Below are 245,000 nucleotides of genomic sequence, written 5' to 3' on the forward strand. Positions count from 1 at the left end.
GATGTCGTGAATGAACTTGCATTACACTTACATTACAAGTAAAACAAAAAAAATTCATTTAGAATTCGTTCACTGCGGAATTGATATTTGACCTAATTCACATTTTACTTAATTCATCACTTTTTTTTTTTTTTCGTTTTTCTTTTTTTTTTTTTTTTTGGGAGGGGGTGTGTGTTTTCGCCTAAATGATTCGAGTTCGAGCCACAGAGCAAAGTTTTTTTGTAACTAGCAATGATACATGAACAGGATAGGATGTTTGGAGATGTGACTATGAAAAATTTTTCCATACTAAGTTCACATACGACCTAGAAAATCTAGAAGTTTCAGTAGGAGTTTCTAATCCAACTATAAGAATTAAGAAATGAATTATACAAGAAGTTATGAATGGGATGAAGAAATGATGAAATCTGCAGATGAAACAGACCTTGGTATGATCACTGACTTGACAAATTAGGTAATAAAAGAGGAGATTATCCCAAAAGACTGGGAACTTAATACAGTTGCGAATCATTACAAGAGTAAAAAAGGGGAGGCACTAAATAGAAGTAATTACAGAGGCTTAAAGTTGATGGACCAGATTTTGAAAATGATTGAGAGAATAATTGTGCAGCAAATAAGAAGTCAGATTAGCATAGATGAAATGTAATTTGGTTTTTATGCCTGAGAAAAGTATGCCTGGTTCTATATTTCTTCCGGGATGAATGTAAGAGAAGTAGCTTTGTAAAAATAATCTATATTTTGCTTTTATGTTTTGTGAATCTAAAGAAAGCATTTTACATTAGGCCAATAGAGGTTGATCTGGTGGGCTTTATATAAATTAGGGATAAACGTTTCCTGAAGGTTATTCAAGCAATGTATGGAAATGGTCAAAGTTATGTTAGAGCAATACATTTAGTGGCAAATTTAATAAGCGTACATCACGGTTCTGTAGTGAGTTTATTGGTTTTCATGTGTGTCTTAGAAGAATTGTCCAAAGAATTTGTGCAAGTTGTCTGACGTAAGGGGATACTATGTAGGACCACCTCGACTAAGACACTATGTAGGGAGTTGAGCAGTGACATGTTTGTTCACATTATATGTAAACTTTTGCAGATGAAAAGTAATTTGTTTTTTATGCATAAGCAAAGTATGCCTGGTTCTATATTTATCCCGAGACAAATGTAAGAGAAGAATCTGTATCTTTTTTTTTTTTTGGTAAATGTGGAGAAAGCTTTTGAATGCCAAGAGAGGCCGTAAAATGGGCTTTGCATAAACTAGGGACGAACAATTGGTTGGTGATGGTTGCCCAAGCAATGTAGAGAAATACTCAAAGTTGCATTAGAATTAACAGCTTTTCATTAGGGTTTTGTAGTGAGTTTGTTGATTTTATTTGTATGTTAGAAACGTTAGAAACGTTGTCTACGGAGTTTGTTTAGATTGTTCAGAAGGGCAATCAGTGATTTCACCACTATCCAACAACCAGAAGGTCGCATGCATGGCAACCAAGAAGGCAGAACTGTTTACTTAGCAATTCGCCTCAAACAACTCCCTCCTAAACTTCCCTCGAACAAATAGACTTTGGAATTCCCTTCCTGCTACCCTGTTCCCTGACTGTACTGATATGCAAAAGTTTAAATGTAATGTAAACCAACATCTTGTTAATCTTTCCTAGGCATGGTTCCAAATAGTAGCCCCTTACGTCCAACTAGTGATATGCCTTGTTAGGGGTGAACGCGAGTAAGAACTAGACAAAAAAAAAAAAAAAAAAAAATCAACGATCCGTCACCTTCTATTTTGAAATGGTGGATTTGTCAAGATTGCAGTTACCTCCCCTGGATTTTGAGAACTCTTCAACATTAACAAATACGATAAAATTTGATAATTTGCAAAAATTTTATTTTTTGCTCAATCATTTTTTGTTACAAAATCCTATTATACTGCAGAAGCGCCACATTTTTTTTTTTTAAATTATTATCACATAAGAAAATCCAAATAGTTTTTAAATAATTAAAAATGTTTCAAAATTTTTTATAACAAATAATCAAATCAAACTGATTTTTTTATAATGAGAATGTTTTTTTTTATGTATTGTTTTTTATTGGTGAGATAACACCAACTAGTTGTTTGAGGGAAGAAACTATTAGAGTAGAAAGCTTTCTGGCATTTAGGGATCTCAACAATGAAGGGGTGGGATTTTGTTGCTAAGCAAGTTTCTTTAGGATATGTACGTCGAGGAGGCACAAGTGCAATGAGTTCATCAGAGCATTAAAAATACTTGTAAAACAGGCACAGGGATGCAACATTCCGGTGATGGGACAGGAGTTGGAGGGGTTGTTAATTTACAATTTTGTGGTTTCAGTTTTCTTGGTTTCTCTTTTTTTTGTTTCACTTTTATTGCAATTTCAATATGGCTAGCTAGTGTTTGTAGCTCAAGGGTTATTATTATTATTATTTACTCACTTGGAGTTTTCAGAAAAGTCATCGACAGGGATCACTCACTGCCAAAACCAGCTGGTGTTCCCTAAAATCTGAGTAACATCAAGTCTCCTCAGATTTGCAGCACTCTATGCTTCTTTCGATCAATGTTGCAAATCACTTTGCATTCTTGCAAGAGCTGTTTACCATTGGGTTCTCAGGCTTTAAAAATTTTTTTCTTCGAATTCAATGACAGTTAATCTCATCAGAATTCCACTACTCTGCATGACTTTTCAGTGAAAGTCTCCATGGTGCTCTCACTTCTGCCTAACTCCAAATCTGAGACTGACTACACTAAAAGATTCACTGTGTTTTATGCCTCCAAGGCCCACACTTATGCAAATGAGTACCGATCTCACTTTCAATCCAGTCACACACACACGCACAATGCCATTTCGGCATCTGCTGCCATAATATTTGTCTCATCATACATTGTCTTCAGTTCAGAATATTCTACTAGAGATTTATTTGTTATATGCTCCTACAACGTACAAGGTGGAATGATAAAATTGTCGCCTTAGAGAAGACGACATGATTCCATTTCCGTTTGATGAAAACCGATTTTCTTTTTTTATTGCAGATCATTTACTAGTTGGCCAGTTGTGTACAAATCTCAAGAGTGATAGGAGCCTTCTATCATGTCTGAAAGTGACACAATGTTCAATAAGTGAGACTGGAGATGCACTGCTGCACAACTCATGCTCTTTACTGATCTAAGTTATGACAACAGGACCATTGCCAGCACCCTCAAAATGCAAATCCGGACAGTTCAATGCTTGAAGGCGCAGCTCATCACATCAGACAACCACGGTTATGGTCTTTGATGTGGTTTCAAGTGAGGGCCACATCATGCAACCTCACATTTCCAAGTAGGCTTGAAAGTCAACACCAAAGTGTATCTGGATGTGCTCCTGGTGCAATCAGGTGGCCGCTGGCAGTAGCACTTGGCACCAGCCCACAAGTCCAAAGAAACCCAGGCTTGACTTCAGAGTGCTGCAACTTTGTACCCTTCTTTCACTGGAGCCCCCCCCCCTCCCCAGACCTGAATCCACTGGACTACTTTGTTTGGTTATACATCAAGAACATCACCAACATAACTTCCCATAACACCAAAGCCAGCATGATCACTGCCATCTGCCGAGTATTCGCTGGGCTCCTGTCGATGCTTGTGCAAAAGGTATGCTCTCAGTTCCAGACACGTATTGAGACAATGATTTAGGCTGAAGGCGGCTACATTGAATAGATGTCAACTCTACTACATAATACAAGTTTCCTGAATTGATTTTTTCAATCAAAGTTTTAAAATAAAGTTGTAGTATTGTTTTCTTTAGGACGACAACTTCATTGTTCCATCCTATAATTTGGTTTCTAAGAGTTTTCTTGTTCTGTTCAGGTATACACGTCTTCTTTTTCTTATACATATTATTTGTATTCAATAAGAGTTCTCACACAGGTCATCAGAAATTATTCACTGATAATGGTGTTCCCTGGTGTTCCCTGGAATGTGGGTGACAATATGTTTCCCAAGATTTCTAATACTCTCCACATTTGCATTATTGGAATAGCCACTCTCTCTGGCAATGACTATTCATCTTCATTAGAATGCAGATAGTAACAAGCCTCTCCAAGATTCCAGTACTCGTTGCACTCGCCGAGTGGAGGTCTGATTAGTATTCTCCTGCTTTGGTCCTTCCATCCTCATTGTCTCTTTAAGAGTATTTTGTGTGAAATCAGAAGAGGCTAATGCCTTTTGGGAGGGAGTGGCGGTACAGGGACATAATTTATAAGGTTTTTTGCAGTTTCAGTTTCCTTGGTTTCATGCCGTGTTTCTCCGACCATTTTTTTTCTTTTATTTCTGTTGCTGTTTCCATGATTTTTTACAACAACAATGATAATAATAATAATAATAATAATAATAATAATAATGATAATAATAATAATTATAATAATAATAATAATAATAATAACAATGATAATAATAATAATTATAATACCTCCTCCTAATCCACTGGTGTAGAGATGACTAGGACCTTGAGGAGACTTACTGTCTCTCAAATCACAGTGAAAACCAATGGTCATTGCCAGTGAGAATTTAATATTAGGCGACTGTTGCGATAATGCAAAGTCATTTGCAAAAGTTATCAAAAGAGGTGGAATACTGGAAATTTGGGGAGACTTGTTGTCATCCAGATTCCAGAAAACACGGTTATTATCACTGATTAATCTCTGGTGACCTGTGTGAGAACTCCTAGTGAATATCAAAATAAGATAAATTAAAAAAAACATGGAAACAGCAGCAGAAATAAAAGAAAAAAAATGGTCGGAGAAACACGGCACGAAACCAAGCAAATCAGTTAAGTTGATGTTGATTGGGCAAACCACATCAATAATTTCGCATTCATTGATCTTTTCGTTGACAACTACAATATCCGGTTTCCTGTGAGTTATCTCTCGATCACACTAGATCATGAAATCTCAGAGAATCTTAATGTCCTCATTTACCACTACCATTTCTGGGTGATGTTGGTACCATTTGTCCGTCACTTGGTTTCAAAACTTTTGGCACAAACTCCAGTGCAAATTTGTACAAACTTTGTCATGGTGACGATGTTCGAAAACGGATTGAGAGAGAGAGAGAGAGAGAGAGAGAGAGAGAGAGAGAGAGAGAGAGAGGGAGGTGAGTAAATTATATTGTAGACACGTTGACCAGAAATGAGGGTCAGCTGATCAGATTGCATATGAGTCATGTGATCAGGTTAGCTGAATCGAGGAGATTGGGTTCTGACATAGGAGATGACGGACGGCTTAACAGTCGTCTCCTCCCCTTCACTGTGGGGGGGGGATGCTAATATGTGTGGAGATGAGACCAAGAAGAAACCACGCAAGCCAGAGATTCACTTCCATCCTTCTGCGATTGACATCTGGGGTGAATAAAACTATAAAACCAATTCATCGTTTTGGAGTGATTGAATCTTTGTCCAAACAGGTTACCGTCTCCCCTTCAAGACATGAGATGAATTCAGGTGGACCAACATCGACGAGCATGAAGGTATGTCTAAAATACATGTACCACACACACACACACACACACACACACACACACACACACACACACACACACACACACACACACACACACACACACACACACACAACGGTATATGAACGAATAGACTGAACAACTAGACGATCACATAACGTTAACCCTTATTAGATAACACAACAAATATAAGGGTGGAAAGAAAAAAATCGAACCTGGAGGTTACTACAGTGAAAAGAATAAAATAGTAAATAAACATAATGAAAAAAAATATTGTAAACTAGACATAAAGATGAAAAGATAAAGAAAATTAAAGAAAAAAAAAATCGAACCTGGAGGTTACCATAGTGAAAAAAATATATAGTCACAACGGAAAAAAAGACGAAAAATAGACACAGTAAAGTTATATATAGATAGATTTATAGGCTAAATTAAAAAAAAAGAAAAGAAAAGAGAAAAAAGAACGTTTCTGTGTAGAAAAAGAATAAACAGCAGAAATAAGAAAAAAACAGATAGCTCGATCCATATACATATAACGAATTGTTGATTTTGAATATGAAAATTGAAAACACAGAAGAAAGAAAAAATATTAATACAGCCAATGTGTAAAACAGAAAGAAAGAAAAAAAAAGAAAAAGAAGAGAATAGAACATATGAACTTTGGTTAGAGTGTGGTTGAGAATAAGCCTGTTACATTAAAAGAGAAACATGTCAATCAAAAATATTTGTTATGAATTAGAATGTTACATAATTACGCACACTTAAAGTGTTGCAATTTGTAAACTGTAAAACTCAGTATACTTTTAGTGAAAAACAATGTGTACTTTTTGTGAAAAACAATGGACAGATTCTGCCAATGTAAATTTTTTTTTCTCTAATTGTACGGTTTTTTCTTAGGAATTTTTTTTTCTTGTGTGGAAAAAACGTTGTCCATTGATGTAAATGCTTGTAATAGGTATAATGTAATTTTAAATGTATGCTTTTTTTTTGATTAAGAAAAAGAACACGAGTATTGCCTAAGAACGGGGGCTGTTTAGGATATGGAAATAAAATAAATGACCCTTTCCTCCGTGTAACAGACGTTGGATGACACTTTGGGAAGATAGTAGCTACTTCTCATTTCAATCAGAGTATGTTGAAATTTTAAAGAAAGTTTAAAGAAAAGAAAAAAAATTAAACTAGAGCAGAAGCATATATGATACTATTGGGTGTCATTTACCGATGTTAATTTTAAATTATGATGCGGTTACCGTCGATGATCAAAGATCATGTATCAGAAAGACAATTAAAATGTGATATTTTTTTTTCTTAAAAAAAAAAAACCAAAGTTGGATGACATGGACAATTTTAGTTCCATCGATCTGTTATTTTGTTGTTGAACTTTTGTTTGATGAAAGATTGTCTGGAAGTATAAGTGAGTCGTTTTATTTTTTGGGGGGAAACAACTATGTATTTTAATTGTAAATGTCTATGTATCTTTTGTAAACGACTGTGATTTTTATTTTATTTTTGATATTCTGTGAAATGGTAAAGGTGATGCAGCCGACCTCAGGATTTGATGACGTGGTCGATTTTTGGTTTCCACGAATCTGTGTTTGGTTATTTGGAATTTTATTATTGGTGAAATGAGACTGTGAATGCTTATAAGAAATTCTTTTTATTTTTATGTAATTGATGTTTTCTCAAATCAGTATTGTGCAGATTTTTCTTGTTCTTTGACATGTATTTTTTTTTTGCAGAATGGAAGAGTGAGTCCTTGCCTTGTGGGGTTTATTTAAATAATGATTAATTTAAAAGTAAGGACATGTTGTTAAATAATTAATAATAATAATAATAATAATAATAATAATAATAATAAAATTGGGGAAAAAGATAAAGAAATAAGATTTAAGCAGTGTAAGAAATAGAAAAAAAAGACACACTACTGGGGTATAATAAGGGGTCTTCTTGGCCTTCAGGTCAAGATCAAAGTGTAGTATCTGTTCTTCAGATGCTGCACTTCAATTTCTTGTTCTCTGTCAGTGGAGGGAAAATCCTTCATGACTGAGACAATTTTTATTTTTGTTCCTTTTCTCCACATTAAAAAACGACCCTGGTGTCTAACTCTGTCCCGTGGGAGACATTGTAAATAGGAACTAGTTCTTATGTTTTGGAAGAGTCAAAGGTTCAGTCGATATTTATTCTAATTTTCAAAATGGTCGTGGAATAGACTGAACAACTAGACGATCACACTACGTTAACCCTTATTAGATAACACAACAACGATTGTATTCTTTTTGAGCAAGTATAAAACACGCACTAACAATGTGTGACACTTTTTCAAGAGATATTCCACACAATCTGCATTTATCAAAACAGTCCTTCTTATAGATGTTTTTATTTATTGCATTTGTATTTAGTGCATGTTCCTGAGCAGCAATAATGTCTTTCCAGATTATTATTATTATTATTATTATTATTATTATTATTATTATTGTTGTTGTTGTTGTTTTTGTTATTATTATTATTATTATTATTATTGTTGTTGTTGTTGTTGTTTTTGTTATTATTATTGTTGTAATTATCATTATTATTATTGTTGTTGTTGTTATTATTATTCATATTATTATTAATATTGTTGTTGTTGTTATCATTATTATTGTTGTTGCTGTTGTTGTTATTATTATCGTTGTTGTTATTATTATTATTGTTGTTATTATTATTGTTGCTGTTGTTGTTGTTTTTGTTATTATTATTATTGTTGTTATTATCATTATTATTATTGTTGTTGTTGTTATTATTATTCATATTATTATTAATATTGTTGTTGTTGTTATCATTATTATTGTTGTTGCTGTTGTTATTATTATCGTTGTTATTATTATTATTATTGTTGTTATTATTATTGTTGTTGTTGTTATTTTTATTATTATTATTAGTAGTAGTAATACTCACTAAGAGTTCTCACAATGATCATCGTTAGAGATTGCTCACTGACAACAACTGTATTATGTGGTTTATTGTTTCGTCTCTTTGTTCACAGACTCTGCATTTGCTGATTTATTATGTCTTGTTGATTTTTCCTTTGATATAATTGGTTCTAATTGCATTATCTTGTATAGCTGTGGTTAGGGAATTCAGTTTCTCCATTTAGGCGACCTTTACACAATCATATCTAGGTGTTTTGTGAGTGTCATCTTTTATCATCCTTATGAATTGTTCATGTAGCTGTTTCTCTTCCTATTTTTCTTTTCTCGTCTTATCCTCTTTGCCTCTCTATTCTTTGTCTTGTTCATTTGTGCAGTGTTTCTGGCTACAACGATTAGCCTTTCTGTGTTCTGCATTTAGTATTTTCCGAATTTTTTTTGTATCATTCTTAATCTTCTATACAAACCAGTCTTCTTCCTCCGTTTTTCTTTTTCATGTAGAGTCAGTCAGTATCATCCTTTAGGTGTAATGCATTGTGCATGGTCATAAGTTTCCTAGTCTTCATGTTGAAATGCCTCATGTCGGTCCAGCCTATTAAATGGTCTAGAGTATTTTACTTATCTGTTTTTTAGATTCTCACTATATCATTATTATTGTTTCTAGGAGTTTTCATGTTCTTTCTAGATGTTAAATTCCAATCTTCTCTTTCATTTCTGCTGTTTTGATGTCTCTTTCCATATTTGTAGGTGTTATGATTGCTTAGTGTCCTCATCTTTGTTCATTTAAATAGTTTGATACCTATCGCTGCTTCCAGTTTGTTGTCGTTGTTGTTGTTGTTGTTGTTGTTGTTGTTGTTGTTCTTCTTCTTCTTCTTCTTCTTCTTCTTCTTCTTCTTCTACTTTAGAAGTCTTCACACAGGTCACAATCCAAGATTTTTCTTTGAGAATAATCTGTGGCATTTCCTGGAGTCTGAGTGACAAGTCTTCTCAGATTTCCAGTACTCTCCACTTCTTTTGTAACTAGGGCTATGACAAGAGAATATTCTTATCATTATTTTGACTCTCGAGTATATATCCGACACAGTAAGACATAGGTAATCAATCGAGAACCACATCACTCTATATAAAAACATATAAGATATTAACTGATATATACCCGAGAGTCAAAATAATGAAAAAAATATTCTCTTGTTATAACCCTGTTGATAAGATTTGAAAATTAATTTGCGTCATCACAGCCCCTTACCATTGATTTCTCGGTGGTAGTGACCGTGAGTCTTCACTGGAATTTAGATGGCAATAAGGTTTATTGCCAATAAGCCTCCCCAAGGTCCCAGTCCTTTTCGCACTTAGTGGAGATTTGGTTAATGTTTTCTATTATTATTATTATTATTATTATTATTATTATTATTATTATTATTATTATTATTATTATTTGTATTTATATGTATTTATTTATTTTATGATAATATGTTTTATATTATTTATTTTTATTATCAATGTATTTATTTGGTGCTTCTTGTTAAGATAGAGTCGACAAAGCAAAAAACAATATTACTTACTTAATTGTCATGCCGAAAATAGTAATATATCTAAAGATTACGAAAAATCAGCGAGTAGAAATTTGTTTATAGTTAAAGGTAAAATTGCATTTTTCTTTGGTGTTATAAAGTAGGCAGTAGGAGGCTGAACATAGGGGACATAACTCATGAAAGAATATTTTAGATTACTTGTGTTATGGCTGCAATATTTGTTGTCTTTAGCGATAGACTTTTTTTTAATTTTATTTTTATTTATTTATTTTTTTTTACTAAAAACAACAGCAGGTGTTCTACACAATGAATTTTCATAATTTTGTAATATATTACTATTTTCTGGCGTGACAATTAAGTACGTAATATTGTTTTTGCTTAAAACGATATATTTAAAAAAAAATCGATTATAACTTAACAAGCACCATTTATTTATTGTCTGACATCGATTCAATAGATGATTGGAAAATCTCCAATGTTAGAAATAATTCGATGTAATGTCGAAAACAAAAAGTTTTTACTAAAAACCTGTAACTATGACGTGTACATTCCGATTGCTATTGAGTTTATTCTTCCCATTTTTTTGTTCTAAAAAACATTAAAAAAAAAAAACGAAAAAACACAAAATAAAACCAATTTTTCTTTCTATAAAATTGCACGCACAATCGAGGAAAGTTCAATTCGCATCTTTTTCCTTCTCATATTTACTCGGTCATTCGGAAAAAGGTTCTGTTTGCTTAATATAGCCTCAAAGCAGGTAAAACAAAACAAATCAAATAGCCGTTAAAATTCCTATTACTTTCTTTTTGAAGTCATAAACATCAAGCGCCATATAAAAATAAAATTATGCAAACTGATATTAATAAAACTCATATATGTTTTATTTTTGTATTTTTTAAGCAAAATATACCAATTTAACATCACGACGATTTACTCTCGAACCAGACATTGGCAATATATATGCAATTACGAACACACGCACACACGCACACACACGCACACACACACACACACACACATGCCTGCATATTTCTTATAATTGGGAATTTTTAGGATTTTTTGAATAACGTTGTCGACAATTCAATGAATTCTTCCTGTATTTCTTCCATTTTCAGAGTTATTGTGTTTTCTTCTCAGCGAATTATCAAACCATTATTCTTTCTTTTTAACATGATTTAAGATTAATTTGCACTTTAATCTTTTATGTTGTTGTCTTCTTGAGTGACTGTCTAATTAATGATTTAATAAAAAAAACCCTCTCTCTCTCTCTCTCTCTCTCTCTCTCTCTGTCTCTCTCTGTCCCCCCCTCTCTCTCTGTCTGTCTGTCTCTCTCTGTCCCCCCCCTCTCTCTCTCTCTCTCTCTCTCTCTCTCTCTCTCTCTCTCTCTCTCTCTCTCTCAAGCGCGTGCGTGTGTGAACGTGTATGCGTGTGATATGTCACGGTCTGTCTGTCAAACAAGGGAGATATTCATGACAAACTAGAGAATCCGTACCGTAAAAAAATGATGAAGAGAAATATTACATTTGTCGGACGACTCAATCAAACATTGATAAATTTGGTATTTTTTTTTTTTTTTTTTTTTTGCAAATGTGCATTATAGTTCCTATTTACTTGCCTCCCCACGAGGGCAGAGTTAGACACCAAGGTCGGTTTTTAATGTGGGGAAGGAACAAAAATAAATATTGTCTCAATCGTGAAGGATTTCTCCTCCACTTACCGAGAACAAAAAATTGAAGTGTAGCATCAAAACAAATACTACACGTTGATCTTGGCATGAATGCCAAGGTGAATTATAGTTAACAACAAAAAAAAAGTGGTAAAAAAGCAAACAATAAATAGACAACAAATAACTCTTACTAAATGAGTTAATCAGAGTACATTCCATTAAAAGTCCTCGCAAAAGAGACACAGAGATACAACATTGCAGTGATGGGACAGGAATTAGAGCTTTGTTAACAGTGTGGCACCTATTAGATTAGAGACTTTTTTGGGGGGTCCTGTCTAAGAGTGAGAGACTAGTGGTAGATGCACCAGCCCAGATGTGGCAACAACACTTCCTGCATGGGCGAATGGTAATTTTGTAGAAGTACAAGGTACTCTCAGGTGTGAGTAGTTTTCTAGCACGGTAGAGGGAACCCACCTTCTTTGCAGCAGCTTTTGCAACGTCCTCAATGTATTTGTTTCAGTTCATATTTCCTGTAAATGTTAAATACAGGAGTTTGAAGGAAGAGCTGTCTTAGGTAGGGTGCTGGTAGTGATGGCTATCGGTGGTTGAGAAGGCTTCTTTTTTTTTTTTTTTTTTACATAGGCATCACCACATTATCAAGGCCAAGAGGCCACTCAAGGATAAGGGTTAAAGAGTGTACAGTAGAAATTGGACATTATAGTAATCATTAGTAATGAAAATTTGGTAAAGTTGATAACTTATATGGAACGGCTCATCAAGAACTTATTTACGTTAGACTTGAAGACAACCATATTGTAGTCAGCCGGAAAGCAGGAAAACGGAAGACAATTCCACAGGCGTGCAGTTCTAAGAAAAAAGCTTTGTTCATGGAATCTACGTTTAGGTTTAGGCACAGATAAAGAGTGGGGGGAATTATTGATAGTGTTTACAGCTAGACGAGTGTTTTTTGTGAAAGTTTGGCGAGGGGGGACCATAGATTGAAGCTCATTCGAACACTTTCCATGAAAATAACGATACATCAGAGACAAACTCGCAACATCTCTTCTGTGAGATAAAGGTTGCAAGGAAGAGAAAAGGACATCTCCTACGAGGCTACGAAGTCTATTTTGAACTCTATCAAGGCAGGCCAAGTCCTTTCTAGCAGCTTCTTGTAATTGTTAAAGGAAAGACGCTTAGTCTTAGCAGCATTGAACATATGACCATAAATTTATTATGTAGAAATTTTTTAAATGTAGTGGTAAAAATAAAGCTTATTTGAACTGCCATAAAAAACAACTCTTAATAGTAAAATCATGCATTTCATCTATTGTATAAAAATTTATCAAGATCGTTCTTCCCTCAAAATATTTTACCACGTGACACTTTCCTTGATTATGGACGATTTAATGTAGTTTGTTTCTGTGAATGGTGAGACAACACCTTGAGGATTAGTAACGATGGCCCAAACTAGCCAAAATCTAATTATTTAAAAGGACGCCGCAATAAGAATTTGTTTACATTTAACTTGAAAACAACCATGTGGTAGTCAGCTGGGAAACAGACCCATGGTACTGAGTTCCACAGGCGGAGAGTTCTTAGATAGAAACTTTGTTTATGGAAGTTATGTTTAATTTTAAGTACACAGAGGAAAAAATGAAATAGTTTACAATGGTTGTAGCTGGACGAGCTGTTGTTATGAGTGTGTTACAGAGAAGAACCAAATATTGCAGCTCAGTTAAGTACTTTTCCAAGACCTGCCCATCTGTGTTATACAATGTAATGGAGTTGCTTCCCAGCTGAGTAAAAATATGCCCCCCCCCCCCACTCGGAGTGGCATTCAACCAAGGTGGGTCGGATCAACTTCTGCTGAATTCATAAGTGGTCTCCAGTCACATGTATATGCATGCCAGGAAAAATGATGACATTTGGTTTTTGCAGTTCTTGCAGAAAGGTATCAGCATCCTTCTGCGTACAGTATCTGAGCATCCTTCTGCGTACAGTATCTGAGCATCCTTCTGCGTACAGTATCTGCACTCCCAAATGGTCACCAATCTGGTACTGACCATGTTGCGTAACTTTGTTGATTTACTGAGGATCAGTGTGCCAATGTGATTATGCCATATATAGAACATACTGATTACAACATGGTCGTCTACAAGGCTAATATAAACAAATTCTCGTCAAATTATCTGCTATGATTATCAATATCTAGCCATTTTACGCTTCGTTTCCAATCCTCTTGTGATGTTGTACTCCGTCAACTGACAATCTCATTAACTGTTATCCTCTAATGGCTTTTCGGCCTTGATAAACGGTAACTCATTAGTGTGTGTGTATATATAAATCTGTCTGTGTGTCTGTCTGCCTCTCTCTCTCTCTCTTTATATATATATATATTTATATATATATATATATATATATATATATATATATATATATATATATATATAAATATATATATATATATATACTTCAGAATAATTAATTTAATAATTGCGATTAGCAATAAACTAACCCCATCTTAAAGAGAGAAAGCTAAGCCTGGGAGACTGGACCTTCTAGAACTGCACAAAACTAAAATCCCACCACAAAATCAACAAGGACTGGATCATTACAGGAATGGTGTAATCTCTGTTGATTTTGGGGGCCCAGGATAAAAATCCACAGCCAAGTTTCAATTTCAAAATTATTAAAACAAACTTTTTAATATACTCAGTCATGGATATGTGAACAACAACATGAAATATCTCAAAAAAAAAAATACGAATAAACCTAGAACCCCATCCTCCAATATAGACCCGTACTACCATGTCTCCTTCTCCAACATCAGGAGTCTACGTTCCAACCTTCCAGAGGTTGAAACACAATTACAGGAGACAAAACTGGACATATTCTTTCTAAGCAAAACTGGAATAAGGCCGACCACTTCCCTAGATGAGTTCATAATTAAAGGATACTCTAACTTAACATCTAAATCTGACCCCCAAGATCGCCATGGGCATGGAATATGTGCCTACATTAAAGATGGCTTCTCGTGTAGCCGGAATATCTCCAGAGAAGACCCTAATTTACCTTATATGTGCTTCCAAGTTGCACTTGCTTACACCACCGCATTTATATTTGCCCTCTATCGCCCCCACAACAGTGGAGTTACTATCTTTAAGAGTATATTGGAGAAAATTGATCACATCCTGTCTGCTCACCCCGCAGCTAACATTCACATTTGCGGTGACTTCAATGTCCATAATGTGAAATGGCTGACCCACTCAAATAAGACTGATGATGAGGGGAGGTTCTGTCATAATTTTGCCATTGCCTATGACCTCACAGAGACTGTTTGCTAGCCCACCCATGTGCCCAATACTACCAATCAGAACGCAAGACCTTTTTCTCTCCACTTCCCCTGATGTGCCGTTCTATCTCCTCTGGGATCCTCCGACCACTCTGTTGTATCAGTTAAGATAAAAATGAAATATAATAAGTCTACAGACGTACCTCTCCACCGTACTGTATACCGATACTCTATGGCTGACTGGGATAGCTTCCGTACATTCATATCTGATCTACCTCTCCATTCCATGTTTAAAAAGGATGTGTCCTCTATAGTATCAGACATGACCGAATGATTAATTGTAGGCATAGACCGATTCATACTATCCAAAAAATTTCAACAAAAACCTAACAGCCAGCCATGGTTCTCCCCAGAATGTGCCGCTGCCATTGCGCACAGAAATCACTTTTTCCATAGCTACCAACGTAATAGATGTACTGAGACTAAAGCTGCTTTCAGGACTGCCAGCAACCACTGTAAAAGAGTAATAAAAAATGCAAGAGAGCTATATGCTCAATCCGTTAAGTCCAAAGTAGCTGAGCAGCGGCTTGGTTCCCACCAGTTTTGGCAAATAGCAAATAGGATCCTGAACAGAAGCGTGCGTTCTATCCCAACCATTTTCAATGGACCTGAGGTCATCTTGTCAGCATCTGACAAGGCCAAACTATTTGCAAAGAACTTTGCAGCTAATTCTACCCTATGCGAATAAGGCCATCAACTCCCCATACTTCCTCCTATAACAGACAACACGCTAGGTAACATACAAATATCTGTGTGTGAGGTTTCCAAGCTAATCAAGAACCTTGATTCCAGTAAAGCAACTGGCCCTGATGGCATTCCAATTATAGTGTTGAAAAAGCTTTGACCAGAACTTCCCCCATACTTACAAAAATGTTTAAGCATTGTCTTAAGGAGAAGTGCTTTCCAACACCCTGGAAAACCTCATCAGTATACCCTGTATTTAAGAATTCAGATTATAAGTCATCTCCCTCTCAATACAGACCAATAAGTCTCCTGTGTGTCATGAGTAAGCTGCTGGAATCCATATTAAATAGAGAAGTAGTCTACCACCTCAGCAGAAATAACCTTCTTAGTGACACGCAATATGGTTTCCGTTCTGCTAGATCTACAGCAAACGCCCTAACGGTTATATCTCATAGGATTAGCGAATCTCTCGACAAAGGCTTCCTTTCATTTCTAGGGCAATTGCTCTTGACATATCAAAGGCCTTCGATAATGTACGGCATAAGGGCCTACTTCACAAGATTTCCAGCTACGGTATAACTGGAAATGTTTTCTCAATTATTAAATCATTTCTCTCTGATAGGCTCATAAGAGTAGTGCTTGATGGGCAGAAATCAGAGGCCCACAGTATTAATGCTGGAGTCACTCAGGAGTCCATCCTGGGCCCAACTCTCTTCTTGATCTACATCAATGATCTCCCAAAACACATACTAAAATCATACTTTGACATCTATGCTGATGACACAACTATCTATGACAACACATCAAAGGCCGTAAATGACAAGGTTCTCTCTGATTATCTTTCCTCACATCTTGAGCGCGTGGTACAGTGGGGGAAGAGGTGGCTGGTTACCTTTAATGCATCTAAGACCAAGCTCCTATCATTACATCATAAATGCTCTGATCCCCATCTGGCATCGATTGAAATGAATGGCTCTTGTCTAGGGGACACATACATCAAGTCTGTGGCCAAGGTCGCTGGGAAAATGGTGGGATCCTTCTACCGCTCCAGAAGATATCTTACTAATGATGCAATTCTCTATCTATATAAAAGCCAAGTACGTCCAAAGATGGAGTACTGCTGCCACACCTGGGCAGGAGCTGCTAAAACCAGCCTATCCTGCCTTGACAGAGTACAAAATAGACTTTGTGACTTAGTGGGGGATGCCATTTTCTCTTCCCTGCAACCTGTCTCCAACAGGAGAGATGTTGCAAGCCTGTCTTTGTTTTATCGTTACTTCCATGACAAGTGCTCATCTGAGCTCCATTCTATGGTCCCCCTTCGCCAATCTTTCACAAAAAACACCCGACTAGCTAAAACCACTGTCAATAATTTTCCCCACTCTTTTCCGTGTCTAAATCAAAACATAGATTCCATGAACAAAGCTTCTTTCTTAGAACTGCATGCCTGTGGAACTCTCTGCCGCTTGCCTGTTTCCCTTCCGACTTCAACTTGAATGTCTTCAAGTCCAACACAAACAAATTCCTGATGAACCGCCCCCTTAAGTAATGACACTTTATCAAATCTCCAATACTAACTATTACTACGATACTATCCCATTGATTATTGTACACACAATAACCCTTATGCCCGAGTGGCTTTTGGGCCTTGATGAGTGGTGACCTCCATGTAAAAAAAAAGAAAAAGAAGGTTAACTAATTTGCATATTCCTTTGAAAAACAAACGTTCATTAATTATTTATTCATGTTTATGGTTTCTTATTGGATAATTGGTTTTATTTCATTTTTATGCTTAAGTCTATTCATGTGCAGTTCCTACATTCTACATAATTATGTAGACTTTAAGATGAAAATATTCTCGCACGTGAAAATTATTAATCAGTCAAGCACTGGTCTACCACCTCATAGATGCCAAAATATTTTTTGACCAGCAGTATGGATTTAAGCAAACTCGTCCTACTGTAGATATCCTAATTGTAATCTCTGAATGTATATGCAACCCATTGGATAAGGCAGGAGAGGCAAGAGTAGCGTCCCTTGATATATCTAATGCTAAGGGTTCGATAAACTTGTCTCTGAGATGGGAATATTTGCTGATGACAGACACAAGGTGAAAATAAATGAACATATATCACAATGGATGAAATCTTTGAGAATGATTTCCGGTCTGTAGTTGAATGGAGATGTAAATGGTAACATTTGATTCTGCCAAGACAAAGCTTTTTCCTTTAATAACTACAAGAAACCTTCTCAGCCACTGATTGCCATGGCTAATGATACACTTCATTCAAACTCCTCGGCTTTTTTTTTTTTTACATAGGCATCACCACTTATCAAGGCCAAGAGGCCACTCGAGGATAAGATATAAAGAGGTTACAGTAGAAATTGGACAATATAGTAACGGTTAGTAATGGGGATTCGGTAGATTTGTTAACTTATATGGAACGGCTCATCAAAAACTTGTTTATGTTAGACTTGAAGACAACCATATTGTAGTCAGCTGGAAAGCAGGAAAACGGAAGACAATTCCACACGCGTGCAGTTCTAAGAAGGAAGCTTTGCTCATGGAATCTTCGTTTTGATTTAGGCACAGATAAAGAATGGGGGAAATTAGTGATAGTGTTTCTGCTAGACGAGTGGTTCTTGTGAAAGTTTGGTGAAGGGGGACCATAGAATGGCGCTCAGCTGGGCACTTGCCATGAAAATAACGATAAAGCAGAGACAAACTCGCAACATCTCCTCTGTGAGAAAGAGGTTGCAGGGAAGAGAAAAGATATCCCCCACAAGGCTACGAAGTCTATTTTTACTCTATCAAGGCAGGATAAGACCTTTCTAGCAGCTCCTGCCCCGATGTGGCAACAGTACTCCATCCTTGGATGTACCTGGCTTTTATATAGATAGAGAATTGCATCACCAGTGAGATATCTACTGAATCGATAGAAAGATCCCACCATTTTTGCAGCAGACTTGGCAACGGATTTAATGTATGTGTTCTATTTAAGATCAGGAGTAAAGGTCAAGCCCAGAAGCTTGTCAAAACATGAGGCCTCCCCAAGACGAGAGCCATTCATTTCAATTGATGCCAGATGGGGATCAGAGCGTTGATGATGTAAAGATAAAAGCTTGGTTTTAGATGCACTAAAAGTAACAAGCCACCTCTTTCCCCACTGTACGACTTATCAGAGGAGAGATAATCAAAGAGAACTTGGTCGTTTACAGTCTTAGATGAGGTCTATAGTATCAGACATGACCGAATGGTTAATTGTAGGCATAGACCGATTCATACCATCCAAAATCACTTTTTCCATAGCTACCAACGTAATAGATGTACTGAGACTAAAGCTCCTTTCTGGAACGCCAGCAACCACTGCAAAAGAGTAATAAAAAATGCAAGAGAGCTATATGCCCAGTCTGTTAAATCCAAGGTAGCTGATCAGCGGCTTGGTTCCCACCAGTTCTGGCAACTAGCAAATAGGATCTTGAGCAGAAGCGTGCGTTCTATCCCAACTATCATCAATTGACCTGAGGTCATCTCGTCAGCATCAAACAAGGCCAGACTATTTGCCAAGAACTTTGCAGCTAATTCTACCCTATGGGACAATGACCATCAACTCCCCGTATTTCCTCCTATAACAGACAACACGCTATGCAACATACAAATATCTGTGCGTGAGGTTTCCAAGCTAATCAAGAACCTTGATTCCAGTAAAGCAACTGGCCCTGATGGTATTCCAGTTACAGTGCTGAAAAAGCTCCAACCAGAACTTGCCCCCATATTTACAAAACTGTTTAAGCGTTGCCTTAAGGAGAAGTGCTTTCCAACACCCTGGAAAACTTCGTCAGTATGCCCTGTATTTAAGAATTCAGGTGAAAAGTCATCTCCCTCTCAGTACAGACCAATAAGTCTCCTATGTGTCATGAGTAAGTCGTTGGAATTCATATTAAATAAAGAAGTAGTCAACCACCTCAACAGAAACGACCTTCTTAGTGACATGCAATATGATTTCTGCTCTGCAAGATCTACAGCAGATGTGCTAACGGTTATATCTCATAGGATTAGTGAATCTCTTGACAAAGGTTTCCTTTCCAGGGCAATTGCTCTTGACATATCAAAGGCCTTCGATAATGTACGGCATAAGGGCCTACTTCACAAGATTTCCAGCTACGGTATAACTGGAAATGTTTTCTCAATCATTAAATCATTTCTCTCTGATAGCCTCATAAGAGTAGTGCTTGATGGGCAGAAATCAGAGGCCTACAGTATTAATGCTGGAGTCCCCCAAGGGTCCATCCTGGGCCCAACTCTCTTCTTGATCTACATCAATGATCTCCCAAAACACATACTTAAATTATTCGTTGATATCTATGCTGATGACACGACCATCTATGGGAACACATCAAAGGCTGTAAATGACAAAGTTCTCTCTAATTCTCTCTCCTCTGATCTTGAGCGCGTGGTATAATGGGGGAAGAGGTAGCTGATCACTTTTAATGCATCCTAAACCAAGCTTCTATCTTTACATCATCAACACTCTGATCCCCATCTGGCATCAATTGAAATGGATAGCTCTCGTCTTGGGGAGGCTCCATGTTTTGACAAGCTTCTGGGATTGACCTCTACTCCTGATCTTAAATGGAACACGTACATCAAATCTATTGCCAGGGACGCTGGAAAATGGTGGGATCCTTCTACCGCTCCAGAAGATATCTCATTACTGATGCAATTCTCTATCTGCATAAAAGCCAAGTACATCCAAGGATGGAGTACTGCTGCCACATTTGGGCAGGAGCTGCTAAAAATCCTGCCTTGACAGAGTACAAAATAGACTTTGTGGTTTAATGGAGGATGCCCTTTTCTCTTCCCTACAACCTCTCTCCCACAGAAGAGATGTTGCGAGCCTGTCTTTGTTTTATCGTTATTTCCATGGCAGGTGCTCGTCTGAGCTCCAATCGCTCGTCCCCCCCTCGCCAATCTTTCACAAGAAACACCCATCTGGCTGAAACAACTGCAATGATTTTTCCCACTCTTTATCTGTGCCTAAATCCAAACGTAGATTCCATGAGCAAAACTTCTTTCTTGGAACTGCACGCCAGTGGAACTCTTTGTTGCCTGCCTGTTTCCCACCTGACTACAACTTGGACGTCTTTAAGTCCAACATAAACAAATTCCTGACAAACCGCCCCTTTAAGTAAGACACTCTATCAAAACTCCCAATACTAATGATTACTACAATACTATCTCATTGATTACTGTACACGCAATAACCCTTATCCCTGAGTGGCCTTCGGGCCTTGATAAGTGGTGACCCCCATGTAAAAAAAAAAAAAAAAAAATGTGTGGAAGCTATAGAGTATCGATATACTGTACAATGAAGAGGTACATCTGGGGACTTATTACATTTCATTTTTATCCTTATTGATACAACTGAGTGGTCGGAAGATCCAAGTGGAGACAGAACAGAAGCTGAACACAGTTCAGGGCAAGTTGTGAAAAAGAGGCCTAGGAGACTTGCATACTGGCCGTCAGTATCGGGAACACAGGTGGATTCGTGAACAATCTGAGTGAGGTTATAAGCAATGGAGAAATCATGACAGAACCTCCCCTCATCATCGGTCTTGTTTGAGTGAGTTAACCATTCCACATTGTGAACATTGAAGTCTCCACAGACATGACTATCAGCTGAAGGATAAGCAGATAGGGTGTGGTCAATTTTCTCAGATATGCTTTTAAACTCCGCTGTTGTGGGGGCGATAGAGAGCAAATATAAATGCAGTAGTTTGAGCAAGTGCAACCCGGAAGCACATATAGTGTAAGTTAGGATCTTTTCTGGAGATGTCCCTACCACATGGAAAGCCATCTTTTATATAGACACATATTCCATGCCCATGGCGATCTTGGGTGTCAGATTTGGAAGTTAAATTAGAGTATCCTTTAATTACGAACTCAGCTAGGGAAATGGTCTGTCCAATGCCAGTTTCACTTAGAAATAATATGTCTGGTTTAGTCTCCTGTAATTGGGTTTCAACCTCTGGAAGGTTAGAACGTAGACCCCTGATGTTAGAGAAGGAGACCTGGTAGTGGGGGTCCGCATTAGAAGTTGAAGATCCGGGTTTAATCGTGTGTTTTTTATTGAGACTTTTCATGATGGTGTTTTGGGATTTGTGGACTAGGTCGACAGACATGCCTGAAGCAGGGTAAAGAGGGACAGTAAGAGAAATAGAAATTAAGAAATTTTTTTTTTTTTGTAGCTCATGAAAAGGTAAACCGTAACAATTACCCACTAATATGGTATCGAGAGGCCCCACCAGAAGCTACTGAATGGTCCAGAGTCCATTCACCAAATGGCAATACAGCAGTATTTTGCACCTGCTGATAGGACAGCCTCCTTAGTGGTTAATCCAAGGTTCGGGTCCCTGACTATCAGGCGGATAATGTCAGCCCAGATAAAACGCTTACCTCCAGCCCCCTTACTAGTGACATGGCTACAAGGATAGACATAGAAACAGAACCTTTCCGACATCCCTGGCGGCTGTTCACACAAAATACTGCCAACCTAGAAAACAGCTTTTTCTTCTCCTTTTGCCAGAAACATCACTCATTAAAAATGAGGACTGAGGAACAAATAAAGAGAAGCAAGAGTAACGGGAGCTCCCGACAACGCATCCACAATGCATTGTCTACTCTCCATTAACATTCACAGGCAACATGAATTGGAACAAATACATTGAAGACATTGCCAAGGCTGCTGCAAAGCAGATGGACTCTCTCTACCGTGCTAAAAAATGACTTTTACCTGAGAGTATCCTATATCTCTACGCAAGCACCATTCGCATATGATGCATGGAGTATTGTTACCACATCTGGGCTGGTGCATCCAGCACTAGTCTCTTATTCTTAGACCAGGGTTCAAAAAGGAGTCGCCAACACTATAGGTTCCGCACTAGGAATCAAACTCCAACCTCCGTCCCATCACCGAAATATGGCATCTCTGTGCCTATTTTACAAGTATTTTGATGGAGTGTGCTCTGATGAACTCAAAACACTTGTATCCCCTGAACATAAATACCCCCAATAAACCAGCAAAATCCCACCCCTTCTTTGTAACGATCTCTAGGTGCTGGAAAGTTTCATCCCTCAAATTGTTAAAATAAAGTCCCCAATCTAATCACACTGTCAAGCAAGCTCCAACGTCTGTCCCATCTCCGCAATGTTGCATCCCTGTGCTTGTTTTATAAGTATTTTAATGGAATGTGCTCTGACGAACTCGTAGTACTTGTGTCCCTCTGTCCGATGTAAATACTCCCAATTAACTTGACAAGCAGCAGAATCCCACTCCTCATTGTAGAGGTCCCCAGATCCCAAAAAGCTTTCTACTCTAATAGTTTCTTATTTTAAACTGCTTGATTTCCCTTCCGACTTCCTGCCTCCTTGACTGTATTAAGTTGCACAAATGTAAATGTAATGCGAACAAACATTTCGCTGCTCAACTCCCGACTTAGAGTGTTCCTATAGGCATGGTTCTTAATAGTAGGCCTTTACATCCCAATAGCCATGTGTTTTGTTTGGGATTCGTGTAACACAAAAATAAAATAAATAAAATAAAATAAAATAAAAATAAGTAAACATTCTCCCTTGTTCATTCTTTTTTGTTTTTTTTTCATTCAATTTTTTATTTTTCATCTTATTTTTCATTCTACGCTTTTCATTGTAAGCTTTTCATTCTTATTCATTTTTTTCATTCTTTTTTATTCTTTTTTCATTATTATTTCTATTTTTCATTCTACACTTTTCATTTCTATTTTTCATTCTACACTTTTCATTCTTAATTTTCAGTCTTAATTTTTATTTTTACTTTTCATTTTTATTTTCATTTTTACTTTTCATTCTTTGTTTTCATTCTTATTTTCATTTTTACCTTTCATTTTTATTTTCATTTTTACTTTTCATTCTTTGTTTTCATTTTTTTTTCATTCTCATTTTTCATTTTTATTTTTAATTTTTATTATTCATTTTAGATTCTTTCACTTTCATTTTTCACTTTTATTTTTCACTTTTATTTTTCACTCTTCAAATGTTTTCTGTTTTCATTCTTTATTTTGTTATTCATCTTCTTAGTTATACATTCGTTATTTTTCATTTTTCTATTTCTTCATTTTTTCATTTTTCTCTATTTTGCATTAATTACTTCTTCTTCCTCTTCAATCTGTATATTTCATTTTTTATTCATGTTATAATCTTCTTCATTTTGTCTAGTCCTCTTCTTCTGATTTTGCTTTGTTATTCTATTCTATTTCTACATTTTTTTATTTCTTTTTTTACACTTTTTCATCTTCTACTTCATTCTCTTAATTTTCTTTTAAATTATATTTCTTTCTATTTTTCTTCTTCTTCAAAATTATATTTCCTTCTCTTTTTCTAAATTCTTCTTCTTCAAAATTATAATTTTTTATTTTCTTCTTCAAAAATATTCTTTCTCTTTTTCTAAATTCTTCTTCTTCAAAATTAAAATTTTTTATTTTCTTTCTTCAAAATTATATTTCCTTCTCTTTTTCTAAATTCTTCTTCTTCAAAATTATAATTCTTTATTTTCTTTCTTCAGAATTATATTTCTTTCTCTTTTTCTAAATTCTTCTTCTTCAAAATTATAATTCTTTATTTTCTTTCTTCAAAATTATATTTCTTTCTCTTTTTCTAAATTCTTCTTCTTCAAAATTATAATTTTTTATTTTCTTCTTCAAAATTATATTTCTTTCTCTTTTTCTAAATTCTTCTTCTTCAAAATTATAATTCTTTATTTTCTTTCTTCAGAATTATATTTCTTTCTCTTTTTCTAAATTCTTCTTCTTCAAAATTATAATTCTTTATTTTCTTTCTTCAAAATTATATTTCTTTCTCTTTTTCTAAATTCTTCTTCTTCAAAATTATATTTCTTTCTCTTTTTCTAAATTCTTCTTCTTCAAAATTATAATTCTTTATTTTCTTTCTTCAGAATTATATTTCTTTCTCTTTTTCTAAATTCTTCTTCTTCAAAATTATAATTCTTTATTTTCTTTCTTCAAAATTATATTTCTTTCTCTTTTTCTAAATTCTTCTTCTTCAAAATTATAATTTTCTATTTTCTTCTTCAAAATTATATTTCTTTCTCTTTTTCTAAATTCTTCTTCTTCAAAATTATAATTCTTTATTTTCTTTCTTCAAAATTATATTTCTTTCTCTTTTTCTAAATTCTTCTTCTTCAAAATTATAATTCTTTATTTTTTTCTTCAAAATTATATTTCTTTCTCTTTTTCTAAATTCTTCTTCTTCAAAATTATAATTTTTTATTTTCTTTCTTCAAAATTATATTTCTTTCTCTTTTTCTAAATTCTTCTTCTTCAAAATTATAATTCTTTATTTTCTTTCTTCAAAATTGTATTTCTTTCTCTTTTTCTAAATTCTTCTCCTTCAAAATTATAATTTTTTATTTTCTTCTTCAAAATTATAATTTTATATTTTCTTCTTCCAAATTATAATTTTATATTTTCTTCCTCAAAATTATAATTTTTTATTTTCTCCTTCCAAATTATAATTTTATATTTTCTTCTTTCAAATTATATTTCTTTTACTTTTCTTCTAAGTTCGTCTTCTTAATATTATTATTCAACTAAACTATATTTCTTTTTCTTCTAAATTAGACTTTTTTTTGTCACACGAATCGACCCTTCTTGCAGTCGACTCATCAGCTGAAGAACCTATGAGGGATATGTACTTATCAGCACACAAATCCCCCTTGAATCATGTTTTCATGCAAATAAATGGGTCCCATTCAAAAACGGTCGACCTCTACCTTTCCTAACCCCCTCCCCTAAACATACACTCCATCAACAAACACACGCACACACAAAAATAGGCCAACTGTATTTTTACCATTTTTTTCCTTAATGGTAAACCCTTCTAGGATCACAACAAGAATATATATATATATATATATATATATATATATATATATATATATATATATATATATATATATATATATATATAGCAAAAATGGTAATTAGTAGAAAAACAGTTAAAAACAGATAAAACGGTAATAAAAAAAATAAAAAGCATATATATATATATATATATATATACATCTGTAGAAATATATTTTCTTATAATATATATCAATCCTTATTTAAGAAGCTCAATGTAATTACAGAGCAATATAGAAAATAAATGACAAAAGTTATATTCCAAAATTCATAATGTTGACCATCTTATAATTTATTCCTTTAATTCAGTTGACTTATACAATTATTGACAGTATCTGTTTCGTAGCGCAAAATCAATCACTTAATTATTATATCAATCAGTGAATATATATATATATATATATATATATTTATATATATATATATGTATGAGAGAGAGAGAGAGAAAGAGAGAGATAGAGATAGATGAAATATATATATGTGTGTGTGTGTGTGTGTGTGTGTGTGTATGTATATATTTTTGGTTTCACTTTACTTCAGTCGAAGTTCTCTAAAATCAAGGGGCCCCTTCCTGGGGCTAACCCTTCCTAGGGCTAACACTTGATCTCTATATGAGATGTATAGATATTCGAAAATTTTTACATCTCAAATGTTGAGTAAAGAAGTTAAGAATATTAATTTTCCTCTCCTCAGTTGATCATTTAAATATGTTATAGTTTTTTTTTGTTTTTCTACATAGGCATAACCATTTATCAAGGCCCAGAGACCACACGATGATAAGGGTTAAGAGTGTACAGTAGTCAGTTGGACAATAAAGTAATCGTTAGTAATGGAAATTCGGTAAATTTGTTAACTTAAGTGGAACGGCTCATCAAGAACTTGTTTACGTTGGACTTGAAGACAACCATATTGTAGTCACCTGGAAAGCAGGTAAACGGAAGACAGTTCCACAGGTATGCAATTCTAAGAAAGAAGCTTTGTTCATGGAATCTACGTTTAGTTTTAGGCACAGATAAAGAATGTGGGGAATTATTGATAGCGTTTTCAGCTAGACGAGTGTTTCTTGTGAAAGTTTGGCGAGGGGGGGGACCATAGATTGGAGCTCAGTCAAACACTTTCCATGAAAATATCGATAAAGCAGAGACAAACTCACAACATCTCTTCTGTCAGATAGAGGTTGCAGCGAAGAGAAAAGGACATCTCCTATGAGGCTACGAAGTCTATTTTGAATTCTATCAAGGCAGGACAAGTCCTTTCTAGCAGCTCCTGCCCAGATGTGGCAATCACTTGGACGTACCTAGTTCTTATATAGATAGAGAATTGCATCAGCAGTGAGATATCTACTGGATCGATAGAAGTATCCTACCATTTTTCCAGCGGCCTTCACAACAGATTTTATGTACGTGTTCCATTTCAGATCAAGAGTAAAGGTGAAGCCCAGAAGCTTGTCAAAACTTGAGGCCTCCTCAAGACGAGAGCCATTCATTTTAATTGATGCTAGATGGGGATCAGAACGTTGATGATGTAAAGATAGAAGCTTGATTTTAGATGCATTAAAAGTAACCAGCCACTCCTTTCCCCATTGTACAACGTGACCAAGATCAGAGAAGAGAGAATCGGAGAGAACTTGGTTGTTTACAATCTTTTTTTTTTTTTTTTACACAGTGATCACCACTTATCAAGGCCCGGAAGCCACTCAGGGATAAGGGTTATTGCAAGTACATTACGTTAGTGTGGAGATTTGATGAAGTGTTTACCTAAGGGGGCGGTTCATTAGGAATTTGTTAACATTGGACTTGAAGACATCCAAATTGTAGTCCGGTGGGAAGCAGGCAGACGGAACAGAGTTCCACAGGCGTGCAGTTCTAAGAAAGAAGCTTTGTTCATGGAATCCGCGTTTTGATTTAGGCACAGATATAGAGTGGGGGAAATTTTTCACAGTGGATTCAGCTAGACGGGTGTTTTTCGTGAAAGATTGGCGAGGGGGGACCAGAGATTGGAATTATGATGAGCACCTGCCATGGAAATAACAATAAAACAAGGATATGCTCGCAATGTCTCTTCTGTGCGAGAGAGGTTGCAGGGTAGAGAAAAGGGCATCCCCCACTAAGCCACGAAGTCTATTTTGTACTCTGTCAAGGCAGGATAGGCTGTTTTTAGCAGCTCCTGACCAGATATGGCAACAGTATTCCATCCTTGGACGTACTTGGCTTTTATATAGATAGAGAATTGCATCAGTAGTGAGATATCTTCTGGAGCGGTAGAAGGATCCCACCATCTTTCCAGCGACCTTGGCAACAGACTTCATGTACGTGTTCCATTTCAGATCAGGAGTAAAGGTCAAACCCAGAAGCTTGTCAAAACACGGGGCTTCACCCAGACGAGAGCCATCTATCACAATTGATGCCGGATGGGTATCAGAGCGTTGATGATGTAAGGATAGGAGTTTGGTTTTGGATGCATTAAAGGTAACCAGCCACATTTTCCCCCACTGAACCACACGCTCGAGATCAGAGGAGAGAGAATCAGAGAGAACTTTGTCATTTACGGCCTTTGATGTGTTGCCGTAGATGGTCGTATCATCAGCATAGATGTCAACGAATGATTTAAGTATGTGTTTAGGGAGGTCATTGATGTAGATCAGGAAGAGAGTTGAGCCCAGGATTGACCCCTGAGGGACTCCAGCATTTATATTGCAGGCCTCCGATTTTTGTCCATCTACCACTACTCTTATGAGGCTATCGGAGAGAAATGATTTAATGATTGAGAAAACATTTCCAGTTATACCGTAGCTGGAAATCTTGTGAAGTAGACCCTTATGCCATACCTTGTCGAAGGCCTTTGATATGTCAAGAGCAATTGCCCTAGAAAGGAAGCCTTTGTCAAGAGATTCACTAATCCTATGTGATATAACCGTCAGCACATCTGCGGTAGATCTTGCAGAGCGGAAACCATATTGTGTGTCACTAAGAAGGTTATTCCTGCTGAGGTGGTTGACTATTTCTCTATTTAATATGGATTCCAGCAACTTACTCATAACACACAGGAGACTTATTGGTCTGTACTGAGAGGGAGATGACATCACCTGAATTCTTAAATACAGGGCAAACTGATGAGGTCTTCCAGGGAGTCGGAAAGCACTTCTCCTTAAGGCAGCGCTTTAATAGTTTCGTAAGTATGGGAGCAAGTTCTGGTTGAAGCTTTTTTAACACTATAATTGGGATGCCATCAGGGCCAGTTGCTTTACTGGAATCTAGGTTGTGCTACCAAAGATGGTAGTGTCATCAGCAAAAATGTCTACGAATGATGTAAGGATGTGATTTAGAAGATCATTAATGTAGATCAGGAAAAGAGTTGGGCCCAGGATGGACCCCTGAGGGACTCTAACATTAATATTGTGAGCTTCTGATTTTTGCCCATCAACTACTACTCTTATAAACCTATCAGAGAGAAATGATTGAAAAGACATTTCCAGCTATACCATAGCTGGAGATCTTGTGAAGTAAACCTTTATGCCATACCCTATCAAAGGCCTTTGATATGTCAAGAGCAATTGCCCTAGAAAGGCTGCCTATGTCTAGAGATTCGCTAATCCTATGAGATATAACTGTAAGCACATCTGCTGTAGACCTAGCAGAGCGGAAACCATATTGTGTGTCACTAAGAAGGTTATTTTTGCTGAGATGGTTGATTACTTTTCTATTTAAGACAGATTCCAGCAACTTACTCATGACGCATAGGAGACTTATTGGCCTGTACTGAGAGGGAGATGAGTGATCACCTGAATTCTTAAATACAGGGCATACTGAAGAGATTTTCCAGGGTGATTGGAAGCAATTCTCCTTAAGACAACGTTTAAACAGTTTTATAAGTATGGGCGCTAGTTCTGGTTGAAGGTTTTGAGTATTATAATTGGAATACCGTCAGGGCCGGTTGCTTTACTGGAATCAAGGTTTTTGATTAGCTTGGCAACATCACGTACAGATATTTGTATATCACAAAGCATGTTTTCTGATACAGGAGGAAACATTGGGGGTTGGTGGCCTTGGTCGCAAAGGGTAGAATTAGCTGCAAAGTTCTTGGCAAAGAGTTTGGCTTTGTCTGATGCTGATGAGATTACCTCAGGTCCATTTATGAGAGGTGCGATGGAGCACATGTTTCTGTTCAGGATTCTGTTTGCTATTTGCCACAGATTTCCTGGCAAAGGGTGCCACAATTACAGGAGCCTATTATGTTTTACTTTTGAGGAAATTAAGGGAAGCTATCAAAATCAATGCTCCGGTCCACAACTCGCATGTCGCCAGACCAGAAGCACAGGCGTGTGGTTATGAAATCCTTCCCCATCCTCCCTATTCTCCTGACCTTGCACCCTCTGACTTTCACCTCTTCCCAGCCATGAAGTTGTTTTTGAAAGGAAAGCGTTTCCTAGATGATGCAGCCTTGATTTCGGAAGTCACTTTGGAGGACCTACCTGGGGTGTCCAGAGCTGCATCAAACGATGGGAGAAATGCATAACTCTGGGTGGTTCCTATGTAGAGAAAGACTGATAACTGTGCCAAGTTTCGTTGCTCTACTGCTATGCGAAGTGGGTCAGGGGCATTACTTATTGCATGGCCCTCATACATCTACTTCTTACTGGAGATCTATATCTCCATGTATATGTATATATGTAGGTGTGTGTGTGTGGGGGGGGGGTGTATATATATATATGTATATATATATATGTATGAGTATGTATATGTGTATAGGAGTTGTGTGTATGTCTGCATATAGATGCATGTATGTCTGCATATACATTGTTTATATATATGTGTATGTATGTATGTATGTGTCTGTATGTGGATGTGTAGCATATGTATGTGTCTGTATGTATGCGTATTTGCGCGTGCGTTGGCATATGTATAACCCTTATTGTAGCTATAAATTGCCAAATAAAAAAAATGAAAAAACTAATTTTTTACATATCCAATATTTTTAACTAGTTTTTTACATATTCAATATTTTTTCATTTTTTTATTTTGCAATTTATAACTACAATAAATTGCCGTTTCACTTAATCTTTAACTAGCAAATTTTAGCATTGCTACAAATATAATTTGCTGATTTCTTTATGTTCTCTGATGAGAAGTATAATAAGAATAGCATTCTTTGAAACTCCACGGAATAAGGACTTTGTAAGTTGCTTTTTGGAGTATTCAGTCAAACAATAAATTTTGATTGTAAATTTCAATTTACAGTTTTAATTTTGTTTCTCTTATAATAAGCTCTACCCTCTATTGCGTATTGAACTTTTTTAATTCGGTTGGGATTACATTTTCTGTATATAAATACTGTTATTTATATTAGTTTGAAGTTTACCATTGTGTATATCAGGTAAACACTACATCCCTTTGTTTTCATTAATATACAGGGTGTCCACAAAGTCTGGCTACATTATGTAGCCAGACTTTGTGGACACCCTGTATATATATATATATATATATATATAGTATTTTTTAACCAACATTTTACTATATTAAAATCATTATCGGAATTTTAATCTAGTAAAATTTTGGTTAAAAAAAATACTAATAAGGTATTCTACTACTCGTTTATATGTATATATATAAATCTCTTCCCTCTTGGCAGTACTTCACAAACGAAGATTCTATGAAGGGGGCTTTCCACGTCGACTGTAGGCACTCTTGAATATATATAGAATATATATATTCTACAACTCGTTTATATGTATATATATAAATATATGTATGTATATATACATACATATATATGTGTGTGTGTGTGTGTGTGTGTGTGTGTGCATATTGTATATATATGTGTGTGTGTGTGTGTGTGTGTGTGTGTGTGTGTGTGTGTGTGTGTGTGTGTGTGTGTGTTATGAATATATGTCCATGTGTCTGTGCGTGTACATATAGTAAGGTTTCTTATACTTTAGGGTCCCAAATATACTAGAGTGTACACACATATGCAAGCACCAAAACATTTTTTGTTGCTCTCAACATCTGTTTCATGTTTTGGCAATTATTAGACTGATTCCATTTCTTAACCTTGAAAATCATTCAACTGAATCAGTCCAAACATGAAACAGCTGTTGTGAGAGTTGTGTATCAGTAAGTAATGGGTTAGAAGATGGAGTACTCAATATTTTTGTCTTTTAATCAGAAGATAACAAATGACAGAAGTATGTCCGTGTCAAAACATTTAACAAACATACATCTGGAGGTAAACATATGACAGATCTTAGAATCGATATATAAAATATAAGATATAAGAACACTTGACAGATAAATCTGGAGGACAACACCTAACAAAGATAAGTGTGGAGGACAACACCTAACAAAGATAAGTGTGGAGGACAACACCTAACAAAGATAAGTGTGGAGGACAACACCTAACAAAGATAAGTGTGGAGGACAACACCTAACAAAGATAAGTGTGGAGGACAACACCTAACAAAGATAAGTGTGGAGGACAACACCTAACAAAGATAAATGTGGAGGACAACACCTAACAAAGATAAGTGTGGAGGACAACACCTAACAAAGATAAGTGTGGAGGACAACACCTAACAAAGATAAGTGTGGAGGACAACACCTAACAAAGATAAGTGTGGAGGACAACACCTAACAAAGATAAGTGTGGAGGACAACACCTAACGAAGATAAATGTGGAGGACAACACCTAACAAAGATAAATGTGGAGGACAACACCTAACAAAGATAAGTGTGGAGGACAACACCTAACAAAGATAAGTGTGGAGGACAACACCTAACAAAGATAAGTGTGGAGGACAACACCTAACAAAGATAAGTGTGGAGGACAACACCTAACAAAGATAAGTGTGGAGGACAACACCTAACAAAGATAAGTGTGGAGGACAACACCTAACAAAGATAAATGTGGAGGACAACACCTAACAAAGATAAGTGTGGAGGACAACACCTAACAAAGATAAGTGTGGAGGACAACACCTAAAAAAGATAAATGTGGAGGACAACACCTAACAAAGATAAGTGTGGAGGACAACACCTAACAAAGATAAGTGTGGAGGACAACACCTAACAAAGATAAGTGTGGAGGAAACACCTAACAAAGATAAGTGTGGAGGACAACACCTAACAAAGATAAGTGTAGAGGACAACACCTAACAAAGATAAATGTGGAGGACAACACCTAACAAAGATAAGTGTGGAGGACAACACCTAACAAAGATAAGTGTGGAGGACAACACCTAACAAAGATAAGTGTGGAGGACAACACCTAACAAAGATAAGTGTGGAGGACAACACCTAACTAACTGTCTGTGGGGACAACACCTAACAGAGATAAGTCTGGAGGACAACATCAAACAGTGATAAGATATGTCTGGAGGAAAACCACTCACAGAGATAAGTCTGGGGGGGGGAGCAATACCTAACAGAGATAAAAATAGATGATAACAACTGACAAATATAAGTCTGGAGGACAACAACAGACAGATATAATCTGGAGGACAACACCTAACAGAGATAAGTCTGGGGGACAACACTTGACAGAGATAAGGATACAGAGAGGCATCTTCTAGACAGTACCTTTTAACATAGCCATGATACACATCAACAACATACTCAGGAAATGTAATGTTGAATACAAATTTACAGACACAGAAGAAATAATAAACTATTTTATGTATCAGCAAAAAACCAAAAATTAATTAGAAAATCTAATAAATATGACTAGGATCTTAAGATATTTAACTAGAATTTGAAATGGAAAAATGTGCACCGCTGGAAATGGAGAAGAGAAAAATAGTAGATTTGAAACTTCCTAACCAAGATACAGCGAGAGTGCTTAGTAGATGTGATACTTACAAACATCTGTGAATTCTAGATGTGGCCGCGATCAAATCAACTGAGATGAAAAAGAGAATTAGAAGAGAATACTTCAGAACAAGAAAACTCTTTGAAACTAAATTATATAATAAAAACTTAATAAAAGTAATAAATACTTGGGTGGTATCCCTAGTAAGATACTCTGAATATTTCATAAGCTGTGCAAAAGAACCAGGCACTTTGACCAAAGAATTAGGAAACTAATGATTATGCACAAAATACTGCAATGAAGAATGATATTGTCCGACTCTATGTAAAAATGAAAGAAGAAGGAAAAGGTTTGGGTCAGTGTAGAAAACTGGATGATGCCATAAAAGAACTAGAAAAAAAAACATAGCCCAAAATTCAAAAAGATTGCTCATGCGAAAATAATAAAAAGACCAGCAAAACTGAAAACAGAAAATCAAGAAAAGTAAAATGCAAAAAAAAAAAACAAAACAAAAACAACTACATGGAAACAAACCACTGGACGTCAGCGGGCACTGGACCAGGATGTTACATTGGAACAGGTCCTTGGATGTAAGCAGACACTGAACAGACCGTTCTACATCAGCAGACACTGAAAGAAGCCATTGTATGTCAGTTGGCACGGAACATGCTGTTAGGTGTCAGCAGACATTGGAACAGGCTGTTGGACGTCAGCGGATGTGGAACAGACTGTTTAATGTCAGCAAGCACTGGAAAAGGCCATTGGACAACAGCAGGTAATGGAACAGGCTGTTTGGACATCAGCTGCTACTGGAACAGAACGTTTGAGGTCAGCAAGCACTGGAATAAGCTGTGGACGCCAATGGGAAATAAAACAGACTGTTAGATGTCAGCAGGCACTGGACCAAGTCGTAGGATATCAGCGAGGAATGAAACAGGCTGTTGGATGCCAGAGGTCACATGAACAAGCGGTTAGACATCAGTGAGCGCTGGAAAAGGCTGTTCAACATCAGCACTGGAAGAGGCTTTTGAACATCAACAGGCACTTGAACATGCCGTTCGACGTTACCAGGCACTGTAACAGACTGTTGGATGTCAGCAGGAATTGAAACAAACTGTTTGATATCAGTAAGCTTTAAAAAAGCTGTTGGACATCAGCGAGCACTGAAATATGGTTGTTGGACTTTAGTGGGCACTGAACAGGCTGTTGGACGTCAGCAGGAATTGGAACAGACTTTTGGACGTCATCAGGCACTGGAAGAGGGCTAAGCCATCCTATAGCCTGTTCTAGTGCCTGGTGACATCTAAAGGCCTATTCCAGTGCTTACTGATGTCCAACATGCTGTCCCTATGCCTGCTGACGTCCAAACGGTTTGTTCCAGCATTGCTGACCTCCAATATCCTTTTCCAGTGCCTGCTCTTGGACGTTAGTGGACACTGGAACAGCAAGCACTAGTACAGGTTGATGGATGTCACCGGATACTGGAACAGACTGTTGGACGTTGGCATTGGAATAGTTTGTTGGACGTCGACACTGGCTGAAATTGGCCCTTGGCTGTCAGCGGACACTGGAACAGGCTGTTCAAAGTCAGCAGGCAATGAAACAGGCTGTTGGACGTCAGCGAGCACTTGGGCAGGCCGTTGGGATGTCAGCAGGCAATAGAACAGGCTGTTGGACATCAGAAGATACTGGAAAAGCTGTTGGGTGTCGGAAGGCACTGGAACAGGCTTTTGGGACATCACCGGGCAATGGAACAGGCCTCTGGATGTCAGTGAGTTCTGAAAATTGGTAGCTGTTTCTTATTCTTTTCATGTTTTTTAATTGTATGGTTTATTTGCACTTTCACCTTTAACCTTTAACCTTTAACCTTCTACACGAAAGCAATTAATTTAGTGTGTGAATTATATAATGGCTTGAAAAACACATAGTTTTATGTAAAGATTTTTGTTCAAAGTTATATCTTGCACATATCACATTTGATTTTACTCGGTTGGAATGTACGACATAGCTTGTAAATGTCTGGCATCCGGTAGAATGTCCCATCCACAGCTTGAACAAAATGGTAAGAAAATTGGTAAAAAAGAGGATATAAACTTATAAGGAAATTTGTAAAAGGGTGCTTAAGCTTGCCTATAGAGGATATGTGTGTGTGTGTGTGTTTGTGTGTGTGTGTGCACACACGTGTGCGTGTATGTGTGTGTGCATATGTGCGTGTGTGCATATGTGTGTGTATGTGTGTGTGCATGTATGTGTGTGTGCATGAGTTTGTGCATGCATGTGTGTGTGCATGAGTTTGTGTGCACGCATGTGCATGCATATGTGTGTGTGTATGTGTGTGTGCATGTGCGCACACAAACTTCTTAATCTACTACTGATTCACCAGCAGCGTATATATCCCCTCTCTCTCTCTCTGTCTGTCGATCTGTCTATTCCAGTCTATCTACACACATACCGACTCGCACACATGATCACATCATAAGCATAAAAACAACAGTTACTACAATATTTTGATTGTCGTTTTGTATTTTTTGCTTTCATTTTAGGAGAGTTCCGTCTGTGGAAAGAGAAAAATTAACAAAAACGTCCCCACACCTACCTAATCCACGTTAAGAATAACTTTCCAAATTTTTACAGGGATGTTAAAATGCTAACATCAGGCACTAGAACAGGCTATAGGATGGCTTAGCCCTCTTCCAGTGCCTGATGATGTTAAGTGCTCAATAATATATTTTTTTTAATTTCTAACCTTAAATTAAAAGATACTACCTGGTAGCCTGACGTTGCCCGGTCGTGCAATATGCTTAAACATATTTTAATTTATCAAGATTACTATGAATTATTATCGAATTAATCCTTGCTTGATTATTATATTCTGTGGACGTTCAGTGTAAATGGAGACTCCGCGATATTATTGTGTCTTTTTTGTCAAAATTGTAAAAGTATTTATCTAAGTAATCTAGTTAATGTAGTGTCAGAATATATTTGGTTAATATGGTTTACCACCAATATCCTTATAGGAGTCTGTGACATATTTCCATTGTATAGACACCTGGTGCGTACAGAAACAACACGATATCATTATACCATCTTTAGACAGAAGCCTTGAATCCTAGTGAGAAAACCAAGAAAGTATATTTTAGTTTCACGTACAGCTCAAAAGTGACATAATTTTTTTTTTACACAGACATCACCACTATCAAGGCCAAGAGGCCACTCGAGGATAAGGGTTAAAGAGTGTACATTAGTCAATTGGACAATATAGTAATCGTTAGTAATGGAAATTCGGTAAATTTGTTAACTTATGCGGAATGGCTCATCAAGAACTTGTTTACATTGGACTTGAAGACAACCATATTGTAGGCAGCTGGAAAGCAGGATAATGGAAGACAATTCCACACGCATGCAGTTCTAAGAAAGAAGCTTTGTTCATGGAATCTACGTTTAGGTTTAGGCACAAAAAAAGAGTGAGGTAAATTATTGATAGTGTTTTCAGCTAGACGAGTGTTTCTTGTGAAAGTTTGGCAAGGGAGACCATAGATTGAAGCTCAGTCGAACACTTTCCATGAAAATAACGATAAAGCAGAGACAAACTCGCAACATTTCTTCTGTGAGAAAGAGGTTGCAGGGAAGAAAAAAGGGCATCCCTACTAGGCTACGAAGTCTATTTTTACTCTATCAAGGCAAGATAAGTCCTTTCTAGCAGCTCCTACCCAGATGTGGCAACAGTACTCCATCCTTGGGCGTATCTGGTTCTTATATAGATAGAGAATTGCATCAGCAGTGAGATATCTACTGGATCGATAGAAAGATCCCACCATTTTTCCAGCAGTCTTAGCAACAGATTTGATGTATGTGTTCCATTTCAGATTAGGAGTAAAGGTCAATCTTATTTATTAAAAAAGAAGATAGAAGGTAATAACATACTACGAACATTAGATTAGAATATCTTTTTACTATTTTAATATTCATAGTATTTTATCACTTTCTATCTTTCTTTTTAATAAATAGGATCTCCCGATTATATAATTTATAATCTGGAAACTGTAACACACATAAGTATGTACACGGAAAGTAGTCAGAGGGTCGTGAAGACCACATACGATAAAAAGGCAGTAGATAGAAAGTTCGAAGAAGGAGAGGAAGTGTTAGTACTCATACCCCTGAATGGTCAACCATTCAAGTCGAAATATCAGGGACCGTACACAATTACTGAAAAGATAAGCCCACTAAAGTATAAGATATCTACCCCCAAGCGTAGAAACAAAACTCAAGTATGTCATGTGAACATGATGAAAAAATATTTCAGGAGGGCGAGAGAAAAATCAATATTGACAGCACAGTGTCACAATGAAGCTGTAAGTGATGAGTACCCCGAAAGAGATCTTCCTGTAGAAAAGGACCCACCCATTAAGTTAAAGAATTCGGAGATAATGAGTAACCTAGGGTGCAAACTTGCACACTTACCGCCGAAAGAAGGGCAAAAGTTACAAGGAATGGTAACAGAATATAACGACCTATTTTCTGACGCACCTACGCGCACAAGAGTAATAGTGCACGACGTTGAGCTAAAGGAGAGCGAACCAATTAAACAACATCCGTATTGCATAAGTCCGAAGAAATTAGAGATAATGAAAACGGAGATAGACTACATGCTCGAACACGAGATAATAGAGCCCAGTCAAAGTGAATGGGCATCACCGTGCGTGCTGGTCGATAAACCGGACGGAACAGTGAGATTCTGTACAGATTATCGCAGAGTGAACGCGATAACCAAGGTAGACGCATATCCTATGCCACGAATAGACGACTGTATAGATAAGATAGGACATGCCAAATACATCACCAAATGCGACCTTCTTAAGGGATACTGGGCAGTGCCTCTAACCGAGAGAGCCAAGCAAATATCGGCGTTTGTAATCCCAGAAGGAGCATACCAATATCGCGTAATGCCATTTGGGATGAAGAATTCCCAAGCAACATTTGTAAGACTGATGAACACATGCCTTGCTGGGATTAAAAACGTAGACACATATGTCGATGACATAGTCATTTACAATGACACATGGGCAGAACATATCGAAACAATTGAAAAAGTATTTGAGAGGTTAAGAACGGCCAAATTAACCATAAACTTAGCTAAAACAGAGTTCTGCCAGGCCGAGGTCAAATATCTAGGGCATGTGGTTGGCCATGGGAAGATCACCCCAGCAAAGGCCAAAGTAGAAGAGATAAAGAATTATCCCATACCAAAAAATGTTAGGAGTTTAAGGAGATTCCTGGGCATGGCAGGGTATTACCGCCGGTTCTGCAGGAATTTTGCATGTCTCACTGCGCCACTGACAGAGCTGTTGAAAAAGCACAAAGCGATTTCAATGGACACCCGAATGTCAAGAAGCAGCTGAGAAGATCAAGCTAATGTTAAGCAGCGAGCCAGTGTTAAAGGCTCCATCGTTTGACAAACCCTTCAGTGTGGCGGTAGATGCCAGCAATAGCGGGATAGGAGCAGTACTGTTACAAATGGGGGAGGATGATCAACTACACCCAGTCAGTTACTACTCAAAGAAACTGAGCAAGTTTCAAAAATCCTACTCCACAATAGAGAAGGAAGCTTTGGCGTTAGTGATGAGTTTATCTCATTTTGAAGTCTATGTATCCTCGGTGCATGGCCCGACTATCCTATACACAGACCACAACCCATTGATATACGTCAATAGAATGAAAAATAAAAACCGGCGAGTACTCTCCTGGAGTCTCATATTGCAGGAATTCGACCTAGACATCAGACACGTAAGGGGTCGGGATAACGTAATAGCGGACGCCTTATCACGTAGATTCGAAACAGAAAGGGAAGAAAAGAGGCGGGGGGAAAATTCATAAAATAGCTGTAGGAAAAAGTGATGGAAACTCCACGAACATCATTTCTTTAGAGTGACACAAGTTGGTGTCCTTAATCTCAAATATTAGTTTCTTGTCTCATACGAGTAATTTTATTTTAAATACATATAAATATAAAAAAAAAAAGAGGAACAATTCTCTTTTTTTTTTCTCTTATGGAGGAAGGTGTTAAGAGAAACATTTTCACACCCTTCATATATATCAATTAAGCAGACACCCCTTCCCACATCCAATCCTTAGCAGACGGAGTCAAAATGAGGCTGGCCGAGCGACCTAGATTTCTACACCCACGCAATGACCTTCAACTGTCGCCAACAAGAAAAACGCGGGAGAATCAAAGGAGTTCGACGAAGGCGGTGGACACGGAAACACGTGTTGGGGCATTCTGCTCGAAAAACGGAAACACCGCGGTTGATTCGCATGGTGAAAAAAAAAAAAAGAAAAACATCTCGTCGACTCATATCGTGCCACAAAGGAACAATATATACCCACCTTGGCACTAATCGATTGGAATTCACGCCGTGCTGATAAGGAATAACATATATCCACCTTAGCATAAATGGATTGGAATTTACGAGAATCGATCCTTCAAACCAGCACCTCATAAAGGGGAAAGAAGCTTCGGGTGAATTGAACGTCGACTCAACAAAAGAAGTTAAGTAACTCTTTCTAAATTGTTTTTGCTCGATCAATTATGTGAACTGTTGAATGCCCCATGAAAAAAAGGAAAAAGAAAAAGAAAAAAAATGGGGAAAAGAAAAGCAACCCTCGAACTAAGGTTTTTTTTTGCCTAAATGCTGAATCCCCCCCCTGTTGATCGGCCCATAAGTAACATATCATTGACTATAAAAAAAAAAGAAAAAAAGGAAGAAAAAAAAGGGGGAAAGAAAAGAAAATTAAAAAAATAGAGGAAAGAGGGAAAAACTATCTCTATATCTTGAGACTTTCAGTGTGACCCCCCCCTCTCTGAGTATCACTCATATCTCGTTGATTCTCATCGAAGAGAACAAAAAGAACCTTCCTAAGACAATCGAAATATCACTCACCCCCCCCCTCTCTCCTTGTCCCAAATCATTGTCTGCATGTATATATTCTTTTATTCTTTTGTTTTTTCATGTTATTTCAGTTATGATTTCAGTTGCATGTTCTGTTTTCGTAGTTACATTTTACCCGGTTCAATTTGTTTAAATAAATTGTTGATTTAATAACTCTCATACCCGTGTCGACTTGTGTCTCTTTTGTTTGCCTTATATTGCCGCCCGTGAATGCCTCGAGTATATTCCACGACGATTCTGGTCTGAACCTGGACACTGTACCATAGAGACCGCATAATTTGCAGTCGGTACCCGTCAAACTTTTCTTTTCTTAAAACGCGTGCCCGGCCTTGGGATTTTCTCTGAGAACTCCAACCTTGGTACCGTACAGGGAGGTTCTCGTCAAGAAACAGGCTCGTGGTACCGTCACAATATCCAATTGTGGGGTTGAATCGGATGATAAATAATGGAAAGCCATCAAAAATATGCCAGATCCAACAAATAAAACAGAACGCCAGCATTTTTTCAGATATGATAAATTACTTAGGAAAAATTCATTCCTAACTCATCAAATGAAACTGCACCTCTTCACCTCTTGTTGGAAAAAGATAACATATGGTCTTTTGATAAACCACAAAATGAAACTGTTCAACAATGAAAAAGTTTAGTTATGTAGAATCCAACATTAAAATTCTTTGACCCAGCACTTCCCATCAGTTTCTTCAGACGCATCAATGTTATGACTTTGGGCTTTGTCGGAACAAAAACACAATAATATTTGGCCTCCAGTAGCATTGGGTAGCCCTCTCTTACATCAGCTGAGAGAAACTATTGCCCCCTTGAATTTGAAATACTGTCCATGGTATTGGCATGTGAACATTTTCATGAATTTCTATATGGCCAACATTTTCTAATAAACCATGATCACAAACCTCTCAAAATGATTGTCACAAAACCATTTGCTAAAATACCACCCAGAGTACAACGCTTCTTATTGCATTTACAGAAATATAACATTGAAATTGAGTACACTCAAGGCAAACTCATGTATATTGCTGACACAGTCGTGCGGCACAGAAATGCAATACTCGAGAAATCTCTGACAAAGAAATGAACATCTTTGTCCACTTCATAATGTCTTTAATACCCTTCAGCGACAAACGTCGAGAACAGCTGACAACTGAGACAGCTAATGATGAACCGCTACAACAACTGCAACAGCAAATTATGATAGGATGGCCAGATCATCGACACAACCTCAGCATTTGTCTCCACTCATATTTTAATTACAGAAATGACCTGGCATACCAGGAAGGACTGCTATTAAAAGACCAACAATTTGTGAATAGAAATGCACAGGATTTTGCATCAGACACACATGGGAATTGAAAGACTAAATCCAATGCCAGGCAGACTCATTTTTTGCCAAACATGAACAAAGTAAGAGAAGACATGATGAAAAACTGCGATTCACATCAACCGTTTAGCAATCGACAAAATTCAGAGCCAGACATGTCGCATGATATACCCAACCAACCATGGCAGAAGATTGGCACAGACCTCTTCAGACTTTCGGGGGAAAGATTATCTCATGATAGTGAATTACTACTCAAAAATTTTTGAATTTCAGTCATCTCACTGATACATCTGCATCAATGGTGACAACTCGTTCAAAACACATATTCTCTAAGCATGGAATACCTAAACTGGTAATCTCCGGAAATGGCCTCCAGTTCAAGTCTCATGAATAAAAGAAATTTGCCACAAAATCGAACTTTTCCAATGTACCTAGCAGCCCATAATACCCACAATCTAATAGTCTAGTGGAGAGAACCATTGAATCGGTGAAGAAAACATTGCTTAAATGTTTCAAGACTGGAGATGACGCATACCTTGCTCTACTAACCTTTAGCACAACACCTGGCAGAAACAACTCTTCTTCACCAGCAGCTAAACCAATGAACCACCAACCAAGAACACTTCTTCCAAGTATGAGAAATTATAGTGATGATCCTTGCAGATCATCCTCCTCTAACAAACAGCACAACACCAATCGGCATAAGCTCGCTCTACCACTACCAATACACATTAGGAAAACTTGGTCCAGGATAGGCAAAGTGATTCAACATTGCTCCCAATCAAGGTCAGACTTGGTACAAATGGATAATGGCAGAAGTATAATCTGAAATTGAAACTGCTGCTGACACCTTGTTCAAAGATACCAGCAGCACAACCTTACCTGCACATAATATTTAGTGTACCCAAGCAGGTTCATCAGCCAAGACCAGGAGCACCAGATCCAGCAACTCCAGAATTAGGAGCTTGATCAAGATCAGGATTACCAATACATCAACCAAGATTGATGCAAGATTATACAAACTAAGAGGACTTGCATTTCAACATCAAAGGACTTGGGAGAGGGATATTATATATGCGAAAGACATTTGTTGCAGCCGGAGCTTGCTACAATCACAGGCAGGAGCTAATTCTCGCGGCTCGAGATTTGAAATCCATTTTCTCCCAGGCTCGTCCAATCACAAGCCAGCTCTCAATCACGTGACTGAGTACATAAAAGGTGAAATCTGAAATTCTTATTCCTCTTACTCACTGGCTCCAGCTGGCAGCAGACTTTGCCTGAGGCTTTGGCCCTAGGCCTAATGTGAGTACAAGCTAGCATGGTGACCCTTCAAACTCACATTTATTTCCACGTGCGGTACCCAAACGAACTTTGTTTATCATACTACCGAACTGCTCTTGTTAATACACCGACACACACACACACACACCTACTTTAATGCACTGAAGACTTTGTTCTTTCTTTCTCCTTTAACTAGCCTTCCTTATCCCAGCGACTACTAGCTATAAACACATGTAAACTGAACTGTTCTCTTTTCAACAAGCCGGCAATATATTAAAGCTATCTTTACACAAGAACATTTCCACCTACTACCTCGTTTCTCTCTTCTACCAAAGCTACTTACAAAAATGACAAATAAAGTTGTTTAATAAATGTTAAAATGAGACTTCCTTTCGTTGTCTTCATTATCAACTAAACATTTTACTGCTAACTTTTGATTTGGGACTTCCGGTATGCTCGATGTCTTCCGGTAAATGGCTTTCCCTTGATAAAATGTATCAATAATCTTACTCTGATGTTTATCTCTTTCTTTATTCCTTTTCTAAAAAAGAAGAAAAAAAATCAGGATCTCTACTCTTTTATATCAACATGGAACACAGGCCTGAACGGCAAGAACAAATTATTTCATCATTATAACACTCCCAAATGCATAAACAAAGTTTATCTCTATAGTTTCCAACTACGTGTGTGAAACAACAATCTTTCACGTGCCTCGCATGCAAGAGATTCAGGTTTCATATCTCGAGTTCGGATGCGTTCAACTAATGAGCCCAAATGAGGGCGAAACTCGAGTCTTGACTTCCGGTTTTTGGCTGTCATGGCTCGTGAGCCGCAACGATCCGTAGAAATAATTATATCATTTATGCACATTCTGAAAATTAGATTTTTTATGTCGATATAATTTCACTTATAAAAGCTCTATATATGCATTGAGCACTTTTGCAAAAAATATTAATTATTTAATTGGTGTGTGTGTGTGTGTGTGTGTGTGTGTGTGTGTGTGTGTGTGTGTGTGTGACTGCATTCCTCGTTAACATATATATATGTTGGAAAAGTTACTGTGCAAACAATTCTGAAAACAGCGTGTTCAATATTCTTCCCTGCATTCTCCGATTAAATGATGGCCTCATCAAAAAAAAATTAGTCATATTTCTTTCTTTTCTTTTCTTCCACGATTTAAAACGTAATTTTCTAAAATAAAAATGAAAGTGCATTTTCACGGTGTAACAATTCAACTAGAATGGAAACAGTAGAGAGAAAGGAGAAATAGAAAGAGAAAACCGATTACCTGCCCCTCCTTCTGTGTTTCGTTGCTTTAATGAAAATAGTAAAGAAATGAAGGAAGGAAAGAAAGAGAAAGAGAGAGAGAGAGAAAGAGGGAGAGAGGAAGAGAGATAAAGAGAGAGGAAAAGGAGAGGGGAAATACAGAGATTGTGGAGGGGGGGGATGTTCCTCTCGTGTGTCACCGTTTTATGGCAATAGAAAGTTAAAAAGAAAAGACAAATGCGCGTAATGGTCTCTTTTCATCGTGTTTTTTTATTAAAACAATTGAACAGAAAAGAAAAAAACTTCTTAGTGCTTTCGTGTGTGTGTGTGTGTGTGTGTGTGTGAGAGAGAGAGAGAGAGAGAGAGAGAAATGAAAGAAATCTAAATAAAGAAAGAAGAGGGAGAGGGAAAGAAAAATAAAGTGCGAGAAAGAGAGAAAATAGACACATATTGAAAAGGAAAAAAGGAAAGGAAAAAGAAAAGAAAAAAGAAAATAACGGAAGAAGAAAGGAAAAAAGAAAGGAAAAAGGTTAAAAAGAAAGTAAAGGAAAGGAAGAAGGGAAGAAAAAGAAAAGAAAGAAAAACGAAAGAAAATAATGGAATAAGAAAGGAAAAATAAAACGAAAGGAAAAAGAAAAGAAAGGAAAATTACGCCTTTCCTCATGAATTTTCTTTTTAGTAAAGAAAGACGGGAAGAAAGGAAAAAGATAAAAAAAATACAAACAAAGAAAGAAAGACAGAAAGAAAAGAAGAAAATCGTTTTGTGTTCTCATTCTTGTTTGTTAGTGAAAAAAAAAACATTAGAAAAACAAAATAAAATCAGCACTCTTCTCGGAAGAAGGACGGAAAGACTGGAGCAGATAGCGAGAGAGGGGGAGAAATAGATGGATAGATAGATAGAGAGAGAGGGTGGAAGAAAAAGAGAGATCGGCCGATGGATAGACAGAGAAAGAGAGAAAAAGAGATAGACAGGTAGATAGGTAGAGAGGAGGAAGGGGAAAAAATAGATAGAGAGAGAAGTGTAAGAAAAAGAGAGATCTATCGATCGATCGATAGATAGAGAGATAGATAGATAGAGAGAGAGAGAGAGAGAGAGAGAGAGAAAGGAAATGATGCGTCATGAATTGGCATGTCGTTCGTTCCTGCCGGTCGTTGGCTTCTCAATTCTTTCTCTCTTCCTTGCAAGAGAAAAAAAGGGCATTTTACACGTTTTTTTCAAACGCGCAAGAATTTCCAATATAAGAAGGACAACATTTTACTCCGAACTGGACACAAATAGTAAGTCTCCATTTTTTTTTCTTTCTCGTTTATGTTGTTGTTCGAAAGTTTGATTTCCTTGCATTCTTCGTTTTGTGTTTGTTTTTTCAGATGTTCATTTTTTTTTTTGTCTATTGTATTTTTTTTACGTTTTGTCTTGCATATTCATTTATTGCATGACCTTGTTGTTGTTGTTGTTTTTGCTGTTTTCTTTTAAAAAATATGTACTTATGGCAAGTAAGCTACAAAAGAGACTTTTGCGTTTCATTCCCGACAGAAATCACCAGGCGCTACCGCTAAGTATATCTGGTGATACTACTTCTGCAGTATATGGACCGTGACAGTTTTTATAGGATTTTTAAGTTAAATTCAAGTTTTACAGGGTTTTTTAAAAATTTTTTTAATTTATTAAATTGTTAGATGAAAGTACAGAATAGTTACAAAACGCCCCCCCCCCCTGGTAATCACGTTATTATTTCGGTACGGTCCGTATTTTGCCTAAGTGCCGTATAGTTTTAAGCTACTACTACTACTCACATATTGAGCAATTGAGCACTGTTGAATTAAATATCAAAACAGACACACAATAATATATATATTATTTTATATATATATTATTTTATAATATAAATTATTACTAATGTGTAATCTTTGATTTTTCAATTATTATCAGTAAAATAAACATAAAATAAATAAAAAAAAAACAAACAACAAAATAATATAAGTAAAGTGAGGAGAACGGGGGGGGGGGGCGGGGGCGCATTTCAGTTTATTAAATATTCAGAGTAAATAGAAGTCCCTCCTTCACCTCGTCTAAAAATTGAACAAATTGATTGAAAAGTGCTTAATCGATACCAATCAAATAAGTTTTAGATATAAAAAAGTTGAACACTTTTTTTTTTTTTTTTACTTCTATTTGTATATTTTGTTTCTGTGTAAAAAAAAAAATCCCCCCCCCCGCTTTTCAAGTCAAGTTTGTAAGCTCCTCCTTCTTGTCTCTTGGTTTATTTATTTATTTATTTTAAAAATTGGTTCTGGTGTTTACGTTATTTTAAGTAAAATCGAAATATTGAATTCCAAGCAAAACCAATGGTATCTATTTCATTATCATGTCGCAGTAATGAATATATTCAAAAATTAAGGAAAACGATAAGGTAGAAAATTATTAATGAAAACAGTTTTTGAAGACAATTAGCGAAAGTCGAATTTTGCAAAAAAAAAAAATAAATAAATAAAACGAGGAGTTCGAATCGTAACAAGGGGGGTAATTATTTCCTAAAAACTTAAAATCTTAGGCCAAATTAGCAAAATTCAATTTTTCGCTAATTGTTTCCGAAAACTGTTTTCATTAATTATTAATTTTCTGCCCTACCGTTTTTCGAAATTTTTGGATACGTTCATTATTACTGCGACACAACAATTTCGATACCCTTGGGTTTCTTTTACTTGAAATTGAATATTTTGACGGAATTTCTCCCTAATAACAAAGTAGCACCACGGGTTTTAACGTGAATAAGATTCAATCTACATTCCCTCACCATAAAAAAGATGCATTTTGAATTTGGAACGAAAAATTAAAATGCTCTCAGTTTAAAAGGATTTCTCCTCCTCTGACTAAGGGCAAAAAAGCTTTTTTTTTTTTAATTCTTTTTTTATTTTTATTTTTTCAACCCCCCCCCCCCAAACAAGGCACAGTACCACTTTGAAGCAGGGGGATACTATCAGGGACTTAATTTGAAGGGGCATTATGAAAGGAGATGAGTAGTAAGATGTTTGTTCACATTACACTTGAACTTCTGCATATCAGTACAGTTGGGAAAGCAGAATCCCGAAAGGGAGTTCCAAAGACCTGCAGTTCTGGGGAAGAAACTATTGGAGTAAAAGGCTTTCTTGCACCTAGGGATCTCTACTGTAAAGGGATGAGACTTAGTTGTTTGTTGGGGGTAGTTACGTCGAGGAGGTACAAGTGTTTGCAGTTCGTCAGCGCATTCACCATTAAAGTATTTGTAGAACAGGCAGAGGGATGCAACATCTCGTCGATGGGACAGAGGCTGAAGCCTAGATGACAGTTCAGGACCTATCAGGTTGGCGACTCTTTTTTGAACCCTGTCCAGGATCGAGAGACAAGCAGCAGATGCACCAGCCCAGACGTGACAACAGTACTCCATACATGGGCGAATGGTTGCCTTATAGAGGTATAGGATATTTTCAGGCGTAAGTAGTTTTCTACCACGGTAGAGGGAGCCAACCTTCCTTGCAGCAGCCTTGGCAATACTCTCAATGTATCTATTCCAGTTCATATTCCCTGTAAACGTTAAGCCGAGGAGTTTAAAAGAAGTACTTTCAGGCAATGTGTTCTTGGCCATTGCTATTGGTGGTAGAGAAGGTTTCTTGTAGTTATTGAAGGAAACAAGCTTAGTCTTAGCAGCATTGAATGTGACCATCCATTGTTGTCCCCCATTCCACTACAGATTGGAGGTCATCCTCTTGTGTTCCTGCCATTTCCTTGGATATGTGTTCATTTGTTTTCCCTTCATATCTGTTATAGAGAGTGGTGTCATCGGCAAATATACCCATCTCCAAAACAATTTTATCAGGGAGTTAATTTATGAATATCAGGAATAATAGAGGTCCAAGTATAGATCCCTGAGGTACTCCCGCATTTGTCATATTGTTTAGATGTACGACCGTCGAGGACAACTTGGATTTTTCTCTTATTTAAGAAGGATTTAATTACATTATGAATTCTTCCAGTGATTCCATATGATCTAATTTTCCTTAGAAGACCATCGTGCCATACCCTGTCAAAAGCCTTAGATATATCAAGGGCTACCGCTCTACCCTCCCCTGTTTTGTCCAATGAATAGTATATACGTTCAGAAACTGCAGTTAAGATATCTGCTGTAGAACGGGCTTGCCTGAATCCATATTGTTTGTCAGTCAGGAGTTTAGCAGCTGTTAGGTGCTGAACTAGGGCTTGATTAACTAAGGACTCAAATATTCTTTCTCAAGATGTGTGTGTGTGTAAAAGAGAGAGAACGAGATAAAGACGTTTGGCTTTTTCTTTTATTTTCTCTTTCTTTTGCAATAATTATCTCTTGTTTCTTTCTTTTTTTAAACCATAGAAAGTAAATTACACGCCCCCCCCTCTCTATATAAGCAGCTGCATGTTTCTTTCTTGGCATTCTTCACTCGCTATGTCTTTGATTTTCCAAACATTGTTTTTCCACTAAATACTAAAGTTTGACGAGTATAGCCATAAATGAGCTAGTGCTTTCAGAAAAAATCCTAATTTGTCACCTAAGGTGTTATAATGATCAAAAATCTATATTCCAAATTTCATGATGTTGACCATCTTATAATTTATTCCTTTAATTCAGTTGACATTTACAATTCTTGACAGTATTTGTTTCGTAGCACAAAATCAATCACTTAATTATTATATCACTCAGTGCAGTGAATTTATTTTGCCCTTAACTCATCAGAAGAAATAGCAACAATCAATACATCAAAAGGAGATAAAGTGCGTTTTGACATGATTAAAAATTTCTAAATTCAAAATGGCATAATGTAAACATATAAGGTATTTACAGCTTCTCTTCCAATTTTCGGATTTTAATCATGTCAAAACGCAATTTATTTATTTATTTTTTTTGATGAATTAATTGTTGCTATTTCTTCTGATGTTAAGAACAAAATAGATTCACTGATTGATATAATAATTAAGTGATTGATTTGTGCTACGAAACAGATACTGTCAACAATTGTAAATGTCAATTAAAGGAATAAATTATAAGATGGTCAATATCATGAACTTTGGAATATAGACGTTTGTCATTCATTCATTATATTGCTCTGTAATTAAATTGAGCTTCTTAAATAAGAATTGATATATATTATAAGGAAATAAAGTATATTTCCACAGAAATATATATATATATATATATATATATATATAAAGAGTAAGTAGTTAATAAAACATGTTACAAACTCTTTGAAAAAGAGTTAAAAACATATTTAATCTGAAAAGGAAACACTAAATAAGTGGATAGTCCTTAATCCGCGGAGTTTCGAAGAAGTACTTTCCTTCTCATCAGAGGGGAGGATTTAGCAAAATGCGGGATCTGATTTTGTTTGCAAAAGTATTTGATGAAACAAGTAAGTCATAGATCTTACTTGATAACAGAAAGTGAAGCAGAGGGAATATTGTGAAGAAAAGGGTGATTTCACGTGAATGGATAGTCTGGTGAAGGGTAAAGTATCCAATGACGGTAAAATCCAAAAATGCAGAATCAAAGAAAGTTGGTTAAATTTCCATTCACACAAGTAAAATCCAAGGGAATCACGTAATTGGAAGATGGTCCAAAATAATCCAAAATGCAGAAATCCGTGGAATAATTCACAAATAGGTAAAAGGAAAAGGGGAAAGAATTCCAATAATATTATTAAAAGAAAGATAAGATGTGTGTAAAAAAAATGAAATAAATTTAAAACTTGACTGCCGAGGCAAGGCGAAATTAAGAAAAATCTCTCTCTCTCTCTCTCTCTCTATATATATATATATATATATATATATATATATATATATATATATATATATGAAATAAGAATTATAGTTAAGTTTACCAAAATAATCCAAGATGGCAAAACTAAAGTATATTATAAATATTGAAGAGTTAATATTTTTAAAGTAATCTCAACCAGATGTGAAAACTCGATAAAACTAAATACGAAATAGAGCTTATAATGATTCACGTGAAATCACCCTTTTCTTCACCATATTCCCTCTGCTTCACTATTTTTTACCAAGTAAGATCTATGACTTACTTGTAGTTTCATCAAATACTTTTGCAAGCAAAATCCGATCCCACATTTTGCTAATCCTATCCTCTGATGAGAAGGAAAGTATTTCTTCGAAACTCTGCAGATTAAGGACTATCTACTTATTTTGTGCTTCCTTTTTAAAATTAAATGTTTTTAACTCTTTTTCAAAGTGTTTTTTTAACATGTTTTATTAACTACTTGTTCTTATATATATATATATATATATATATATATATATATATTCAATTTCTTTTTTATCGTTTTTATTTAGTATACATAAGCATTTATGTCACTACACATTGATGAGCATGTTTCGGTCAGCTAGTTGTAGTAACTCTGGACTTTATAAGCAGCATCGCCTGAAAAGGTCTCTAGTTACCTGCAACTTGCTGACCAAAACATGCTCATGAATGTGTAGCAACATATTAATGATTATGTAAAATAAATAAAGAGTATATCTTGCTCTACTTCACACTTTTGTATGAACCTCGTCAAAAGTCATTGGTTGTTTTACCTCTGAATAATATTGATTGGGAATAATTATATTTAATTTCTGAATATTTAAAATTCCTTTCATTTGTCTTTCTTAAATTCCATAAGAAGTTGGAATTAATTTGTTATTTAAAATAACTTATTTACATGTAAAGTTCTAATGCCTCATCCCCTTTAAAACTTCGGTCTCCAACCCTAGGAGAACTGAAAAACGCTGACCTCTGCCCCCTCCCCTAAAAAAAAAAAAAAAAAAAAGTTGGCAGAAAGTGCACTTTCTTAACAAATGTCTAAAAGTATATTTTAATAGTTTTTTTATTTTATTCTAAATCCTCCAACATTTTTTTGTTTTTTTTTGTTCATATTTTTTTGTATATTTGTTTTTGTTTGCTTATACTTGTTTTTTTTTTTGTATTTTTTTTTTATTATTTACTAAAAAGTCACCGCTTATCAAGGCTAAAAGTACAAGGTAAGAGTTAATTAAATGGATAGATTGTCATTTGAATGATGAAGAATATTATGAGCGGATTGAAAATAATGAATTGAATGAACAAAATTTGATGACAAATATTTGTTGATTTTGGATTTTGAAGCGACCATGTTGTAGTCTGTAGGGAAGCAACTCCATATTAATGTTTTCTATAAATGAGAAGTTCTAGGAAAGAAGTAGCTCTATTCATGGTAATTCCGTTTGATGTAAGGCACAAAAAAGGAAGAAATTGTGGTAGATAAACGAGTTCTTGCTTTGAATATTTTACAAGGAGAAATCAGAGATTGAAATTCAATCAAATTATTGTGGAAATAACAATAAAGCAGACACAAATCTGATAGGCCCTAAACTGGCATCTAAGCTTCCGCCTCTGTCCCATCGACGAAACGTTGCATCCCTCTGCCTGTTCTACAAGTATTATAATGGAATGCTCTGAAGAACTGCAAGCACTTGTGCCCCCACGACGTGAACACCCTCGACAGACCCGACAAGCTGCAAAATCCCACCCCCCACACTGTAGAGATCCCTAGATGTAAAAGATCTTTCTACTCCAGTAGTTTCTTCCCCAGAACTGCTAGACTTTGGAATTCCATTCCAGGTCACTGCTTCCCCAACTGTACTGACATGCATAAGTTCAAGTGCAACGTGAACCAACATATCGCTGTCCTAATCCCTACATAGTACCCCAGTAGATGTTTCCCCTGATAGTAGCCCCCTACACCAAAGTTGCAATGTGCCTTGTTTGGGGTGAAAATGTAATAAAAAAAACAAAAAAAAAACCAGATTAGTGGCATCTTTTCTGTGAGTAAACAGTTGCAGAGAACAGAAGATGCTCCAAAGAATATAAGTCCTAGTACTAAGAAGAAACATTATGAGAAAGGGAGGTAGTCCCTACCCCCACCCGCATTCTACTTAGGATAGTTCTTGGAAAATGTTACTTTGCCCTACAAGGGGAGTGGACCTTTGGTTTACTTTCAGAAACTTTGAATCTCTTGCTTCACTTACTTTATCTCCCCCCACCCCCCCACCCACCTCCGGAGATAAAAATCACCCCCATCTGATGAATATGCTGGTACAAAATTGTTTTCCTGAGGTCTGCAACATGGTCATCTTTAAATCTAATATCAACAAACACTTGTCAGAGACAGTCTTCACAAGTCATAAAATTTTATTAATTTATTCGCAATCCTCAAATTAGATCCATCATCATTCAACTGACAATCTGTCCATTTCATTAACCCTTATCCTTGAGGGGCTTTTAGCCTTGATAGATAGTGACTAATTAGTAAAAAAAAAAAAAAAAAGGAATTTTAAACAAATATGCAAATGTTCATTTATCTCCAATCCAGCAAAAGTTTGGATGAATGATGAATTACAAAAAGATATCTACTGATAAACATCGACACGCTCTGATTTGCCCCTAACGGTAGTGTTGGGACGATTACGCAAAATTGAAAATCGGAAATATCAGATCTTTTTTGGGATGGAGAGGTGGGGGGTACTAGGATCGGAAAAATTTGTGCTTATTCTATTAATCGTTTCTTTTTGTTTAAAACAAAATTTTTCATTGCTGGTACTAGTAATACACACAAATGTACCGGTGATCTCCTTTCGCATTGTGTTCTGCATTCCTGAACGTGTTTCCTCAGAATTATATGCATGAACATGTATCACTGTCGCAATTTTGGAGTTTAGTATTGGCTATCATGATGTAAGTTTTATGCATTCCCTAATCATCTTAGTAGCTTTTATCTATTGCTAACGGTTTTATGACCATCTATATATATAAATCTCACCTATCTGTTTAAATGTATGTATGTATGTATGTTTGCCTAAAACTTTAGACAGAGGCGATGGATTTTCATGAGATCCGTATCGTTTTGAAGATCGACCTTTCGGACGACAAATATCGAAAAATTGTCTAAAACATTAGTTCCTTTACTATCACATGGGCACTTTTCTACAGGGAGGAGACTTTTTTTCCGCGGATATTTTTTAAAGTCATCCTCTCTTTTTGATTGATTAGTCTTAATTTAAACCTTCGCCACTTCTGGTCTGGCAATGGACACAACAGCTAAGACGTCACGTTTGTTGGTTTTTTTTTTTGGTTTTTTTCCAAGTTCTTTTCCTCCTTCGTGGTACAGGTTCGAGTCTCCTTTTTTTTTGCTCAGCACACACCTCCAAACACCCGAGTAACGCCGGGCGCCCAGACTAGTGGTTTAATATGGAAAAAAAAAAATGAAAATGATAAATATTGATTTTTTTAAATGATCAGTAAAATCAAAATCTATAGATTACCCTCACAAATTTTTTGCATTTTAAAAATATATGCACACACATTACATGGGTTTTAAAGGTAATCCAAGAATTTAAAAAAAAAAAAAAAAAATGGATACCCAACTATTTAACTAAATATTTACAGATTTAAAAAGGATCAGAATCAGGAATTTGGAACGGAATCGGTAATTGTATTGGAATTAGGAAAATAAAAAATATTGGAATCATTCCATCGCTACTAAACATTGAAAATGACCTCCAAAATGCTAAAAAAAATGGCAATTTTTCTGAAATATTTAAAAATACACTCATTTATTTTTTAGCTTAAAAATCAACCAAAAACTATAATTGATGTTTATATATTTTATTCAAAAATGGGAGGGGGGATTCTCTTTACTTAAAGTATTGCTTGTCCCCCCCCCCCGACCAAAAAGAATGTCATGAACCATCAATAAATTTCATCAACCATCAATAAATTTCCCAATCAATTTTGCAATCAAACCATATATGCTATAAATAAACTTTAGATTATCCCTGACTTGTCCACCAAATTTCAGTTATGTATGTCCAACAGTCTTTATTTTATCACCTTTCACTGATATGCTCTAAATGTGCACCTCGACATTGTTAACACATCTGGATACAAGATACAAAATTGTCTCTTTCGTTCGTTTCTTTTCATATGACTGTTGTATAATTCATCTTTGTTTCTGCTTAGTTTTTAATTACTTGGATCATTCTATTGCTCTAGAAAATACCTGACCCCTGATGCAATCCACTACCTATATAGAAATCTGGAGTACCCTTCTTTTTTTTTTTTTTTTTTAAACTTGAATTTACTCCAAACAAAACAACTTGCCATTGAGAGTTAATACTATGAATTGGGGACCATGTTAGAGGGAGTTGAGCAACAAGATATCTGTTCAGTCGGGAAAGCAAGTTGCAGGAAGGGATTTCCAAAGTTTAGAAGTACAAGGAAAGAAACTTAGTAGAAATCTCTCCAATATACAAGGGCATCTATAGTGAATATGATGGGATTTTGCTGTTGGGTTAGTTGGGGATATTTATATCGAGGTGGGAGGCACCAGTGCTATGAGTTCATCAACGCATTCCATTGAAGTACTTGTAAAACAAGCACAGGGATACAACACTGATGATGGGACAGGGACTGGAGTTTAGTTAATAGCGTGGGATCTGTTAGATTGGAGGCCTCTTTTTGGGCCTTTTTCAATAAAAAGAGAGAAAGGTGCTATTTAAAGCATTCTTTCTTTGACAGTTCAAAATCAACTACAAAATCTAGTGGGATATGATCTTTTCTCTTCTACAACCTCTTTCCCACAGACGTCTTTCTTGTTTTCATGGAAAGTGTTTGACTGAGCTTCAATCTTTAATCAAAGTTTCTACTTGTAAAAAATTTGGTTGTAGATAGCTAACGTATTTCCTAATTTCCGGCATAGGGCTGCCAGAAGTGGCGACTCTAATCGTTGAATGTTTGAGTTAAAGAAAATGAAGAATGGTTTTTAGATCGCCAAGTTCATGACGTCGAAGCACACATAACAAAAATCGTTCCCTGTTCAACCGTATCGCAAACAAGCTTTCTTCAACTGACCTGATCCCGGCTGTGCTATTAAAAAAAGTGCTCAGCCGAAGTAGCTCCAGTTCTCTCCAAACTTTGCAACAAATGCCTTAATGAATCTTGCTTTCCTGCCTGCTGGAAAACTGCTTCTGTGGTACCAGTTTTCAAGAATTCTGGCGAAAGAACCGACCCAGTAAATTACCACCCCATTAGCCTCCTCCCACTTTTTGCCAAAATATTTGAGTCCATAATTAACCAAGCTCGTCCAACACCTTACAGATGCTAAACTTCTGACCGACCGACAATATGGATTTAGGCAAGCCCGTTCCACAGCAGACATCCTAACTGTAATCTCTGAGCGTATATACCATTCATTTGACAAAGCAGGTGAGGGTAGAGCGGTAGCTCTAGATATATCTAAGGCTTTTAACAGGGTATGGCATAAAGGTCTTCTCAGGAAAATCAGATCATACGGTATCACTGGAAGAATACTAAACATAATTAAATCCTTCTTAGATAATAGAAAAATCCAGGTTGTCCTCGATGGCCGTACATTCAAACAATATGATATAAATACGGAAGTGCTTCAGGGGTCTATCCTTGGACCTCTATTATTCCTAATATTCATAAATGACCTCCCTGACAAAATTATCTGTGAGATGGGTATATATGCTGATGACAACATGCTCTGTAACAGACACGACAGGAAAACAAATGAACACATATCTAAAGAAATGGCAAAAACACTAGAGAATGACCTCCAATCTGCAATCTACAGTGGAATGGGGACAAAAATGGATGGTCACATTCAATGCTGCCAAGACTAAACTTGTTTCCTTCAATAACTACAAGAAACCTTCTCTACCACCAATAGCAATGGCCAAAGACTCTTTATCTGAAAGTACATCTTTTTAACTCCTCGGCCTAATGTTCACAGGAAACATGAGTTGGAACAATTACAATGAGAGCATTGCCAGGACAGCTGCGAAAAAGGTAGGTTCTATCTACTGTGCTAGAAAACTACTAACGCCCGAAAATATCCTGTACCTCTATAAGGCCACCCTTCGCCTATGTATGGAGTATTGTTGTCATATTTGGGCTGGTGCATCTGCTTCTAGTCTCTCGCTCCTAGACAAGGTTCAAAAGAAAGTCGCCAACCTAATAGGTCCTGGACTGTCATCTAAGCTTCAGCCTCTGTCCCATGTTGCATCCCTCTGCCTGTTCTACAAGTACTTTAACGGTGAATGCTTCAAAGATCTGCGAACACTTGCACCCCCTCAACGTAAATACTCCCGACAAACCCGACAAGCAGCAAAATCCCACCCCTTCACAGTAGAAATCCCTAGATGTAAGAGAGCCTTCTACTCCAGTAGTTTCTTCCCCAGAACCGCTAGACTTTAGAATTCCCTTCCGGGTTCCTGCTTCCCCAACTGTACTGACATGCAGAAGTTCAAGTGTAACATGAACCGACATCTTGCTGCCCAACTCCCGACATAGTACCCCTGTAGCTTATGTCCCTGATAGTAGCCCCCTACATCAAAGTGGCAATGTGCCTTGTTTGTGGTGAAAATGTAATAAAAAAAAAAGAACAAAAAAAAATAGACAACAGATTACAAAACCATACCGATGTCGAGCCAACAAAAAAGAAATCGTCCTCGACTGAATAAATGCTGGCTTTTTATATTGTTAAACCAGACCGTGTCTTAATTTGCATAATACACGTTTTTGTCTCGTGTCGGTCAGGTTTCGAGTTTAAGACTTTTTCTTTCCTTAAGCGAATGCCACCCATGCTAATCATGTACAATTTTTCCAACAAAATCAGTATCTTCACTTTTCTTGTTCTTCAATATTTCTTTTGTGAAGCGATTTATTGAAATAAAATATAAGAAAAAGGACATTATTGAAAAATATACCATAAAAATTAACAAAATTATAAAAAGATAAAAAGCCTTTATTTGCACTTTTAATAACGTTACGAAAGTTTTTATTTTATTTTAAATTTTAGAAAAAATATATTTATGAAATTATAGAAATATTTTTTTAAAAATTTATATGATGAATATATATTGAGTATAAAAATAAAATCATGGAAATCAAAATAACAAAATTTCAAACAACATAAAAAAAAAAACGTATCTAATACATAATATTCCCAAAATAGTTTTAAGTGTTTTCATGATTAAAATAAATTAAATAATTCTTAAAAAAAAAAAAAAATTCAATAATTCTTAAAGAAAATTTTTTTTATAATTCTTAAAGAAACATTTTTTTATAATTCTTTAAAAAATTTCCATAATTCTTAATTAAAATAAGACAAAAAAAACTTTTCAATGATTATTAAAAAAAGAAAGAGTGGCGGGGGGGAAACGTAATAAAAAAAAATACATGCACATAGGACATAGACATGAGAGAAAAAAGCGAAGGAACTAATATGCCTTGTTACCACTTCTGGAAATTTATATAAAAAACTCGTCTTACTACCATCATCCTTTCTTCCTCAAGCAGAATTTTCATGAACAAAGTTTCTTTCCAAGTGCTTCTTGCCTGTGGAACACGTTGTCGCAAGATTGCTTCCATTGCTTATATATACTCACGTTCGCTCCTTACAAGGTATATCGCTACTTGGACATAGGGGCTATTATTTGGGACCATGTCTATGAAAGATTAACAAGAAGATTGCTTTTGCGAGGTGGATGGACTAGTGCTTCATTATTTCATTTTTTTTTTTTTAATGCCGCGTGAGGTGAGTGCCTGATAAATTTTGAGCTTACAAACTCCTAAAAATTTTAATTACCAACTTTTGTATAAGCAATATCGCCTTAAGAGGTCTCTAGTTACTCGTAACTGGCTGATCGAAACATGCTCATGAATATGTAGTGACATATAAAACAAATAAAAAATATATCTTGCCCAACTTCAGTATTGAGCACTTTTGCATTAACCGCATTAAAACTTAATTACCTCTGAAAAATATTAACCTGAAATTGTATATTTACAAAATAGCCATCATCAAAAATCTTCTTAACTGTGCCAACCTAATCTTTGGATAAAAAAAACACTTCTTGAACTAAAAAATATCAAACAAGTACTTATCAATTGGATTTCCAAACTATATTGCCGACCAGCAAATAGAATCAATGTTCCAGAACTTAAAAAGTTCCACCACAAATAGTACTACCCAACAACAGCAAAATCTTAATTCCATTAACCTATTCTATTGTAACCAATAAAATCTAGTAGTAAAAACAATGCACCCCCTCTACCCTCAAACTACTAGAACGAACGTCATCTATAAGTTCAAATGCTTCTTGGGAGAGTGCAGCTCTTATACCAACAATAAAACTAATAGCTATATTGGTTACACAATGACTACCCTGTCATGTCGCCTTACTATGCATAATATAGAATTTAGTGCAAAACATTTACAAAAATGCCCCTCTCTGAAGTTAGAAAAATTCTTGTGAGCAACACAAAAATAATACACCACGAAACCAACGTCAATAAGTTAAAAATACTTGAAGCTATATACATTAAAATGCAAAAACCTGCCCTTGATTAAATCACAATCCAATCCAGCAAAAACACACTCAAATGCCTGTCGTAAACCCTCATCTCCTACCTGACCGAGTTCTGAATACAGAACTGGGCATCCCCTCTCCCACACAGGGCACTCACAGCTCGCATGCATTCATCACTACTACTATATAAAAAATCCCAGCCCTCCTCGCAATAGTATTCACACAGCCCTCCTGACCATGTCTTTTTTTGAAAGAAAAAAAGCAACTAAGCAAACACACCGCACCACACACAAGAAAGTCTTATTAACTATCACAGATCCAGTAAACTGCAATGAAATCTTTGCGGCGCGTTTGCTCAGTTGTTAGAGTGCTTGCCTTGCATGCAAGAGACTTGGATTTCGAATCCTGAGTTCGGATGTGTCGAACTGATAAGCCCAAATGAGGGCGAAATTCGAGTCTTGGACTTCCAGTGTGTTGACTTTCATGGCTCTGGTGAGCTGCGACATTTTCTGGCTGTGGAAATACTTAATGTTCTCTTTCATATTCTAAAAATTATATATATATATATATATATATATATATATATATATATATATGAAAAAGAGAAAAGGAAAACCAAATTAATCAAGGAAAGAAATCAAAAACAAGAGATTTACTGGAGCTGTAAAAGGGAGCCAATGGAAGGGCAACAAGAATAACTTATTTTGATTGTGTTTTTGTTAAAGAGTTAATGAAGTTTGTTAGTGGGTGCAAAGTGTTTTTTTTTTTTAATTTAAAGAAAAACATTTTTTCAGTTGAAATGAAATGCAGAAAAAGAAAAATTTGAGAAACCCAACTTAGAGTACATTTCATATTTATTATTTGTGTTTGTATAATTAAAATTTTAACACCAATCTTTTACCAGAGACCAGCATATATTTTTAGAATTCAAATTACTTTTTATTTTTAAAGTGTATTTACAGTTTTTTTTTTTTTTTTTTTGTATATATAAATTTTGAAATTGTTTTCACTTTTTTTTTTTTTTTTGTAAAGGTGTCCTGAGCGCGGAGGTGCTTTCATATTTGTCTTAAAACAAATGTAAGTTTTTGTACAAAACTTTTTTATATTTATTTACGTTCATATGAAAATCAGATTTGAAAAAAATAATTACGAAATATGTTTTCGCATGAAGATTTTATTTCGTAAAATAACATTTATTTTTTGGATATAAATATTTTCATACATGATAATATAATTAACTGCAGAGTTTATTTATGGCAGTATATTATGTATCTTACTGCATATTTTAAGCTTATGTTTGCATGGATAAAGCCATTAAATCGAATTTGGAAGAAACAAAGAAATTCGAAAATTATCAGCCACACAAACATAAAGTAAGATCATCATATTCGGTTTAACGACCATCTTATGTCTTAAGATGCGTTGGATAGCTTTAAGAAATTAACTTCCAAAATAACTTTTCTCTGGCCAGGTCTTTATTTATCCCTCGGGTTCATTTTTATCACATCCTATCATGTTTTTTTAGCCTCCCACTGTGAACAAAACCTGCTACCTCAACTGTTCTACATCTACTAACCCAACAACTTTCAGCTATTCTTTCAACGTGACCGTACAATCAAAGTTAATTCTTCTCCTTTTACTGTCCTGATCTAATTTTCCACTGAGGATATCAAAATTAAGATTGTCTTTAAGACTCACATTATATATCCATTGTACCAATCTCATACCATTTCTCTCCATGCAATGCATGTCCTCAACCCTCATTGGCCAGGTTTCACTTCCATGCATCATCACATTGCTTACACATACCAGATAGACTATTCCCTTAGTCAACAGTGGTAACACTCTGCTAGTTAGTGATGGCAGAAGTTCCCTGTACTTTATAATACAAACCAATGTTAATTATACAACAAGTTAGCCATATTCACTGTTCGATGCCATTCCTAGCAACTCGCTAGTAAAAATGTAAACAAAAATTTATCACAACACGTAAGGGATGAGTTATTTCTCTGTTTGGCTCATTAATTAAGATGACATCCATGTTATGTGGTTCTACTGTACGAGTCTCATTTTTTGCTTTGTAATTATCTTTGTTTCCTGCTCTGCAGATTCAATAAACCATCAATTTAATGGTATTATCCATGCAGATTCAATAAACCATCAATTTAATGGTATTATCGATGCAGATTCAATTAACCATCAATTTAATGGTATTATCCATGCAGATTCAATTAACCATCAGTTTAATGGTATTATCCATGCAGATTCAATTAACCATCAGTTTAATGGTATTATCCATGCAGATTCAATTAACCATCAATTTAATGGTATTATCCATGCAGACATGCATAGATAATGCAAACTGAACCTTTCTTCTTCTCTGTCACCACTCTCTAACATACTTGATGTTGCTAGTCTCAGTCTCTTTCATAAACACTATTACAGTGTGTGTTCTCCAGAATTGTCTGATCTATTTCCTGCTTTTTTTGTTCAAACTCGTTTTGACTTATTAATCGACTGATCTCCATCAAGTCACTGTTTTAATACCTTATTGTAATACAGTTTCCTATTCTGGTAATTTCTTTCTAAGAGCTGCAAGATCTTGGAACTCTTCCTGCTGACTGTTTTCCTCCTACCCACAGCCCTGGTCTTTTTAAGATTAAGGTCAATAGGCATCCCATATCTTTGTGATAATCATCTTTTTTGTTCTTGTTAGTTCCTTAAATTAAGTGGCTTTACATCTTGTCTGGAGCGATTTCCATAAAGATTATCGTCTACACACAAAAAACAAAAACAGCATATATGATAACAAGAGATGCACATTATAAGTGTTATTGTTTTTGCCTGTAACTGATTTGAGACAATTATATTTTCATCAAAGTTTATAATCGTAAAATACATCTTTGAGGTCATCAATGAGAAACTGATGTCACTGCAAGTTTTAGGTTTTAAATCACCACCTGAGCAGGCTTAACTAGCTTGCTCCAAAGAAGTAAATTACTAGGGAACATTCAATCAAGAACCTTGATTCCAGTAAAGCAACTGGCCCTGACGGCATTCCAATTATACTGTTGAAAAATCTTCAACCAGAACTTGTCCCATACTTACAAAACTATTTAAGCATTGCCTTAAGGAGAAGTGCTTCCCAACACCTTGGAAAACCTCATCAGTATGCCCTGTATTTAAGAATTCAGGTGATAAGTCATCTCCCTCTCAGTACAGACCAATAAGTCTCCTGTGTGTCATGAGCAAGTTGCTGGAATCCATATTAAATAGAGAAGTAGTCGACCACCTCAGCAGAAATAACCTTCTTAGTGACATGCAATATGGTTTCCGTTCTGCCAGATCTACAGCAGATGTGCTAACGGTTATATATTATAGGATTAGTGAATCTCTCGACAAAGGCCTCCTTTCTAGGGCATTTGCTCTTGACATATGAAAGGTCTGGAATAAGGTATGGCATAATGGCCTACTTCACAAGATTTCCAGCTACGGTATAACTGGAAATGTTTTCTCAATTATTAAATCATTTCTCTCGGATAGGCTCATAAGAGTAGTGGTTGATGGGCAGAAATCAGAAGTCCTCAGTATTAATGCTGGAGTCCCTCAGGGGTCCATCCTGGGCTGAACTCTCTTCCTGATCTACATCAATGATCTCCCAAAACACATACTTAAATCATTCGTTGACATCTATGCTGATGACACGACCATCTATGGCAACACATCTAAGGCCGTAAATGACAAAGTTCTCTCTGATTCTCTCTCCTCTGATCTTGAACGGTGCGGTGGGGAAAGAGGTGGCTGGACACTTTTAATGCATCTAAAACCAAGCTCCTATCTTTATATCATCAATGCTCTGATCCCCATCTGGCATCAATTGAAATGAATGGCTCTCGTCTAGGGGAGGCTCCATATTTTGATAAGCTTCTGGGACTGACCTTTACTCTGATCTGAAATGGAACACGTACATCAAGTCTGTTGCCAAGGTCGCTGGAAAAATGGTAGGATCCTTCTACCGCTCCAGAAGATATCTCACTACTAATGCAATTCTCTATCTATATAAAAGCCAAGTATGTCCAAGGATGGAGTACTGCTGCCACATCTGGGAAGGAGCTGCTAAAAACAGCCTATCCTGCTTTGACAGAGTACAAAATAGACTTTGTGGCTTAGTGGGCAATGCCCTTTTCTCTTACCTGCAACCTCTCTCCCACAGAAGAGACGTTGTGAGCCTGTCTTTGTTTTATAATTACTTCCATGGCAAGTGCTCGTCCGAACTCCAATCGCTGCCCCTCCCCCTCGCTAATCTTTCACGATAAACAACCGTCTAGCTGAAACCACTGTCAAAAATTTTCCCCAGTCTTTATCTGTGCCAAAACCAAAGCGTAGATTCCATGAACAAAGCTTCTTTCTTAGAACCGCACGCCTGTGGAACTCTTAACAATTACTACGATACCATCCCATTGATTACTGTACACACAATAACTCTTATCCCCAAGTGGCTTCCGGACCTTGATAAATGGTGACTTCCATGTAAAAAAAAAAAATAAATAAAAAAAAAAAAATCACTCTGTCAGGTAAAAAAACCACAACATATTGTTAATCTTTGTCAGTCTTTTTTTTTTTAACAGTTCATTATAAATTAATGTTTAGTGTTATTCATTTGTAATTTATTTTCTTATTAGTGGCCTGGCAAGGGCACAGGGGAAACAAGCTAAGTAGCAAAACTGACACTGCTTTCCAGGACACTATAAATGTAGGCAAATTTGGCCATATTTTCTTGGTTTGAAAATATCGGTTCTTTATCAATTGTCATAAAAAGTTTAGTTTTGAAATATGCAAACAAAGAAATGATTTGTGACGATCTTATAAATTGAACTAATTAATAAGAAAAAATGAAAATAAAATGATGAGGAACACCCAGGCTTGAACCGAGGATCATTCGATCCGTAGTCGAATGCTATACTACTGAGCTATATCTCCAGATGATAATGTTTTTTTTTTTTTTTTTTTTTTAGAAGAAATAATTTGCTCAGATTTTATAATTTCCCTTGGCCAGTGCAACGTAAAATATTCCCTGTAAAAATTCCTTTTTTTTTTCTTTTTTTTTTTTTAATCTATAAGAAAAGAAAGACTATTTTTAAGATCAGACTTTTTCGATTCTTATCGGATGAATTTCTGTGCAAAACATATCTAAGAATATCCATATTTATATGTCATAACGAGACATAGATTACCTTTGTGTGAAATTTGCAAAAAATAATGTCAACCATTTCAGAACCTATGAGGAAGGAAATCACACTTGCACGCGCACACAAAGTGACTTTTATATAAGAGTGGATATATATATATATATATATATCATATAGTATTTATATTATATGCCTGTGTGTTTGTTTTTTATGTTTATAGTAATATTTTTGAAGAGAGTAGAATTTAAGAAAATAAGATAGGAGAGTAAATTGTTCTTGACTTCGTGAAAAGGACGAGGAGAAACAGAGCAGCCAGGGGGATATGCCATCAAGAATCAAATGGTGTGTGTGTGTGTGCATAGCTATAAATCATAGATATATTATTTGTTTTGTAAGAGATGAAATTGAATATTGATTTTCCTGAATAAATATACACATGTGTGTGTTTTATGTGCATATATACATATATGTCTATAGAAGTTCGTAAATATATATTTATATTCCTATTTAGATTTGATGTTTAAATCAATACGCATATTTTTCCTTAGCTATTCGATCTAAATATGCAACGTGTATATCGAAATGCACTTATGTGTATGTATAATATTTTTTACTCGTATTTATATTCAGTTGCGATATGTATATAAAATTATTCAGTGCGGAAAGAAAAACACTTCGTTATGCTTATGTCCATATCATAAATATGTATACTTTGGAAATAAGGATTTAAAAATGTAAAAAGATGTTTATACATTCACACACATACATGTACATACTCACACACACATATCATACACACATACACTCACACGCACACAAACACTCTCACATGCACACACACATACTCTCACATGCACGCACGCAAACTCTCACATATGCACAAACTCTCAAACACACACAAACACTTTCACACACATACTTACATGCTCACACCTAAACACTCACATACATACTCACACACATGCACAAACACTCACTCACAAACAACTCCCTCACACACACACACACACACACACACACACACACACACACACACACACTTACACACACTTGCCTAAAAATTAATGGGACTGATAATAGATATTTTATTCCAAACAATGAACCATCAATGGTTTCTGTGTCATAGAAATTCTAGCCCCTTGACTCCAATGCATTCTCCATACTTCACTCCCATAATTGTACGCATTGCTGGAAGAACCCTTGGTACAACCTTTTTGCTGATATCCTCTTAATGATCCCATCAACCTAGAAAGAAAAATATAGTCACATGGGGCAAAATCAGATGAATTGAGAGGTTGCATCAGTTTGTTGCAATGTTCTTCTCTTTTAGAAACTGTCAGATGTTCTTTGTTTTATGAACCCATGTATTGTCTTGGCGAAAAAAGAGAAAATGTAAAAAAAAAAAAAAAAAATAAAAAAATAAATAAATATAAACAGATTATGTGAAAAAAAAATACAATGCTTGCAGAAAGTTAAAATTACAGTAATATACTCTTAACATATCATATCACCTGATAGCACAATGCATATATGTATATATTATACGGCGTAATCATGTTGACACACCGGTTCCCATCAGATCACTGAAGTTAAGCAACGTTGAGCCTGGCTAGTACCAGATGAGTGACCATTTAGCAATTCTAGGCCCTGTATGTGCTTTCCGCTTATCTCGGCATTTGTTTCCAGTCGTTCTGAACCTCCACTTGCCACTGGTATTCAACAATGTCGACCCAGGAGAGGTGTGGTTGGAGATTGCGCAACTCTTGCCACAAAAATTTCACGTGCAGGCACACTTACCGTGGGTATCTATAGTCTGTCAGGACTGAAGGAAGCCTTGATAACAATGCATAGATCCCTCTTTCCTCCATAGCTCACACAGCAGATCCAGCTCCGTATCTTTACAAATGTAATTTGCAGATGCCTATGATTATTAATTGTCTTCATGTAAATAAATGTATACAATTACACAGAAAAAAACATAACAGAGCACATATGCACACATGTGAAAATATCAGCAGCAGACAAAGAATAGCTGGCTTGCAAAGGTATTAGCAGCAGTAGCTGTTAAAGCACATATGCAAATTAGGAACTGTGCATGAGTTTGTGTGACAAGAAAAAAAGGACACCATATGGTCGGAGAGAAGAAAAGAGCACATTGAAAAAGGTGGATGTGTAAAGTCGAAAACGAGAAATGGCTAGTTACAGCCAGTGTGTGGTGGAGAAAGAAAAACACCAGGTGAGATGGATGTGTCGTTCCATGGTGGCGGTGAGAAACTTTTTAGCTGGTGTTGAGAGGGCAGGGTTTTGTTAATCTCATGGCAGATGAAATGAGTAGTTAGAAAAAAAACAAGAAACCGGCATTGTTTGGAAATATATATACCATACTTTGGGATAATTGTACCAACTAGCTAAAAGTGCTCTTCTGGTAACCAAGCATATAAAGAGCACTATTTTTTTAGTTGCCGTAGTTACTCCTGGATTTGGCGCAATTACCCCAAAGTATGGTATATAATCTATTGTTGATAATTTTTTTCATGTGCTTAAGATCCACATGGTGAGCTTTTTATATCTTGATAAGTTTCCATTTAAAGAATTCTTTAATATTTCATTAATCCCCTAAAATATATATATATATATATATATATATATATATATATATAGATGTAGTATTGGGAATCCCAGCTTAATTGCTATATAAGTAGTTTTAGAAATAGAAAGTTATGTAAGCATATTTTGTTTCCCATCAGCGATTTAGCGGGGTCAGAAAAGGTTGGGTTTGACAGGCATCAAACCAAGTCACCTTTGACGACCTAAGTAGAATGCACCAGAAATTAAGGGGTGATACGGGATTGTGGTTGTAGGCTTCCAGTTGACGACCACATGGCAGAAAGTGGTTTTCGGCAGCAGAGAAAGCAGATTGGAGATTTCGGGTCTCCCGGCAACCAGGGTCCGAGATATTAGGCTTGCCTTGAATAAAAGATCGAAGCTTCAAATCCCATCTTGTGTTCATTAATGAATCTGTCTGCAGTAGTACCAGTCCCCACAAGATGGCAGACCAGCAGCGACTAGAAGGCATCATCCGCTGGCCAAGGCAAACAGGTATGTTCACATTATTGTAGCACATATACATCTCGGAAACTTCCAAGCAAAAGGAACTGTGTAGGATAAGAACACACACACGCATATAACAGTGAACTGCACGTAACATACGTAAGAGCATACACACACCCACACACACATATATGTAAGAACATTGATAAATGTAAACGAAACATTAAAGTACTCGTAATCAGAAAACGTAAAAATAAACGAATTAGTAATAAACGATTAAAAACTAATAGAGAGTACCTATTTACTATGCCTCCCCACGGGACAGAGTTAGACACCAGGGTCGTTTTTTAACGTGGAGAAAAGGTACAAAAATAAAAAATTGTCTCAGTCGTGAAGGATTTCTCCTCCACTGAAAGAGAACAAGAAATAGAAGTGCAGCATCTGAAGAACAGATACTACACTTTGATCTTGACCAAAAGAGAGTAATAAATAAATAATAATAAATAAGGACGCAAACACTATATCTTTAACATATATATATATATATATATAATAGCAGGGAGACCCGACGTTGCTCGGGATTGAAATCAGTGAAATTGCTCATTTTTCAATCAGTTTGATTGATTTGTCTACTCTAGTTGGGGACCCATTGCAGAGCACCAGGAGAAATCTTCACATGCCCTTCTCTTTAGTCCACCCTAACCCTAACCCTAACCCTTCCCTTTAGTTCACAATACATTGTACTTTACATTGCACTGTAAAGAACCTACTGTTGATTTTATACAATTATTTTTATATATAACGGCTTGAATTAATGTTTAAAATAAAAAAGTTAAGTGAACAGACATTCATTTTGAATGCACCCCTGTCATATCAAAGGACCTACTGTTGATTTTATATGCTGGGCTTTTCTGCTTGTGTGGTAATAAATCTTCTTAAATGCACTTGTGATGTTAAACGATGTAAGTGGGAACATTAGTCAAAATCGCTTGTTCCTTCTTTCATCAAATGATTTTGATTATTGATACTTATCGAAGACATTCCAGCACAAAACCGATTGAAGAACACTTTTAGGCATATTAAGTACATTTGTGTGAAATTTCATAAAAATCTCCCCAGCTGTTGCAGAGTCTATAGGGAACGAACTCACGCACACACACAAAATTCTATTTTATATATATATATATATGACAAAAAGTCTATATTCCAAATTCCAAGATGTTGTCTATTTTACCATTTATTTTTTTTCATCATGTTAAAATGTTCAATTTTTAACAGCGCCTGTTTCGTAGTGCAGAAACAATTATATAATTATGTCAAATTTTTAATCTTTTCCGTCCTGACTCATCAGAAGAGTAAGAACTCATTAACTTTAAAAGAAAATAAAAACAATATTGGTATGATTATATGAATAAAAAAAAAATAGGAAGAGTATTGCAAGTGTGTTTTGTCAATAACATATAAAGTTTCAAGCGAGCTTTATCTACATTTTTATATTGAATACACTGGCCTAGTAATGCAGTAATCACTTGAATTTTGTACTTTCGTTTCATCTATTGCACATGGTTATCTTTTTTTCTTCTTTCATTCTTCCGGTGGTACGGGCTTAATTTGTTAGCTTCACAGCAAATGTTATTATAATTCAGTTTATTATTTTTTTAAAATTATTTTTCCAGTTCTAGTATTGCTCTATTGAGCTATTTTAATGAGCACTTTGTTATTTACTCATATGCAACCACTGCCCCAAGTCATTAAATCTCACACACACACACACACGCACGCACGCACGCACACAGGGTGTCCATAAAGTCCGTGTGCACTTTAAAAAATTTATAACTTTATTTGTATTTGCAATAGAAATAATGATACCTGCCTTACAGACTTTCTCGGACTTGCAGTAAAGGATTCTTCTATGGAAGCAACACTTTCGTCACTGACACATGGCCTTCCAGACCATGCTTTATCATGGACAGAGCCTGTCTCTTTAAATTTTTTCATCCATTAAACAATGGTGTTCCTATGAGGCGCTTTTTTATTGTATTCAATTCTAAACTTTCTTTGTACAGCAATAGTAGATTTCAATTCAGCCAACCAAAGGACACAGTTTACTTTTTCCTCAATTAAAGCCATAGGATCAAATTGATTCTGAAAAACAAAAGAACATATTTTTTTACTTATCTAAAAATTGTTACGAATTTTGTGGTGAAAAATTATTTAATAATTATACTTAAAACTAGATACATGAAACTTTATAACATTTTTTACACATTATTTCTATCGCAAATATCAATAAACTTATAAATCTTTTAAAGTGCACACGAACTTTATGGACACCCTGTATATATATATATAATATATATATATATATATATATATATATATATATATATAATGGACCATTATAAGTAAAAGGCAATAACATAATTAAACTTGTGGTTGGAGAAGAAATAGAGAGAAATAGAAAGAAAAAATATGGCGATAAGGAGAGAATTTTGAACATTGTTTTGTTATTTTTCATATTTAACTGGTTTTAAAAGTTTAGCCAACAAAATCCCACCTTTTCACTGTTGAGTTATCGATTACAGTTATTATTGATTACAGTAAGAGATTGTTCGCTGTTAATCTTTACTATTATATGAAAAGGAACTTTGTGCTTGTGAGTTAGTTCCCTATGGATTCAAAAACGGCTTGGATGATTTTTAAAATTTCACACAAAGGTACAGTAGAACCCCAGGATATGGCCTTAACCCATTGCAGGGTTGAGATCATAAGATGAAATTGCTGTATGGCAAAATTTTAAACAGTACATATTAAAAATTATTAACAAAATACAGTACAGTATATAATGCACATGTATATAATCAAAGAACCCTGTAAGGCGGGACAAATACTGTAACCAGGGGTCAGAAAAACATTGTATTCCACATCGTAACCTGAAAAAAACGTATCCTGGAGCCACTACTGTACTTTATGAGCCTGGCAGTGTTCTAAGATAAGTTTTGTATTGAAATGTGTTCGATAAGTATTAATAATCGATAACTGTAAAAATCCAATAAAAGAAGGAACATGCAATTTTGACTCAAGTTAACATATTACACAGTCCAACAACACAAGTTCATGTGAGAAGTTTTATTATCACACAAGCCGAAAGGCCCGACATATAAAATCAACAGTAGGTCCTTTGATATGACAGTGGCACGTTCAAATGAATGTTTATGTTTAAAGCACAATTTCACAATGATACTTGACATTTGCATTTTAAACTTTAATTCAAGCCATTATATATAAAAATATTTTTATAAAATAGGTTCTCTACAGTGCAATGTACTCTACAATGTATTGTAGAACTAAGTCAATGCAAGAGTCATGTGAAGCTTCCTCCCAATGCACCACAGTGGGTACCCAACTAGAGCAGGCAATCAATCGATTTGATTGAAAAATGGGCGATTTCACTGATTTTCTTAATAAAAGTCTCAGAGTGTGAAACATTTGTTAATCATCATTCAACCCAGGCAACGTCGGGTCACTCTGCTAGTATATAATAAAAAAGCATAGAGTTCAAATGAAATGAATGTGTCATAAATGTTTCATTTAATTTAATGATGTCTCAGCATTAAATTTTATTGTCGGTTCAACGTTCATTGGTGACAATATTGATTACGGCTAAAATGATGGACTTTGCCAAGAAAATGTTACATGACATTTTTTTCGTGAAGATTCAAAAATATCTAACATGTCATTGTAATGGATTTCCAAAATCGGGCTCAGATAGCAATCTGTCCGAAATATTGATACTTGCTTTGAACTAACCTCTATATATATATATATATATATATATATATATATATATATATATATATATATATTTTTTTTTCTTCATTCTTTCTTTCTGAAAATAATTATTCCGGAAAAGAAGCTTTCAAAGTGGAGACCTTTTCATTACCCACCAAATTTGCATAAATATTAAAGGCAAGTAATTATGTCATGAATTATTTCCCTTGGTTTGTACAAAAAAAAAAAAAATAATAATCTAAAAACAATTTAAAATATAAAATGAACGTTATCACATCAATTACTCTTAATTATTATTTGTTCTTTGTTATTAAGCGTTTAAGGTTTTGTGCTGAACAAACTGTTTTAAAAAATTACTGTTTTACGAAATAGTTTGCTTATAAAGTACAAATCACAAAAATTACTTGTAATTTCTTTGTAAACAATAAAACACGTTTCTTTTACTCCCAGGCATTGCCAGGTATTTAAATACAAGGTAACCACCCGACTCCTCACAAAAAGCAGCCATCATCCATTTTAGATACTGACACACATTGGATGGCCTTGAGAAATTTATTTCCAAACTAACTTATCTCTTGCCAGGTCTTTGTTATATCGCTTTCTCTCAAGTCCATCCTTATCATTTCCTCCCAAGTTTTTCTTGGACTTCCCTGTGAACTGAACTTGCTATCTCAACTGTTCTACATTTATTTGACCCAATTATTTCAATGAGGCCATACCATCAAAGTTACCTTTTACCTTACATTTCTATTGTTTTCATCCTCCGTCAATGTATGTTGGGCAGGGTCTTATGTTGCGAGTGAAACAGTTGCATTTGCAAGTGATTTTTTAAAGTGATGACTAGAAATAATATGATGATAATAAGTTGGCGATTGTTTTTTTTTTTTTTTTTTTGTCACTAACAATCTTTTAAAGTTCATTACTAAGAGAAAAATGTCTTTTTAACCGTTATTTTTTAATAAAATGAGCAAAGTCAAATTATTTAAACAATAAAAAGTTTAATAGTACAATATACTTTTTTTTAACAAATGCTATTTAAAAACCATTTGAAGAAATTTGAGTGTTTATACCTGCATATATCTAGAATTACACTTATTAAAAAAAAAAATGAAGAAAAATCTTTATGATGTACATATTTGTCACAGAAGAAAGATATCATATTCCAAAAATCACGTGGGTTTGGCTTTTCTATTTGGCTTGTGTGCCCAGCATTGCTCGAGTGTTTGGAGGTGTGTGTTGAGCAAAAAAAAAAATTGGTAGTAAGTCGGCAGGCTCAAACCCGTACCGCGGAGGAAACGAACATGAAAAAACATGACGTCTTTGCTATTGTGCCCATCGCCAAACCGGAAGTGGCAGAAGTTTAAATTAAGGCTAGTCAATCGAAAAGAAGGGATGACATTCAAAATTTTTGATGAAAAAAAGCGACCACTCCTTGTAGAAAACTGCCCAGTTGAGGGTGAAAGAATTAATGTTTTTGGACAAATTTTTCGATATTTACTGTCTGAGGGAGCCGAGCTTCAAAATGGTATCGATCTCGTGAAAATCCATCACCTTTGTTGAAAGTTTTAGGCAGACATACATATATACATACATACATACATACATATATACATACATACATACATTTAAACAGAGAGGTGAGATTTATATTATAGATGACCTTCCATTTCTTGTAATAAATAATTTTACCAAGAATTATTCATAAGTTTTGATTTTGGTTTCGATTATAGCTGATGGCATTTAAGTCATCTATTTTCTTTTTATAAGTAATTTTATTAAGAATCATTCATAAATTTCGGTTTCGATTATAGCTGAAGGAATTCAAAGTGTGTGTGTATGTATGTATATATATATATATATATATATATATATATTTTATAAGTTTTGGTTTCGATAAGCGCTGAAGGAACTTTATAATAATAAATACAAAATCTGAATAAAAATATCATATTTAAGCATATTTTTACGATCAGGCTATTCTGGGCGTCTCTGCTAGCTTAGATAAATAAATACTTTTGCAGTTTTAACAAAAGAGCTACAATAATTTATGCTGAACATCCACAGAACGCCAACATCAATATATTACATATGAAAGAGTCTGCTGTGGAATTTCGACGGGTCCTTCTAGTCATTAGTATTTTAAAAGATAAACCGACGCAAGCAAGACTGCAAAATTAGAACCCAGATTACAAAGTTTTCAGCAGTGTTAATGATTCAAATAGTAATGAAAAAAAAAAAAACTGAAATACCTACACATCTAGGTTTATTGATTAGGTTCCCTTCAACCACAGGGTCAACATTGTCCATCTCTACTCAACTAACTCTAACCAACTGTTACGATTACGAGGATTGACTGTGCCAATTTGCCACTGTGTATGGTCTGGCCTTTCCACCATGTCTTCTTCTGTGCGCTTGGCTTTCCTTTTGCTGTCCTGTCTTAGATTTCTAGAAGTTCTGATATAACCATTGATTTGGATTCTTTCAACGTGTTCAAACCAAAAAAGACGATGTACCATTAAAAGGAGATCAATTATTGGACTATAAAATTTTTAACCAACAAAGACGATGTACAATTATAAAGAGATTAATTGTTGGACTATGCAATTTTTAACCAACAAAGACGATGTACCATTATAAAGAGATTAATTGTTGGACTATACAATTTCGAACCAACAAAGAGATATACCATTATAAGATTAATTGTTGGACTATCCAATTTCGAACCAACAAAGATGATGTACCCTTATAAAGAGATCAATTTTTTGGACTATCCAATTTTGAACCAACAAAGACGATTTTGATTATAAAGAGATCAATTTTTGGACTATCCAATTTTGAACCAACAAAGACGACGTACCATTATAAGATCAATTGTTGGACTATACAATTTCGAACCAACAAAGACAATGTACCATTATAAAAGGTCAATTGTTGAACCATCCAATTTTGAACAAACAAAGACGATGTACCATTGTCAGATCAATTGTTGGATTATCCAATTTTGAACTAACAAAGACGATGTACCATTATAAGGAGATCAATTGTTGGACTATCCAATTTCGAACCAACAAAGAGATGTACCATTATAAGATCAATTGTTGGACTATCAAATTTCGAACCAACAAAGATGATGTACCATTATAAAGAGATAAATTGTTGAATTATCCAATTTCGAACCAACAAAGATGATGTACCATCATAAGGAAATCAATTGTTGGACCATCCAATTTTGCAAGTTTTTTACATTGCATTCATTGTTTTTAATGATGAAGAATATTAGTAGAGGATTGAAAATATTTCTTACTCGGGAGGATATGAACAATTCATGTTATTATTTGCATAAAAACATTGTTCCCCTTATATTTTTGCCTCCACATCAACTCACACAAGTAGCTATCTGATTTCTACAATACATTCCACAGTGGTGTTTATTCTTTATTTTGTACAGCAAGAAATGAATTTCACTTGCCTCAACATTAAGACCTGAACCCTAACTCTAATCTGCTTCTTATCTAGACAGCATTTACAAAAGTAGGTCAAGGGCTTGTGTGCACACTGCGCATGACTGACGAGGTTTACCCTCTGCCCCACAGCGGACAAAGTTTATGCCATTATTGAAATAGCCTTTTCCCTTGGCTATTAGTTCTGCCTCCATCTTTCATCTCTCTTTCTTTCTCATATATATATATAAGTAAAAATTTAAAATTGTGCAAAATTTCCAGCAAATTTATTTTTCAACAAGGAATACAAAGATTTAAAGTTTTTTTTTCTTATTCTATAGTGCTTCGATGAATTGCTGACATCCTCAGAGGAAACGGTTTTAGCATAGGTAGTTTATAGATTTTGCTGGTTAGCACATGTGTAACATAGTCCATATGAGTACGTGAGGAAAAATTAGCAGCAGCGAAGGATGGCTTGCTTGCGAAGAGATTGGCAACAGTAGTAGACTAAAAATGCACATATGAAAATGAGGAAGTGTGGACAAGTTGGTATGACAAGAAAAAGAAGAAAAAGGACACCATGTGCTCGGGAGAAAGAAAGTCAACGCCAAAGAAAATGGACAGTCAAAGTTGAGAATGGGCTGGCTGTGGCTGGCATGTGGTCGGAGAAAGGAGAAAAGTGTTCATCAGGCGAGAGACTTTTGAGTCGATTTACTTTTGTCGAGATGGGAAAGTTTTGGTAATAAAAACTTTTGTTAAAAAAGAAAAAAAAATGCGGACCTGGATTTTTATTGATTTCTTTTCAGTTTTCTTTTTATGAATTTTTATGAATAACTAAAGTAAAGTTTTATTTTTATGAATTACTAAAGTAAAGATTTATTTTTATTAATTACTAAAGCAAAGATTTATTTTTATGAATAACTAAAGTAAAGTTTTATTTTTATTAATTACTAAAGTAAAGATTTATTTTTTATGAATTTTATGAATAACTAAAGTAAAGTTTTATTTTTATGAATAACTAAAGTAAAGTTTTATTTTTATGAATTACTAAAGTAAAGATTTATTTTTATGAATAACTAAAGTAAAGTTTTATTTTTATGAATAACTAAAGTAAAGTTTTATTTTTATGAATAACTAAAGTAAAGTTTTATTTTTATGAATTACTAAAGTAAAGATTTATTTTTATGAATAACTAAAGTAAAGTTTTATTTTTATGAATAACTAAAGTAAAGTTTTATTTTTATGAATAACTAAAGTAAAGTTTTATTTTTATGAATAACTAAAGTAAAGATTTATTTTTATTAATTACTAAAGTAAAGATTTATTTTTATTAATTACTAAAGTAAAGTTTTATTTTTATGAATTACTAAAGTAAAGATTTATTTTTATGAATTTTATGAATAACTAAAGTAAAGTTTTATTTTTATGAATTACTAAAGTAAAGTTTTCTTTTTAGGAATTACTAAAGTAAAGTTTTCTTTTTAGGAATTACTAAAGTAAAGTTTTATTTTTATGAATAACTAAAGTAAAGTTTTATTTTTATGAATAACTAAAGTAAAGTTTTATTTTTATGAATAACTAAAGTAAAGTTTTATTTTTATGAATAACTAAAGTAAAGATTTATTTTTATTAATTACTAAAGTAAAGATTTATTTTTATTAATTACTAAAGTAAAGATTTATTTTTATTAATTACTAAAGTAAAGATTTATTTTTTATGAATTTTATGAATAACTAAAGTAAAGTTTTATTTTTATGAATTACTAAAGTAAAGTTTTCTTTTTAGGAATTACTAAAGTAAAGTTTTATTTTTATGAATAACTAAAGTAAAGTTTTATTTTTATGAATTACTAAAGTAAAGTTTTATTTTTATGAATTACTAAAGTAAAGTTTTATTTTTATGAATAACTAAAGTAAAGTTTTATTTTTATGAATAACTAAAGTAAAGTTTTATTTTTATGAATTACTAAAGTAAAGTTTTCTTTTTAGGAATTACTAAAGTAAAGTTTTATTTTTATGAATAACTAAAGTAAAGTTTTATTTTTATGAATTACTAAAGTAAAGTTTTATTTTTATGAATAACTAAAGTAAAGTTTTATTTTTATGAATAACTAAAGTAAAGTTTTATTTTTATGAATAACTAAAGTAAAGATTTATTTTTATTAATTACTAAAGTAAAGATTTATTTTTATTAATTACTAAAGTAAAGTTTTATTTTTATGAATTACTAAAGTAAAGATTTATTTTTATGAATTTTATGAATAACTAAAGTAAAGTTTTATTTTTATGAATTACTAAAGTAAAGTTTTCTTTTTAGGAATTACTAAAGTAAAGATTTATTTTTATGAATAACTAAAGTAAAGTTTTATTTTTATGAATAACTAAAGTAAAGTTTTATTTTTATGAATAACTAAAGTAAAGTTTTATTTTTATGAATAACTAAAGTAAAGTTTTATTTTTATGAATAACTAAAGTAAAGTTTTATTTTTATGAATAACTAAAGTAAAGATTTATTTTTATTAATTACTAAAGTAAAGATTTATTTTTATTAATTACTAAAGTAAAGATTTATTTTTATTAATTACTAAAGTAAAGATTTATTTTTTATGAATTTTATGAATAACTAAAGTAAAGTTTTATTTTTATGAATTACTAAAGTAAAGTTTTCTTTTTAGGAATTACTAAAGTAAAGTTTTATTTTTATGAATAACTAAAGTAAAGTTTTATTTTTATGAATAACTAAAGTAAAGTTTTATTTTTATGAATAACTAAAGTAAAGTGTAACGGCCACGAAAATTGAAAACTAAAGTTTATATAAAATTTTATATTCCAGAATTAAAAAGAATATTCCAAAATTAAAAAGAATATTCCAAAATTAAAAAAATATTCTAATAAATTCCAATAATGGTTCTGGTTTCCAATGATTATATCCTTATCATCTGACGAGATGAGGAATTATAGCTCAGGGTTATTTGAATTTATCCGTTTCCAATTGCAACAAGGGTTGGCATCAAATCACTGTTTATTTGCCTCGCCATGTTAATTTTAAATATAAAGTCAGTTTTTTATGCTGCAGCTGAGGATATCCAGCCTCCACCCCAAAAAGAACTCTAAGCGGCGAGGACAGAACACTTCGATCCTATGAAGTACCTATTTACTATGCCTCCCCACGGGACAGAGTAAGTCACCAGGGTCGTTTTTTAATGTGGAGAAAAGGTACAAAAATAAAAATTGTCTCAGTCGTGAAGGATTTCTTCTCCACCGAAAGAGAACAAGAAAATGAAGTGCAGGCAGCACTGCAGCATCTGAAGAACAGATGGTATTTATTTGCTCCCCCACTGAGCAAATTAGGCACAAGGCCGTTTTTAATGTGAGGTAAAAACCAGCTCCCCTAAAAGTAGGCAAAAAGGGGGCACTCTGGTTACCAAAAATAATAATTGTCCCAGTATAGAGGGTTTCCCCTCCATTGACTGGTACAAATCATCTTAAGTGCAGTATCTGTCGGAACAGATGCTACACTTTGATCTTGACCAAAAGGCTGATGTAAGGGGAGGTGGAATCCAGTATCATCGAAAAAACACCAAAGTTGAGAATGGGTGCATCAATCATGCCCTCTCCAATGATCCGATCCGGTAAAGGCGCTTCAGACGATTGACAATAAACTAATTCTCTCTTCCAAAAGAGGAAGTAATGCCTTGGAGTAAGACCGAACCATATCTTATTAAAAAGTAAAGGGTGCTTGTTAATAGAGTCGACAGATCGATTTTTTAAGCAAATGTTGTTTTAAGCCAAAACAACAGTACTTACTTAATTGTGTCGAAAATAGTAATATATCCAAAAAAGTAGGAAAATTCATCGAGTAGAACAACTATTGTGTTTTTTTTTTTTTTTAAAGTCTATCACTATCAGCTAAGACAAAACTTCAGTGGCGGAAAGGATGGGGGGGGTAAGTATGTCCCCTGTATTCACAATCTTCAATATGTTCACATCCAAGGAAAATGCAATTTCCCCCGATTTTTCGTAAAAATTACTTTAAACTATAAAATATATTACTTAAAACAACATATTTTAAAAAAAAATCGATCTGTCGACTTTGTCTTAACTAGCACCAAAAACATAATGACCTGCGCCCTAGTGATGATCCAGACCCTAATGTTTGAAAATAAGGAAACACGAAAAGAAAAAAGGTCCCGTGCCATTCTTTATTACCCCCCCCCCCCGCGCGCCCCCTCCACTGAGATGGAGTGATGATGAAAGATTTCGGAAGACGCGGAGATGGATGGTGATTCGTTTAACGTTTGAGATAGGAGTTGCCTGAGAAACGGGCCTTTATTATTATTATTGGAGATGATGAGTCTAAACTTTTAGGGGAAAGGGGAGAGAGACAGTGCGAGAGGGTTCGTCGTATTTCGTCATTTATTCTTGTGTCTCCATATTTCGCTCCCTTTCTGTTGTTCTTTTTAAATGTTACGATTTTTGTAAAGGTTAGTTTCCCTTTTTTTGTTGTTGTTTTTTTTTTTTTTTTTTTTGTTACTTTGTTATTCGCCGGCATCATTTATTCGTTTAAACTTTTCGATTCTTCTTGACATTGCGGCTATCATCCACACGACAAAAAAAAAAAAAAAAAAAAAATAAAATAAAAAAATAAAGGAAAACGAACGAAAATATCTGACGGATTTAAAAAAGGTAAAAAAAGACACATTTTTTATATTTTTATTTTTTAAAGAACAAAATAAAATAAATTAAATTGGTTGCATTTCGGAATAGGGTCCGCCTTGTTTCAAAGCAATTGCATATAATTTTTTAAAATGTTAATTTTATCATCGATTGTCACGTTTATGGGAATTAATTATGAAATCAAATCCAATAAAAATAAAAGCATTTTGACGTGGCGAAGGAATCAAAACTAAACTTTGAAATAGAGGCCGCATCATATTTTTGCAATCAAAAATACTACGGAAACTTATTTTAAGGCTACTTATTGCAGAATACGGACCATGCTGAAATAATATTATTTAGAAATCCATTCTTAATATGAGGAGGGTGGGGTCTGTTAACTATTCTGTACTTTCACCTAACAATTAATAAACAAAACATACTCTAACAATTGAATTTAACTTGAAAATTCTATTTAAAAACAATAACGTGGTCCGTATTCTGCATAAGTACGATTTTATAATAGATAATGTGTGTGTTTTTAACTTGTGTTCCTTGTCGAGTAATGAATTTGTTTTAAATTCAATTTCTTATACCACAATGCTCTATCTAGAATATTGAGCTTTTCCATCTAGTCAAGATTGTCCTATTAATATTTATTTATACTTGTTTTAAATTTACAGAATTATTCAATTTGTAAACCTGGAAAATTTTTGAATATGAATATATAATTGATTTTCACATCTCTATAATTATTAAACAATAATTATAGCCAACCTAACTAAAAAAAATCCCTGCATTTTTCTACATGGCTACAACGGAAACACGGCATTTAAGGCATTTCGTTTCCATCTATAAAGTTAAGTGTTCAACTTGCAATTGAAGTTAAGTGCTCCCCATCGCCTTGTAGCAGTGATTAGAGGCGCAATTCTTCATGTGAATTCACTGAATTACACGACTTCTGTCCTCTATTCTCACTTCAATAAATTCACCGATAACTGGAAGGGACCTCTATTCCGAAACTCAAAGTTTTTTTTTTATTTTTTCGTTTTTAAGTTATTTTATTTACTTTATAGCTTTTTTCTTCTATGCAAATTAAAAAAAAAAAAGAAAAAAAAAAGCCCCCCCCCCAAAAAAAAGGGAAGGGCTACATGTATTTAATTAAGGAATCACTCATCTCGGTTTTAGTGTTTGTCCCCTTTTTCTTACCCCCTCCCATCTGGCTAATACTACTCCGTGTTTGATAGCTTCATACTTATATATTTACTATCTAGTCCTGTCGTTACACACTCTTTCTCTAATCAAAGCGTGCCCCCCTTTTTTACCCCCCCCACCTCTACCTTGTCTTTCTTACGCTCTCTTATTTTTCTCCTTTTTTCCCCTCTTCCTTTTTATGTATCCTCTATTTCTCCAAAAAAAGTACAAGACAAAAAAATGGCAAATTATGAGCAACCCCCTCTCCCCGCCATCGTCTGACAATAAAAAAAAGGGTCCACAAGTGAGGATCGAAGGCCATTTATTTACCGAGACTTTTCGCAACGATCAAAGTGTAGTATCTGTTACTGTCTGGTCCATTCTGGCATTGACGTTTTGCTTGTCAAAAACCTGACCCATCGTTCAGAATTAGGATGGTCCTGTTCAGTTTTTGGAGGCTATTCGGTACCATCCTCCCAGGCATTGCCTCATCTTTCGAGAGAGGGTGATTTATCGTCGATCGACTGGATGCGCCTTTACTGAGGAATGTCGACGAGTTCGAAAACGGCAAATGGCATGCTAATTAAAAGTGCTCCTCCCTTATTTGGGGAGCTGGACTTGCCTTCCACATTAAACTGGTTTTATGTTTAATATGAACCTCCAAGAAATGTGTGCCCCACACTAGTGTACCTGATGAAATTCGAAATCTTTTTCCGTTTTTCTTGTCTTTTTTACACAACCGTGTATACGTATGTAATTAAAAGTACAGTTTTTAATGTGTATTGAACTTTATTTCTATTTTTTCTCCTTTTACTGAGAGAAAAAAAAAAAAAGCTCAAAACAAGTATTTTCCATTAATCTTTTTTTTTTTTTTCAAACCGCACGTCACGTACTTTTCATACAAACACACGATACACACGCACTCACGCATGTATGCGACGATCTCTATTTACTTATCTCCCCACGGGAACAAACTTAGGCATAAGTCCTTTTTTAAATATGAGGAAAATCTAAAAACAGAAACTTTGAATTGGTAATAAAATAAAGACTGTCTCAGTCTAGGAGGATTTCCTACTAAATTTGGGAAAACAGATACTACACTTTCTTTGCTGTTTTTAATCTATAAAAATGTTGATCATCAACTTAACTTGCTAATTAGTTTGATCTTTAAAAAAATTCACTTGTCTCATTTTGGTGTTTGTTATTTTGAAATCGAAAATTAATGAAATTAAAACAAATGACAAATTCATGTCCAAACTAGACTAATTACATTATTAATAATAATTATTATTTGAAAAAGAAATCCTTTTAGACTGAGGCAAATTTGATCCCAATTCAGAGTGCCCCTTACCCACTTCCCCCCCCCTTTTTTTTTCTCCACATAAAAACATAATCTTCTGGCTAACTCTGCCCTCGTGGGGAGACAAGTAAATAAAGACCCACCCACTTGGATCATCTGTCCCCCCCCTCATTTTTTTTAAGTTTCACTAAACGTTTTTTGTTGTTGTTGTTGTTATTATTATTGTAAAAAGGGGGGGGGGGGTAATAAAAATCCATCTTTCTCTTATCATCCTCATCTTCTTGCAAGAGAACGCCGTTCTATTTCGATTTAAACTTGACCTACAAACTAGCATCATATTTTGCGTTTTTTTTTTTGTGTCGGAGTAAAAAAAAAAAAAAAGAAAAAGAAAAAGAAGGAAACTGTTGTAAAAATAGAAAAAAAGAACCTGTGTATCGAACGGTGAAAATACATTTTTTCTTCCTCTTTTTCTTATTTCGTATCTTGTTGAAAACACAAACTGGAGAAGACCCTCATCTTGAAGGGAGGAAAATATAAAAAGGACCCCCTTTTTTTTTTAGTTATTCGAAAACAAGACACAAAAAAAGCCACGAGGGTGATTATTATTTTTAATCTTCTCTTTTATCTTGTTTTTTTTTCTTTTCTTAAAACCGACTTGAATTTTTTTTTAAGCAAAATAATTTTTTTTAATTTTGATTTTAGCGCTAAAAAATAAATCAAGTTTTAAGCTTAAATTAAAATTAACTTCTATTTATTTATAAAATAAATTTTTTCACTTTTCTTGTTTTTTTATTTATTTAATCTTCACGTTTTAATTTTAATTATTGTTGAGGTTTAAAATAATGAATTGTTATTTATTCAACAATTTTAACTAATGTAACTTAAAAAAAATCTTATGTATATACACATATTTTTTAAATACTGTTTGGTTTTCTAATGGGACAAAGTTTTTTTTTTTTTTTTTTTTTGCAAGTGCTCGTGACTTTAAATGATGTCCTGAAATTTTTACCAAAAAAAAAAAAAAAAAAGAAAGAAAAAAGGCATTAATATATAAATTGTGTTTAAACATAATTGAACTTCCAAACATGTTTATGCGAAACTTCTTTATTTATGGCAGAAAAAAAAAACTCGTCCATAACTAAAATTACTGCGATATTACTCATTATTATAAAATGTTACCATGACGCATTTCAGTTTAATTCATGTTCCTTCTTGCATCGGAAAAGAAAAAAAATGAAAAGACTTATTTATTTATTTTTTCTTCGAATGTCTAAATTTGTTATTAAATACATTGTATATTTACAAAAGAAAACTTCAATCTAACGACAAAAAAGCTGTAATGCTTAAAAAAAATACGTATTAAAAAAATGTGTAACACACGTGTGTGTCAGCCTCAATGTCAAGTTCACATATTGTCATGTCGAAGGAAATGTGTATTTTTACACGTTCGATTACTCACTCGTGTCGATTTAGACTGGATTCATTTTAAAATTATTACCTCGATAAAATCTACGTCACCAAATAAATTTCAATGTAACTAGAAGTTTTTTTTTGTTTCTCATCTTAAAAATCACCTGCAAAAAACAAAACAAAACATTATTTTCATTTTCTTTTTTTTAAATCTACATTTATACTTAAAAAAAAGCGGTCAATTTTTACAACGTGCCCAGCATAAGCACCTCAACCTCCCCATGTTAAGAACGGCTTTCGGAATAAACACCCCCTCCCAACCTCGAAAGCCGTTCTTATCATGGGGAGGTTGGAGGGTTTTTATTCCGAAAGCCGTTCTTAGCATGGGGAGGTTGGGGTGCTTATAATACGCTGGGGCCGTGGGGCACGTCGTAAAATTGACCAAAAAAGTAATAAAAAATATGACCCCCCCCCCCAAAAAAAACCGCTGGAATTTGCGCACATTTTAAATATGTTTGTTGTTAATTTATAGATTAAAACTTTCAGAAAAGAGATTCTACTTTTGTACGTGTTAATGTCCGAAAAGCTTAACGAAAAGAAGAAAAATCTTTTAGAATTAACTGTAATATGATTCCCCACTTCTGGGCCACTCTAACATTTTAGGATAGTTAATCAAATTTTTCTACGAGTTTGTATTACTGTACACATAGATTCAAAAAACAAATATATAACAAATAAATGTCATCAAAGGCAAGATAAGTTACTTTTCTACCAAACTGGATATATTTTTCGTGTTTTTATTCAATGTAACATGTTTATTCAGCTCGAAAACCATACAGTGTTTACCGATGTATTGGAACATTTAAGATGGCGTCTGATTCTCTCTTTAACACGGTAAGTTTGGGAAAAGATGTTATAAATAAAAAACCGGATAAAATACTGTTAAAAACTCCCTCAATATATGTTACCGTGACATAGGTTGACATATATTCGGCGGGTTTTTAATAGTATTTTGTATAGTTTTTTATTTATAACACCTTTTTCCAAACTTACGGTGTTAAAGAGGGTGTGAGACGCCATCTTGAATTTTCGAATACATCGGTAAACACTGTATGTTTTTCGAGCTGAATAAATATGTTACATTGAATAAAAACACAAAAAATATATCCAGTTTGGTAGAAAAGTAACTTATCTTGCCTTTGGTAACATTTATTTGTTATATATTTGTTTTTTGACAACTTTTTCGAATCTATGTGTACAGTAATACAAACCCTTTGCTACTATTAACCCTAAGTCTGGGTGGCAAGTTCGCAAAATCACAAGAATTGCATTAAAAAGTAAAATCCTGACTCCCTCCCACATAAAAAAACAAAAACAAACATGGTTTATTTGCCATGACAATAAAATGAAATAAAAAAAGCTGGTTAAACGCTAGGATGATCTGAAAATGAGGGAGCATTTTACGTTACATTTATATGTTAAACTGATCCCTTACTCTAAATTGGAGTGGGGTAAACGAAGGGGGTTAATCTACAATAATACAAAATTTTTTTTTTCGATGTGAAATACTTATTCAATGTAATTCGAATTTATCCATAAAAAATATTTCATATATTTTTTTAATATCAAGATTGATCATTTTGGATTATCCAAACTTCTATTCACACATTGGTTGTTGTTATATATGCAGTGTTTCGGCTGATGCAATCCTCGACCTTCTTCAGTTGCATCTTTTCTAACTTTTCAAATAGAAGGATTCCCCAGTTCGAAAACAATGTACGCCAAAGTTGGGAGTTAATACATCGGTCGAAACGTTTGTTGATATTAACAGTCAATATGAGAATAGTAGTCCGAATAAATAATTTATTTGACGACCTGCTTGCTCTGCAGTCGCAGCCACAATAAATAAAATAGCTGTGACTGCACACGCAGGTTGCAAATAATATTTATTTGTGAAATTATAATAATAAAAAAAATAAACACAAAAAATGAATGCTTAACCCTCAAGAAAGAAAAAATCGAGCAAATTATTCAAAGAACGACAATTAGTTTCCGTCGCTATGATTCACACAAAAAAAATCTATTTTGTAAAAACCGAAAACAGTTCTTGATGATTTTCATGGATTTCAAAGAACTTCATGCGCAAAAGAAAAAAATGACTTATTACAATGATTTCAATCTATGATATTGAAATTGTGGTTATTTAGTGCAGTTGTTCAAATGTATTAAAATCTCTTAAATTTATTAAAGTTGGTCATTCATCAGCTTGTTTTAGTATAACTTCGGCCAATCTTTATTTTCTTCCCCCCCCTCCGTTCTTCACATCGCAAACGAATTGATTATTTTGAAAATGCCTTTATAAAATGACAAACAAAATTTAGAAATTTTATAAAACGTTAAGTTAGGAGTTCATATTTACTTGCCAAGCTAGACACAAGAGCAGTTTATAATGTGGGTAAATCCAGCTCCCTTACAAGAGGCAACCTGGATTGTGATTAAAAAAAAAAAAATTGCCTCAGTCTAGAAAGATTTCACTTAATGAATTATAGTATCAAAACGGATATTATATTTTTTGATTGTAGCTAAAATAAATTATAAGTTTAAAAATATGTTTAGATAAGAATTAATTTTAATAAAAGACGATAAATTAAAAGGTTTTGAATTTTTTTTTTTTTTAATTTGCTTTACTTTATAAAACCTTTTATTTATTTTTTCTTGTTTTTTCGTCCCAAACAAAGCACAGTGGTATTTGGATGTAAAGAGCTAATATTTGGGACAAAATTTGCAGGGATATTATGTAGGGAGTTGAGTAGTAAAGTGTTTGTTTATATTACACTTGAACTTTTGCATGTCAGTGCAATTGGCGGAGCAGGGACCCAGGAGGGAATTCCAAAATCTAGCAGTTTAAAGGGAAGAAACTATTTGAGTAGAAGATCTTCCGGTATCTATGGATCTCTACAATGTAGGGTTGGGATTTTGCTATTTGTTTGGTTAGTTGGAGGTATTTACATCGAGCAGGTACAAGGTTTTGGAGCTCGTCGGAGCACCTTCCAATAAAATACTGGTAAAGTAGGCACAGAGATTGGAGTTTGGTCGACAGTATGGGACCTATTAGGTTGACCACTTTTTGAACCCTGTCTAGGAGTGAAAGACTAGTAACAGATGAACCAGAGCCCAAATGTGGCAACAATCGGAGGCCTGCAGTATTAATGCTGGAGTCCCTCAGGGGTCAATCCTGGGGCCAACTCTCTTCCTGATCTACATCAATGACCTCCCTAAACACATACTTAAATCATTCGTTGACATCTATGCTGATGACACGACCATCTACGGCAACACATCAAAGGCTGTAAATGACAAAGTTCTCTCTGATTCTCTCTTCTCTGACCTCGAGCGCGTGGTTCAGTGGGGGAAGACATGGCTGGTTACCTTTTAATGCATTTAAAACCAAACTCCTATCCTTACATCATCAACGCTCTGATCCCCATCTGGCATCAATTGTGATGGATGGCTCTCGTCTGGGAGAGGCCCCGTGTTTTGACAAGCCTCTGGGTTTGACCTTTACTCCTGATCTGAAATGGAACACGTACATGAAGTCTGTTGCCAAGGTCGCTGGAAAGATGGTGGGATCCTTCTACCACTCCAGAAGATATCTCACTACTGATGCAATTCTCTATCTATATAAAAGCCAAGTACGTCCAAGGATGGAATACTGCTGCCATATCTGGGTAGGAGCTGCTAAAAACAGCCTATCCTGCCTTGACAGAGTGCAAAATAGACTTCGTGGCTTAGTGGAGGATGCCCTTTTCTCTACCCTGCAACATCTCTCCCACAGAAGAGACGTTGCGAGCCTATCCTTGTTTTATCGCTATTTCCATGGCAGGTGCTCGTATGAGCTCGAATCTCTGGTCCCCCCTCACCAATCTTTCACAAAAAACACCCGTCTAACTGAATCCACTGTGAAAAATTTCACCCACTATTTATCTGTGCCTAAATCAAAACGTAGATTCCATGAACAAAGCTTCTTTCTTAGAACTGCACGCCTATGGAACTCTGTTCCGTCTGCCTGCTTCCCACCTGACTACAACTTGGATGTCTTCAAGTCCAACGTTAACAAATTCTTAATGAACCGCCCCCTTAAGTAAACACTTCATCAAATCTCCACACTAACGTAATGTACTTGCAATAACCCTTATCTCTGAGTGGCTTCCGGGCCTTGATAAGTGGTGACCACTGTGTAAAAAAAAAAAAAAAATACATGGGTGATGGTGGCCTTGTAGAGGTACAGGATACTCAGGTGTAAGTAACTTTCTAGCATAGTAAAAAAAAAAAAAACGTCCTCCTTCTTCACAGCAGTTTTGGCAATGCCATCAATATATTTGTTCCAATTCATGTTCCTTGTGAACGTTAAGTCGAGAAGTTTGAACAAAGAGCTTACAGTTAATGTATCATTAGCTATGGCTATCAGTGGTTGAGAAGGTTTCTTGTAATTATTAGAGGAAAGAAGCTTAGTGTTGGCAGCATTGAATGTTACCATCCATTTATGTTTCGGTTCGACTGCAAACTGAAAGTCTTCCTCCAGGGTTTTGGCGATTTCCTTAGATGTGTGTTCATTCGTTTTCCCCTCGTGACTATTATAAAGCAGAGTGTCATCAGCAAATATAATCATCTTGGAGACAATTTTATCAGGGAAGTCATTTATGAGTAAAAGGAATAATAAAGGTCCAAGGATCAACCCCTGGGGCACACCCGTATTTGTATAATGTTTTGATATACAACCATCAAGGATAACCTGGATTTTTCTCTTATTTAAGAAAGATTTTATTATTTTAAGTATTTGTCCAGTAATACCATATGATTTCATTTTCATGAGAAGATCATTGTGCCAAAAGGCCGTAACACGTGCATGGTATATGCATTCAGAGATTAGAGTTAGGATATCTGTAATAGAACGAGCTTGACTAAATTTATACTGTTGGTCGGAAAGATTATCTATGATGTGGACCAGTACTTGATTAATTAAGGACTCAAAAATTTGGATGAAAAGGATGAAGCTAATGGGGCGACAATTGAGTGGGTAGTTCTTTCACTAAAATTCTTGTAAGCTGGTACTGCAGAAGCAATTTTCCAGCAGTCAGGAAAGGGAGATTCGGAAATGCATTTGTTGAAGAGTTTGGAGATAACTGGGACAATCTAAGTAGAGCATTTTTTTTAATAGTACAGCCGAGATGAGATCATGTCCACATGCTTGTGAAGTGTCTAGTTTATTATATCATGAACTTGGGAAGGGGTGATTTTCAGATCATCAAGCGTGGTTTCTGTCTACAAAGGAAACTCTGGGAGGAAGTGGTCTGCTGAGTCCAAAATGGAGTTGGAAGCAAACCGTCAGGCAAGCAGGTTAGGCTTCTCGGTTGCTGTGCAAACAACCTCAAGGTTGTTGAATAATGGAGGAATGGTTAATTGCCCCTTATTTACTATACTATTATAAATTTACCAGAATTCTTGAGTTCCTAATTTCTGCAGCTCAATTCATTTTCTGGTTTCGGTAGATTTTCTCTTAGCTGTGGCTATTTCACTCTTACAATTATTTCTAGCTTCTATATACTTTTGTCTGTTTGTACTGGACTTATGTCAAATAAATCTGCAGTATGCATGCTGCCTTTGAGCAATGGCAACTGCACAAATAGAAATGGGCCATTGGGGAGAGTAGGGTTTGTTATAAAACTTTCATGTGGGAACATGTGCTTGAAAATTAAAAATTTTATAACGTTTACTGACTAATCACACGTTACTATTTTTCGATCTACTAAAAATCTTGCATGTTTTTCTGTGTTCTTCAAAATATATCCTTAAAATTTCTTTACGACTTTATAAATTGTAGGTATAATATATGAGGGAAAGTCCAAAAGTAAAGCCTTCTGTTTTTAACTCAAAAAGTTGAAGAATTGCAAAAAAAAGGAGTCGTTCCATTTAAAACTAGTGAGCTTTTGAGCTCCAGAATTTATTTTGTTCAATATTCACCAGCATTCTCAATGCACTTTTGCCACGAATTTATTTACTCATCTTTGCTTCTGATGCATGTCCATGACAGGTGTTGTGAGTCTAACACCATCAATATCTACAACAGAGAGATGAAATTTTCAGATCATGGATTCATGTTCCGTCATCATAACGATGCAATCTTATCCATTTGGGTGGAATAATAAAAAAAAAAATAGGTGTTACTTTTGGAATGCCGCTCGTATAATGAAAATAAAATTTTGGTTTTCTTGACAAACCTGATAAAGCTATTAAGGTTGTCAAGATATTTTGTTGAAAAAGACGAAAGGGTTGCATTCTTACATTTAAAACAACTTCATTAAGTTGTCTTTATTTACGAATTGGGATGAAAGAAAAGGGGGTTAGTAATAAAATACGTCCATGTCTATAGACAAAAACAAAAGGTTCGAAAATCTATGTAATGTTAAATAAATGTCCTTTTAATAGAGAAGAATTCATATACAAAACTTGTTACAAACAATATTTCACTACACATTTGCAGACATGTTTTAATCAAAGTTATGGAATATATTTTATTTTTTGCATCCATTGGAAATATATAATTTTGTTCTAGCCAAAGATGGAGCATCCTGCCAGATGCCAGACATTCACTCACTATCTAATATATTCAAACCGAGAGATCTTTTTAAGAGTCTACTCATCCCTTTGAGTGCAATTGTTTGTTGACCAAAATATGTCTCCAAATGTTTAGCCAAACCCTCTCTTGGCAACCCCTCAGAAGTGAGAATGGTAGTCCTGTTCTGAGTATGTGCAGAGGTGGCCGACAAGACTAAGATCAGAGTAGAGATATGTAACCGATTTCATCATTTCCAGCATAAGAAGATCAGGCGTTGAAAAGGAAGTAAAAAAAGAAATTGATGTCTTAAATTAATTTTTTTCGATAAATTTGAAAAATATTGTTCACATTATGCGAAAGAGAAATTCTGCATAAAGTTTTAAAAAGTAAAAAAGAAATGATTTCATTAAACAATATTTTGATAAGAACAAGTTGCAGCATCGATTTTGAATTTATTTTTTATTCAGGTAATTTGAAGAGATCAAGGAGGCTACCCTTTTTTCGGACTAACATTTGATTCTACTATGCTCTCAATTTATAGCCAGTAGCTCTTGAGAATTGGCACCGTCTTTTTAAGGACTGCTGATTGTACTCTGCTGCAACATAGTCTTGCAGGTGTTGAATCTAAGTAATTTTAATATTGTTTATGTGTACTCACGTGGAATCGTTCCTGAGTTTTGTTTGCATATTAAAAGCTAAATGAAACTTCATTGAAAAAATCCACATATAAAATGGATTTAAAAAAAAAAAATATTCTAACAAAATTTCTAAGTAAAATATATTTCTCTTTTTTTTTTTTCTTATGACATTTTACTTTAGTTTGAAAAAATCAAAGTGCCTCCTTTCTGTGGATAACACTTGATTCTGCTGTGCTCTAAATTTACATTCGAGGACTCTTTTGAGAATAGATGCTGTCCCTGTTGCTTTGTCTTCTAGGGATTGTGTCTAAGTAATTTTTTAGATGTCTTTCTTCATTAGACAAATTGCCTCTACCACAACCATATAATGTTTTAATGGTATAATGTTTATTTCTTTTGGGGAGCATGTAATTTTCAGGTCATTTATCTGGTCCTGATATTTTGTAATTTTTTTCTGTTCAGCTTTATTCAGGTCATTTGGGAAAGTTACATCAATGATAAGAGCAATTCTTTCAGGTGACAAAATCTGATTTTATGGCGTTTGACGTATCTGTATGCCTTTTTCGTAGAACAATGTCACTTTTCCGTTTGTTATTAGCAAAGGTTCATGCTCCCAAATATTTGCCAATCTTTCAAGTTACATCTCTTTGCAGATCTTCCAATAGATGTATCTACATATTTTGTTGTGATGGGTTATGTAATGGTCGAAAGGATGTGAGGGTGTTATGAGGCATCCGATAAAAACATGTTTTGCAATCCCGCCAGGTGAAGACTAAAAGTTAGTCAAAAGTTTGATTAAGTTCAAGGTCGAGTAATGCATCTTTTCTAATAGTTTATTTGTTGTACAGAATTATGAAAAGAATGACTGACACATAATATGTATATTATCAGATGATGTGCCTTTATTTTGCCAAGCAATCCGATATCAACAAACCGTAACCCACTGATTATCAGTGATGAAAATGTTTAAGGTTGTTTTCAATTTGGGGCGAATGTCGCCACTAGATAATAGAAAAAAAAATGAAATAGAAATAAAGAAAACTATCAGAAATATATTAAACTAGCCTGGGTGCTCGTCGTAGCTTGGATGTTTGTAGTTATGTGTTGAGTAAAAAAAGACGCTAATCCATGACGCGACTGGGCTGAGGGGCACTCGAGGATAAAGGTTAGTAAGTGCCAGGTGGTCGGTGAGACAACACCGTAATGATTAGTTGTGGTGGAAATTGTGTAGAATTTTTTTATTTAAAGGGACGGTGCAACCAGAATTTGTATACATTGGACTTGATAGCTGGGAATCTTTTTGAAGTCATTTTATAGTTTCAACATAGATTTTATATTAGTTTGTTAATGTATTGATTTCATAAAAATTGTTCTTAAAAAAAAAATGTTTTTCAATTAAAATCTCTGTAAAAGTTAAAACTCAGATATATCACCTGAACCGACCAGTCTTCTATTTTATATCAGTAAATGTAAACTATCATCTAATCTCTACTTTAATATAAATGGAAATATATAAAAAGCCAATACAATACAGAGGTGTAACGGACAGACATGATCTGAAGCAAATTAAAACGTATAATGATGGAACGAGTTATGTAGATTCACGTCTTTTTTTAAATTTAATATGTATATATTTATATTTGAGTTGTGTTTTTTAACTCACGTTGACCTCTAACAAAGCATATCGCCACTTGGATATTAAGGGACTACTATTTGGGATCATGCCTAGGAAAGATTAACGAGATGTTGGTTTATGTTACATTGAAACTTTTGTATATCAGTTCAGCCAGAGAAGCAGGTAGCAGGAAGGGAATTCCAAAGTCTAGCTGTTCGAAGGCAGAAACCATTAGAATAGAGAGCTTTCTTACATTTAAGGAATTCAACAGTGAAAGGGGTGCGATTTTATTTCTAAGCAGGTTTGTCGAGGATATAAACGTCGAGGAGGCACAAGTGTAACAAGTTGATCAGAACACATTCCATTAAAATATTTGTAAAGCAGGCAGAGATGCAACATTGTGGCGATGGGACAGGGGTTGGAACTTAGTTGACAAAGTGGGACCTATTAGATTGAAGACTCTTTTTGGACCTTATCAATGAGGAAAAAGCTAGTGGTAGATGCACCAGCCCAGATGTGGCAACAATACTCCATGCATGGGCGAATGGTGGTTTTGTAGAGGTACAGGATACTCTCGGGTGTAAGTAGTTTTCTAGCAAGATAGAGTGAACCCACCTTCTTTGCTATGTCCTCAATGAATTTGTTCCAGTTCATGTTGCCCTCAAATGTTAGCCTAAGGAGTTTGAAGGAAGAATTCCTAGGTAGGGTGTTGTCATGTATATAGGCAGTTGGATTGGCGGTTGTAATTGTTAAGGGAGAGCAACTATCAGGGAGGTCGTTTATGAATATCAGGAATTATAGTGGTCCAAGGATCGACCTCTGAGGCACTCCCATGTTAATATTATGCTGCTTGGATGTACGTCCATGAATGACAACCTGGATGGTTCTATTGTCTAAGAAGGATCTAATTATAGTTTGTATACGTCCAGTCTGTAGAACTTAATTTTCATTAGCAGCCGTTTGTGCCAGACTTTGTCAAAGGCCTTGGATATATCAAGAGCTACAGCCCTAGCTTCACCCGCCTTATCCAGTGCATGGTAAATGCGTTCAGAGATGACTGTTAAAATATTTGCAATAGAACGACATTGTCTGAATCCATACTGTTTTTTTTTTTTACAAAGGAGTCACCACTTATCAAGGCCCAGAGGCCACTCGAGGATATGGGTTAATGGGTATACATTAGTCAATGGGACTATAGTGTAGTAATCATAAATAGTGAAAATTTTGTAGATTGGATTACTCAGGGGACAGTTCAAGAACTTGTTTGAAGACAATCAAATTGTAGTCAGCTGGAAAGCAAGCAACCATAAGAGAGTTCCACAGGCGTGCAGTTCTAAGAAAGAAACTTTGTTCATGGAATCTACGTTTAGGTTTATGCACAGATAAAGAGTGTGGGAAATTATTGATAGTGGTTTTGGCTAGACGAGCGTTTTTCGTGAAAGATTGGCGAGGGGGGGGGGAATCATAGATCGAAGCTCAGATAAGCACTTGCCATGACAATAATTATAAAGCAGAGACAGGCTGACAACATCTCTTCTGTGGGGAAGAGGTTGCAGGGAAGAGAAAAGCCCCCTCCCCCCACTAAGCTAGGATGTGGCAACAGTCCTCCCATCATTATCCATACCTAGCTCTTATATAGGTAGAGAATTGCATCAGCAGTGAGATATCTACTGGAGTGGTAGAAGGATCCTACCATTTTTACAGCGGCCTTGGCAACAGATTTGATGTATGTGTTCCATTTCAGATGAAGAGTAAAGGTCAAACCCAGAAGCTTGTCAAAACATGGAGCCTCCTCAAGATAAGAGCCATTCATCATTTCAATTGATGCCAGATGAAAATCAGAACATTGATGATGTAAAGATAGGAGCTTGGTTTTAGATACATTAAAAGTAACCAGCCACCACTTCCCTCATTGTACCACATGCTCAGGATCAGAGGAGAGAGAATCACAGAGAACTTGGTCATTTATGGCTTTTGATGTTTTTCCAAAGATGGTAATCATCAGCATAAATGTCAATGAATGATCTTAGGATGCTATTTGGAAGATCATTGATGTAGATCAGGAAGAGAGTTTAGCCCAGGATGGACCTCTGAGGGACTCCAGCATTAATACTATCAGCTTCCGATTTCTGCCCATCAACCATTACTCTTAGGAACCTATCCAACAGAAATGATTTAATAATGGAGAAAAGATTTCCAGCTATACCATAGCTGGATATCTTATGAAATAGACCTTTAAGCCATACCCTATCAAAGGCCTTTGATATGTTAAGAGCAAATTGCCCTAGAAAGGAAGCCTCCGTCAAGAGATTCACAAATTCTATGAGATATAACCATTAGCATATCTATTTGTCAAAAAGAAGATTTACTTTTGTGGGGTGGTGGACTAGTGCTTGCTAGTGTTTTTATATGCATTTGTATGGTCATGAAATTTCTGTGTTGTATAATATTTCAGAAAATTTCCTTCAACAGATATGTGTTTGACTTTAGTTCAAATGTGCATAAACCTCAGTAATTCTTAATTTGATTCAAGTTTATCCATTACATGTCTGCATTGTATTGCGTTCTATAAATTTCCTTTATATACACAATAAACAATGCTTCAAGCAAACTATATTAACCGCTTATCATTATTTGCCTTGTCTCTAAACTACCGAAAATTGCTCGGAAGTTGAACAAGCATTAAAAGTGACTAAATGAAATATATACAACGTTTGACACACTGGTTCCCATTAGATCATCAAAGTTAAGCAACATTGAATCTGGTCAGTACTAAAATGATACACCGATAGCACGGAATATTTTAAGATAGAATTGGATGAGCTTCTAAATAATGGTAAATCAGAAATTACGAGGGATTTTTGAGAGTTATTGGATTAAATGTTTAACACATTGTTACTTATACGTCTATTATACTAAACCAGCAGGGCTACCCAGCATTACCCAGGATAAAAGTATAACATAAATTCTATCATTCTTTCTCCCCCCCCCCCAATTTTTCTTCACCCAGCCCATTCCTCTCTAGGTGTGTACACACACACACAACTCTAGTTGGTATAAGGGAAATAACTATGTGAAAAAAATTAGTTACTTCCATTTTATGTGGTAACATTAAATGAAATAAATGACCTTTAACCTTCCCCCTCGAAATAATTTTTTTTTTCAAATTTTAGATATTCTGCATTTAGTTATGTTGATAAAAAAAAAAAAAAACACTTTTGTGTTTGTTTTGTATACGAGGTGCCTTAAGTAAATTTCCAGACAATTTTATTTCATATCGTTCTTCTGAAGTGTCCTCATATCCAGATTGCATTTTTGAAATACACCAACTGTGACAATCACGCTTTAGTAGGGTGTATTCCAATTCCTGTTGTAACTGTTCATGAATTTTTGAGTTCAACAGAAAGATTTCAGGTTTGATTAGATATATCTGGAGAAGGTTGAAATTTATATCAGCTGAAGCATTGTGATAAAAAAAATCAAGATGAGAACAATAGACTGAATAATCGAAATAATCCAAATTATTGATCCTCATCTCAAAAATTATTGATCCTCATCTAAAAAATTATTGATGCTCATCTCAAAAATTATTGATGCTCATCTCAAAAATTATTGATCCTCATCTAAAAAATTATTGATGCTCATCTAAAAAATTATTGATCCTCATCTCAAAAATTATTGATCCTCATCTCAAAAATTATTGATCCTCATCTAAAAAATTATTGATCCTCATCTCAAAAATTATTGATTTTCATCTCCAAAATTATTGATTTTCATCTCCAAAATTATTGATTTTCATCTCCAAAATTATTGATTTTTATCTCCAGAATTATTGATTTTCATCTCCAGAATTATTGATTCTAATCTCAATAATTATTGATTCTCATCTCAATAATTATTGATCCTCATCTAAAAAATTATTGATTTTCATCTCCAAAATTATTGATTTTCATCTCCAGAATTATTGATTTTCATCTCCAGAATTATTGATTTTCATCTCCCAAATTATTGATTTTCATCTCCAGAATTATTGATTTTCATCTCCAGAATTATTGATTTTCATCTCCCAAATTATTGATTTTCATCTCAATAATTATTGATTTTCATCTCCAAAATTATTGATTTTCATCTCCAAAATTATTGATTTTCATCTCAATAATTATTGATTTTCATCTCCAAAATTATTGATTTTCATCTCCAGAATTATTGATTTTCATCTCAATAATTATTGATTTTCATCTCCAAAATTATTGATTTTCATCTCCAAAATTATTGATTTTCATCTCCAAAATTATTGATTTTCATCTCCAGAATTATTGATTTTCATCTCCCAAATTATTGATTTTCATCTCCAGAATTATTGATTTTCATCTCCAGAATTATTGATTTTCATCTCCAGAATTATTGATTTTCATCTCCCAAATTATTGATTTTCATCTCCAGAATTATATATTTTCATCTCCAGAATTATTGATTTTCACCTCCCAAATTATTGATTTTCATCTCCAGAATTATTGATTTTCATCTCCAGAATTATTGATTTTCATCTCCAGAATTATTGATTTTCATCTCCAGAATTATTGATTTTCATCTCAATAATTATTGATTTTCATCTCAATAATTATTGATTTTCATCTTCAAAATTATTGATTTTCATCTCCAAAATTATTGATTTTCATCTCCCAAATTATTGATTTTCATCTCCAGAATTATTGATTTTCATCTCCAGAATTATTGATTTTCATCTCCAAAATTATTGATTTTCATCTCCCAAATTATTGATTTTCATCTCAATAATTATTGATTTTCATCTCAATAATTATTGATTTTCATCTCCAAAATTATTGATTTTCATCTCCAAAATTATTGATTTTCATCTCAATAATTATTGATTTTCATCTCCAAAATTATTGATTTTCATCTCCAGAATTATTGATTTTCATCTCCAGAATTATTGATTTTCATCTCCAGAATTATTGATTTTCATCTCCAAAATTATTGATTTTCATCTCCAAAATTATTGATTTTCATCTCAATAATTATTGATTTTCATCTCCAGAATTATTGATTTTCATCTCCAAAATTATTGATTTTCATCTCCCAAATTATTGATTTTCATCTCCAGAATTATTGATTTTCATCTCCAGAATTATTGATTTTCATCTCCAGAATTATTGATTTTCATCTAAAAAATTATTGATCCTCATCTCAAAATCCTGAACGAAGTCAACATTCTTTTCAAAAAAGAAAGGGGGGGGGTCAATTTTTCAAGGAAATATTTTGTACCAACTCAAATGAAACTCAATTATCATCACTGATTGTAGTTCAACTGACTCAGTCAAATTTGAATTGCTAGAGTAGAGATGGGAATATAGACAATAGTCTGAATTCAAAAATTTGAATTGCTAGAGTAGAGATGGGAATATAGACAATAGTCTGAATTCAAAAATTTGAATTGCTAGAGTAGAGATGGGAATATAGACAATAGTCTGAATTCAAAAATTTGAATTGCTAGAGTAGAGATGGGAATATAGACAATAGTCTGAATTCAAAAATTTGAATTGCTAGAGTAGAGATGGGAATATAGACAATAGTCTGAATTCAAAAATTTGAATTGCTAGAGTAGAGATGGGAATATAGACAATAGTCTGAATTTAAAAATTTGAATTGCTAGAGTAGAGATGGGAATATAGACAATAGTCTGAATTCAAAAATTTGAATTGCTAGAGTAGAGATGGGAATATAGACAATAGTCTGAATTCAAAAATTTGAATTGCTAGAGTAGAGATGGGAATATAGACAATAGTCTGAATTCAAAAATTTGAATTGCTAGAGTAGAGATGGGAATATAGACAATAGTCTGAATTCAAAAATTTGAATTGCTAGAGTAGAGATGGGAATATAGACAATAGTCTGAATTCAAAAATTTGAATTGCTAGAGTAGAGATGGGAATATAGACAATAGTCTGAATTCAAAAATTTGAATTGCTAGAGTAGAGATGGGAATATAGACAATAGTCTGAATTCAAAAATTTGAATTGCTAGAGTAGAGATAGGAATATAGACAATAGTCTGAATTCAAAAATTTGAATTGCTAGAGTAGAGATGGGAATATAGACAATAGTCTGAATTTAAAAATTTGAATTGCTAGAGTAGAGATGGGAATATAGACAATAGTCTGAATTCAAAAATTTGAATTGCTAGAGTAGAGATAGGAATATAGACAATAGTCTGAATTCAAAAATTTGAATTGCTAGAGTAGAGATGGGAATATAGACAATAGTCTGAATTCAAAAATTTGAATTGCTAGAGTAGAGATGGGAATATAGACAATAGTCTGAATTCAAAAATTTGAATTGCTAGAGTAGAGATGGGAATATAGACAATAGTCTGAATTCAAAAATTTGAATTGCTAGAGTAGAGATGGGAATATAGACAATAGTCTGAATTCAAAAATTTGAATTGCTAGAGTAGAGATGGGAATATAGACAATAGTCTGAATTCAAAAATTTGAATTGCTAGAGTAGAGATGGGAATATAGACAATAGTCTGAATTCAAAAATTTGAATTGCTAGAGTAGAGATGGGAATATAGACAATAGTCTGAATTCAAAAATTTGAATTGCTAGAGTAGAGATGGGAATATAGACAATAGTCTGAATTCAAAAATTTGAATTGCTAGAGTAGAGATGGGAATATAGACAATAGTCTGAATTAAAAAATTTGAATTGCTAGAGTAGAGATGGGAATATAGACAATAGTCTGAATTCAAAAATTTGAATTGCTAGAGTAGAGATGGGAATATAGACAATAGTCTGAATTCAAAAATTTGAATTGCTAGAGTAGAGATGGGAATATAGACAATAGTCTGAATTCAAAAATTTGAATTGCTAGAGTAGAGATGGGAATATAGACAATAGTCTGAATTCAAAAATTTGAATTGCTAGAGTAGAGATAGGAATATAGACAATAGTCTGAATTCAAAAATTTGAATTGCTAGAGTAGAGATGGGAATATAGACAATAGTCTGAATTCAAAAATTTGAATTGCTAGAGTAGAGATGGGAATATAGACAATAGTCTGAATTCAAAAATTTGAATTGCTAGAGTAGAGATGGGAATATAGACAATAGTCTGAATTCAAAAATTTGAATTGCTAGAGTAGAGATGGGAATATAGACAATAGTCTGAATTCAAAAATTTGAATTGCTAGAGTAGAGATGGGAATATAGACAATAGTCTGAATTAAAAAATTTGAATTGCTAGAGTAGAGATGGGAATATAGACAATAGTCTGAATTCAAAAATTTGAATTGCTAGAGTAGAGATGGGAATATAGACAATAGTCTGAATTAAAAAATTTGAATTGCTAGAGTAGAGATGGGAATATAGACAATAGTCTGAATTCAAAAATTTGAATTGCTAGAGTAGAGATGGGAATATAGACAATAGTCTGAATTCAAAAATTTGAATTGCTAGAGTAGAGATGGGAATATAGACAATAGTCTGAATTCAAAAATTTGAATTGCTAGAGTAGAGATGGGAATATAGACAATAGTCTGAATTCAAAAATTTGAATTGCTAGAGTAGAGATGGGAATATAGACAATAGTCTGAATTCAAAAATTTGAATTGCTAGAGTAGAGATGGGAATATAGACAATAGTCTGAATTCAAAAATTTGAATTGCTAGAGTAGAGATGGGAATATAGACAATAGTCTGAATTCAAAAATTTGAATTGCTAGAGTAGAGATGGGAATATAGACAATAGTCTGAATTCAAAAATTTGAATTGCTAGAGTAGAGATGGGAATATAGACAATAGTCTGAATTAAAAAATTTGAATTGCTAGAGTAGAGATGGGAATATAGACAATAGTCTGAATTCAAAAATTTGAATTGCTAGAGTAGAGATGGGAATATAGACAATAGTCTGAATTCAAAAATTTGAATTGCTAGAGTAGAGATGGGAATATAGACAATAGTCTGAATTCAAAAATTTGAATTGCTAGAGTAGAGATGGGAATATAGACAATAGTCTGAATTCAAAAATTTGAATTGCTAGAGTAGAGATAGGAATATAGACAATAGTCTGAATTCAAAAATTTGAATTGCTAGAGTAGAGATGGGAATATAGACAATAGTCTGAATTAAAAAATTTGAATTGCTAGAGTAGAGATGGGAATATAGACAATAGTCTGAATTCAAAAATTTGAATTGCTAGAGTAGAGATGGGAATATAGACAATAGTCTGAATTCAAAAATTTGAATTGCTAGAGTAGAGATGGGAATATAGACAATAGTCTGAATTCAAAAATTTGAATTGCTAGAGTAGAGATGGGAATATAGACAATAGTCTGAATTCAAAAATTTGAATTGCTAGAGTAGAGATAGGAATATAGACAATAGTCTGAATTCAAAAATTTGAATTGCTAGAGTAGAGATGGGAATATAGACAATAGTCTGAATTCAAAAATTTGAATTGCTAGAGTAGAGATGGGAATATAGACAATAGTCTGAATTCAAAAATTTGAATTGCTAGAGTAGAGATGGGAATATAGACAATAGTCTGAATTCAAAAATTTGAATTGCTAGAGTAGAGATGGGAATATAGACAATAGTCTGAATTCAAAAATTTGAATTGCTAGAGTAGAGATGGGAATATAGACAATAGTCTGAATTCAAAAATTTGAATTGCTAGAGTAGAGATGGGAATATAGACAATAGTCTGAATTCAAAAATTTGAATTGCTAGAGTAGAGATGGGAATATAGACAATAGTCTGAATTCAAAAATTTGAATTGCTAGAGTAGAGATGGGAATATAGACAATAGTCTGAATTCAAAAATTTGAATTGCTAGAGTAGAGATGGGAATATAGACAATAGTCTGAATTAAAAAATTTGAATTGCTAGAGTAGAGATGGGAATATAGACAATAGTCTGAATTCAAAAATTTGAATTGCTAGAGTAGAGATGGGAATATAGACAATAGTCTGAATTCAAAAATTTGAATTGCTAGAGTAGAGATGGGAATATAGACAATAGTCTGAATTCAAAAATTTGAATTGCTAGAGTAGAGATGGGAATATAGACAATAGTCTGAATTCAAAAATTTGAATTGCTAGAGTAGAGATGGGAATATAGACAATAGTCTGAATTCAAAAATTTGAATTGCTAGAGTAGAGATGGGAATATAGACAATAGTCTGAATTTAAAAATGTGAAGAAGAGAATATGAAGATGAAAGCAATAAGTTTGACAAATTTGGAGGAAATGAATTAACATTGTTTTTGGAATGTGATGTAAGTTAAAAAGCTACTTGTCCCTATTTATTTACTTCATTCCCAGCACAAGAAGATGTGACACAAGGGCGGAAGGTAAGGAGATTTAAGCCAAGGGGAAGCACTCTGGCCTTTTAAAAGTTGCTATGATTGCTTGTCAGCATTTCCCTATCAGGGCGCTTCAGGCTGTAAGCAATAAACTTACTCCACCTCAAAGAGGGGAGGTAAAGCTTGTGGGGAGGTTGACCTTTAAAGACTACATAGAACAAATGTCACAGCCTGCCAGAAAGAGTCTTCAACCTAATAGGTCCCACTATGTCAACTAAGCTCCAACCCCAATCCCATCGCAGCAATGTGCCTGTTTTACAAATATTTTAATGGAATGTGTTCTGATGAACTCGTTGCACTTGTGCCTCTTCGACGTACATATCCCTGACAAACCTGCTTAGCAACAAAATCACACTCCTTCACTGTTGAGGTCCCTAAATGCTAGAAAGCTTTCTACTCTAATAGTTTCTTCCTTCGAACAGCTAGACTTTGGAACTCCCTTCCTGCTACCTGCTTCCCTGACTACGCAGAAGTTTAAATGTAACGTAAACCAACATCTTAATTTTTCCTAGGCATGTAACCAAATATTAGCCACTTACGTTCAAGTGGCAACATTCCTTGTTAAAGATAAATCTGAGTAAAAACAAAAAGACCCAATTCTGTTCGAACGTGTCGTGATTGGAATCTTGATGGCAATATATCTCGATCGGAGTAACCAAATGAATGACGCAGATCACCCCTATTTACTTGCCTCCCCACAAAGGGTTAAGTTAGATACAAGGTTTTTTTTTTTTTTTTTTAAGGAATATCCACCCCTCTGGAGCATTCTGAGTGGGACAAAAATATAAATAACCTTAGTTGAGATAGATTTCTCCTCTTCTAATTGAGGACAGGAAAGATATTATATTTTAAATTATTGGCAAGTAAAATTTAAAAAAAAATCTATTTCATTTACAAATTTGGCACAAGGCCATTAAAGTGTGGCATGTGTGAGGGAAGTCTTTCGTTGTTTGTCCTGCTTCTTAACAAACTGCATTTTCAACAGTTCGTCCAAGCAAAATTTCTTCCATCTTTTATGAAAAAGGTCCTGGTCCCTTATCTGAATCGTTTTTAACAACAAAAAATTAAAAACAAATAGGAGACTTAAAAATCCGTTCATGCTCAAAAGGTGCTGCTGTTTTGCTGCCGCTACTCAAAGTTTGAAAAATGGAGCAAAGGCGAGAAAATAAAAGGAACTGGAGGGGGAAAAATTACTATTCATTCATCATTCACTTTTAATATCTTTAATTATTTCAAATAAATTTTATTTACAAAATACGACAGATCCTGTGGCATTTAGAAATATAGAAAAAAAAAAAAAAAATCCCTAAACATTTAATGATTTAATAATCACGGTTTATAATTGCTTTTTCACCATTGTAAAACAGGTTTAAATTGAAAAAAAAAATGTAATTTAATTACATTAACTCTCGATGATTATTTAAAAAACAAAAATTTTATTTATTTTTTTTTTTGTGTGTGTAATATGAATAAGATACTAATTGCCAACTCGTAGCTGAATCACGTCAGCATAGGTGAATCACCCTCAACATCAAAAGTTGGATCTGATCCTTGAAAAAAATTATGGCCTCAATATCTAAAATCTGTGTTGAAGGCCGAGCAATTTGCTGCTGATTTTTTTTTTTGCTATTTTTCAAATTTTGTCTCCAGTGATGACATTTTTACGGTTGACAATTCATGACAATCTTTTTTTAAATAGTCATCTCAAGGGAAACAGAAGACGATGAAAATTTGTTTGAAAACAAAAATTTACGAAACGTAATGTAAATTTTGTTTGATGTCTCCCTTCACAAAATTGTTGTTTTTGATGAAACATTGTAAAAATGGTGATGTTCTTCCAAACGTCAATTGTATTAGGCAACCCGACAGAGTACAAAACCGACTTTGAAATCTAGTGGGGATGTCTTCTACTCTTTCTTATAGAAAAGAGATTGCTAGTTGTTATCTACCTATCATTATTTTCATGGCGGGTGTTCACCAAAGCTCCAATCTCTGCCCCCCCCCACTCCGTAAAACATGCACAATAAAAACTCGTCTAGATACAACCACTAAAATAATTTTTCTTTCTTCATCTGTGTACCTAAAACTAATTGGAACTTGCATGAGCAAAATTCATTTCTAAGAATTACCTGTTTTCAAGTCCAATGTAAACAAATTCTTGCTGAGCCCTTCTCTTAAATAATTAAATTCTCCCCACTCTGAACCATCGTTACTAATCCACAGTGTTGTTTTACTGCCTATATGACAAATACTTTAACTTTTATCCTCGAGTGGCTTTTTGACCTTGATAAGCCATAACTTATTAGTACTTAAAAATAAATAAAAATCCATCAAAATTATTTGTCATTTTGCTGATGTGAAAACCAAGCTTTTGAATCAATCTGTTCGTATCATCGCAGACAAAACCAAGCTTTTGAATCAATCTGTTCGTGTATCATCGCAGACAAAACATTTGAAATAAAATCCTCGCCCAATCATTCACCAACAACATAAATTGAAGATGCATAGAAGACGTTGCAAGACTGCTGCAAAGATGGTGGGCTCCCTCTACCGTGCTAGAAAACTACTCACATCAACCAATATCCTCTATCTGTACAACGTCACTATTCGCTCATATGCGTGTAGTATTATTGGCACATCTTCGTTGGTGCATCTACCACTAGTCCCTCCCTATTAGTCAGGACCCAAAAAAGAATTTCCAATCTAATCGGTCCCACTTTGTCAAATAAGCTTCAACCCCTGTCCCATCACCGCAATGTTGCATCCCTGTGCTTGTTTTACAAGTACTTTAATGCAATATGCTCTAATGAATAGGTAGGACTTGTACCCCCTTTGATTTAAATACCCCCATTAACTTACCAAAGAGCAGAATTTCACCCCTTCACTGTAGAAGTACCCGGTTGCTGGAAAGTTTTCTACTCTAATAGTTTCTTCCCTCAAACTTCTTCCTTCCCTGCTCCCCTAATTGTAATAACATGCAGAAATTTAAATGTAATGTGAACAGACATTTTGCTGCTCAACTTGCTATTTAAAAGTGTCTTTGTATGTATGTTCCCTAATGGTAGCCTCTTACATCCCAGTTGTATTGTAGGCATCTCCAATCTGTTGTGTAAAACGTCATCATTGTATACATTAATAGCAACATCATCAATTCGTGTGTTTACTATAGTCTGGTTCAATTTCTATGGAAGAGCATTGGCACTACAATGAATAAATAAAATTTACAATAAAAAAAAATGGATAAAAACAATATAAGACTTACCTTTTGTAAAACAAATAGATTTTTATTAACGAACTAAACAGACGAGAAAATTAATTTTAATGTCTTCTGTTGACACTTATGTATCTGAAGATAATGTTGCTTACAGGCCTCCATACTTTTTTGGAAAAAAAGGGACAAAAATTGATTAACACACTCTTTCATTTTAATTAATCAAATCCAAATGAATTTTTTTTTAGTCGATTTTGCTTTTGCAATTTTTATTATCTCAAGAGTCACATGTTCTATTATATGAATGTATTTTTTTTTATTATTGGAAACCTGTTATTAAAAAATCTTTGTTTTAACTTCATATCGCGTGATATTTGAATTTAATATCATTTAAAGCTTTTTAGAAATAATTATTTTTTAAATTCTATTTTCTTGTAATTCAAATAATTATATTACTGAGAAAAAAAAAATTATCAATAAAGTTTTTTTTTTTTTTTTACATAATATTGATTTTATGCCCAATTTTAATTACAACTTTAAGGTAAGTGAAATAAATAGCAGGATTTTATATATATATATATAATATATATATATATATATAATATATATATATATAATATATATATATATCTAAATAACTTTTTTAATTATTTGATCTTTTCAGCTTTAAAAAAATGTTGACATTTTTATCGACCTATCTTTATTTTTTTTTATTTTATCGATTTTGTTTAGTTCTCGTAACATGAAATACAGGGGAGTAGAACACATAAAAAAAACTATTTCCACTAATATATTTTACAAAACCCACTTTTATTATGTAAGTTTATTTGATAATGAATAAATATCGAAAATTTCAGGAAAATATGACTTATTTGATTTTTGCTAGATTTTTAAAACATGGGTATGTCCACGGCATCAAAAACGTCACTACATAGGAACGTTGTTTTAAAGCGTTGATAATGTAAACACGATTTTTTTCTCACATTTTCATTATTTTTGTATGCTGCACAAAATATTTTAAAATTATTAGTTTATTTGAAGCTTCTTTTAAATGGTATAAAAGTTAGGATGATAATATTAAATTACATTGTGTTACATACGGGGGGGGGGGTTAAAACTGTGGTGCGGTGCGCGTTGGAGGAACCTATTGTCTTGTGGCTTGTTTTAAGGTATAAGAGTAAAAAAAAAAATTATAAGCATTTGTGTGGAGTCATTTTTCATGGACATAATCTTGAAAAAAGTAATTAACAAGCACTAAGTCACATCCTTATCATTAACACATTTGTCAAGAAAACTAAAAAGAAGTGTTGTCAAATGTTTGTGTTAACAGCGTTGGCTTTGGTGACAACATCAGAACTGGTCACAAGTTTTCACAATTATATTGAACTTTGAAAGTAAAATCATCGCTTAATTGAAAATCATCGCTTATGCAATTGAAAATCATTCAAATAACATCACTTTTGATCGTGAATTATTGCTTTAATTTTTCAAAACAAAAGTGTAAGCATGAATTTTAATGTTGAAAACATTTAGAAATCAAAATAGGTTTTCTCTTGAAAATTTATAAATTATTTATTTACATTAAAAAAAAAAAAACGTAATTCTTAAATTTACATTCCTTTTAAAATGTTTTTAATTACCTAAGCGGTCAATCTGTTGATTACTTTTGGTTTCAATTTCAATCAGCCTGTACATGTGATGTATGGGGACATATTTATGAGTAGGCCATACTCTATCTAGAATCCAGAGCACTACTTAAACCAAGTTAAAATACATTTTAGTTACTACCTGCTCTATCCAGAATATTGAGCACTTATAAAATTAAGGAAGCCTTTAGAGCGCTACCAAAATCTGACACCCCAGCCCAGAAAAGAAATTGTTTTCTTACTCACGTTTAGGTTACTACTTGCTCTACCCAGTGTATTGAGCACTTTTGAATGTCTTGCAGGTGACAGCAACAAAAGAACAGAAGTTCTTTATCCTGGGCGACACTGTTTATAAGTGCTTACTTCTTGATAACAGTTTAAGATCCGAGAATGAATATTTTCTGGAGTTTTGCGGATTAAAAGAAAATGTGTGGCTTTTCATAGACTGTAAAGGCCTTGTTATTTCTTCAATATTAACTTTGTGGATGTTTATTTGTAAACTACAAAAGTTTTTAACAATGATAAACGTTTTTATGTTTTTAAAATGTGTTGCTGATTATTTTTATAGTTTTAAAAGCGATAAAAGTAAAAATCAAATGAATGACGTCAGCTGGGATTGAAACAAAAATGACTGAAGGTCTTCAGTCCATCATCCTACCACATAAGCTAATTTCAGCAATCAAGTGTTGGAAATAAATCTATTTAAAAGAAGGGAAATGTAAAAACATTTACGCATGTGCAGATATACAGGTGATAAAATGATACGATTACACCCCCCACCCCCCGGGCAAAATTTGCTGGAGAAAGGGATGGGGGCCCCCATCTCTTTCTCCAGCAAATTTTGCAGCATTTCTACTTCTAGGAATTAATCTTTTCTTTTTTTCTAGATTTTAGATATTGTACATCTGAGAAAATGACAATCAAGGAAATATAAACTTTGTAAGCCTTTGGTTACTATTTTTTTACTTTTAGCGATACATAAAAACATACACACAGACATCTAATTTATAAAATTTACTATGACTAGCTCCATATTTTTAAACTCTGTCTCTTCCGAAACTAAAAGTCACAGAGCGGCACTAAAGGCCTCAAATGATTGGATCTTTTATGGACCGTTCTTTTATGGGTCTTTAGCAAATTAAAATATTTTTTAAAGGGCAAAAAATGGGTCAAAATTGAAAAAAAAAAATCGTGATACATTTTGTACATTCATTTTAATTTATTTTTAATCAGTTCATTTGCATGTCACGTTAGTACAGTGGTAACGTCACCAGCTTTGAATGCCACAGTTTTGCTTTAGGTTTCGATTCTAGCTGATGGCACTCAAACACATTTTTTTATTACTTTTGAAATCATGACTCTATAATAATATATATGAAATCTGGACAAATCAAAATATTGTATTTAAGCGTATTTTACAACCGGACAAAGTCGACCCCCCCCTTCCCTGCTAGTTTTATATAACAGAAGATGTAAGCAGCCAATGCTCTGAAGGTAATTAGCAAAAAATAACACAAACTTTGAATCAAACATCGATTTATCAGATTAGATCCTGTCAGTAATGTACTTTGAAAACCTAACAAGATAAATATATATACATCTAGTACTTTATCCATTACGCCACAGGTCCTATGCGATCGATATTCATCAGAATATCGATCACATAGAACCTGTGACATAACGGATTAAGTACTATATAAAATTCAATTGTGACAAGTGACACTCTTCTGGCAGTTGAAGGTTCCATCATCATTGCAGGGGACACGGAAAATACAATTAAGAATTACCTGTGACTTTTACTGACGATATGAGAGCATACCACCCTCCTGTCGATTAAATAAACGGTTTTGCTCAAAATACCTGAAGAAGGTCAAAGGTTAAATCGTTTGAAATGTTGTGAGAATAACACTCGAAGATGAGAACAGTAGTCCGAATGATCTAAAAAAATTTTATCAATTCTTATTTCTAAAATTCAGAAACCTCGATCACATACAGTGAAATATTTCTTATCAACATTTGTTGATGGTTTAGGTTTAGACGGCAAAAAATATTAAATGTTGTGCACGGGGACTTTTTCATTTGAGTGATCATCAGTTTCTTTAAATGTTATCCCACATTTTGATTAACGCAAAAAGGGCCCAAAAAAGAGCCTCCAATCTAATAGGTCGCACTTTATCAACTAAGCTCCAACCCCTGTCCCATCTCCGCAATGTTGCATCCCTGTGCCTGTTTTATAAATATTTTAATGGAATGTGTTCTGATGAACTCATTGCATTTGTGCTCCCTTGATGTACATATCCCCGACAAACCCGCCTAGCAACAAAATCATACCCCTTCACTATTGAGGTTCCTAAATGCCAAAAAAGCTTTGTCTAATAGCTTCTTCCCTCAAACAGAATTCCCTTCCTGCTACCTGCTTCCCTGACAGTACTGATATGCACAAGTTCAAATGTAATGTTATCTTGTTAGTTTTTCCAAATAGTAGTGCCTTAAATGGCGATATGCCTTGTTTTGAGTAAAGGTGATAACAAAAAGAATATGAAGAATAAGTCTCAGTGTAATTTAGTGGTGCTGATAGTAGTTTTTGCATGTGAATAAAAATTACTCCAACTTCTATGTATGACTATTTTGCGAGAGTCAGTTATGCAGGAATAAATGTAGGAAATTATGAAATCGATTAAAACTGATTGAGAATTTCTGAAAACATGCATTAATTATATGCATAATATATTAAATGTTAGCCTAGGTCCCTGCCGTTGCCCGGGTGTTTGTAGGTATGTGTTGAGCAGAGCAAAAATAAAAATGGTAGTAGGCAGGCAGGCTCGAACCCGTAACGTGAAGGCGGAAAAGAAACTGAAAGAAAATCTGATGTCTTCTACTCCATGACACTACTGGAAGTGTGAAGCGTTCAAATTTAAAAAGAGTCAATCAAAAACAAAAGATGACTTGCAGAAATGGCGTTGCTTTTAAACCTCCCGCGAAAGCAAATTAGTTTTTAATGGGGGGGGGGGCTAGCTTCCCTAAAAAGGGGGAACTCTGGCAGTATCCAAATAAATAGTAATTGTCTCAGTATGAAGGGTTTCCTCTACATTGACCAAGGACCAATTACAGAACAGATACTACCCAGCCGGAAAGCCAGGCGTTTTTGTTTGATTAGTTTCACTTTATTTATACGAAAAAGACAAACAAACACTCTAAACGACGGCACGGGGTGGGGAAATTTTTTAAAACTTGATTTTAAAAAAAAAGATAAAGACAATGTCCGTTTGCGAATCTGAGATATTACGGTCTGGGGAGTATGCAAAAACTTCTCGCTGACTGTAACCGACACAAGAACTCTCACGCAAAAATCCTTTCACAGGAATATACAAATGCGCACGCCTATTTTGCCTTTGATATATTAGATTATAAAGCAAGACCATATTGAAATTCTTGTGTTTTGGAAGTAGACATAACTATTATATAGACAATATACAAGCGTTGTTCCAAAAGTAAGGCCTCCTATCTTTTAACTCAAAAGCTAAAACATTGAAGAGCTACAAAGACTGGAGTAATACAATTAAAACAAGCGACCTTTTGCGCTCCTAAGTTTATTTTTCTGCATGGTCATCATTATTTTCAATGCACTTTTGTCAGCCTCTTTTTGATGCGTCGGTCATAAAAGTTTAAAGTGTGCTTTGTCACTCATATCTCTGTTGATACTCTGAAATCGATGAACCTATCTCTTAACTGTGCTCACATCAACTGCATTGGCTTTGTAAACGTTTAACAGACTCTGGTGAATGTTAGTCACTTAAATCTTTAGAGTCTCATACCGTCAGTATCTGCAACAGAGAGATTAAACTTTCAGGTTATGAATGTATATGAACAATCATCATAACAATATAATTTACAACTCCCTCTGATCAACAATAAAAAAATAGGAGGCATCACTTTTGGAATGTCCCTCGCACAAACCTCGAACTATATATATATATATATATATATATATATATATAAACAGTAATCTACGGACATGCGTGTTTCGGAGTCCTACTCCTCTTCAGTGTGTGTGTGTATATATATATGTGTATATATATATATATATATGTGTATATATATATATATATATTTATATTTATATTAGTCAGCATTTTTTCTTTTATGCACATTTCATTAAATAGCACAGATAACTCTTGCTTAAATAGCATTAAATATATATATATACATATTAAATAGCATTAAATATATATATATACATATTAAATAGCATTAAATATATATATATACATATTAAATAGCATTAAATATATATATATACATATTAAATAGGATTAAATATATATATATACATATTAAATAGCATTAAATATATATATATACATATTAAATAGCACAGATAACTCTTGCTTGTTTTTCTTGCAATCCTCCTTTTCTCTTTGTCGGACCATTTTCCGAACGAAAAAAGAAATTTCCCATAATCGCGAACGTTTTCGACCTCCATTGGTCATTCTCAGGCGAGTAGTAAAACATAAAAATGAAAATAGCGAGATGAAATGAAAAGACGATTAATAAACCAACGATTAACCAGACTCAAAACGAAACGGAGGGCACGCTCAAGTGCTTTTGAGTATTTTAATGATTTTAAGCAATTTTAATCGTCTTTTCATTTCATCTTTTTCAATTTTATTTTTTACTACTTGCCTGAGGATGACCAATGAAGGTCGAAAACGTTCGCGATTATGCGAAATTTTTTTTTTCACTTGGGAAAAACATTTGGAAAATGGTCCGACAAAGAGAAAAGGAGGATTGCAAGAAAAACCAGCAAGAGTTATCTGTGCTATTTAATATGTATATATATATATATAATATAAAATAGCGATTACATTGAATATTTCTTAGCAACATATTTTTAATGTCTTAAACGGCAAAAATATTAACCCTAAGTAAATGTGTTAAGCAATACTGATTTATATATTTAAAAAAAACAACACCCAGAAGATGGAAAACAAGATTCTAGAAAAAGTAATGTCTAATTCAGATGGACGTTCCCTGCGGAGAGATATTCTTATGTTCAAGATATTCAAGCCTATATGCTAAGCTGATACGTTTTTCTTTGATGTCAGCTGTAATTTCAGGTATACTAAAGATTTTGGGGTGAGATAAAAACACAGGAGGAAGGGACAGAAACTAACTTGTAAGAAAGACAGAATCTAGCGCTAACCCGGTAATGGGTGTCTTATGGGTAGATGGACAATAGGATTCTGGCAGAAATGGAAATAGTTACTATAAAAATAAAAAAATATTTACCCCCCCCCAACACTCTCCTGTCATAATGTGTCATGTGTGAGTTTGATAGAAATGTTTCTGTGGAATGAACTGGATTCGATCTTGGCATGTCCAGATTTTCAGTCTAGATCATTAAGCACTTTGTCACTCGACAAAAAAAATGGTCACTATTAAAACTTTACATTTTTTTTTTTTTTTTTTTTTTTTTTTAACGAAATTGATTTTTCACTATTACTTTTTTAAAAATCTAATTTACTATTATATAATAAGAACTTTGTGTGTGTGAGTTCGAGTTTGCTCCCTATAGACTTGAAAACGGCTGGGGTGCTTTTTATGAAATTTCACACGAATGTACTTTATGTGCATGGCAGTGTTCTTAGAGAGGTGTTGTATCGAAATGTCTTTGATAAGTATTGATAATCGAAATAATCCGATGAAAGAAGGAACAAGCGATTTTGACCAAAGTTAACACCTAACACAGTCTAAAATCGCAAGTGCATTTGAGAAGTTTTATTACCACCCAAGCAGAATTGTAGGTTCTTTGATATGACAGGGGTGCATTAAAAGCGAATGTTTCTGTTTAAAGCACAATTGCACCATGATACTTGACTTTTTCATTTTAAACTTCAATTGGAGCCATTATATATATAAAAATAATTTTATAAAAATCAACAGTAGGTTCTCTACAGTGCAGGGAGGCATATGAAGCTTTCTCCCGGTCCATCGCAATGGGTTCCCAACTAGAGCAGGTAATCAATCGATTTGATTGAAAAATGAGCGATTTTATCGATTTTGATTGCAATAAAAATATGGGAATGTGAAACATTCGTTGATTATCATTTAATCCCGGACAACGTCAAGTCTCCTTGCTAGTATAAGAATAAGAATTATGCATAGTACAAACAATTGTTTATTCCAAAAATAATAAAAATAATTTATTGTTAACAGCACATAATTTCTTCCTTTCGATGAGAGCTCTTTTATTTCAGCTAACTAGATTGCAACTGCTTATGAAATTGATATTCCCTAGACACTTTCTTTTTTTCGCTAGATGCATCATTACCATCGTTATCATAATCGAATACATATTGATTTTGGACAGGACGCATATAATCATGACGATCACAAACCTCATGCGATACCATGATTATCAATCAATTATGTGTGCAGTGTAACGGACGCCTTACCACAAATGTATTTATATTGTATGTCTTTTGTTTTTCTTTCGATTCCTACATTTGATAGTCTGTCCATCTTCCTACATATATATATATATATATACACACACATACACACACACACCAGCAGCTATATCTATAACCAGTTTTAAAAGTTTATTTCCTATGTTTGTAATTATTACTTTTACACTGATGAGCACATCTGTAAGTTATTAATCCAAAAATCCTTTTCTGAACAGAAGACACATTAAATCTTTGAAATCATTTTACTAAGGTTTGACTTGTCCATCCTTGAGCCTTAAAGATGAATCAAAACTTGTAATAATCTGGCATTGGTGTTTCTGCAATGTTTGATTGTCCGCAGTTCTGGAGGCCATTCTCATGACATACGTGTGCTGCGTGATTTAAAAAACCAACCTTCTTTCCTTACCCCATGTTTCTCGCTATCATAAGAGGATTATCGTAAATATTTAATGGACATGAATTGTACGTCTGTCTCTCAGCTATCCAGGCTACTCTTCGACGACGCATGGCCATTTTAGTTCTTTCATACAACTTTGGCATGTGAGAAAGTTTTCTTTTATTTTAGTTAGAAACACAAAAGAACCCTAATACTTGATTTTTGCATTTCAGGTTTAATTCTAGCCAAAATTTACTTTCCATTCGGCGGATTAAAGCCTTCAAAATAATTTTTAATTTAGAAAAATCATGATAGTAATCCCGTCAGCCATTTTTTGATCTATTATATGTATTTTTTTTTTTACTTGGTAGTTACCGCTTATCAAGGCCAGAAGGCCACTGGAGGATAAGTGTTAATGAATATAAGGTGGTATTATAGTAATCGTTAATAGTGTAAATTGAGTAGAATTTGATTATTTATGGGGATGACTCAACAAGAACTTGTTTACATTGGATTTGAAGGCTACCATGTTGTATTCAGCCAGGAAGCAAGCCATCGGAACAGTGTTTCACAGGGGTGGGCAGTTCTGGGAAAGAAGTTTTGTTCATGGAATCTGTGTTTAGATTTAGGCACAAATAGAGAGTGGGGCAAATCGTTTACAGTGGTTGTAGCTAGTCGAGTGATTTTTAAATTTTTTTGTGAAAGTTAAGATTGGAGCTTTTTTTTATGATTTTTAACTTGTGTTTTTAATATTTGTGCCACCCACTAGAATCAGGTTTTCATCAAATAATCCCTACCATATGAACAACATTAATGTCGGACACACTGTGGTATGTTTCGGATAAACACACTTCACTTATATATTAGTTCTCTGCAGATAGCTGATACCATTGTCTGTGCTTCATCAGTGTGGCTTGTGCTGTACTAATTCAGCCACTGAGTCTCCTACATGAAGTGGTAGAAATATTGTATTTAAGTAAATTTGTTTACATTTTTTTTTTTTTTTATGATACTGGTAGCTGAAAGTAGTCCATTTTTTTACAGAAGAGCATTAAGTGAAATCCATTATTTGCCCCACGAGAGTACCTTAGCAATAAGAGTACGTGACTAAACATGCAGCAATAACATAATTTTGCAGACTTGTTAGTCGCAATACAAAACAATATTGCAATGGATATATTTTGAAAAACAATAAATGACTTACTGAGAAAACTTGATATTTGGAACTTGTGGGACGATTCCAATATTTTTTCCAATTCCGATACAATTACCGATTCTGATTCTTTATGAATCTCTAAATATTTAAATATAAAAGTGTTATTTTGTCCCGATTACTGTAAAAACACATATTGAATGTGCCTATATTTTCTCAAACGTAAAAAACATTTGTGAGGGGGTGATCAAGCGATTTTAGTCTTACTGAAGTTTACATCAATAAATATTATTTTAACATTACTGCAAGCAGTGGAAGATGTTTCTTAAACCAAAATCAAATAAAAAAGATAATTTAAAGTAATTGGTTTTGGTATTGGAAAATAGGCTCAAATTTTTTCAATACCGATTCCGATATTCCAAAAAGCTCTGAATTTTCCAATTCTTGATTCCGATTCTGATTAATCGTCCCAACACTAATATATATATATATATATATATTATATATTCCAGGTTAAAAATACCCAAAAATAAAGCCATTGAATTTCAATGAAGTTTTTCAATTTAAAAGGAAAGTGACTGGCCTGAGATAAGGCCAGAAGTCTTTTATTGCTTGGCAATGTCTTTTAAGAATGAAACAGTAAATTTATTGTAATGACTTATGGTAATTTTGTTTACATAAATTAAATAAAATTATATATATATATATATATATATATATATATATATATATATATATATGTATATATTACTAGCTGAAGTATCTGTCTTTTGTGTTGCGCAGAATTAAATATGTTAGTAAAGTTAAGACACTATCACTGGTCCAAGTAATTTCCCCAAGAAACTTGACAAGCTGATCACAACTGGAGTTAGAAATAAATTCGAATTATGACAAGGCAATGTGCCTTGTTTGGGGTGAAAATGTAATAAATATATAATGAAGCTATGAAAGATCCAGAGGTTCAAAGGTATTTCTTTTGATGTAGGATTTTGTCAGTTTGACAATACAACTGAATTTTGTTTAGTACTTTGACCGAGTATGTATGTATGTTTGTATATCTCACAAAAACTTTTAACAAAGGCGACGGATTTTCACAAGATCATTTTGAAGCTCGATCCTTTGGACGACAAATATTGAAAAATTAGCCAAAAACATTAATTCCTTCACCCTCAACTGGTCACTTTTCTACAGGGAGGGGTTGCTTTTTTCGCCGATAATTTTGAAAATCATCACCTTTTTTCGATTGTCTAGCCTTAATTTAAACCTATGTCACTTCCAGTTTGGCGATGGACACAATGGCTAATGCATCATGTTTTTTTTTTTTTTTTGTTTTTTTTTTCACTTTCTTTTCCTCTTTCGCGGTTAGGGTTCAAGCCTGCCTGCCTACTCCCACTTTTTTTTTTTTTTTTTTTTTTTTTTTTTCAACCAACACCCTTACACACACCTAAACTTTCTTTTCCGCCTTCGTTTTATGGGTTCAAACCTGCCTTTCTACTACAACTTTTTTTTGCTCAACACACACCTACAAATACCCGAGCAACACCGGGCATCCAGGCTAGTTACTATATATATATATATATATATATATATATATATATATACACACACACACCAGAAGAAAAAAAAAAATATGTTATATATATATATTATAGTTGGACGATCCTTGAATCATCCCACTCTATTCAAGGATTACCACTATACTCGGATACCAAAATCCCATATTCTTTCTTTGTTTCAGTCCTTATTTTCTTTATCTATGTCCATTGAAAAGATTTAATCTTTAATATATTTTCTATGTATGTGCTGAATAGCAAAATTATTTCAAATCAGATCTAATTTTTTTCTTTTCCTCTGAGGAGATGAGTCTACATCAAAAATCACTGGGTTAAGGAAATTACTTAAAATTGTATCCTTTGTTAAAATAATAAATTTTTGTTTTTTAAATTATATTTTTCTGAATGAAATTTAAATATAAAAACTGTAAATTTTATTTTGCTCTATCTAGTATATTGAGTAATTCCTTTTTGGTTGGGATTGTCTTATATAAAAATATTACCTCCCCAGAATCTTTTTGTAAGACATGATACCACAAGATTCAATAATCTATGATCTTATTCACATCAGTATTCTGAGATACATTATATACATATATATATATATATATATATATATATATATATATATATATATATATATATATATATATATATATAATGTATGTACACAGATCCCACAATTTTAATGAATCATCATTATGTCAGATCAAACATACCCATTCCTGTGTCTCAATACATCTATCATTATATGTGATCAATTTTCTATAATAGTCAACCATATAGGAGTCTATTCGTGACCAGACATTCAGCTTTATATATATATATATATATATATATATATATAATGACTATTGCGAGTTTGAGAAAGCAAGTTGATATAAATGACTTATTGACAAAATAATTTTCGAACAAAAGACTAAATAAATTAAAACATTTTCATGTAGTTTTAAAGGATAAAAAAACACTTCAAAGATTATATATGAGTTTCGATCCTGGCTTGAGATAGTTGCTTGTCTAGCCGCACTGATGAGCTGTGATACAGCGAAACAGTACTGTATGTGGATGACTATAATGCTCCCTATCTTGGGTTGAGAGTCTTGGGAAGTGATATACAAACTGCCTTTAGCGTTTTAAGCGATGATCTTTGCATAAACAAATCGAGCTTGGGCATCTGAACGATGTTAAAACATTGTTAATTCACTACCCGCATAGCAGCAGCTGCGTAATAGTGAGAAGCTTTGACTGTCGTTCGGGCGGTCGAGTTTCGATCCTAGTTTGAGATAGTTGCTTGTCTAGCCGCACTGATGAGCTGTGATACAGTGAAACAGTACTGTATATAGATGACATATATATATATATATATAATGGTAATCTTATCTATTATTTATAATTAATGTCACAGCTGTAATGGATAGAACTCATATCGGTTGAAACAATTGTCTGAGAACAATTGTCCAAAGAATTCAAATAATATGAAAGTTTCATCATTTCATGTTTTTCGTATATTGTATACTTTCTTCATCTATACAAAAACCAAGAGAAAAATAAAAGATGTTTTCACATTGGAGCAAGCAAAGCATTAGAAATGAATAATATCTATGCTGCTGCGGTCCACTCCCAACTGCACTATTTTGCTTTGTGTCGATACAAATCAAAGAATACCTGAAGAAAGAAAACTTTATGAAAGAAAATCTATGGAATTTGTTATGAATTACATTATGGAAATATACGGTCATGTAAACTATCGTTTGGAATATTTGAGATGCGGGTTTGATTATTCGTATTATTTGGATTCTTCAAACTATTGTTCTTACTCTGAGTGTTATTTGCGCAACAAAAAAATGATTAAAGTGAAAAGATATTTGAGGACTGGTTTCTTTTGTGGAAAGCAGACATTTGTTAAGTCTCTTGATGAAGGCTTCTAGTTTTAACTGACTATTTGTCCGAAACATTAGCATGTCCAGTGTCATGACCATATAAATTTGTTTATATAGTAGCATTCCCTGTGAATGCACAAACAAACACTAACATGGATTTTTGTCTCTGCTCCATCAAAGGAAGCCTGCTTTTACAGGTCTTACTTAACTCATTGTTACGGTAGGTCATTGTTTTTTTATTTTTTTTTATTATATTTTCTGGTGAGTTTATTACATTTCAATATTTTCCTTGAGTAGCATTGTTACGCTTTGATAATTGGTGACGCTGGCGGTTGACGTTATGTTCCAAGCAAAGCCAAGCAGCAAGTTAGTTATGTCTTCAATTTTTGCACAAGTATTGGCTTTCCTCCGTCACAAGTTTGACAATGGTGTGCCGTAGTTGTTGGTCCTCGATATATGTTCAAACTATCTGAACCGACATTCCCTTATCGTCCAATCAGCATAATGCTGTAGCATCTTCAGATATCTTTGTTGTAGACGTAGTCGAGTAATGTCATTCCAGACATCCAGCAGAGCATTTTCGTTTTTATAACAACGAATCTTCTCCCCATTTTCCTCGTTGTTAATAAGCACTTGGAACTGTACAAAGCGATGGCTTTCACAACACTCTAATAGATCTTTTACCTTTTAAAAATGAAGATAGTTGTTGATCAGTTACACTTACAGGATGCATTAAGTGTGACTTTTTGGAGAGCTGAATATCTCCTAAATAAAAACCCACCATGTTGCCCTTGTGGGGAGACAACTGTGGACACAGAATAAAAAATGGATACATATTAATAGTTTATGCAAATATTTCTTTTCTGTGTTATTAATAAATGGTAATTCTTTACAGTTGAAAATTTATTTAAAAGTTTAAGGATTAAAGTTTAATCAAAATATGATTTAAAAAAAAAAAAATACCGTTCATCCCAAACAAGGCACGTTGTCACTTAGACGTAAGGGATTTATGTCTACTATTTGGGACCATGTTTAGAGAAGATGAGCAAAATGTTGATTTTCGTTACATTTAAACTTGTGCATGTCAGTACAGTCAGGGAAACAAGTAGCAGGAAGGGAATTCCAAAATCTAACGGTTTCAATAAAGTAAACTATTAGAGTAGAAAGTTTTCTGGCATTTAGGGACAAGTGCAATGAGTTCATCAGAGCACTTTTCATAAAAATACTCGTAAAACAGGCACAAGGATGCAACACTGCGGTGTTAAGAAGCACTTGGAGCTGTACAAAGCGATGGGTTTCACAACACTCTAATAGATGTTTGAATTAAGATAGTCGCTGATCAGTTACACTTACAGGATGCTGGTGGCGATGAGCTGATTGAGCACTGAGATTGCATTTATGCATGCAACAACTTTGCTGAGTCTCGAACCAAGATATTTGGGATAGTATAATATCTACTCTGTTTAATTCATTGACCCATCCTCCCAAACATTACCTCCTACGAGGGTGAGGGTAGTGTAGTATATGTCCGTGCATCATAGGTATTAGCAAAAGGAGAAACTATAAAACCATATAGCATGCTTCCTTCAGTTTGAGAATCATCTTCGCCACAAGACTTGTCCTCTTTCGACACCAAAATCAACAAAATCTTTGGCATTTCTGAAATGACCTTTTCTCTGTTGATTGCAGTATTATGCTGGTCCTGTGCTGTTCTAGGAGGTTTACCCTCCTAGGCTTTATCTCCTCCCTTATATATATGAGGTGCCTTCAATAAGTTTCCAGACTTTTTTGTACAGGCATATAAAATTGTTGTAGACTCTTGAAAATTCAGTATGTTATTTCTATACATCTTATGTGATGACTGACCAATTTTTTATGATTTCAGGTTCAAATGAACAGCTACAGCAGAAGTTGGAATACACCCTACTAAAGCCTGATTAACATAACTGGTGAATTTAAAAAAATGCAATCTGGATACGAGGACACTTAAGAAGAATGATATGGAATAAAATTCTGTTTTAAACTTTTGTTGAATAATACATTGATAATACACACATGAAACTTTACTTCCCTTCAAAGTAATCTCCTCCGGCTGCAGTGCACTTGCTGTACCATTCTAACAACATCTAGAAGGCCTCAGAAGTCCTCTTGTGTGAGCGTTTCAATGACCCTCATCACAGCCTCTTTCATCTCCTCAATTGTCTCATAACGACAACCTCCTAGGTTTTCCTTGAGCTTAGGGGAGAACCAAAAGTCACAGGGAGCAAGGTCTGGACTGTAGGGAGGGTGAGGAACTGTTTTGATGTCCATCTTTGTCAAATAGTCTGTGACAAAGATGGAGCATCCTTGGGACTAACTTCATGTAAATCTTCTGCATCTTCAGTTCTTTGCGAATAATTATGTGTAGAGTTCCCACACTGACATCAAACTGTGCACTTATCGTCTCAATAGACACACAACAGTCCTTATCCATGAAATTCTTTATTTGGCCAATCAACTCTGGTGTTTTGACTTCCTTACTCCTTCCACATCTCACATCATCCCTGCCTTCCTTGAATCTCTTATGCCACTTAAAAACTGATGTTCAGTTCATGCAAGATGGTCCAAAAGCAGTCTGAAGCATTCCATACATTTCTGTGGCATTTTTTCAAAGGTAAAACAATTTTATTGCATATCGTTATTCTAAAGTGTCTGCATATCCAAATTGCATTTTTGAAATTCATCAGCTGTGACAATCGGGCTTTAGTAGGGTGTATTCCAATTCCTGCTGTAGTTGTTCATTTGAACCTGAAATCATAAAAATTGGTCAGTCATCTCATAAGATGTATAGCAATAATAACATACTGAATTTTCAAGAAACAACAACAATTTTATATGCCTGTGCAAAAAGTCTGGAAACTTATTGAAAGCACCTTGTGTGTGTGTGTGTGTGTGTTTGTGTGTGTGTGTGTGTGTGTATATATATATATATATATATATATATATATATATATATACTATTATTATGACTACATTTAATCACATAAATTAATATACGAAGATATAATTTTATGCATAAATTTTCAGTATTTACTTCAACAATGCTCAATACATAGGTAGAGCTAGGTAGTAAGTTATAAAAATATATATGGCAATTAAGCTACACAAAATATTCTGCATTTCATTCTCGTGAAAATTTGTCAGGATAAGTCTGATGAATTCTTATGAGAATGAAACATGGAATATTCTGTGTAGCTTAATTGCCATATATATTTTTATAACTTACTATATATATATATATATATATATATATTAAACAGACCTTCAAGCTTATTTTAGAGTGAAGTATGATTCCAATTTTGTCACCTTCTCAGGAATCATTCAATTGCTTGAGGCACCACTTATTGGACATGCAGATAGATCTGATCACAGCAAATTTTGCAACCAGCCAGAGCAGCTTATTTTTGAAGCAGCTAGATTCTGCCTTACATCAATAACATATCGAAATGTAAGACTTGTAAATTTGGAAATTATCAAGCAATTTAATAGATTTCTTGAAATTACATTTCATGATTAGAAGAACCGTTTAAACAAAACACAACATCATGATTTGTTTTTACAAGTTGTTTGAAAGTCAACAATAAATAATCTGAATCTGTTTTATGTTTTATCCAAAGGCTTTCTTTAGAAGAGGAGATTGGTCAGTTGAGACACCTATCCTTACAGGGTGGGACTGCTGACTTCTCTGGCTTTGTGCTCGTCGATTTGTCCAGTTCTTGATAAGAAGAGGAGAGATCTTTCTCGGCTAGAACATTTTTTTGTGTGTTGCATTAAGTGTTACTTTTTAGAGAGCTGGATATCCCCTAAATAAAACCCCACCATTTTGTGGGGAGACAACTATGCACACACAATAAAAAAATGGATACATATTAATAGTTTATGCAAATATTTCTTTTCTGTGTTGTTAATAAATGGTAATTCTTTACAGTTGAAAATTTGAAAGTTTAAGGATTAAAATTTAATCAAAATATAATTTAATATGATACCGTTCATCCCAAAAAAGGCACGTTGCCACTTGGACGTAAGAGTTTACTATTTGGGACCATGTTTAGAGAAGATGAGCAAAATGTGTATTTTTGTTACATTTAAACTTGTGCATGTCGGTACAGTAAGGGAAATAAGTAGCAGGAAGGGAATTCCAAAGTCTAGCAGTCTCAGCGAAACAAACTATTGGGAGTAGAAAGTTTTCTGGCATAGGGACCTCTACAGTGAAGAGGTTTTGTCAGGGATATGTACATCAAAGGAGCACAAGTGCAATGAGTTCATCAGAGCACTTTCCATAAAAATATTTGTAAAACAGGCACAAGGATGCAACTGTGGTGATGGGACAGGGGTTGGAGCTTAGTTGACAGTGTAGGACATTAGATTAGAGACTCTTGTTTGGATCCTTGCAACTAGAGGTAGATGCACAAGTTCAGATGTGCCAACAATACTGGATGCATGGGCAAATGATGACTTTGTAGAGGTACAGGATACTCTCCAGTGTGAGTAGTCTTCTAGCTTGATATAGGGAGCCCACCTTCTTTTCAGCAACCTTCTCAATGTACTTTTTTTTTTTTTTTTACATGAAGGTCACCACTTATCAAGGCCCAGAAGCCACTCGGGAATAAGGGTTATTTTGTGTACAGTAATCAATGGGATAGTGTTGCAGTATTCATTAGTATTGGAGATTTGATAAAGTGTTATTACTTTGGGGGGGCGGTTCATCAGGAATTTGTTTATGTTGGACTTGAAGACATCCATGTTGCAGTCAGGAGGGAAACAGGCAAGCAGTAGAGAGTTCCACAGGCGTGCAGTTCTAAGAAAGAAGCTTTGTTCATGGAATCTACGTTTTGATTTAGGCACAGATAAAGAGTGGGGGAAATTTTTGACAATGATTTCAGCTAGACGAGTGTTTATCGTGAAAGATTGGCGAGGGGGAACCAGAGATTGGAGCTCAGACAAGCACCTGCCATGGTAATAACGATAAAACAAAGATAGGCTCGCAACGTCTCTTCTGTGGGAGAGAGGTTGCAGGGAAGAGAAAAGGGCATCTCTCACTAAGCCACGAAGTCTATTTTGTACTCTGTCAAGGCAGGATAGGCTGTTTTTAGCAGCTCCTACCCAGATATGCCAGCAGTATTCCATCCTTGGATGTACTTGGCTTTTATATAGATAGAGAATTGCATCAGAAGTGAGATATCTTCTGGAGCGGTAGAAAGATCTCACCATCTTTCTAGCGACCTTGGCAACAGACTTGATGTACGTGTTCTATTTCAGATCAGGAGTAAAGGTCAAACCCAGAAAATTATCAAAACATGGGACCTCCCCTAGCCAAGAGTCATCCATTTCACTTGATGCCAGATGGAGATCAGAGCGTTGATAATGTAAATATAGGAGCTTGGTTTTAGATGCATTAAAGGTAACCAGTCACCTCTTCCCCCACTGTACCACAGATAGCTTACTTATGAGCTCTGGCGTGTTGGTATAGGGTGTTACTGTTGTGGTGGTTTCAAGATCATGCCAAAATGCAACACAATGTTTGGACTATCATCAACTTATTAATACTTCCCGTCTTCATAAACATTGTCACGTATGAACCATTCAGTATCAGACCTACATTCGACCGGGGAGAGGCAATTTTACTTAGTAGTTATCATAGCGACATAACAGTAGACATCTTTAAATAGAGAGAGAGAGAGAGGAGAAAGAGATGGAGAAGGGTTAAAACGGACGCACGGCACGCATGTGTTCATTTAGTTGGGAGAGGGAGAGAGGAGGCGCATATTGAAAATACGAAATGAGAGAATGGGAGGGGGGGGGATAAAATAAAATAGTTGTGAGTTTGGAACTTTTATTTTATTTATTGATTATAAATTATGTTCAGATTATAATCGCTTTTTCAGCGAGATTGTTAAGGAATTTACTGAAAAATAATATTTCATGAAAAAAAACAACAAAAAACAAAAATCAAAAACTATAAAACTTGAATAAACCATGGAATATTCGTGGACCGATATTACAAAAAATAACTTAACTGTTGTGCACAAACTTCTCTTATACACACACACACACACACACACACACACACACACACACACACGCACGCACGCACGTTAAAATTTTAAAAAATTCAACTTGTATTCCTTGTCGAATAAGAAATTGTTATAAATTTTAATTTACAGAATTTAAATTGATTTTTTTATCAATACGCTATCTCTAATATTAAGCGTTTTCATCTGATTGTCTTATTAATTTTAATATTTATACTTTAAGTTTGAAGAATTATTCAATTTGTAAACCTGAAATAATTTTTTTGAAATCTGTATGTATATATAATATAAAGCTGAATGTGTGTGTCTGGTCACGAATAGGCTCCTATATGGTTGACTATTTTAAAAAACTGATTGCATATAATGATAGATGTATCGAGACACAGGAATGGGTATGTTTGATCTGGCAGAACGGTGGTTCATTAAAATTGTAGGGTCTGCGTTCGCGCCTGATCCACAAAGTATGGAAATAAAAAATTAAAAAAAAACGTTTACAAGTGTTTTTGATATAGATGTACATAAGAATACTTAAATAGGAATAATATAATAAAATTGTGGGGTCTGCGTTCGCACCTGGCCTCAATAGAATGGAAATAGGCACAAACTTTAATAAAGACTTTTCATATCTATCTGCGTAAGTATACTTTGATAATTATATTTCAGTTTGAAGAAATATGGTATAATAAAATTATGGGGTGTTCGTTCGCGCCTGACCTCCATAGAATGGAAATATGTCACAAAGTTTAACAAAGTTTTTTAATATAGATCCACAGAATATTGTGATAAGTATTTCAGTGTGAACAGGTATGGTATAATAAACTCTAGGGTTTATCTATTTTATTTTTACTTTCATCATATTTTGCTTTGGTTTTGATACCCCCAAATTCGAAGCTATCTCTTTACAACCCTTCCTTTTCATAACCTATCATACTTTCATAAATCAGCGTCCATTTTCTGTAGGCTGTTTTTGAACCCAGTCAATGACGGTTACTTTTGCTAGTATATAGAACGGGAATGCATAATTAAAATTAAAGATGGCTTCCTTTTTTACATGCTCAAATTTTAAGATCCAAATGATTTCTAGTCTTATTTTGCATGCTGTATCTTTTTATTTGACATATTTGAACATATAAATATATATTTATTTTTGAACAGAATTAAACATGAATCGAAAGGACTTCCCCATTATAAAAAAATAGGGGGGGGGTGCATTAATTTCTTTAATTTTTTGAAGTTAAAAAAAATTGAAATGTTTTTTTAAAGTGTTTAAAAATATTTTCATAAATTAAAATCTCCACACTAACGTAATGTACTTGCAATAACCCTTATCCCTGAGTGGCTTCCGGGCCTTGATAAGTGGTGATCACTGTAAAAAAAAAAAAACTATTTCATTTTCTTATATATTGTTTTGTATATTATTTTAACCTTTGTTTTTTTTTTCTGTCCTTTCTTTTATTCCCATCATATCCCCCCCCCCCCCAATAATTTTATTCTAATTCTAGTCTAAATATTTTTGCCATTTCTAATCTGAATGTTTTCAAAGTCGGTGTTAGTTTTTTGCCTTTACTTTTGTATAATGAGATGATGAGAAGCATTTAACTTCGAAATGCCATGGCCTAAAGAGGTTTCCACCTTATTCCTCTTTCTGTAACTCTTATTGATTTAATAATGTAATAAAGTTCATATGTAACTTTAAACTTTATTTACCTTATATATATATATATAATAAAGATAAAGAAAAAATTTTATGATGTATTTATCCATGACGGAAAGAAAATATCATACACCAAAAATCACGTAAATGGAACAAGTAGTTTTATTTATCTATTTATTTTAACAAATTTTATGGTTAAACGACGATTGACAATCTTGTCAGCGTCATTTTGTAGGACAAAGAAGATAATTTGTAATAATTCAAACTTGCAAAATTTTAAAAATCCATTTTTAAAATTTGCGGAAAGCTGCTAATTAAATTGGAAAAACTGAAATTCGTTTAAAATTTGATTTTTATTTTATTTAAAAATAAAACTACTTGATCAGATGATATGATTTTTGGTATATGATATTTTCTTTTCGTCACGGGTACGTATATCAAAGATATTTTTTACTTTTGTCTTTTCTTGAGGGGTATGGATTAGCACCAAAGTTTTTTTTTTTTTTTTTTTTTTCACCTAACTGGATTCTTAAATTGAGGAATATTTTAACATATGTGATTATTAAAATACATAAGGGGCAAAGAAGCCTTAGGAAATGAAACGTTGACTCAGATTTAGTACAATAACAATACATAATAAATGTTTTAAAACAACAATGGTAAAATCTGGTATCTGGAAAAGGAGAAATTGATTTGGTAATTGGGAGACAGTCATAGGACCGCTTTAACTGTTGTAACTTCTTTGTGTGCCCCCCCCTTCCTTCGACCGTGTGTGTGTGAGTGTGTTAATGAGATCTCAGCTGATTTACAAGAAAAAAAATCTAGTTCATAATAGCAATCACAATGGCAATCTGACTGTGGCTTTTTGGCTGTGGTCGGCCTCTGAGTTATACTTCTGTTCAATTTTAGGGGGCCCATTCTCCTGGGCTTTACCTTCTCACTGAGAAGGGATTACTTTATTGCTAATCGCCTGAAATGCCTCCTATCGGAGAATGCGACTAGGCTGCTCAAGCATTTTTGAAGGCTAGGGTGCACTTAAAGTGTATTGGTTTTTCAGAACACAACCTGACCTTGTGTTTGACCTACTGTAAATGAAGTGTGTGTGTATATATATATATATAGTAATTTATAAAATATATATGGCGATTAAGCTACACTGAATATTCTGCGTTTCATCCAACTATAGGATTCGTCAGGCTTATGCGCATAAGCCTGACGAATCCTATAGTTGGATGAAACGCAGAATATTCAGTGTAGCTTAATCGCCATATATATTTTATAAATTGCTAACTAGCTCTACCTACGTATTGAGCACTTTTGAAGTAAATACTTAAAGTTTACGCATAAATCTATACTTTCGTATATTAAATTTATGTGAATAAATGAAGTAGTTATATATATATATATATTCATTTATTCATTCTTGATTTTCATAAGCTCGGTTCAATACACACACGCTGTTTATTTGATTTACATAAACAATATGCCGCTACACATTGATGAGCATGTTTCGGTCAACTAGTTATTAATAACTAGAGATCTCTTCAGGCGATATAGCTTGTACAAAAGTTAAGTTCGTAATGAAAATCGTTCAAGTATTCAGCATCACAAGAATTTTTTTTTTTCTGTTGATTTTCTCGATCTGCCGAAGCTGGTAAGTTGCGTATTAGGTTGCCGAGTGATTTTGGTCAGTCATTTTCTTCCATCATTGATTGTCATCAAGAGCAATTTTGTTGTTGTTAAATATTTTTTAAACAAGAAAAAATGCTCGGCAGATCAAGAAAATCAACAGAAAAATGAAGAAGAAAGTAACTCTGTCGTATTTAATCAAAGATGCCTTGATAACGACTTGCTGCGAATATATATATATATATATATATATATACACTAGCATTGAAATGAAGTTCCATTTGGAACACACCTGCTATACTAATCATTTTCATCATGGGCAACGTGGATACCCCCACAACAATTCCAAAAATAAAAGAGCGGCTAAAAACATCATCCCAAAAAAGAAGTATGTGATACCCTCTCCACCAGATATTTCGGCCGAATGGGATACAAAGAGAAGAAATTATTCTCCGGATATTGAGCACTGGGAAGACCCCCCCCCCAAAAAAAATAATAATTAAAAATAAATCATTACAACTTTTGTTTCAATAAAAATAGCAGTGAATGCCCGTACGATTGCAAAAAAAAAAAAAAAAAAAAAAAAAAAAAAATATAGCAAAGTAGGCAGAACACCTAAAAAACATGAAGATCTACCAAAAATTAATTCCTAAAACAATTAAATGAAATTTTTCGTCATTGTAATCCCCCCCCCCCAATGCAATTTGTCCTATTTTGGGATTCGTTTTGTTTATGAAATTGTTAGGTGAAAATACAGAGTGGTCTCATAAAAATTAATTAAATTTATTGTTATTTTATGTTTTAAATATAATCCCCCCCCCCACCAAAAACAAATTGTATTTGTCATGCTTTGCCCCACCCCCAAGATCGCCAAACTTGAAAAGATGCTAGAGGTGACATGTCTCGTTGAACGCTTGGTGGCAAAATGTGGGTGCTCATTTTATGTTAAATTAATATGGAAAAGTGATCCACCACTCTAAAATGTTAATTTTCTTTCTTTTCAAAATTTCTCTCATATTATTTATAAAGGCTATTTAAACGTATTAGGCCAAAAAAAAAAAAAAAAAATGGATCTTTGTATATATTAATCAAATTGTGAACAAGCAGACAGCAATACGTATTTATTTATTTATATATATATATATATATATATATATATATATATATATATATATAGGGTGATTTCTTAGTGTTTTGTCCGAATGAAATGAAACTTTGGTCATAACTAGTTTATTATATTCAAAGCATCACATCAAAACACTAGGGTCTTTAGCCTTTTTTTCTCCGTTGACTGTAAAATGCTCAGAAAAACAATTGAATGTCCTCTTTTTTTCTTTTTTGGGGTCACCTGTACTTATATATATATATATATATATATATATATTAGTTTTTTTTTAGTGGAGATGGTAATTAATAAAAACTGAAGAAAGTGCTCAATACTGTTGTAGAGCAAATATGCATTTTATTTTTTATTACTGGCCGTCTGTAGCATCCTCAGACTTTTATAGAAAATTTTCTATAAAAGTCTGAGGACGCTACAGCCGGCCAAAAACACGGCCGTGTAGCCGGAGCAATAATGTAACTTAACAGAAAGATACGGTAATAAAAAATCTAAACATATGTGTGTGTGTGTGTGTGTATTGGGATGATTTCTCAGAAATTAACTTTTTGGTGTATTGGAATCAGAAAAAATTGATACCAAAACTGATATCAAAAACGATTCTTTTAATTGTTTTTTTTTTTATTTGATTTCGTAGAAGCAAAATCTTCCACTGAAGTAATAAAATAATATTTACTGATTTTAAACTATCAGTAAAATTAAAATCTATAGATCCCCCCCCACACACACACGTGTTTATTTTTGGAGAAAATATGTATATTTACCATGTGCTTTTACGGTAATTGGAGGAAAATCACAACTTTATAGTATTTATAGGTTTTTAAGAGATTGGAATTGAGAATTTAGTATGGAATGTGTAATCGTATTGTAATCATCCCATCACTATTATATATATATATATATATATATATATATATATATACTAGCAGGTCGCCCAGCATTGCCTAGCCGTAAAATACATTTGAATCTGATATTTTGATTAATGCAGATTTTGTGTTTATTATTATAGTAGCAGTTCAGTCCGGCTTTGCTCGGGTCCTATGTACTGTTCATAACTTTATGTTCATATGTATAGATTAAAAAGGTGAATATGTACGGTAATGCCTTTCTATATAATAGGCTTCCTTATCTGCCATAAAGGAAAGTTGCTAGAGACCGCAGAGGTCAAATTTTTTTTAACTTTGACTACAACGTTGACCCCTTAACATTTATTGTTTTCAGCTAAAAACAAATTAAAGTTTGACCCATGTCCAAGTAACTTGCATCTAAAATTTCAAGTGTTTAGACCCAAAATTGGTGGAGGAGTTTGGTAGAGTCTGCAATGGTCAACTCTTTCAACTTTGACCTCTTGGCAGCCAAATTTTCATCCCAAAACTGATTAAAATGCTTACCGCATGTCTGAATACCTGTTATCTCTACAAAATTACTCGGACAAATTTTCTTCTAAACATTTGAAATCTTACATAAAGTGTATTCAATCATAGGGCAAGTTATGAACAGTATATAGGGCCCAAGCAAAACCTGGCTGAACTGCTAGTAGTTAACTAAAGATGATCGTTCCATAAGAAAACCAAAAAAGACTAATGGGAAATTAATTAAAATGTATGTTTAAAAGAATATGCAAATTAGCTAAATCTTTTGCAGATGAATGCAATTCCACGACCTATATATAACAAAGTTGTATTTTTTTTTTTATATAAATAGAAAAAAAGTTTTTGATAAAAATATCAATACAGGAAAAAAAAAACAATTCACAGTAATATATATATATATATATATATATATATATATATATATATATGTAATAAATAAATATGTGTGTGTGTGTGTGTGTGTGTTACAATATTTTTTATATTAAATTGGGTATTCTCCATCATAGTTGGGAGATTCTATTTATAAACGCTGTCGATAGGAACGAACAAATCAGATTAATTCACGTTCTGCTATCAACCAATCAGAAACCAGAATTGCTCCATAAAATTGAAATCTTTTAGCATTCCCGCACATAATTTTTTCATATCAACATGACAAGGATATTTTGCTGCAAAATTAAAGTTCAAAACCTGTATAGAACAGCTGCCCACTGAGAATTCTTCATCTCCATTATTTGTATAGAATTGGAAACTCTTCTGAAATTAAACATGGCTTCCAATTCTACAGGTTATGGGCCTAGTGGAGAACTTTACTCTGGGGGATCAGAATCAAAACGTACAGAAGCTGAGACGATTACAGATTATATTATAAGGATCAGAATAACAGCAAATTCTTTAAAAATGTTGGGCGAAGTTATGAGTGACAGTCTGTTGATCTCCATGGTCCTTAAAAGGTTGCCAAGTGATTTTAAGCTGTTTACCACCGGTATAACTCAGAATGAAAGACCCATGACTTTTAATCAATTCAAGGCAGCATTTAGGAATTATAAGGAAACTGAGAAAGTCATCACAGAAAAAAGCAAATCTACAAATTTCATGAAATTTAAAAACATCCAAATTAAATTATACCTTTACCTTGAATAAAAACCGCAACTTTTCCAAAGACAATTTTCCTCCTAAGAAAAGGATGAACATTATTTGCTACAATTGTAGGCGACTCAATCACAAGAGTTTCCAATGTAGATACAAAAATTTCAAAGCGAACTCCATTAAAAATGTGGAGAGCTCCGTGAACATACATTTTTATTTTCTTGTAGAATTGACGCTTCAACATACAGTAACAACTTATCGATTGTGGTGATTACAAAGAATTCGGATTTTATCAATTTTAATCCCAACTTTAACCCTCACAGTCACTTTGTAGAGCTAGCCGAAATAAAAACTGGTGTACCCGAATGAAACTGTATTCAATACGATGAAGACTATTATTTAAACAGTGTAGTGCTATCAAAAACCGCCTGCCATGGTTTACAGAAATGGCATAAAATCCTTGGGCACAGCAATATTCCAGATATCAAAAAGTTGCCGAATGTGGTTGATGGAATGAAAATAAAAACTTTAAAAAAACTTGACAAACTGTGACGTTTGCACACAAGGTAAAATGGCAAAGTACCAAAACAAGATGCCAGACAAGAAGGCTATAAAAATCCTATCACTGGTATATTGTGACTTGAACAGTCTCGTAGAACCAATGAGCAGAGAAAACTTCAAGTATGCATTAAATTTGGTAGACGATTATTCCAGTTTAATAATGGTCTATTTCTTAAAGAACACATCAGATACCTTGCTAGCAACTAAAAAAATACTTAGCTGACATGCCCCCCCCCCTACGGTGTAGTAAGGTGTATTCGCTCTGACACTAGTACAGAATTCACTAATAAAGACTTTGGACTTTTATTAATAAACCACCTTATCAAGCATGAAAAATTGGCTACTAATTGACCTCACCAAAACGGAACTGCAGAAAGATCATGGCAGACATTTTTTGAAATGACAAGATGTCTACTCATCGAATCAAAACTCTCCAAAAACCTCTGGACGTATGCACTTATGATTGCTGCATATATACGCAACCGGTCCTTTAACGAGATTATCTAGAACCTCATGTGAAGCTTTCTGTGGTAGAAAGCCAAATTTTAGCGGAGTGCATGTATTTGGTTCACCTTGGTTCGCATTTCTTAATAAAAAAAGCAAATTAAATATCAAAACCGGTCATGGTATATTCCTTGGGTACGATAAAAACAGCCTCAGCTTTAGTATTTTTTTTCAGAGAAAAATAAAATTTAAAAAAATCCGATGTGTAAAATTAACAGACACGTTTGATGTTAAAGTCGGAAATTCATCAGAATGTTACCCAAAAAGAAGTAGACAACGACCTGATTTTTTTGTGGTCAATGATTTGGAAGATAAATCGATTATTGCTATTCTATGGATAATACATTAAAAAGCTTTAACAAAGCAATTAATTCAGAACATTATCAGCAATGGAAAATAGCAATGAAAAATGAAATAGATGCTTTAACAGAAAATAATAACTATTCGGTAGTGCCTCTCCCAAAAGATAAACATGTTCTTTCTCCAAGATGAATTTTTACAAAAAATACTACAGCGTTGGGCGGTGAACAGTACAAGACTAGATTTGTTGCTAAAGGATACTTTCAGATTTATAGTATAGAATATTTTTCTACATTTTCATCGACCACAAATCTAACGACAATCAGAATTTTATTTCAAATCGAATCGCAATATAACTTAACATCCATCAAATGGATGTAAAAAATGCTTATTTAAATGCCGAAATAGACTATGAAATTTATATTACCCCTCTAGAGGGATTTAAAATGAAAAGTAAAAGTGGCTTGTGGAGGCTTAACATATTACTGTAAGATCTGAGGCAGAGCGGTCGATGCTGGAATATAGCATTTCATAATTATATAATTTAACGACAATTCAAACAATGCCCAGTGGATCCCTGTTTATATACCCAACACAAAGGCAATAGACTACTGATTTTAGTTTTATGAGTCGATGATATTTTAATCGCATCAAATTGTGACATAATGTTAACCGATGTTAAGAACAGATTAAATAAAAAAAAACTCAAAATGACCGATCTTGGCAAGGTATAATGGTTTCTAGTCATGCAATTTACTTATGAAAAATGAATTATTAAAATGAATCAATTGAGGTACATTGATAAAATCCTATTAAAGTTTTGAATGCAAGAAATGCTCTACACCATTCGAAAATGATATCAATAAAAATACAGACACGGAATCTGAAATAATTGATGATAAACTATACTGAGAGATAATAGGAAGCGTGATATACTTAAGGACTGCTACGAGACCTGACATGTGTTACACAATAACCAAACTATCACAAAAATTATCAAGACCGATAATGAAGTATTTAAACAGAGCTGAACGAGTCTTTCATTATTTAAGAGGAACTAAAAAACAGCATTTTGTATTTAGAAAATCAACAAGTCCCCTAAAATTAGAAGGGTTTTCAGATTCGGATTGGGGAAATGATGAAGATCGAAAAAGTATATCTGGATATTGTTTTAGACTATCAAAAAATAGACCTATTATTTAATGGAAATCTAAAAAGCAATAGATTGTATCTCTCTTTATGTGTGAGGCTGAATGTATTGCGCTTACATATACTACGCAAGAAGCACTATACTTAAAAGATATTCTAAAGACTTTTAGAACAGAATTAACTAAAACCCTCATAGTAATTGTGATAATCAAGCCAGCATAGTCTTAGCACAGAATACAGTAATTCACCAAAGCTACAAGCGAATAGATATTAAATATAACTTCATAAGAAATGAAGTAAAAAAGGAATCCAGCATCCGAACAAAATATCGTAAGCGACAAAGATAAAATTGAAATGTTTTGCCCCTAAACTTGTTAGAATTTGACTAAGTAATTTTTCACAAGCCCAGATATATATTGAGAAAGGGAAGGTTGTCCTGGGCAAGATGTTAAACTGCGTCCATTTTGTCTGTATTAACACTTTAACCTACTAATGCTTTAACAAATACTTTTACTGAAATAAAAAATAAATAAATAAAACAAAAAATATAAAATAAAAACATTAAAAAAATCACTTTTTGTACACATTTTCTTTGTGTTTTTTTATACATATTTATTTTGTATACTTTTTATATGCTCATTTTAAGGTGGGCATATTTTAAAATTCACTTTTAAAAATTTTTTATTTTGTGCACAATATTCTCTTTCTAATTTACGGAAAATTTCTTATTTTCTTTGGCTTTGTTTTAATTTTACTTAAAAAATAAATTCTTTTTTTTCCCCCGGATACAAATTACATTGTGTGTATGTATATATATATATATATATATATATATATATATATATATATATATAAAGCTTAACATCTATGTGTGTGTGTCTGGTCACAAATAGGCTCCTATATGGTTGACTATTATAGAAAACTGATCACATATAATGATAGAAATGTATCGAGACACAGGAATGGGTATGGTTGATCTGGCATAATGATTAAAATTCATTAAAATTGTGGGGTCTGCATACGCGCCTGGTCCACAAAGTATGGAAATAAAAAATTAAAAAAAAACGTTTACAAGTGTTTTTGATATAGATGTACATAATACTTTGATAAGTATGTTTTAACTTAAATAGGGATGGTATAATAAAATTGTGGGGTCTGCGTTCGCGCCTGACTTCCATAGAATGGAAATAGGCACAAACTTTAATAAAGACTTTTCATATCTATCTGCGTAAGTATACTTTGATAATTATATTTCAGTTTGAAGAAATATGGTATAATAAAATTATGGGGTGTTCGTTCACGCCTGACCTCCATAGAATGGAAATATGTCACAAAGTTTAACAAAGTTTTTTAATATAGATCCACAGAATATTGTGATAAGTGTTTCAGTGTGAACAGGTATGGTATAATAAATTATGGGGTTTATCTATTTTATTTTTACTTTCATCATATTTTGCTTTGGTTTTGATACCCCCAAATTCGAAGCTATCTCTTTACAACCCTTCCTTTTCATAACCTATCATACTTTCATAAATCAACGTCTATTTTCTGTAGGCTGTTTTTGAACCCAGTCAATGACGGTTACTTTTGCTAGTATATAGAACGGGAATGCATAATTAAAATTAAAGATGCCTTCCTTTTTTACATGCTCAAATTTTAAGATCCAAATGATTTCTAGTCTTATTTTGCATGCTGTATCTTTTTATTTGACATATTTGAACATAAATATATATTTATTTTTGAACAGCATTAAACATGAATCGAAAGGACTTCCCCATTATAAAAAAATAGGGTGGGGGTTGCAATATTTTTTATATTAAATGGGGTATGCTCCCTCAAATGTGGGAGATTCTGTTTATAAACACTGCTAATAGGAACTAACGAATCAAATTAATTCACATTCTGCTATCAGCCAATCAGAAACCAAAACTGCTGCATAAAAATTAAATCTTTTTTAGCATTCCAGCATATAAATTTTTTCATGTCAACACGAGAAGGATCTTTTGCTTTTTGGCTGCAAAATTATAAATTGTTCGGAACCTGTACAGAACAACTGCCCACTGAGAATTCTTCATCTCCTGGATTTGTATAGAATAGCTACCCATCGAAAACTCTTCTGAAATTAAACATGGCTTCCAATTCAAGAATATACTAGCAAGCCGCTTGACATTGCCCGGTTGTAAGATATGCTTAAATATGGTATTTTAATTCATGCAGATTTTGTATTTATTATAGAGCAAATTTTTTTTTTTTCTTTGATTACTATATTGCACCCGATATATATAGTAATGATATCAAAGGATAAAAAAAAAAATGATTTCACTGCCATCAGTTGAAATCGAAACAAAAACGCTCTAACTTTAGTCACTATTTAGTTTCATTGTTACTGTAAAAGATATCGTCAGATAAAAAAACTAAAAATTAAGCGATTTTAAGCGAAAAATGTATGCATGCTCTAGAGTTAGTCAATTTACTCTTGTCAAGTTCAACATTTTTTTTTTTTTTTTCAAATTTGACCCTTTAGCAGCTATTTTTACCGGCTAAAAAGCTAATCAATAGTGTTCCCAGGTCCCAAATGTATCAAATTTTAAGTCTGTAGAACAAATATTCAGAGAGGAGTTTGGTAGAAAAACATATATTAATGTTTTTAAGTTTTTAAGGGCATTTTTTTGTTCCTTTCCTTTTGAAAAAGAGATGATATTCTCTATTCTCAGAATATTAAGACCTTCAGCATCCCGGTCTCATCAAACAGTAGGTTCACATTTATTGATTTGTATTTTGATAATCTTAAGAAATAAATGGAAATACAATGTTAAATAAAATAACAAAACAAATAAGACATTCTTTCGGTTGTCCATTTTTGTTCATACGCCATACCAATACAACAGCCAGTTCCAGGCATTGCTATAGCTTTCTTATACCTCTCTCTCTCTCTCATATATATATATATATATATATATATATATATATATATATATAAATACCAGCCTTCAAGCTAATATTAAAGTATAGTATTTATTTTGGCACTTCTGCATTTCAAATGTGGAGGGTTTTTTTTTTTTTTTTTAAGAATTCCGTCTTGATAAGAGGGAAATAAGTCAAAGAGTTGTTAAAGTTTCACGTAATTTATTGGTAAAAGCAACACATTAAAAATTAACACAATAACACAAAATAAGATATTAATTATCTGAACATTTATTGAATTAAAAAAAAAAATGTTTTTATAAAACAGAATTTCAAAATAGATGATAACAGGCGTTTGTTTTTTTCTTTTTTTTTTTTTTTTTTTAATTTTTCTGAAATGATCTAAAAAAAACAACAAACATTTTTCTTTTACTGTGGAAAAAATGATTTTCAAAAACTTAAAACTTTATGAATTATCTTCTTGTTCCAAATGGAATTCTTCAAAAATGAAAACAAAAAATTATCCTTCAAACCTAAACTGCACAAGTGGCGTTATTTAATTTACTTCCTCCTTTGTGTGTTAGACATGAAGTCAAGTATGGATTTTGGAAGTGTTTTTCTGGTTTGGAATTTGGGACATCTAAGTTTTTAGTCTGTGTCATTAACCACCTGGTCACCATCAACTCCCAAGTATTATTTCTGTTATACGAGATGCCTTCAATAAGTTTCCAGACTTGATACATGAAACTCTAGTCCCCTTTGAAGTAATCTCCTCCCGTTGCAATGCACTTGGAAGTCCTCTTGTGTGAGCATGTCAATGAATCTCATCACAGCCGCTTTCATCTCATCCATTGTCTCATAACGACAGCCTTAAAGTTATTTCCCTGGGAGCAAGATCTGCACTCTAGGGAGGGTGAGGAACTGTCTTGATGCTCATCTTAGTCAAATAGTCTGTGACAAGGATGGAGTTGCCCCAGTGGAAATGCCATTGACTCAATTTGAAGAGTGTTGGCCTCTTTCAGTGGAATCTCTTCCTGAACTCCCTTAAAATCTCAACATAGTAGTCCTTGTTGACTATCTGTCCAATGGGAACCCAGTGCATGTAGATCATGTCTGTGCTCTCAAAAGGAATCATCCAAAGTTTCTGGGTGGATTTGCTCTGTTCTGGTCTTCTTGAGTCTGGGAGAGCCACCATGTTTCCACTGGGAACTGTCTCTGGTCTCAAGTGGATCCAGCTTTCATCGCAGGTCACCAGAGCCTCAAGAACTGCGGGATCTGAGTTGATCAGCTTCACCATCTGTCTGTTGTCATGACAACGTCTTTCTTTCTGATCTTCTGAGCATCTTTGGGACAAACTTCGCGTAAATCTTCTGCATCTTCAATTCCTCGCGAATAATTGTGTGCACAGTTCCTACACTGACATCTAACTGTGCATTTATTGTATCTATAGACACATGACGGTCCTTATCCATGAAATTCTTTATTTGGCCAATCAACTCTGGTGTTCTGACTTCCTTACACCTCCCACAACTCTCATCATCTCTCACAGACTACCTGCCCTCCTTGAATCTCTTATGCCACTCAAAATCTGATGCTTGATTCATCAAGAAGCAGTCTGAAACATACCATACATTTCTGTGGCATTTTTCTGTAAATTTAAAACCGAATTTTATTGTATATCGTTTTTCTAAAGTGTCCTCACATCCAAATTGCATTTTTGAAATTGATCAGCTGTGACAATCAGGTTTTAGTAGGAGGTATACCAGTTCCTGCTGTAGCTGTTCACTTGAACTTAAAATCATAAAAATTGGTAAATCATCTCATAAGATGTATTAGTAATAAGATACTGAATTTTTAATGTTAGATTCCTGTATAAAAAAAGTCTGGAAATTTATTGAAGGCCCTCGTATCTTCAGTTTGGTGAAGAGCAATACTTCTAAACTAGTGAAAATTTAAATGTTTGTTACACCCACCAGTGCTCCTTTGAGGGAAGCTTGATGTGTCTGCACCTCCCTTATATTAGAAATCGATCCTGTGTCTAAATTTTCCCCATAGAGGGGCAACTAAATTAGAGAAATCGATATTTATTTGATTTAATTTAGAAACTTTTCAGATTTATTTCTGCTATTTTTAAGGTTACAAATCGTCCTATAAATAGGAAGATTTACAACCCTACGAGGGCAGAGTTAGACAATGCCGGTATTTAATGTGAGGAATACCCAGCTCCTCAAAAAGGGCACTCTAGATTGGGACTAAAATTTTAAAAATGTCTCAGTGTAGAATGATTTCTCATTCAACAATATTCGAACAGATAATACACTTTGAATTACTTATTTATTATAATATATATAAGCACAAGGCCGTATTATACATCTTAGAAAAAAAAAAAAAACATTCATTTTTTTTTTTTAATCAAATTTTATTGCATATAGATTTTTTTGTCTTTTTTTTCTTGTATATTAGACCGACTTGTTTGTAGACTGAATACGTTACAGGTATCGACATGGACTTTTTGGTGTAGGTTCACAATTCAACTAAAATAAAAAGCAAAAATACAGAAAAATCTGTATGTACGTACACGCCATGGAACGGAAATGTTATCTTCCAAAAATCACGTAAATTGATCTAGTAGTTTTTTATATAAAGAAAATTTTGCTGCTTGTTAAGATAGTCGACAAATCAATTTTTTTAATATGTCATTTTAAACAAAAGCAATACCACGTACTTACTTGTCATGCGAAAATAGTAGTATATCCAAAAATTACGAAAATTCATCGAGTAGAACAGCTGCTATTGTTTTTAGTAAAATAAACTATAAATATTTTTTTACGCGATGAATTTTCGCAATTTTTGGATATACTACTATTTTCGGCATGGCAAGTAAGTACGTGTTATTGCTTTTGTTTAAAACAACAAATTTTAAAAAATTGATCTGTCGACTCTATCTTAACAAGCACCAAAAGTATTTTTAAACGATCTTAAGCGATTAATGTGAAATCGTAACCATTACAACGCTGATCTCACAAGTTTGTATTGTGGAGTTATCTGCCCTTGATTTTTTTCACGATGGCGATGCGAAATAGTCCCCATTTGCTTACTCATAACATTTAATTTTCTTAGTTAAAAAAAAAGAAAGAAAGCTACGTGGTTTTTGGAATATGATATCTTCGTCCACGACGGGTATTATCCAGATTTTTAAAAGTAGTTTTACTTTTATCGAATTATTTATTTAAATTTAGATAGAGAAATAACATTTTTATTTTAGTTTTATTGTCGTTTTTATTCTTTTGATCCTTCCTTTATATGACAGAGGCGTTTGCGAAAATTCATGTTTTCGTTTGTAAACTCGACTTTTTTTTTTTTTTTTTTTAAACTTTAATTCAAGTGTGAAAATACGTCTGCCAGCTGAAAGGATGGATAATTAGTTTAACAAATGAGAATCGTCATGATATAGTAAATAAGTCAGCCATAAGAATTCATTATTAAATAAGAAAACTGCCCTCGTGTTTGTGATTCTTAGGAAATTCGAAAATGATTTTGAAGCCTTTTAAACTGTCGGTTAAAAGTGATTATAAACTAAGATAGAACATGAACGTTTGTACACGCCTCTGTCATATAAAAGATCCCATTATTTTAAAATTTCTACAAACAAGAATTCGTGATTTTTACTTCATTATAAATCATTAATAGAATGAATTGAATGGGATTTCTTTTTTTTTTTTAATTTCATTCAAGATTTTCTTGGATGTATTGTTCGTGGATTGTGTAAACATGTGATTTACTTAATTATTTAATGGTTTGTCGTCGTTCGTCGAGAGATTTTCCAAATCTTTTGTATAATTTCGAGATGAGTCATTTATCATTCCAGGAAGCGTCGTTCAGAATATTCAAGTCTTTTTGTTGTTACTACACAGCGTTTCAGCTGATCCACACGCCTTCTTCAGGTGCACGCTTCTCCCCTATCAATAGAGCGAGAGAGGGAGGGGGGTCTGTATTTCGTTTATAAGACATAAAAACAACCATATTCACTTTTCTTTCTGCTATTTTTTAAAATCTGTTCTTATATATTTAGTAAGTCTTTATATTTTTTAAAGTACACTCAAATGTGTGAAGCTTAGCTTAAGTTTGATATCATTTTCTCTGGTCTGTCAAGCTTAATTTTGTTGGTAACTTTTCATTTCCAATTCTGCAAAAATAATTTTTATGAAAAAATATTTTTTCTGACCTGAGAAAAAAATGTTTTTATTTGGTTTAAGGACGCGCACACGCGCACACACACGCAAGAATTCTTTTATTATTTATTTATTTATTTACAGTACAAATATGAAGTTAACCTTTTTGGCACTCGTCTATAACCCCCCCCCCTCTACACACCGATTAAAAACAAAAATAATGTCCGGAACCTTTTTTGTTCTTGTGTTTAGGATAGGTTGTGTTTGATCTACACTGCTGGGGAGCCATGATTTAATATACCGGTTTGTTTTTAAATCCCCGAAACAGTGTTTCATGGTAAACAACTGATGATCCCTGAAATAACATTAGGACTTTTGCGAATTCGTGAATGTAAGTTGATTCAGCAATTGCAGGAAATTTACTAACAAAAGCATTTTCTAACGAAAGACGTGTGTTAGCCGTCGTTTACTACTAGACAAAAAAAAAAAAAAGTGGCACTAAGCTTGTTGCGCGCGAATATTTTTGTTCATTCCAAACATAAAATGTGAAAGCTTCACACGTGTTTTATATTTTTCCTTCACTTGATTTAAAGTCGGATTTCGTTTCCTTCCACATGACAATGTGTGAACCAGCAAATAAATCACACCAATCCAAGCTTAGTGCCACTTTTTTTTCAACTGTTTCCGAAAGATGTGAACTTTTGAAAATCTTAAATAAAAATTCAACTATTTGTTTACGCTAAAACTTGGATCAATTAATGTAAAAAAAGAACAAAAAAAAAAAAACACCAAAAAACTGTTACACTGTTGGATTTTTTTTATGTTACATTTTTGTTGTATTTTTTTATGAAAATCGGTCCAGTCAAGGTATGAAGCCACGTTATGTAAAAAGCTAAAAATATTTTTTAAAAACTAATACTCCTGCTAAAAAATTAACCACCGATAAGTATAAGATGGGTAGATTCTGACTCAGGAAGCAGCACTCTTCCCCCCTTTGTCGGAAAGCTCTCTCTGATTCTCTCTCCTTTGATCTTGAGCATGTTATACAATGGGGAAAGAGGTGGCTGGTTACTTTTAATGCATCTAAAACCAAGCTTCTATCTCTACACCATCTACGCTCTGATGTCAATCTGACACCAGTTGGAATGAATGGCTCTCGTCTTGGGGAGGTTTCATGTTTTGACAAGCTTCTGGGCTTGATCTTTACTCCTGACTTGAAATGGAACATGTATATCAAATCCATTGCCAAGGTCGCTGGAAAAATGGTGGAATCTCACTCCTAATGCAATTCTCTACCTATATAAAAGCCAGGTACGGTTAACGATGGAGTACTGTTGCCACATCTGGGCAGGAGCTGCTAAAAGCAGCTTATCCTACCTTGACAGAGTTCAAAATAGACTTCGTAGTTTAGTGGGGGATGCCCTTTTTTCTTCACTGCGACCTCTTTCCCACAGAAGAGACGTTGCGAGCCTGTCTCTTTGTCGTTATTTTCATGGCAAGTGCTCAGCTGAGCTTCAATCTATGCCCCCCCCCCTTGCCAATCTTTCACGAAAAACACTCGTCTGGCCAAAACCACTATCAATAATTTCCCACACTCTTTATCTGTGCCTAAACCTAAACGTAGATTCCATGAACAAAGGTTCTTTCTAAGAACTGCACGCCTGTGGAACTCTCTTCCAATTGCCTGCTTTCCAGCTGACTACAATCTGATTATCTTCAAGTCCAACGTAAACAAATTCTTGATGAACTGTCTCCCTAAGTAATTCAATTTACAAAATTCCCACTACTTATGTTTACTACGTTATAATCACATTGACTAATGTATACCCATTAACCCATATCCTCGAGTGGCCTCCGAGCATTGATAAGTGGTGATTCCTGTGCACAAAAAAACAATAACATAGAATGTGAGGACTAAAGGACAAAATAAGTTGTTATCGAGAAATCCCAACTTTTTTCTTTAACAATTAAATGTGATTATTGTATTACCCCAAAATAAATTTAACTTTTTTCTTTTCAAAATCTAATTATCACCTGTTGGCTATTTAAAATCTAGTAATAATAGATTAAAATGGCTGTTTACATTGTGACCCATCGAAATTCGAAAGTAATTTTGAAGCCTTTAAACTTTCGAATGAGTGACTAACTTCTGACTTAAGTTAACGTTTAAAATCAAACATCACTTCTACATTAACAAGAAAGAAAGGAAATCATGAGTTTTTGCACGTGTCTCTGTCATATCAAAGAATCGACCTCTTTTTCTCCACCATCTTCGATTAAATTCGATTTTTTTCATCGTTATTTGTTCCAGTCAGAATTTCATCTTGTCGCGTACGTAGATCCGTCATTTCTTTCATGACCAAATTTTATTTGATTAATTGTAAACATGTCAGTTTAATTCTTCTTCTTTTTTTTTTTTACTTTCACTTTCAATTTATTTCTGGTATTTTTTTTATTTTTATTTTTTTTTATTCCCAGCATTTTTATATTTAACATGAAGGAATATTTAAAAAAAAAAAAAAAATGTGCTAGTTTTTTGTTTTTTTTTACAATAGCTATAAAAAAAAGATTATTTACTTGTAAAAAAAAATGTATATTTTAATTTTCATTAATCATTACTACTACCGACACAAAAGTTATTTTAAAAGGAAGGAACGACTGCATTTTTGTTTATGTTACTGACTAAACAAAAATTTTCCTCAAATCCAATATTTATGGAACTTTGAAGGCTCATAACTTTGCTTTCGTAAACATTTCTTAGCCTTTTTGGCTCTACTGTGTGAATGCGGTATTATGGTGAATGATGCCAGACAAGATTATTCTTCAGATTTTATAAACATTTTAGAAAGACCCTGCATCCACCACTTCCCCCAAATTTCGTATAGGGCTTCCGGCTTCATATGCCTGAGTTTCTTGTATGCAATTTTTAAATTTTTGTTTTAACAATTGCAAATTTTACAAGCAATAAACCATATAAATAATAGCAAAGTGTAATATCTGTTCTGATACTTTTCTGTCCTCGGTCAGCGGAGGAGAAAACTTTCAAGACTGAGATAATTGTTATATTTGTTTCTATCTAGAGTGCCCCTTTTTGGGGAGCTTGATTTTCTCCACATTAAAAACTGACCTTATGTCTAACTCTGCTTTCGTGGGGGGAGGGGCAAGTAAATAGAAACTTTGCTTTCGTCAATCAAAATTCCCCCAACGATCTGATGATTCCGAATTTGTGTTCATAGGAAGTCATTAGTCGACTGTTTTTCACCGAATTAAATGATTTCACATTAAAAATAATAATAAATAAAATAAATAAAATAAATAAAAGCAGGCTTTCTTCAATCCTCAGACGATTGCTGCGGGCCTGTCAGACTAAGAAGTGATTTATTAGAATTAAAAACAATAAACAAAGTCTTTAGTTGAACTTTTATAATAAAAATGTTTATGAAACGAGGTTTTTATCGCTGAGTCTGACAGGCCCACAAGCAACCGTGAAGGAACTTTGCTTGAAGAAAGCCCATAACTTACATTACTTTTTTTGAAGCATATAGGTCGAAAATTAATAAATAAAGCAAAACATTTTTTTTTTACCCAACTGTAGTTAAGAAAAAATATTTACACTTGACAAAAATTAAAAAAAAAACCCATAAAAAAAACTCTTTCTTAGACCAATGTCCCCTCTGAAAAAAAATCTTTTTTTATGTTTTCGAATTCCAAATGAATCATGAAACTTATAATTAGAATAAGAAATTACTATCAATTTAAAGACTTCAAAATCACTTTCGAATGTTCAACTAAGTATTTTGGCGGATTTTTTTTTTTTTTTTCCATTATAAAATGCGTTGTCGAAGATTTCTTCATGGTTATTAGAAATTCGACATTGATTTTGAAACCTTTAAATTGTCGGATAGAAACAAACGGTGCGTGTTAAGATAGTCGACAGATCGATTTTCAAACAAATATGTTGTTTTAAGCCAAAACAACAGTACTTACTTGTCATGTCGAAAATAGTAATATATTCAAAATTTACAAAAATTGATCAAGTAGAAAATTATTTATAGTTAAAAAATAATTTTTACGGAAAATTGGGGGAAATTACATTTTTCCCAGATATGAATACCTTGAAGATTCCGAATACAAGGGACATACTTATTTCCCTTTTCGCCACTGTTATGGCTGACGTTTTGTTTAGTAGACTTTTTTTTTTTTTTAAACTAAAAACACAATAGCAGTTCTACTCGATGAATTTTCGTAATTTTGGGATATATTACTATTTTCGACACAACGATTAATTAAGTACTGTTGTTTTTGCTCCAAACCACATATTAAAAACATCGATCTGCCGACTAAGCACCCAAAGTCGAGTATTATAGTTCGTCCGCGCTGTTTTTCTAGGATATGACACTGATCGTCTACAGACGAACCTTTTTTATTTATTTATTTTTTGTTGTTCATTTAATACAAATGATGTTTTTTACGATTGAAACAAAAAACACAACTAAATTTTGGCTAAGATTTGTTTTGATTAAACAATTTTAAGACGTCAAAATCACTTTCGAATTTTAGAGTCGAGTATTAATCACCATAACATTTTAAAAATATATTAATAGGAGAGATAACCAAGTAAACGACTTACTCGGTTATCTTGAACTTTTCAGCTTTAAAACGGCTGACGTTATTCCGGTATTATTTCATCACTAAATTACTTGAACTTTTCAGCTTTATAAAATTAGAACTAATTTGGTCAATCGTGCAGTCTAACATCTACAAAATTAAAAAATTTTTTTTTTCATTTTAGTAGCGTTAACAAAGCCCCCCATCCCCATAATAAGAATGCTTTTCTCCATTTGCTTGGCAATGTTAAACTGCAGAAGTGCCCTATTTAAGTCAAAATAAATTTTGTTCAATGGCAGCCGTCTAAAAGCTGAAAAGTTCAAGATAATCGTTTACTTCGTAGCTTCCGACATTCAAAAGTAATTTTGAAAAACCTTCAAATTGGTGGACAGACAGGAGAAATCTTTCTCGACTGATGCAATTATTAGTTTTGTTCTCAATCAAAAAATACAATACTCCTTTTTGGAGAGCTGGATTTTTCCTCACTTTAAAAGTCGAGCTCGTAACTTTTGCCCTCGTGGGGAGTCACCAAATATGATTAGAATTTCTGGTTAGAATTTAAATGTTTATAGGCCACCGTCAAGTATTTACATTTCACTGTGCTCCTCACAATCAACTTGTAGGTACGGGCAATATAATGGCGGGGGGGGAAAAGATAGGGAGCCATAGTTTTGAAAGCCGGTTTGCCATAATATTCGTTGTGTGTTCCGAATATTTTTTTATTGTATTTGAAAGTTAATTAAAAAAAAAAAAAAAGAAAAGAAAAATATATATTTATATACGTCAAAAAACAAGTTATAATGAAAAATGTTTTCATGGCGACATTCGGAAAACTGATAAATTTTGAAGTTAAATAAATTCATTGTAAAAATCCCTTGAAAGATAAATATTAGTTTTCTGGGTCTATTTTCAAAATAATTAGTAAAGTCCTAAGATATGAAATTAAAAAACAAAACAAAAAAAAAAACACCTTGTTTATACAAAAATAGCTTAATTAGCCCCCAAAAGCGAGAGATTCTGGCTTTGCTCAAACAAAACAAAACGAAGTCGTCTAAACATGGATTCTACGGAAGCCCAAAATGTCAGAAAGTAAAAAGGCTGTCTGAAAATGACGTCAAGTAGTTGAAGGGATGTAGGGAGTGCTGTTTTTTTGTTTTTCTCAGCAGTGAATCCATACATCCTATCGTGAATGTTTGTATAATTTTTACCATTTTTTAATTTAATTATTTTTCTGTATTACTGCTTTTAAATTATTTTTTTTTTTTCAAGATTATATAAAAATTATGTTACACTGAAAGTTACATGTTCATTCAAGCAACGAAAATATTAAAATATAAAAATTATGCGAAACATGTAATCTAAAAAAAAATAAATAAATATTTTTTGCAATTATAATTTTTTGTGCGAAAATATTAAACAATGTTTAATTCAATGATAATATATGTAGTTCGAGAAATTAATGTTTCTTTTAGTTATATCGAATTCATTAATACACACCTTGGGAGCTTTTTTCGTAATGTTCCTGAAAAAATTAATTTTCCTTTTTTATTGTTACAATTTACGATAGTTTATTTTCATAAAAAAAGCAAAAATAAATTCATACATTTTTTATTATTTTTTTATTTTTACTGCTGAAAACCATAATTTAAAGGTATTTTTGGTTTAAACAAAATAATACATTTCCACTAAGATTCAAATAAAAATAATAGCTTCATTATATTCCGTGATCATTATTTGATAAATACTGAAAATTTCATTAAAATTGGTTAATTTCCTAATTTCTGGTGAATTTTTAAGTAAAGGGAGGGGTCAGAATGTTTATACATTTTGAGCATCGGCATTCATTTTGCACGTACCTACAACACTAAACATTTTTAATCTGTGCCACTATTGTATGAATGAACCGAATTATTTTTTCCAATTATTTTTATCCTAATTTATTTGCCTCCCCGTATGGGTTATGTTAGACACAAAATCGTTTTTAATGTGGGAAACATCCAAGTCACAAAATAAGAAATTTTGGATTAGAACACAATGCATCATGCACTTAATATTTGCCAGTTGATTTCCACAAATGAGTGTTAAATTGAAGATAAACTTTTCCAATTTTTATTTGGGGAGGTATCTCAAATCCGTATGTATGGCCAGAAGTCTTATAAATTTCTGATTGGATGTAGAGTGTTATTTAAACATTTACAAACATTGTAAAGAATATATTTTCAAAACAATTTTAGGTAAAACGTCTTTTCACCATCAATCATTTTTCAACATTAATCATTTTTTCAACATTAATCATTTTTTAAACATTAATCATTTTTTAAACATTAATCATTTTTTAAACATTAATCATTTTTTAAACATTTATCATTTTTTCGACATTAATCATTTTTTCAACATTAATCATTTTTCAACATTAATCATTTTTCAACATTAATCATTTTTCAACATTAATCATTTTTTCAACATTAATCATTTTTTCAACATTAATCATATTTTCAACATTAATCATTTTTTCAACATTAATCATTTTTTAACATTAATCATTTTTCAACATTAATCATTTTTCAACATTAATCATTTTTCAACATTAATCATTTTTTCAACATTAATCATTTTTTCGACATTAATCATTTTTTCAACATTAATCATTTTTTCAACATTAATCATTTTTTCAACATTAATCATTTTTTAAACATTAATCATTTTTTAAACATTAATCATTTTTTAAACATTAATCATTTTTTCGACATTAATCATTTTTTCAACATTAATCATTTTTTAAACATTAATCATTTTTTCAACATTAATCATTTTTTCAACATTAATCATTTTTCAACATTAATCATTTTTCAACATTAATCATTTTTTAAACATTAATCATTTTTTAAACATTAATCATTTTTTAAACATTATTCATTTTTTCGACATTAATCATTTTTTAAACATAAATCATTTTTTAAACATTAATCATTTTTTAAACATTAATCATTTTTTCGACATTAATCATTTTTTCAACATTAATCATTTTTTCAACATTAATCATTTTTTAAACATTAATCATTTTTTAAACATTAATCATTTTTTCAACATTTATCATTTTTTCGACATTAATCATTTTTTCAACATTAATCATTTTTTAAACATTAATCATTTTTTAAACATTAATCATTTTTTAAACATTAATCATTTTTTCAACATTAATCATTTTTTCAACATTAATCATTTTTTAAACATTAATCATTTTTTCAACATTTATCATTTTTTCACCATCAATCATTTTTCAACATTAATCATTTTTTCAACATTAATCATTTTTTAAACATTTATCATTTTTCAACATTAATCATCTTTTCACCATCAATCATTTTTCAACATTAATCATTTTTTAAACATTTATCATTTTTTAAACATTTATCATTTTTCAACATTAATCATTTTTTCAACATTAATCATTTTTTCAACATTTATCATTTTTTCAACATTAATCATTTTTTCAACATTAATCATTTTTTAAACATTAATCATTTTTTAAACATTTATCATTTTTTAAACATTTATCATTTTTTCAACATTAATCATTTTTTAAACATTTATCATTTTTTCAACATAAATCATTTTTTAAACATTTATCATTTTTTAAACATTTATCATTTTTTCAACATTAATCATTTTTTAAACATTTATCATTTTTTAAACATTTATCATTTTTTCGACATTAATCATTTTTTCAACATTAATCATTTTTTCAACATTAATCATTTTTTCAACATTAATCATTTTTTAAACATTTATCATTTTTCAACATTAATCATCTTTTCACCATCAATCATTTTTCAACATTAATCATTTTTTCAACATTAATCATTTTTTCAACATTAATCATTTTTTCAACATTAATCATTTTTTCAACATTAATCATTTTTTCAACATTAATCATTTTTTCAACATTTATCATTTTTTAAACATTAATCATTTTTCAACATTAATCATATTTTAAACATTAATCATTTTTTCGACATTAATCATTTTTTCAACATTAATCATTTTTTCAACATTAATCATTTTTTCAACATTAATCATTTTTTAAACATTAATCATATTTTCAACATTAATCATTTTTTCGACATTAATCATTTTTTCGACATTAATCATATTTTAAACATTAATCATTTTTTCAACATTAATCATTTTTTCAACATTAATCATTTTTTCAACATTAATCATTTTTTCAACATTAATCATTTTTCAACATTAATCATATTTTCAACATTAATCATTTTTTAAACATTAATCATTTTTTCGACATTAATCATTTTTTCAACATTAATCATTTTTCAACATTAATCATTTTTTAAACATTAATCATTTTTTCGACATTAATCATTTTTTCAACATTAATCATTTTTTAAACATTAATCATTTTTCAACATTAATCATTTTTTCAACATTTATCATTTTTTAAACATTTATCATTTTTCAACATTAATCATATTTTCAACATTAATCATTTTTTAAACATTAATCATTTTTCAACATTAATCATTTTTCAACATTAATCATTTTTTCGACATTAATCATTTTTTCGACATTAATCATTTTTTCAACATTAATCATTTTTTAAACATTTATCATTTTTTCAACATTAATCATTTTTCAACATTAATCATTTTTTCAACATTAATCATTTTTCAACATTAATCATTTTTCAACATTAATCATTTTTTCAACATTTATCATTTTTTAAACATTAATCATTTTTTCAACATTAATCATTTTTCAACATTAATCATTTTTCAACATTAATCATTTTTCAACATTAATCATTTTTCAACATTAATCATTTTTCAACATTAATCATTTTTTCAACATTTATCATTTTTTCAACATTAATCATTTTTTCAACATTAATCATTTTTTCGACATTAATCATTTTTTCAACATTAATCATTTTTTAAACATTAATCATTTTTCAACATTAATCATTTTTTCAACATTTATCATTTTTTAAACATTTATCATTTTTCAACATTAATCATATTTTCAACATTAATCATTTTTTAAACATTAATCATTTTTCAACATTAATCATTTTTCAACATTAATCATTTTTTCGACATTAATCATTTTTTCAACATTAATCATTTTTTAAACATTTATCATTTTTTCAACATTAATCATTTTTCAACATTAATCATTTTTTCAACATTAATCATTTTTCAACATTAATCATTTTTCAACATTAATCATTTTTTCAACATTTATCATTTTTTAAACATTAATCATTTTTTCAACATTAATCATTTTTCAACATTAATCATTTTTCAACATTAATCATTTTTTCAACATTTATCATTTTTTCAACATTAATCATTTTTTCAACATTAATCATTTTTTCGACATTAATCATTTTTTCAACATTAATCATTTTTTAAACATTAATCATTTTTTAAACATTAATCATATTTTCAACATTAATCATTTTTTCAACATTAATCATTTTTCAACATTAATCATTTTTTCAACATTAATCATTTTTTCAACATTTATCATTTTTTCAACATTAATCATTTTTTCAACATTAATCATTTTTCAACATTAATCATTTTTCAACATTAATCATTTTTCAACATTAATCATTTTTTAAACATTTATCATTTTTTCAACATTAATCATTTTTCAACATTAATCATCTTTTCACCATCAATCATTTTTCAACATTAATCATTTTTTCAACATTTATCATTTTTTAAACATTTATCATTTTTTCAACATTAATCATCTTTTCACCATCAATCATTTTTCAACATTAATCATTTTTTAAACATTAATCATTTTTCAACATTAATCATTTTTCAACATTAATCATTTTTTCGACATTAATTATTTTTTCAACATTTATCATTTTTTCGACATTAATCATTTTTCAACATTAATCATTTTTTAAACATAAATCATTTTTTAAACATTAATCATTTTTTAAACATTAATCATTTTTTAAACATTAATCATTTTTTAAACATTAATCATTTTTTCAACATTAATCATTTTTTAAACATTAATCATTTTTTAAACATTAATCATTTTTTAAACATTAATCATTTTTTAAACATTAATCATATTTTCAACATTAATCATTTTTTAAACATTAATCATTTTTCAACATTAATCATTTTTTCAACATTAATCATTTTTTCAACATTAATCATTTTTTCAACATTAATCATTTTTTAAACATTAATCATTTTTTAAACATTAATCATTTTTTAAACATTAATCATTTTTTAAACATTAATCATTTTTTAAACATTAATCATTTTTTCAACATTATTCATTTTTTCGACACTAATCATTTTTTCGACACTAATCATTTTTTCGACATTATTCATTTTTTTAAAATTATTCATTTTTTCAACATTATTCATTTTTCAACATTAATCATTTTGTCGACACTAATCATTTTTTCGACACTAATCATTTTTTCGACATTATTCATTTTTTTAAAATCAATCATTAATCACTTTTTCAACATTTATAATTTTTTCAACATTTATAATTTATAATTTTTTTCAACATCAAACATTAGAAAAAATATTTTTAATAACTGTTACAAACTAAAAAGTAGTCATTATTTATAGGTGTTAATATTTTGTTTAATTCTTGACATTCAAATGCTTTTTATTTTTATATTTTTTTTAATCAAACACCATAAAAACGTATCCGAAACAAAATATTTCAAATAACCATTAAAATGTGCTTTATTTGTTGAAGTCGAAAAAAATCTTATTAAAATAAGAACTCGCATTAAAAAAAATTTTGTTTTCAAAAATACATTTTTTTAATAAATTGTTTTATTCTTTTATTGTAGTAAGAAATATGTTTTAAAATAATTTTAAAATAAAAAAATATATTCTTTACAAGTATTGTAAAAGTAAAAAGTTCAAATAACACTCCATATGCAACCAGGACGTTATCACACTTCTGGCCATCCATACTAACTTGAGAGGCCACATTCCAAATTGGAAAGGCGTCTCTTCAGTTTAACCCTTTTGCTTAATGAAATAATTCTACATAAACGTTCTTTTCATTAATTTTCCGGAGTAAATATGGAATTATGGTGATTAATGATTCTAGCTAAAAAATATATGACAATGATAGTGTCTGATTTTTTTTTTTTTTTTTTTTAATTTTTTTTTAGCTATTAGACACCTTTTAGATAGAGTAACAAATCATGAGCAAAGACATCCATTTCTCCACACTTTCGGATGGCCTTGTGCCTATTTTGTTTAAAATGTTTTTTTCTGCGAATAAATAATTCAAAGTGTAGTATCTGTTCTTACACTATACTTTGTCCTCGATCGGCGTCGGTCAGTGAAAAGAAGTAATCGTTCTACACTGAGGTACTTTAGATTTTTTTGTCCCAATTGAGAGTGCCCCTGTTTCGGGGAAACTAAATGTTCCCTTATTTAACCTCCCCCTCCAAAAAAAACCCCCTCGAATCTAACTGTTACTGTTTGGGGAGGGGGGCATAAAATAAGGGCTGAATGTGATACGAGGTCGATTCTTTGCGTAGAGTGGGGGGCATAAATGAGCACTCTCGTTATTTGTAAAAGTTCTCATGATTGGAGTCTCGTCGACATTCCCCAGTATGTGTGGGAGGCGCACAGGCAACCTGCAATAAAGCAATCATTTCTCTCTCAGAGAAGGTAATACCTTGGCAGATGATCCCTTTTTACCGAACAGAATTATATTCCACTGATAAAAGCTTTGGGGGTTATAAAAAAACAACAACAAAAAACCCATCCCATACAACAATAAAATATCTTGCGCACATGTTTATGTGTACCAGAGCCAAGTTGATAATAATTGACTTTTTTTTTTTTTTTTTTCAAAATAAAAGCGAAAAGAAAGAAAAAAATCTTCCCGCAAAGAATTCATCCATTGCCTCTGGCTGACATTTTCTAAATGTTAACGACGTGTTTGCTGTTTTAGGGATCCATTTTTTTTTTTGCTCCTCTTCTTTCCAAGCAAATCTGACCGACGTCGGCCGGACACTTAATTACTTTTTTTTCTTTCTTTTTTTAAGCTAGAGTTTAAATAAATAAATAAGGTGCTTATGCATCTATGTTATTGCGCTATTTTTTAAATAGTATTTTGAAGTTTTTACGATATTTTTGTTTATTAAATTGTTAGTTGAAAGTACAGAATAGTTACAAAACTACCCCTCCTTCTCATGTTAAGCATGGGTTTCTAAATAATAACGTTATTATTTAAGCATGGTCTGTATTCTTCATAAAATATTTTCCATCCATTCATAGAATAGTGGTTGGTATATGGTCGAAAGCGCACACGAATCGTAATATTTGACATTTGTTATACATTTTTCATCTAGTCAGAAATTAACATTTATTGGGTACATTTCTATCAGTGTTTTGTTTTCGATTTTTGAGCGATTATTGAGACTAAAGATGACAGTCTCATGTCTGCCATCTTGTTTTAACTTATCAACTTTGCACTACTTGTGTTTCGTATGAAATAAACGATTTAAAATGAGTTAAAACACCAAAAACTTATCTAGGAAGTTAGAACTTATCTTGCCTTTGGTAAGATTTATTTGTTATATATTTAGCACTTTTTCGGGTTGTTGTCTATAGTAAAACATACCCCCTTTCTGTCCACCAATTCAAAAGTTTCGAATCTCCATTGCTTCTTCCACGAGAGAAAATGTTTAAAAAGTTAGATATGGGATGTTTTTATTTTTTTTTTTCTGTGCGAAATATCCAAAATAGTAAAAATAAAGTGCCCTGAAATTCGAAAGTGATTTTAATCCTTTAAACTGTTAATTATAAAGTAATTCATATTTAGAATTAAAGTTTAACAGATAAAGTGAAATATCTATTAGGAGGAAATTTTGTAGTTGATAAATGTAGTTTTCAGATTAAAAGAAAAAACAATGGTTTCTACTGATTTTTTTTTTTCAATTCTGATAAATTACAATGGTAACTTCCAAATTATGCAGTCGAAATTACCTGAATATTACGGAATTATAAAAAAAACAACTTTAATCATGTTAGCAGGTGAAAATTGCGGCCATCTTGTTTAAATCGAAACGGAAAATTACTTCCCTTTTAAACTGGTGCCTTACGATCGTTTTTCTTTAAATTTTATTTTTATGTTCTTTAATAAATAATTTTCTACCTTATCGATTTTCGTAATTTTTGGATATAATCATCTCAAAAATACGAGGAATATGTAGATACCATTGTTTTCGTGTGAAATTTAGTATTACGATTTGCGAAATTTCGTCCCAATAGTGTAGAAGTGTCGAAATATCATGGTTTGTTTTTCTTCTAAACGAAAGAAAACCCAGGATTTTTTCGATTGCGCCCCTATTCTAACATTGAGTCCTTCCTTCACTTCTGTAAAAATAAATGTTCATAGATTGTTTTAAAATATTCGTTGGTTTGTTTAATATTTAGAAAAAATCATAATCGTCTTGATGAAAAGAAATTATGAGTTTTAGTTTTGTAAAATGTCATTTTCCTTGGAGGGTATTTTCGACATTTTGTAATTTTCGAGTTAATCGTTACGTTGTCTTGTTATTGGTTTTGTGTGGAAATGGCGACGACGAAGAACGAGAGAAGAGCATTGTTTTAGCATGACTCATATTTTGCCAATTTACGAGATTGAACATTTTTAACAAGAGTCAATATTCATTTGGAGAGTGATGAGATGGATGGAATTGAAAGGGAGAGAAAGAAAGAGAGAGAAACGAGTAGGGTGAGAAAGGGAGAGAGAGAAAAGGAGGGGGAGAAAGAAAGGCAGAGAGAAAAGGAGGGTGAAAAAGGGAGAAAGAGAAGGGGGTGAGAAAGAAAGGGAGAGAAAGAAGGAGGGTGAAAAAGGTAGAGAAAAGGAGAGTGAGAAGGGAGATAGAAAAGGCAAGAAAAGGAGAGTGAGAAAAAGAGGGTAAGAAAAGGAGAGTGAGAAAAAGAGAGAAAAAGGAAGATGAGAAAGGGAGACAGAGAAAGAAAGAGAAAATGATTGAAAAGGAAGAAAAAGTTCGATTGATGTTAAGTTTGTTTAAAATCTTAAATTTTCGACGAATGCCACAAACAAAACAAACAATAAAAAAAAACATTTCCCAAATAAATAAACGGGTTCTTTCATATAATTGAGGCGCGTTCGATAATTAATGTTAAAATCGACAGATTAAAAAGGTTTAAAAATCACTTTCGAATTTTGCACGTGTCGATCTTTATGTATCAATTTAATTTGGGGATGAAGGGTATACGATGTTTACTTCGCGACCGGCAAAAGTTGAAAGTGATTTTGAGGCTGTGGTCGATCCAAAAGTGATTTCTTGATTTAATTTCATTAAACAAAAAGTTGCTGCTTGTTAAGATAGTCGACAGATCGATTTTTTTTTTTTTTAAATATGGGCTTGTAAACAAAAACAGAACTTAATTGTCATGTCGAAAATAGTAATATACCCCAAAATTAGGAAAATTCATCGAGTAGAAAATTATTTATAGTTAAAATTAATTTTTACAGAAAATTTGAGTAAATTGCATTGTTCCTAGATGTGAACACTTTGAAGATTGCGAATACAGGGGACACACTTATCTCTCTTTTCGCCATTGTAATGACTGATATATTCTTTTAGCTTTATAGTGATAGACGTTTTTTTTTTTTTTGTTTGTTTTTTAGAAAAACAAAACAATAGCAGTTGTTATACTTGATGAATTTTCATAATTTTTTGATATATTACTATTTTCGACATGACAATTAAGTACTACTGTTGTTTTTGTTTAAAACCACATATTTAAAAAGTCGATCTGACGACTCTATCTTAACAAGCACCCAAAAATTAATATATTTAAATAATGTATGAAGACGCATCCATTAAGGCAGAATCCAATTTGTCGCTTCTACACTATCAGAACGAAATTTTGTAGTCGATAAATGGAGTTTTCAGATTAAAAAAAAAAAAACGGTTTTAACTGATTTTTTTCCAATCTATTTATCTATAAAAGTGAAAATGTGTGTGTGTGTGTGTGTGTGTGTGTGTGTACCTTTCCCTGCACAATAACTCTTGTAAATTTTCTGTCTACAGACTCAAAATTTGACATATGGCGTATTGAGACATAAAGGGTATTCAGACATGTAGCAAGCTTTTTAATCAATTTTTGGGCGAATGTTTCCTTGTCAAGAGATCACGTTTTAAAAAGTTGATCTTTGTAGATTCTACCAAACTCCTCTGCTCTTGGGTCTAAACACTTGAAATTTTAGATGTAGGTTACTTGGACATGGGTCAAACATTTTAACTTGATTTGAGCTCAAAACAAATGTTAAGAGGTCGAAATTGGGGTACAAAGTTTAAAAAAATTTGACCTCTGTAGTTCTTACCAACTTTTCTCCATGGTAGGTTTGGAAGCTTATTATATAGAAAGGCATTACCGTACATATGCATACTTTTTGATATATACATATGCACATAAAGTTATGAACAGTATATAGGGTCCGGAGCAAAGCCGGCCTGAACTGCTAGTTCTAATAAATTACAATGGTAGCTTCCAAATTATGCAGTCGAAATTACCTGAATATGATTGAATTGTTAAGAAAACTTTAATCGTGTTAGCAGGTGAAAAATTGCGGTCATCTTGTTTAAAGTGAAACAGAAAATTACTTCCCTTTTGAACTCTCCAGTGTCTTACATAAGCAAATATGATTATTTTCTTCAAATTCTATTTTTTATTTTCTTTAGTAAATGATTTTCTACCTCATCAATTTTTGGATATAATCATCTTAAAAATATGAGGAATACATAGATACCATTGTTTGCATGTGAAATTCAGTTTTACGATTTCCGTTCGTATAATGTAGAAGCGTTGCCGATTTTGTTTCTCATTCAATTTAGTTGTGGTCCATTCACCCAGTTCTCTTGTAAATAGTAAATAACATGAAAAACTTTTAAATAAAAATTGATAACTTTGATTAGCAGGACTATTGTTCTCATCTTGAATACTATTTTGTCACGTTTTGACCAATTTATCCTCTAACCTTCTTTACGTCCATCTTGTTCAACCCAGGAATATAATACAAGATGCACCTGGAGAAGGTCGGAGAGTACAGAGTTATACCCAAAAATTCAGTACACAAATTTGAGACACCAGAAGTGGCCTCAGTTTGCCTAAATACGGAACGGAAGTCCCTAAGCGTGAAACGAAATACGAAACCATATGAAACCACTTCTAGTTTTATAATGAAACAATAAAAAAGATAAATAAACTTTTTTTTTTTTTGTTGTTTTTTTAACATTTCTATGAATAATTTTTTTTATATATATTCAAAATATATTCATATGGAAATATTTTATTTCGAAAAAGTAATTGAAACTTTCATAGTTTATATTTCTGTAAATAATTTTCTAAATATTTAAAATGTATTCATAATTAAAAATGTTCACAAATTTTATCACAATCTATCTATAATATAAATCTCACCTGTTTGTTTAAATGTATGTATGTCTGCCTAAAACTTTTGACAGAGGCGACGGATTTTCATAGGCAAACAACGATTCTAATGTTTCGGAAGCGATTTACATTTAATAATCTTTATAACAATTAAAAAAAGTTACTTTAACGAAAAACTATTTAGAAAATTGGATAGATTAATAATTTAATGGCCAAACGATATTGTAATAGTTAAATTTAACTTTCAAAATCCCATTAAAAAAAGTTGATTATAAATAAAAGCAAAACTATGTTAAAAAAAAAAATAGCAAATCCACCCCCACCCTATAAAAAAACAAAAATATCGAAATTACAGCAAAATCTTTAAGGTATACATACTTTTGATGGAAATAAAACATGCACCAAAAATCATGTAAATGAATCAGGTAATTTCATTAAAAATAAATAAATTTTATGACTAAACAACAATCGGTGACCTCATGATGCATTTTGAAGGACAAGGGAGATAATTTCAAATAATTTAACATTTTGCAAGATTTTAGAAACCCATTCTTAACATGGTGGGCAGCATTAGAAAAAATTTGCTTAAAAATGATTTTCTTTATAAAAATAATACTACTTAATCAATTAATTGTGATTTTTAGTGTATGCTATTTTCCTTTCATCACAACTATGTACACCATAAAGATTTTGGGTATATTTTTTTTTTCCATCGTCATAATTTTCCTTTATTTTTGTTCTTTCTTAAAGGTGAGTATAGACTAGCACTGTAAATAAGGCTAAAAGTTGGCTTTTTCTATCAAACTTTATTTTTGTATATAACACAAAAAACATTGACCCTTTATGACCTGAATTATGATGTAAATAATTAAAAAATATTTATTGTTAATTTTAAGTTAAATAGTTAAACGACTACTAAGAATTTTTGCATTTTATAAACTTACCTTTTAATTATCCATAGTGTTTGAAAAAAGTGTGTTTATGACAGCAAACGAAATTCTTCACTCTCTGAGACAGATGGCGGCATACTGAATGTAAGCAATGGACAGTTGCAATCTGGAGGTATCTGGCATCTACCCAGATAATGAACTAATACGTACAAGGTGTTTTTGAATCAATTCCTACTTTATTTATGCTGTTATATATTCATTTATTTACGACGAATAAATTAGTTTTACCAGGTCATAAAGGGTTAAATATAAACATGGCAGCTATTGATTTAAAATTTGCATTCAAGAGGGATTTTCAAGATTTTCAAAAATAAATAATAGTCTCGCTTTAAATTCAGGAAAGTTGATTGTAATAATCATCCAAGAAATTCTCGCATATATCTAAATTCTTATAATTGGATAAATCACATTCTTTTGTTTTTTGCATGTCTTTGAAAGCAACATAGTCGTACAACAGTTTTTCACTTTTTTTATGCAATATTTTCACTTTATTGTTGTATTCTGCAAAATTTTTCAAGGTGCACCAGTTGTGCAGTTGCGGACAGACAAGACAGTGTTGCATCGTATGGTCATCCTCCCCACATTCGCAGATAATTGGGTCAGTTTTGTATCCCCATTTGGTCATAGCAACTTTTGATCGCCCCATTCCTGTTATCGGACAGTTGAGGTTCTCAGAAAAGGATGAAGCATGCCAAATATGTAAATTTAAAAAACTTAGACGGAAGTGGTTTGTTTGTTTTTGTTGGGTTTCACGCCATGTCAACTGTTTGGGTTATTTTATGCTGAGTGTCTATGGACTTAGGGAGCCTTTGCCCCATGCTCTAGCTGTTGTATAAAGGGTTCTTTTTAAACTTTTTTATAAAGGCCAATTTTTTTTAAGATAGGAAAGTATGATGTAGGAATTGTTTTTATCGAATAAATCTTTAATATTTTTTTCTTTGTAGAAATAATTCCTTGTTAAAAAAGATCAGTGCATTCAATTAATGTGTTTTATTGTGAGTTGTATTTGACAAAGTATACATTTTGGTTGGCTTTTTTTCTTTTTTTTTCTTTTTTTTTTTTTTTTTTTAAAGATCTGAGTGGGTTTAAATGTGTATAACCTATTTTTATTCTTGTTAGTTTGGCTTCTTTTCTGTTTAGTTTTGTATTTTGTTCCTGTTTTTTAATTTTTGGCATTATTTTGTGAAGTTTGTTGTTGGGATATTCATTCCAGTAAGTTTGCCATTCCCCTATTGTGTATGCGTTGATATATTTTTTGAGATCTGTGTATGGAATTTTAAAATTTGCATTAATTAGGAGAGACGAAAAATGGTATATGAACTCTGGCTAGTGCGCACCATGCATGTTATGTATGTAAACTTGAGAAAAACTCACATGAAATGTGTCAACATAATTGCAAGCTTGTAAGTATCAAGTTTACATGCATAATGCTAACTTGATTTTAATTCAAATTGGTTCCTGATTTTTATTGATATTTAACAAAAATAACACACAAACCACTACACAGAAATTTTTTATCACATTCTGCTCTGGCCACAATCCTTAACAATTACTCTGAAGCTTCGGTTCTTCATCACATGTACTCAAAACAAGTTCAACAAAATGCTTCCAAAACAAATTCTTGTTTTTGCTGTCATCACATGTGCATGTCAGCAAATTTTTAAAAGTAGTCTTTAGCTTTACATGATGGAATATCGTGTTGCTTTCTAGTTTTGTTTCAATATTTTGGTCGAATAGATATAGGCCTCAGTGATGCAGTATGAAGAGGGGTGTGAAGCTAAAAGTAAAAGATAAAGTTGTTTATTTAGTATATTAAAATCTTTTAATGGAAAAATGTCTGAAAACTTTCTTGAATGATGTCTACGGTGATCGATGACTTTCAAAGGAGAAAATGAATTGTCAAAAGAAACCCAATTCTTATTAGGAGTTCCACAAGGAACAATGCAAACTTCTAGTCCTGTTAAGGATAACAGATATGATGCCATCAACATGGTGATGATACTTGGATCATAAAGTAAAAATAAAAATAAGGCGGTTGTGATGAAGAGAAGTATAAGTCTGATTTGTAAAAAAAAAAAAAAAAAATCTATGAATGGTGCTGAGAAAGTAATTGGAAGTTAAATGTTGGTAATTTTGAAATGTTAGTAAATTTTAATCTATCACGTTTCAAATGGGACCAGCTATTGAAAAAGATGGTGAAATGTTTTAAAAAAAAAAATACAAGAATTAAGAATGAGGAATACAATTCTTACAGATTTTAAATCCCCCAAAACACAAATTGGGATGAGAGTAAAGAAAGCAGAATGTCTGTGTTTGACGAACATTTCAAACGAGATGGAATTCCAATGATGGTTCATAAATTGATCAAGTTGTATTTTTATAAAGAAAACCATTTTTAAATGATTTTAAGTGATTAATGGAAAATCGTAGGCATTACAAGGCTGATCTTGTAAGTTTAAATTGTTGAGTTATCTTCCTTTGTTTCTTCAAGATGGCACCACAAAACAGGCCCTATTCGCTTACTCATAAAATTTGATTTTCTTGGTTAAAAGTAAAGCTGCTTGATCAATTTATGTGATTTTTGGAATCTGGCATTTTTTTCCCGTTATAATTATGTACATCATACAGATTTTTTTTTTTAAATCTTTGTTTTAATATGGAAGAAATTCTGGAGAAGAATCAAAAAATGTTGCAAATTTTTTTTTTTTTTTTTTTACAAAGAGTCACCACTTATCAAGGCCCAGAGGCCACTTGAGAATAAGGATTTTTGTCCTGTCAGTAAAAGAGAATCTTTTTAGACTGGGGCAATTTTTTTTTTCTTTATTTTTTTTTTTTGTCCCAATCGAGCGTGCCTATTATGAAGAACTGTATTTTCCTCAAATTAAAAACCAACCTGCTCTTAGAAGAAGGCAAAATTTCTAAGAATTTTTGTTCAAAAACTTTAAGCATTCATCACAAACACCGTTTTTTTTTTTTTTAAATCACTACTGATTTTTACAATTTTGAATTTTTGAGATGAGGGCTGATTGTTTATATTATGTTTTGATTGGACTATTGTTCTCACCTTGAGTGTTATTTGTGTAACATTAGTTTTCTAAGATGGCAACCAACTTGCCTAACGAAGGTCAAAGGCTACATCGACCGAAACGTTGCACAAATAACACTCAAGATGAAAAAAATAGTCCAATTAAAACAAGTAACACTATTGATTTATTTTCGTTTATCTAATTCAGTTTTTTTTGTTTTTTTTTCCAGGGAAACAAAAAAAGAATAAAGAAAATGCAAGTCATACAGTTAATAAGGAATTAAGAAGAATTCCACAGGAAGACATTAAACAATTTTATTTTTAATCTCCTCTTACAAATTTGTGTTGTAGGTCTGATATCCAAAATTTACAATGGATTCCAGTCAGACTGCAAACTCTCAGCAACAGCAGCAGCAACAACAACAACAACAACAACAGCAGCAGCAACAACTTCACAACGATATTTCAAAGCCACCTCCATATGTACCGCCACCCCCTACAAATAATACCATGCAAACTCATCGGTTGACAACAATTGAAGAGAAGCCGTTCTTTAGCGCTCTCTATGGCAACCAATTCCCGGGTTATTATTTCCAACCGCATGGACTGATTCACACAAATGAAAAACTTTTCCACTCCGATCTCTACACTAAACAGTTCAGCACACAGAATAACTATTTCCAACCGCAAGAGCGGATTCCCCCACCGGTCGAGAAACCTGCTCCGCCCGAGGTCCAAGTTGACCAAAAACCCCAAATATTGCACAAGATAATGCCCCACACGGAGATAAAGACCGAACCGAACGTGAAACCTTTCGAATGTGATTCGTGTCCGAAACAATTTGCGAGGAAGAATGCACTGCAGTTGCACCAGCGGCTTCACACCGGGGAGAAGTTGTTTCAGTGCAATTTCTGTGCCAAACAGTTTATCCACCGCGACAAACTGCAGATTCATGAACGAATTCACACGGGGGAGAAACCCTTTCACTGTGAGTTCTGTCCGAAGCAATTTTCTCGCAAGGATAAGCTGAAGATTCACTTGTGTTCGCATACTGGTGAGCGTCCGTTTCACTGCACGTATTGTCCAAAGCAATTTGTGCAGAAAGATAAGTTGCTCATCCACGAAAGGACACACACAGGAGAAAAACCATTTCACTGCGATGTTTGCCCTAAGCAATTTGCACGCAGCGATCGATTGCAGATCCATCGGAGGACCCACACTGGCGAAAAGCCATTTCACTGCGATCTCTGTCCGAAGCAATTCGTGCAACGTTGCTACCTCAAGATCCACCGTCGCATTCACACGGGGGAGAAGCCATTTCAATGCGATGTCTGCCAGAAGCAATTTGCACGGAAAGACAAGCTGCAGATTCACACCCGCATCCACACGGGTGAAAAACCCTTCCATTGTGACCTCTGCCGCGAGCAGTTCGCTCGGAAGACTCAGCTGCAAGCCCACAAGAAACACGCGCACAACGTGCAGCATCACAACCCCGCCACCACCGTCGCCACTACTGTGCCTGAAACGAAACCATTCGATTGTGAAATGTGTATGCAGCACATGAACGATCGGAATGTACCACCGCCACAGCAGCAGCAGCAGCCCGTGCCACAAATACAGAGGACAGTGCATCCTGCTGCTCCTCCGCCTCCTCCTCCTCTTCCTCCCGTCAGCATCGCGCCGCCTCAGCTTCCAGTTCCGACGTATCACTGTGACATCTGCTCAAAGCTATTCTCCACTATGGACGAGATGGAGAACCACAAACGAACGCACATCCAGCAAAGAAATAATTACCTGAAACCGCCTTGCAAAAATCTCAAAGAGTACACACCAATGAGTACGCTCCTTTGGCAGACCATGCAGCCCTAGAGACAAAAATGTTCCTTCTTTTATTTTTTCACAGAATTTTTTAAAAAGTAGAAAAGGAGTGTCTGATTAAGATGAATCTGGTTCAATCCATATTTGACCCCATTTGTTTCTTCTTCTTTCCCCATCCCCCATCTCGATCGACCCACTTAATCTGGAATCATCTTTGGGTCAGCTGATCTTTTCCTGCATGTATGTTCAGGTCCAATTCGTTTTCCTGTTCAGACTAAGGTTATTTTGGGGTTTGTTAAGTCGGCTGGTCAACCCCCCCCCTCCCCCCGCCATCTTCTTTACTAATTGTCCGTGTTTATTCTCCCCCCCCCCCCCAGGTCAGTTGGTCATCAACTCTGACCTACTCAGGTTGACACCTTTCTTGTTGGTTGGTAATCGCCTACTGATCTACCCAAGCTTACATGGTTTGATCATCACCCACTAACTTGTAGCCAGTCTGTCATCACTCACTGAATCTAACTCCTCCCCCCTACCCTGCACTCCTGAACATCTTAGTTTTTCATTTCAATCCCATTCCTTGATGTAATTTATAATGAATTATTTTAAGTTTGACACATTGGGTGTTAGTTTTATGTCAATTCACTATTGCTGTGTAATCTTTTTTTTTCTTTTTTTTTTTTTTTTTTTTTTTTCTGTCTAAATGATTTGGGTTAAGCTCAATGATACTGTTGGATATATTCATTTGGCCCAATCAGATATTTGCTTCTTTCATATGGCAGGGGCACATTCGAAAAACTCGTGTTTTCCTTTGGTTTATTATTTACCAGTAGGGCTACTCGGCATTTCCTGGGACAGTAGTATAACATGACTTCTACCTCACTCCCCCTCTCTTATTTGCTCTCTCTGAACGAACACACACTTCAAGTTGGTAAAAAAAAATAAAATATTTTTAGTAAACCACTTCTCATTCCACTCATTAGTAAAGTAGTTAATCCTAATTTTCTCAATCTTCAGGAACACAACAGAATCATAGCACAGTAGTTTTTCTTTTGAACTTTAAGCCAGAAATGACTTTTTTATTTCTAATTTTGAAGAGTCATAAAATAAACAATTGTCAGCCATTTTTATTTTACTTTTTTAGTAAACAGAAAGCAAATATCTACTGCTAATTACAATCTGAACTAATACATACAAGGTGTGTCAAATTGTTGAGTGATTTTGAAGCCTTTAACCTTTTATGACCTGAATTATGATGTCGATGATTAAAAAAAAATATTTATTGTTAATTTTAGTTAGTTTAAAGGGCAATGATATTATCATTGGCTTCAAACTGGAAAAATTATGAAATTCTATAGTTAAACTACAACTGAGAATTTTTGCATTTCATAAACTTATCTTCATTATTATTCGTAGTGCTTAAAAAAAGTGTTTATGACAGCAAACGAAATCCTTCACTCTCTGAGACAGATGGCAGCATACTGAATGTAAGCAATGGACAGTTGCAATCTAGGAGTATCTGGTATCTACGCCACTCTGTATCTGTGCCTAAATCAAAATATAGATTCCATGAACAAAGCTTCTTTCTTAGAAGTGCACGTCTATGGAATTGTCTTCCGTTTGCCTGACTACAACTTGGATGTCTTCAAGTCCAACATAAACAAGTTCCTGTTGAACCGCCCCTTTAAGTAAGACACTTTATCAGATCTCCATTACTAACGATTACTACGATATTATCCCATTGATTACTGTACATGCAATAACTCTTATCCCCGAGTCGCCTCCAGGCCTTGATAAGGGGTGGCTTCCTTGTAAAAAAAACAAAAGAAAAACTGAACTCATACATACAAGGTGTGTTGAATCATTCCTACTTTATGCTGTTATATTCATTTATTTACGACTGAACGAATTAGTTTTACCAAACTCCAAACAAGACATGTTGCTACTGATCGGGAGCGGAGTATCCTAAAAAGGGAATTGTTAACATTTAAATTTCAGCATGTTGGTGGTCGCAGGAGCAGAGTGGAAATCCCAAAGGCATGCAGTACTTGGAAAGAAACTATTAGAATAGAAAGTTTTCTAAACATCTGAGTACCTCTACACTGAAGGGGTGGGATTTTGCTGCTGGTTGAATTTGTCAGTTCATCCGAGCACGTTCCAGTACTTGTAAAGCACATTGTGACAAGGTGACCGCAGTTTGTTGAACTTAGTTTGTTAGAAATTGTTTTGCATCCAGTCTAAAAAAGAGAGGCTAGTGGTTGAGGTCACTCACCGACAGAGCAAAGTCAGTTGAGATGGAGGAGAAAATTAGCGAAGGATGACATTTTACGTTTGTCGAAGAAGTAAACGGAGAGGGAAGAAATAAAAACGGAGAAAACTAAAGATTTTTGAGTCGAGCACTAAGTGATTGGAAAACTCAGTTTAGGAGACGATCGCTGAGCTGGAAGCGAGGCGGGTGACTTTGGGAAACGGTTAGATGCAAAAACTGGTTACACTCCTTTGCCAGCACACGGAACGCGTTTACGCACACAGAGAAAGGAAAAAAAAAAGGAGAGCGAGAGGAGAGGGGTTTGTACGTGAATAAAATACTTATACAGAATCCCAATGTGTAAACCAATTGCTACACACATAATCGTATACACACACACGCATAATCGTATATATACACACACACACAATCGTATATACACACATATATCTACAGTACGTATGAAATCATCATGAATCGCATCTTCTGCTTGGTGCGGATTGCAAACCCATGTGACTTATTTTTTGCCATTCCTTCCGATCCAGGGCAAGTTGGTTGATGGACACCCAACTGTTGAGAGATGTCCAATCAAAAACATTTTCTTTCCACCTTCTCCTTGGCTTTCCCCTGCCTCTTTTGCCTTCTAACTGATAGGCCAATGGTCGATCATTTGAAATGGCCAAAAAGTTTAAGGATTTTACTTTTGATCTTATCAAATAAAATGGATAGGGAAGCAGTTTGACGGAGAATGGATATTTTTTTTTAAACAGATAATGAAACGGATTACATTATTTTGAAACCCCTCAATGCGATTGGCTAGTTGTTTAGTTCCATATAAAACTACTGAGAAGACATAAATTAAATAAACTTTTACTTTAAGTTATCGGCACCCTTTAGAATTATGCTGTACTTTTGGAAAACCGCCCAACCCAGCCCAATTCTGTGTTTCAATGTCATCTTGTAATCACTGGAGAAAGTCAATTTATGCCCCAAATAAATGAATTGGGTGACCTGTTCGATGGGTCTACTGTGAAATTTCATGTTTAGGCTAAACTGTGATTTAGCTGTAGACATACAATCTGTTTTCTCTTGGTTTATTTCTAATCCTATCTCCTTTGCATTCTTTGCTGATACATCAACAAAATCTTGAAGCTTATGTAAACAGTGAAAATATCTACATAAAATTTTATTTGATAAAAAACACAACTGTCCCCCACCCTTCCAATCTTAGAAAGGTCCTCGTCGACAACACAAAAATTATACAACGTGAAAATAATCTTAAAAAATTAAAAATTCTTGAAGCGTCATACATTAGAACTAATCACCCTACTATAAATAACATTGCATTCGAGAAAAGCAGCAATGTGTTAACATGTCTTGTGTAGACGGACTTTGCTAAAAGTGCCCACGAACATGCTGATTTTGTTACTCAAATTTTTAATCGACCTATATTTTAATCGACTTTATATATTTTAACTTACCATCACCTAACGCGGTTTAATGTTTATTTTACTTTTCACTTTTTAATTTCCATTTTTGTTCCTTCACACTTTTACTTCCTCAACACCTGAAGATGATTCGTGGACGAATCGAAAGCGCTCATGGCAATAACAACTATGGAACTTACATTAATATTTTCGATTTTGATATAAAAAAAAAGATTATACGGAAAATCAAAAAAATTAAAAAAGAGAATCATAAAGCAAAATGTCTCCATTGCATTTGATAATGCTTGTGTGAATAAAATTTTATGTAGATGCATAAAATAATGAAATAATAAAAAATAATCCATGCATGGGTGAATGGTGGCTTTATACGATATAGAATATTTGCTCCTAAAGCAAAGGAAAACATGAATTCTCAAACACGCCCCTGTCGTATCAAAGAACCGGATCTTTTTTTTTTCTGTAGAAACTTCTGCTCAGTTGGAATTCTCTTCCCTCTCTTTGTAGAAAATTTTTTTTTTAAATACTACTCGAGTATATTTCAACCAATTTTATCCCCCCCCCCAAAAAAAAAACAAAACAAAAAAAAACTCATTACCTGCGGTTAAAGCCTTTTTCTTCCAAACCCAGGTATTTTGTCTTAAAAAAAAATTAAATTTATTTTTTATCTTACTTTTCTGATTCTCCTTTTGGAGAGTTCTTTTAAAAACACTTCTTCCAATGTATGGAAATTGAAATATACAAACCTCAAATCTTCCAATCCATTGCTCTAACTAGCAATTACCCAAGAAGTTCTTGGAGGATTAGGATATATATTTACTTGATATCATATTCTTACCATTTTTTTTTTTTTTTTTTTTTTTTTCCTCGAATGTCACAGAATTAGAAAAAAAAAAAATTAATTTTAATGAGAAAGTTTTCTGGAAATTTTATTGGTTCAGTTCACAGCGATTAATACTAATTTCTGCACATAGATATATCTGTAAGTTCTTTGTAGACAAAGAGTGTCCTGTATTTCACCCCAGTGCCAGAAATTGAAACTGAAGTCCAAGTCCAAAGAAGGTGATTCCACATGATGTTGCTATCTACTCTTTTTTTTTTTTTTTTTTTTTTTTTTTTTTAAACATTGGTGCAACAGTTTTTTAGTGGCCTTTTTATATTCAACTCAGCAAATCACAGTAATGATTGCGGTGCAAAGAGATCCTTTCTTCATGAGAGATGATAATCTAACAGATAGAATTATCTCATGAGATTCTTATAGTTGGACCTAAACAACATTTAAGCTGACATATCAATATTTAATTCTGACTAACCAGTTTTCATTTGCTATTGTTGCACCATGTTATTGGCAATATAATAAAACGTATTTCATTACAGTTTAATTTTTTTTTTTTTTAAATTATGTAATCCTGCCTGAACAGCTCGTAAAATATAAATTAGTTTTTAAAAATCAGCAAGGGGAATAATGCATGTTTTTAATTAAAGAATATTTGTCGCCATTATTTGGAATTATCTGCCATTTGGAATATTGGATTTGCTCAGGTGCAAGGAAAACGTAATTTCATATTTATTTTATATCATTGAAGTTTTAAATTAAAAAAATTTTTTTTCAAACTTAATAATTCAGGGAATTTTCTGTTTTAAAAAACATCTTTTTTCATTGTTTCATTACACCATAAATGTGCTTAAATGTTTGTCTGATATCAATGTCGATGGCCGAAAGCTTATGAAGTGGGCCATTTAAGACATTTAAGAGATCAGTCAATGACGGCACAAATGAAACGGCAACGGACAGGAGAATGTCTAATCTCAGCATCAAATTAAAAAAAAAAAAAAAAAAAATTGCAATCATTTTCAGTGAAAAAATATTAAATTGACAAAAAAAAGAAAAAAGAAGACTCCAACACAGATGAAAAAAAAAAATAATGCCGTGCAATTTACACGGGTTCAACTGTTCAACTCATTGTTTTTTTTTTGTTTTTTAAAGTTTTTGTGTTTTATCATTTCATTATTTAAAATTCATCTGAAAAGAAAATATTTACCATTTTTTTTTTTTTTGTGATGTTTTTAGAAAAGCTATTGATATATTAATAAACAAAAAATTCTGACTGATTTATTTTTCATTTGTCAGAATTTCTAAGATGAAGCCCTCACATTATTAAGTTTTAACCACGTTTATTATTTCATAAATTTCTTATTTATTGAAATGAAACATTGTCAAATCAACCATTTATCACTTGAATAGAAGGACCAAAATTTATTCTTTGTAACTCGTGAAATACTGTTTTTGGCTTAAATTATTGAAAAAATCAACAAAATCTTGACAAGAATTGAATCTAAAACACTCTAGCTCAAAATCTGGCTCTCAAGTGAATTTTATTTGGCCCGCTTACTGAATTAAAATTTTTTTTGTTAATATTTCTGTAGTAAAATAAGTGATATCATTTAAATTAGGGGTGCACACACTTTTTTTCAGGATAGTATCTACTTTTGGCGTAATCAAGTCTAAATGATCCACTGTATACTAAAAATGGAAGGGGCGGGGATTAAAATTTGAGAAAAATTAGATTGTTTATCTGATTTAAATAAAAATTGAAATTAAAGAATATTTTTGACATTTATTTTAATTGAAAAAAATTTTTAGCGATTGCATAGTTTTAAAATTCTAATGCATTTTATTACATAAAAAAGCCGTTGTGAGAATTTTTTTCTTCACGGATAAAAAAATATGATTTCTATAAATTCTTTTAAATACGTCTTCATCATTTATTGAATAAAAATGTTTACTAAAAAGAATGAAAATATTAAAAAATTATTTACTTAAAACAATGTAATTGCTGTTTCTAATTAAGAAGGGAGATAATAATTTTTCGATATGTTCTGACAGGTTGCTTTCAATGTTTACTTTTTTGCAAATATTTTTCAACAAACTGAGGGTCTTCCAATGCAGCTTTTTGAAAAGGAAAGTTATATATCATTCAAATTAGAACTGCACGCCTGTGGAACTCTGTTCCGTCTGCCTGCTTCCCTCCGGACTACAAGTTGGATGTCTTCAAGTCCAATGTTAACAAGTTCCTGATGAACCGCCCCCTTAAGTAAACACTTCATCAAAGCTCCAAACTAACGTAATGTACTTGCAATAACCCTTATCCCTGAGTGGCTTCCGGGCCTTGATAAGTGGTGATCACTGTGTAAAAAAAAAAAAAAAAAAAAAAAATTACTTTTCTTATCTGGGTTGTTATTTTCACGTTTTCACTGAATAAGCCTCTGACCGTATTTTTTGCATTTGGAATCTTTGTTGAACTCGAGAACCTATCTCAGATTAGAATTTCAAATGGAACCTTTTATTTAATTTTTATTTAATTTACATGAGTAGATTGGTCTTGTTCCATCAGCCATGACCAGGTTATTCCTAGTTATTATCGCCTGCAGTGAGGATTTAATCATGTTGGCAACACAGATTCTCATTAGATCAAAGTTAAGCAACGTTGTGTGTTCAATACCAGTTGGATGACTACTTGGAGATACCAGAAGCTATATGTGAGAGGGTGATGACACCTCTCCGCAAAAAAAAAAAAAAAAAATAACAATGGTACTTATGCAGTTTACAGACCATGTTGAAATAACTCTATTTAGAAAGCCATTCTTAACATAGGGAGGGGAGGGCGTTTTGTAATTACTCCATTGAAAATCTGATCTAAAAATAAAACCTTGCACGGTATATAAATTGCACAAGTGTAAAAAAAAAAAATATTGTCTCCCTTGACTAGGCTATACATGCAGCTGGGAAGTGTTTGTAAAGTACCTATTAATAACTTTCTACTTTGAAGAAAGCTGGCTCAGTCCGACCAGAGTAGATGCCACACCAAATCGTAAAGATTGAACCATTACTCTCGAGAAAATCGTCATTTAGAACTAGTTGCTAATCAACACCTTTAACCGTTGCACCATAGATAAAATGAAAATGTAACTTTTGTGCTGACGTGTAAAAAGTATAATCTGGCTGCAATGCTACAATATAATCACGTTAACACACCAGTTTTCATTAGATCACTGAAGTTAAGCAACGTTGAGCCTGGTCAGTATCAGATGGGTGACTAATTTGAAAATTCCAGATGCTGTATGTAGGAGAACGTCGACACCTTCCTGCAAGAATTGCAAAAAACTAACGTTGTCATTTTTCCTAATGAGAATATACATGCGACTGGGGTGAGCTTGTCAATTTCCTACTCCCATGAAACTTCTTCCTTTGGAGGAAACCGGTTAAATCCGCATAGGGTTAGTGCCGTTTCTGTTTTCCAATGCAGGTGTAAGTTTCAAGATGATTTCTCACCAGGAATTTTCTCACGTTTTTTTTGTCGTCATGGTGATTACAAGTTTATTCTTCCGTCTGAACACGGTGGTAATGGAGGTGCAGTCAATCTCTCACTGGCACACTTGCTTCATATGTCGTCTGCCTTCCAGCATATCTGTTTTTATAAACCTGAGTTCTTTGTTCAGTCCGTTGACAATGTGTGAGTGATGTCAGTCCAAGTTGCTTCGTATGGGGGCGGGGGTGATATCACTGCACTATGACGTTAACATTGAGAGGCTTCTGTTCAATCTCTAGAGACAATGGATACCCTCTGTAAAAGTGCTGGCGCAGGTAGTCTATTGTGAAACAAGGATTGCCAAATCCGCAGCCACATCTTTCCTGAACAGCATTGCCTCAATTTAACAGCATTGCCTCAATTTAACAGCATTGCCTCAATTTAATAGCATTGAGAAAACCAGGATGACTGGAAACAGTGCTAATCCTTCACCCCAAACAAGGCATATTACCTCCGAAATGTAAGGAGCTACTGCAGTTAGGGGCATCCTAAGTGGGGAGCAGTGCATCAAGATATTTGTTCACATTACATTTAGATTTCTGCATGTTAGTACAGTCAGGGAAGTAGGGAAGAAATTCCAATAACAAGTGGCCAGAGGAAGGAAATCCAGCATGACTGGAAACAATACCAAAAACGAAGATGGCCCTTCCACGTAAATCACCTGGTATTCCCAAATGGTCACCCATTCAGTAATGACCAGGCCCAATAATGCTTAACTTCAGTGATTTGAAAGGAATCAATGTTTTGAAATTACTTCAAACTTTTTATTGGATTTTCAATGCTTTTGGTTATGTTATTTTACTGAAAAATAATAAATGATGGTGCTGTTTATTCGATTAAAATATTCGGTTTATATATTTTTTTTTATGTAGATTTATTTTTTATGTTTTCTGTTTAATTGAAAATGGATTGTTCCAAGAAATTAAGGTTTTTTGCCTTTCTCAACATTACTAATGCATTAATGAGCATTATAGATTTGAACCTGTTATGTGCTAAAATATTTCATGGTCCTAGGTCTTTTTATTTTTTTGAAGGTTGTTTTCAATGTTTATCTTTTTAAAAAATTGTTTACTAACTCTGAGGGTCTTCCAAAGCACTTTTTTTTTTTTTTTTTTTACATGTTTCAGTAGCAATTAAAAAAAAGTCTGTGTTGCTAGCAATGTCATTTGCTTTACCCGGAATCGCAAAATGACTTCATAAAGTTGTCACATAGTACACTTGTACGAGGAGACAGCTTTGTTACCTCATCATCCTGATTGCTACTTCAATCACGCTAAACAATTGGATATTATCAATTTTTACATTAATTTATTCCTCAAGGGTTGGAAAATATAAAACTGACAGCAGCTTCTCATTTTTAAATCCTTTTCCCATGACAGGGTCAGAGTTCATTGATTATCTTCAATTTTCTGGTTCTTTGCTATAATAGCAAAAATTGAATTTCAAGTGAAAGCAATGGTATCTACTGAATCGTCATGTCACAGTAATGAACATATCCAAAAATTACGAAAAACAATAGGGTTGAAAATTAATTATTAAAAATAGTTTTCGAAGATAATTAGTGAAAATTGAGTTTTACAAAAAAAAAAAAAAAAGCAAACAAAAAACAAAGAGTTCTAATCATAACAAAAGGGAGGTAAATATTTTCTGAAAACTGAAAATCATTGGCCAATTTAGAAAAACTTAATTTTTGCTAATTGTCTTAGAAAACTGTTTTCATTAATAATTAATTTTCAACCTTATCATTTTTCATAATTTTTGGACATTTTCATTGCTGTGACATGACAGTTCAGTAGATATCATTAGTTCCATTTGAAATTTAATATTTCAATTTTTCAAATTTCACTACAATAACAAAGAAGAACCAGTTTTCTAACATTTGTGATTCTTCAAAATCCCAACAATCATCTCGTGTCTTCAGTCACCAATTGTTTCCAATTCCTTCAAATTCCACCCACTTTTTTGTGGACCGCCTGTCTCCATTAAAATTAATTTCCTCGGATCTTCTGAAGAAATCCTTTGCATATGACCAAACCGATTTATAATTTCCTCTTCCACATCAATGACATCCAAATCTTCCATTAGCAGTTTTTTTCTTCCAGTTTCTTTCATGCGTGTTATGGAGAGAGGGAAAAAAAAGCTAAGAAATTATTTCTTTCATGCGTGTTATGGAGAGAGGGAAAAAAAAGCTAAGAAATTATTTCTTTCAAAATTCGTTAACAGAAATAATGGATACGAGTCTCGGCAATAAATTAAAAAACCAAAGAAAATGCAATTTCAAACTTAAGCATAACTGACTGACCAACAAACGGAATTTTAATTTAGTGATGTTTAATGTAAGAAGAAATTAGACATTATCTGATAAAACTAAAAAAAAAATATGTGATCTTATCAAGAAAGCCTTAACCGATGTTTTTTTTTTTTTTTTTTTGTAACATTTCATACATGAATTTAAATTATTTAGGCAACTATTTTTATCTTAGTTTTTGTTTTTACAATATTTCGGCCAATGTAACCTCTGACCTTCTTTGGGTTCATTTTTTCAAACTCCAAAACCCTCGTGTTGAATTCTGCAGAATTATTGATAGCCAAGAGGATTCAATTATTTTTATAGAAGAATTTTGATATATATATATATAAAATGTTGGATATAATGCTGCTTTCAGGTTGAACGTCCTGTCTGCATATTGAGAACATAGGAAGTTCACAAAGAAAAAGATGAAACTCTACAGGATTTGAACCTGTGCCTACAGAAAAGAACTGCCTTTAGATGATATCATTTTAACAAGTCAATCATTGAACAAAAAAAAAAAAAATTAATTTGTACAGATACCTCCAAATCTTTTCTTTTTTTTTCTTTTTTTTCTTTTTGAATCATTTTTTATATTTCAATATTAACCCATTCCTCCTGTAAGAGTTTCATTTTTTTCTTTGCAAATTTTCTAGATTCTCAAATCTACACAAGCTTTATTTAATATTAATACACAAGCTTATTTAATATTTCCTATGCAAACGACTGTTAAGAAATAATGCAGTAATATACACAACTTTGTAGAAAATAAATTCCATATATATATATATATATATATATATATATAATGCAAATTTTTGAAATTATATTCTGATATTTTAGCAAAAAGGAAAATCAAATTTTTTTTTTTATATTCATTAGAAGGGAAAGAAGCTAAGTTACAAAAAAGATATCTATATGTATACTTTTATTTTTTGCCTTGAATTTATGTTATGCTCCACCCTCAAGTGTTGAGCTTCACATATGCTGATAAATCCCTATATGAAGGATTTATCTTAGTTATCATGTACATACACATAATATTGTAACGTGATATATTGTGTATATATTTTTCAGTATTTAATTTAACAGTGCTCAATATTTGAGTAGAGCTTAGTAGTTATATGAAAATATATTTACGACCAACAAAAAATAATAGCTTAAGAAGAAATAACAAATTTGAGTGATTGGATCAAGTAAAATGACTTAAATCTAAAAGCAATCACGATCAATAAATTTATGTATCTGCCTAGTAATTTCATGTGGAAATGAAACATGGATGCCTCTGGAGCTTACATTCCGTAGATATATTTTCATACTAATATATACACAGGTTTGGCTTGTGATATGTAGCTGGAGTTATCTTTCCAGGGCACCAACCTGGCTATTATTATAGAAAAGTTAAGTTGCCCAAGCGTCAATATACCCCTCTCTGATCTCACTTGTCTGCTCAAGAGGAATGGTGGGACCAGTACATCAAGGACCAGCTCAACTGCAGCAGCTGCCAGAGATAGTGGGAAGTATTGCACTGACCTGCCCACCAGGCTACACTCTGAATTTTCTCTAGGGGTTGTTTCCCCTACCTTTGCTGAGCTAACGGCTAACCACAAAGCAGTGGTGCCCCTTCGCATAGTTTAGCTTGCCTGTATGGCAACATAGAACCACACACACACACACACACACACACACACACACACACACACACATATATATATATATATATATATATATAAAGAGAAAGAAAATTAAAACTAAGTTGAACTTTACAATCAAAATTTATTGTTCGACTGAATACTTCAAAAAACAATTTACAAAGTCCTTATTCCACAGAGTTTCAAAGAATGCTATTCTTGTTATTCTCCCCATCAGAGGACATAAAGAAATCAGCAAATTTGCTGATTTCTTTATGTCCTCTGATGAGAAGAATGACTTTGTAAATTGTTTTTTTGAGTATTCAGTCAGACAATAAATTTTTATTGTAAAGTTCAACTTAGTTTTAATTTTCTTTCTCTTATAATAAGGTCTACTCTCTTGCGTATTGAGCTTCTTTTTTTTTTTTTAACTCGAGATTAAATTATCTATATATATAAATACTGTTATTTATATTAGTTTGAAGTTTACCGTTACGTGTATCAGATAAACACTACATCCCTTTAATTTCATTAAATATATATATATATATATATATTCATTAAATGTTGAAATGGGATTATTTATGAAAGAGCATCTAACATATCGAATTATCTTGTTGGATTTTCAAAGTCAGACCCAAATAACATTTAAGCTGACAAATCAAACTTTGCTCTTAACTAGCTAATTTTCATTAGTTATTGTTGTAGCATGTTATTGAAAATATGACAATGTACTTACTACAATTTATTTTAAAAAATTATTTAACCTAGCTCAGACAATTGTTAATGCGAACATTTTTTTAAATAATCACTTACAATAAAATATAGATGTGAAATGTGCATGTTTGTGTGGGGGTTATCTTCTAATGATATTATATGAAAGTAGGAGCGGCAAAAGGTTTTATCAGAATATTTTAGAAACTGGTTTGTTCTCTTTGGGAAGGGGAGGTGGGGGCTTTAAATACCTGAAATAGATGGCAAAAGTAACTTGCAAATATTTAATGTTCATTCAGTTGAGTCATCCAATTATATTTGAATTTAATTGCTAAAAAAATCTATTGCTAAAATGTTGAAAGATTAAAATCATAAAATAATGGCATCAAAACAAGAGAGAAAAAAAAGATGCTTTGTTTGTAAAAGAGGAGCAAATTTTTTTAAGTGTTTGAAAAATGCCGTTTAAAGGGTCAGAAAATTTTTTTTTCTAAGCAATATTTACAAATGAGGGCAAAAAGCATAAAAATATAAAAATCAATTTGAATAGATTTTTTTTAACCTGTGTTATTTTATTTTGCATTTTGTTTAATTTTTTTTTTTTTTTTAGTATTTGTTAAAAATTTAAACTTAATTTAAAACGTTGGAAATAGAAATTAGACGTTTTCACAAGTCACAAAATATTTATTTTGTCATGCATTTTTTGTAGATATGCCATTCATATTTTGTCATTTTTAATTTAAAAACTTTTTATTATGTTAATTAATTTATGAAACTGATCATTTGAAATATTATAGATAAACCAATAGAATTTCGTTTTATGAAATGTTATATTTTTTAATGTTAAAAATTAATTTTCTGCCGCACATACGGAAGCGATACCCCCTTCTGTAATTTTTTAATATTTTTGTCCTTTTTTTTCATTTTTTCAGTGGATTAGTTTTGAAAGGCCACTAATCTACCAGATTATCAAAAAATTAAATGTTTAGCATTTTTTAAGGGGTGCTCTGTTTTTAATACAATTTTCTAGTAAATTGATCACCCATTTTGGAAGCATCGACATAGTTCAGCCAAATTTTGCGAATTTAGCCATTTTTAGCCTTTTTGACGTTTACAATTTGAATTCTAAAAAAGGCTAAATGGAATTTTTGAAAGCCAAACTGTTTCAAAAAAGGCTAAATTCGCGAAACTTTGCCGAAAACATTGTACCTATTTACTATGCCTCCCCACGGGACAGAGTTAGACACCAGGGTCGTTTTTTAACGTGGAGAAAAGGTACAAAAATAAAAATTGTCTCAATCGTGAAGGATTTCTCCTCCACCGAAAGAGAACAAGAAATAGAAGTGCAGCATCTGAAGAACAGATACTACACTTTGATCTTGTCCCGAAGGCCAAGAAAACATTGTATTAGAAACAGAGCACCCCTTAAAAAATTGTTAAATATTGAATTCTTTGGATTTTTTTTTTTTTTTTTTTTTTTTTTATATAATCTGGTGGATTAATGATCATTCGATAATAATCCGCTGCAAAAATTAAAAAAAACAGATAAAACTAAAAAAATTACTGAGGAGGGTACCGCTTCCTTGCCAATTTTTTTTTTTTTTTTTTTTTTTTTAATATTTTTAAAGTACTTATTCAGAATAATAACGAAAATCAAAAACTAAATTTTAATTAGAAACCAATGTTAACTATTTAATTGTCATACGGAAACTAGTAAAATATTATTGAATTATTACATAAAATATTCATTTTCATTCGTTATCAATTTTTTTTATGCAATTATCTCTCTAGCTATTATAAAAAAAAACTTTTCTGTTAATTATTTAAGTAAAACTTGCAATTTTTTCAAAAGCAATTTTCATTAATAATTATGAAAAATGATAAAGGAAAAAATTATTTTTCCTTTATCATTTTTCGTAATTTTTGGATATGTTACTAATTTCGACATGACAGTTAAGTAACATTGTTTGGTAATCTGGAAGAAAGAGAGAGCCTGTTTCCTCCGTTTGACTATAGGTAGCGTTACTCTCTGTCCATCCAGTTACTGAAACACAAAATGTATATAATGGCACTCTTGAAATAAAAATAAATGTTTTTGTTATATTTTAATTTTAAACATGTTTTTTTTTTTTGTTTTTTTTTTTTGCAAACATATTTAAGTTTTATGTTTCCAAACATTTACGTGTTGTTGCTTGTTTATTTTCAAACATTTATGTTTTTTATTTTTGCAAGCATAAACTAAATGTTTTTGCTATATTTTTCTTTTAAACATATTTATGGGTACAAACCATTTTTCCACAAGTATTTTTTACGCTCTTATAATAAAAAGATATCAACGTTTTTTTTCTTTTATCTTTTTTTTATGGACACCCCCCCCCTTTTTCCTTAATTTTTCTGCACTTATTTTACTTTTCCGTGAGATATATATATATATATATATATATATATATATATATATATGCGCGTGATCAAAGAAAGAGTCCACATGAAAAAAAAACATAAATATGTTTGAAAAAATAAAACTTAAATATGTTTGCAAAAAAAAAAAAAAACATGTTTAAAATTAAAATATGACAAAAACATTTATTTTTATTTCAAGGGTGCCATTATATATATGTTGTGCTTCCATAACTGGGTGGACAAACAGTAACGCCACCTATAGTTAAACGGAGGAAACAGGCTCTCTCTTCCAGATTACCCATTGTTTATTAGTTGAAGTTCAATTTTTTGATTTTTGTTATGCACAAATTTTAAACAAGATTTCGTTTTTATTTATTTTTTACTGTATGCATCCTCACAATTACGTTTATTGGCAAAATATTTCTCTGAAGTGTTGTTGGTATTTATTATATTTATATTTCCAGCTATTATCATTTTTCAGTGTTTCGCCTGCTGTATTCACTGACCTTCCTCAGGATCCTTTTATCACAACCGGTAGAACTTTTATAAATGATTTAATCTTGAATAAAATCTTTGTCTTCCGGATAGTTTATAAATTTGAGGAACGCGTTTGTCAAAACAGAAAGTACATTTTTTTTTTTTTTTTTTGATCAACAAAAATTTTTTTAGTTTTTTGTTGAATCTTAAATAAAACCAAAAAGTATATAAAAAAAAAAAATGAAGAAAAACTCATTCCAGAAATTTCGATAAAACTTTTCATGTTGTCAAGCAATTTTTTTTATATAAAAACAGAATATGAAACCAGGCAAAAAAAAAACAAAAAAAAAAACGAAAATCACCCTATTTTTCAATGAATGTTTTTAAAAAAAAAATGGTTATGACTTTTTTATACCTTGATTGTTTTTTTTATCCATTTTGTACTTTTATAGTTAGTAAATAGTAATGTATTAATAATGCCTTCGTTTTGTGTTTCAATTTTTTTTGTTTTTTTTTGTGCACAAAGTTTTTGTGTTTTTTTGTGCTTCAATTTTTTTTTTTTTGTGCATGTTACTATTTCATGTGAGTAGACAATCATTCAAGAAAGCTGAAATATGGCAGCAAAAATAAAACAAAACCTTTTTTTTTTTTCCTAAATAATTCCAAGAGAAAAACACTGAGTATCTGGGGGAGGGGCCAGGAATTCATTCTTTGAAGTCATTTAACTGCCTTATACACGTCATGGACCATTTGGAGTCTTTGCTGTCATTGTAAAATAAACATTTTCCTTTTTCAGTAAAAACGAAAAGAAAATCCAGAAATAGGAAGAGAAAAAAAAAACAGGAATAGAAAAGGAGAACATAAAGAAAATAAAAATAAAGTTAAATAAGCAACAATAAATTTTTATAATAAAAAATTGATCATCTAACACTTATCATTGGCTAGTTTTTTGACCTCGAAGTAATTTTTTTTCTTTTTAACTTCTTACATCAGGTGGCTTCAGGCCTTGTCTGGTGCAATTTCCATATGAAGTGTTGAACCTCTGTCTGGACTTTGTCTTTGAGCCCCCCTCCCTCTCCACCCCCCCCCCAAAAAAAAAAAAAATTGATCAAAATATAGAGGGTGCAGATCCATGGGAGGTCCTAACAATTTTAACAAATTTGCTTTTCTTTGATTGAAAACAAAAACATAAATCAGGAAACTCACATCCCTGCTGACTGTAATTGTTGGAGGCAATTATAGGAAACAAAAGATTTGATTGTTTATTGAAAATAAGTTAATTCTTAATAAACTTTTGTGTCAATAAAAGAAATCACAGAAGCAAATTTTGACGAATAAAAAAAAAAAAAAGTAATGAAACAAAATTATTCTCCTACAAGTTTTAGTTCCAGAAAAATAATGTGAATATTTTCACATTATTTTGACTGACGCTAACAGCAAAAAAACAAAACAAACATAATTCACGTTGCAAACCACTATATAAGGCGACTTCAATAAGTTTCCAGACTTTTTGTACAGGAATTTAAAATTGTTGTAGACTCTTGAAAAATCAGTATGTTATTGCTACACACCTTATGAGATGACTGACCAATTTTTATGATTTCAGATTCAAATGAACAGCTACAGTAGGAATTGGAATACACCCTACTAAAGCCGAATTGTCACAGCTGGTGAATTTCAACCTGGACGTGATATGTAATAAAATTCTGTTTTAAACTTGGGAAAAAAATGCCACAGAAACGTATGGAATGCTTCAGACTGCTTTTGGACCACCTTGCATGAATCGAACATCAGTTTTTGAGTGGCATAAGGGATTCAAGGAAGGCAGAGAGTTTGTGAGGAGTAAGAAAGTCAGAACACCAATGTTGATTGGCCAAATACAGAACTTCATGGATAAGAACCGTCGTGTGTCTACAACAGTTATAATATTGTATTGTACTTGCAATAACTCTTATCCCTGAGTGGCTTCCGGGCCTTGATAAGTGGTGATCACTGTGTAAAAAAAAAAGTGCAAAGTTTGATGTCAGTATGGGAACTAAACATAATTATTAACAAGGAATTACAGACGCGGAAGATTTGCATAAAGTTTGTCCCAAGGGTGCTCCACCCTTGTCACAGACTATTTGACCAACATGGACATCAAAACAGTTCCTCATCCTCCCTATAGTCCAGACCTTGCTCCCTGTGACTTTTGGTTATTTCCTAAGCTCAAGGGAAAACTTTAAGGCTGTCGTTATTAGACAATTGAGATGAAAGTCTGTGATGAGGGTCATTGACATACACGGGGCCTTCCAGAAGTTGTTGAAATTGTACAATAAATTTATTGCAGCCAGAGGAGATTACTTTGAAGATGACTTGAGTTTCATGTGTGTACTATCAACAAAAGTGCCCATAGAAAAAAAAAAGTCTGGCACTTTGTAGCTACATGTAATGAATGCGACAAAGCACCAGCATTTCTTATGTTCCCCAAATATTCATATTGTATAGATTGATTTGTATTGATCTAAAAAAAAAAAAAATTACTCTTAAGAACAAATTAAAAAACACAATACAAAAATAATATAGCAATTTCCATAAAAACGGTAGTTGATTTCAGAATTTTGGTTTTGGAGCACGAAAAACAATGCTGTATACACATTACGTGTTGAGTCTCTTTCTGGGCTTTGTTTTTTGAGTTAATTCCCAAAAAAAGTTTCAGATGCAAAAGTCAAGTATCATAGTTCAGTTGTGCTGTAAACAGAAACATTAATTTCAAATGCACCCCTGCCATATCAAAGAACTTAATGTTGATTTTATGTCGGGCTTTTCGGCATGTGGTAATACAACTTCTCAAATATACTTGTGATGTTAGGCTGTGTAAGGTGTTAACTTTGTCAAAATCCCTTTTTCATAGGATTATTTTGATTGTTGATATCAAAGACATTCTGATGCAAAACCTATTTAAGAATACTGCCAAACACATAAACTACTTTTGTGTGAAATTTCATAAAAATCGGTCCAGTTTTTGAGTCCATATGGAACGAAGTCCTACACAAATTTTTTTTCTATAAAAGTAAAGATAAAAATAATCATAGAAGAACTGTTTTACTCGATTATGGAAATTCCCTTTTTCTGCTCATTTTGGATGAATGAGAAGAGCTAGCTAAACGACAACAAATCAACATCGTCGTAACAAGTTTTTTTTTTACACATTGATCACCACTTATCAAGGCCTGGGAGCCACTCAGCACCTGCCATGGAAATAACGATAAAACAAGTTTAACTCGATTTGAAAATTACGAGAAACTTCTTTAGCCAGTTTTTTTCTTCACTGGTTTCGGGAAATACTTAAAGCTTTCATATAGGAATGTGAGCTGTGATAAAACGTTTAGTTTTATTTCTTTTAATGGACACCAATAATATTTTTGGTTTCAAACACCTGATCACTGGCAACATGAAACCTGAACAACCTGCACTTACTTGTTGACATTCTCCATCAGATATGAGATGGGTAATTGCCAGCCGGGTCAAGATCACAAAAGAATCAGTGATGAACGTCCTTCATGGATGTGAACAAGTGGTTCAACGACTGAAATCAGGAGCTTCCTCAGCCATGTTGAACCGCTAACTTCATCTCATGAAGATATCAGACTATAGTTATGAACCAGATAGCTCTCCCCTCCTGCTAACATGAGAGTCTCCCCTTCTAAGGCCCTCCCTTCCAATTTCCAAATCACTCTGGCTCCAGTGGAAAATGCTTGACCGCCTGAGAACATGAATGCAATGCGTAAAAAAACCAGGAAACTTTTATGACCACAAACTTCAAAGAGACACAAAGAAGAAACGTTTTAATTTGTTATTGATGACAATATTCTCAACAATGTGTTGTAATCATATAAAGGATCTGTGGCATAGCAGATCAAGGACTTGGTAAGAATTCAGTTGTAAAGTTACATTCTTCTGGAGGTTAAAGGTTTAATTTTCAATGCAGATGACACTCAAAATACAATCGTAAATTACTTAGGACTTCTTCCCAATCATAACTGATAAAATGAGAGCATGCTACTCCTGCGGATTAAATAAAGGATCCATTTGAAATCCCATGCAGATTCCCAGAGTTATGCAGAAAGATTCCTGCGTTTGACAAAATGCACCTGAAGGGAATTGTTGTGACTGAAACGTGCGAATAAAACGTAAGTACTCCGAATAATATGAACCATCCCTTTTCCTGGTATAAATGATGTGACTTCATGACTTGTGTATTTTACGGAGATATGCTTCAATTTGATGCGTGTTCTATTATTGGCATTTTCTGGTATAAAATGGAAAGGGAACAAAACAAAAAAAAAATGGCAAACCGTTGTAGCAGTCGAAACTTGCTACAATCACAGGCAGGAGCTAATTCTCGCGGCTCGAGATTTGAAATCCATTTTCTCCCTAGCTTGCCCAATCACAAGCCAGCTCTCAATCACATGACCGAATGCATAAAAGGCGAAATTTGAAACTCTTACCTCTCTTTCTTCCTGGCCCTGCCAGGCAGCAGACTTCGCCTGGGCCTATGGTCCTAGACCGAACGTGAGTAAAATAAGCTAACATGGCGACCTAACTCACATTTGTTTCCACGTGCAGATTTACCTACACAAACTTTGTTTATCATGCTACAGAACTGCTCGTCGATACACCAACACACACACACCAACACACACACACACACACACACACACACACCAACACACACACACACACACACACACCAACACACACACAGACACACTACAACACTTAAATACACTGAAGATTTGTCTCTTTCTTCCTTTCTCCTTTAACTGGCCTCCTTCATCCTTAGGACTGCTGGCTGCATGATGCACGTGTGGACTGAGCTGTTCTCTCCTCAACAATCTGGCAATATATTAAATTTATTTTTACACAAGAACACTTCCAGCTAGTAACCCGTTTCTCTCTTGTACACACGCTGCTAACGAAGATGACAAATAAAGTTGCTTTTGAATAAAGAATGAAACTCCATCCTTATTCTACAGCGTCTTTTGTCGATGCAATGCACAGAAATCTTTTTTCCTTTCCTCAAATTGCAACAAATCCTCATGTATTCGATATTATCTTCCACTATTCGTTCTCGTTCTAAGCTGTCCAACAAAAAACTCCACTCAACTCTCATCTTTTTTTTTTTACATGGAAGTCACCACTTATCAAGGCCCGGAGGCCACTCGGGGATAAGGGTTATTGCATGTACAGTAATCAATGGGACAATATCGTAGTAATCATTAGTATTGGAGATTTGATAAAGTGTCTTACTTAAGGGGGTGGTTTATCAGGAATTTGTTTATGTTGGACTTGAAGACATCCAAGTTGTAGTCAGGTGGGAAGCAGGCAAGCGGAAGAGAGTTCCACAGGCGTGCACTTCTAAAAAAGAAGCTTTGTTCGTGGAATCTACGTTTTGATTTAGGCACAGATAAAGAGTGGGGAAATTATTAACAGTGGTTTCAGTTAGGGGGGGGGATCAGGGAGTGGAGTTCAGACGAGCACTTCCCATAGAAATAACGATAAAACAAAGACAGGCTCGCAACGTCCCTTCTGTGGGAGAGAGGTTGCAGGGAAGAGAAAAGGGCATCCCCCACTAGGCTACGAAGTCTATTTTGTACTCTATCAAGGCAGGATAGGCTGTTTTTAGCAGCTCCTTCCCAGATATGGCAGCAGTATTCCATTCTTGGACGTACTTGGCTTAGATAGAGAATTGCATTAGCAGTGAGATATCTTCTGGAGCAGTAGAAGGATCCCAGCATTTTTCCAGCAACCTTGGCAACAGATTTGATGTACATGTTCCATTTCAGATCAGGAGTAAAGATCAATCCTAGAAGCTTGTCAAAACATGGAGCCTCCCCTAAGACAAGAGCCATCCATTTTAATTGCTGTCTCATGCTTTAGAATTGGTTCCTTTTAACAGTTACCAATTGTGTACATATGCAAATTAATGGTATACGATGTTCACCAATGAGTGACCTACAAGCTTATGTTTGTCTTTTCTTTTCTACCTTTTCTGCTGTCATTTTACAGGCTAAGCGAACACAAGTAATGATTTCTATTGCAATCGGTAAAATTAATAAGCTTTTAGAACCCTTACTTTTCAGTTTAATACGTGACAAAATGGTGACATCTCTTCAGTTGTTGAGTCAGAATTAATTTAATTCGTTTGAAATTACTGAATCTACGTTTAATCTTGACAAGTAATGCATTTTTACATACCATATTTAATAAATTAGGTAAAAAGTTGAGAAAAAAAAAGAAAGAAAATCCAATATGTAAGGGGAGATAACCCATCCAAATCTAATATACAAGGGGAGATAATCCAACAAACCTACGAAAATCTTAAAGATTTGTCTCAATTTCGAGGACGAAAAGTTAACATTACGTATATTTTTTTCTTCAATCTATTTGCTTCTGCAAGATAATATTTATCTTTTGGATAAGAAAAGAAAGTTGTTTCGGAAATTGATAATTGATATTTATCTCTAGGGACTCTCAAAATTCACCACAGAATTACCCCCTCCTATATGTAAAACGATGTAACTTTATTATAAATTAATATTATCAATACAACATTTGTACTATTTAAAAGAAGGGCAAAATAAACAGGTAATAATTAAAAAAAATTTTTTTTTCATCGAACGAAAATAGGGAAATTGTGAGACGAAAATCGTGTTTACATAATTGGCGCCTTAAAATAACGTTCCCATGTAGTAGATATTCCGAACGTGAAAGCATACCCGTGTTTAATAAATCTAGTAAAAATCAACTAATAGTCAGATTTTCGTGAAAGTTTCGATACTTATTCATTTTAAAATGAAATTACATATAAAATGCAGTTTCCATAAAATATATGAAGGGAAATACTTTTTTAGTGCGTGCCCCCCCCCTTATTTATTTTTTCGAAATTCGAACAAAATATATTTAAATGTATCGAAATTTCGGTATTATTATACAAACACCGTGACAGCGTTAGGGTTAGGGTTAGGATTAGGGTTAGGGTTAGGGTTTAGGGTTAGGGGTTAGGGTTAGGGTTAGGGTTAATTCGCTGTCACGGTGTTTGTATAGTTTTACCGAAATTTCTATTTATTATGAAACATAAGAGTTCAAATAAGTAAAAAATATTTATTTTTTAAAAGCTTAAATACACATATTGAACAAAAATTTACCTTGAAGTTGCAATTAAAAAAAATGATATAAATTTAATATTATGTTTTTTTTTTAATAGCGTTTTTTCGAATTAATATATACTATAATCAGTTGAATTGCCAAGAAAAAGAAACTTCATAAACATGAATTAATTTTTAAAAGATTAAAACGATTAAAATTCCATTGTTTCAAAATGTTCTGTGACAACATAAATTTTAATTAATTGTGTTTAAAAAAATTTTTAATATTAAGTTTTTACATAAATATGACTCGTGTCAGCTATTTTATCGCCAGATTAAAACCGATTTGAAAATATTATTACACAAATATTACGCATTTTGTAGCGCCCCCTCATATTTTATTCGTCTCTTTTTACCGAACAAAATATAGAAGCCCGAAGGTAACCAAAAGAACATTCAGTAAAACCGTATTTCATATTTAATATACAAATGTTTATAATATTATTAATCATTAAACTGTGTAAATCTTAAAACCTAACAAAATTATAACAAAGATTAATTATTAATTGCAGTTTGAAGAACATAAACAACGGTTTTAAAAATCATTAAGTCGCTTCTGCTTTTCCATAGTTTGTATAGTTAACACAAGTCTGACGTCACGGGAACATGCGCTCCGCTTTTCACGTTGTTTTGGGGATACCTTATCCCAAAACATTGTTTTAGACCGCATAGCTTTTGGAAGAATTTCTTGTTTCATTTTCCAGGGATGCACATGTGCAAATCAATCATGCAGAATATTTGTAAAGAAGTCGTGCGTTGACCTGGTATGACTTGATTGCCAATCAGTGAAATAGCGAAAAATGACAACAGCCAACGTATTTTCAATAAAGAAATAAAAAATATTTCATTGCAAAAGTACAGTTAAATTTATTCAAAAGACAAGCAGTCACAGACTATTTGACCAAGATGGGTATCAAAACAATTCCTCGCCCTCCCTTTAATCCAGACCTTGCTCCCTGTGACTTTTGGTTATTTCCTAAGCTCAAGGGAAACCTTAAAGGCTGTGACGAGATTGATATCCATTTTTGATTAGTTCCATTTAACGCTAATTCAAATTGTTGGAATTGTATATTGGTGATCCTTAATAAAGCCTCAAGTCTATATTTCCAGATAGACTGGCGTAAGAACCTGCAATTTGGTGGATTAGTACTATTTATATTCATGACATTTGCATGATGTTGACAATCCTGTAAAGATCGGTGGTCGAACTGTGGAAACTGATAAAAGTACATTTATGCATTGGAAGCATTAATGCAGAAGATTTAAAAATGTCCGATGTGTTCTTGGTATGATTGAACGAGAAACACACGTGACAATGATGAATCAGTTCTTTTAAATATCATTGGCTGCTGAGTGCGTCCAGGGACTGACATTCTGGGGAACATAGTCAACCATGTGGCAAATTACGCTTTATAGATGTTGATGATCGCACAAATTGTGTTGAAAGAAGTCGTAAAAAAGATGATTATTTTTATTTATTTTTATTTTTTGAATTCGTAGAGATGAGGCATCATAATTTGCATCTTTTTTGCAAACTTTTATCCTCATCTTCATAGTTGTTTCATCACGTGTCGTCCAACTAATTCTCTAACCTGCTTGGGTAAGATTGAAACCGCTACTCAAGCAGGTCAGAGGATTAGTTGGTCAAAACGCAGTGAGACAACAACAACTATGGAAGGCAGTAATTATTCAGGATAACTTACAAAACTCAGCATTCCTATTCCATTATGGTTAATCACCTGAAGAAGGCATGAGGTTAAGTTGGCCGAAACATGGTGAAACAACAATAACTATGAAGATGAGGATAATAGTCCACAAAAAGAATTCATAAAAAAGATAAATTTGTTATATATTTATTAAACTATTTCGAAATTATTTTCAAAATTATTTTCGAAATTATTTTCAAAATTATTTTCAAAATTATTTTCAAAATTATTTTCAAAATTATTTTCAAAATTATTTTCAAAATTATTTTCGAAATTATTTTCAAAATTATTTTCGAAATTATTTTCAAAATTATTTTCAAAATTATTTTCAAAATTATTTTCGAAATTATTTTCAAAATTATTTTCAAAATTATTTTCGAAATTATTTTCAAAATTATTTTCAAAATTATTTTCAAAATTATTTTCAAAATTATTTTCAAAATTATTTTCGAAATTATTTTCAAAATTATTTTCAAAATTATTTTCGAAATTATTTTCAAAATTATTTTCGAAATTATTTTCAAAATTATTTTCAAAATTATTTTCAAAATTATTTTCAAAATTATTTTCAAAATTATTTTCGAAATTATTTTCAAAATTATTTTCAAAATTATTTTCGAAATTATTTTCAAAATTATTTTCAAAATTATTTTCAAAATTATTTTCAAAATTATTTTCGAAATTATTTTCGAAATTATTTTCAAAATTATTTTCAAAATTATTTTCAAAATTATTTTCGAAATTATTTTCGAAATTATTTTCAAAATTATTTTCGAAATTATTTTCAAAATTATTTTCGAAATTATTTTCAAAATTATTTTCAAAATTATTTTCAAAATTATTTTCGAAATTATTTTCAAAATTATTTTCAAAATTATTTTCAAAATTATTTTCGAAATTATTTTCAAAATTATTTTCAAAATTATTTTCAAAATTATTTTCGAAATTATTTTCAAAATTATTTTCAAAATTATTTTCAAAATTATTTTCAAAATTATTTTCAAAATTATTTTCAAAATTATTTTCGAAATTATTTTCGAAATTATTTTCAAAATTATTTTCAAAATTATTTTCGAAATTATTTTCGAAATTATTTTCAAAATTATTTTCGAAATTATTTTCAAAATTATTTTCGAAATTATTTTCAAAATTATTTTCAAAATTATTTTCAAAATTATTTTCGAAATTATTTTCAAAATTATTTTCAAAATTATTTTCAAAATTATTTTCGAAATTATTTTCAAAATTATTTTCGAAATTATTTTCAAAATTATTTTCAAAATTATTTTCAAAATTATTTTCGAAATTATTTTCAAAATAAAATCGATTAAAAAAAATTGATTTTCAAAATTTCCGATTATAAAATCACAGTTTGATTTTATTACGTGTTACTAAGTAAAATGTACATGCAAAGCAGATGAGTAAAATTCGAAGATTATGCGAATGTTTTAATTTGTCAAAAATAAATATTTATAAAAATCAAAAAAAAATTGTGTCTAAAATATAAAGGGAATTATTTTTGAATAAAAAATAGTTTTAAATTTCCGATTTAAGAACCGGTGGCCATAACCAAGTGATTACTTTCTATTTTAACATATTCTGACGATTTTTTAGCCAATGTGTTTTCTAGTATTCTTCAGGTTTGGGATTTAGTTTGCATTTTGATATTGTTTCCATATTTATCTTAATATGCGCAACAACATTTTTCAACAACATTCCAAGATGGCAACGTGTTAGATAGTCTCTGGGGCGCCTTTTTGTACAAGGTCATTGGGCAAAGGGAGACAATTCCATTTTACTAAAAGATTCGTTCATTTTTTCATCTCATAATTTAGGACGCTACACCAATAATATTTTTATTAAATCCAAATCTAAAAAAAGAAGGCCTCGACGGTTATTTTTTTTATGTAACAAAGTTAGGTGTATCAGAATTTTTGTAGGAATTTTTGATACCCCTAACATGAAACTGCGAATAAAATATAAAAAAAACTCGTTATTTCTCTTTTAAAAGTGGGCTGTTTTTTTTATTTTTTATTCAATTTTCACCCCAAACAAGGCACAGTGCCACTTTGAAGCAGGGGGCTACTATCAGGGACTTAATTAGCGGGGTCATTATGAAGGGAGATGAGTAGAAAGATGTTTGTTGACATTACACTTGAATTTCTGCATATCGTTGCAGTTGGGAAAGCAGAATCCCGGAAGGGAGTTCCAAAGACCCGCAGTTCTGGGGAAGAAACTATTGGAGTAAAAGGCTTTCTTGCACCTAGGGATCTCTACTGTAAAGGGATGAGACTTAGTAGCTTGTCGGGTTTGACGGGGGTAGTTACGTCGGGGAGGTACAAGTGTTTGCAGTTCGTCAGAGCATTCACCATTGAAGTATTTGTAGAACAGGCAGAGGGATGCAACATCTCGTCAACTCTCTTTTGAACCCTGTCCAGGAGTGAGAGACAAGAAGCAGATGCACCAGCCCAGATGTGACAACAGTACTCCATACATGGGCGAATGGTTGCCTTATAGAGGTATAGGATACTGGCAGGCGTAAGTAGTTTTCTAGCACGGTAGAGGGAGCCAACCTTCCTTGCAGCAGCCTTGGCAATGCTCTCAATGTATCTATTCCAGTTCATATTCCCTGTAAACGTTAGGCCGAGGAGTTTAAAAGAAGTACTTTCAGGTAATGTGTTCTTGACCATTGCTATTGGTGGTAGAGAAGGTTTCTTGTAGTTATTGAAGGAAACAAGCTTAGTCTTAGCAGCATTGAATGTGACCAACCATTTTTGTCCCCATTCCACTACGGATTGGAGGTCATCCTCTAGTGTTTCTGCCATTTCCTTGGATATGTGTTCATTTGTTTTCTCCTCATATCTGTTATAGAGAGTGGTGTCATCGGCAAATATACCCATCTCCGAAACAATTTTATCAGGGAGTTCGTTTATGAATATCAGGAATAATAGAGGTCCAAGGATAGACCCCTGAGGTACTCCTGCATTTATGTCATATTGTTTGGATGTACGACCGTCGAGGACAACTTTGATTTTTCTATTACTTAAGAAGGATTTAATTACATTATGAATTCTTCCAGTGATTCCATATGATCTAATTTTCCTTAGAAGACCATCGTGCCATACCCTGTCAAAAGCCTTAGATATATCGAGGGCCACCGCTCTACCCTCCCCTGTTTTATCCAATGAACGGTATATACGTTCAGAAACTACAGTTAAGATATCTGCTGTTGAACGGGCTTGCCTGAATCCATATTGTTTGTCAGTCAGGAGTTTAGCAGCTGTTAGGTGCTGGACTAGGGCTTGATTAACTAAGGACTCAAATATTTTGGCGAATAGCGGGAGGAGGCTAATGGGGCGATAATTTAGTGGGTCAGTTCTTTCACCAGAATTCTTGAAGATTGGTAGAACAGAGGCGGTTTTCCAGCAGTCGGGAAAACAAGATTCGTTAAGGCATTTATTGTAAAGTTTGGACAGAACTGGAGCAACCTCGGCAGAGCATTTTTTTAATAGCACAGCCGGGATGAGATCTGGTCCACACGCTTTTGAGGTGTCTAGGTTTTTTATAATAGCATGTACCTGAGAAGGGGTGATTTTCAAATCGTCTAGTGAGGCGCCTGTTCGCAGAGGAAAATCAGGGAGTGAGTGGTGTACCGAGTTCAGTGTGGAGTTTGAGGCAAACCGACTGGCAAGCAGATTAGCCTTGTCAGTTGCCGTGCAAGCAACCTCATGACCGTTTGATAGTGGGGGAATAGTTGACTGTCCATTATTTACTACGCTGTTGTAGATTTTCCAAAAATCCCGGGTTCATAATTTCTGTGCTTCGATGCGTTTTCTGGTGGTTTCAGAGTAATCTGTCTTAGCTGTCTCTATCACTCTCTTACAATTATTTCTAGCTTCTATAAACTTCTGTTTATTTGAGCTGGACTTATGTCGATTGAATCTGCGGAACGCATGCTGCCTTTGACAAATGGCAGCTGCACAAGCAGAAGTAAACCATTGGGGGGGAGTGGGGCTTGCTATAGAATTTCCGTGCGGGAACATGTGCTTTAGTGTTTATTTTCTTTATGGATTATACTTCCAAAATAAACTATTAAAGTTGTTTTAAAAGTAATAGAAATATATTTTTTTTTAAACAGTAATTAATTTTACGAACTCAATATTTTTCAATTTTTAAACTTTAAAAATGTATCAAAATTTTTCTATTGATTCTATTTTTACGATATTTTCAGAGTCAATGTGAAATTTTATGCTCTTTCCAATAAACATAATCTTAAAAAAATATAAAATATAATATTTTAGACAAACGTTTTTTTTTAAATTCACGCTCCCCCCCAATTTTCAAGTGTCTATTAAAAAGTAAATAATTAATTTACTCACCAAAGTTTTATATATCACAAATTGAAGAGAAAAGGTCAATAAATAATATATACATTTTTTTTAAAAAAGTAGTGTTTTTTTTTAGAAATTTACCTGTAAAGTTCGAAGTTTAAAACCTTTTTTTTTTAACCACGTTGTTCGTTTTTTTTTTTTTTTTCTTTTTTTTTTCTTTTTTTTTGTTAATGAAACCTTGGTCCTTGCTCACTTAATTGAAAAAAATTAAGGCTTGAATTACATTTTTTGAGTAGTTATAAGCTTGGAAAGACAGAGGGTCGAATAATTCACGCCTCCCATTTTGAAATGTCTATTAAAAAGTAAATAATAACCAAAGTGTTATATATCACAAATTGAAGAGAAAAGGTCAATAAATAATATATTAAAATTTAAACCAAAAAAGTAGTGTTTTTTAGAAATTTACCTGTAAAGTCCGAAGTTTAAAACCTTTTTTAAAAAAAAAACACGTTGTGTGTGTGTTTTTTTTTTTTTTTTTAATGAAACCTTGGTCCTTGCTCCTTTAATTGAAAAAAAATTAGGGCTTGAATTACACTTTTCGAGGAGTTATAAGCTTGAAAAGATAGGGTGGAATTATTCACTATTTTTCACGAAATTTCTGACACACCTAAACAAAGTTGATAACATTAATAATACAAAATGTAGTCTTTACGCGACTATTAAGAGAATCGTTTTTGTTTTTATGTCACAATTTACGACGCTAAAACCAACGATATTTACATTAGATGAAAACATTTAAAAAATTGCAGCAATATTTTTTCTACATTTTGTCTCCTTTTTGTTTTAATTAAAAAGGAAAAGCATAATTGTTTTCAACAGAACAAGATGAAAGTATATAAAAAAAAGCTGTTGCTTTTTTTTATATACTGAACAAATATCGTGTTTAAATTATTCATGCAAAAAAATATTTCATATAAAATAAATTGCAGTTTCGTTTAATAAAAATTACAATTCGTCTACAATTACGTCGCATTTTCATTTTTTGTAATGTTAAAAACTAAATGTTGGTGTTATTAAAAACAAACAAACAAAAACGTAGTCGTAAAAATTCCATTTCTTTTGTAACGTTTTCATTCTTTGAGTTTTAAGCTTAAAGACTAATTTTTTATAGAACCTCACCATAATATTTATTTTATTTATTATCAAGTAAATATTTTAGTGAGTTAATATAGTTAAAAAACAAACAAAAAAAAAAAACTAGAAAAAGTTGCCGCAACTTTCTTTTTCAAATGTTTTCATCTAATGAAAATATCGTTGGTTTTAGCGTCATAAATTGTGATATGAAAACAGAAACGATTCTCTTAATAATCACGTAAAGACTACGTTTTGTATTATTAATGCTATCAACGTTGTTACATTAAAAAAAGAAGGAAAAAAAACGCCGCAGTTTTCTTTTTTAATGTTCTGACTTAATAAAAATATTGTTGGTTTTAACATCCTAAATTATGAGAAAATAATTTCTCTACAACTATCGTTGCATTTTCATTTTTTGTAATGTAGTCGAAATAAATAAATAAATAACATAAAATAAAATTAAAAAACTAGAAAAAGTTGCCGCAACTTTCTTTTTTATATGTTTTCATCTAATGAAAATATCGTTGGTTTTAGCGTCGTAAATTATGAGATGAAAACAAAAACGATTCTCTTAATAGTCGTGTAAAGACTACATTTCGTATTATTGATGTTATCAAGTTTGTTACATAAAAAATGACCGTCGAGGCTTTCTTTTTTTGATATTTTGATTTAATAAAAATGTCGTTGATTTTAGTGTCCTAAATTATGAGATGATAAAGAACGAATCTCTTAGTAAAATGGAGTTGTCTCCCTCTTTAGAATGACCTTGTATAAAAAAAATCGTCTACTACACTACCAACTTACATTCATTCTTATCCTCGAGTGGCCTTCGGGCCTTGATAAGTGGTGATTCCGAATTTAAAAAAAAAGACTCTAGTTTCAATAGAAAAGTGCATTCTATCTTTGCTTGTTTCAAGGGAGATAACTTGGATATGATTTAAGGGAGAGAACTCCTGATAATTCTGCCATAAAAAAGAACTTAAACCTAAAAAAATGGATGTTTGAAAAAATTATATATCACAAAGAGTCTTTGAACGCAGGATGAAAAATGATGGAATTGAATCGTTTAAAAATGTTAAACGAACGTAAATCCAGCCATTTTACCCTTCTTCTCCTCTTCTATAAATTCCCGTCATGCAAACGTTCTAATGATGGGCTAAAAACAAACGGTTCTAAAGAATTAGGTACGGACAAAAATGGGCAGGCAAAAATACGCGACCTAGTTTTGAAAGCCGATTTACCATATTTTTTCTTTGTACGTTTCCGACTACTTTTGATTGTATTTGAAAGATTAAGGACTAAACTTAATTTCCAAAAGGAAAAAAATATTTGTACACGCGAAAAAAAAAAAAAAAAGTTATGAAAATGTTTTAATGGCGAGCTACTCAATTCAGCTAAAATTTGAAGTTACATAAATTCATTGTAAGAATCCTTTAAAAGATAAATATTAGTTATCTGGGTCTATTTCAAAGATAATTAGTAAAGTTCTAAGATATTGAATTAAAAATAAAAAAACACACCTTGTTTATAAAAAACAAATTAATTAGTCCAAAAACTGAGTGATTCTGGCGTTCGCAAAACGCAACAAACTAAAATTTTGTAAACACGAAAATTTACGAAGGCCCAAAATTTTAGGCAGTTGAAAGACTGTCAAAATGACGTCATATAATTAAAATGGAGGAAGTTCTTTTTTTTTCCCCAGTCGCGCATCCATACATTCCTTTTCTGAACGTTTGTATTAATTTTTGCATTTTTAAATTTAATTATTTTTCTATGTTCCTATTTTAAAATGAATTTTTTTAAATTATTGTTCAATATTATATAAAAAAATATGTTACGCCGAAAGTTTCACAATTTTGCAAGCAAGGAAATTATTAAAATCTTACATATAAAAATTATGCAAAACCCGTAATTAAAAAAAAAAATAGATATACGTTTTGCAATTATAATTTTTTTTGTGTGAAAATATTAAATAAACAATGCTTAATTCAATGGTAATATCGGTAGTTCGAGAAATTCATTTTTCTTTGAGTTATATCGAATTCATTAATACGGATTCAGGGTCTTTCTTCGTAATGTTCCTATAAAAAGTATTTTATTTTTATTGTTACAACTTACGATGCTTTATTTATATAAAAAAAAAGTAAAAATAAAGCCTTGCGTTTTTTATTTACTACAGAAAATTATAACTTTAGTAAAGGTATTTTTTTTTTTATTTAAACAAAATGATACATTTCCGCTAAGATTTAAATAAAAATAATTAGTTCATTATATTCCGCGATCATTATTTGATAGATACTGAAAATTTCATTAAAATTGGTTAATTTTCTGATTTTTGGTGATTTTTTTAAGTAAAGGGAGGGGTCAAAATGTTTATACATTTTGAGCATCGGCATTCATTTTGCCCGTACTTAAAAGAATAAATCTATTTATTTATAAAATTTTGAATTTTTGAATAAACAGACACGGCGTTTAAGATGCAAATATTTTATTAAAAGTCATTCGATTAAATTTTTTTAAAAAAAATTTACTTTTGAAAAATTATTTTCGTTTTTAGCATTCGTCAGAGAAATGTGTAATTATCAAGGCAGTGGTTAAATGGAGGCGTAGAAAATCTCTTTAATTCGAATTTATTTTTTAAAAGTGTGTAAGATTTGGCAAAAACGTTCTTGGAAGCATCTTGAAGAAATTAAAAATTTTTGTATAAACAAAATGTCTGTGGCAGCACATTTAAGATGAATGTTATTTTTTAATTAACAGATTTTTGTTTTCTTTTTTAAAACTTTTTTAAAATTATCAATTTCAGATAGTATCTACAAGGTGGTCCATTTAAAAGTAGCCCAGAAAATGTTGTAGTAGTAGAGAGAGGGGACATTCTTTTATTGTTTAAATTATCTGTAGTGTTATAAAAGATGATGGAAATGCTCCCCGTTAACATGCATCTACTTTTAAGTGGGCCGCTTAATCTGAAAAAAAAAATAAATAAATAAAATATTGATTAGAGATAAATGGAGCTACTTTTAAGTGGGCCATCCTGTATAATGATAAAAAAAAGTTTGTTCTTTTTTTCACAATTAGAAATGTCCTTGCTCCGTGTTGTTTCCTTCACACAAATGAATCATACTTACTTTACATTGTCTTTAGATTGAGTTCCTTCTGACAATTTAAAGGCATTATTTCCAAAGGTTTTGATAATAAACAATGATCAATATGACGATTATAAAATTTATGGCTTGAATTAGCACCCAAATCCAACTATGCTCTTTATTATTCACTAGCCCGGGTGTTTGGAGGTGAATGTAGAGCAGCAAAAAAAAAAAAAAATTGGTAGTAGACACAGGCAGGCAGGCTCAAACCCGTACAATGAAGAAGGAAAAGAATGTGAAAACAAAGTAACGTCTTTGCTGTAGCGCCCATCACCAAACCGGAAGTGACGTAGGTTTAAATTAAGGCGAGTCAATCGAAAAGAGGGGATGACTTTTGAAAATATCGGCGAAAAAAGCGACTCCTCCCTGTAGAAAAGTGCCCAGTTGAGCATGAAAGAATTAATGTTTTTAGCCAATTTTTTTATATTTGTCGTCCGAAGGGCCGAGTTTCAAAATAATACTGATCTCGTGAAAATCCATCGCCTCTGTCGAAAGTTTTAAGCAGACATACAAACATACATTTAAACAGTTTTTTGCCCTTCATATTATAGATGTTTCGTCAATTTATTTTTAAATAAGAAAAAAGAAGAAAAAAAATGCTGTTTTAAATCAATTTTTAGATGCATTAAAAAGCCCTTTTAGTTTTTACTACTCAAAAGACATTAAAAACGATGGAAAGTGTTATATTATGGAATACAAGATCTCCATCGAGCTTATAACAACAACAGAAACAAAATACAATTTACATCAGCAGGGGTGAAGATGCCCAAACAGCAGGAGCAGCCAGTGAAAACAACAGGACTACACAGAGCTAAAGATGGCGCTGACTTGTGCTTCACTTCGACATTCAATCGACTGTTAACAACGCATTAAGTTGTCATAAATTGTTTTTCGTGTTATAACATAGAATTTGATCAAAGAGTATTCCACAAGAAAATAGCTACACCAAGAGAGGCGAGATGAGAAAAAATTGTAGCGGAAACAACTAGAATTCTTTTCTTGTGCGTCAGTGCCTCCCCTGACTGTGCGATATGGCACATACTGACCAATCAGGGGCATAGCGCAGGGATCTTCCTTACCCCTTAAGGAACTATAACTGCTTCTGTCCCGGACGAGAAAAACTCTACCCTTTTTCCAGCGAGACGTCAAAGAGAGCGGACCTGTTTCCTCACACTCTCTCTCTGCCTACACCGGTATCTACAATTCCCACTTGGGGTTAACTACCGGGCAAAGGCAGACGAGTTCTATCCTAGCTATATCTAAATGGCATCATGCCCTTGCTTCAATAAACCTTTCCCTTGTAAGTTTTACGAAGTCGTTTGTTCGTTTATTCTGTAGCTTGTGTTGAAATATTTATTTTATTAGGGAGTGCCTGAAAAGCATTAACTCAACTCTCTAAAAAATTCAACAGATTTCTCACAGACACACCAGGTTTTATTGAAAACAAGAAAACATGGCTTCAGAGGAACAAACATTCCTTCATAACAAGGATTATCATGACATTGCAACACAACAACAACAAAATGTTTCCTATCACCACAGCACAAACTGTCTTCAACTACATCCGTGCACGCAGTGCATAAGGGTTGCATCATCAGCAGTTGGTGGTGTGAGGTCACCAAACATCTCGTGTGGATTACCTTTTAATAGCAGCAGTCAACAAGGACGCCTTTGCCCTTTCTTTACAAAACCATCATTCACCCATGCATGGAATATTGTTGTCACATCTGACAGCGACATCAAAATAACACAAAAGCATTCGCCATTTCTTTTTCTAACAGACGTGTCAACAAACAATGCGAAAGATTTCGTCTCTTCTTCTCATATTTGTCAAACCTTCGCTCAATGATGGCAACTGACATTGTTGTTCATATGTACTTGCCTCCCCACGAGGGCAGAGTTAAACACAAGGTCGATTTTTAATGTGGGGAAAATCCAGCTCCCCAATCTTGTTTCCCAAAACCTTTTTGTTAACGAGGGACACTTTAAATTGATTTTGATTTTTTTTTTTTTTTTTTTTTTTTTTTTAATCTTGATGCAACTGGACTCTTCTATGTTTCTTCTCTAAATTTTTTTTTTTTTCAGCAAGGACAATTCTAATTAACTCCAATCTGAATTTTTCAGAACTTTCTTATCATCAAGAGGATTTTTCATTCGATACGTTTCATCAATAAATATTTAATTTAATATTCTGTCTCTCTTTCTTGCTACCATATACTATTTTTGTTATTGTGACGGTCGTTATTGGGTATTGAGGTACAATACCTCATAGCATCTGTAATATAAATCTCACCTGTCTGTTTAAATGTATGTATGTATGCATGTATGTATGTTTGTTTGTATGTGTGCCTAAAACCTCGACAGACGGACGGATTTTCACGAGATCGGTATCGTTTTGAAGCTCGATCCTTCGGACAACAAATATCGAAAAATTGGCTAAAAGCATTAATTCCTTCACCGTCAACTGGATAGTTTTCTACAAGGAGGGTCGCTTTTTTTTGCAAATCATCATATCGTTTTGGTCTTTTTTTTTTTTTTTTTTTTTTACACAGGAATCACCACATTATCAAGGCCAAGAGACCACTCAAGGATAAGGGTTAAAGAGTGTACAGTAGAAATTGGACAATATAGTAATCATTAGTAATGAAAATTCGGTAAATTTGATAACTTATATGGAACGGATCATCAAGAACTTATTTACGTTAGACTTGAACACAACCATATTGTAGTCAGCTGGAAAGCAGGAAAACGGAAGACAATTCCACAGGCGTGCAGTTCTAAGAAAGAAGCTTTGTTCATGGAATCTACGTTTAGGTTTAGGCACAGATAAAGAGTAGGGGGAATTATTGATAGTGTTTTCAGCTAGACGAGTGTTTCTTGTGAAAGTTAGACTTAAGCTCAGTCGAACACTTTCCATGAAAATAACGATACATCAGAGACAAACTCGCAACATCTCTTCTGTGAGATAGAGGTTGCAAGGAAGAGAAAAGGACATCTCCTACGAGGCTACGAAGTCTATTTTGAACTCTATCAAGGCAGGACAAGTCCTTTTTAGCAGCTCCTGCCCAGATGTGGCAACAGTATTCCATCCTTGGACGTACCTGGCTCTTATATAGTTAGAGAATTGCATCAGCAGTGAGATATCTACTGGATCAATAGAAAGATCCCACCATTTTTCCAGCGGCCTTGGCAACAGATTTGATGTACGCGTTCCATTTAAGATCAGCAGTAAAGGTCAAGCCCAGAAGCTTGTCAAAACTTGAGGCCTCCTGAAGACGAGAGCCATTCATTTCAATTGATGCCAGATGGGGATCAGAATGCTGATGATGTAAAGAGAGAAGCTTGGTTTTAGATGCATTAAAAGTAACCAGCCACTCCTTTCCCCATTGTACTACGTGCTCAAGATCAGAGGAGAGAGAATCGGAGAGAACTTGGTCGTTTACTGTCTTAGATGTGCTACCATAAATGGTAGTGTCGTCAGCATAAATGTCTACAAATGATGTAAGGATGTGATTTGGAAGATCATTAATGTAGATCAGGAAAAGAGTTGGGCCCAGGATGGACCCCTGAGGGACACCAGCATTAATACTGTGAACTTCTGATTTTTGCCCCTCAACTACTACTCTTATGAACCTATCAGAAAGAAATGATTTAATAATTGAGAAGACATTTCCAGCTATACCATAGCTAGAGATCTTGTGAAGTAAACCTTTATGCCATACCCTATCAAAGGCCTTAGATATGTCAAGAGCAATTGCCCTAGAAAGGTAGCCTCCGTCGAGAGATTTGCTAATCCTATGAGATATAACTGTAAGCACATCTGCTGTAGATCTAGCAGAACGGAAACCATATTGAGTGTCACTAAGAAGGTTATTTTTGTTGAGATGGTGGATTACTTCTGTATTCAACACAGATTCCAGCAACTTACTCATGACGCACAGAAGACTTATTGGCCTGTACTGAGAGGGGGATGAGCGATCACCTGAATTCTTAAATACAGGGCATACTGATGAAATTTTCCAGGGTGAAGGGAAACTATTCTCCTTAAGACAACGTTTAAACAGTTTTGTAAGTATGGGCGCTAGTTCAGGTTGAAGTTTTTTGAGTACTATAATTGGAATACCGTCAGGGCCAGTTGCTTTACTGGAATCAAGGTTTAGATGTTTTTGATGGTCTTGAAATAACTTCGTAATTTCGATTTAAAAATTTGAAAAAATATAATTTTAATTAAAAAAAATTTGATCGTTGGTGGCCATGTTTTTTGTTTTTCTTGCATCAAAATATTATTTTACATTAAACGCACAAAATAAAATTGCTTTAAATATAAAAAAAAAATTCATCTTTTTTATTTTCTTTAAGGTAGCAGAGTCATGGGAGATAACTTCACCCAACATATTTTTAAAACATTTTTAAAAATTTACTTTGCACATTTTTGATGCATGTGGTCATACAACAGTTTTTCACTTTGTAATGTAGTCCATTTGCATTTTTGTTGTACCTATTTACTATGCCTCCCCACGGGACAGAGTTAGACACCAGGGTCGTTTTTTAACGTGGAGAAAAGGTACAAAAATTGTCTCAGTCGTGAAGGATTTCTCCTCCACCGAAAGAGAACAAGAAATAGAAGTGCAGCATCTGAAGAACAGATGGTATTTATTTGCTCCCCCACCGAGCAAATTAGGCACAAGGCCGATTTTTAATGTGAGGAGTGAAGGGAGGGGGAAGAGGAAAAGGGGACCAGCTCCCGAGAGGTGGGAAATGGGAGCTGGTTAAAGGTCAAGCATGTGGGGTTGCCCCCACATCTGGTCTTTGCTAGTCATAGCTTGCAGCATCTGCCGAAACAGATACTACACTTTGATCTTGGCCAAAAGGACAAGAAAAATATTTGCATTTTTGTTGTAACCTGCAAGATCTTTCAAGCTGCACTTGTTGGCCAGACAAAGCATTATTAGATCGTATCATCCTCTTTTCCACATTCACAGATGATAGTCTGTTTTGTAGCTACATCTTGCCATAGCAACTTTTGATTACCTCATTTCCATTCTCAGATGGTTGAGTGTTTTTCACTAAACCCTAGATGCCTCTGAACCAGAAGGGAGGACCTCAGAAGTGTGTGTGTGTGGTGTGGGTGGGGGACCATGTTAATAAGAGAAGATACATTCTCTAGTCGTCTGGTTGGGTTTAGGTAATTAGAGATGATTAAGGAAGCTTTTTGACTTCAGATTTGGATTGTTGGTTCACATTCATGAAGGAAATGGCGTTCATCACTGACAGCCTTTGTGATCTCTACTCAACTGGCAACTTCCCATCTCATAACTAATGGAGATTGCCAGTGAGGAAGTGCAACTTGTTCAGGCTTCACACAGCCAGTGATCAGATGCTTGAAGCCAGAAAACGGTTTGCGTCCATTAAAAGGTTTAAAACAAGACGTTTTATCACATCTCACGTTTCTATATGAAGACTTCAAATATTTTCCAAAACCGGTGAAGAAAAACTTTGGATAAATAAGTTTTCCATAAATTTCAAATCGTCGGGTTAAACTTGTTACGACGATGCTGATTTGTTGCAGTTTGGCTGTCCCTTCTCGTTTTAAGGATGGGTTTGAAAAATTTTCTCTGATTTTAAAATTGGGAGGGCCCTATAAGGGAGATTCCCATGTCAATAACCGGAGGAGGGGAGGGCATTCTCTTGTTATCTCATTTAATTTATAATTATTATTAATTTTAAAACATATCTAAAAAATAAATAAAAATATAAATTACTTCAACTTTTCAATATCAAAATCCTCGACTAATCATTCACAGGCAACATGAATTGGAACAAATAGAGTGAGGACATTGCCAAGGCTGCTGCAAAGAAGGTAGGCTTTTCTGCCACGCTAGAAAATTACTCACACCTAAGAGTATCTTATATCTCTACAAAGCTTCAATACACATACCATGCATGGAATATTTTTGTCCCATCTGGGCTGGTGCATCTGCAACCCTTCCAATAAACTTGCAATTAAGAAAACAGAAGTAAAAAACGGGAAATATTTCGACTTTAAAACGAGTAAGGTTAAAAAAAAATATATTCGATTTTATTTCTATTTTTATTACTTTTTTTTAATTCATGATATCAAAATGTATTTTACGAGAAAATATTTTTTAACTATAGAGATGATGTGCTTACAGTTATATCTCATAGGATTAGCGAATCTCTTGACGGAGGCTACCTTTCTAGGGCAATTGCTGTACTGTACACTCTTTAACCCTTATCCACGAGTGGCCTGTTGGCCTTGATAAGTGGTGATGCCTATGTAAAAAAAAAAAAAAAAGGGATGGCAACTACATTAAAATATGATATACTGAAAACTTGATTAAATTCAGGTCAGTTGGACTTTTGAAAATATCCTCATGATCTCCCAATTTTACTCACGGTAAATTGTTGGGTTCATGAAGGTAACTGTACCGATTTAGGACATTTACCTGATTATTCTGAATCTAAAATCATTGTTCGAAGTGAGGTAACTCAATTTTACTAAAATAGTTAAAAAAAAAAAAAAAGAATTTTTCGTACTTTACTCCAATGTATTGTTTGAGAAAAATTACAATATCGTCACATTTTATAATCTTTTGTTATTAATTTTATAAAATTTCGATAACGTCATTAATAGGACTATGACAACAGCATATTCTTTTCCTTGTTTTGATTCTCACGTATCTTATATCCATTGATATCTTATATGTTTTGATGCAGAGTGATGTAATTCTTGGTTGATTAATTGTGTCTGTGTCGGATATATACTCAAGAGTCAAAACAATGAAAAGAATATGCTGTTGTCATAGCCCTAGTCATTAAATCTTATATTGAGTTGATTGCGAGAAAAAAATCTGTGTATGCATGAAAATATATTTTCTTATGTTAAATATTATTGTATGAAGAGTAATTTCGAGTTAATATTTATTTCATTTTTAGCATCTAAAACATGATTCTAAACACGAGAAAAACATGATTCAAAACACGTACACATTAGTTCAAAACACGAGAAAAATGTAAGATTCAAAACACGTACACATTAGTTCAAAACTAAGAAGAAAAATGTAAGATTCAAAATACGTACACATTAGTTCAAAACTAAGAAGAGAAATGTAAGATTCAAAATACGTACACATTAGTTCAAAACTAAGAAGAAAAATGTAAGATTCAAAACACGTACACATTAGTTCAAAACTAAGAAGAAAAATGTAAGATTCAAAATACGTACACATTAGTTCAAAACACGAGAAAAATGTAAGATTCAAAATACGTACACATTAGTTCAAAACTAAGAAGAAAAATGTAAGATTCAAAACACGTACACATTAGTTCAAAACTAAGAAGAAAAATGTAAGATTCAAAATACGTACACATTAGTTCAAAACTAAGAAGAGAAATGTAAGATTCAAAATACGTACACATTAGTTCAAAACACGAGAAAAATGTAAGATTCAAAATACGTACACATTAGTTCAAAACACGAGAAAAATGTAAGATTCAAAACACGTACACATTAGTTCAAAACTAAGAAGAAAAATGTAAGATTCAAAATACGTAAACATTAGTTCAAAACTAAGAAGAAAAATGTAAGATTCAAAATACGTACACATTAGTTCAAAACACGAGAAAAATGTAAGATTCAAAATACGTACACATTAGTTCAAAACACGAGAAAAATGTAAGATTCAAAACACGTACACATTAGTTCAAAACTAAGAAGAGAAATGTAAGATTCAAAATACGTAAACATTAGTTCAAAACTAAGAAGAAAAATGTAAGATTCAAAACACGTACACATTAGTTCAAAACTAAGAAGAAAAATGTAAGATTCAAAATACGTACACATTAGTTCAAAACTAAGAAGAAAAATGTAAGATTCAAAACACGTAAACATTAGTTCAAAACTAAGAAGAAAAATGTAAGATTCAAAATACGTACACATTAGTTCAAAACTAAGAAGAAAAATGTAAGATTCAAAACACGTAAACATTAGTTCAAAACTAAGAAGAAAAATGTAAGATTCAAAATACGTACACATTAGTTCAAAACTAAGAAGAAAAATGTAAGATTCAAAACACGTAAACATTAGTTCAAAACTAAGAAGAAAAATGTAAGATTCAAAATACGTACACATTAGTTCAAAACTAAGAAGAAAAATGTAAGATTCAAAACACGTAAACATTAGTTCAAAACTAAGAAGAAAAATGTAAGATTCAAAATACGTACACATTAGTTCAAAACTAAGAAGAAAAATGTAAGATTCAAAATACGTACACATTAGTTCAAAACTAAGAAGAAAAATGTAAGATTCAAAACACGTAAACATTAGTTCAAAACTAAGAAGAAAAATGTAAGATTCAAAATACGTACACATTAGTTCAAAACTAAGAAGAAAAATGTAAGATTCAAAATACGTACACATTAGTTCAAAACTAAGAAGAAAAATGTAAGATTCAAAATACGTACACATTAGTTCAAAACTAAGAAGAAAAATGTAAGATTCAAAATATGTACACATTAGTTCAAAACTAAGAAGAAAAATGTAAGATTCAAAATATGTACACATTAGTTCAAAACTAAGAAGAAAAATGTAAGATTCAAAATACGTACACATTAGTTCAAAACTAAGAAGAAAAATGTAAGATTCAAAATATGTACACATTAGTTCAAAACTAAGAAGAAAAATGTAAGATTCAAAATACGTACACATTAGTTCAAAACTAAGAAGAAAAATGTAAGATTCAAAATACGTACACATTAGTTCAAAACTAAGAAGAAAAATGTAAGATTCAAAATATGTACACATTAGTTCAAAACTAAGAAGAAAAATGTAAGATTCAAAATACGTACACATTAGTTCAAAACTAAGAAGAAAAATGTAAGATTCAAAATATGTACACATTAGTTCAAAACTAAGAAGAAAAATGTAAGATTCAAAATACGTACACATTAGTTCAAAACTAAGAAGAAAAATGTAAGATTCAAAATATGTACACATTAGTTCAAAACTAAGAAGAAAAATGTAAGATTCAAAATACGTACACATTAGTTCAAAACTAAGAAGAAAAATGTAAGATTCAAAATACGTACACATTAGTTCAAAACTAAGAAGAAAAATGTAAGATTCAAAATATGTACACATTAGTTCAAAACTAAGAAGAAAAATGTAAGATTCAAAATACGTACACATTAGTTCAAAACTAAGAAGAAAAATGTAAGATTCAAAATATGTACACATTAGTTCAAAACTAAGAAGAAAAATGTAAGATTCAAAATATGTACACATTAGTTCAAAACTAAGAAGAAAAATGTAAGATTCAAAATATGTACACATTAGTTCAAAACTAAGAAGAAAAATGTAAGATTCAAAATACGTACACATTAGTTCAAAACTAAGAAGAAAAATGTAAGATTCAAAATATGTACACATTAGTTCAAAACTAAGAAGAAAAATGTAAGATTCAAAATATGTACACATTAGTTCAAAACTAAGAAGAAAAATGTAAGATTCAAAATACGTACACATTAGTTCAAAACTAAGAAGAAAAATGTAAGATTCAAAACACGTACACATTAGTTCAAAACTAAGAAGAAAAATGTAAGATTCAAAATACGTAAACATTAGTTCAAAACTAAGAAGAAAAATGTAAGATTCAAAATACGTACACATTAGTTCAAAACACGAGAAAAATGTAAGATTCAAAATACGTACACATTAGTTCAAAACACGAGAAAAATGTAAGATTCAAAACACGTACACATTAGTTCAAAACTAAGAAGAGAAATGTAAGATTCAAAATACGTAAACATTAGTTCAAAACTAAGAAGAAAAATGTAAGATTCAAAACACGTACACATTAGTTCAAAACTAAGAAGAAAAATGTAAGATTCAAAATACGTACACATTAGTTCAAAACTAAGAAGAAAAATGTAAGATTCAAAACACGTAAACATTAGTTCAAAACTAAGAAGAAAAATGTAAGATTCAAAATACGTACACATTAGTTCAAAACTAAGAAGAAAAATGTAAGATTCAAAACACGTAAACATTAGTTCAAAACTAAGAAGAAAAATGTAAGATTCAAAATACGTACACATTAGTTCAAAACTAAGAAGAAAAATGTAAGATTCAAAACACGTAAACATTAGTTCAAAACTAAGAAGAAAAATGTAAGATTCAAAATACGTACACATTAGTTCAAAACTAAGAAGAAAAATGTAAGATTCAAAACACGTAAACATTAGTTCAAAACTAAGAAGAAAAATGTAAGATTCAAAATACGTACACATTAGTTCAAAACTAAGAAGAAAAATGTAAGATTCAAAATACGTACACATTAGTTCAAAACTAAGAAGAAAAATGTAAGATTCAAAACACGTAAACATTAGTTCAAAACTAAGAAGAAAAATGTAAGATTCAAAATACGTACACATTAGTTCAAAACTAAGAAGAAAAATGTAAGATTCAAAATACGTACACATTAGTTCAAAACTAAGAAGAAAAATGTAAGATTCAAAATACGTACACATTAGTTCAAAACTAAGAAGAAAAATGTAAGATTCAAAATATGTACACATTAGTTCAAAACTAAGAAGAAAAATGTAAGATTCAAAATATGTACACATTAGTTCAAAACTAAGAAGAAAAATGTAAGATTCAAAATACGTACACATTAGTTCAAAACTAAGAAGAAAAATGTAAGATTCAAAATATGTACACATTAGTTCAAAACTAAGAAGAAAAATGTAAGATTCAAAATACGTACACATTAGTTCAAAACTAAGAAGAAAAATGTAAGATTCAAAATATGTACACATTAGTTCAAAACTAAGAAGAAAAATGTAAGATTCAAAATACGTACACATTAGTTCAAAACTAAGAAGAAAAATGTAAGATTCAAAATATGTACACATTAGTTCAAAACTAAGAAGAAAAATGTAAGATTCAAAATATGTACACATTAGTTCAAAACTAAGAAGAAAAATGTAAGATTCAAAATATGTACACATTAGTTCAAAACTAAGAAGAAAAATGTAAGATTCAAAATATGTACACATTAGTTCAAAACTAAGAAGAAAAATGTAAGATTCAAAATACGTACACATTAGTTCAAAACTAAGAAGAAAAATGTAAGATTCAAAATACGTACACATTAGTTCAAAACTAAGAAGAAAAATGTAAGATTCAAAATATGTACACATTAGTTCAAAACACGAGAAAAATGTAAGATTCAAAATATGTACACATTAGTTCAAAACACGAGAAAAATGTAAGATTCAAAACACGTACACATTAGTTCAAAACACGAGAAAAATGTAAGATTCAAAATACGTACACATTAGTTCAAAACTAAGAAGAAAAATGTAAGATTCAAAATATGTACACATTAGTTCAAAACTAAGAAGAGAAATGTAAGATTCAAAACACGTACACATTAGTTCAAAACTAAGAAGAAAAATGTAAGATTCAAAATACGTACACATTAGTTCAAAACTAAGAAGAAAAATGTAAGATTCAAAACACGTACACATTAGTTCAAAACTAAGAAGAAAAATGTAAGATTCAAAATACGTACACATTAGTTCAAAACTAAGAAGAAAAATGTAAGATTCAAAATATGTACACATTAGTTCAAAACTAAGAAGAGAAATGTAAGATTCAAAACACGTACACATTAGTTCAAAACTAAGAAGAAAAATGTAAGATTCAAAATACGTACACATTAGTTCAAAACTAAGAAGAAAAATGTAAGATTCAAAACACGTACACATTAGTTCAAAACTAAGAAGAAAAATGTAAGATTCAAAACACGTACACATTAGTTCAAAACTAAGAAGAGAAATGTAAGATTCAAAACACGTACACATTAGTTCAAAACTAAGAAGAAAAATGTAAGATTCAAAATACGTACACATTAGTTCAAAACTAAGAAGAAAAATGTAAGATTCAAAACACGTACACATTAGTTCAAATCTAAGAAGAAAAATGTAAGATTCAAAACACGTACACATTAGTTCAAAACTAAGAAGAAAAATGTAAGATTCAAAACACGTACACATTAGTTCAAAACACGAGAAAAATGTAAGATTCAAAATACGTACACATTAGTTCAAAACTAAGAAGAAAAATGTAAGATTCAAAACACGTACACATTAGTTCCAAACTAAGAAGAAAAATGTAAGATTCAAAACACGTACACATTAGTTCAAAACTAAGAAGAAAAATGTAAGATTCAAAACACGTACACATTAGTTCCAAACTAAGAAGAAAAATGTAAGATTCAAAACACGTACACATTAGTTCCAAACTAAGAAGAAAAATGTAAGATTCAAAACACGTACACATTAGTTCAAAACTAAGAAGAGAAATGTAAGATTAATAATACGTACACATTAGTTCAAAACTAAGAAGAAAAATGTAAGATTCAAAACACGTACACATTAGTTCAAAACTAAGAAGAAAAATGTAAGATTCAAAACACGTACACATTAGTTCAAAACTAAGAAGAAAAATGTAAGATTCAAAACACGTACACATTAGTTCAAATCTAAGAAGAAAAATGTAAGATTCAAAATACGTACACATTAGTTCAAAACTAAGAAGAAAAATGTAAGATTCAAAACACGTACACATTAGTTCAAAACTAAGAAGAAAAATGTAAGATTCAAAACACGTACACATTAGTTCCAAACTAAGAAGAAAAATGTAAGATTCAAAACACGTACACATTAGTTCAAAACTAAGAAGAGAAATGTAAGATTCAAAATACGTACACATTAGTTCAAAACACGAGAAAAATGTAAGATTCAAAACACGTACACATTAGTTCAAAACTAAGAAGAAAAATGTAAGATTCAAAATACGTACACATTAGTTCAAAACACGAGAAAAATGTAAGATTCAAAACACGTACACATTAGTTCAAAACTAAGAAGAAAAATGTAAGATTCAAAATACGTACACATTAGTTCAAAACTAAGAAGAAAAATGTAAGATTCAAAATACGTACACATTAGTTCAAAACTAAGAAGAAAAATGTAAGATTCAAAACACGTACACATTAGTTCAAAACTAAGAAGAAAAATGTAAGATTCAAAATACGTACACATTAGTTCAAAACTAAGAAGAAAAATGTAAGATTCAAAACACGTACACATTAGTTCAAAACTAAGAAGAAAAATGTAAGATTCAAAATACGTACACATTAGTTCAAAACTAAGAAGAAAAATGTAAGATTCAAAACACGTACACATTAGTTCAAAACTAAGAAGAAAAATGTAAGATTCAAAACACGTACACATTAGTTCCAAACTAAGAAGAAAAATGTAAGATTCAAAACACGTACACATTAGTTCAAAACTAAGAAGAGAAATGTAAGATTCAAAATACGTACACATTAGTTCAAAACACGAGAAAAATGTAAGATTCAAAACACGTACACATTAGTTCAAAACTAAGAAGAAAAATGTAAGATTCAAAACACGTACACATTAGTTCAAAACTAAGAAGAAAAATGTAAGATTCAAAACACGTACACATTAGTTCCAAACTAAGAAGAAAAATGTAAGATTCAAAACACGTACACATTAGTTCAAAACTAAGAAGAGAAATGTAAGATTCAAAATACGTACACATTAGTTCAAAACACGAGAAAAATGTAAGATTCAAAACACGTACACATTAGTTCAAAACTAAGAAGAAAAATGTAAGATTCAAAACACGTACACATTAGTTCAAAACTAAGAAGAAAAATGTAAGATTCAAAACACGTACACATTAGTTCAAATCTAAGAAGAAAAATGTAAGATTCAAAATACGTACACATTAGTTCAAAACTAAGAAGAAAAATGTAAGATTCAAAACACGTACACATTAGTTCAAAACTAAGAAGAAAAATGTAAGATTCAAAACACGTACACATTAGTTCAAAACTAAGAAGAAAAATGTAAGATTCAAAACACGTACACATTAGTTCAAAACTAAGAAGAAAAATGTAAGATTCAAAATACGTACACATTAGTTCAAAACTAAGAAGAAAAATGTAAGATTCAAAATACGTACACATTAGTTCAAAACTAAGAAGAAAAATGTAAGATTCAAAACACGTACACATTAGTTCAAAACTAAGAAGAAAAATGTAAGATTCAAAACACGTACACATTAGTTCAAAACACGAGAAAAATGTAAGATTCAAAATACGTACACATTAGTTCAAAACACGAGAAAAATGTAAGATTCAAAATACGTACACATTAGTTCAAAACTAAGAAGAAAAATGTAAGATTCAAAATACGTACACATTAGTTCAAAACTAAGAAGAAAAATGTAAGATTCAAAACACGTACACATTAGTTCAAAACTAAGAAGAAAAATGTAAGATTCAAAACACGTACACATTAGTTCCAAACTAAGAAGAAAAATGTAAGATTCAAAACACGTACACATTAGTTCAAAACTAAGAAGAGAAATGTAAGATTCAAAATACGTACACATTAGTTCAAAACACGAGAAAAATGTAAGATTCAAAACACGTACACATTAGTTCAAAACTAAGAAGAAAAATGTAAGATTCAAAATACGTACACATTAGTTCAAAACACGAGAAAAATGTAAGATTCAAAACACGTACACATTAGTTCAAAACTAAGAAGAAAAATGTAAGATTCAAAACACGTACACATTAGTTCAAAACTAAGAAGAAAAATGTAAGATTCAAAACACGTACACATTAGTTCCAAACTAAGAAGAAAAATGTAAGATTCAAAATACGTACACATTAGTTCAAAACTAAGAAGAAAAATGTAAGATTCAAAACACGTACACATTAGTTCAAAACTAAGAAGAAAAATGTAAGATTCAAAACACGTACACATTAGTTCAAAACACGAGAAAAATGTAAGATTCAAAACACGTACACATTAGTTCAAAACTAAGAAGAAAAATGTAAGATTCAAAACACGTACACATTAGTTCAAAACTAAGAAGAAAAATGTAAGATTCAAAACACGTACACATTAGTTCAAAACTAAGAAGAAAAATGTAAGATTCAAAACACGTACACATTAGTTCAAAACTAAGAAGAAAAATGTAAGATTCAAAATACGTACACATTAGTTCAAAACTAAGAAGAAAAATGTAAGATTCAAAATACGTACACATTAGTTCAAAACTAAGAAGAAAAATGTAAGATTCAAAACACGTACACATTAGTTCAAAACTAAGAAGAAAAATGTAAGATTCAAAACACGTACACATTAGTTCAAAACTAAGAAGAAAAATGTAAGATTCAAAACACGTACACATTAGTTCAAAACTAAGAAGAAAAATGTAAGATTCAAAACACGTACACATTAGTTCAAAACTAAGAAGAAAAATGTAAGATTCAAAACACGTACACATTAGTTCAAAACTAAGAAGAAAAATGTAAGATTCAAAACACGTACACATTAGTTCAAAACTAAGAAGAAAAATGTAAGATTCAAAACACGTACACATTAGTTCAAAACTAAGAAGAAAAATGTAAGATTCAAAATACGTACACATTAGTTCAAAACACGAGAAAAATGTAAGATTCAAAACACGTACACATTAGTTCAAAACTAAGAAGAAAAATGTAAGATTCAAAACACGTACACATTAGTTCAAAACTAAGAAGAAAAATGTAAGATTCAAAATACGTACACATTAGTTCAAAACTAAGAAGAAAAATGTAAGATTCAAAATACGTACACATTAGTTCAAAACTAAGAAGAAAAATGTAAGATTCAAAACACGTACACATTAGTTCAAAACTAAGAAGAAAAATGTAAGATTCAAAATACGTACACATTAGTTCAAAACTAAGAAGAAAAATGTAAGATTCAAAATACGTACACATTAGTTCAAAACTAAGAAGAAAAATGTAAGATTCAAAATACGTACACATTAGTTCAAAACTAAGAAGAAAAATGTAAGATTCAAAATACGTACACATTAGTTCCAAACTAAGAAGAAAAATGTAAGATTCAAAACACGTACACATTAGTTCAAAACTAAGAAGAAAAATGTAAGATTCAAAATACGTACACATTAGTTCAAAACACGAGAAAAATGTAAGATTCAAAACACGTACACATTAGTTCAAAACTAAGAAGAAAAATGTAAGATTCAAAACACGTACACATTAGTTCAAAACTAAGAAGAAAAATGTAAGATTCAAAACACGTACACATTAGTTCAAAACTAAGAAGAAAAATGTAAGATTCAAAACACGTACACATTAGTTCAAAACTAAGAAGAAAAATGTAAGATTCAAAACACGTACACATTAGTTCAAAACTAAGAAGAAAAATGTAAGATTCAAAACACGTACACATTAGTTCAAAACTAAGAAGAAAAATGTAAGATTCAAAACACGTACACATTAGTTCAAAACTAAGAAGAAAAATGTAAGATTCAAAACACGTACACATTAGTTCAAAACTAAGAAGAAAAATGTAAGATTCAAAATACGTACACATTAGTTCAAAACACGAGAAAAATGTAAGATTCAAAACACGTACACATTAGTTCAAAACTAAGAAGAAAAATGTAAGATTCAAAACACGTACACATTAGTTCAAAACTAAGAAGAAAAATGTAAGATTAAAAATACGTACACATTAGTTCAAAACTAAGAAGAAAAATGTAAGATTCAAAATACGTACACATTAGTTCAAAACTAAGAAGAAAAATGTAAGATTCAAAATACGTACACATTAGTTCAAAACTAAGAAGAAAAATGTAAGATTCAAAACACGTACACATTAGTTCAAAACTAAGAAGAAAAATGTAAGATTCAAAATACGTACACATTAGTTCAAAACTAAGAAGAAAAATGTAAGATTCAAAATACGTACACATTAGTTCAAAACTAAGAAGAAAAATGTAAGATTCAAAATACGTACACATTAGTTCAAAACTAAGAAGAAAAATGTAAGATTCAAAATACGTACACATTAGTTCAAAACTAAGAAGAAAAATGTAAGATTCAAAATACGTACACATTAGTTCAAAACACGAGAAAAATGTAAGATTCAAAACACGTACACATTAGTTCAAAACTAAGAAGAAAAATGTAAGATTCAAAATACGTACACATTAGTTCAAAACACGAGAAAAATGTAAGATTCAAAACACGTACACATTAGTTCAAAACTAAGAAGAAAAATGTAAGATTCAAAACACGTACACATTAGTTCAAAACTAAGAAGAAAAATGTAAGATTCAAAACACGTACACATTAGTTCAAAACTAAGAAGAAAAATGTAAGATTCAAAACACGTACACATTAGTTCAAAACTAAGAAGAAAAATGTAAGATTCAAAATACGTACACATTAGTTCAAAACTAAGAAGAAAAATGTAAGATTCAAAATGCGTACACATTAGTTCAAAACTAAGAAGAAAAATGTAAGATTCAAAACACGTACACATTAGTTCAAAACTAAGAAGAAAAATGTAAGATTCAAAATACGTACACATTAGTTCAAAACTAAGAAGAAAAATGTAAGATTCAAAATACGTACACATTAGTTCAAAACTAAGAAGAAAAATGTAAGATTCAAAACACGTACACATTAGTTCAAAACTAAGAAGAAAAATGTAAGATTCAAAACACGTACACATTAGTTCAAAACTAAGAAGAAAAATGTAAGATTCAAAACACGTACACATTAGTTCAAAACTAAGAAGAAAAATGTAAGATTCAAAACACGTACACATTAGTTCAAAACTAAGAAGAAAAATGTAAGATTCAAAACACGTACACATTAGTTCAAAACTAAGAAGAAAAATGTAAGATTCAAAACACGTACACATTAGTTCAAAACTAAGAAGAAAAATGTAAGATTCAAAACACGTACACATTAGTTCAAAACTAAGAAGAAAAATGTAAGATTCAAAACACGTACACATTAGTTCAAAACTAAGAAGAAAAATGTAAGATTCAAAATACGTACACATTAGTTCAAAACACGAGAAAAATGTAAGATTCAAAACACGTACACATTAGTTCAAAACTAAGAAGAAAAATGTAAGATTCAAAACACGTACACATTAGTTCAAAACTAAGAAGAAAAATGTAAGATTCAAAATACGTACACATTAGTTCAAAACTAAGAAGAAAAATGTAAGATTCAAAATACGTACACATTAGTTCAAAACTAAGAAGAAAAATGTAAGATTCAAAATACGTACACATTAGTTCAAAACTAAGAAGAAAAATGTAAGATTCAAAACACGTACACATTAGTTCAAAACTAAGAAGAAAAATGTAAGATTCAAAATACGTACACATTAGTTCAAAACTAAGAAGAAAAATGTAAGATTCAAAATACGTACACATTAGTTCAAAACTAAGAAGAAAAATGTAAGATTCAAAATACGTACACATTAGTTCCAAACTAAGAAGAAAAATGTAAGATTCAAAACACGTACACATTAGTTCAAAACTAAGAAGAAAAATGTAAGATTCAAAATACGTACACATTAGTTCAAAACACGAGAAAAATGTAAGATTCAAAACACGTACACATTAGTTCAAAACTAAGAAGAAAAATGTAAGATTCAAAACACGTACACATTAGTTCAAAACTAAGAAGAAAAATGTAAGATTCAAAACACGTACACATTAGTTCAAAACTAAGAAGAAAAATGTAAGATTCAAAATACGTACACATTAGTTCAAAACTAAGAAGAAAAATGTAAGATTCAAAACACGTACACATTAGTTCAAAACTAAGAAGAAAAATGTAAGATTCAAAATACGTACACATTAGTTCAAAACTAAGAAGAAAAATGTAAGATTCAAAATACGTACACATTAGTTCAAAACTAAGAAGAAAAATGTAAGATTCAAAATACGTACACATTAGTTCAAAACTAAGAAGAAAAATGTAAGATTCAAAACACGTACACATTAGTTCAAAACTAAGAAGAAAAATGTAAGATTCAAAATACGTACACATTAGTTCAAAACTAAGAAGAAAAATGTAAGATTCAAAATACGTACACATTAGTTCAAAACTAAGAAGAAAAATGTAAGATTCAAAACACGTACACATTAGTTCAAAACTAAGAAGAAAAATGTAAGATTCAAAACACGTACACATTAGTTCAAAACTAAGAAGAAAAATGTAAGATTCAAAACACGTACACATTAGTTCAAAACTAAGAAGAAAAATGTAAGATTCAAAATACGTACACATTAGTTCAAAACTAAGAAGAAAAATGTAAGATTCAAAATACGTACACATTAGTTCAAAACTAAGAAGAAAAATGTAAGATTCAAAACACGTACACATTAGTTCAAAACTAAGAAGAAAAATGTAAGATTCAAAATACGTACACATTAGTTCAAAACTAAGAAGAAAAATGTAAGATTCAAAATACGTACACATTAGTTCAAAACTAAGAAGAAAAATGTAAGATTCAAAACACGTACACATTAGTTCAAAACTAAGAAGAAAAATGTAAGATTCAAAACACGTACACATTAGTTCAAAACTAAGAAGAAAAATGTAAGATTCAAAATACGTACACATTAGTTCAAAACTAAGAAGAAAAATGTAAGATTCAAAATACGTACACATTAGTTCAAAACTAAGAAGAAAAATGTAAGATTCAAAACACGTACACATTAGTTCAAAACTAAGAAGAAAAATGTAAGATTCAAAATACGTACACATTAGTTCAAAACTAAGAAGAAAAATGTAAGATTCAAAATACGTACACATTAGTTCAAAACTAAGAAGAAAAATGTAAGATTCAAAATACGTACACATTAGTTCAAAACTAAGAAGAAAAATGTAAGATTCAAAATACGTACACATTAGTTCAAAACTAAGAAGAAAAATGTAAGATTCAAAATACGTACACATTAGTTCAAAACTAAGAAGAAAAATGTAAGATTCAAAATACGTACACATTAGTTCAAAACTAAGAAGAAAAATGTAAGATTCAAAATACGTACACATTAGTTCAAAACTAAGAAGAAAAATGTAAGATTCAAAACACGTACACATTAGTTCAAAACTAAGAAGAAAAATGTAAGATTCAAAATACGTACACATTAGTTCAAAACTAAGAAGAAAAATGTAAGATTCAAAACACGTACACATTAGTTCAAAACTAAGAAGAAAAATGTAAGATTCAAAATACGTACACATTAGTTCAAAACACGAGAAAAATGTAAGATTCAAAACACGTACACATTAGTTCAAAACTAAGAAGAAAAATGTAAGATTCAAAACACGTACACATTAGTTCAAAACTAAGAAGAAAAATGTAAGATTCAAAATACGTACACATTAGTTCAAAACTAAGAAGAAAAATGTAAGATTCAAAATACGTACACATTAGTTCAAAACTAAGAAGAAAAATGTAAGATTCAAAACACGTACACATTAGTTCAAAACTAAGAAGAAAAATGTAAGATTCAAAATACGTACACATTAGTTCAAAACTAAGAAGAAAAATGTAAGATTCAAAATACGTACACATTAGTTCAAAACTAAGAAGAAAAATGTAAGATTCAAAACACGTACACATTAGTTCAAAACTAAGAAGAAAAATGTAAGATTCAAAATACGTACACATTAGTTCAAAACTAAGAAGAAAAATGTAAGATTCAAAATACGTACACATTAGTTCAAAACTAAGAAGAAAAATGTAAGATTCAAAATACGTACACATTAGTTCAAAACTAAGAAGAAAAATGTAAGATTCAAAATACGTACACATTAGTTCAAAACTAAGAAGAAAAATGTAAGATTCAAAACACGTACACATTAGTTCAAAACTAAGAAGAAAAATGTAAGATTCAAAATACGTACACATTAGTTCCAAACTAAGAAGAAAAATGTAAGATTCAAAACACGTACACATTAGTTCAAAACTAAGAAGAAAAATGTAAGATTCAAAATACGTACACATTAGTTCAAAACACGAGAAAAATGTAAGATTCAAAACACGTACACATTAGTTCAAAACTAAGAAGAAAAATGTAAGATTCAAAACACGTACACATTAGTTCAAAACTAAGAAGAAAAATGTAAGATTCAAAACACGTACACATTAGTTCAAAACTAAGAAGAAAAATGTAAGATTCAAAATACGTACACATTAGTTCAAAACTAAGAAGAAAAATGTAAGATTCAAAACACGTACACATTAGTTCAAAACTAAGAAGAAAAATGTAAGATTCAAAATACGTACACATTAGTTCAAAACTAAGAAGAAAAATGTAAGATTCAAAATACGTACACATTAGTTCAAAACTAAGAAGAAAAATGTAAGATTCAAAACACGTACACATTAGTTCAAAACTAAGAAGAAAAATGTAAGATTCAAAATACGTACACATTAGTTCAAAACTAAGAAGAAAAATGTAAGATTCAAAATACGTACACATTAGTTCAAAACTAAGAAGAAAAATGTAAGATTCAAAATACGTACACATTAGTTCCAAACTAAGAAGAAAAATGTAAGATTCAAAACACGTACACATTAGTTCAAAACTAAGAAGAAAAATGTAAGATTCAAAATACGTACACATTAGTTCAAAACACGAGAAAAATGTAAGATTCAAAACACGTACACATTAGTTCAAAACTAAGAAGAAAAATGTAAGATTCAAAATACGTACACATTAGTTCAAAACTAAGAAGAAAAATGTAAGATTCAAAACACGTACACATTAGTTCAAAACTAAGAAGAAAAATGTAAGATTCAAAATACGTACACATTAGTTCAAAACTAAGAAGAAAAATGTAAGATTCAAAACACGTACACATTAGTTCAAAACTAAGAAGAAAAATGTAAGATTCAAAATACGTACACATTAGTTCAAAACTAAGAAGAAAAATGTAAGATTCAAATACGTACACATTAGTTCAAAACTAAGAAGAAAAATGTAAGATTCAAAACACGTACACATTAGTTCAAAACTAAGAAGAAAAATGTAAGATTCAAAATACGTACACATTAGTTCAAAACTAAGAAGAAAAATGTAAGATTCAAAATACGTACACATTAGTTCAAAACTAAGAAGAAAAATGTAAGATTCAAAATACGTACACATTAGTTCAAAACTAAGAAGAAAAATGTAAGATTCAAAATACGTACACATTAGTTCAAAACTAAGAAGAAAAATGTAAGATTCAAAATACGTACACATTAGTTCAAAACTAAGAAGAAAAATGTAAGATTCAAAACACGTACACATTAGTTCAAAACTAAGAAGAAAAATGTAAGATTCAAAATACGTACACATTAGTTCAAAACTAAGAAGAAAAATGTAAGATTCAAAATACGTACACATTAGTTCAAAACTAAGAAGAAAAATGTAAGATTCAAAACACGTACACATTAGTTCAAAACTAAGAAGAAAAATGTAAGATTCAAAATACGTACACATTAGTTCAAAACTAAGAAGAAAAATGTAAGATTCAAAACACGTACACATTAGTTCAAAACTAAGAAGAAAAATGTAAGATTCAAAACACGTACACATTAGTTCAAAACTAAGAAGAAAAATGTAAGATTCAAAACACGTACACATTAGTTCAAAACTAAGAAGAAAAATGTAAGATTCAAAATACGTACACATTAGTTCAAAACTAAGAAGAAAAATGTAAGATTCAAAATACGTACACATTAGTTCAAAACTAAGAAGAAAAATGTAAGATTCAAAACACGTACACATTAGTTCAAAACTAAGAAGAAAAATGTAAGATTCAAAATACGTACACATTAGTTCAAAACTAAGAAGAAAAATGTAAGATTCAAAATACGTACACATTAGTTCAAAACTAAGAAGAAAAATGTAAGATTCAAAACACGTACACATTAGTTCAAAACTAAGAAGAAAAATGTAAGATTCAAAATACGTACACATTAGTTCAAAACTAAGAAGAAAAATGTAAGATTCAAAATACGTACACATTAGTTCAAAACTAAGAAGAAAAATGTAAGATTCAAAATACGTACACATTAGTTCAAAACTAAGAAGAAAAATGTAAGATTCAAAATACGTACACATTAGTTCCAAACTAAGAAGAAAAATGTAAGATTCAAAATACGTACACATTAGTTCCAAACTAAGAAGAAAAATGTAAGATTCAAAACACGTACACATTAGTTCAAAACTAAGAAGAAAAATGTAAGATTCAAAATACGTACACATTAGTTCAAAACACGAGAAAAATGTAAGATTCAAAACACGTACACATTAGTTCAAAACTAAGAAGAAAAATGTAAGATTCAAAACACGTACACATTAGTTCAAAACTAAGAAGAAAAATGTAAGATTCAAAACACGTACACATTAGTTCAAAACTAAGAAGAAAAATGTAAGATTCAAAATACGTACACATTAGTTCAAAACTAAGAAGAAAAATGTAAGATTCAAAACACGTACACATTAGTTCAAAACTAAGAAGAAAAATGTAAGATTCAAAATACGTACACATTAGTTCAAAACTAAGAAGAAAAATGTAAGATTCAAAACACGTACACATTAGTTCAAAACTAAGAAGAAAAATGTAAGATTCAAAACACGTACACATTAGTTCAAAACTAAGAAGAAAAATGTAAGATTCAAAATACGTACACATTAGTTCAAAACTAAGAAGAAAAATGTAAGATTCAAAACACGTACACATTAGTTCAAAACTAAGAAGAAAAATGTAAGATTCAAAACACGTACACATTAGTTCAAAACAAAGAAGAAAAATGTAAGATTCAAAATACGTACACATTAGTTCAAAACACGAGAAAAATGTAAGATTCAAAACACGTACACATTAGTTCAAAACTAAGAAGAAAAATGTAAGATTCAAAATACGTACACATTAGTTCAAAACTAAGAAGAAAAATGTAAGATTCAAAATACGTACACATTAGTTCAAAACTAAGAAGAAAAATGTAAGATTCAAAACACGTACACATTAGTTCAAAACTAAGAAGAAAAATGTAAGATTCAAAATACGTACACATTAGTTCAAAACTAAGAAGAAAAATGTAAGATTCAAAATACGTACACATTAGTTCAAAACTAAGAAGAAAAATGTAAGATTCAAAACACGTACACATTAGTTCAAAACTAAGAAGAAAAATGTAAGATTCAAAACACGTACACATTAGTTCAAAACTAAGAAGAAAAATGTAAGATTCAAAACACGTACACATTAGTTCAAAACTAAGAAGAAAAATGTAAGATTCAAAATACGTACACATTAGTTCAAAACTAAGAAGAAAAATGTAAGATTCAAAATACGTACACATTAGTTCAAAACTAAGAAGAAAAATGTAAGATTCAAAACACGTACACATTAGTTCAAAACTAAGAAGAAAAATGTAAGATTCAAAATACGTACACATTAGTTCAAAACTAAGAAGAAAAATGTAAGATTCAAAATACGTACACATTAGTTCAAAACTAAGAAGAAAAATGTAAGATTCAAAACACGTACACATTAGTTCAAAACTAAGAAGAAAAATGTAAGATTCAAAACACGTACACATTAGTTCAAAACTAAGAAGAAAAATGTAAGATTCAAAATACGTACACATTAGTTCAAAACTAAGAAGAAAAATGTAAGATTCAAAATACGTACACATTAGTTCAAAACTAAGAAGAAAAATGTAAGATTCAAAACACGTACACATTAGTTCAAAACTAAGAAGAAAAATGTAAGATTCAAAACACGTACACATTAGTTCAAAACTAAGAAGAAAAATGTAAGATTCAAAACACGTACACATTAGTTCAAAACTAAGAAGAGAAATGTAAGATTCAAAACACGTACACATTAGTTCAAAACTAAGAAGAGAAATGTAAGATTCAAAACACGTACACATTAGTTCAAAACTAAGAAGAGAAATGTAAGATTCAAAACACGTACACATTAGTTCAAAACTAAGAAGAAAAATGTAAGATTCAAAATACGTACACATTAGTCAAAACTAAGAAGAAAAATGTAAGATTCAAAACACGTACACATTAGTCCAAAACTAAGAAGAAAAATGTAAGATTCAAAACACGTACACATTAGTTCAAAACTAAGAAGAAAAATGTAAGATTCAAAATACGTACACATTAGTTCAAAACTAAGAAGAAAAATGTAAGATTCAAAACACGTACACATTAGTTCAAAACTAAGAAGAAAAATGTAAGATTCAAAACACGTACACATTAGTTCAAAACTAAGAAGAAAAATGTAAGATTCAAAACACGTACACATTAGTTCAAAACTAAGAAGAAAAATGTAAGATTCAAAACACGTACACATTAGTTCAAAACTAAGAAGAAAAATGTAAGATTCAAAACACGTACACATTAGTTCCAAACTAAGAAGAAAAATGTAAGATTCAAAATACGTACACATTAGTTCAAAACTAAGAAGAAAAATGTAAGATTCAAAATACGTACACATTAGTTCAAAACTAAGAAGAAAAATGTAAGATTCAAAACACGTACACATTAGTTCAAAACTAAGAAGAAAAATGTAAGATTCAAAATACGTACACATTAGTTCAAAACTAAGAAGAAAAATGTAAGATTCAAAACACGTACACATTAGTTCAAAACTAAGAAGAAAAATGTAAGATTCAAAACACGTACACATTAGTTCAAAACTAAGAAGAAAAATGTAAGATTCAAAACACGTACACATTAGTTCAAAACTAAGAAGAAAAATGTAAGATTCAAAATACGTACACATTAGTTCAAAACTAAGAAGAAAAATGTAAGATTCAAAATACGTACACATTAGTCCAAAACTAAGAAGAAAAATGTAAGATTCAAAACATGTACACATTAGTTCAAAACTAAGAAGAGAAATGTAAGATTCAAAACACGTACACATTAGTTCAAAACTAAGAAGAAAAATGTAAGATTCAAAATACGTACACATTAGTTCAAAACTAAGAAGAAAAATGTAAGATTCAAAACACGTACACATTAGTTCAAAACTAAGAAGAAAAATGTAAGATTCAAAACACGTACACATTAGTTCAAAACTAAGAAGAGAAATGTAAGATTCAAAACACGTACACATTAGTTCAAAACTAAGAAGAAAAATGTAAGATTCAAAATACGTACACATTAGTTCAAAACTAAGAAGAAAAATGTAAGATTCAAAATATGTACACATTAGTTCAAAACTAAGAAGAAAAATGTAAGATTCAAAATACGTACACATTAGTTCAAAACTAAGAAGAAAAATGTAAGATTCAAAATATGTACACATTAGTTCAAAACACGAGAAAAATGTAAGATTCAAAATATGTACACATTAGTTCAAAACACGAGAAAAATGTAAGATTCAAAACATGTACACATTAGTTCAAAACTAAGAAGAAAAATGTAAGATTCAAAACACGTACACATTAGTTCAAAACTAAGAAGAAAAATGTAAGATTCAAAACACGTACACATTAGTTCAAAACTAAGAAGAAAAATGTAAGATTCAAAATACGTACACATTAGTTCAAAACTAAGAAGAAAAATGTAAGATTCAAAATACGTACACATTAGTCCAAAACTAAGAAGAAAAATGTAAGATTCAAAACATGTACACATTAGTTCAAAACTAAGAAGAGAAATGTAAGATTCAAAACACGTACACATTAGTTCAAAACTAAGAAGAAAAATGTAAGATTCAAAATACGTACACATTAGTTCAAAACTAAGAAGAAAAATGTAAGATTCAAAACACGTACACATTAGTTCAAAACTAAGAAGAAAAATGTAAGATTCAAAACACGTACACATTAGTTCAAAACTAAGAAGAGAAATGTAAGATTCAAAACACGTACACATTAGTTCAAAACTAAGAAGAAAAATGTAAGATTCAAAACACGTACACGTTAGTTCAAAACTAAGAAGAAAAATGTAAGATTCAAAACACGTACACATTAGTCCAAAACTAAGAAGAAAAATGTAAGATTCAAAATACGTACACATTAGTTCAAAACTAAGAAGAAAAATGTAAGATTCAAAACACGTACACATTAGTTCAAAACTAAGAAGAAAAATGTAAGATTCAAAACACGTACACATTAGTTCAAAACTAAGAAGAAAAATGTAAGATTCAAAATACGTACACATTAGTTCAAAACTAAGAAGAAAAATGTAAGATTCAAAACACGTACACATTAGTTCAAAACTAAGAAGAAAAATGTAAGATTCAAAATACGTACACATTAGTTCAAAACTAAGAAGAAAAATGTAAGATTCAAAACACGTACACATTAGTTCAAAACTAAGAAGAAAAATGTAAGATTCAAAATACGTACACATTAGTTCAAAACTAAGAAGAAAAATGTAAGATTCAAAATACGTACACATTAGTTCAAAACTAAGAAGAAAAATGTAAGATTCAAAACACGTACACATTAGTTCAAAACTAAGAAGAAAAATGTAAGATTCAAAATACGTACACATTAGTTCAAAACTAAGAAGAAAAATGTAAGATTCAAAACACGTACACATTAGTTCAAAACTAAGAAGAAAAATGTAAGATTCAAAACACGTACACATTAGTTCAAAACTAAGAAGAAAAATGTAAGATTCAAAACACGTACACATTAGTTCAAAACTAAGAAGAAAAATGTAAGATTCAAAATACGTACACATTAGTTCAAAACTAAGAAGAAAAATGTAAGATTCAAAATACGTACACATTAGTTCAAAACTAAGAAGAAAAATGTAAGATTCAAAACACGTACACATTAGTTCAAAACTAAGAAGAAAAATGTAAGATTCAAAACACGTACACATTAGTTCAAAACTAAGAAGAAAAATGTAAGATTCAAAATACGTACACATTAGTTCAAAACTAAGAAGAAAAATGTAAGATTCAAAACACGTACACATTAGTTCAAAACTAAGAAGAAAAATGTAAGATTCAAAACACGTACACATTAGTTCAAAACTAAGAAGAAAAATGTAAGATTCAAAATACGTACACATTAGTTCAAAACTAAGAAGAAAAATGTAAGATTCAAAACACGTACACATTAGTTCAAAACTAAGAAGAAAAATGTAAGATTCAAAATACGTACACATTAGTTCAAAACTAAGAAGAAAAATGTAAGATTCAAAATACGTACACATTAGTTCAAAACTAAGAAGAAAAATGTAAGATTCAAAACACGTACACATTAGTTCAAAACTAAGAAGAAAAATGTAAGATTCAAAACACGTACACATTAGTTCAAAACTAAGAAGAAAAATGTAAGATTCAAAACACGTACACATTAGTTCAAAACTAAGAAGAAAAATGTAAGATTCAAAACACGTACACATTAGTTCAAAACTAAGAAGAAAAATGTAAGATTCAAAACACGTACACATTAGTTCAAAACTAAGAAGAAAAATGTAAGATTCAAAACACGTACACATTAGTTCAAAACTAAGAAGAAAAATGTAAGATTCAAAACACGTACACATTAGTTCAAAACTAAGAAGAAAAATGTAAGATTCAAAACACGTACACATTAGTTCAAAACTAAGAAGAAAAATGTAAGATTCAAAATACGTACACATTAGTTCAAAACTAAGAAGAAAAATGTAAGATTCAAAACACGTACACATTAGTTCAAAACTAAGAAGAAAAATGTAAGATTCAAAACACGTACACATTAGTTCAAAACTAAGAAGAAAAATGTAAGATTCAAAACACGTACACATTAGTTCAAAACTAAGAAGAAAAATGTAAGATTCAAAACACGTACACATTAGTTCAAAACTAAGAAGAAAAATGTAAGATTCAAAACACGTACACATTAGTTCAAAACTAAGAAGAAAAATGTAAGATTCAAAACACGTACACATTAGTTCAAAACTAAGAAGAAAAATGTAAGATTCAAAACACGTACACATTAGTTCAAAACTAAGAAGAAAAATGTAAGATTCAAAATACGTACACATTAGTTCAAAACTAAGAAGAAAAATGTAAGATTCAAAACACGTACACATTAGTTCAAAACTAAGAAGAAAAATGTAAGATTCAAAACACGTACACATTAGTTCAAAACTAAGAAGAAAAATGTAAGATTCAAAACACGTACACATTAGTTCAAAACTAAGAAGAAAAATGTAAGATTCAAAATACGTACACATTAGTTCAAAACTAAGAAGAAAAATGTAAGATTCAAAACACGTACACATTAGTTCAAAACTAAGAAGAAAAATGTAAGATTCAAAACACGTACACATTAGTTCAAAACTAAGAAGAAAAATGTAAGATTCAAAACACGTACACATTAGTTCAAAACTAAGAAGAAAAATGTAAGATTCAAAATACGTACACATTAGTTCAAAACTAAGAAGAAAAATGTAAGATTCAAAACACGTACACATTAGTTCAAAACTAAGAAGAAAAATGTAAGATTCAAAACACGTACACATTAGTTCAAAACTAAGAAGAAAAATGTAAGATTCAAAACACGTACACATTAGTTCAAAACTAAGAAGAAAAATGTAAGATTCAAAACACGTACACATTAGTTCAAAACTAAGAAGAAAAATGTAAGATTCAAAACACGTACACATTAGTTCAAAACTAAGAAGAAAAATGTAAGATTCAAAATACGTACACATTAGTTCAAAACTAAGAAGAAAAATGTAAGATTCAAAACACGTACACATTAGTTCAAAACTAAGAAGAAAAATGTAAGATTCAAAACACGTACACATTAGTTCAAAACTAAGAAGAAAAATGTAAGATTCAAAACACGTACACATTAGTTCAAAACTAAGAAGAAAAATGTAAGATTCAAAATACGTACACATTAGTTCAAAACTAAGAAGAAAAATGTAAGATTCAAAACACGTACACATTAGTTCAAAACTAAGAAGAAAAATGTAAGATTCAAAACACGTACACATTAGTTCAAAACTAAGAAGAAAAATGTAAGATTCAAAATACGTACACATTAGTTCAAAACTAAGAAGAAAAATGTAAGATTCAAAATACGTACACATTAGTTCAAAACTAATAAGAAAAATGTAAGATTCAAAACACGTACACATTAGTTCAAAACTAAGAAGAAAAATGTAAGATTCAAAACACGTACACATTAGTTCAAAACTAAGAAGAAAAATGTAAGATTCAAAACACGTACACATTAGTTCAAAACTAAGAAGAAAAATGTAAGATTCAAAACACGTACACATTAGTTCAAAACTAAGAAGAAAAATGTAAGATTCAAAATACGTACACATTAGTTCAAAACTAAGAAGAAAAATGTAAGATTAAAAATACGTACACATTAGTTCAAAACTAAGAAGAAAAATGTAAGATTCAAAACACGTACACATTAGTTCAAAACTAAGAAGAAAAATGTAAGATTCAAAACACGTACACATTAGTTCAAAACTAAGAAGAAAAATGTAAGATTCAAAACACGTACACATTAGTTCAAAACTAAGAAGAAAAATGTAAGATTCAAAATACGTACACATTAGTTCAAAACTAAGAAGAAAAATGTAAGATTCAAAATACGTACACATTAGTTCAAAACTAAGAAGAAAAATGTAAGATTCAAAACACGTACACATTAGTTCAAAACTAAGAAGAAAAATGTAAGATTCAAAACACGTACACATTAGTTCAAAACTAAGAAGAAAAATGTAAGATTCAAAACACGTACACATTAGTTCAAAACTAAGAAGAAAAATGTAAGATTCAAAACACGTACACATTAGTTCAAAACTAAGAAGAAAAATGTAAGATTCAAAATACGTACACATTAGTTCAAAACTAAGAAGAAAAATGTAAGATTCAAAACACGTACACATTAGTTCAAAACTAAGAAGAAAAATGTAAGATTCAAAACACGTACACATTAGTTCAAAACTAAGAAGAAAAATGTAAGATTCAAAACACGTACACATTAGTTCAAAACTAAGAAGAAAAATGTAAGATTCAAAATACGTACACATTAGTTCAAAACTAAGAAGAAAAATGTAAGATTCAAAATACGTACACATTAGTTCAAAACTAAGAAGAAAAATGTAAGATTCAAAACACGTACACATTAGTTCAAAACTAAGAAGAAAAATGTAAGATTCAAAACACGTACACATTAGTTCAAAACTAAGAAGAAAAATGTAAGATTCAAAACACGTAAACATTAGTTCAAAACTAAGAAGAAAAATGTAAGATTCAAAACACGTACACATTAGTTCAAAACTAAGAAGAAAAATGTAAGATTCAAAATACGTACACATTAGTTCAAAACTAAGAAGAAAAATGTAAGATTCAAAATACGTACACATTAGTTCAAAACTAAGAAGAAAAATGTAAGATTCAAAACACGTACACATTAGTTCAAAACTAAGAAGAAAAATGTAAGATTCAAAATACGTACACATTAGTTCAAAACTAAGAAGAAAAATGTAAGATTCAAAATACGTACACATTAGTTCAAAACTAAGAAGAAAAATGTAAGATTCAAAACACGTACACATTAGTTCAAAACTAAGAAGAAAAATGTAAGATTCAAAACACGTACACATTAGTTCAAAACTAAGAAGAAAAATGTAAGATTCAAAACACGTACACATTAGTTCAAAACTAAGAAGAAAAATGTAAGATTCAAAATACGTACACATTAGTTCAAAACTAAGAAGAAAAATGTAAGATTCAAAATACGTACACATTAGTTCAAAACTAAGAAGAAAAATGTAAGATTCAAAACACGTACACATTAGTTCAAAACTAAGAAGAAAAATGTAAGATTCAAAACACGTACACATTAGTTCAAAACTAAGAAGAAAAATGTAAGATTCAAAACACGTACACATTAGTTCAAAACTAAGAAGAAAAATGTAAGATTCAAAACACGTACACATTAGTTCAAAACTAAGAAGAAAAATGTAAGATTCAAAATACGTACACATTAGTTCAAAACTAAGAAGAAAAATGTAAGATTCAAAACACGTACACATTAGTTCAAAACTAAGAAGAAAAATGTAAGATTCAAAACACGTACACATTAGTTCAAAACTAAGAAGAAAAATGTAAGATTCAAAACACGTACACATTAGTTCAAAACTAAGAAGAAAAATGTAAGATTCAAAACACGTACACATTAGTTCAAAACTAAGAAGAAAAATGTAAGATTCAAAATACGTACACATTAGTTCAAAACTAAGAAGAAAAATGTAAGATTCAAAATACGTACACATTAGTTCAAAACTAAGAAGAAAAATGTAAGATTCAAAACACGTACACATTAGTTCACAACTAAGAAGAAAAATGTAAGATTCAAAACACGTACACATTAGTTCAAAACTAAGAAGAAAAATGTAAGATTCAAAACACGTACACATTAGTTCAAAACTAAGAAGAAAAATGTAAGATTCAAAACACGTACACATTAGTTCAAAACTAAGAAGAAAAATGTAAGATTCAAAACACGTACACATTAGTTCAAAACTAAGAAGAAAAATGTAAGATTCAAAATACGTACACATTAGTTCAAAACTAAGAAGAAAAATGTAAGATTCAAAATACGTACACATTAGTTCAAAACTAAGAAGAAAAATGTAAGATTCAAAACACGTACACATTAGTTCAAAACTAAGAAGAAAAATGTAAGATTCAAAACACGTACACATTAGTTCAAAACTAAGAAGAAAAATGTAAGATTCAAAACACGTACACATTAGTTCAAAACTAAGAAGAAAAATGTAAGATTCAAAATACGTACACATTAGTTCAAAACTAAGAAGAAAAATGTAAGATTCAAAATACGTACACATTAGTTCAAAACTAAGAAGAAAAATGTAAGATTCAAAACACGTACACATTAGTTCAAAACTAAGAAGAAAAATGTAAGATTCAAAACACGTACACATTAGTTCAAAACTAAGAAGAAAAATGTAAGATTCAAAACACGTACACATTAGTTCAAAACTAAGAAGAAAAATGTAAGATTCAAAACACGTACACATTAGTTCAAAACTAAGAAGAAAAATGTAAGATTCAAAATACGTACACATTAGTTCAAAACTAAGAAGAAAAATGTAAGATTCAAAATACGTACACATTAGTTCAAAACTAAGAAGAAAAATGTAAGATTCAAAACACGTACACATTAGTTCAAAACTAAGAAGAAAAATGTAAGATTCAAAACACGTACACATTAGTTCAAAACTAAGAAGAAAAATGTAAGATTCAAAACACGTACACATTAGTTCAAAACTAAGAAGAAAAATGTAAGATTCAAAATACGTACACATTAGTTCAAAACTAAGAAGAAAAATGTAAGATTCAAAATACGTACACATTAGTTCAAAACTAAGAAGAAAAATGTAAGATTCAAAATACGTACACATTAGTTCAAAACTAAGAAGAAAAATGTAAGATTCAAAACACGTACACATTAGTTCAAAACTAAGAAGAAAAATGTAAGATTCAAAACACGTACACATTAGTTCAAAACTAAGAAGAAAAATGTAAGATTCAAAATACGTACACATTAGTTCAAAACTAAGAAGAAAAATGTAAGATTCAAAATACGTACACATTAGTTCAAAACTAAGAAGAAAAATGTAAGATTCAAAACACGTACACATTAGTTCAAAACTAAGAAGAAAAATGTAAGATTCAAAACACGTACACATTAGTTCAAAACTAAGAAGAAAAATGTAAGATTCAAAATACGTACACATTAGTTCAAAACTAAGAAGAAAAATGTAAGATTCAAAATACGTACACATTAGTTCAAAACTAAGAAGAAAAATGTAAGATTCAAAACACGTACACATTAGTTCAAAACTAAGAAGAAAAATGTAAGATTCAAAACACGTACACATTAGTTCAAAACTAAGAAGAAAAATGTAAGATTCAAAATACGTACACATTAGTTCAAAACTAAGAAGAAAAATGTAAGATTCAAAATACGTACACATTAGTTCAAAACTAAGAAGAAAAATGTAAGATTCAAAACACGTACACATTAGTTCAAAACTAAGAAGAAAAATGTAAGATTCAAAACACGTACACATTAGTTCAAAACTAAGAAGAAAAATGTAAGATTCAAAACACGTACACATTAGTTCAAAACTAAGAAGAAAAATGTAAGATTCAAAACACGTACACATTAGTTCAAAACTAAGAAGAAAAATGTAAGATTCAAAACACGTACACATTAGTTCAAAACTAAGAAGAAAAATGTAAGATTCAAAATACGTACACATTAGTTCAAAACTAAGAAGAAAAATGTAAGATTCAAAATACGTACACATTAGTTCAAAACTAAGAAGAAAAATGTAAGATTCAAAACACGTACACATTAGTTCAAAACTAAGAAGAAAAATGTAAGATTCAAAACACGTACACATTAGTTCAAAACTAAGAAGAAAAATGTAAGATTCAAAACACGTACACATTAGTTCAAAACTAAGAAGAAAAATGTAAGATTCAAAACACGTACACATTAGTTCAAAACTAAGAAGAAAAATGTAAGATTCAAAACACGTACACATTAGTTCAAAACTAAGAAGAAAAATGTAAGATTCAAAATACGTACACATTAGTTCAAAACTAAGAAGAAAAATGTAAGATTCAAAACACGTACACATTAGTTCAAAACTAAGAAGAAAAATGTAAGATTCAAAACACGTACACATTAGTTCAAAACTAAGAAGAAAAATGTAAGATTCAAAACACGTACACATTAGTTCAAAACTAAGAAGAAAAATGTAAGATTCAAAACACGTACACATTAGTTCAAAACTAAGAAGAAAAATGTAAGATTCAAAACACGTACACATTAGTTCAAAACTAAGAAGAAAAATGTAAGATTCAAAACACGTACACATTAGTTCAAAACTAAGAAGAAAAATGTAAGATTCAAAATACGTACACATTAGTTCAAAACTAAGAAGAAAAATGTAAGATTCAAAATACGTACACATTAGTTCAAAACTAAGAAGAAAAATGTAAGATTCAAAACACGTACACATTAGTTCAAAACTAAGAAGAAAAATGTAAGATTCAAAACACGTACACATTAGTTCAAAACTAAGAAGAAAAATGTAAGATTCAAAATACGTACACATTAGTTCAAAACTAAGAAGAAAAATGTAAGATTCAAAACACGTACACATTAGTTCAAAACTAAGAAGAAAAATGTAAGATTCAAAACACGTACACATTAGTTCAAAACTAAGAAGAAAAATGTAAGATTCAAAACACGTACACATTAGTTAAAAACTAAGAAGAAAAATGTAAGATTCAAAACACGTACACATTAGTTCAAAACTAAGAAGAAAAATGTAAGATTCAAAACACGTACACATTAGTTCAAAACTAAGAAGAAAAATGTAAGATTCAAAACACGTACACATTAGTTCAAAACTAAGAAGAAAAATGTAAGATTCAAAACACGTACACATTAGTTCAAAACTAAGAAGAAAAATGTAAGATTCAAAACACGTACACATTAGTTCAAAACTAAGAAGAAAAATGTAAGATTCAAAATACGTACACATTAGTTCAAAACTAAGAAGAAAAATGTAAGATTCAAAATACGTACACATTAGTTCAAAACTAAGAAGAAAAATGTAAGATTCAAAACACGTACACATTAGTTCAAAACTAAGAAGAAAAATGTAAGATTCAAAACACGTACACATTAGTTCAAAACTAAGAAGAAAAATGTAAGATTCAAAACACGTACACATTAGTTCAAAACTAAGAAGAAAAATGTAAGATTAAAAACACGTACACATTAGTTCAAAACTAAGAAGAAAAATGTAAGATTCAAAACACGTACACATTAGTTCAAAACTAAGAAGAAAAATGTAAGATTCAAAACACGTACACATTAGTTCAAAACTAAGAAGAAAAATGTAAGATTCAAAACACGTACACATTAGTTCAAAACTAAGAAGAAAAATGTAAGATTCAAAATACGTACACATTAGTTCAAAACTAAGAAGAAAAATGTAAGATTCAAAATACGTACACATTAGTTCAAAACTAAGAAGAAAAATGTAAGATTCAAAACACGTACACATTAGTTCAAAACTAAGAAGAAAAATGTAAGATTCAAAACACGTACACATTAGTTCAAAACTAAGAAGAAAAATGTAAGATTCAAAACACGTACACATTAGTTCAAAACTAAGAAGAAAAATGTAAGATTCAAAACACGTACACATTAGTTCAAAACTAAGAAGAAAAATGTAAGATTCAAAACACGTACACATTAGTTCAAAACTAAGAAGAAAAATGTAAGATTCAAAACACGTACACATTAGTTCAAAACTAAGAAGAAAAATGTAAGATTCAAAACACGTACACATTAGTTCAAAACTAAGAAGAAAAATGTAAGATTCAAAATACGTACACATTAGTTCAAAACTAAGAAGAAAAATGTAAGATTCAAAATACGTACACATTAGTTCAAAACTAAGAAGAAAAATGTAAGATTCAAAACACGTACACATTAGTTCAAAACTAAGAAGAAAAATGTAAGATTCAAAACACGTACACATTAGTTCAAAACTAAGAAGAAAAATGTAAGATTCAAAATACGTACACATTAGTTCAAAACTAAGAAGAAAAATGTAAGATTCAAAACACGTACACATTAGTTCAAAACTAAGAAGAAAAATGTAAGATTCAAAATACGTACACATTAGTTCAAAACTAAGAAGAAAAATGTAAGATTCAAAACACGTACACATTAGTTCAAAACTAAGAAGAAAAATGTAAGATTCAAAACACGTACACATTAGTTCAAAACTAAGAAGAAAAATGTAAGATTCAAAACACGTACACATTAGTTCAAAACTAAGAAGAAAAATGTAAGATTCAAAATACGTACACATTAGTTCAAAACTAAGAAGAAAAATGTAAGATTCAAAACACGTACACATTAGTTCAAAACTAAGAAGAAAAATGTAAGATTCAAAACACGTACACATTAGTTCAAAACTAAGAAGAAAAATGTAAGATTCAAAACACGTACACATTAGTTCAAAACTAAGAAGAAAAATGTAAGATTCAAAACACGTACACATTAGTTCAAAACTAAGAAGAAAAATGTAAGATTCAAAACACGTACACATTAGTTCAAAACTAAGAAGAAAAATGTAAGATTCAAAATACGTACACATTAGTTCAAAACTAAGAAGAAAAATGTAAGATTCAAAATACGTACACATTAGTTCAAAACTAAGAAGAAAAATGTAAGATTCAAAACACGTACACATTAGTTCAAAACTAAGAAGAAAAATGTAAGATTCAAAACACGTACACATTAGTTCAAAACTAAGAAGAAAAATGTAAGATTCAAAACACGTACACATTAGTTCAAAACTAAGAAGAAAAATGTAAGATTCAAAACACGTACACATTAGTTCAAAACTAAGAAGAAAAATGTAAGATTCAAAACACGTACACATTAGTTCAAAACTAAGAAGAAAAATGTAAGATTCAAAACACGTACACATTAGTTCAAAACTAAGAAGAAAAATGTAAGATTCAAAACACGTACACATTAGTTCAAAACTAAGAAGAAAAATGTAAGATTCAAAATACGTACACATTAGTTCAAAACTAAGAAGAAAAATGTAAGATTCAAAATACGTACACATTAGTTCAAAACTAAGAAGAAAAATGTAAGATTCAAAACACGTACACATTAGTTCAAAACTAAGAAGAAAAATGTAAGATTCAAAACACGTACACATTAGTTCAAAACTAAGAAGAAAAATGTAAGATTCAAAACACGTACACATTAGTTCAAAACTAAGAAGAAAAATGTAAGATTCAAAACACGTACACATTAGTTCAAAACTAAGAAGAAAAATGTAAGATTCAAAACACGTACACATTAGTTCAAAACTAAGAAGAAAAATGTAAGATTCAAAACACGTACACATTAGTTCAAAACTAAGAAGAAAAATGTAAGATTCAAAACACGTACACATTAGTTCAAAACTAAGAAGAAAAATGTAAGATTCAAAATACGTACACATTAGTTCAAAACTAAGAAGAAAAATGTAAGATTCAAAATACGTACACATTAGTTCAAAACTAAGAAGAAAAATGTAAGATTCAAAACACGTACACATTAGTTCAAAACTAAGAAGAAAAATGTAAGATTCAAAACACGTACACATTAGTTCAAAACTAAGAAGAAAAATGTAAGATTCAAAATACGTACACATTAGTTCAAAACTAAGAAGAAAAATGTAAGATTCAAAACACGTACACATTAGTTCAAAACTAAGAAGAAAAATGTAAGATTCAAAATACGTACACATTAGTTCAAAACTAAGAAGAAAAATGTAAGATTCAAAACACGTACACATTAGTTCAAAACTAAGAAGAAAAATGTAAGATTCAAAACACGTACACATTAGTTCAAAACTAAGAAGAAAAATGTAAGATTCAAAACACGTACACATTAGTTCAAAACTAAGAAGAAAAATGTAAGATTCAAAATACGTACACATTAGTTCAAAACTAAGAAGAAAAATGTAAGATTCAAAATACGTACACATTAGTTCAAAACTATGAAGAAAAATGTAAGATTCAAAACACGTACACATTAGTTCAAAACTAAGAAGAAAAATGTAAGATTCAAAACACGTACACATTAGTTCAAAACTAAGAAGAAAAATGTAAGATTCAAAATACGTACACATTAGTTCAAAACTAAGAAGAAAAATGTAAGATTCAAAATACGTACACATTAGTTCAAAACTAAGAAGAAAAATGTAAGATTCAAAATACGTACACATTAGTTCAAAACTAAGAAGAAAAATGTAAGATTCAAAACACGTACACATTAGTTCAAAACTAAGAAGAAAAATGTAAGATTCAAAACACGTACACATTAGTTCAAAACTAAGAAGAAAAATGTAAGATTCAAAACACGTACACATTAGTTCAAAACTAAGAAGAAAAATGTAAGATTCAAAACACGTACACATTAGTTCAAAACTAAGAAGAAAAATGTAAGATTCAAAACACGTACACATTAGTTCAAAACTAAGAAGAAAAATGTAAGATTCAAAACACGTACACATTAGTTCAAAACTAAGAAGAAAAATGTAAGATTCAAAACACGTACACATTAGTTCAAAACTAAGAAGAAAAATGTAAGATTCAAAACACGTACACATTAGTTCAAAACTAAGAAGAAAAATGTAAGATTCAAAACACGTACACATTAGTTCAAAACTAAGAAGAAAAATGTAAGATTCAAAACACGTACACATTAGTTCAAAACTAAGAAGAAAAATGTAAGATTCAAAATACGTACACATTAGTTCAAAACTAAGAAGAAAAATGTAAGATTCAAAACACGTACACATTAGTTCAAAACTAAGAAGAAAAATGTAAGATTCAAAACACGTACACATTAGTTCAAAACTAAGAAGAAAAATGTAAGATTCAAAACACGTACACATTAGTTCAAAACTAAGAAGAAAAATGTAAGATTCAAAACACGTACACATTAGTTCAAAACTAAGAAGAAAAATGTAAGATTCAAAATACGTACACATTAGTTCAAAACTAAGAAGAAAAATGTAAGATTCAAAACACGTACACATTAGTTCAAAACTAAGAAGAAAAATGTAAGATTCAAAACACGTACACATTAGTTCAAAACTAAGAAGAAAAATGTAAGATTCAAAACACGTACACATTAGTTCAAAACTAAGAAGAAAAATGTAAGATTCAAAATACGTACACATTAGTTCAAAACTAAGAAGAAAAATGTAAGATTCAAAACACGTACACATTAGTTCAAAACTAAGAAGAAAAATGTAAGATTCAAAACACGTACACATTAGTTCAAAACTAAGAAGAAAAATGTAAGATTCAAAATACGTACACATTAGTTCAAAACTAAGAAGAAAAATGTAAGATTCAAAACACGTACACATTAGTTCAAAACTAAGAAGAAAAATGTAAGATTCAAAACACGTACACATTAGTTCAAAACTAAGAAGAAAAATGTAAGATTCAAAATACGTACACATTAGTTCAAAACTAAGAAGAAAAATGTAAGATTCAAAACACGTACACATTAGTTCAAAACTAAGAAGAAAAATGTAAGATTCAAAACACGTACACATTAGTTCAAAACTAAGAAGAAAAATGTAAGATTCAAAATACGTACACATTAGTTCAAAAGTAAGAAGAAAAATGTAAGATTCAAAACACGTACACATTAGTTCAAAACTAAGAAGAAAAATGTAAGATTCAAAACACGTACACATTAGTTCAAAACTAAGAAGAAAAATGTAAGATTCAAAACACGTACACATTAGTTCAAAACTAAGAAGAAAAATGTAAGATTCAAAACACGTACACATTAGTTCAAAACTAAGAAGAAAAATGTAAGATTCAAAATACGTACACATTAGTTCAAAACTAAGAAGAAAAATGTAAGATTCAAAACACGTACACATTAGTTCAAAACTAAGAAGAAAAATGTAAGATTCAAAACACGTACACATTAGTTCAAAACTAAGAAGAAAAATGTAAGATTCAAAACACGTACACATTAGTTCAAAACTAAGAAGAAAAATGTAAGATTCAAAACACGTACACATTAGTTCAAAACTAAGAAGAAAAATGTAAGATTCAAAATACGTACACATTAGTTCAAAAGTAAGAAGAAAAATGTAAGATTCAAAACACGTACACATTAGTTCAAAACTAAGAAGAAAAATGTAAGATTCAAAACACGTACACATTAGTTCAAAACTAAGAAGAAAAATGTAAGATTCAAAACACGTACACATTAGTTCAAAACTAAGAAGAAAAATGTAAGATTCAAAACACGTACACATTAGTTCAAAACTAAGAAGAAAAATGTAAGATTCAAAATACGTACACATTAGTTCAAAACTAAGAAGAAAAATGTAAGATTCAAAACACGTACACATTAGTTCAAAACTAAGAAGAAAAATGTAAGATTCAAAACACGTACACATTAGTTCAAAACTAAGAAGAAAAATGTAAGATTCAAAACACGTACACATTAGTTCAAAACTAAGAAGAAAAATGTAAGATTCAAAACACGTACACATTAGTTCAAAACTAAGAAGAAAAATGTAAGATTCAAAACACGTACACATTAGTTCAAAACTAAGAAGAAAAATGTAAGATTCAAAATACGTACACATTAGTTCAAAACTAAGAAGAAAAATGTAAGATTCAAAACACGTACACATTAGTTCAAAACTAAGAAGAAAAATGTAAGATTCAAAACACGTACACATTAGTTCAAAACTAAGAAGAAAAATGTAAGATTCAAAATACGTACACATTAGTTCAAAACTAAGAAGAAAAATGTAAGATTCAAAACACGTACACATTAGTTCAAAACTAAGAAGAAAAATGTAAGATTCAAAACACGTACACATTAGTTCAAAACTAAGAAGAAAAATGTAAGATTCAAAATACGTACACATTAGTTCAAAACTAAGAAGAAAAATGTAAGATTCAAAATACGTACACATTAGTTCAAAACACGAGAAAAATGTAAGATTCAAAACACGTACACATTAGTTCAAAACTAAGAAGAAAAATGTAAGATTCAAAACACGTACACATTAGTTCAAAACTAAGAAGAAAAATGTAAGATTCAAAACACGTACACATTAGTTCAAAACTAAGAAGAAAAATGTAAGATTCAAAACACGTACACATTAGTTCAAAACTAAGAAGAAAAATGTAAGATTCAAAATACGTACACATTAGTTCAAAACTAAGAAGAAAAATGTAAGATTCAAAACACGTACACATTAGTTCAAAACTAAGAAGAAAAATGTAAGATTCAAAACACGTACACATTAGTTCAAAACTAAGAAGAAAAATGTAAGATTCAAAACACGTACACATTAGTTCAAAACTAAGAAGAAAAATGTAAGATTCAAAATACGTACACATTAGTTCAAAACTAAGAAGAAAAATGTAAGATTCAAAACACGTACACATTAGTTCAAAACTAAGAAGAAAAATGTAAGATTCAAAACACGTACACATTAGTTCAAAACTAAGAAGAAAAATGTAAGATTCAAAACACGTACACATTAGTTCAAAACTAAGAAGAAAAATGTAAGATTCAAAATACGTACACATTAGTTCAAAACTAAGAAGAAAAATGTAAGATTCAAAATACGTACACATTAGTTCAAAACTAAGAAGAAAAATGTAAGATTCAAAACACGTACACATTAGTTCAAAACTAAGAAGAAAAATGTAAGATTCAAAACACGTACACATTAGTTCAAAACTAAGAAGAAAAATGTAAGATTCAAAACACGTACACATTAGTTCAAAACTAAGAAGAAAAATGTAAGATTCAAAATACGTACACATTAGTTCAAAACTAAGAAGAAAAATGTAAGATTCAAAACACGTACACATTAGTTCAAAACTAAGAAGAAAAATGTAAGATTCAAAACACGTACACATTAGTTCAAAACTAAGAAGAAAAATGTAAGATTCAAAACACGTACACATTAGTTCAAAACTAAGAAGAAAAATGTAAGATTCAAAATACGTACACATTAGTTCAAAACTAAGAAGAAAAATGTAAGATTCAAAACACGTACACATTAGTTCAAAACTAAGAAGAAAAATGTAAGATTCAAAACACGTACACATTAGTTCAAAACTAAGAAGAAAAATGTAAGATTCAAAACACGTACACATTAGTTCAAAACTAAGAAGAAAAATGTAAGATTCAAAATACGTACACATTAGTTCAAAACTAAGAAGAAAAATGTAAGATTCAAAATACGTACACATTAGTTCAAAACTAAGAAGAAAAATGTAAGATTCAAAACACGTACACATTAGTTCAAAACTAAGAAGAAAAATGTAAGATTCAAAACACGTACACATTAGTTCAAAACTAAGAAGAAAAATGTAAGATTCAAAACACGTACACATTAGTTCAAAACTAAGAAGAAAAATGTAAGATTCAAAATACGTACACATTAGTTCAAAACTAAGAAGAAAAATGTAAGATTCAAAACACGTACACATTAGTTCAAAACTAAGAAGAAAAATGTAAGATTCAAAACACGTACACATTAGTTCAAAACTAAGAAGAAAAATGTAAGATTCAAAACACGTACACATTAGTTCAAAACTAAGAAGAAAAATGTAAGATTCAAAATACGTACACATTAGTTCAAAACTAAGAAGAAAAATGTAAGATTCAAAAATTCTTGCGAAATGAGAAAACACCCAAATTTATTATTTTTTTCATTGTATACAAGCATCGTGGATGATTAAAGACGTGAAAATTGCATTCAAAATAAAAACATTTTGATATTCTTACGTATTAGGCAAAAAAACAAACAAAAAAAAAACACACAATTAGTTGACAATTGGCTTCTTTTTTCTCAATCTTATTAGTTTGTTTAAGCTGGAGATGGGGCATTCTACTGGATGCCAAATATTCATTTGTTAACTCATAGTTTTAACCAAGAGATCTTTTTAAGATTCTGTATCTCTCTTGCACTTTGTTCACCAAGTATATTTGCCAGATAGTTTTTGAAATTCTTTTTTATGAGTCTGGCTGCTCCTATAATAACTGGAATGATATGCAATCTTCCTAAGATTCCAGTTTCTTTTCATGTCAGACATAAAACCTTGATATTCTGTTTTTTCTCTCAGCTCTGTTTAACCCAGAAAGTCTATTTTGTACTCTGTCAAGGCAGGATAGGCTGTTTTTAGTAGCTCCTGCCCAGATATAGCAGCAGTATTCCATCCTTGGACGTACTTGGCTTTTATATAGATAGAGAATTGCATCAGTAGTGAGATATCTTCTGGAGCGGTAGAAGGATCCCACCATCTTTCCAGCAACCTTGGCAACAGACTTGATGTACGTATATACATATATATATATACAGGGTGACCCCCAAAAAACAGGCTCCGACTCTAATTAGGCCCCGTTTCTCTGAGCATGAGCAAATTATTTACAGCGAAATAGTTTTGGCAGGGTTTTGTTGCTCTCAAATAACTTATTTTTCAAATTTAAAATCATGTTTTTGTAGAAAATTAAGATAGCAAATAAATCAACAAAGGAGATAATTGCAAAAATTAACCCTGGAGCATTTTTTAAAAGTTTCAGTGATTTCCATCATTTATTTATATTGGGCACTTTTTTATAATTGATGAGAATGGTCAATAAAACGCGAAATTCACTTTTAACAAGGTTTTATTTTAGTAAGAAAACTTAGCTATGTCCCCCCCCCCCCAATAATTTGTACTTATGCAGAAAAGTTACCATGCTGAAATAATATTATTTAGAAACTCAATCTTAACATGGGAAAGGAAGATTGTTTTGTAACTAATCTATAGTTTCACCTAACAGTTTAATAAACAAAAGATATTGCATAACTTGAATTTAACTTGAAAATACTATTTAAAAAAAAGCACGGTAACTCTCTGAATAAGCACCAAATAATTGGTATTTTTAGTGAGATATCAGCTTCACATAAATTTAACGTGAAATGATAATCCACTTTCTGACCAGATATTGTTTGAATAACATGTAAGAGGTTCAGTTAAATATTACATGTAATCATTTTTTTTTTTTTGAGGGGGGGGGGAGTCTATTGTCACCCGGACTTAGGGCTAGTGAGTTAGGGTTAAGGTAGGTTTATCTTTCTGCTAAGTTTTTCAGATTATTTCTTAGAACTTGTGAAATTACCATTTATTAAAAATTATTCATGCGTATAATTCCAGTTACTTTGGAGTGGGGTTGGGGAAAGTACTTAGAATTTGTTTCCGTACACATTTAATTTTGGTGTGAGGCTTTTTAAAAAATATCAGTAATCATTAAAAGCAACGAAAAAAAACTTAGATTAAACAAAATACTGGTGGAACATTTTTGCATATTTGGTGACATTTATTGGATGTGTTTGCCACAGAGCGCCAGTTAACCATTTCTATGTATATACGGTATAATTGTGTTGACACACTGGTTCTCGTCAAATCACCGGAGTTAAGCAACGTTGAGCCTGATCAGTACCAGATGGGTGACCATTTGGGAATTCTAGGTGCTGTATGTACTCTCCGCTTATCTCAGCATTTGTTTCCAGTCGTCCTGTAATTCATTTGCCACTGGTATTTAACAATGTCGACTCAGGAGAGGTGTGGTTGGAGATTGCGCACCTCCTGCGACAAAAATTTCACAAGTGGTGATTGTAAACGCCCAACGATGTAAGAAAAAATCGAATATATAAAAGGCTATATGCCTGTCTATTTCCAAACTATCTCTTCTGAAACTAAAAGTCACAGAGCGGTGCTAGGGGTCTCAAATGATTGAATTTTTATAGACTGTTCTTTTATGGGTCTTTAACAAGTTAAAATAGTTTTTAAGGGTCAAAAATGGATCAAAATTGAAAAAGATCATTATACATTTTATACATTCATCTTAGTTTAGTTTTAATCAGTTCATGTGCATGTCACGTTGGTATAGTGGTAACGTCACCAGCTTCGAATGCTACAATTTTGCTTTTGGTTTCGATTCTAGCTGATGGCACCCAAATACTTTTTTTTACTTTGGAAATCACGACTCTATAATAATATGTACGAAATTTGGACAAATTAAAATATGATATTTAAGTCTGTTTTGCGACTAGGCAAAGCCTCTCGAAGACATCTTGAGTTTTTTTGTTTTTTTTTTTGTAAAAATTTTCTGTTCAAATTCAACAAATTGATCTCTGATGTTTTTTTAGCAAATGTCAACCAAAATGATCTCGCTATTCAGTTGAGTGTTTTTTTGCAGAAACTTGACAAGAGGGAACAATAGATTGGAGTTCAGTCGAGCACTTGCCATGAAAATAATGATAGAGCAGAGACAGGCTCACAACATCACCTTCCAGGTTTCAAACTCTATCAACGATATTTAACATTACTATCTAAATCACAAAAACGCAATAGCGGATGTGTGTTCAAAACTAAAAGAGCACTATGATTACTATTGTATTTAAATCTTTTCCACATCTTGTTCAAACGTTCATTGTCAGCAGACAATAAATCTTTTGTGGAATAATGAGAAAATTGACCAAGTCCTTTCTGCTTATCCTTCAGCCAACATTCACGTATGTGGAGACTTCAATGTTCACAACGTCGAATGGTTGACCCACTCAAACAAGACCGATGATGAGGGGAGGTTCTGTCATGATTTCTCCATTGCCTATGACCTCACTCATATTGTTCAGGAACCTACCCGTGTGCCCGATAATGACGGCCAGTATGCGAGCCTACTAGACCTTTTTCTCACAACTTGCCCTGAACTATGTTCAGTTTCTGTTCTGTCGCCTCTTGGATCTTCCGATCACTCTGTTGTATCAATTAAGATAAAAATGAAATATAATAAGTCCCCAGACGTACCTCTTCATTGTACAGTATATCGATACACTAAGGCTGACTGGGATAGCTTCCGTACATTTATATCTGATCTACCTCTGCATTCCATGTTTAAAAAGGATGTGTCCTCTATAGTATTAGACCTGACAGAATGGTTAATTGTAGGTATTGACCATTTCATACCCTCTAAAAGGTTTCAGCAAAAACGTAACAGCCAGCCATGGTTCTCTCCAGAATGTGCTGCTGCCATTGCGCACAGAAATCACTTTTTCCACTGCTTCAAACGTAATAGATGTATGGAAACTAAAGCCGTTTTCAGGACTGCCAGCAACCATTGTAAGAAAGTAATAAGGAACGCAAGAGAGTTGTATGCTCAATCTGTTAAGTCCAAAGTAGCTGAGCAGCGGCTTGGTTCCCACCAGTTTTGGCAAATAGCAAACAGAATCCTGAACAGAAGCGTGTGCTCCATCCCAACTATTATCAATGGACCTGAGGTAATGTCGTCAGCATCAGACAAAGCCAAACTCTTTGTCAAGAACTTTGCAGCTAATTCTACCCTTTGCGACCAAGACCGCCAACCCCCAATAGTTCCTCCTGTATCAGAAAACACGCTATGTGATATACGTATATCTGTACGTGATGTTGCGAAGCTAATCAAAAACCTTGATTCGAGTAAAGCAACTGGCCCTGACAGTATTCCAATTATAGTACTCAAAAAACTTCAACCTGAACTAGCGCCCATACTTACAAAACTGTTTAAACGTTGTCTTAAATAGAATAGTTTCCCATCTCCCTGGAAAATCTCATCAGTATGCCCTGTATTTAAGAATTCAGGTGATCGCTCATCCCCCTCTCAGTACAGGCCAATAAGTCTCCTGTGCGTCATGAGTAAGTTGCTAGAATCTGTGTTAAATACAGAAGTAATCAACCATCTCAACAAAAATAACCTTCTTAGTGACACTCAATATGGTTTCCGTTCTGCTAGATCTACAGCAGATGTCCTTACAGTTATATCGCATAGGATTAGCAAATCTCTCGACGGTGGCAATCTTTCTAGGGCAATTGCTCTTGACATATCTAAAGCCTTTGATAGGGTATGGCATAAAGGTTTACTTCATAAGATCGCTAGCTATGGTATAGCTGGAAATGTCTTCTCAATTATTAAATCATTTCTTTCTGATAGGTTCATAAGAGTAGTAGTTGAGGGGCAAAAATCAGAAGCTCACAGTATTAATGCCGGTGTCCCTCAGGGATCCATCCTGGGCCCAACTCTTTTCCTGATCTACATTAATGATCTTCCAAATCACATCCTTACATCATTTGTAGACATTTATGCTGACGACACTACCATTTATGGTACCACATCTAAGACAGTAAACGACCAAGTTCTCTCCAATTCTCTCTCCTCTGATCTTGAGCACGTAGTACAATGGGGAAAGGAGTGGCTGGTTACTTTTAATGCATCTAAAACCAAGCTTCTCTCTTTACATCATCAACATTCTAATCCACATTTGTCATCAATTGAAATGAATGGCTCTCGTCTTCAGGAGGCCTCAAGTTTTGACAAGCTTCTGGGCTTGACCATTACTCCTGATCTTAAATGGAACACGTACATCAAATCTGTTGCCAAGGCCGCTGGAAAAATGGTGGGATCTTTCTATCGATCCGGTAGATATCTCACTGCTGATGCTATTCTCTATCTATATAAGAGCCAGGTACGTCTAAGGATGGAATACTGTTGCCACATCTGGGCAAGTGCTGCTAGAAAGGACTTGTCCTGCCTTGATAGAGTTCAAAATAGACTTCGTAGCCTCGTAGGAGATGTCTTTTTCTCCTCCTTGCAACCTCTATCTCACATAAGAGATGTTGCGAGTTTGTCTCTGATGTATCGTTATTTTCAAGGAAAGTGTTCAACTGAGCTTCAATCTATTGTCCCCCCTCGCCAAACTTTCACAAGAAACACTCGTCTAGCTGTAAACACTATCAATAATTTCCCCCACTCTTTATCTGTGCCTAAACCTAAACGTAGATTCCATGAACAAAGCTTCTTTCTTAGAACTGCACGCCTGTGGAATTGTCTTCCGTTTTCCTGCTTTCCGGCTGACTACAATATGGTTGTGTTCAAGTCTAAAGTAAATAAGTTCTTGATGAGCCGTTCCATATAAGTTATCAAATTTACCAAATTTTCATTACTAATGATTACTATATTGTCCAATTTCTACTGTACACTCTTTAACCCTTATCCTTGAGAGGCCTCTGGGCCTTGATAATGTGGTGATGCCTATGTAAAAAAAAAAATAAATAAATAAATACAATTCATTCTTATTTAAAAATTCTCTAAGAATTCTATTAATACACGTTAAAACAACTACAAATAATTAGTTTTGCAACGACTTGATTCAATAATTACATCACCAAACGACACTGTATTATTGAATTTTCACACATTTTAGTATAAGATTTCAGATAATAAATTGGCTTAGTTAAAAAAAATAAAATAAAATAAACTTGTAAACAAAGTTACAATAAAATCAGACTAAATGAAGATAGAGACTGAGATTATTATTGTATTCTGAATTAACACCTGGACAATGCCGTGTATGAACAGCAAGTCACTGAAAATATTAATTTAAAAAAACAAACAAAAAAAACTAACAGATTAAAAACTAATGAATAATGGCCTATCGGTGGCTTTTTGACGTAGAGAAAAAAATAAAAAGAGAGATAGTTTGCTGGAAACATTGCTGGTGAACAAGTATGTTCATATTTATGAAGGCTAGTAGCAATGCCAAAAAAAAACGAAATTGTGAATGAAAGTATGAAAAATAAATAAAATAATCGAATACAGTATTTGGGTTAAGAATCTTCAAAGTTTTTTTG

At 32.2% G+C, this 245,000-nt stretch overlaps 1 protein-coding gene across 2 annotated transcripts; it reads left to right on the top strand.

Moving 5' to 3' along the window:
* Window positions 1-44,389: 44,389 nt before the first annotated feature.
* Window positions 44,390-168,425, top strand: LOC145242715 (uncharacterized). 2 transcript variants are annotated; one of them, XM_080105854.1, is made up of 3 exons: window positions 44,390-45,502; window positions 59,688-59,732; window positions 161,036-168,425. In XM_080105854.1, exon 3 carries the CDS (start codon window positions 161,178-161,180, stop codon window positions 162,672-162,674), a length of 1,497 nt encoding a protein of 498 aa, XP_079961980.1. In that variant the 5' UTR covers window positions 44,390-45,502; window positions 59,688-59,732; window positions 161,036-161,177; the 3' UTR covers window positions 162,675-168,425. The 2 variants fall into 2 exon arrangements, with proteins under 2 accessions (XP_079961980.1, XP_079961981.1); XM_080105855.1 differs by lacking the exons at window positions 44,390-45,502; window positions 59,688-59,732 and adding an exon at window positions 80,817-81,871.
* Window positions 168,426-245,000: the final 76,575 nt, after the last annotated feature.

Source organism: Euprymna scolopes, chromosome 21 (assembly GCF_053919585.1).
Source record: "Euprymna scolopes isolate OS-2025 chromosome 21, ASM5391958v1, whole genome shotgun sequence".
NCBI classification, from domain to species: Eukaryota; Metazoa; Mollusca; class Cephalopoda; order Sepiida; family Sepiolidae; genus Euprymna; species Euprymna scolopes.

Bases quoted from the DNA above. Each gene is read 5' to 3' on its own strand.
- LOC145242715 (XM_080105854.1), top strand. From the start codon at position 161,178: ATGGATTCCAGTCAGACTGCAAACTCTCAGCAACAGCAGCAGCAACAA.